This window comes from Halichoeres trimaculatus, unplaced genomic scaffold (genome assembly GCF_033239565.1).
Source record: "Halichoeres trimaculatus isolate MK-OKI-2021-1 unplaced genomic scaffold, fHalTri1.1 fHalTri1_scaffold_1, whole genome shotgun sequence".
In the NCBI taxonomy this organism is placed as follows: Eukaryota; Metazoa; Chordata; class Actinopteri; order Labriformes; family Labridae; genus Halichoeres; species Halichoeres trimaculatus.
The window spans coordinates 25,379,075-25,648,081 of record NW_027437179.1 but is presented as its reverse complement, the minus strand read 5'-3'; the positions used below and the strand labels follow the sequence as shown (position 1 = coordinate 25,648,081).

General features: G+C 40.2%; 18 protein-coding genes across 23 annotated transcripts in view; 8 read left to right on the top strand and 10 right to left on the bottom strand.

Moving 5' to 3' along the window:
* Positions 1–12,664: 12,664 nt before the first annotated feature.
* tmem88bl (transmembrane protein 88b-like) lies at positions 12,665–21,472 on the bottom strand. Its single transcript, XM_074674045.1, has 3 exons — positions 21,258–21,472; positions 18,702–18,996; positions 12,665–15,754 (listed from the first exon to the last, which is right to left on the bottom strand). The coding sequence occupies exons 2-3, from the start codon at positions 18,993–18,995 to the stop codon at positions 15,527–15,529; spliced, it is 522 nt and encodes a 173-aa protein (XP_074530146.1). The 5' UTR covers position 18,996; positions 21,258–21,472; the 3' UTR covers positions 12,665–15,526.
* A 5,255-nt stretch (positions 21,473–26,727) lies between these two features.
* nbl1 (NBL1, DAN family BMP antagonist) lies at positions 26,728–32,787 on the bottom strand. 2 transcript variants are annotated; one of them, XM_074675833.1, is made up of 4 exons: positions 32,299–32,787; positions 31,110–31,287; positions 30,252–30,363; positions 26,735–27,265 (listed from the first exon to the last, which is right to left on the bottom strand). In XM_074675833.1, exons 2-4 carry the CDS (start codon positions 31,277–31,279, stop codon positions 26,987–26,989), a joined length of 561 nt encoding a protein of 186 aa, XP_074531934.1. In that variant the 5' UTR covers positions 31,280–31,287; positions 32,299–32,787; the 3' UTR covers positions 26,735–26,986. The 2 variants fall into 2 exon arrangements, with proteins under 2 accessions (XP_074531943.1, XP_074531934.1); XM_074675842.1 differs by lacking the exon at positions 32,299–32,787 and having other exon boundaries at positions 26,728–27,265; positions 31,110–31,282.
* A 3,097-nt stretch (positions 32,788–35,884) lies between these two features.
* LOC141796234 (MICOS complex subunit MIC10-like) lies at positions 35,885–40,389 on the bottom strand. Its single transcript, XM_074677224.1, has 4 exons — positions 40,256–40,389; positions 36,297–36,344; positions 36,108–36,217; positions 35,885–36,032 (listed from the first exon to the last, which is right to left on the bottom strand). The coding sequence occupies exons 1-4, from the start codon at positions 40,314–40,316 to the stop codon at positions 36,024–36,026; spliced, it is 228 nt and encodes a 75-aa protein (XP_074533325.1). The 5' UTR covers positions 40,317–40,389; the 3' UTR covers positions 35,885–36,023.
* Positions 40,390–41,343: 954 nt separating this feature from the next.
* Positions 41,344–58,305, top strand: capzb (capping actin protein of muscle Z-line subunit beta). Its single transcript, XM_074678034.1, has 9 exons — positions 41,344–41,626; positions 47,559–47,648; positions 51,968–52,089; positions 53,145–53,258; positions 53,357–53,498; positions 54,493–54,609; positions 55,046–55,111; positions 55,267–55,343; positions 57,167–58,305. The coding sequence occupies exons 1-9, from the start codon at positions 41,624–41,626 to the stop codon at positions 57,252–57,254; spliced, it is 819 nt and encodes a 272-aa protein (XP_074534135.1). The 5' UTR covers positions 41,344–41,623; the 3' UTR covers positions 57,255–58,305.
* Positions 58,306–60,321: 2,016 nt separating this feature from the next.
* Positions 60,322–131,895, top strand: celsr2 (cadherin, EGF LAG seven-pass G-type receptor 2). 4 transcript variants are annotated; one of them, XM_074666069.1, is made up of 34 exons: positions 60,322–64,157; positions 86,499–87,206; positions 98,222–98,444; positions 104,263–104,378; positions 104,484–104,572; positions 110,455–110,612; positions 111,042–111,205; positions 111,491–111,616; positions 115,504–115,667; positions 116,601–116,780; positions 116,872–116,985; positions 117,228–117,384; positions 117,473–117,614; positions 117,707–117,827; positions 119,895–120,078; positions 120,194–120,295; positions 120,462–120,556; positions 120,790–120,999; positions 121,184–121,367; positions 122,090–122,408; positions 122,766–122,933; positions 123,026–123,149; positions 123,251–123,451; positions 123,544–123,718; positions 124,114–124,226; positions 124,574–124,656; positions 126,104–126,230; positions 126,524–126,634; positions 127,107–127,237; positions 127,320–127,405; positions 127,507–127,671; positions 127,958–128,137; positions 128,269–128,491; positions 129,839–131,895. In XM_074666069.1, the coding sequence occupies exons 1-34, from the start codon at positions 60,617–60,619 to the stop codon at positions 129,861–129,863; spliced, it is 9,009 nt and encodes a 3,002-aa protein (XP_074522170.1). In that variant the 5' UTR covers positions 60,322–60,616; the 3' UTR covers positions 129,864–131,895. The 4 variants fall into 4 exon arrangements, with proteins under 4 accessions (XP_074522170.1, XP_074522162.1, XP_074522154.1 ...); XM_074666061.1 differs by having other exon boundaries at positions 127,925–128,137; positions 129,894–131,894; XM_074666053.1 differs by having other exon boundaries at positions 127,925–128,137; positions 129,842–131,894.
* A 299-nt stretch (positions 131,896–132,194) lies between these two features.
* dstyk (dual serine/threonine and tyrosine protein kinase) lies at positions 132,195–159,558 on the bottom strand. Its single transcript, XM_074674767.1, has 14 exons — positions 158,320–159,558; positions 156,501–156,910; positions 147,385–147,909; positions 147,024–147,219; positions 142,781–143,019; positions 141,452–141,535; positions 141,187–141,363; positions 137,887–138,016; positions 136,802–136,958; positions 136,075–136,207; positions 135,780–135,893; positions 135,477–135,591; positions 135,188–135,322; positions 132,195–132,814 (listed from the first exon to the last, which is right to left on the bottom strand). Exons 1-14 carry the CDS (start codon positions 158,519–158,521, stop codon positions 132,627–132,629), a joined length of 2,805 nt encoding a protein of 934 aa, XP_074530868.1. The 5' UTR covers positions 158,522–159,558; the 3' UTR covers positions 132,195–132,626.
* Positions 159,559–162,042: 2,484 nt separating this feature from the next.
* nuak2 (NUAK family, SNF1-like kinase, 2) lies at positions 162,043–171,596 on the top strand. Its single transcript, XM_074677964.1, has 6 exons — positions 162,043–162,507; positions 166,891–167,011; positions 167,541–167,692; positions 168,743–168,808; positions 169,232–169,484; positions 169,614–171,596. The coding sequence occupies exons 1-6, from the start codon at positions 162,271–162,273 to the stop codon at positions 170,660–170,662; spliced, it is 1,878 nt and encodes a 625-aa protein (XP_074534065.1). The 5' UTR covers positions 162,043–162,270; the 3' UTR covers positions 170,663–171,596.
* Positions 171,597–172,365: 769 nt separating this feature from the next.
* Positions 172,366–175,653, bottom strand: ccnd3 (cyclin D3). Its single transcript, XM_074677976.1, has 5 exons — positions 175,207–175,653; positions 174,905–175,120; positions 174,378–174,540; positions 173,464–173,606; positions 172,366–173,249 (listed from the first exon to the last, which is right to left on the bottom strand). The coding sequence occupies exons 1-5, from the start codon at positions 175,441–175,443 to the stop codon at positions 173,061–173,063; spliced, it is 948 nt and encodes a 315-aa protein (XP_074534077.1). The 5' UTR covers positions 175,444–175,653; the 3' UTR covers positions 172,366–173,060.
* A 304-nt stretch (positions 175,654–175,957) lies between these two features.
* On the bottom strand, positions 175,958–180,752 carry bysl (bystin-like). The gene is made up of 7 exons (XM_074679558.1): positions 180,312–180,752; positions 179,875–180,025; positions 179,621–179,759; positions 178,575–178,708; positions 178,327–178,487; positions 176,994–177,096; positions 175,958–176,823 (listed from the first exon to the last, which is right to left on the bottom strand). Exons 1-7 carry the CDS (start codon positions 180,583–180,585, stop codon positions 176,469–176,471), a joined length of 1,317 nt encoding a protein of 438 aa, XP_074535659.1. The 5' UTR covers positions 180,586–180,752; the 3' UTR covers positions 175,958–176,468.
* Positions 180,753–180,860: 108 nt separating this feature from the next.
* Positions 180,861–184,708, top strand: med20 (mediator complex subunit 20). Its single transcript, XM_074679569.1, has 4 exons — positions 180,861–180,996; positions 181,296–181,441; positions 183,855–184,108; positions 184,190–184,708. The coding sequence occupies exons 1-4, from the start codon at positions 180,983–180,985 to the stop codon at positions 184,409–184,411; spliced, it is 636 nt and encodes a 211-aa protein (XP_074535670.1). The 5' UTR covers positions 180,861–180,982; the 3' UTR covers positions 184,412–184,708.
* A 1,111-nt stretch (positions 184,709–185,819) lies between these two features.
* usp49 (ubiquitin specific peptidase 49) lies at positions 185,820–192,645 on the top strand. The gene is made up of 7 exons (XM_074673243.1): positions 185,820–186,043; positions 187,189–187,285; positions 187,393–188,864; positions 189,508–189,715; positions 190,404–190,512; positions 190,681–190,886; positions 190,976–192,645. Exons 3-7 carry the CDS (start codon positions 187,458–187,460, stop codon positions 191,077–191,079), a joined length of 2,034 nt encoding a protein of 677 aa, XP_074529344.1. The 5' UTR covers positions 185,820–186,043; positions 187,189–187,285; positions 187,393–187,457; the 3' UTR covers positions 191,080–192,645.
* A 3,488-nt stretch (positions 192,646–196,133) lies between these two features.
* On the bottom strand, positions 196,134–203,043 carry tmcc2 (transmembrane and coiled-coil domain family 2). The gene is made up of 5 exons (XM_074677711.1): positions 202,779–203,043; positions 200,285–200,686; positions 199,444–200,063; positions 199,010–199,145; positions 196,134–197,302 (listed from the first exon to the last, which is right to left on the bottom strand). The coding sequence occupies exons 1-5, from the start codon at positions 202,779–202,781 to the stop codon at positions 197,003–197,005; spliced, it is 1,461 nt and encodes a 486-aa protein (XP_074533812.1). The 5' UTR covers positions 202,782–203,043; the 3' UTR covers positions 196,134–197,002.
* A 2,803-nt stretch (positions 203,044–205,846) lies between these two features.
* Positions 205,847–210,735, bottom strand: cdkn1a (cyclin dependent kinase inhibitor 1A). The gene is made up of 3 exons (XM_074671868.1): positions 210,431–210,735; positions 207,579–208,035; positions 205,847–207,487 (listed from the first exon to the last, which is right to left on the bottom strand). The coding sequence occupies exons 2-3, from the start codon at positions 208,024–208,026 to the stop codon at positions 207,432–207,434; spliced, it is 504 nt and encodes a 167-aa protein (XP_074527969.1). The 5' UTR covers positions 208,027–208,035; positions 210,431–210,735; the 3' UTR covers positions 205,847–207,431.
* Positions 210,736–215,688: 4,953 nt separating this feature from the next.
* On the bottom strand, positions 215,689–220,009 carry srsf3b (serine and arginine rich splicing factor 3b). Its single transcript, XM_074675787.1, has 6 exons — positions 219,863–220,009; positions 219,032–219,242; positions 218,790–218,930; positions 216,928–216,966; positions 216,227–216,313; positions 215,689–216,019 (listed from the first exon to the last, which is right to left on the bottom strand). The coding sequence occupies exons 2-6, from the start codon at positions 219,232–219,234 to the stop codon at positions 215,992–215,994; spliced, it is 498 nt and encodes a 165-aa protein (XP_074531888.1). The 5' UTR covers positions 219,235–219,242; positions 219,863–220,009; the 3' UTR covers positions 215,689–215,991.
* Positions 220,010–222,003: 1,994 nt separating this feature from the next.
* LOC141791219 (S-adenosylhomocysteine hydrolase-like protein 1) lies at positions 222,004–235,411 on the top strand. Of its 2 annotated transcripts, none has more exons than XM_074671500.1 (17): positions 222,004–222,497; positions 225,608–225,719; positions 225,987–226,115; positions 226,499–226,599; positions 227,475–227,577; positions 228,461–228,555; positions 228,698–228,804; positions 228,898–229,014; positions 229,833–229,896; positions 230,226–230,314; positions 230,609–230,679; positions 230,841–230,935; positions 231,070–231,168; positions 231,498–231,566; positions 231,696–231,774; positions 232,076–232,196; positions 232,590–235,411. In XM_074671500.1, the coding sequence occupies exons 1-17, from the start codon at positions 222,318–222,320 to the stop codon at positions 232,594–232,596; spliced, it is 1,638 nt and encodes a 545-aa protein (XP_074527601.1). In that variant the 5' UTR covers positions 222,004–222,317; the 3' UTR covers positions 232,597–235,411. The 2 variants fall into 2 exon arrangements, with proteins under 2 accessions (XP_074527601.1, XP_074527593.1); XM_074671492.1 differs by having other exon boundaries at positions 225,972–226,115.
* A 693-nt stretch (positions 235,412–236,104) lies between these two features.
* strip1 (striatin interacting protein 1) lies at positions 236,105–245,478 on the top strand. The gene is made up of 20 exons (XM_074677194.1): positions 236,105–236,256; positions 237,267–237,336; positions 237,447–237,521; positions 237,614–237,748; positions 237,865–237,985; positions 238,084–238,259; positions 238,354–238,481; positions 238,572–238,754; positions 239,018–239,238; positions 239,338–239,403; positions 239,499–239,562; positions 239,663–239,734; positions 240,104–240,178; positions 241,408–241,505; positions 242,149–242,275; positions 242,404–242,504; positions 242,598–242,664; positions 242,774–242,878; positions 242,949–243,153; positions 244,169–245,478. The coding sequence occupies exons 1-20, from the start codon at positions 236,146–236,148 to the stop codon at positions 244,414–244,416; spliced, it is 2,448 nt and encodes an 815-aa protein (XP_074533295.1). The 5' UTR covers positions 236,105–236,145; the 3' UTR covers positions 244,417–245,478.
* A 1,253-nt stretch (positions 245,479–246,731) lies between these two features.
* Positions 246,732–253,342, top strand: LOC141796103 (tripartite motif-containing protein 16-like). Its single transcript, XM_074677027.1, has 6 exons — positions 246,732–246,998; positions 249,277–249,372; positions 249,466–249,696; positions 249,786–249,954; positions 251,994–252,062; positions 252,152–253,342. The coding sequence occupies exons 1-6, from the start codon at positions 246,807–246,809 to the stop codon at positions 252,682–252,684; spliced, it is 1,290 nt and encodes a 429-aa protein (XP_074533128.1). The 5' UTR covers positions 246,732–246,806; the 3' UTR covers positions 252,685–253,342.
* Positions 253,343–254,490: 1,148 nt separating this feature from the next.
* Positions 254,491–269,007, bottom strand: part of LOC141794819 (sodium-dependent neutral amino acid transporter SLC6A17-like) — a 19,324-nt gene continuing 4,807 nt past the window's right edge. Inside the window, exons 3-12 of the mRNA XM_074675361.1 lie at positions 267,500–267,657; positions 266,597–266,723; positions 262,865–263,046; positions 262,666–262,776; positions 262,339–262,580; positions 261,635–261,827; positions 261,330–261,522; positions 260,893–261,052; positions 260,593–260,755; positions 254,491–259,066 (exon numbers count right to left, since the gene is read on the bottom strand). Of these exons, the coding sequence (XP_074531462.1) occupies positions 258,656–259,066; positions 260,593–260,755; positions 260,893–261,052; positions 261,330–261,522; positions 261,635–261,827; positions 262,339–262,580; positions 262,666–262,776; positions 262,865–263,046; positions 266,597–266,723; positions 267,500–267,657 (1,940 nt within the window). The 3' untranslated portion in view covers positions 254,491–258,655. The remainder of the gene's footprint in view (positions 259,067–260,592; positions 260,756–260,892; positions 261,053–261,329; positions 261,523–261,634; positions 261,828–262,338; positions 262,581–262,665; positions 262,777–262,864; positions 263,047–266,596; positions 266,724–267,499; positions 267,658–269,007) is intronic.

Sequence of the window (269,007 nt, the reverse complement as noted above, 5' to 3'; positions counted from 1 at the left end):
TTGCCGCTCAGTTCTGTGTAAGGGTTAGGGATACGAGATTTTAGAACATTTTGTTCAAAACAAGCAAATCATCTGGATGAACTAAATGAATTGAATCACTTACAAAAAAGATTTGTTCATTTCTCATCTTCAGTTGGGCTCTCCTTTCTCCCGTCTTCTGTCTCTCTCTGTCCCAAAGGAGTCGCCCAAGTCCCTCTCCCTCCCCTCCTCTATGGTATGTACTGACCATGGACTGTATAGAGAGTGGACAGCGTGGCTCCGCCATTTATCATTGTATGGTTTTGAAGCCAAAATACAGCCGTCTCAGGCACCACCATTGAAGCAGTTTGGAGCCAGATTCTGCGCAGAAGAGACGATGAGGGATTCTGGGAGAATCTGAGTGGAGCTGGGTGACAAATATATATATATATATATCCATCCATCCATCTTCTTCCGCTTATCCGGGGTCGGGTCGCGGGGGCAGCAGCCTAAGCAGGGAAGCCCAGACTTCCCTCTCCCTAGCCACTTCAGCCAGCTCTTCCGGGGGGATCCCAAGACGTTCCCAGGCCAGCTGAGAGATGTAGTCTCTCCAGCGTGTCCTGGGTCTGCCCCGGGGTCTACTCCCGGTGGGACGTGCCCTGAACACCTCACCAGGGAGGCGTCCGGGAGGCATCCTCATCAGATGCCCGAGCCACCTCATCTGGCTCCTCTCAACGCGGAGGAGTAGCGGCTCTACTCCGAGCTCCTCCCGGATAGCCGAGCTTCTCACCCTATCTCTAAGGGAGAGCCCGGCCACCCTACGGAGGAAGCTCATTTCGGCCGCTTGTACCCGCAATCTTGTTCTTTCGGTCACTACCCAAAGCTCATGACCATAGGTGAGGGTGGGAATGAAGATCGACTGGTAAACAGAGAGCTTCGCCTTCCGGCTCAGCTCCCTCTTCGCCACGACAGACCTGTGCAGAGTCCGCATTACTGCGGACGCCGCACCGATCCGCCTGCCGATCTCTCGCTCCATCCTTCCCTCACTCGTGAACAAGACCCCGAGATACTTAAACTCCTCCACTTGGGGCAGGATCTCATCCCCGACCCGGAGAGGGCAGTCCACCCTTTTCCGGCTGAGGACCATGGACTCAGATTTGGAGGTGCTGATTCTCATCCCAGCCGCTTCACACTGGGCTGCGAACCGCTCCAGAGAGAGTTGAAGGTCACGGCTTGATGAAGCCAACAGGACCACATCATCTGCAAAAAGCAGATATATATATATATATATATATATTTTTTTTTTTTTTCTTACCAGAGTCTAATCACTTCCTGACTGTACCGCCCAACACATTTTACAATCCCTGAAAAAAATACACGAGAACGGCAGCTGTTAATCATCGTGAAATGTTACATAAAGCCTCGTTTTTAACCTCAGATAACTAATAAAAACGAAACTCTTCAGAAAAAAGAGGACTTGGATACAAGACAGCCAAATAATATCTTCAAAACACCACAACAATCGGACGTGAGAAACATTTCTACCAGGTGTATTAGTTTTTTAAAGTTTGACCACAGCCCATCTGGAATGGCTAGAAAGGCGTATTTTTAAACCTATACTGCAGCCAGCCACGAGGGGGAGCGGTTTTTGTGGGGACCTCAATTGTTCCATTTTTTTTACAGTCTATGGTACTGACTGAATCAACGGGTCGGAGTGGTATGGGAGTCTTGTGTCCTTCAAACCTGCCCCCAACAGCTCCCTTGTGCATGAAACTGTATCGTGTCTAAGCACAACTCTCTGAAAGGCACCAAAGCAGAGCAGTGTACTGTGCCTGAGCACGGTACAGTTGCGGTCACACTGGCCAAATGAACCGGACCCCAGGGCTGAAGCGTGCTTGGGGACGATATGGATGACCAGTATGACCACGTCCTTAGTCTTTGTGCTTCCTTCCTTGTTTGTCTGACTCCTTTTGTTCTGAGTCTTTTGCTACACTCTTGTGGTCTACCTATTATCATTCAGAGCAACATTTTCATCTTAGAGATGTACATCAAAGTAGAAATGTTTATTCTCCAGTGAAACAAGATATATATGTGGCAGACCGCATGTGGAGGACAAAGGTGTAGATCAAGATTGCAGAAATGATTGAGAGTTGGTCAAATCAAGAGAGCTCTAATTTTCCGTAACAGGAAAGTGAAAGCAAAGAGGCTGCATTTGTGTGTATCCATGTGTGACAAAGGGAAGGTGAGCACGAGAGAAGGGGAGGAGTACAAGAGTGAGAGATGGACTGAGAGAGCCTGATCGCAACGGCTCGTAGGAGACACTCATTTTCTCAAGAGTGCTTCAGAAAGCAGCACAGAAGGAGAAGAGGCAGAGAGATGAGACAAACACCATTATGAAAGCAGGTTTATTACAGCTGATTGTGTTATCTGTCAGTACTGTCTTGTTTTGAATATAAAGGTTTCTTTCTTTTTTAGAGAAACGTGATCAGATTTTTTTAACCTTTCTGAGTGTCACACCGATGAACAATGAGAATTTTATAAAAACCAACACTTTGAATGCTCTTTAAATGATTGCCTGTGATTGTGAAAGAAAAATCACTGATTCTAAGCACTAAGTGTGATTACCTCTGTGACCTTAAAATGGATAATTCAGCTCTCACAGCTGGCACAGCCAGCAGGGAGAGAACACCTTGCATCCAACAGTGCTGCACTCAGGCTCAGTATCAGACAACCAGACTGGATGTGACTGTCTCTTGCATAGTGCCGTCAGATGCTCTTCCATCATTTGTAGGTTTAAGAGTTTATTAGTACACAAACTGCTCCAGCCCTTCTGTGGCCCTGCAGCAGAGAGCTGTCAGGAGCGAAGCCATTTGAAGCTAATGTGTTCAGCTTGTCTGACTCATTGGGCTCTTTATTTGACAGCAACATAGGATCTTATCCTGACAACAGCTCTTTAATTCAAGAAGCTTAATGCCTTCCACATTCTTCCTTCAATTTGTTTGGAGACTTCCTCTATTGGCCTTCCACTTAGCACAGTGTTGTATTGTCAAGGTCCTAAAACTTTTTTCCCCAGAATTCCTGAATGAGCAAAGTTTATGGTATAATGAAATTACATTAATGTGCTTAGAATAGACCCAGTGTGAGAAGGGGGTCTCTTGTCTCAAGGTTCACCTTTTACATGACTTATCAATAATTCCACACCACCATATACCCTGCACTACTTACAGCTGATGGTCTTAGAGGCTATCTCTAAGGTCATAATTATGCAATCTTGTATAGCAATTTAAAAGAGGCAAATAATTGGTCAGAGCAAGTCCTCACTTGCATAAAGTTGTGGCACTCTTCACCGACCTACATGTGACCCTGTAACTCAGACTGATTATTTATTTATTTATTTATTTATATATTTATATTTTTACCCTTTCCTAGACGATATCTTAACTGAGAAAAGTGTCTAGTAGATAATGTTGTGTGGTAGACCACAACATCAAGTCATTGTGGAAAAAAAAAAAAAACAGGGATGTCCATATCTATTCTGAGGTAAGCTGATATTTTATTTGAGGCAACATATTTTCACTTTGCTGGAAAGAAACATAAAGTTATATTCAACACTTTAGCCACCACTGCAGTCTGAAGTATGGTTTAGGATTTTCTTGAACAATAGCTAAAGTTAGTCTTATGTTAGCTCCTACCTAACATGAATCATTTTAAGCTGTTGTACAAAGGGCTCTACTTTATCTAACATTAACCTTTGTAGCTTAGCTTTGTTAACTTATACGTAAAAGCCAAGATAACAAAGGTTAGCAAATGTTATTTTTACTGTGCCTGTGGTCACAGTTGCCAAACAGACTGAACTCGAGGACTGAAGCATGCTTGGGTACAGTGCTGATAGCCAATGTTGCCGTGGTCTAAGTCTTTAACTTGAAAAAAAAAAAAGTTACAAAAAAAGAGTTACTATTTTAACATTAAATTGTTTTTGGCGTTGCAGATTTTTGGAAGACAAAAATGACCCCAAAGTGTCCTTCATATCTTGTCTTTTGAGGCATTGATTTGTTATGTCATTTACACCCAGTGGTGTGCACAGGAGAATGCCCCAACCTCCCTCATGGCCCAATTGTTGGAAAACACAAGTGCCCTCCTGGTTGGCAAAAGACACTGAACTGCCTCCTTAGCTGGTCAAATATGATAAACTGCCCTTTTGGGTGCTGTATATGCCTTATTTTTCTGTTTTGCTGTTAAAAAAATCTGTGCAGGCCACTGTTTAAACCACAAACATGAGGTACACCAGATGCACTGTTTTATTTGCATGCAGCTCTGAGTTGTAGTCTGCTCTAACCTGTCGACACTAACCTGTTTACACTGAGGATTCAGAGGACCTGTTAATGACTCTTTGCCTGCCACAGGTTCACCCCAGGGCCGTGTAATGCCACCCTCTGCTATTCACAAATGGCTGTCAAAGTAAGGTTGAGTCATACTTTGTAATTAAATTTGCTGACAGTTCAGTGATAGTCAAATATTGCAGGATCTTTGACTTTGACAGGGACTTTCTTGTTGCAGAGGCTGAGACCGTTTATTGTTGACAGACTGGGAAATATTGTCAAAGTCTGCCCAGAGATTGTTGCCAGGACTGTAGGACTTTCATATCATTGCAAAAAATTGTGTTATTTTTGGTAGCAATGTATTGAAATTTAATGTTTTATGTGCTACATGTTTTTGGTTGCATAACAGTCTGATCACTGGGGACAATTAAGACTTACCAGTCAAATCTCTTACACCTGTTATAGCATTACCAGCTGTAGCATCATTTGTAGAGACCCCAGTTTGTACATCAGTCATCATTATCTTTTGAAACCTATGCATATGTTCTGTTGGTTACATCTGTTACATTAGTTGCATTTGATTTATCTATTTCATCTGTTACATTAGCAACAAACTCGTTTGTTAAATCTGTTTCAAAGACAAATAGTACTTTGAATCTTGAGCTTTTCCTCATTAAACAGATGCTGAAAGCTCAGTCTTGAATATCACCTCGATCAAAGTGTGACTGATATTCCTTGGGGTCTGAAATAGATGAACCTGTAAAGTTATGCTAATAGGAAAGAATTACACTGGGTTGCTTCAGTCTAACGATTACTGTTGGGATATTTACATGCTAAATATCATTACTATTAGACAAGGTAGGCAACTGAAGGAACTTGAACAGCTGGACAGCATTTCTTCTTGAATTTTAATCGTACACATCTTCTTTAATTTGTGCTTTTAAAACCTTTGATCTGGTTGGGGTGATTTTAAGGGATTTTCTAAATAAGGTTTAGAAAGCTTTTATTTATTTAATTTTTTTCCCCAGTATTTCTTTCAATGAAAACTGAAAATTTCAGTCATATAAATCTTTGAAACTATCTGAGCCCTTGATTGGGCCTGTTGTATGAAACTTTGCTTCTTCTGGATCACTGAGCAGAGAGCTTCTGCTGCCATCTCCAGCTCTTGACACTTCCACCTCCTTCTCAACTGGATCCCCAGAGGATTTCTATACCACAGAAATGTCAGGAGCTAATTGGATGAATGTGCATAAGTGAACTCTATAAGACAAAATGCTCATTACACCAATTAAAAGCCTTCACCTCTACACGCCTCAGCCAAGCTGGGGAATCATTGTCACCTCTGATAGCTTGCTGCAGGCACCGCGGCTCACTGCCTGTTGGTAATTATGCGTCTGTATTCCTGAGCTTTATCACTAGCAGTTGGTGACAGCAGGATGTGTGGAGAAAATGAAGAATATGAATCTGGTTTCCACGCCATTACATTGGGCATCTGTGTGCTTACACAGCGATTATTGACTTGACTGGTTACAGAGGCACATAAGTTAATTTTTTAACGCTCACACAGGGAAGACTGAAAAAAGCAGAGCTAACAATATACACATACATCACACTAGAGCACTTATCACACTATTAAACGTTTATGAAACACACATACCACCCACCTGCTGCCATAGAGACAGATCAAATGAAGTGCACAGTGTCCATTCTGCGGCCACTTTCAACATACTGAACCCTCCTGCTCTGCTCTGAAAAACAACATTTTAATTTCTGTTTTGTGTCCTATAAATAGAGGCAATGACGGAACGGTTAGTTGAGAGGATAATTGACAAGACAATGACAGAACCAGAGGATGCAGAGGGTCACAAACAGACAGTGCGTCACACTCTGCTGCAGTCCACACCACCACCAACATCGACTGGCATCATTTACATTCAATCCCGCTGTGTTTACGGTGGAGTTCATGTTCAGCCTTTGCTAAGTGTTTGACAGAACAGAAACAGTGTTTGGGCTGACTAATCCTGTAGGCTTATTTGTTGACATAATGTAATGGTCAATGCTCCTTTGTTTACTTTGGAGTGAATTCAAGGACACACTTTACTTGTTGACACAGTCAATATAAAGTGGTTGGATGAATCGCCTCAAGGTTTATCATGTGATTGCTTTGAAGAGGATTTTTCAAGTGCAGTCAGGATGCATCGTTACTGCTCTATTTTTCTATACACATTGAGGAAGAGGTCATCTTACAGGCTGGCAGCTTGAAAGAAATTGATAATAGTTCAGAAAACATGGACCTCACTCATTTAGTGAACACAGTAGTTTGATACCATTAAGCATGCCAGCAATATACCAAACTTATATCAACCTAAAGATCTCATGGACAATGTCAGCAAGTGTGCGTAAAAATTTAGCTCCAAGTCTTCACTTGAGTTAGCTTTAGCTTCGTGTGCTGGTCCATGTCAGTGGACGACACTTGCAGGTTTACAGCCTATTTGATTATTGTATTTTGCAGTAGTAACTAAACAGGTAAAAGGGACATAGTTATCTTTGAGATAAAAGACCCATGTTATCATAAGAGGCTAGGGATGGGTACCGAGTCAGGTACTTTACAAGGTACTGACCGAATTCTGTCAAAAGTACCGGGTACCGATTCATGTGACATCAAAAGGTACCATGTTTAGGTACCTAAATGCACCACTGTGACCGGGAGGGAGTGGAAGAGTACGTGATTTTCCATACTGGACATGAACACAGCATTGCAAGGTTATATATTGAAGAGGAAATGTGTTAAATCTAAAAAATATATATGTAATTATTGAACAAATTGATTTTTTTTTTACCACATTCAGCCAGAAAAGTACCGAAAATTGGTACTGTTGAGTACCAGTACAGATTACCAGGTACCTGGCATCGGTACCGTATCATTTCAAATGTGAAAGGTACCCATCCCTATAAGAGGCCTTCTTTACCCACAGAGCTATGATTGATAAAGATGATAAAGATTTCGCCAAGGCCTTGACTAGTGTAATGGTTGCGATCATAAACCTGAACTATTTGAGTTTCAAATTTGATCAAAATAATTTGTCTCAGTTTAATTTTTAATTGACTCACTTAGTTGGAAATGTGTGTTGTTCTAAATGCATCATAAGATATTACATTTTGAGGATGATGATTTTATTTTGAAATTCCATGTTCGTTAAGTGGTTCTAACATGTCTGCACATCATAGCCCAAGAGAAGAGAGAAAGATGCAGGCTTTTACACCACTGAGTTCAAAAATTGTACCCTCCTGGTACCAGCATGCAGCCAGAGAGATTTTAGGTTGAGTTTGGCGGATAAACTAAAAAAAACCTGTAGAGAAAACCACTTGTGTCTGTCTGTGCTGGCAGGTTTTAAAACTAGCTCACACAAGCAAGACACAATTACAGTAAACAAAAGCAGAGCCTATGTTTGTGTAACAACTGTAACCCAGGTCCCATGTAGTTAGGTAAGAAACTAGAGTGGTTAATACGATGAGACTGGGCCTGGGCTCGTTGTAAATAGCAATACATCTAATTTTAGATTACTCAAATAATATTCACTGACAAAAATGACCAACCACAAGAATACTTTAGATTCAATAAACCTTATAAGGTTTTATTTTGATAAGCAAAGTGGAACTTTTATATGAATGAAATAAAATATTCACTTTCAGTCTTCTCACAACACAAAACAAAATAAATGTAGCAGGAAAAAAAATATTGAATTTGATTCAAATTGTCCACAACCGTCTCTTAATACCTCGGGTTTTAAAAACACACTTCTAACAGTCCTTACACTTATAGTTCAACACCATAAAATGTATAATGTCACACTTAATAAATGACCCATCACTCGTTGCAGGCCTGTTCGGAGCGATGCTAGGGTGCGTTGAGGCCTAAAAAACTTAAAATGGCCGCTTCACTCACAGTGGAGCATAAAATAAAAGCACGTGCATTTGTTTCAGTACTCACGGCTCCCTGGTATGTTAGTAGAGGAAAGGGGCATACGATGGCGGGGACTGGAAATGGCAATGGCGTGGCTTTTCGCAGGCAGTCTGATCACACACACAGGCGGGAATGGCACTCAAACGGAGATGTCTTCAAGGAAGGAAACAAAACAGCAGGGCCGTCCGTGGAAAACTCGCCTCCTCTCTCCTTTCTCCTACGTCCGTCTCCTTAAAATATAACTTAGCTGAGCCACAGCACCACACACTATATCGGGTTGAACTAGCATTAGCTCTGTAAGCTTCCACAAACTAGCATGACGCTAATAACTTTTCAAAGTCCGTTTTACACTACAACTGTTAGATATAGCACACACAAACATCATATTTACCTTTTACAAAAGACCAACGAGCAGTCGACCTCCGTAGAATAAACTTAAAATGCTCCCGACACGACTAGGCTTCCTCCTCGGCTCTCCTGATAGTCTCTCTCTGCTTCGTCAGTCAACACAGCATCACACACACACTGTACATGCCCCAGTCCCGCCCCTTACACAGGAAATCCATTCTGATTGGCTCGTGAGTATGACATTAACCAAACAAGATATGGGAATTAAACTGATTGACAGAAAACATGACAACAGGTTAGGTTTCACACAAGAACATGTTTTTTACTCCTGAATCACAGAGGCTTTTTTAACGTAAAAAAGGACCTTTATGAATATTTATCTTTTTAACTGTAAATAGCGATGTTTTTTAAACTGTAAATATTAGGAACACTTTATCTAGCCATATTTATACATATTTAAATCACAATGAACTTCTATGAACTTCTTAATTTATGAAATTTTAATACTTCTTTAACTTTGAAGATTAATTTTAGACACTGTAACCTGTATCATTTTAATCAGGGCTACACAACTATATCATCAGTCTAAAACACATGTAACACATGAAAATGAGCCAATTGACAATTTCACAGCCTTACTGGTGTATTCAATTTTATGAGACAGTTTTCTCGCTTGTTAAATATGACCAAGGTCTTTTTTTGCCCAGTGTTTTTTTATTTTTTTATTTGCCATTGTAATTTGCACTTCAGGGCAACCATAGAGTTGGCATCACAGATTACTACAACTTCCAGACACACCAGTAGCCCTACATATCAGTCTTGTGTGCCTGTCTTGACTTAGGAGAATTTCTGATTCTAAGGCTGTATTCAGACCAGAAAAGTCCTTTGGTCCACTTGTTTGGTCCGGACCAAAAGCGGACTTTATTTTTTTCGTCTGGTGCAGTTCTTATTCAGATTGTACTTTTTGCAAGTGGACTATATTCTGTAAACACATCCATGTGTGTGACGATCAGTGCTCTCATTGGACAGCACTGACAAAGGGAGGCACACAGAATACAGACCCAGAAATGGAGGTAAACGTGTGTTTGTGCTCTTATTAGAGCTGCAAAATCATTTTCAGTTTCAAGAGCAGCTCCTTCAAAGCAGGCTTAACAACACCATTTCAAATTTTGGAACAGCAAAGACGAATGCGCGCAGCAAGGAGACGCTATGCTCTGCGTGTCCTGACCCACAACATGCTAGCAACAGCATGGCTAAACAGAAGACAGAAGATCAGGTATGAACCAAAGACGGTTAGGTTATGGTGGCTTTATGGGCCCAAAAGGTGCATATGTCCTGTAGTTAGTTCAGATGGACTTTGGTTTGTATTCAGACCTGCACCGGAAAACCACGAACTGCACCAGGGTTCGTTTGGAAGCGGACCGAGACCACCTCAAAAAGTGGGTCTAGGTCCAGTTGTTTGGTCCGCACCAGGGTTCGTTTGTGTCTATTCACACCTGCATGAAAAGTCCGGACCAGCATGGGAAACGAACCCTGGTCCATTTAAAGTGGACCAAACACACCTAAGACACAAATTTTAGAGTCTGCTGTAAAATTCTGTACAGGTCGCCAGATCAATCAACACATTAGTACAGATACAGAGTACGTGTTTATTGGTGTGTCAAGTCACTTTACTGCACATTAAACTACAACATCTCATGCTCACATCATTCATCTGATGTCTGTAAGAAAGAGAAAACAGACCAAAAGTTTGCAGCAACTCAACTCTCAGCCTCAAGCCTGGATCAAAGGGAAGAGAGTTGATTTGAAACATTAGCCCGCCTTGCACATTGCTTGTTCTGGCTTGAAGGTCATTTGTTTTGCTGATGGGAACTTCTGAGGACAACTTTTTTCCAGGTCAAAGCCTCATAATCAAAAAACACTCAACAAATCCAAAACAAATTGTGCTGAGTAACTAAAAGACAAGCTGGCGGTACTGCTCAATTTGCAGCTTTTCCCACAGGTCAACAGGTGTTTTCCTGATCACATACATGTTACTCTATGAGACACTTTTGAATTTGAGTTTCTTTTCATGCTTTTGATGAGTTGTTTTGCTGACTGTGCAACAAACCCCTTGGATAGAATTTATGTAACTTGCAACAAGACACTAAATTTTAATTGGAAAAGGAACAGTGTTTCATTTAGCTTGTTTTTTAAAGACCATATTCAATCTCAACTGATTTTTTTTTTTCAATTAATTGAGTACAAAGCAATTGATGAAATACTTTCTCATGTCACTGCCAGCACATGACAAATTTTAACAATAAAACATCCCTTTGTTTCTTCACATTTCATCTATGTTTTTCTTGTTTCACACTGTTTGATGGAAAATGTGTTTTTTTCTCGCTGGTCAGAGAAATTTGAAGTTGTTACTCCCTTTTTTCCTGCTCTGTTACATCTTTATGAGTCAAAGCTTTTTTCTGTCCTCAAAGTAACTGCAAAAATAGTTCAATCTCAAAAGCCACATAACACACAAAAACACTTTGTCAGTTGTTCAGCTATGTGGGACAAAGTGTCACTCCTAGACTTTTGTATGTAATGGGCATTCCTGCTGAGATAATTTGGTTGCCATAGAAAACACCTGAAAATTCCAAGTTGTCATGGAGACAAATCAGCATGGTTTGCTAGAAAGTTGCATTAAAGTATACACTAAGGATTCAGATGGTGTCATAAATGGAGTGTGATAAAGGCAATTAACGGTCCATGTATAAATCGTCCTACAGCACTCAGAGCTGCTGCTGTTCTCCTCATTGTATCATAACATAAAACATCCAAACACTGAAGTCTTGTTCCTGAAAATCAAACCAGTTAGAACTTTATCAGCTCCTTGCTTTGAAAATTTCTTAGATATTCTTTGGGGGAAACTAATCCCTTACATTTTCACCTGTGTGATGGAAATGTAGGGTGTAAGTGACAGCAGCTTGAATCTGAAAAGAATCACAAGGTCTGATCCTCGAATACAATGAGATAATCACAGTGCATATAGACATTTCCATACACTTGTACATTCTCTGCCTGGATGTTTACTGAAATGTCAGTCATTTTATTATTCCGTTTTATGATGTTTTCCTGAGATTAAGTTTGAAAATGGTCAAACAACGTTATATGACGTTTTCTTTGACATCTCTAATGTTAGCTACGGTAAGCTCTGAACTGCATTGTTCATCATGTCATCTTGTTTGTTGGTAATTTATTGCTCTATTTTATTCTAGTTTTTGTAACTCATTATCTACAACAATGCCGATCCTCTATCTTTTCATCTGAGGAGGAGATGGCAACAAGATGGTGATGTGGTTTATCACTTTAGTCCAATGGGTTCACTGAATAACGTTATAAAATGAAGAGAAAGAATAGAAATCTACATTGCTTTCTGCCTTTCACATCTCAATGTCAGGTCAATTTCTGTTATTTCCTCCCCCAAACTCTGAATCTATTCTCCTAAATAACACTTAACAGCCCAAAAACCAGGTTACAAGTGGTTTACCCATCCACACTTGATGAGAATTTTTCCCTTAAAACCGGCAGTTAGCTCCACTTCACACCTCTTTATCTCCCACTTTGCAGCTAATAGGAGCATGAATATATTAAGGGTTAAGGTAAAGAGGCTTTTGCAACCTGGACTGAGTTACCTAAAAAAGGGGAAACTACACATATAGATATAAGTTTAGAGGATGCTGTGTGCTGTGACAGGAGGCTTGAATGGAACTAAAGCAAAGATGAGCCGAGGAACAAGTCCTAAAATAACCACACCGTCTTGGTTATGAAAGCAGCTGTTGACAGAATAAGATAGAAAATCAATGATCAGCATGCTAACTAATTAGTTCAAGCTGGGACAGCTTATAATACTATATTTATAATGTTTTATATGTTTGGTTGTGATTTGGTTGTGTTGTCAATCCATCTTTTAATTGAGCTTTATTTTTATAACACCTAGACAAATCAACTGTAATCAAAATGTGTTACAGGGTTGGAAAAAAAACACAGTCACCTCACAAGCCCCAGTCTGGTGCACCTGCCTTTCATTTTCTGGTACTCTGTGATAAGGACTTTATTTTCTTCCCCGGGAAGGAGATTGGATTCCCACCCCCAACCATTTGTAACTGTGTATTTGATACACATGATCGTTGTAGGACAGTCTGTGTCAAAAGTTCACGCAAATTGTTAGATAAGAAGACCAGCCGTGTCGTGTGACGGCAGCAGTTGCATCAACTCATGCAGGGTCTCTGAGGGTGGTCGATGTACTCAAAGTTCAGCGGAGCTGAACATAGGACTGAATACAATATCAGCACTGCACAAGCATTAGCAGTGATAAGGTACATTTAGAAAAATACCATTCTATTTCATGATCAGGGGTCAAAATGTCCCTTTATAATGTTTCCTGTGTGTCTATAATACTAGTATGTTCACCTTACATCAGAAAAAAGACTTAGAAAAAGACGGGATACTGAAAACTGCCTCATTTATTGGTTAAAGGTCAGAACCATTGGATGTTTTCATAACGCTGAATGAAAGGGTTTTTTTTAATGAGTCTCAAATAAGGACTTTTCATTCTGATAATTTATCTTGACGTGGTATACTTACAGCATAAAACCTGCTAAAAGAAAAAAAGAAAAGAGGTATTCAGTTCAGTTTTTTAGGATTTCATTTGTGAGAACAAACAGATCACACATGATAAGCAGACAAACAGGTACATAAAACACATAAATATTCCTCTTTAAATCCAAGATGAATTCATCACAGTATGATACTAAAGGCGTCACATTTCTGAGAAATGAAACGTTGAATCCCAACACTTCATTACAGAGCCGTGACATGCAGATAAAAAAGGATTCAAGCGACGTGTGTTGCTAGTGAAATTAAAAGACTGGGACCCTAAGGCGCAGTAAAATAAACCCTGCTGTGATCTTTTGAATCCAATTTTAACAACTGACAGAAGTTATTCTGTAAAACTCTCAGCCTGTGCTGTTTCCTAATGAGGGGTTGTTTCCTCTGAGCGATCTGACAGATCCACTAAATGAAACGTTTTTTTCATATACAGCTTCACAAAAGGCATGACTCCAAAGCTGAAAAGATCCTGTTCATTGAAGTACAGACCACAGAAAATATCATAGGTCTTTTGCTCTAAATGTCATCTTACATTTACATATCTACACAGTTTTTCAGGGTGTTTGGAGGCTTCAGAGAGAACAGGAGTGTGTCCACACTTTTTTTACTGGGAAGGCCAAACTTAGACTCAGGCAGGGGTGACGTGAAGTGTCCTCGCATGAAGAAAGTAAGACTGAGTGGCAGCAACTTTCTCTTTACCCTTACGAAAGAAAATATATATATTTTTAAATTTATTGTAATATATTATTGATTTATTATGATATACACGGAATAATATATTGAGGGCACATATACAATATATTATATATTCATGAAATATATTGCAATATATTGCGAAATATACAAATAATTGCCGCTTTCCATATATTTCAATATATTGGAAAATATAAATACTAATTCTCATATATGGGAATATATTACCTAATATATAACGTGATATTTTCCAATATGCTGCAATATATTTTTCTTTCATAAGGGTAAAGCTTGATGTACGTAACAAGAACATTTTTCTTCCACAGTCACAGTTTATTAGTATTAGTAAAACTGCATGCTGTCAAATACTGTCAGCAATGTTACAGATAAGTTATTGATAAAAAGATTTTTTGAAGATGATGATGATGTTGATTTATGGTATAAATGTTGTGAGTGTAATTTCATAGGATTTAGAGAACAGATTGAAGAAAATGTTGAACATTTGTGCTCAGGCTGCTGTGGACAGCACACTTCCCCCAGGTTGCTGTAAATTTTACAATAAATTTCTGTATTTTGTGAAAGTATTTACAGTGGCATTACTATTTCTTCATTTGCCGTATTATTACTCTATTTTTTCCCCACAGTCCTTTGCTGGTTACAGAAATATGCCAAAAAAGGCTTTTCCCAGTCAAATTCAGCGACAGTGCAGGGCATGGGATCATAATCCTGACCTTTTAATTGAGAGAGACACCTAACCCTCTCTGGACACGCCCTGCTGTAGAGTTCAGCCCAACATACTCCATCAAAATGATTTTACCAAATCCAACATTAGCGGTAATATTTTCACTTTTTGCTAGTTTTGCAATCTGCTACCTGAAAAAAACTCTAGAAAACTACATTTCTGAGGATTAACCACATTAAACTAGGTCTACAAAGTCATCAAACAGCCAGAACAAAAACTCAAACTCGAGTGTGTCTTTAGGGTTTTTTTCTTTCAGTTTCTTTTACACAAAACTTGACTGAATACATCTACGATTAGCCTGATACAAACTGAGAAGTACCTCAAAGAAGACAATATTTATTTTAAGGGAGATATGCCTGATGAGGGCAGAACACGTTTTATGCTCCTCCTTTTGAATGTTTAATAACATCACTCTAAAAATCACAAAGTGGTCTTTTTTTTATTTAAAGGGAGGGGAAGGCTTTAAACTGCTCCAGTGAAATCAGGGACACCTCAAAACATTGTACAAATGGCCTCAAAAGTAACAGAGGAACAAACAGTTCAGGATACACAACACAGTCCGTTACTGTGCAGTAGTTAGATGCACAAAGACTTTTTGTTTGCATGACGTCATCTCAGAGTAAAGTCTATGGCTGGAGAAATCCTTTTATACAGGTACAGAAAACATTATAACTCATGCACAATACAAACAATTTTCATTTATTGTGGGGTATACCATCTTTGATTCTCTTATCAGGAAAGCTTTCATCATCTTGATGACATTGTAAGGTGTTGTGTATGTATATGTGTCCTGATTGATTTTACAATAATCAGACCTTCTGATTGGTGTCACATCACCATCAGCTCCTATTTAAAGGATCAGACCCAGGCATGGACGCCGCCCACCATCTCCAGCAGCCGTCCTCGGTACCAGGCACGGGTGATCGGCTGGATGAGAAACAGGAGGCGAAACCTTCGCAGAAGCCCACAGAAGACAGCAGCTGCCACAACTACGAGTGGCGACATCATCACAAAGCCTAAGATGATGAGGGCAGAACAGCTGTTGTCATCAAGGTAGCTGCAGATGGCAGACCTGGCACCAAGGACCTAAAGGGATGAACACATAACAATAATCATTAGAGAGACAGAGTAGTGGTTGAGTAGTGGCTGTCAAATGACATAGTCTTAAATTTAATTTCTTCGCCAGATTTAAGAAAAAGGGCGATGCCTTAATAAGTGCTAAATATCGGCCAGACCGATAATCTGTCTATCCCTAGTGTGTGTGTTTGTGTGGGTGTAGGTGTGTGTTTGCATTTGCTCAGGGTGCAGAAGTGGGACCCTGTGGTTAGTGGGCTGTGACAGAGTTTCCCTCAGCCTCCCTTCACAGTTTAGATAAGGAGTGGCTCAGCATCTGTCAGTAAACCTCTGAGCTGTCAGTCAACTCAGACGAGTGGGAAGAGGTGGGCAGAAGAAAAAGGGACTAAGAGCAAGAAAAGGATTAAAAAGAGTTGGGAAAAAAAGCAGAAGATGAGTAGAGAAGGACAGAGATTTTGAAAGTCTGAAGAAACACATGGTGGCATCCTTAAAAGAGCAAAAAACTAGGGTTAAAAACGCAGGAGACACATTACGACAAACACATAAAGCCCATTATCTCATCCGTCAAACACTCAGACACACTCACAATGATTTGATTATGTTTGAACATTTCCTATTGTGAGCTTTTTCAAAGGAACTTTGCCACTAACAAACCTACCATAGCAACAGTCTTGTTAAACACACAGAGACAGGCATGCACATACACACCTCTGTCAAGTGCAGACTGTGCTTTCACCTAGCACATTTCCCTCCTTGTCGTGCTGTCTGTGTGTCAGTGCACAGCTGGTGTTGGCAGCAAATCAGACAGTCTCCTGTCTCCTCAGCGGGTATTTCACTGTGTCGCTACAACAGCGAGGACTCTGACAGACAATGTCTCAAAGTGTTTGCTCAGGGCTGACATTTGCTTTGCCCACTTTACGATTACAGTCACGTAGCATTTACATGTTTTGAATTTGTCCTTAGTAATGTTCATGTTTTTAATTAAATTATAAACCATAAGTCATCCTTACCATCCCCGAGACCCCCTGATGTAAAGACTGGGTGTTGTTTTATGACCTGTCTGCTGATCCAAGGACAGAGCTGTAGATCTAAACAGCAGGAATTGGCATGACAGCAAGACTTACAATATTTTGCTGATGATCTGTCTGCTCTTCACAAAAAAATAAGCCGCACCCATCACCTCACCTCATTAAGGGAACACCCTCTGACAGGCTCTGACATAGAAGCTCAGTTTTTATCTTTTGAACAAATCAAAGCAGAACAACATGAGAAATAAGTCCAAACACCTTTGTTTAATTCAAACTGACAAAAAGGTCAGCCTCAAGGCAGATTCAGATGCTAGTACCAGATTCTGTGAAAGATAATTCCTCCAGTCCCTGTGAACAACACAAGTTAGCTTGTTTAAACTTATTATACAATATATAGAAGATGCTGATGATTTGTGAACATACAGTGAGTTTTTTTCCACAGTTTCTCCAGAGATTACTCATTATTGGCCACTAGGGGGCAGCAGAAACAGGCTGTAAACAACTCAAAAGTTTTCTTTCTTGTTTTTCTTAAAGTCAACAAAGGAAAGGTGCACACAGACACAAAAAGTTTGACTCATAAAACAAACATGTTTGTGTTGGAGCAGCATATCTGTCAATGCTATCTCTAAAGGGCATACTAGAGAGTGCAGCCTATATTTATCTACTTTACGTGAGAAATTTGAACAAGAGACATGGAAGAATTTGTTAAGAGTACTCTTAAGCTAATTATCAGTTTTAGCAGCAAGAGATGACTGAGAAATAAAAGACACCACCGCAAGTGTAAACATCACATCAGGAGCAATATTTTGTTGGTTTGCAAATTTCAGTCAACAAGTCAAGATGGTGAAAGTCCAGAAACAAATCTGTAGATATGAGTGGAACTCAACAGACAAGTGGCCCACAATGAGAAAGACAGAATAGAATAGAATAGAATAGAATAGAATAGAATAGAATAGAATAGATCTCAGTCATGCTGTGCTCATCTGATCAACTGTTCTTTAAAAACCATGAAATGACAATCTATTGGTGCACAAAGTTTGCCACATTACTGTTATATTGCAATCATTGTCTATTTTAAAAGCCTTCTGTTGAAACTGGTCAGCTTGTAGTGAAGAAATGTCACAGAAAGCGTCAGTTATTATTGATAAAAAAATATATTCAACTTTACAGATTAGAGATCAGATAGAGGAGAAAAACATGGAAGGAGTGGTGATGTTCAACAAAGGTCCTCACCTGAATCCATTCCAGGAATGCCAAAGCCACACAGTCTGTGCCAGAGACCACTATCTGGACAATTATGAGGCTTTTAAGGGTTCATGGCCCTGACTGTGATTAACATTTTATCAAACTGTCGTAAACTAAATCTTTTTTTTTTAGAGGATAAAAGCTGTTCAGCCACATGTGATCCTTCTATGTGTTATTTGTACAACTGAACATTAATTCCAGTACAATCATGCATTTGCTAAAAAAAAAATCAGACTTTGTGGAGATTAACGTAGAAAGGTTTTTCTAGCATGTTTTGGTGTGAATACAGAATTTGTTGTGTTTTAATTTGCGTAACGGATTGTTCTTTCTCTCATCTTGGCAGTCATGTTCGTGAGGAAATAAAAAGATAATCAGTCTTGCTGAATAAAACTGAGAATAAAGGCAAGTAATTTGGCAACAAAGTTTATATAAAAATGTGTGATAACAAGCTAAATATTATCACTTCTAAACTCCATCTCATCATGGTGGTGGGCTGACTGCAGCAGTCAACAAATAATCCTCTAAATTATGATTCAGAGGAAGCAAACACCTTTATGCATACTGAAGGAGTTTGTGGTGTAAATCCCAGTTGTGGATCTCGTGTAAACCTCCCGGAAACCTTGTCATTCGTTCAAACAGCAGAGACACATCTTTTATCTTGAACTGAACGTGATAGTTTAACTCACCCTGGAGTGACAGAGGAACCCAGCATACAACAGCAGCATTGCTGGCAGCAGCACCACCGAAAAGACCAAGGCCAGCAGCAGAGCACTGGCTAACACCACACACAGGTTCCAGAGGACGAGGCCCACCCCACACGTCACACAGCCGCATCTGCCTCGCCGGCTGCCCCACGCACTGCCTCCACTGTGGGCCACAGGAGGAGGGAGCATCTTCACACCCTCTCCCATCCAGAACTCTTCTCCTTTCTCTTCCTCGCCTGAGCCCTCATCATCCAGGTCCACATCCATACCGCACATCCTGAGGAGCAATGCCAAGACAGAGGAGATGCACTGGGGGAACAATAATCATGAGATACAAAGAAATGATGGATTCAGACTTTTTGACTTCAGTGGACAAACTGGAGCACTTACTTTTGTCAGGGTTCCAGACATTGTAAACATCAACCACATCTCATTTAACCCTTTATTGCATAAATGGTTGCTCTCATGAAACCAACCACACACCTGTTCTTAACTGTTACTCATTTTTTAAAAGAGAAGTATTTTATGCACTGAAAGAATGCTGAATATTTACTAAAAATTTAACTGAAACAGGTTGACAAAATCGCTCAATTTGTCAAACGGGATACAACAGAAGTATCATAAACAAAGTGCTACAGCCATACTTTTTGTGGATTTTGTTAAAAAGGTAAATAAATATCTCAGTTCCCCCCAAAAAGAAGTATTTTCTAGCTATTCCTTAGTGAGTCCAGCTTTAAAGGTTTAATTCTTGAGAAAGGTAAAAAATAATTATAATAATTTTAAGAATATGTCCCTGTATATAATCCTTGTTTTTTTACTTTAAAAATAGAAACAAAATTTTATGAAAAGTTACTCATTCAAGCTCAAGGCACCATGTGTACTCATGTCTTCTTTTTTTTTTTTTTGCACTGTCAGCACTTATTTTCTATTTAAACCAAATGTGACTTTGCATCTTCAGCGCAAAAACACCAGAATCAAGAAAGGAAGGGACCTCTGATATAGGCGGCAGTAGCTAGGGATGGGTACCTTTCACATTTGAAATGATACGGTACTGATGCCCGATACTGATGCCCGATACCTGGCAATCGGTACCAGTACTCTACAGTACCACTTTTCAGTACTTTTTGTGTTTATGTGGTAAAAAATATAAATTTGTTTGATAATAAAATATTTGATTTTTTCAATTTAACATATGTGTTCATGTCCAGCATGGAAAATCGCCCACTCTTCTACTCACTCATAGTCAAAGGGTGCATTTAGGTACCTAAACATGGTACCTTTTGGTTTTACATGAATCGGTACCCAGTACTTTTGACAGAATTTGGTTGGTACCTATAAAAGTACCAAATTCAGTACCCATCCCTAGCTGTAGCTCAGTGCCCTTGAGCAAGGCACCATACCTCCTGACTGCTTGGGTTGTTTGTTGCTTTGGACAAAAGTGTCTGCTAAGTATAATAATAAATTGATTTTAGCTTTGTCAACCAAATGGTAAAGGGGTGGGGTCACCACTCTCCTTTGTTTGAGGTACAATTTCTAAGGCTAGCTGCCAAACAAATGCTTCAACATTCAGTCCAAACAAAAGCTCAAATTCCTACCAACTGAAACATAATGCAAATAGTTGATTTTAATGAAAAGGAAATTAACCAATCATGGTTAACAGGTTAGTCAATGAAGTGACCAATCAGAATTCCCCCTTCCCCCTACACACACACACACACACACACACACACACACACACACACACACACACACACACACACACACACACACACACACACACACACACACACTTCTTGCTCTGCCACTGATGCAAAGTGATGTTGACTCAGCAAGCATCTTCAGGGAGAATGAATGTGTATATAAAAGCAAATAGTAAATTGAATTGATTTTCATGTTATGAAGTATATTTATTGGCTCTTAATTACTTTAATTATCAAAAGAAAAGCCTGCTCAGGTTGTTGGCTTTTGATTTCTATAAACATGGTGGATTTTAAAGTCATAAATAAGTGACATGAACGTACAGACCCCTGTCCTGCTCCCCACTGTCTTCTTCCCTCCTAAGCCTGGCCAGCAGCCAATACCTCATTACACTATTCAAGTGGGTACTATAGTCTACCTCAACTCAACACCCATACACACACGGACGCACGCATTATCTGTCTTCACATCACTCCTGCAGGTCGATCTCATCGATTGGGTCTTTGTCACCAAAGACTTGACTTTTTGTCAATACGGTTTCAAAGTGAATCAGACCTACACCTTTTAACCCAGCACGACCTGCTGCTGAGCTGCAGACCTAAACCTGAGATGTTCAGTTCCCCTCTGGACAGGACTCATGTCCTGATCCTCTTTGAGCGGTCTCAGCAGTTCCATCATAGTCCGTTGTACATTTTCGCTTTTGTTCTTCTTGTTTTGATAAACAAAATATAGTAAAATCTATCTCCTATTTTAGTTCAAGCATGGTTTTGTGCTTTTTCTGTCCATTATAAACATTCAAGCTGAACGTAAAGGCCACTAAATGAGAATTTAGTTACCTACCTCCAAGTACAAATCCCGTCTATCTTTCCGGTGTTTTGGTTGAATTCGTCACTTGCTTGTTGTCCTGCAGTTTTTCGTTCCCGTAAGAAACAAAACAAAAAAAATCTCTCGTGGAGGACGCTGTTCGAGGCAAAGCAGAGGAAAGCAGCAGTAAGTTGATCCCAGCGGTGCTGTGGTGATGCTGTGAGGTGAGGAGCCTCTGTGCGTCTGTGGGAACGAGCCACTCCGGGCCGCGCGCACAACCAGTGCGCGTTCACGTGGAAGCACTACATGTTGATTTACAACGTGCTACTGACACCAGCCTTTATTTTGTGAAAACTTTGCGTTAGTTATCTCAGATAAGGAGGCCAGTGAACCATCCAACCTTTCACTCATAGAAATCGAAAAACTGTTCATAAATTACATAGATGCATGTCTGCTTTTGGTTTCATAGCCCTGAAATTTAAATCAACTAATCAGTTGCTTACTTTAGAAAAAATGTTGGATTTCTACTTAAAAAATAAACGAACGAAATAATTAGTCAAATTTATAATTTTAAAAGTTTAAAACTAACCACACAAAATTAGACCAGCAGTTAATAGGATATACCAGCATTACTGGATGTTGTAAACCCCATAAAACCAAATGTATCATCACTGATACATCTGTTTCAAAGACCTCTATTTCACCATTATGCATTTTCTGCTATTTTTTAATGAGTCAGGATTTACAGAGAAAAGAAAAATGATGATAGGATATTCATTATGCCATTAGCTTTGCTTTGTTCTTTAAATGTGCACCCAATGGTTGTTGAATTTCCCGAAAATGGTCCCTCTTGTGGTTTCCAAAATATGACCTTGTGCATGTAAATACACTCTAAAAATAAAATGCTCAAGTAGCAACTCAACAAAGGCTGAATCCATGTTGCTGCTGATGTCCAAAGGTCCGCTGGTGATATTAACAAGGGATTTGGAAATGAGGCATACGTGGAAACGGTTCTTACTATAATTGATTTACCTTTTTTATTTCTTTTTCTCTTGTCCAGTTTCCTTTTTGGCACATCAGACAAGACATCAACAGGGCTTCATTTTCAATTCTACAAAAAGGGATGAACAAAAACTTAATTGTCTAATTTTCTTGTGACAAAGATGTACGTGTTCTCTAGGGAGCTGTCAGTACATCCTATGATATGATTTTAGGTCATACTACAGAAAAAGTAAAACACTTAATGTCAACTCTGAAAGACCATTTGAGATAAGAGAATACCATTTTGAATTTAAAGAATAACAATCTAAAATAGGCTGCAGTATATCACAAAGAGGGCTGCTTGTTTTCTGGATCTGTTAAAAAAAATTTTTCTATCTTTCCAGATAAGCGACCTTTCTGGACATAACAAAATTATTTCTGCCTCATCAGATAATTAGATTACATCACAAGAAAATTAGATTTTTTTCATTTACATTCATTCTAACATAAACTTTTAAGTGTCCCCCTGTATTGCCGTAGAGGTTAAAAACATTAGATCACCAAAACTGTGCCTGTAGAAGGTGTTGAGATGAGTAATGTTTGGTGAGTAAAGATGCTACGCTCCAGACAAAAACTCCTCAAAAAGTGGAATAAACTAAATCACTGTTTTATGTTGAAAAATACTCCCTTGAGTTTCTCTCTCTGCCGCCGACTTCCACCACACTTGGGGAATTGTCAGCTGTGCAGCAGTGAGATAAGAGAATGATCAATTTGTTTTGCAGTACAGACGGACAGCCAACCTTTTTCTGCTTAGATTTAATTACACTGAACAAGAGAACGAAGATGGATGGATGTGGGGCTGAGCTGATGAGAAATGGAGGTAGAGATACTGTCTGGCTGAAGACAGAGATGAGACAAAGATAAGGAAAGGATGATGTGAAGTGTTGAGAGGGGCCTGTTGTGTTCCTCTGGTTTTAGGAAGAAGGAAAGTTAAGATGTTTGGTAAATATAACCTTTGTAGACTCTACCTGTAACATCTGCTGACATCTGCTGGACTCTTTGTGAACTTCTAATGTGACACAGACACAAACATACAGAATAATTTCACCAGACATTTTTAAACAATGAAGTGTCCTTCAGCCTGGACTTTTATGGGGAATTCAGTTTACAGCCAACAGATCACAGCTGAGCCTTCTTCATGTTCCCATCAAGCTTCTGTCCACCTCTGATTCTGTCCCTCTCTGCCTCGAGCAACACACGAGGTCACTCACTATCCATTTACTGAGCAGCATCCTGACAGTTGCTATGGCAGTTAACCTCAGGCTGATAACATTGATCCATCCGTCCATCTATCTGTCCATTAACTGGTGCTTGTGTCTATTTCTATTATCTGATACGAGCAGAAATACTGCCGTCATTAAATATCAAAAGCCTTTTTTCTGGGAAAATGGAAACACTATCACACTCAGGTTAATTTCATTGATTTTATATTGCTGGCATTACATTGTTTATTTGTTTTTGTTTTTTTTAAGAATTTAGGGTCTGACTTTTTCTGGCAGAGTTAATAAAAAAGTCAAGCAAAGATGAAACATTTTGAGGTAGAAAAAGCAGGAGAAAGTGCATTTGTATCAGTGACATCAGTCTTTAAAACTTTGGACTGTTGGCACATTAATTACCTGGCTTTCCAACTTCCTTAAGGTCTTGATTCTGATTTGTCACAACCCCCTTGACAACCCACTGATGATGATTATTAGCTCTGACGTGCACGAGTGACACCCAAGACAAAATGCCATGTCTGCATTGCATCACTTATTTGTTTCTGGTGAGGAGTTTTGAAGCTCATCGCTGGCATGTGCCACTTCTTTTGTTCTACTTATTTTGTTCCAGAGGCGAAAATGCCACTTGTTAAAAGGTGGGTCTTTGGCTTTTCCGCAGATAGCTATTGCATGCTTATAGGTCCCATATTATGCTCCTTTTCTGAAGTTTAATATGGATCATTGATGTCTTCATGAAATTTTACTAACATGTTTTGGTCCAAAAAGCCAATAAATCAAGCACAGCAGCACTGTTTCCAGGCTCTCATAGCCCCTCTGTTCAGAACGCTCTGATTAAGTGGGTGTGACCTTCATATGTAAATGAGTCACCACTGATACCGCCCCGCTCTTCAGCGTCACTGAGAGCGGCGCCACGACCTCCGAGTGCACAATGTTTAGAAAACAGCAAAGCTTGTTTACCGTAACATTACAGGCTAAAACAACAGACTAACTGCAGCTACAGTTAGCATCCTGAAGCTAACACAGAGACAGGGGGGGACACTGAGGAAAAGTTCTTACATCTGCTCCACAGCACACAGCATTTAAAATACTCACATTACCAGGGGCCGAGGTTTGTTGGTGGATGGTTGGTAACGCGCCTGGATTCAGGACCAGTCTATTGACTGGCCCTCTGTTGTACTGTCCAAAGTTGGAAAAGCAGTCGGCCGTGAAGTGACTAGCACATATATGCAGAGTTTTACTGAGTGTAGCTGGCATATTTCCCTCATAAATGAACTCTAACCACTTAAACTTGTCTTCTTCTGAGATGGGAAGTTTGAGCAGGAACTATGTAGCTGCAACAACAGCGCAGTGCTTCAGCTTTGGCATTCTGAACAACAGCAGGGAGGGGAGGAGAGTAGGCGGGCTGTCTACTCCAGAGGACCAATCAGGTCAGACTTGCTCCTGATTGGTCCAGAAAGGGAATCACTGACATTGGCAAATCCCGGAAACTCCAAATAGCTCGTTGGTTTATGCAGTCTATGGTTCTAGGTCAAGATTTTACATTCACAAGCACTACTAAATACAGGTTTGTTCATTAAATATCACATTTTGTGGGCTGGGAGGAAAGCCAAACACCCACCAATTTCACTAAAAAACTTAATAAAGGGATTTTTGCACAATATGGGACCTTAAAAAAAGGTAAAAGATCATTAAAGTTTCACCACTGTACAGCAGGTGAATGTTTCAGACCTTGAAGATATTTGTTTTTCCTGTAAAAAAAGACTTCATTTTTTTAAAGGTGTGTATGGGGTTTTTGGTATTTTTGCAGCCAGTCTCACATGGACTCTTGGCCATGGTAAATGGTACTTACAGTGCGTTACACTTCTATCCTTTTCACCCATCCACACAACATTTACACACTGATGGTGGGGAGAATAGTGTAGGAACCATCAGCTTTTGTCCAACACATTCATACCCATCCACACACCGCTGACCAACAGTGGAGCAACTAACACATGGATGTTTTCATACTGGAATCTGTTTAACAATCCTGTTAACAGATTTGCAGGTTCTTGTCTCACTCTGTTGTAAATCTATTTCACATAACCACCTTCTAATCATACATTATCTCTTACTTAACTAACATTAGCTTCCTAAAAGGGATGCATTTCAAAACCTTGTAATTCCTTTGAATCTTAGTTTAAGATACCTCTTTCCTGAAAGTTTTCTGGAAGATCTTGGTGTGTTGTCTTTTCAAAAGGATTGTGAGGGAAACATTCACAGGCCCTGGCTTTCTTCGGTTTTCATCTGGATCAAAAACATAACTCCTGTGCTAGCCAACTTTCTCTTGGTACCATTTCACTTTAGAATTGGTTATAAGAATTTATTACTTTCTCTTAAGACCTCCAGGCCACTTTGGCATCAATTACATCCCATTTTAAGCCCTCAGTAAGAAAACTCCCGTATTGTTTTGTAAGACGTCAGCAGCACAGTTTTCCTATTGTTCTTCAAAAGGATTGGTTCATTTGTGCTTTGATTTGATGCTGACTGTGATCATTTCTCACTATGCTATCACTTCCTAAAATGACTCCAGAGTAAAAAACAAAGCAACCAGATGAAGTCTTTTAAGTGAAAAATGTCCTCTGTGTGGTACTTTCTCTATGCCGCCACTCAACATGCACTCAAATCCGATGAGACAATTTCCCTCATTAGTACACTAACTCTGCAAGAAGCTGGCCGAAGAGTAGCCTTAGCTGGTCTTTAAAGGCATTTTAGAAGAGCTTGGGAGTTGTAGATCTTTGTCAATTCTCAACTTCCATTGTCACAGATAGAAAGGATGATTTCACTGCTGCTTTAAACAAGCAGAACAATCACAGCAGCTGATTGCTTCTAAAAAGTATGCACAGTATGTCAAAAATGTTTAGAGACGGAGAAGAAAAGTCAAACTTTCAGTGGCTTCAAACTCCCTCTCGGAGTGAGATCATATTTGAGTGAATGGGGTAGCTAACAGCTTAGTCTTTCCCATCATGTCCCCTCTGTGCTCTAACAAGTGGCACCAACATCTAGTATTGGTACCAACTTGTATCTTATCATGAGTGAAGTGAAGTAAGAACAAAACAAAACACAAAATAATAATTAAAACAGATTACACTGAACAAGCAATTAATTTCTCGTCTCTTCCAGCAAAAAAGAGCACAAGCTGTTACTTGTGTAAATACAATTAAAGGCGAAAATACATTTATCACAACAACAGAATTTATTGCATTAAAGCAGATTAAACAAAATGAGACTACAGCTTACCAACAGACTATAGTCATGTCTGGATGCACACATATGCATGTCTAATCATACACAACATAAAGAGTGCATAGGCTGGTGTGTTTGTACCGACAACAGAGTGTTTTCTGATAGCATGACACTGTGAGTGTGTGTGAAGCCTTATTTTCAAAGTGCCTTTACATTACTATAGAGTGCTACAAAGGGTGTGAAGGACAGTAAAGATAAGGAAAAGGACAGAAAGAGCGGGACCTACCCTCCATCTGATGTGTGCGGTAGTGTGTGGTGGTCTGTGTGTGCATGAGCATGCTTCTTGGGGTGCAAATCTGAAGGGGGTAGAGGGTGGGACTGGGCGCTGCTGAGGGTGTCAGGGAGAGAGGGGACATCCAGGACGTTATCTGCCGGATACAGCTGCATCACTGCCCCCTCCTGGCCGCCTTCTTTACTGCAGGACTGGCAGCTGCAGTGGAAGATCCTCTCCACCAACTTATCCACATGAGGGGACTCTGCACCAGGGCACTCCAGAGTCACCTGTTCACACACAGATGAGTAAATTAACACAGAGGTGAGTAAATGCACAAAAAAATCAAGCCTAAAAAAAAAAGAAAACAGAATGTGTGTGATTTGGATGAAGTAGAAAAAGAATCCTATTTTCTTTCACACCATACAAACTATGATGATCTCAGGTAACTGTATAATAAATTATGACACACTGAGTCTTAATTTCCTTTTTCTGTGTTTTGATGATGAAAATATGCCTTGCACACCCTGGAAAGCATGAAAAGCATCAAAATTACACTCCTATAAACCGATAAAACAACAAACAAGATCACATATCTCATTAATTAAGACTACTAATAAGAATAGTATAATAACAGATCATCAAGAGATTGCAGAAGAGTTTGCAGAGTTGCATATGCAACTGTACAGCCCAGAAAAAGAAGTCAATCAGGCCAACTGAAACATTTGTTGCAAGAGGTGGAACTGCCAAAAGTTACCCTTGAAAAGAATCAAAATCTCACTGCACCAAGTACTTCTAAAGAAATGACAAAAGCAATTGAGATGTTAAAGCTAGGTAAGAGCCCTGGATGTGACGGTGTTCAGGTAAATTCCATAGTGAGTTTAAAACACAACTGACTCCTATCCCACACAAAGTATTAAACTGGACATTAACTCATGGAATATGGCCAGACACTTGGAGTAAGTCGACTATAGTTGTTATTCATAAGATGGGTAAAGACCCATCACAGTGTGGAGGATAAAGACATATATCTTTACTTAACGTTGAGCAAAAACTGCTAAGCAATGTACTGGCTGGAAGACTATCTAAAATCATGTCTGATATCATATATTTAGATTAAACAGGGATCATAAAAACAGACAAATGTCAGATAATGTCAGACTTACACTAAATATAAAGGACTATGTACAGAAAAATAACAAACAGGCTCTCATATTCACCCTTGATACTGAGAAAGCATTCAAATATCTGCCCTTAAAACTCATAACTAAATACTGTCTCCAGAAAGCCAGTCCAGGGGTAGATAAATGAAAAGAACTGTTTGAAAAAGTTTGGGAAAATGAATAATTAACATTAGATCTTTAACATAATATTATATATAACATGATATTAGAGGGTATTTAAGAAAGGGTGAAATATTGTGGGCTGCACGGTGGTGCAACGGTTAGCGCTGCAGCCTCACAGCAAGAAGGTCACCGGTTCAAATCCCCACCTCGGCCGGTGGGTCTTTCTGTGTGGAGTTTGCATGTTCTCCCCGTGCATGCGTGGGTTCTCTCCGGGTACTCCGGCTTCCTCCCACAGTCCAAAAACATGCTTACCAGGTTAATTGGTCACACCAAATTGTCCCTAGGTGTGAGTGTGTGCGTGCATGGTTGTCTGTCTATGTGTCAGCCCTGCGATTGACTGGCGACCAGTCCAGGGTGTACCCCACCTCTCGCCCAATGATTGCTGGGATAGGCTCCAGCCACCCGCGACCCTAAACAGGATAAGCGGTATAGAAAATGGATGGATGGATGGATGAAATATTGTGGGCAAAATGAGAAAATTATATAGAAAATAGAGAGGCAAAACATCCATAACATCATTCTTACTGCAAACAGAGTAACATGTTTTTCTGGTAAAACATACCTCAACAACCAATAAGGGGAGCTGTTTATCCCTTTTTGTTGTTGTTTTATTTATCTCTCTGTGTGGTTCCACCTTTGGTTTTATTATGAATGTTATTTATTTATTTATTTATTTTTGTCAGTGTATTTTGTTAAGTGTCATTGTATACATGTTAATCTACTTTTATCTGATAGCTTGGTATATTCATTTATTGGTCTACTGTATTATAAGTTGTATCACAGTGGTGACTCACACTAAAACAATTAAGTTACCAAAAAAAATGTAAGTAACAGTACAGAATAGATCTAAATATGTTTTTTGTTTGTTTTGACTATAAATTTGAACACAACTCTGGTAACACTAAATGTACTTGGGCACTCTCATCAATAGTGAAAGTTATTTTTTTGATATTCACTTCCTACGTTGAACAGATTTATACAATTAACACTTTATTTTCCATTAGTTTTCTTCTGAGGAAATAAGTCCTGTATGCATTTGTTGTATTCACATGCATGCTGTGACATCTGTGTATGTACGCAGCTGTGTGTCTATCATGTTACCCCTCAGTGTTGTGTTTTTGTTTTTAAAGAAAAGATATTTTTTACTAAGTTACTGTTTACTTCATAAAGTCAACCATCCCTGGACTGAAAATGGATGGATTACACAAAAAATACACAAACTTTTGAGCCTGTGTTGCACAAGCTCTTCAAGCTCTCCAGACCTCACAGAGCTTCCTCTCACCGCTCATTTTTGAGACCAAAACTATCATTAAGCACTTTTATCAAAAATCTACAGCAAGTGCCAAACCAGCCTGGAGCAGTGTCCTCTTCTGAGGATTTGTTTTGTTTCAAATTTTGTTGAAAGTCTTGCACCAACAATCACAACCACTGACACAAACACCCATTGCCAAATAATTAAAGTAAGGTGAGACCGTGAATGCACTCTCTTTGGCCTGTCGAGTGCAACAAAAATAGAAGGTGACTTAACTGATCTATCAGATAACAGCAGTTCACTCCAAAAGATACAATATTTTCCACTGAAACACGAGGAAACCTCACCTGTGGTCCCACCCGCCTAGCAGACCTGGCAGCTCTCCAAACTACATACACCTCACCACAAAGCCTTTGTTGTCGCAAGACTGGATTCCCTCTGGCTGAGAGGGACAATGAACTCCAGAGGAATATCAAATACAGACTGAATGTTTATGGGGAACAGCAGAAATTGTGGCAGAAATCTAATAAAAATCCTCTGAAAAATTCCTGCACTCTGTGTTTGCCAGAGAGCAACGATTGCCATCTTTCATGTTGAGAACTTGTGGTTTTAATGCAAGTTCAACAAGTCGGTGTTGCTGTGTGCTTGCTTCATGAGCTAATGTGCAATAACTCTTACCACTTCCCACTGAGTCTGGGCAGGCATGCAGGAGTCACAGTGCACCAGAGACTCGGTGGACTGTGGGAACGTGTTGGGGACGCTGTAGCTGAAACACTGACCCAGACAGGCTCTGTGTGGAGGATAGAGAGCGTTATTTTCATTGTGCATGCTGACACATCTGCAGGGCATCCATGCCTGTAAGAGAGTAAGTTGTAGGCTTTTGGTTGTCTTAGGAAAACTCTATAACCACTGTTACTTGGATCAGTTGATTTCTCATCCTGAACACATATTATGATTAACAAGAATGTATCTCTGTAACACAACTTGTCAGAGTAACACAAGAGTAACAACTCAGGTTTAAACATCTGTTTCTGTGGGAACTGCAGCATGAGGGAGAATACAAATCATTGACTCTTAATGAATAAATTGATCTACTTACATATTTAACCAATGAGAAGCAATATTTGAACATATTCTGCCAACAGATTTATAATGGATTCAGAAATTTTGATGCAGTTTTAAAGCCACTGATATGCATTATTTTAACACTATCAAATGAGGTTAACATGTTGGGCTGAGAATTTCTCTTTTATACGTTATCTACAGATTTGTTTTCCCTAAACTTCCTGCAAGATCAAAACATTCAAATGTCTATAAATGTAGTTTCTTAAAATGTGTCCTTGGCAAACATAGCAGGCATAATGAAGGTCATAAAGTTAAAGTTCTTTTGCAGTAACAGCTAAATGTACCCAACATGCTGAAGGAGGCAGAACACTGAGACTGAAATGACCAGCCGTGCCTGGTGTATTTCCCCTTTTCAGCTGCGCTGAGAGATCGTCAGACAGAGGGAGAGACAGAGAGGGCCTTCATCCTGACCTGTTTTGAATAGAGCGAGGCTGACATCCCGTGTGCCCGACTATCTGTGTGATGTTCTTGGCTTCGCACCAGGCGCTCTTGTCAGGGAACAGCGCCAGACGGTTGATGTGTGCAGGCGGTGCTGCTGAATACAGTGCAAACAGTGCGCAGCAAATCTGAATCCTCCACATGACTGCACCTAAAGGGGCAGAAACCCACAGTGTGTACACCACTCTGTTAGCTTTACTGTGGACAAAAACACAGGCTAATGAACAGTCATTAAACCTCTTGCTGTTTTCTTTTGTCCATTTGTGACATATTTACTACTTTTACTGTTAAAAAAAAATTGACCTGTGCATTCATCTGTGTCACCGCACAGACTACTTTTTCCTGAGCTTTACCTTTGCCTCATTATCATACTGAGCTCTTCTAAACTTGTCAGAGATGTGAACAAGAAGCTGTCCAGGGAACATTACTGGATCATTTGGTCCTCAAACACACAATAAGTCAGGGAGGCAAAATTTGCTTTATAACCCCTTGACTCTAATGCCAAGTCTTTCCTGCATTGCCTTACCCTCTTCTTTAAAAATGCCTTAACCAGTCACGTCATTTACAACCTACGAAATCGTTTTCTCCTGCTGCTTGTAAAAAAAGGTGTCCTGTGGTCTCCCACACTGACTTCTTTGCTTATTTCCAGCCTCTGGCACAAGTAGCGTTACCTTGTTTTTCAGAATATGTTGCTCTTCTTGATTATTGTTATCTATGGGTAATACAAGACAAGGGGGTTTTATGCTTTCTACTGCGAGAAATTATCTCCATTTTCTCACTCACTGAGCACAAAGTGAGCACCCAAGATTTGAGAAGCAAAGCATTACAGTCACATAGGTCAATGTCATGAATTATTTTGTTTCCAGATTAGAAAAAAAAGTTTGAAATACGACAAAAATCTCCCTCTCTCAGCTCAAATTGACGCTAAGTGTCATTTTATTCAACATATACTTGGTTGAGAGAGATTACAGCCGTCTTTTCACTGTTATCATATTTCCATAGAAGGAAAAATACAGATAGACTGCAACGTGCAACTTTGGGCTGATAGTAATCAAGCATAACTCTGTCAGGAGTATCAATAAAACAACTTTAGAGGTAGTAACGAATAATTCAGTACTCTATAAGTAACGAGCTCCAGCAGCCGCCGTAGGTAGACACTTACCACCACTCACCGACCCCGGAGGACAGCCGGTTGAGCAATGCGCAACGTCCTGCTGAGTTAAGTCCCCCCACCGAAACCTGGACACGGGCCCCTAAAGCCAGCGGATGCAGCTCGCCGTCGGATATCACCGTGCGCTGATAATTAGAGGAAAATATGAGCACTTTGTTTGTGAAGAGGATTAATCCGAGACCAGGCTGTCATAAAACAGTTACATCATCCGGAAACAAAAAGTAGCGTCCGTCCTGTGGGGAAGGATGGGGAGAGATGGGGTAGGTTATTCAGCACTATCTCATCTCCCAAGTCCATCAGCTCAGACTGTTCCTCCCCTTGTTCTCTTCCCGTCCACTGTTAAATTCCCAACTAAGTCCAATGGAAAACAGTGTCCAAGTTGTTGTTTTTTGGAGTAAAACTCTCTTGCAGAGGTTAGGCGCGGCTGAGCCCTCAGACAGGGGTCCTGCTGTGCCGTTTCTGGGAGAAAGAAAACGGGGAGGAAGGGAGGGAGGGAGGGAAACTGTTGGGAAGGTTTCAAGTGTTTCCCAAAGTAGGAGCAAGCGAGAGCTCAGATCAGATTTACAGAGCAAAAATGCTGGCATAAAATGAGATAAATACACAAACAGACTATCAACAGCTTTTTAAAAACATGACATTGTTAAACTAATTTAATTTATATTGTCAGATTCACACACCAATAACACTCTGAAAAGTAGAAAAAAAGACGAGATTCAGTTGTCTGATGCTTTTTCTGTCACAAGTTTTCATTAAGATTTTATGAGTTACAACTTAATCTAGTTACAACTTGATCTAATTACACCCCCACAGTGTTTTCTGAGTAAAACACTTCAGAGTCCTGGCTGGCTGAAAGACATAATGTACCCTGGTTTTGTTCACTCATAAGCCTTTTAAATCAAATTTAAAAAGGAATTAAGATCCCGCCTTTTGGGCCTTGGAACATGATGCCTCTGCCAACTAGTAAATCTTGAGAGTCTGTTCTGGCTCAAAAGAACAACCTCAAATAAATAAATATCCACGATACACTACAAATTTCAGAATTCCAAACCTTTAGACCACACAATGTACACCACTTAGACATAACTTTACGACCACCTACAGGGGAACTAAGTAACACTGAAAACCCATATACGGCATTGTTTGTCAGTCGGTGTGATATGTTACGCCTGACACCTAGTGAATATTTTATCCTCGAGGTTGATGTGATGGAAGCAGGAAAGTGGTGGTGGTTGAGGGTGTGCAGAACCTCAACAAAGACCAACTGTGATGGATGGTTGAAAGGCTCAGAACATCTCTGATGCAGTCAACTGTAGCCCTTCAGGGAGGTTCCTGGTCTCCATTGGTCAGATCCTACCAAAAGTGGTCCAGGGAAGGAAACAAGTGAGCCTGTAATGGGTCATGTCTTTCCATTAAGGCCAGTGGTCAACTCCCAAGAGCTCCAAATGCTGAAAAGGGAATGCAGGTTCTGATGGAGAGGTACCAGAACTCACAGTTCTCCACAGTTTTGTTGTGTGTGAGGATGCATTGCAAGAGACCGAGCAAGGTGCCCATGCTGACCTGTGTCCTTAAAGTGCCTGCAATGGGCATTTGAGCATCCCTGGACCGTGGAGCCATGGAAGAAGGCCATCTGAAGAAATACCACAGGGTGTTCAAGGTTGATACATTGGACAACCATGGATGCCTCACCTGGTAATTCCAAGAAATTAAGGGACCCACTGAAAACAGTGTGGCACCAGGTAATGCAGCACACCTTCAGAGGTCTACAGAAATCCATGTCTCGTTAGGTCCAGGCTGTTTTGACTCTGGGCTAATAGGTACATGAAAGAACATTATTTAAAGGAAGAAGTCATTTTTCACCCAAATCTTGTACTTCAGAAGAAATGTGGAAGAGTTGTTCAGTATCATATGTCATTTACAGTGTGCTTCCTTTATAGGTTTTCACTTTGAATACAAGCCAACCCGTCAGATTGAAGGACGGCACTGTTTAACTATTCAACAAAAATCTACCACCATTGATGTCAACAGTGAGAAAACTTTGCTTCCATATAACTACATCAGGAATATTTTATATCAAGCAACATCATCAACATTAAATTTCCTTGTATTGTGAAATATTACATTTGATATCACATGACATAATGGCCACAGCTCTCCAACCAGTCTGAATACTGCTGGGACGCTCCAAGGTCCAAAAGAAGTTTAAAATCAAAATATTTACAGAAAATAACGTGTGCAACCATCTTAAATTGTCAGGCAGAAAATTTAACTCATTCAGATAATCTCCACTTGTGCTATCAGGCTATTTGGCTTTTTAAGGTAATACCAGCAGCACCAGCAGCTGTATACAAGTCAGGTCTTATGTTTCATGCCAGACATTCTCCTACAGTGTTGAACTATTAGATTAACAAATGATTAGTGGGTGTTATTCTACATGAAAATGTGATTCATTACAGAAAATTTTTAGACAGGCACAGACAGGCATGATTTATTATTTTAGGCCGGCCTGCTACACCTGAGCTGTGTCACTTGTCTCCCCCCACTCTCACACCCCATTCCTGCACTTTATTCTACCAGTGCAGCCTTGCTCACAGGTGTTCACTTGGCTCTTGTCCATAAGCACCCCTATCTGTTTCATGCTTCACTGGCAAACAAATATTCTAATGGACAGGAGACGAGTGACATGGCTTAATATCTGACACTGCTTATTATGTGCTTGCATTGCTGAGAAAACTGTTACTTCAGGGGAAAGGGGAAAATATGAGTGTGTGTGCGCCAGTGTTTTCTTTGATGTGAAAGTGTAAACCATGTGTTATGTTCAGAGTGCAAAGTGCAGAACTCACCTGTTTGTAATAAGACTGAGCTCCGGTCCAGAAATGGCATTCCTCTGCATTCCATGGATTGTGCTTCACCAGGGGGCTGGATAAATGTGCGTGTGTGTGCACGCTCACCCAAACAATCTGTCTTCTCTCCTGGCAAGCCCATGAAACCAAACATAAGTCATCAATCAAGCTAAAAAAATCTGGCCAAAAAGACACTTGAGCACTGAATACACTAAAGGTAAGAGACTCCTCCTGATATGGGGACGTGTGCTTTTCCAACTGCCTGTGACAGGGACAGTTATGGGCACATCAACAACTGTCTGACCAAAGCAATTCAAACCAGAACTGCAGAGCGAGCAACACTGTGCAACTGCCTCGCCTGAGAGATCAGCCTAGGTCACTTCTCTGTTTTCAGAGAGGCATCTCCTTATTCATGCTACATCAAGAAAGAAAGAAGAGAGCAAGTTAGAAAAACATAAATAGATACACAAATAATCTTCTTTCATTTTCTTTCTTGATAGTCTATGTCAACATTACAAAATCCAGTTTCTCAAATGTATGCTTTCTTTTATCATTCTGTGAAACTTTTCATCCACCCACTCTCAAACAGAGCTGCAGATGCTAAACCTGGCCCTCATTCCAAAACAGCAGGAGTTTGACTCTCCCAGCTCATTAACACACAAAATTACCTCCCACCCCCAGAACCACATTTCATTCTTCTCAAACATGCACACAGAAAAACAAAGAGAAAGGGAGCGTGTTTTCCACAATCATTTTATTAAATATACATCAACTGGCCTTTGATTAACACAGCACATGCATGGATGGACTTTGGTGCAAGGACAGAAACAGCGTGGGGAAACTGACGACCAAACCCTCTTCTTTCCAAGTCCGTCATTACTGATCCTGTAACAAACAGAAATGTAGTATGATGTGTGGCCAAATCAAGACATTTAAAGACACCTTATCATCTTCACTTACCTTTGCCATGTGACCATGTATGAGATATGGAGACCTGAAGTCATGCTGACAGTTGGCGTATCCCATGCCCAGTCCCATCCCTGAACCCAATGAGACAGGCCATGTGCGACCTGGTGGGGAAAACATTTTCCCATGAATAAAGTCTTAAATCAATGTATTTATCAGGTTGTGTTGCAAAAACGCACTTACGTTTAAAGAGAAGGACGGAAAACACAACGCCCACACCAAGGCCAGTTGCTGCAAAGAGGAAGAAAAAAAAGTGAAGTTTGTCTGATGTGATTTAACTACACATCTGAAACATTTGACTCTTGTGCTGAGGTAATGTGATCATGTCTCATCTAGTATAAAACGCACAGATGTAAATCTGTTGTAATGAGGTCAGTGGGGTGCCTTCATTATGTTTGATGCAAGAGTTGGCAAAAAGCACGAGTCAGCAAGACATTGCTCATTAAGGAAAAAAGAGGGGGAAAAAGAGCAGCAAGAGCACAAACGTCCAAGAAAGAACGAAAACAGTAAAAGGGGTGCTAGAGAGGGGGGAAATTCTGTAAAAAGAGCAAGAGCAGTGTCCATGTGGTAGCAGGCAAAAGAGATGCGGGGTCAAAGAGTACAAACACGCTTGCCACACAAAAACACACACAGGTAGCCATATCTTGACACAGTAGAGCAACACTGTGCTTTTGGTCAGACAGAAGGTGGCTCAGCAGCACAGAAGTTGATCAAACTGTTAAAAGTGCTCAGACCAGAGCAGGATCTTGAAGAGGAATGTGTTTGTTCGTTTAACTCCACCTTGCTGCAGGCCACACCACACCCAACAGCAGGCCAGCCAGTACAGAAAACACATAAAAACAGCCATTTGGGCCCCTCTGACTCTTAATTGGATTCAGAGAGCTATGCAGCATGACCGATTTGCCTGAACCAGAACCCTCAGACTGTTCTCTATTACACAACTTACAAATGTCAAACAAGACCACAAAATATGCCACATACCCTTATTTAGAGGCAACAACAAATTCATGTCCTCCGCATGCAAGTTAAGTGAACACAGAGTTTAATTTCAAGTTCTCAGTTAATGGAAGTCTTTCTTTTCTTTGAGTCCCCACCGACAATAATTGAGAGAAGGCACTGGTAAAATATGAAGGCAGATCAGAATTTTATTCTGGCATCCAATCTCTTTGTCTGGACATCTTCTAGGGATGGATTGTAACAAAAACATTTGTGCTGGAGCTGAATAAAATGTATGAACCACAAGCCAGAAATCACTGCGTAGCTTTGCCAGAAAAATAAAAGTCCAAATATGGAGACTGTGTTGCTATACTTTAGTTCATGATTTCAAGTATTAGTATACCAAATTGCTTAAAAAACACACTTTTTTTCTAGTTCAGCAATCAGGGGTATTATATTATATTCTGTTCTTTCTTTTTTCTTTTTCTTTGATTTCATAGTCATTTGTTTAAGTGTCTTTTAAATCTATTAATTTGATGATTTTAAAATCTGTTCTGTCTTTTTTCTAAATATAAATCCATAAAATCTTTTTTTTCCAAGGAAAAAAAAGCCAGATCTTGTTTCTCACTTTGTCAATACCTTCTTACTGCTAAATTTTGTCATATTGTATAGCAAGGTCATAGGGACTTTCAGTCTATTTGCCATACATGCAAAAAGTGAAAATATTTTAGAATTTCTTACACATTTGAAGTCCTCAAAGTGCCTTCAATTAATGGCTTCACAAATTCTTGAAAGAAGAGGTCTCTTTATGTTCTCTCATGATAATTTTACTGAATCAGAGATGATTAAGACCTGTGACTTCACTGCCATGGGATTGGGTGATATGTCTTAAGTTAATGACAGAAACAGATGAGACTGTAGTACAGATGACTATAACTCTCCTGCCCACCCTGGTGGTGTTTACTTCCTCTAATTGAATACCACATTTCTAGAAATAATTCATGTTTCCTCAAATGAAGATGTGTATGGTCCCTCCCTCATATATCAATGAAAAATCATTTGGTTTCTCTTTTCCTCTGTAAGATTTAGCCTCTGTCAGATTTTCCACTATTATCCTGACCGCCACAGTGCTTTTACTGTGTTGCAACATGCTTATCTTCTGTGGGGTTTTGCTTTGAGGAGGCAAAGATTTTTTGTGACTCATTTTTTGTGACTCATTTTATGAAAATGTGTGACATTAACCTTCTGATATCAATAATTAATAAGATTAACCAGAAAGCTCAGGAAGAACAAAACAAACTTGTAAACAACCCCCTGAGCAAAACACATGCCATAGAGATCCTCTAGCTGCTACAGCCATTTATACATACTTGGCTGTTAGCTGCACTGAGTGAGCTCAAAGATGCCACACTGCAGATGTTTTTCCTCTAAGGAAGAGTATTTATTTATTGTGCTCAAGCTGACGTCATCAAGTGTGTTTTGGGATGGATTGTTTTCCAGTCTGAGTATTTTAGTGTGCGGATTAATTTGGTTTAACACTGACACATGGTGATATGTCATCAGCTGTCAGACTGAGAGACCACAGATACTTTGGAAGGGTTGCACAGCGAAGCAGTGGTTGGCTTTGCTGACTCACACCAAGAAAGTTTCTGAATCTCAAGCTGTGGAGTTTGCATATTCTCTGTGTGCATGTGTGAGCTCTCTCTGGATTTGTGGTGACTTTAAATTACCTATAGGTGTAAGTGAGTGTATATGGTTGTTCATCTCTATTTTAGCCCAGTAATAGACTGGTGACTGGTCCAGGGTGTTACCCACCTCTAACCCATCGTCAAATGGGGAAGCTCCCTTCAGGCTTAAGGAGTATTTATGATGATATTGATGTGTGGCCTTCAGAAAAGTTAGCCATTACAGTTCTGTATAACTGACAATTTTATTAGTTGAGTCATGTGTGACTGTTTCAAAGTATTGTACTCACTACACTATACTGTTTTAACATTTAAGTATCAGAAACCTGGACAGACAAAAAATTAAGTATGAAGAATGTTCTGCTTTCAGTCTGAAGAGACAGAAAATCAAAAAAAGTGAAGTGGAGTTGGTTAAACTGACTAAATAAGTACCTCCGCTATTGCTCCAGAGTTTGATACTTCTATGAATCTTATTCTGTTCTTGTTGTTAATGAACCAGCTTTAGCCACAAGAAATGTAATTTTATTTGTGGCCTACGATTTAATCTCATCAAAAACTATTTAAAAATAGTCCGTTTTTATTAGTTTTTGTGTGCATGGTGGTTTTGTTTGTACCTCCCTATTGGTACTTCAGCTGTACAAAAGTAAATAGCTATTTAAAAGAAAGATTTTAAATCACTTGTGCAAATGTCAAATTAGTAAAGGTCTTCAACAAAACAGGACTAGTGTTTAAAGGGTCTGTCATCAGTGTGATATAACACACAGTGCAGGAAAAATTAACAAGGCATCTTTTTCTTTCTCCTGTAGCCTGAAGTTCAACTTGAGCCTGCATTTTAATTTCTCCCAAACTGTGCTGCAGGTTTTTAGAGACAGCCACTTCACTATGACTGTGTTATACTTTATGTTTGTGTGTGTGAGAGAGAGGGGGGTGTTCAGATTCACGTGGGTCTCAGTTTACCTATCCCCGTCTACACATTGCAGGGGCTTCTGATTTTCCTCTTATACTGTGGGTTTGCATTTGCAGAGTCTCTGAGACATTCTGTAGCTTTAAGAGCTTGTGAATAATCAACTCCTGAGTAGTTGACTTGTGCCATTTGGTATGAAACTGTAAAATTTTGAATGACCTGCGAGTTATGGAGATAAGGTAGAAACTTGAGCCTTGGGTAAAACCTCCGTCACAGACAATTAATGAGCCCTTACAGCTGTAAATAAACTCAACAGCGTTGCTCCAAAGGTGACCTTCTAAAAACCATGTCTGCCTATGTATCAAAACTCATGCCTCGGTTTGTACCTAGTGTGATGAATGTTGCGGATCTCCCTGAACAGACCAAAACATCACAAGTTAGTTATATCCATTGAACAAACAAACAGGGACTGTCCCAGCATGGTCACACAAATGTCTGGGGCAAAGGACCTCGTTTGTAATTCAAACCCATGGTGCAGCGTATTTTTCCTGAAATGTCCTGAAAAACACTTGGGGGACGTATGAAATACTACGTGGCATGAATAAAGAAATAATAACCTGTTTTCACGAGTGTATCAGCCAGACAGCGGTCCCATTTCCGTCCGTGCGCTTCCGCCATGTTTCCACCTGTCAGGAAGTTGCGCGAAGTATCGCGAGAGAAATGTGACGTTAGGAATATGTCTCCACCACTGCAAGCTCTCTTCACAAAAGTATTCGTGTAGATTTACATTATACAATATGTGGTGGAGTTATTTAATTTACCTGCCACGAATATATTCTACAGATTTACTTCTTTCGCCATTACCACGGCTGTCTATTTTTTGTATGTTATGGCTTTTTAGTGGCTTGTATTGAGTTGGACCTACCTTTTTCTCGAGAGTAGTGTTCTCACGACACTATCGATATATATGTTTAAGGTGTAAAACATCAGACTTTTTTTTTTTTTTACACAAAATACTATTCTATACAGTGAAAACATGCATCTTGAATGTGTGTATTTTAAACATTAGCAAAAGTTTAACTTGTGAATTTGTCTGACCATGCCCATTACTATTAATGATCACCGGAACCATCACTGTAACACTACGACAAATGTTTGATGATATATTTATTCATTTGTCGAACTTTATCATTTGTAATGGTGTTATTATTCACTTTCAGGCACATTCTGTTTTTCAATAACAGCCCCCACCCCACCCCCGTGGTGAAAACACACACACACACACACACACACAATAGATTCTCTATTACATTTAAGGTCACATGGACACGTTTTATATAAAAAAACATAAAATCTACATCAAAACTTTTATTCGTACATTTGTCCCTTTTCTGTGATATACTTATTAACAGATTATTGAGAGTAATACTACTAAAACGTGGACAAAAAAAATAAAAGACAGAATTTAAAATAGATGATTTTTGATTTTTCACAATTTCTAATGAATGCAGTGGAAAGCAGAGTTGTTTGTATTTTTGTTTTTGTTGTTGTTTGGAAAATTATTAACATGGCATCAGTGCAGTAGACTGGTTCTGGCTCCATCAGTGTATTTGCCGATCTACTGCCCTCCCTGCTTGCATATTTACTGCACCACTCCTCTCTTTCCTTACTTGGCAATGCCGTTCTCGCTCCTTCGCTATTGGCTGCTGTAGAGAAAGCCCAGAGTGACCCGGACATGCTACCAGGGCCTGTTTTCTGACAGCAGCCTCTTCCTGTAGCCCGGTTGAGGAAGTGAATTTCGCTGACAGGGCTGGGTTCAGTGAGGGAGAGGCGAACAAAACATCTTCCGTGGGGGACTAAAGATACAATAAAACAACAAGAGACAAGTGGAGCCGTTTGTTAAAACATTATCAAGCCAAGGTGTACAGCCATCAGTGAAACCGTGCTCCCCTGCCCCGCCGAGACCGCCACAGACCGCCGCAGACATGGTAAGGGCCGCGGCAGAGCTGGCAGGGAGAGAGGGGAGCGGGGAGAGGGCTTTGGTGGGGCGACTGGCTACTGCTAGCGGATGGGGTGCTAAGCTAGGCTAGCGGTAGCTGAAGGGGCTGGGTGGTAACCTGAGAGCAGCTGCAGGGAATCCAAATGTGTAAACCACCGATGTGAATGTACTGTTTGCAAAACGTCTGCTAACCGGATATAAATAAACGAGCTCTGTGGCTCAGCTAGCAGCTGTTTCTTCTCTCTACTGAGCTAGTTGCTAGTTAGCTTATAGCCTAGCTAAATACCCCGTAGGCTCAAAGTAAGCACAGGATGTTTTGTATTTGACGCAAGTTAGTGTGTAGTGTTTATAGGGTGTCCTAATATGTAACACACATAGACACATACTCCAGCAGTCGTGCACAACACACGCACACACAGGCCAAAATAGTCAAGTGCTTGGTTGCCTGTTGCTAAATTAAGACTGTTTGCTCCTCCTATTCCTTACCATGACGAGCCTCCAGCTTCTTCAACTGAGGTTTTCCTGCCCTGTAACTTCTTATGACTTTGCATGATAATGTTTTCTGTAAGGGAGTCATTAGCTTTGATTATCACACCAGCAACTGCTCTCTGCTCATGGCCTCCTTGTCAGCTGATATGACTGTAAAATAACATAAATAAGTTATGCTTGATTAAAACTCCTATTTGAGTTAAACAGTTTCAGCACAATGAGGCTCCATTTTCTGCTTTCCCACTGTCTACAATAGTGGGGTTTGTGGGGTTGTGGAGCTTCCACATGGTCTCAAATATCTTGTGACAGAGTTGAGATGAGCAGCTGGATGTTCTCGGCAGTCGCCCACTCTCATCTGCCTCACCTCACCCATCCTTCTGGCTCAGCCTCACTGGTCTCCCCTTGACCCCTGGGCTTGTTGGTCTGAGCTAGTGTTTACAGAGAGACAGGAGCACTGGTAAACAGAGCGTCAAGGAGCGCAGGTGTCTAATGGAGCAGCCTGATTCATCAACTGTGAAAGATGTTAAAAACAGGCAAAAAGTAAATAGAGGCAGCAGAAATGGCATCAGAGACATCTCCTTTAAACCACAGTTATGTTCAGGGTCATCCCTGAGGAAAATGTTTATGGAAAAGGGGCTTGCTTCTTTATAACATGTCAATGCTTTTTGGCTAGCCAGCAGCTGTATTAGTACAGTCTGTTTGCTTAAGAGGTGTTGCTACATAGAGAAGCTAAGACAGAGGGTTTTGTTAACATATTTAAGTGTGGCAAAAGAAAGCTGTACAACACACCAACAATGATGCAAAAAAAGCTACTGCTGTTTTTCCGTTTTTATTATTTCAAGTGTGTTAGATGAGGCTTTCAGATTGACCTGCATATTTTTCTAAAGCATTACACTGAATTGACAGAATTTCATTTAATCGCTGGCCTCTCATGCAGTTATATGCAGGTGTACGTTAAAGTGAGCTTGATGACACCCTCTGATGAAGTCCAGGTGAAAATATAGAAGCACAAAGCTGGCAGGTTTAGCTTAAAACAGAGAGTTGTCCCTCTTCCATTACATACCTATCCTCCATCTTTGACACATTCCCCAGATATTCATGTTGTAGCTGGTCTGCCCTTCTCCCAGCTCTCTAATATCCTGCTGCTTACTGCATGTTTAAGGAAAGGGAAACTCCCCAGGGGAAAGCTAGCTATGCAGTCCAGGTTTTTCTGTCTTCTTCAGAGGTTATGATGCAGAAGTTAATCATTTCTTCTAGGCAGACTTTCCTGCTTAAAGGAAAAACAATTTAACATTTGCATGTTCTTAGAGGAGGCGGTGACAGTAAATGTGAAGGTTTTTCTTCTTGAAACTTCCTCTCTTTGATGCAGTGCACAGGAATGTGGATCTGTAGAAGCCGGAAGACTGGCCCTACTGCTCAACAAACTCAGGCTGAAGGGGGGAATTAACCAGTTTTCAAATATGTGGAGGGTGTCTGGGGACATGAGAAAACAAGCCACAGTAAACAACTCAAACTGAAACCCAAATAAGGCATTTGATGCAGTGAGTTGCAGGATGTGTGGAGGACTCTGAATTGATTTGGTGTCATAAGGTGGTTTTGTGGATTGTGTTGATGGTGCAAATTTAAGCATTTGTCCTTAGGAAAACACTAAGTCTTTGGTATTTTTGTTAGTTGAAGGTATTTCAGTCTTTTCACTCAATTAGTAATGATTTAGAGTTTTATGCTTGAATTATATTTCTCTTCTATATTCAGTGATACCTTATAGAGATGATATACGTTGGGTCAATATTAGCTCAGATGGTGAATGGTTGATTACATTGTGTGTTTTCTAAGTGAGTTCTCATTACAATTCAGAAAGAATTCAAGCATGGTGTGTATGAAAAAGATGAGAGATTACACTACAGGTCAGACCCTGGTTTGTTTTGATAATTATCCCTCGGACACCTGAAGGGAATCCTGTGATGTCGTGCCTTCAAAGCAGTCCGTAACACATCATGTCCTGAATCCTTTTGATTGTTCTTCTGCTACAAATAAATTGACTTTGATCCCCTGAATTGGATCATGACAGTGTCACTGCACTAGTGTTGCCTTTTAATGGACTGGGTTGTCTGTATAGTGGTGAAGGTGTTAGACTCTTCGCAACACCTTTGGTGTACATTCACAGACCTCCAAGTGTACAGTCCGATTGTTTTAAACACAAATAGACTCATATTGCCACCTTTGTTTCCAAACACAAAAAGTGAAATTAGTGAAACTCACAGCTACAATTCCTGGTCTACAAATGTGAGGCTGGCTCTGGAGGTACCAAAAACCACATACACATCAAACCAAAAAAGGCATTTTCACTGCAGAAATGAATATGTTTACAGCCTGGTACAAAAATTCTTCTGTCTGAATAGCTAATTCTCTAAAATAAAAAATAAATTTAAAAAAAATAAATAAAAAAAAGGGGGTGTGTGTGTCTGTGGGAAAGGATTGGTCCAAACTTGACACTAAGGTTAAACTATGATTAAGTCTACAAGGTCTAAAATTTTACAAACAAGAAGTAATTTCTGTAAATTCTGAAGCATTTTTTAACCAAACTGCTGTTAAACAATTAAACACTAATAGTTGAAATAAATATTAACTTCAGTAATTCCATATGTAGTCATTTTTGTCTTTTACACAAAACATTACCAGTCTTATCCTGCAGTCGGGCATGCAGGTTAATATTTAACACTGGTATCGGATCAGGATCGATATCGGTTGATACCCAAAGCCCAGGTATCAGTATCGGGACCAGAAAAACTGGATTGGTGCATCCCTAGTTGCCATAAACCCTAAAAAGTTTTGGTGGCTTTTAGTATTTTGTTCACTGTATACATAGTAGGGCTGCAGCTATCGAATATTTTAGAAGTTAGATTTGTTGCTAGTTGCTATTTTGTATAAGAGGTAGCTTGAGGGGTCTGAAAACTCTCTAAATATGGCCTCAGCTCAATTTAATCAATACCACTCTTTGATCTTTTTTTTTTAAATTAAACGATTCCTCAAGGCGGAAAAAATTACTCGAGCATTTTTTGTAATCGAGTACCTCGAATCATTCGAGGAATTGTTTCAGCTATAATAGATAGCTGGGTAAAGGTCTGTGTTCTTGTGGCACGTGCCCAGGATTTATCTGACCAATGTTGCTGTTTTACTTTCCAGCCATTTGTCCCTGATTAAACCTCTGTGTGTGTGTCTGTAGGTTGAAAACATAATGCATTCATTAAGAGACATCCCCAAAGCTGAGACCCTGGAGGGGTCCATCTCAGACAAGCATGTTTCCGGCCCCTGTCCTAACTGCTGTGGCCTTCAAAGAGCACACTGAGCACAACACTAAATGTCTGAAAGTTTTACCCTCAGCACAATCGCCTTTTCAAAATCAGTGTAGCCAGAGTTCTGACTGAGGAGCTCATTTACTATCAAATCTCTAACTTTTTTTGGTCTCTCTGCACTTTCTCTTATGACAAACCACAAGTGCAGTTCAGTTGTCTGAGCTGAATAAGTTGTCTCTCTAACCTCACTCTGCAAGCGGGGCTTGCCTTCAGGGGTGTGAATATTTCCTGCACAGACACTCCTCTCTTAGAGACACACAGAATGTAACAGGCCTTTCTTATCTGTGTGCCGTTCTGGAGACCTGGAGGAGCTCGGGGTGGTAATGTTTTATTTTTAGAGCCTGCAGTCTTGATTCAATACTGACATATATTTTTCCACATTTACTCAGTTGCATACTGCATACTCCAACTGAGCATGAGAGCAAGTTAAGTTTTGATCCTTATCCTTCCTCAATATCCTGTCATCAGTTTAGAAAGGATTTCCTTTAAAGGATAGATTCACGTTATTCAGATGCACATGTGGACAACAGGTTGTGTTTCCTGTGGTCATTCCCCTGGCTCTGATCGACACCATTGAAAATCAACATTCCTCTCCCAGAGCAAAATTATATTTTTTAGAGTTTATCTGATGATCCTTCGCAGGTCTTATCAACTGAGGATCTTCAGAGATGTTTTTTTTTTTTTACTACAGAGGTTGTTCATTTGTTTTCATGGACAGTCTTATGCAGAAGAATGCTTTTGATACACAGAAAAATCTTCTGCAAAGTGTTTGTTTTTGGAAGACACCCACTTCAGTTAAGAGACTGCCAAAGCCTCATTATATTCAGATAAAGACAGATACCACTTTAAAAACCATGTGCAGATGGATCTTGTGTTGGTGTCCATGGATAGAGAGGTCTGCATGCAATGCTGTAGCACAAAGATAAGGACTGGATTGGAACATCCGCCTCAAACCCTGAATCATGAGTCCTTCTAAAGTTTAAGGGACGTCGACAGCATTTCAAAAATGTGACAAAAAAGTTAACTTGTGAAAAACCTTTTACCTGATTTGGTTAATTTCCATAGTGTCTGCAAATAAAATATCACTTGACTTAATCACTGTTCTCTTGAATTACGGGATCATGTGAATGTCTGTTGATTTCACCCTGCAAGCCCAAAACCACCACCCTTTTGTAACTTCTGATTTTACTTGTTACTGTTTTATCTGTGGGTTTTTGTTACTGGACCTAAATCTAATTTGGCCAACGTTCAAACAATCACAAAGATTATTCAGATTAATCCACAGAGTGAAAGCCGTCTTGATATTTCTGCTGGTCAGAGTCCCTGCATCATTCTCTTTTCTGCTCCCGTTTGTTGCCTGAATTTTGCGATAGTTTGAAGATTTTCCCTTTTCCTTTTACAAACTGAAGTGGTTTTAAGCCAACACCAGTCACTGTTACAAAAGATTTATTCAACGTGTGAACCAAACTTCCTCAGCAAATAAGTCTCTTCTGTGTGCGCGCTGTATGTGTTGAGGCACAAGTCTGGGAAATGTCTGGACCTGTTCCCCCAGACTGTCTGTCTGTTGTTCACATGTCAGAACAGCTTTGGTCAGGCTCCGACTTTCAAAGGGGAACATATGGGGACCTTAGCCACAAGATGAATAGATTTACAGCAGGGATAAAAATTTGGCCCAGAATTTGATGAATGTTTAAAAAAAAAAAATATATGAAAATATAAAAAACAAATGTCCCTCATTAGACAAACTGAATCAATTAGTGATTCTGATGGAAACCTCTTGGGTTGATGAAAAATTGTATGCTAGAACAACAAGAAACCAAACAGTTACTGTAGCGTTTACATTACACTCTTGTTACTTTTTTATGTCATTAATTATTATTTTTTAATATGAAACATTATTTTTTATTCTGATAAATGTAACAGTTGACTTTTTCCTTGACTTTCAGGTCAAAACGTGGAAAAAAAAACAGAAAAGGTTGTAGATACATTAATCTAAGCAGCTTGGTTCTGAAGTATTTCACTGTCTTGTGTGACTGATTTAAAAGTATCATGTAATAAGTATTTTCTTTGTTGTTTCAGAATGAGCAGCAGCTGGACTGTGCCCTGGACCTGATGAGGCGTCTGCCTCCTCAGCAGATCGAGAAGAACCTGAGTGACCTCATTGACCTGGTGAGTTTTCCTATGTCAAGTTCCCCATGTACGTATGTATGTAGACTTTAGATGTTCAAATATTTAAAAAGTGTAAAGATTTTTTTTTTTAGAAAGGGGGATAAAGATCAGTTTCTTCCCTCTCACATGAACAACAAACAATATTGTTCATTTTGAAATTTTGACTCTGAGACGCTACAGGTCTCCCGTTTACTGAGAAACAACCCGTTCTCTGCAAATGTGCACTCAAGGCTTCTTTTACAAACTTGTTTGGGTCTGACTCTGCACTCAGACTTCAGCTGAGTCATCTGGTTCGATGTGTTTTTCATAGAAGTGTAGATATTGAATTTTTTCATTCTAATCTAGGCCTCCTCCACATGTGGATCAAATGCACGTCTGGTTATTTCCAAACAGAACTGAACCTGGACAGTTTCACCAACTTGGTTTTCATCCCATCAGTTTGACATGTGTCTCAGCTCTGCCCTGACAGGAGCAGCTCTTGATTAAAATGTTAGCTAAAATCTTATAAAGGTGAAGCTGTCAATGTTATGATGTCATCCCTATTCAACAAAAGCCAATGCACCAGTGCACTGGGCTCCATAAACAAATAAACACTGTCTGAATGTGACAGATAATCAGGGTGAGGCACCGTTATTGGCTGTCAGTGTTTGTGAAATCATGACTCATGCTGGCTGATGCATCTTAAACTGTGTTTCTTAAAATTGATTATAAGTGTTTAACATGCAATTTTTTCAGTGAGTGTATTTGCAGTATTTTAGGTTTAGTGGCCACATATACGCAGCCAAGTGCATCTCTTACAGATACCTTAAGAATATTATGAAATATTTATCTGATGAGAATATTCTCATATTTAAAAGAAATCAAAAGTGGGATTCAACAATGCCTTTTCAGCCAAAAGTTAACAGTTTACAGGGTCCTGTCTTAGACTTTTACACCAGGAACTGACAGAGATGCATTACTGCTCTCAGGTTAAATAAGGGTGATGTTTGATGGTTGTTACAAAGTCATTAAACCTAAGTAAATCACAGTTGCGTGGTTTACATTGCCTGAAGCTCTTGTACTGTTCAGCAGGCAGGGGTTTCCCAGGCTGGAACTAAAATTAGACCCTTGTTACTGTTGTATAAATGCATCAAGTTCCTCAAAAGGTCCCTAGTTCTGTGGGAACAGACCCCTGTAAACCTAATCTGAACTAAGGATGAATCTGTGATGTTTAATATCTAAAATGAAAGACAGAGATTGCTTTGTCTGCACACTGAGGAAGAGTGAATCATCTCACATAAGAACTTGAAGGTATTACCAGTATTTGGGTAATGGGATAAGATCCAATCAGATTTTTATATTTCCTTTCTGCGGAAATTGCACTATTAGACAGGGGTCATGCTTTTCTAACAGTTATATCGCCGCTAATCAAATAAATCATACATTTATTAACCCTCCTCAAGAAGAAGGATTATATTATTTCAAGCAGTGACAGGTTGTAATGCAGTGGTGGCTGCAGTCCACGTGAAAGTTGTTTGCTAACCACCATTAGACAACAAAAGAAGAGGAAGAAAGCATTACTCTCTGTAAAACAGGTGTTGTGCTGAGAGATTTAGAACCACAGTTGAAAGCAGACGTCTCCAGTCATCAAGGTTAAAATAGTTTTGCATTTGTCATTAGTTTAGTTTTAGTTAGTTTTGACATTTTTTTCCCCATTACAGTTTAGTTTTAATTAGTTTTGGAGCAGGCATTCTAGTTTTTATTTAGTTTTAATTTTTGCAACAAGGCTTAGTTTTAGTTTAGTTTTAGTTAAGTTTTAGTTTAGTTTTAGTTTTTTCATACCTTATTAATCAGGTGCAGTAAATATTTTGTAATACAGTTTATTTTCCAGTTCAACATAGTGCTAAATGCTCAGTCAATGCTGATACTGAACTGTTGGCTGCTGCCTTAAACACAAAATAATAATATAAACTTAATATAAAAATTTAAACATAAATTATATAAAATAATGTTAACATGAATTAAATGAAAATAATAAAAACATAAATTATATCAAACAATATAATATGAGCTTTGATAATTAGACACTTGGACTCTGTAACAATAAAGTCAGACTCACATGAAATTAAACTATTACAGATGCTCTGATTCATTGCTCCTCTATGTTTCGTCGCAGCACAGAGCACAGCCAGTCAGTACAGTAAACAAGCACAGCCCTATACGTCGCTATGATGGTGCCGTACGGCGCTGACAACTGCCAAAAACTGTCGTAAAATTGGTTGGGAAAAAGTGTTGGATTAATTTAAATCCTAAAGGCTATTAATATTGTCAAAAACTAAAACTAAGGACATTTTGTCTTTAATTTTGGTTAGTTTCAGTTAGTTTTGTGAACACAAGATACAGTTTTAGTTTACTTATCATTTTTGTTTTCTTTTCTAGTTTTTATTAGTTTGAGTTAACTGCAATGTATTTTAAATTTTAGTTTTCTTTTTTAGTTTCATTTTAGTTAACTATTATAACCTTGCCAGTCATCAGAAAACTGTGAGGAACTCCTCCAAAAGCTTCAACAAAATTGAGGTCAAGTGCGAAACCAATATATCAGAAGTCTTCAACAATTATACAGAAAGCAAGTCATCCTGCAGAAGCATTTATAAAATAATTGTCCAATATTTCTCAGCAACAATCAGAGCGTTTTTGCTAAAAATGCCCATCCCTATTCTCCACCTGGATGCCCTCTCAGTTGTGATTGGGTATGACTGTATGGTTGAAAGAAATGCAACAGCATGCCAGACTGTTCCTCCAGGCTTAAAAAGAGAAGAAGAGAGTGAGCTTATAAACATGTTAAAGGGTATAAAATGAAACAGAGCTGAAGTGATCCCTTTCTCTGACTCTCAAAAAACAGGTTTACACACAGCTTTGTGCATCTAGAGGGTGTCAGCCAAACTTTGTGTCTGTGTGTGTGTGTTGGGTTCCCTCTTTAGGATTCCACACAAAAACTATTGCAAACTTTATTTCCAAGTTGTAAAAACAACATAAAATATGTCCCCATAAAAGACTTCAGTGTTTCCTTTAACATCATTAAACAGTGCTGTGTGTTTAAACATGGCACCAAGAGACACACAGTCTGGCAACATTTAGCAAAATTTGACATAAATCAAATCACACTCTGTCATTGTCCACATGGCACCTTGTTTTGTGTGTTGATGCCAGCCAGACCCAGACCTGCTCACCTTCCTCTTCCCTCACCTTTAACCTCTCCCCCTGTGAGCCTCAGCTTTCTCCTCACCCATTTCTGAGTGTCTGGTTGTTAGTGATCATTATCTCAGCTGTCAGTCACCTCCTCCTGCTAGGTACTTTTTTTTTTGGCCCTGCTGCCTCTGCACAAACTCCACCTGGCATCACCTGAGATCACCTTTTCCTCCGGTTTGTCCTGTATCTCTCATATCCCCCCCCCCCTTTCCCAGCTCAGGCAGGGCTGCCAGGTGTGGGTGGTTCAGGGACGTGGGGGCTTTTTCAGGAAAACAGGACCTCCTTTGTGGCTAAGCTCTGATACCGGAGGACACAGGGAAAGGGGGGGTCCATGTCAGTCTGTGAGAAGTAATTTGTACCCCCTTATCCCTCAGATATTATGTTTCTCATTGATATTTTATTCCAGCTAAACACAGTAACCCCAGTTTGAGGAGTGAGGCTAAGACTAGATACTTAAGACCAGAGAATCATTTTGTATACTTGAAATGTAACAAAAATCTTTTTTTTGTCTCCTCATTCCTACTAGTGTAAGTGTTGTTTTTACAATGAGCAAACCTTACAACTTCAAATCTGATAATATAAACCATTAGAAATGGACATGCCAATTTCCCTCATTTTGGGGCATCGGTGATTGGTGATCGGCCCGTCCTTACACATGAAACTGATCTTATATACCTCCAGGAAGGTCTGACAGTCAGCCATTGTTGCTTTTTGCTCTGAGACCTAAAACTAAAGACACTTTATTGGTTATTTAAGTTAAAATATAAAGATTTTATTGTTTCACAGGTATTGTTCGATGATTTTCAGTAAAAAAAAGATTGAAACATTAAAGACATATGCTGTCAGTTATAAAAAATAAAAAGTAAAAATCGGTATCGGCAGGTCAGGCATTTTAAAGATCGGTGTTCTGCCAGAAAATTGTGATCGGTGCACCCCTGATTGGAAACTCACTGAAACTTCAGATGATATGAATCAAAATCTGTTAGTTGTATGCTTCCTCTCATTACTTTTATAAAACATATGTTTGGAGACAAAGAATTTCAAACCTGTGCCGTATAACGCTGTTTACTCCTCTCTGTGTTTGTGTCAAGGTGCCCAGTCTGTGTGAGGACCTCCTCTCCTCTGTGGACCAGCCCTTGAAGATCGCCAGGGACAAGATTGTGGGCAAAGACTATCTGCTCTGTGATTACAACCGAGACGGCGACTCCTACAGGTTGAGTTCATTACTGCACTGTAGAATTTCAAATAATTTCACTAGATTGAGTCTTCATGCAGATATTTATTTAAGATACCAGGCATGTTTTAATTAATATGGTGATAGGTGAACAAAAATAGAGATAGTTAGTGCATCATGTGTTTAAAAACATTACTGGAGATCTAAAGTGCTAATGTTGTTCTGAGAAGCCATGTTGGAAGTGTACTTGTGCTAAACTTTTATTAAAAGAGAAAAACAGGATGGATTTTTAAATGTGAGGATAGTAGGGCACATATTCAGGCAGCAAAACTTGCTCAAAGAATCAGAAAAGGAGCTCGAGAGGAGTTCAACCCCTGGCTTAGGTCTCACCTTACAGGAAGCAGCCACCAACATGGGTGTGAGTGTCAGAGAGGTATTTGACCACCTGACAAGCTGCTCTGAAAAAGCCTACTGGCAGCTGTAAGAGTAGAAGAGCAGTAAGAAGAGCACCCTGATAGTGTCATAAGTGTCACGCTTTGAAAATGCTACTCTTTATGACTGCATTTTACATTTAGATATCATGTTAATAGGCAACTAACTCATGTTAAAGCCATGCAACATCCAGGCAGAAGATAACTTATTCAGCTCATTTAGATCGCCGTGATACACTTACCACTCTGTGATCAGCTGTTAAATAAAAAAAAACCTTTGTTTTTACTTTTTACTTTGCCCCTAAGAAAAAAACTTTCTGTAAGTTTTTGAAGTCAGCTGTCTTGATTTTGTTCGCTGATAAGTGCACTGAAATCCATTGCGTAGCTTGTGATAAATCTGGACAAAGATTTCGAGACTTGTGTGTTCTCGAGTATAAAAATGATGCCAGCAATGATCAAGGTTGTGAAGTGTGTGAAACAGCAGATAACAAAGACAAAGTTAAAAACTAGAGCCAGGAAGCTGTAGAGTTTATAAATTAACCTGCTACTGTCTCAGTAAGGTCACCTGAGGTTGCAGTTAATGAAAAAAAAATGATGAAAGTCCACAACAGTAGGTAGGATGCTTACCAACACTGAATTCTCTCTTCCTTTCGGTTGTTTTAGATCCCCTTGGAGTAATAAGTATGAACCTCCCATTGAAGACGGTGCAATGCCTTCAGCTCGCCTGAGGAAACTTGAGGTTGAAGCCAATAACGCCTTTGATCAGTACAGAGACCTGTGAGTACCAGTTAAGCGATGTCAAAAGAGGTTTTTAATAACTGTGAAAGCAGCCTCTTGTGACCTCTAACATCTGTGTTGTTGTTGTTGTTTGTAAGGTATTTTGAGGGTGGTGTGTCCTCTGTGTACCTCTGGGACTTGGATCATGGCTTTGCTGGAGTGATTCTTATTAAGAAAGCTGGAGATGGATCCAAGAAGATCAAAGGGTGCTGGGACTCTATCCATGTGGTGGAGGTGCAGGTGAGAGTCAGCAGATAGGAAACAATGGGGTATTCCACGAAGCTGGCTAAAAAAGGCTGGGCTGTCGCCAGTAAGTGTGGCTCGAATAAGCAGCCACTTTAATCTTAGCTGCAACTCGTTCCACTAACAAGGCTCAGCTGTTTTTCAGAGATGCTTATTCTAGCCAGGCTGATCCAAGCTGCAGCGAAGCGCGTGTCCACACAAGATAAAAAGGCCCATCGTGTAGATTGTCGAAATGACGAAATCATGTCAAAACCAAGAGCAGAGACATTTTCCTTAGCGGAGCAAAAACTCTTCATCAAGTTGTATGAGGACTACAAGGGGAAAATTGCATAAAAGGCAACATGGTTGCAATTAATAAAGCCAGAAATGCTGCTGGTTCAAGAATACCATGCTGGCAAATCAACACTGAGTTTCTGTGCTCCTCACACTACTGTGGCCCAGAGGAGACGGATCTTGATGAATTTAAAGCAGTTCAAGACCGTTTGATGAAGTTAATTTCTATCTATCTATCTATCTATCTATCTATCTATCTATCTATCTATCTATCTATCTATCTATCTATCTATCTATCTATCTATCTATCTATCTATCTATCTATCTATCTATCTATCTATCTATCTATCTATCTATCTTTTAGTATATCTGTCTGTCTGTCTGTTGGATCAAAAACAGGAAGCGAAATATAAAAGAAGAGGTAGTTTTTCAGGTAGTTTTAGTGTTAACATAGTCATTGAAAACAATATTATTTGGGTCTTGGAATATTGTTCAACTGAACTCAGATAGGAGAACATCATTTTAGACTCTAGTTCCTGCTGTTAAAATACAGTTCCTCAAAAAGAAGTTCCTAGGGAAAGTTCCTGATGTTGATAAGCACCTTACGTACCACTGCAAAGTATAACGTTATATGCTGGAGATCCACTTTCATGATCAGAGAGTGACACGTTGTAAATCTTTCTTGTCGTCTCATTGCTTCTTGTGTCTGTTTGAGCAGGAGAAGACCAGCGGTCGCACTGCTCACTACAAACTCACCTCCACCGTCATGCTGTGGCTCCAGACAACCAAGACCGGCTCTGGTACCATGAACCTGGGTGGCAGCCTCACAAGACAGGTGCTGTGATGAACTTCAGAATCAGGAGCACTGACTCTAGGGGTGTGACGAGATCTCAGGATACGAGGGCATGACAGTATTTCCTGTTAACATCGTAGGCTGTAGATTTTTATCCCTGTATAGTCATGTACACACCTCAACATACTCATAACTATATTTCAGACCTGGGAATTGAATTGAGAAGAGGCAATTATTTATTGCGCAAAAACCCCAAAAATATGTGCAAATATTAAAGTGCACATAATGTTCCTGTTAAAAAACAATTGAAAAATTATCTCTCTTGACATGTATTTCATCACTGAAGTTTCTTAAAAGTTCTGTTAAAGTATCATCTTTGTCTTGCGGGCTGAGTGTATCGTCACATATTCCTGACCATATTCATGCCTGTGTTTTGCATCTCATATTCATCCCATGAATTTGTTTCTTTCTTCTACAGATGGAAAAAGACGAGTCAGTTGGAGAAAACAATCCCCACATTGCCAACATTGGCCGCCTTGTTGAAGTCAGTATAACAGCTGTTGTAGTTTCTTTTAACCAGTTCTGTTGACTTATATCGATGACTTTAGACTTAAATCAAAACCTTATCAAGTGAACCATCATCTGTGTACAGAAGGAAAATAGAGGAATCATGCTTGGGTGTTTTCTTTTTCTTGCCAGGATATGGAGAACAAGATTCGCTCCACACTGAACGAAATCTACTTTGGCAAGACCAAGGACATCGTCAACGGCCTAAGGTAACACGGTTGTAGATTTATGAATGACACTCCCAAGAGTGTTCAACTTAGCAGGGCTGCCATGTACAGATCAACAGATTATGTCTTAACCTTTCTGTGGTCCATTTATATTATACATGATACCGTGGTGAAGCCCGACTCTGCTCCACTTCTTTCAGTTTTCATCATTATTTACTTCACCCCTCCATCTCTTCAGCAGATTCTCTGAATCTGCTCTTCAGATCTTATTTTTACTTTTATTTCCTTTCTCCCAACATTTTTGCTGCCATTTTTCTTTCCGTCTGTCCTCATGTCAATCCCTCTGTTGCCTCTTCCCCCTGTTGCTTCTTCCCTTCCTCTACTCTCCAGATCTATTGAGTCTCTGCCTGATAACCAAAAGTACCGGCAGCTCCAGAAGGAGCTGTCGCAGGTGCTCACCCAGCGTCAGATCTTCATTGACTAGGGTCAGAGGTACAACCTGGCATGGAGAACTTGTTTTTGTACATTTGTGTGGGCATGTTAACAGTAAGAAAGAAGAAATGTAGCTCTCCTCATGTCGTTTATATCTGGTGCCCACTACTTTAAGTCTCACTGACGCTGAAGGGTAAGGTAAGGTGTGGTTCATATAATTAGCAGTGGCACCTTATATTAATAGCTTGCTTTCTAAGTGAATGAAACACTTGGTGAGGTGTTAAGCTGTGTTAAAAGACTAACTTTTAGACAAGTCAGTGAGTCAGTATATGAATTTCTATGTAAACAACTGGTCACTTCAGAATGTCCCTACTAACAAGCCTAAACTGGAAATAAAGTACAACATGATACAACTCAGATAAATAAAAGGAACAGGATGACTGTCAGAGTGTTTGAGAGTGAGCATCTGTTTGCTGTGCAGGTTTTGTTTACTTGTGAGTCTCTGTGCAAAGCAGAGTCAAGAGTTTTCAAAGCAGCCACCATGCAGCAGCACAACACTTCACAGTTTCCTCATAACATTTCCTAAAATGGTGTGTTTACTCAGAGTTGTAGCACTTGTTTAAAGTACATTGATACAACAAACAGTGTTAGAAAAGTGTGTGTGTAAATGATCAACACTGAAAAACAGGAACACCTGATCAGCCCACTGTGTTTAACAGGATTGTATCAGTGAAATGAGTCAGAGTTTAATATAATTAAGTGAAAGGAGTGAGCGATCAGAAAAAATATACCTATTTAAGATAAAGACATTTTGAATCAGCCCTTTTTATTTGTGGTTCAGAAACTTTTTTTAGACATGAATAAAGCGTTTATGGAATATGCTTCTCATTAAGAGTTTTACTTTATTCCCAACACATGCCTCTGGTCTGTTTACATACAGCTGTGTCTTGTAAACAAACTACAAAGTGGGCAATTTACAGGTCTGTGAAAAGATGTCCTTGTAAAAAAATGTATAGTTCAAAACATCATGAAAGACTTTAATTAGTGGTAAAGGGTAAGGCATGGGAGTACGCCCAGCTGCATGTTCAGTGTTACTGGATTATTAATTGATTATTACCAGGTCAGCAGCAAAGTATGATCATATTCTGTTTTTGGATCAAGACCGAAAACTTGGTTTAACTGCATGATAAATAACAAGTTTTAAGTTGTCTAACATTGATATTTTCTCGTGTGCAGTGTTTCATGTCTCATGTTTGTGTTAATATTCACAAAGATAAAGAATCAGACTAAAATTTTCAAGAAGTTCATTTTTTTCTCACTTACAGACTTTTTCTGTCCCACTGGAGAAACTTTTATGAGCCCCCCAATGTTTCCTGTTTTTTAATCTGTTGCACACACTTGACTCTCACTCTGTTTTTGTCTCCCCCTCGCAGGAGTGTTCAGACTCTGGCTGACAAGTCAAAGCAGGAAGCTCTGAAGTTCACCCTGGTGGAGGCACTCAAACGCAAACAGAACAGCTAGAGATGCTACTGTTGGTTTTCTTCTGTCTGTCTCTCTCTTTCTCCGCCTCATCTCTGCCATCTTTTCTCTGTTTCTTTACGTCTCTCCCTCCATGCCTGTTTCAGTGCTGCACTCTTGTTCATTTGTGGAAAAAACAAAAAAGGAGAAAATGCTTAGCTTTTTATTTGTTCTTTTTGTTTTCCTGTCAGATTTTTTATTTTCATGTGTCTCATCTGCCATGAAGCCATTCACTCACCCGCGCTCTCCGTCATCTCTTCACCTCTCTTCTTCTCTCTGTCCCTTCTCTCCCATGTTATAAAAATAATGATAGTATTACCACGGTTAATGATAATCTTACAGTGTGAGGATCATTGTAGTAATAATCCCTGATGTTCTCACAGCTGATGTGTCCACGGTCGATTTCAAGTGAGCGACTATGGCCCCGCTCTTCCTCTGTGACGAGGAAAAAGACATGGACTCTCCATTAGGTGGTGTAGGCTGGGCGGGGCTGTCATTATTATGTACATCAAATTTAATTCTTGCACCTATTTTTGTCTACAACACCCCCATGATATATTTGTATAAAAATATTACCGTCTGTGTATAACTGTCATTCTTCTGGGCGATGCAAACAGTGTGAACAGGAGGGTGGCCTTCGGTTTGTGGTTTCACTCCTTACTCCACTCTGTCCACATGCATGTGCGCCTGTAAGGGAGCATGGGGCTGCAGTGAGTGGAAATGTAGACTTATCAAACATGGGGATGGACTGTTATAATCACTGGGTGATTGCACCCACCTTGTCAACCCAACCCCCTGCACTGTGTACGAAATGACAGTTTGCCTCCCCTCTGTTCTGCTAATTCAACCTTTCTCTCTCCTCACCTACTACGTCTTTGTTGGGGGTCACGGTTTGTCTTTGTGTCTCAGTGGAAACATTTGTTTCCATTTTGGAGGGGAATCTTTTGTTGTATTTTTGTTTTGTTTTTATTTTGTAAAGCTTATGATTCATATTGTATTAGAGCCTCCAGCAACAATAAAAACAGTAAAAAGCTAATCTTTTTCTCAATTTTTACTCGTCTCATCTTTGTTGTGATTTGTTTGTATGTAGTACTTTATTTATTATTTACCACATGATCAGGTACTTACTGAAATCTAGAAGAGAAGTATATAGAGAGTATGAGCAGGATAAAACATACTTTTAGTCTTGTGAAATATATGTTAAATAGATAAAAATGTCAACTGTGCTCAATAGAAGACTTGGCTGATTATTTGTTGACAAGCCTCAGTCATAAGCCTCGGTTCTTTTCATCCAAGTTAACTAGTTGACAGTCATGCTAGTTGCTCCAGTGAGGTAGTTGGTATAACTGTCCCACAGCTTTCTACGTGTCATTGCGTGTTTGCATTAAAAAAAATGTAAAAACTTTAGCGTGACATACTTAAGGTTGTGTTAAATAGAGCTTTATGGAGTTAGAAAAAATATATATATTGCATTTTGGTATATAAAACTGCGTGCCACTCTTATAGTTACAATGTAAAATGTATGCAATGTGCTTCACAAATGTAATAGACCACCCAATGTAAGGTGTTTGCCACCTACATTAACAGTATAATATTGTGTTGATTAAAATCTTTTTTTTTTCAAACATTTACTTATTAACTTTGATTACTGGACATAATAGATTATACATTGAAAGATTAATCTGAGAATTCCAATATGTTGGCTCAAATTTAAGACTCCTTTTGCATGGCACACACAAAAAATTCAAATAAGATTTATTTTATTTTATTTTATTATTATTATTATCTAATTTTGTTAGGATTGATACTTTATGTTAAAAAATAATTTCTTCTCAGTCTTTTTTCTGTTTTTCTTTATTTTTTATTTATTTATTTATTTATTTATTTATTTATTGTTTTGTTTTGTTTTAACCGAGGATGGCCCAAACTTAAAAATCTCTAAATGGAGGCATCCATTAAGACCTGTTGGTGTCAGTGAAAATGAAATACCCACGATATCAGTGACAGCTGAAGACAAATCCTGGTCAGAACGAATCGGGTCCATCGTTTCAAAATGTATGAATGGATCCTCCGATTGGAGCGTTTCCCTTTTGATATAGTGTGTAGGGTAAACGTGTTTGGCAATTGAACTGTTTCAACAGGTGTAGAGGAATACACCTGTTTAGCTCTGCGGATGGGGCATGAGCAACTAGAACCACGACCCCAGGACAGAGGCTCATTTTCCAACTGTGAGAGCACAGCTTTTCCACAAGATGTCAGTAACACTCAGCTTAGCTCCAAGGTTCACAGCTCTACTCTGCCAAAACACAACACTTTGGTTATTTGCCTCTCAGCATCCCCAGGTTGGAAATAAGAGTATCTAAAGATTGTAAGATGTTATAAGTGATCCATGAATGTGGATTTATCTATCGATTTTTCTTTTAATTCAAATTAAAAAATAAACTAACTAAAAAGCTATCCTGTGCTGAATGAAACCAGATCCACATAACAGGCTAACCTACAGGACTTACTCTACTCTAGGACCAGGAAACTGCTGGTAAAGCAACGCAATGATGAGACTGAAATAAGGCTTGAATTTGTACATTTTCTCTCAAAAAAATCTTATTGTCAGGCACCAGTCAAAAACAAATCTTCAATACTCACAGAAAGCTCTAACTTTTGAAGAATGTGCCCATGTTAATGAGTAAACCCTTCTGATGGATGGTTAATGTACACGAACCTCCCTCTTTTTTGCAACCACATATACAAAATATCACTCTTTTAAGTTGTCTATCCCTGAAATGAAATTTTTAAATTCAGTCTGTCACTATAACTGGGGTCCACTTTGTAAAGCAGTGAGCATTCAAACCTCGAATAAAAGTTGATAAATAAATTGTTGTCAAGTAAACTAATGGAAGTTGTTGTTCACGGTAAATAATGAAGCGTCTAGGAAGTTACCATTTATCACAAGTGGCAGGGGGTTTCTGTCAAGTCTTCAGACCTCTAACAGGGCTGTTGTCCCCCCTCTGTTTCTCACTCCCTCTCACACGCACAGGTTTATGGTAATGAGAAGCCTCAAGGCGCAGGGGGAGCAGGAGCCATTTTTTCACCATTCAGGCAGAGTTGCGTGAACGGAGCGGAGGTGCTGCTGCTTCTGTTGTTGTTACCGGCGTGTGTGCTGTGTGAGTGTGAGTGTATGAGTCGCCCAGGCCAAGGTTACTGCGGATTTACCTTCTTCAAATTCACTGAAGTGACCGGAAAGAAGCGCGCGCACTGAGAGCATGGCTCCTCTGCAACAAAGAGAAACTCACAGGCGGAAAGTTTAAGGAATAAGGAGCTGCAGAAATACGCTTTCGGAGGTCCGAGGGAACACGAACTCAGGAGCGATGTACTTCTTCAAATGGGATTTGTTGTGTTTCTTCTGGTGGTGTGAGCTGGTTTCGCTGGCGCATTGTTACACCGTCCATATCAGTGAGGATGCAGGTACAAGGACAGTGGTGGCCGGCTTGGAGGAGGGCGCACGGTGTACTTTGGATCAGGTTCTTGCTCCTAAATTCACGGAGCGGTTCCTAGAGACTGACTCTGCGGCGGGCATTGTGTTTGTTTCGGACTCTGTAAAGTGCTCCAAGCTGCGCTCCAACCCCTTCACTGTGTTCACTGTGGCTGACTGCACAGACTCCGGCTATAGACACCTCCTCACCAGCCAGCATGAAGTGCATGTACACGGTAGGAACTGTTCAAACAAACGTGTAAGAAAACCTCAGTGGGACATGGAGGTGCTTAGTTTGTTATACACTCACAGTCACCACAACTCAGAATGCCACCAGGCAGGCTCTGCTCTATTTTCAGTGGGGGGTCTGCTACCTGGAGTCCCAGTGAGATGCAAAGTGACCAACAGCCGTAACTTTTATTTCTCTGAGGGGAACCTGTTTGTGTCTGAGACTCTGTGCTGGAGACAGGACACTCTCTATGAAATGGACTTGCTGTGTGATGTACTCACTGGAAAAGTAGTGAGTGCTAAAGTCAAGCAAATCACCATCCACTGGCGTATCGGACAGGGGCCCTTCAGGCAGGCCCACCTGGGGAAGTTGTTAGAAAAAGCAGCTCAGTCTGATTCAGGGATTGTGAGCAGGAGGAGAAGAAGCATCAACAGCAGCCCCCAGTTCCAGCCTCCAATGTACCAAGTGTCTGTTGCAGAAAACAAGCCAGCTGGGACTCCTGTTGTTGTTTTGAAAGCTGTGGATGTGGATGAAGGAGAGGCAGGTCGCCTAGAGTACTTTATAGAGGCGCTCTTTGATAGCCGCTCCAACAACCTTTTTGCTGTGGATCCATCCAACGGAGATGTGTCCACAGTCGAGGTGCTGGACAGGGAGACTAAAGACACCCATGTGTTTAGGGTTACTGCAGTTGATCATGGCTCGCCCCGTCGTACAGCTATGGCTACCCTCACAATCACAGTCAGTGACACAAATGATCACGACCCTGTGTTTGAGCAGCAGGATTATAAGGAAAGCATCAGAGAGAATCTAGAGATAGGCTATGAGGTGTTGACTGTGAGGGCCACAGATGGGGATGCACCTGTTAACGGTAACATCCTCTATCGTATAATCAACAGTAACGAGTCCAATGATGTGTTTGAAATCGATTCCAGGTCTGGTGTGATTCGCACTAAGGGTCTTGTAGACAGAGAAGAAGTAGAAGCATATATGCTGTTAGTTGAGGCAAATGATCAAGGTCGTGACCCTGGGCCCCGCAGCGCCACAGCTACTGTTCACATAGTAGTAGAGGATGACAATGACAACGCTCCCCAGTTCAGTGAGAAACGCTATGTGGTCCAGGTGCCAGAGGACATGGCCCCTAACACAGAGATTCTTCAGGTCACTGCCACTGATGAAGACAGGGGGAGCAACGCTATAGTTCACTTCAGCATCATGAGCGGGAACACCAGGGGACAGTTCTACATCGATGCTCAAACAGGCAAAATGGACCTGGTGAGTCACTTGGATTATGAGGCCAACAAAGAATACACCTTAAGGATCAGAGCTCAGGATGGAGGACGTCCTCCGCTGTCCAACATCAGTGGCCTGGTCACTGTGCAGGTGCTGGACGTTAATGACAATGCCCCCATCTTTGTGAGCACGCCATTCCAGGCCACTGTCCTGGAGAACGTGCCACTGGGCTACTCCATCATCCACATCCAAGCTGTAGATGCAGACTCTGGAGACAACTCCAGGCTGGAGTATCGTCTGACTGGGACCATGCCAAACTTTCCCTTCAGTATCAACAACAGCACAGGGTGGATCGTAGTGGCAGCCGAGCTGGACAGGGAGAGCGTAGATTATTACAACTTTGGGGTGGAGGCCCGAGATCATGGATATCCTATGATGTCCTCTTCAGCCAGCATTAGTATGACTATTCTTGACGTCAACGACAACAACCCAGAGTTTACTCAGAAAGCGTACCACATGCGGCTGAATGAGGATGCAGCTGTCGGGACGAGCGTGGTGACAGTGTCAGCTGTGGACCAGGACATTAACAGCGTGGTGACGTATCAGATATCCAGCGGAAACACCCGCAACAGGTTCTCCATCACAAGTCAGAGCGGGGGAGGGTTGATTACACTGGCGCTACCTTTAGACTACAAACTAGAACGCCAATACGTCCTCACTGTGACTGCCAGTGATGGTACACTGTTTGACACTGCCAAAGTGTATGTTAATGTCACTGATGCCAACACACACCGGCCTGTGTTTCAGAGCTCACATTACACAGTCAACATTAATGAAGACAGGCCTGTTGGAACAACTGTGGTTGTAATCAGTGCCACAGATGAGGATACAGGTGAGAATGCTCGCATCACCTATTTCATGGATGACAGCATCCCTCAGTTTGACATCGACTCTGACACTGGTGCTGTCACCACACAGATGGAGCTGGACTATGAGGATCAGGTTTCATACACTCTAGCAATCACAGCCCGAGATAACGGGATCCCACAAAAGTCTGACACCACTTACCTGGAGATATTGGTGAACGATGTCAACGACAACTCCCCCCGCTTCCTCAGAGACCACTATGTGGGCTCTGTTATGGAAGATGTCCCTGTCTTCACCAGTGTTGTCCAAGTTTCAGCAACAGACAGAGACTCTGGGCTTAATGGCCGTGTGTACTACACCTTCCAGGGCGGGGAGGATGGTGATGGAGATTTCATAATTGAATCCACTTCTGGCATTGTTCGTACACTGCGCAGATTAGACAGAGAAAATGTGCCTGTTTACAGCCTGCAGGCTTTTGCTGTAGATAAAGGAGTTCCAGCTCTGAAGACACCTGTAAACATACAGGTAACAATCCTGGATGTGAACGACAACCCCCCTGTGTTTGAGAAAGATGAGTTTGACATTATGGTGGAAGAAAACAGCCCCATAGGTGTTGTGGTTGCACATATATCCGCCACAGATCCAGACGAAGGAAGTAATGCACAAATTATGTACCAAATAGTGGAGGGTAACATACCTGAGGTGTTCCAGCTGGACATTTTCTCTGGAGAACTGACTGCATTAATAGACCTGGACTATGAAACCAGGTCTGAGTATGTCATTGTGGTCCAGGCCACCTCTGCCCCTCTCGTCAGCCGTGCCACCGTCCACATCAAACTTGTAGACAAGAACGACAACATCCCTGTGCTCAAAAACTTCCAGATCATCTTCAACAACTACGTGACGGACAAATCCAGCAGCTTCCCCACTGGAGTGATAGGACGCATCCCTGCGCATGACCCTGATGTCTCAGACCAGCTTCACTACAGCTTTGAGGTGGGAAATGAGCTGAATCTAGTCCTTCTGAACCAAAGCACAGGGGAGATCCAGCTGAGCCAGGCTTTGGATAACAACCGTCCCCTGGAGGCCTCCATGAGGATCTCAGTGTCAGGTGAGTCTGTGAGATTACTCATTTCAAACTTCCTCCCAGACAATGACAAACAGAGTGGTGAGAGGAGAGAAGCCTCTCTGAGGTGTGTTCCATTTCCATTAACATGTCTTCTCCTTTATTTACATATTCGCTTCACTTCCCCGGATAATGGAAGTGATGATGGCTTAAGTATGTCTCACTCGGCTTCGGTTTTCCGGAGTGATTTTCTTATTATTGATATATTCATGAAGGAGGATTATTATTCACTGCAGCATGTTTGTGAGCCACATCCCAGCCCTTGAGAGTCACAGTAACAAAGCTGTATTAAAGCATTTGGATTCTGCGAGGTGAATGCTTTCCTTTGGTTCATGTGGATTCTGAATTTTTTCAGACCTCTCATTAAGGAGCTTTCTCGTTTACAGGAGACTCATTTAGTACTGTCTTTTGTGTAGATTCTAAAAGCTGTTTGTCTCAGCATGTCTGTATCCTGTGGGATCCACACTCCAGTGGGCAGACTGATCATGCCCCATTATTGCCCACCACACGGCCCTCCCCAACCACAAACAATGAGAGACCTAATTCAATTATGGCCTATTTCAATGGCTTGTTTAAAAGTAGAAGTAAGAGTTAATCTTCCTTAAGTGCTTGATTGTTGGAGCAGCTTGTTTTTTTTTCACCAGACTTTGGACACTAAAGAGTTATAAGTGTTTTAGGATTATGATGTTGGCTTCAATGGTGTTTTGAGAAATGAAAGCGGATGTAGATCCAAAACGAACATTTTTTTTCTTCTCCTTCCCTGTCAATGCTCACTGTTGGTTATGTCGTTCCAATCTTGCATGCCTTCAACTGCCTGCACCTTTAATTTTTCATGCCATTGCAGATTACAGGGTTTATTTGTGCTAAATATGTTCCTGAACTTCATTTGCACTGACAGAGAGAGCATGCTTATGTGTTTGTGGGTGTTTGTGGAGGGGTAGGTTGTTACATTTTGTTTAATGTTATTTGACAAAGCATAAATGTTATTTCTTCTATTACAACATAAGTAAGAGAGAAAAACAGGGGTTGTTAGAGGGTCAATATATGGATTTTATTTATGTGAGTTGACTGAATGAGACAGTGGGAAGTGCTCTACTGATGAGTTGTTGACACTCAGAGCAGATACTGTACAGCCTGAGTGGGTAGTCGTTATGATGGATTGGAGCAAAGCTTTGCCTCTCTAGAGAACAATAGTGATCTGTCAATTTCAGGGCAGGGGCTTCAGCTCATACCAGGCTGTGGTTGGGGGCAACAGCTGTGACTCCACCAAGGACCAATTAGAGGCAGTGTCTCCTCAGCGCGTCCCGCACCTGCTGGGGTTTATGTGTCAGCACCCCTGCAGGAGACAGAGGGAGATGGAGGGAGGCAGAAGGAGAGGGGGAGGAAGGGAGGGGTTATGTTTTGGTTGTGTTAACTGGTAATAAGTTTGAAAAATACAGTCAGACTGTAAGAGAGGATAAGGAAAGTTATTAGACTGGGGCAGTTGGGGGAGGAGATGGGGGAGGAAAATGAGCTTCTCCTATGGATGCTGCTGACCCCAATTTTCAAAGGCTTCCCCCTCCAGGGACCTCCCAAGTCTTTCCATTATCAGTCTCTTTATGCTACCATTTAAGAGGCCCCTTATGATGGAGGATATTTGATGGGCTCTTTTGTATGTTGTTGGACTGTGATTAACATCGTTTCTGAGTACTGCTCTTCATCCTGAAATGGATGTAACAGCTCTAATGAAGATATACTTTACTTCAGGTTTAATGTGCACAGCTCCTTAATATTAACCTTTCAATAGCCTACAGATCATGATGGTCTTTCTGAAGTTGAATTCAAGAGTGTGATGTTTTACATTGCCCTGATTTACAGTCATCATTTTTAGAGACACCTTTGGAAAAATAAATCTAAAATATGACTCGGCATCTGTAAAACTAGCACTATCATGCCATGATTTCCTGAATATGATTCTTATATTGCAATGTATTGAATGACCCTTGAATGGTCGCATTAAATCAAGACATACTCATCTCATTTAATCATGACATCAACAGTTTTACACATTGCATGTGCACCTAAAACTACAGTCCACTGTTTAAACTAATGTAACATGAAAATAGAGTTAAAGATAATAAACTGAAGTCTTACACATGAGACAAATTCATCACTTTTCTTTTCTTAATTTGTTATATTTACATCCCTTTACAACATTGATGTTCGTTTTAAATTTATGTAAATTGAGAAAAATCTTTAACTAGCAATGTAAAGGCAAGTAAATAAACAATTATATGCATTAAAGAAATTAGAGAAAAACACTTTTAAATTTAGATTAAAACAATCACAGTTGTTAACCAGGTTGAAGAATTAGTCAAAAGTCCCTTCTTGTGATGGAAATAGAAGAAGTCAGTTAAAAGTATCTCAATTCAGAAAAAATAACCATTTTACTAGTTTAGTTATGGGGTGATAAATGTCAAACGTTCAAACTGCTTCTGGACTTAAACTTTAATCATCTAAATGAAATGAGCAGCCTTTTTAAACAAATCTGATTGAAGCATGACTTGTGGATGCAGCTGCCCTCCTGTGCTTTAGTGCACTGGCACAAATCAAGTGATCATAACCAATTAGTTGTCTTAGCTTCTAATCAAGTCAGAGGAACACTAAAAAGGAAGGTGGAGGGACCATAAAGTCTTCTTTTTTCTTTTGGTGTGTTTTTATTTCTGATGCTGATGCGTTAAATTGCAGCCCACGTTCCTGCCGTGGTGGGGATGAAACAGGCACGCAGTGAGTTATGATAATATTCATCATGTGTCACTTCTGCATTATGAAGAGAGTTGTGGTCACACCACAGAGCGGCGGGCTGGTTGTCGTCTGAGGGATTAGATTAGCTGAATCTGTATCCTGCTATCCGTCAGACCAGTGTTGACACACTCACAGACTGATCCACTGTTCCCAGGCAGGCGTGATCCTGCATAAATAGGTGTTTGGGTTTGATGATAAAGATTTTCCCCTGCTTACCTTTCTTTTTAAAGCCTTCTAATTTCCGTATAGACATTTTAGCTAATCCTGCATTATCCTTCATTTGTGACCATGTTATTATGCGTGGTGGTAGATTTGTTGTCTTTTACAGTTGTTTTCTCTCAGTTACAGCGAGCCCATCCTCAGGTTAGGAATTAACACTGACACACTTGAGTTTGCCCCCTCTGTGTGGCTAATATACAGTGTATACATCACAGCAACCAAGCCATCAGGACACTTTGTCCTTGTTTTAATCAGATTCACAGTCCAAGCCAATATTGTGCCCCCGTGCTCACTTTGCAAACGCCAATGCAGAGATTTAACAGACAAACACGCCTCCTCAACTAATGATGGCAGTTTGATTCAGCTCACATCACACTGCAGGTTGGACGGGCACTGAAATTACATGGTGGACAGCAGATATATTTTCTTTTCTTATGTTTCAAGTGTGAGTCTGGAGCGGCTTGTGGATTTTTCAAGGTTTGATGACTTTGGCGTCAAACTTTTGTGCAAACTCGCTGGCTTTTAAAACAATTTATTGGAGCAAATTATGTATTCACACATTTAACTTTTTTTGATTTCTGAGGTTACCACATAAATGTAAACTTCTTTACATATTCAAAAGCTCAGTTTGACCTGTGGAGTGGTTTGGTGGTACACAGAACAGAATAGGTCTGTTTTCTTTTGTTGAAAATGCCCTTATACTGTATTACATTTCCTCTGCCAGTGCCCTTTGCCATGCTCGTATGAGATAAAGCTTCAGGACTGGAATTTTAATGCTTCATCCCAGACTCTAGAAGTAGGAGCCAAGACATTAACAACCGGCATAATTTCATTATCATCTATTAAAGCTCTGAGCTGTCTGAGGAGGGACTTTCTCAGGGGTTTGTCTTCTGTAACACTAGCCCATCAAATCTGTTGTGTGTGTGTGTGTGTGTGTGTGTGTGTGTGTGTGTGTGTGTGTGTGTGTGTGTGGCCTCCAACAGCTGGACCCCTATGATTGCCTCTCTTCTCGCCTTGCTGTCTATATAATTATTTCAGCGAGGCGGAGCGTACCTTGGATTTCTCTGTTCTTTATGCTTGATGAATTTCTGTTTGCCTTATGCTCGATTCATTGGATTTGAAGTCACAGCTTGCTGACGCTGGCCTGTGTCCTGTGTGACTGGAGTCATCTGTAATGCACCCTCTTTATTCTTCGTGCCTTCCTCTCTTTGGTTGGCGTTAGTCACACTTGCAGGCTTGCGTGGAATGTTTGTTTCATTGTTTCTCTTCTTTCTCTCGCCTTTTAGAATCACCTATCACCTTGATCCTGTTTCTCTTTCCTTCTTTTTGTTTGCCTGTCACCATTTCCCATTTTTCTCCTATCTGCCGGGTCTTATAGCTCTCACCCCTGCACCCTGCACTGATCCCTCCCATCATTTCAAGCTCCTCCACCCCCTCTCTTTACCCTCCTCATCCTCTCTTTCTCTGTCCCTCCCTCCTTCCTTTGACTGTTGTCACCCTCATCTCTCTCCCCTGTGAAAGGAAGAATGTCTAAGAGAAATGCTTTGTTAAGCGCCCAGTTGTCATGGTGAACCCAGCAATGCTTGAGAAATTCCTTGTGGGTGGGGACAGGGGGTAAGGTCCCTTTTGTGGAAGTGAAGATGGGGGAAGGGGAGGCACATAAAGTTCTAAAGAGCAACTGTCCCTCCACTCCCTCTTTCTCCGTCTTTCCAGTGAAGCATGTAAAGCTTTCTTAGGACCTGTATTGCTTCAGGACACGATAGCCTGTCCTGTCGTCTGCAAACCTTTTACAGGACCCACATCAACTCAGCCGACAACCGACACCTGACTACAGATAAACTTTCCTTTTGCGGTGTTAGTGAGGGACAGGGACTAGTCTTGCGTATGAGGCGGTGAAGCGTTTAAAGCTGCAGGTGATATGATATAGTCTTTCAGCTCTTTGAGCTGTGACACAGATGCACTCAGAGGATATCCGATTTCTTCCTGCCAGCCTGTTTCTTTAGGCTCAGAGCATCCTCATGTGGGCCTGCTCCTCCTCGCTCTGTTGCATCAAATGTCCAGAGGAACTGAGCTGAGGTGGGTGAGGGTGGGGGGAAAAGGAGGGGGATGACATCATTTGTGTATCAGGACGGGAAGAGGTGTTTGGGATTAGGGCTGGTGCATAACTGGGGTGAGGAGACCTCGCGGTGCTTGCATATATCTCAGTGTTGTCCTGCTTTGTCCCTGCTAACCCAGCAGACAATGGCGTTAGCTCTGTCTGGGATAGCCCCCCCCTCTTTCTGTCTTTGTGTCCACTTGTTTGCCCCCGTGTTGTCGTAGTCACGACAGTTCCACCAGGCCAGCCATTCATCCATGAATTATCCTTTTACTGTACACTCTCCCATCCAGTGAACTGCTGACTGGGCATGAATGCTCTTACAACTAAGGAATGAACCACATCCAGGCTACTGTTGCACTGGCTGTCAGGTAGTTGGAAAAATTAGAGAGTTAACTTGTAATAAAGTTTTAAAAAGTCGGATTCAGTTAATAAGTTAGTCATAAAAGTGTATCCTTACCTAAACATGGGGTTATGAAGCATAATGATTGGAAAAAGTAACCCATATGTGCAGGGCTTGACATTAACTTTTTTGCTCACCAGCCACTGTGGCTAGTGGTATCCCTGAGTTACTAGCCACTCAGTATTTTCACTGGCCACAATTTGTTGTTGGATAATTATGTTCAATAGGATTAAAGCCGGTGACGACATGCTAAAGTTTACTTAAAAAAGATTTACAACCTCTTTAGATGTAATTGACCTCTATGCACACTCAAAACAAGACTACATCAATGTTAAAATCCACAGGTCCTTAATCAGGTACACTGCAAGTAACTGAAATCTTATCAAGTGTTTTTGTCTTTTTTTGAGTAAAAATGGTCTTATTAGACTTGATATGAGCCACTTGAAACTAATCAATCCAGAAAAATGTCTTGTTTTAAGTTATTAGAGTACAAAAATGAGGTTTGACTGCTTGAAACCAGTAAAAAATCTGCCAATGGAACAAGAATAAATTTCTTGAAAATTTGCTTGAGACTAGAACAATGTCTTAATACAAGTAACTTTTCTCTTCATCTATTGGCAGATTTTTTTACTGGTTACGAGCAATTCAGACCTCATTTTTGTCCTAAAATAACTTTAAACAAGACATTTTTCTGGATTGGTCATGTGAATTTGGCTCATATTGAGTCGAAAAAGGAATTTTCTACTGAAAGTAAGACAAAAACACTTGATAAGATTTCAGTTTTTGCAGTGTATTCAGCTCTGATAAAGTTGTGTGTAACATTGTGCTCCTTTCATATGAAAATATGCAGTCTATTAAGACATAGTAATTAAAATAGTAGTTTGTTATTGCTTATAATAAAATGGTAAAGGGGATTAATTGAACTGATAAAAACTCAACAAGAGACACTGTCTGCTTAAATATTTATTAACGATAGTAATCAGAAAATCATTTCTTTTTTCATGAGAATGACAATGAAGGAGAGGTCAATTAAATTTCCTCAGAGCTTTCATCATCAGAGTCATCTTTTTGCTTGTCTCTCTGCTCCATGTTTGAGATAAAATTCAACCTGCCAAAGTGGCCAGTGGGAGCAGCGGTGTTACCAGCCACTGCCGAAATCCACCAGCATTTGACCGGTTGGCCGGTGTTAATGTCAAGCCCTGCTGATGTGATTAAAAAACAGCCTAAATCTAAACTCTAAGTGGGTAAATGGTCTAGGTGTCCATATTTTGGCGCTACTGCTGCTAAACGTAGATTCAAGGTAAATAGTTGAGTTGTGTAAAAGTAACATTTTAGATATAATCTTGTCAGCTTGTTACCAACTGTCTTATCTCAGGAATTTTGTTTTTAACATCTTTCAAAACTGAGATTCAAAAGTATCCCACGTGTATCATCAATCCAAAACTCTGTTCAGCGCCCTACAGGCATAAGAGCATGTCTGTGTTGTCTCTGTACATAGAACAACAACAAACAGGCTATCAAAAAGACAAAGTAAGGTGCTGGAAAAGTCTCTTAAAATGAGTTCAGACTCAGCCCCATCTGCAGTAAACTAGCCTAGCTTTACTCTGTTGCTCCCAGCATTTTCTCCTCAATCAAACAAAGCTAACCAGAATCTTTTGTTGCTAGTATGATTACCAGTGAAGTAACTCTTTCAACCCCTCATAAAAAAACTGAAATATCCCTTTAAAACTCCTGTAAGATTATTTATTAATATAGATTCCTGTGTATGAGCTATAAAAGCAAACGGGACTATCAGCGACAAGATTGCCATACCGATGTAAATTTTTGATGCTTGTAAGTACTGAAACCGGGTTGTTGTCAGACTATGCAAGTAACAACATGCCTCAGGAACAGCCTTTGATGACAGTGAGTGATGTGTAAGACTGTAAAGCAAGCAGCTTCCAATTCATCTGAGAGTCTGTCTGACAGTAAGTATCAGGAAACACTGGTCTTTTTCAATAGACGGCATATGTTTATCACTTCTTTTGTGTATTTAGATTGATTCTAGATACCCACTGGTGTGCAGAAATACTTCTAACTACTTGATTCTCACATTGTGATTGTGGCAGAAAATGTTAATCTGAGAGCCTGTTACCTTTACGCTAGATTGCGCCCATTTAGTACCAGACCTGAACCCCTCTTCACACTGACCTGGTTTTATCTGCTCTAACTCTGAGGGAAAACTGTCAACATGAAACCGTTTGACACGAGGGTGAGAGGTGTGACCGATGGAGGTGGTGAACCTTAGCACACAGCAGTTTGAGATGTTTCATTACTGCCTCATTTGTACGAACACTGACAGGAGGGCATTGAACTCACAAACACAGATGGTTTCCTCTTGAGCTGCCACAGTGGAATGATTGTGCTTTTCACAGTTTGATGCTGTTTAATGAACCAGAGGTACTATTTATACGCTCAGATGTAGGTGGATTCTGTTTTCCTATTTGTACAATTTTATTACAGATGACAGGACTCAAACTTCAGACTGTGAGAAAAACTTAACAGCCTAAATCTTTACAGCTCTGGTATCAAACTACAGTTTTTTTTTCTTGATCCTTTTCAAAGCATCCAAATGACTGTCAGCATTGTTATTGTGCGACTAGATGCTTAGTATCTAATATCTATCACATGGCCATTGGTATGTTTAAATAACGACCTCATGCTTGGTCACGTCTTTGCATGCTAATGTCTCTTTACTATTGTGCTGACAGCCGTTTTCCTTTGATATGCAAATGCACTGATTGGAGGAGTTCAGATGCTTTTCTGTGGCTCTAAAGCCGCTTCGCTAAAGAGAAAGAATCTGAGGAATGCCCTCTTTTTGTGGTTTTCAGATACAGCAGAAAAGTATCATCAGGGGGATGTTGTTGTTGCAGCGTCCTCAAATAAGTACGAATGGCCTCTGTCCAACACAGTCAGCTTTTCTCCTGAATGGAGAAATCAGGAGAGGGATTGTGGGTCTGCTCTGACTCCTTCGGGTGGAAATCCTTGGGCTGACATTGAGCTACACAAGCAGTTTTCATTATTGACACCTCAGTCGCTGAAGGATTTAGGCAGTGTTGTGTTGTGCTTGTTATTACAGCTGATCTTTGTTCTTTTTTTTCCTACTGACACTTATTTGTTGTGCAGCAGAAGATGAAACAGCTGGTTAGGTACTGTTGGATGACAATTAACACCATTATCTCCAAATGAGGTCAGAGGAATGATTAATTTCAAACCTGTATTTATTTTTCTTCAAAAAAAGAATAACAAACACAAACAATCCTTTACACAGAGGAAATGATAATTGCTCATAATGAAGCTTAATGTAATTTGTAGGCCTGATATAACAGCTTTAACAGTGCTCACACACTGATAACAGCCAATCTGCTGCGTAGGCGTTAGAGCATGCCGTCCATTCCCTCCTTTGAGGGTGTGATATGCAAGGTTTTTTCTTGTACACAAGCTCTTGTGTTCGGGTGTGTTTTCATTTTGCGGTACAGCTTTTTCCCAACAATGGAAGCAATATGACAGCACTCAACAATGCTCAGCTTGATGAAGGTGGGGAGCTTTTATGGAAAACCAGCCATAAATCCTCTCCAGTCTAAGGTCATTGTGTGCCGAGAGTCCCCGGAGCTGCGAATATTCGGGGATGGTTATGGTGATTAGAGTAGCTTCTGCTTTGTTTCCACTCCTGTGGCAGGTTTTCAAGTAACTCAACTACAACCACACATCTAAAGCCAAGTCATTTACAAATCACCGTTAAAGTGTTTTAAATTAAATGAAGAAGCACAATATAAAGATAGATCCCACAAAGGAAAGTAGTCTTTGAATCTAAATCCTCGCTCACTCTTGGATCATGTATTAAATTAATAAAATATAAATCCCCAAAACTAAAGCCTCTTTCTCTTCATCTTCTGTTGAACATTAAAAAACTGATAAAAACTGTATGCTGTTCAGAGTTTATATGGTAAAATGTTATTTGGTCGCTGGTAAACCTGCCAACAGCAGCAAATGCAGCCAACTGTTAGCTTGGAGTATGTCGCAGCTCGCACAGTGAAATCAACAAGAGGTGTTTATTGAAGGATTACAAGTTTGAAAATGCACGTCTCAATATCTGTCTGTGAGTAAATTCAAAAGATTTAATTAACTTTTATGTCTATAAAAACACAAAGCTGGTTAGCTTAATTTAGCTTAGTTTACCTGGTCTAAGCATAGTTTAGAGATTGAAACCAGAGGGAAACAGCTGCAAAGATCAATTTGTACAGCAGACACTGTGAAGCATTTTTTCCTCCCAGTTTTTCTTTATTATTTTTTAATAAATATTAGGATAAGTATTATTTAATGAGGGGTTAATTTTAAGGAAAAAGTCAGGGAGTGCAAGGTAACGGACACCAAATACTGCCCGGACCAGGAATCAAGATCCTATTGAAAGCATTTTAATTGTTTTATAACATCGCATTGCTTAGAAAATGTCCTTTTTAATTAGAAACATGTTAAAAAACTCAGGCTAAGGGGGCAAAACGTTTAGTACACTGAGGTATACGGAGTAACAAAAAATCAACTCTGGTTACCTCAGCCCTGCAGTCATATTTCGCTTGTAAGGTGCTCCACAACTAGTATTTAAAGAAGAGTTTCTGATTTGTGATGAGACCAAATGTTCCAAGAATCATTTCAAAACGTACATATAGAGCAAATGGTTTCAAATGTTGGCTCATCAGCTGAAAGGGAAGTTTTTTGGAGAATTTGAACCTTAAGCCCCAGCTGAGGCTTTGGGCAGACATGTTGCACTCTGAGAGGCTTTTCTTGACTTCTGAAGGTTTGATGGTGAAGTGAGCCGCTGTAGTTGGAAGGAGGCCTGGCAGGTGTCGTTAAAGTATTTTATGCAGAGCGTGGTGTTGTTGGTGGCAGTGGGGTGTCAGCTTCGGCCGTTGCTTGTCTAGCAGGGGGTCAGGAAGAGGGGAGAAGGGGATGGGAGGGAGTACGAGGGTAATGAGATGAAAAATCCGTCCCTCCTTTTGCAATGCGTAGCTCCCACCCCCACACCCCCACGCCAGTCGTTAGCCTCCATTCAAGCAGCGCTGGAGTGAGTTTCACCTTTCAGCCCTGGTTAATTCAAGCAGGCCGCTCCTCAGCCACATTTTACTGCGTCCCTTTTGATGTGCAGGACTTGAAATTCCAGCTTTTAAATTAAATCAGCACCAAGCAGAGTGCACTCAGTGCTGCTAAAGGAGACATCCGATAATCTTGATCTCCAGAAACTTCACCAGCATCACGATGAACCTCTGGGCTTTACTCTTTAACCCACATCAGCCCTCATTAGTGTTTTCCAGGACTGATGTCTCTTCTTTTCTGGAGTGTTAATTGAACCCCGGGTTTTGTATTGTAAGAAACTAAATCCTGCTGAGTGCTTTCTGTTCCTCAATGTCCTTTTCAAGTCCCTTCGATCTTCTTCAACAAGGATCCTAAAAACAATCTCCAGGATTTTATCCCGTTTTAGTTTGATATGATATCCAATTTTCAATCCTTTCTTACTATTCTCAAAGTTAGAAGTTTGAAATCACTGTATGTGTAAGGAAAGGTTCAATAGTTCCAACTCCAGTTGTCTTCTGTACTTTCCTGCCTTTGTTTGATTTCACCCTCTCGCAGATTTACAACCCAGAGGGCCCCGTGTTGACGGGTCCCAGCACCTGCAAGCTTTAGTCTCATTCTGGCCATAAATGTGTCAAGGTGACGATACAACTGAACGAGTGAAACGTAATACATTAGTGCGGGTCTCTTACACACACACAGACACACACACTCATACAGCAGCAGCAGAGCTCCAGTAATTAATGCATGTGATTCAAGACTGGTCCAAGGGCAGAGTATTTAACTCTAATTAAATTAAAGTGTGTCCTGTTTGTGGCCCTGCAGGGATTTCACTGTCAGGTCAGGGCTCTGTGGTTTGTTGGTTGGTGGGTGGTATGCGGATGTGTTGTCTCTCGTGACCTTGTGTGGGCTTTGTGGTGTGGTGTTTGTCAGCAGAATGCACAAATGACACTTCTGACGGTGGTTTCACACTGTATTACCTTGTAAACAGTGTTTTCACTAAGTATCTGCTGCAGAGGACTGGCAGAGGCAGCTGTCCCTCCTGTTGCAGAGTTAAGTCACAGGCCCCCTTTCACACATGAGCCGCTGACATGTTCTACATAATTTAAGGCCTTTTAAGCTCTGATATTTTCACACATGCACATCACAGCGGGGCACTATCTGTGTCAGGCATGCTCTCTGTACCTATAACAGCCTTTTTGTTTCATGGGGGTTGGAGGGACTGGGTAGCACATGTAGGGGGGAGGAAGAAGGAAGAACCAGTGGTCTCTGATTCACAGAATGGAAATGCAATGATAAAAAAAACTTACAAACATAAAAAAGCTTTTTATTCCCCACATTTCTGTCTCTCTTCAGCTGTCCTGTCCAATTAAGTTGAAATTTTTGAAAATATAACTTGCACTGAAGGCTGCTCTGGAGTTTTCAAGAATAAGGACAAAACCTGTGTAGGACGTGTTATGAAGTGACTGTACAGAACAACATTTACATGATGTATTAAACATCTGAAACAATGTGTTTTCATCTGGATAAGACACATCCAGCCCAATATTTGCAAAACTTGATGATTTGTGTTGAAGCTGGACCATTTCAACTAGTGTTTTCATTGATCTCTATGGTGGCTTATTGGTGTTGGAGCATCATGGTGTTCTTGTGCAGAGTGACCTTAATATATTTAGATCATTTTAAAGTCCAGAAATAAGTAGTGACACAATCAGGAGTGACATTTTGGAAACACATTGCATTTTGTTGCATTCTAGTGGTCAAAATATTTTTAGTTGATCGTTACTTTTCAACTCCTCAACTTTTCAGCTTTTTCCACTTTTTTGTAAAGTAAGAATATATCTCTTGATAAAAGTGTTTTAACTATACTATTTGGCATCTCTGCAGGGCAGTTTCTGTTCTGATAATTCTTAGAAGTAATGTAAATTTGGTCCCAAGTCTCCCTGTACCATCCCAGGACAAACAAGCCCACACAAAGTAACCCCCCTGTGTTCTCCTTCCTGATCCAGAGAATCATTAAAAGCCTGTAAGTGTGCGGGCTGGTTCGGGGTCTCAAGGCTGAGAACTGTAAAGACATCCTCCGGCCTTATCCCTGCAAAGTGATTTTTAATTTATGATCTCCTCATTGATCTTGGAAGCGGGACTCCAGCTTTGCGCTCTTTGATGTACCCAGTTCTCTCTGCATGCTGCACATACTGTAGTGAACTGATGCTGAACAACTAAGACAGGCTCTGCTGAACCTCATTACCTTCTTACCCGGAGGTTCCCCCCAACATGACACACTTCTGGAGAAAAACACACAGCTGCCTCAGAGGGAGAACCATCCACTCGGGATTACAGATTTAACAGGCTTTGTTTGATTGTGGCGTTTTTAATGTGGCGTCATTAGACATGTGATGAATGGTTGCTTTAGAGAGCTGCTCCAGTGCGATTATTTATCGGCTCTCTGCTGTCGTGATGATAAATAGTATTTTTATAGTGTCTGTAATACGTTTCCCCTCTCTGCTTAATCTAGGATCTGTTTTCATTGGCTCTGTGTTTAACTTGCACATTAAGAAGCAGCTCAGCAAAGTTTAAGACCCTGATGTTGACAACTACAGTGTTGATATGAATATGTAGTTTTTAGAGGGTGGTGAAACCAAGGTAAGTAGTCAAGAATAACAACATTTTGATGTTCACATAAACTCCAAAAAAGCAAAGTGTTTATCCCTTGCAGACTGCCTCGAATTGGTCTGTATTATTGGGTCAATAAAGTTTGGAGTTGTGGTCATTACAGCTTAATTTCCAAACAGAATCTTTTCAAATCTTTTCAAGTTGCATTTTTAATAAATTAAAGAGTTTAAGAGGTATATCATTTTATTTCTATCTAAGGGGCTTAAACATATGACCTGTTAGTCTGACATGGAAGTTAATGTTTGAATACATGTGCCTGCATGTAGGCATGCCAAGCGCTAACATGTAAGCCAGTTAGAGCAAACATTACATAGAGGCCCAATGGCTCGATTGAGTTCAGCATTATCACTACCACTAACGCTGTATCAGAAACAAATGGCAGACATCACAGAGACCATGTTTAAAGATTATACAGTCTGGGGTCTCGACCTGCTAACGCTTTCAGATACATGCAAAAATGATCAAACAATGAAACAAAGGCTTAAACGGAAAGCAACAGGAGCCTGAACATCACTGTTTGTTCCTCTGAATATCTCTCAGCTGTACATCGACTGTAACAGCAATCTGCATGCTCTACAACAGAGGACTGTAATTTATTGTTCCACCCTATATTTATCATTATCTGGCTTGTTTACGTCATAGCTTGTAAAAACTGTGTGTCATAGAGCTGGAATTTACAGCTGTTTTCAACCACTTCATCAGTCATTTGAATGCAGATTTCTGGTTAAGGAAGAGAATCGATTGAACGCTGTAATAGTTATGATGTGTTTCAGTCTTATTTGAGAAGAGCCCACAAACCTTTAGTCTCTTATAGGTGTGTCCCTTTTATCCCATGTCCCCTTGTAGCTGACTCTTCCACATTTTTTCGTCTTCAATTTTCTCCTCTATATGCAGAGAAACAAATAAATGTGGATACGATCTTCAAACAGTCAGAGAAGCATGAATAACAGATGAACTCAAAGACACATGGGGAGTCCTGAGAAAGAGGGTCAGGGGAACTGAAGGCTGATGTCTCTGTCCTCAGTAATTTGGTTACACAGTCCCTCTGGTCTTTATCCACCATGACTTTGTTGACATTTTCTGGGATTCAGTGGGGAGATTTGATGGCAACTTTGTGCTCTAATTAGGCCAGTCTCACCGATTTGTTCTTTGAGTCTCTGTCTCTCTCTCAGCACTCCATTATCTCAGCTGCTGAGACCCCTGGTAGACTTGAGACAGAAATTCATTTATATCAGGGCTTGAATAACATGTTTTTTTTTTCTCTTAGTCAACACTTTGACCCAAAGGCTGTCTGTTCTCAAAATACTGTGTCAGTGAACTGTTTGTTGTTCGTAATCCTTCTGCTGCTTGAAACTGGGCTTCATTAATATTTCACAGATAAAAGCTCTACACTCACCTCCTCGACCTCCCAGCTGATAATTCATGTTCTTCAACCAGGAGTCGAACACAGATTCTCTGAGAGACTCTACTGCGTAAAACCTAATGAGTCATCTTGTTAACATGTCTCAGTTTATTATCCAAGATGTCTTGTGGGTTTCTTTGTCCTCCTCCAATCAGAGCATCTCCTTCCAGGAATTGTGTGGGTTTAACAAATTAACAAAGCCGCGCTAAAGGTTAAATGCCCCACAAAACTCTGTTTTCTGTACACATGTGCTGTCTATTCTTGTATGACAGAGCCATTATGCATTAACTCACAGCAAAATTGGCCCCTTGAATTGTGCAGGAAAGTGTTACAAACATGGCTGCCCTTACAAAAGAAAAATATATCGCAGCATATTGGAAAATATCATGTTATATATTAGGTAATATATTCCCATATATGAGATTTAGTATTTATATTTTCCAATATATTGCAATATATGGAAAGCAGCAATTATTTGTATATTTTGCAATATATTGCAATATATTTCATGAATATATGATATATTGTATATGTGCCCTCAATATATTATTCCATGTATATCATAATATACAATAATATGTTACAATACATTTCAAAAAATATATTGGTACATATATTTTACTTTCGTAAGGGTGTGCGCAGGAGAAGTGAACGTTTTACTGTATGCTGTGAGTTGGTGGCCAATGCGTCACATTAACCTCACTCTAACCTTCTAGTTATTACAACAACTTCAACTCTAAAGCCGCGTTTCCACCAAGCAGACGGGTTCAGTTCATCTAGGTACGGTGCGCATTTTGTGGCGTTTGCACTGACTTATCCCAGGACAGATCCCCAAATAACCGAGATGAGCCGTCCCACTTTTTGGGACCCTTTCGTATGGGTGCCAGACTGAACTGCTCCGCTCTCGGAAGGTGGAGCAACAACACTGCAGACCGTTGATTGGTCTAAAGAATCGTCACTTACCATGCGGCAGCAGCACACAGACTTATCTGAAACAATGCTTGGTTGTTCTTTGTATCAAAGACCTACATTTCAATCACAGAGAGGACGAAATGCTGCATGTCTTCCATCTATACTCTTTGTTTACTGTGTCGTGTTTTTCTTCTTCGTTGGATTAATTAGCGAGGTAAACTGTGTAGTGCTGCTACGGAGTCACGCTATTGTTCAACAGCTGCAGCTTTCGGCATCCAGTTTACACGTCGCCCACCATGAGAGGGCACAGTTCTACTGTGGAAATTGAAACAGGATCAGGCTTAACTGTACCAAACCGGACTGAACCAAACCAGACTGCTTGGTGTAAACCATAGACTGTATAAAACATGGACGTAGTCTCGCCGACGTCACCCATCTGTTTCTGAAACGGAAAATGAAGCACATCTGCTATAGCAGCCATATTGGCAGTGGCAAGGGCTTCGGCTACAGCCATAGGGCGCCTGTCGGTCACTTGACCCTCAGCTGTGCCTCTTGTTGGGTGAGCTTGCGATCTTAATATCCTCAGAACAGCTGAGTTATAAAAAAATTCACCCCCGTACAGTGGGTGCCGGTAGTAAAATTAGCGACTCAGGCAGGAGACGTTTTTTTGAACCAGGCTGTAAATAGGTTAATTTCTGCTTTGAAAATTGCTTTTCTTGGCTTGGTGTGTTTGTGACTTCCGGTACTTCCGGAGCCAGCCTCAAGCGAACACTTGAGAAACAGCAGATTTTAGCACTTCCACATTGTCTCATAATCTTAGACCAGAGGTTGCCACTTGGTGTAAACATGGCTTAAGTGACCTGAAAAAAGTATCTGAACACAAAGTCTGTAAACTTAACATTGACATTTTGCCTTTTTTCTTTACAACCAGGAATTAAATCAGTCTAATGCTCAACCTCAGCTCATAGGGGCAAATTATTCAACATGTGTGGAGCTGTCTCCTCTCCGTGTAGCTAATGTAGACAGATTAGAGCCCTGTTAGGATGAGAGAACACCAAGCTGCTCTATGCAGGAAAGAGATGCTGACAGCCCATCCTCACAAGTAGACACAAAACAAGAGCTCCTGAGTAGTGTCTGTCTTCCATTATTGAAAATCCTTTTCTTTTTTCTCATTGCTGGGCTACACTTAAAAGCTTTCGCGCATCAGATTTAAAAGCCTCTGGAGTGTATTAAAATCATCTCTCTGTTCTCCTGTGCAACTAAATGCCAGTGTCTGCCACCTTAGAGAAGTCTAGAAATCCAGTTGTTTCAAACAGCCACATGTTCCTGTAAAATAAAGATACAAAGTATGTGTGTGTGTGTGTGTGTGTGTGTGTGTGTGTGTGTGTGTGTGTGTGTGTGTGTGTGTAGTGATATGAAATGAAACTGGTTTTAATTCTCTCATTCTAAATGATTTTTGTCAGAAGGGCCCAGCGTTTCTCTCAGCTTCTGTGAGTCTGTGATGACAAACCTCCACTGCTAAAATGCACACTCTGCTTGTGTCAATGTATGGATCAAGACCAAACACACACACACACAAACACTCACGCTGCTGTACACAGCCCTGGCAGTCCCTCTGCTTCAGTGTGTGTTTAATCTTTTCCCTGGCGCCACCTCCTAGCTGAGAGCATTCCTGGCACCCAGAGGCCCAGAGGGGGTTGAACTGTGGGTTGAAAGCAGTGTCACACTTCAGAGCTGGCACCTCATCCCGCTACCAACTTAGCATCCATCTTTTTTTCCTCCTTTTTGGCCCTAAATGCTCAGTTTACCCTCCGTTTCTGAGCGCAGGATCCCCCCATGGAGAATGACCTCTTTGAGGGATGGTCTGGTTCCTTTCAGGGCAGATTCTCCTCGCGCTCAGGTTCCCAGCGCTGCGTCCACGTCTGGATCACAGCCAGAGTTCCCAACCAAGAATTTGAATTGGCAGAGGACATAATTAAGGAGATGTCTGTCCTTATATGTGGGCTAACCTTTAAGAGCTTCTGTTTACTGAGAACTGTGTTTTTTGGGGGGCTCCTGTTGCAGCAGAGGATTTGTCATAATATGAGCCCAACCAGTGACGAGGAAACAGTTTCTTTATATTTCCCTCTGGTAGATTAAGTTATTTTGTGGCATGTTGCTACAATTTTTGAAGTTGCTTTTATTTAATATTCCTCTCACAATTTTGTGGCACTCAAATAAAACCACAGCTTCACTGTTAACATCTTGATGCTGTCTGTCTTCAGTTTTGTTGACTAATTTGATTCGTCACGTGTTCTGGTTTCCCCTGGCTTTGCTCTTGCTTGTCAAAATAAATAAGTTGTAATGGGGTTTTGACCAATTAGAATCAAGAATTTAATACAACCAGGTAATAAGAGAAAGATCCAAGTAATAATCATTAGTTTAGGATTAATCCTGTACTCGTATTAGTTATCTTCAGCTCAACGGTCAGTTAAAACAATCATCAGTTGTGAGTTTTGAAGAGCATGGAGCCTGAACTGTGAAATGATGTGTCTTTGTGGAGGTCTCCTGTTGAGTTTACCCCTCTGATAAGCAAGTGTTTTCTTGTGTACACAGGTGTTTGTGTGTGTGTGTGTGTGTGTGTGTGTGTGTGTGTGTGTGTGTGTGTGTGTGTGTGTGTGTGTGTGTGTGTGTGTGTGTGTGTGTGTGTGTGTGTGTGTGTGTGTGTGTGTGTGTTTACAGTACAGTGTGAAGTAGAGGAGCGACCCTGCGTCCTTCTGTTCTTTGATTTTCCTCACTTCCTCTGCTTAGGCCCTGTATTATTACAGTGCTGGAAGCGCTTGACTAAGAGCAGAGGGATTAAAGCCGTGTCAAACATGCTCCTCTGTCTCACTTCCTCTATGACCCCTCCTCTTTTTCCTCCCCCTCTCCTGGCACTTTGTGTTTGAACTCGCCTTGTGCCAGAACAGGGATCTGGTAACTTTGGGCAGAGCTGTTTGTTTGAGTGAGTTCAACTCACAGGTTCTGCTCTCTGGCCGGCGGCCAGGCTCCCCAAAACAAAGCATCCCATTGATTATTTCAGAGAGGGAGGCCAGGCCTTGTTTTTGTGACACATTTGATTTGATTAAGCCTGTTTTGTGTTTGGCCTCGAGGTTTCAGAGACCTGTAGAGCAGCGGTGAGGAAGACAAAACGAAAGTGGTCTCTCTCAATGACCTTGGAGTAAAACTATGTGACTATTGATATGCTTAATGACACTGTCCTTTACCTACGGACATATCCTTTTTACAAAAGATACACTCAAGGGTTTCACTGCAGCTGCCTCACTGAATCCAGGAGTTCATGATTCAAAAAATGAATACTCCCTTCTTTCATTTCCCCCCATAGTTTTGAGTTGTTCCCTTTTTTTCTTATTTCAGAAAATGTTCAACAGGACATCTCAGATCACTCAATGGGAAGGATGGCTCCTTTTTTACATTTTTCTAAAAAACTGGAAGCACTTTTGTTTCACCATGTTTACGAGATAACTAAGAGCTCTTTTCATTGAGAGGAAAAACTGAAGATCTTTACATGTTATCCTTAGAGTTTACTCTGTCTGCTGGATTTAGAACAACCTGAGGCTGTAACAGACTCACTTTATAGGTTTTGTGCTTGTTAGCTGCACTGAGATGACTCCTTTGTGTTCTCTGCTCTTTGTGATTGGATATTTTAGGATCAAGTCTGTTTTCATTATAATTTTACTCCCCAGTGAGCAGAACTCTGGCTGCTCCTGTCTGTGATGTCCAGCTGAGAGGGGTTTTTTTGCAACAGCAGAAAAACAGGCAGAAAAACTCACATATCAGCATCATCAATCAGAGCTGTCCAGGATAAAAGTGAGCACGGCAACACGAAGAAACAGAAATGATCACGTTATTTCCCAGCAGCACCATTGACTCTTCACATTCAATATAAACAACAAAAGCCTAACATGGGAACTAATGTATTGTACAGTCAGGAGTTACAGCATAATAGCAAACAAAACACGACATGTGTACAGTGAAGTCCAAAGAACTGAATGTATAGAGGATAAAACAACAAACTTACAAGATAAAAGACAAGAGATTTTCTCAGCTGAGAAACGCTGTAACCGTAGAATTTGGCATGTATAATGAGGGAGGGAGCATCTCTGCTTCCGGACAAAGAAAAGAAAGAGAGAGTCGTGAATGCGGGCGTGAAATGGCTGAATAAAAACTTGGAGTGTATTGAAAGAAGAGATACTCTTGTTCAGTCTGAGTCTTGGCATTCTTCATTATCTGTTCTGGCACATTAGACCCCCCATCCCCAAGAAGCCTCCAACCAGTTGGGGCCAAGAATGTATTATTGAAAAGTGTAAAATTCACCAAAGTGATAATACAAACATAATTTTAGGCTTCTATGGGTGTGAGTTTTTCAGTTTCACCTGTTTTTTTGTCTTAACAATGCTGTTGTGCTGTTTACATATGAGGGTCTAACTGTAAACAGGAGCAGCTGCTGCTTAAATCTGCCACCATGCTTCTACCTGCATACATCTGCGTGTGATGTTGAAGCAGCTGCTCCATGTGCTGGTACTGAAGTCAGTGTTGACTTAGCCTTTCACGTACCCGGTTTGTCTGCTCATCTTTAAATTTGAATCAGATAAAACACTAACGGATAAACAGTGCTATTCTTAGATATGTACATTGGCTTTTATTCAACCACTTAACATAAAATCCACTGATATTTGCATTTTTGTACAATTAAAGTCTAATATGTCTTCAATTTCTGTGCAATAGTCTTACATTGTTTTACAAATTAAGTTCCATGAATACAAAAACATAAGGATGCACTGCTGAGTTCAGTCACATCATGCTCGGCCCACCGATCATTAGCTGCTATCAACACCAGCCCCTAACAGCTCATCTGATTACATCTAATTGGCAAACTGCTTTTGGCCCCGTTTACACGACTACATTTCATCTGAAAATGCTAAAACACAGCAAAAAAAAATCTGCGCTTACATGGAAACGCTGATGGACTGACAACGCTGTAGTAAGCATGCGAGGCCTATAGGTGGTGCTATAGCTGTCTTATCCAGAAGCCGCTTTTGAGAGATCTCCACTGAAGTAGAGTTGAGCTGGTCATCTGATGTATTGGGGAATACTAAGTTAAAAAATGGAGCAACAGATGCACATTTTGTTGAAAGACAGTCAGCAGATACAGCAGATTGAGCAGCACAAGCACAACACGGTTGTTCGCGATGATCGTAACAATGGTACTGTTGTCCTGTTGTATACACACGCGCGAGGCAGAGTGTGATGTCAGCGTTTCCACTAAAAACGCCGGCTTACTGTTTACACGCGTCTGTGTCAGGAGCGTTTCAAGATCCCACTCTGGAGGCCGTTTTCAAAGGTTTGCGTTTTAGGTTGGCTGATATACCGTTTCCAGGTAAACTCGAGGCTGAAACGCAACGAAACTCTTGTGTTTCACCCTAAAACCGTTGTCGTGTAAACGTCCCCTTAGCCAGCCTACTGTCACTGCTTCCTCTGCAAACCGCTTTGCAAGCCACCTTCACCTTAGCCTTTCCTTTTTATGCTGTGTCTGATTTTACCTGAGTCATAAGTATTTTTACTGATGCTCGCTTTGTTCTGTTCACCTGGAGTCTTTGCTGCCACTCTCCCTACCTTGGCTTTTCATGTATGCACCTGAATGAGAGGGGGGGTGTAGTCTCCCAACCTTAGGTTTTGGCATTCCATGTAGGTACATGGAGGGGCAGGGAGCTACAAGAACAAGAGCAGCCCTAACTGAATTTAGCACTCAACATTTGAAAACCTTTTGCTTGCTTTTTTTCAATGGGACGTAAGAAATAAACCAATGAGAATCAGTCAACTTCTTTCTCAATACTGCATGGCATCTTAAAGGTATAGCAAGAGGTTAGCTTTGAGGGACTTCCTTTTGTGTGTCACTGTTGTTGGCAGATTGCATTTTGCCTCTTTTTGCTCTGCACAAGGACTGTTTTCCTGCACACAACAAACAGCAAATAGCTTCTGATGTATTTGTTAATAAATTCAGGCTACAGACAAAAACAATAACATTTCTGATATCAAATTCCTGAGATCTGTTGTCCCAGTAGATTAAGGAAACACTGCAATGAGACACAGTGCTGCATTGATGGACTATTTCAGTTAACCTGTGTGCACACTGCCCATGCTGCTAGAGATATCATTAGAGCATCAGATTGTTTTAAAGTTGTTCAGACACTGCTGGGTTTGAAACTCTGAGGATCATTTGTTCAGGATTACAAAAATGCAAAACATTGTCCCCTTTGTCCCCAACACCAGTAACACAAACTCACTGCCTAATAATGAGTCATTCAGAAGCTCTGACCTTTATCACACAGCCTTTATTAGATGATTGACTCTTATTAAGTTTACTGTGCTCTGATATGAACAGATCTGTCCCCATGACAACTCAGGAAGACAACAGACTCAACAAACACATGACAAGAAGATTTAATTAATGTTTCATCCTCAAATAAACTCTATCTCAAGGGGAAGTTTGTATTTCAGCTTATGGAACATGGAGCAAACAGGACACATTAAACATAATCATAAAAAAAAGAGTCAATTGTGTAAAAAAAAAATCCAACAGGCATACATAATACAGAAAATGTCCATCTATCTTACCTCAGCCCAATCATCATCTCACCGCTGATCATGATTTTCAATCACCACATTTCTATCGTTCTGTGTCTTTTTCAGATGGTGTCCACTCAGTGTCAGCTCAGTGTCTTCTCCAAGTCACGATCATCACTGATGAGATGCTTTCCAACAGCATCACCCTGAGGCTGGCCAACACCTCCCAGGAGCACTTCCTCTCTCTGCTGCTTGCTCAGTTTCTGGACGGAGTGGCCCGTGTTCTGTCTGCTGCCCCAGAGGATGTCGTCATCTTCAACATCCAAGATGACACGGATGTCAGCGCCCGCATCCTCAATGTCAGCCTGTCTGTAGCCGTGCCTGTGCTGGGAGAGGCACATCAGAGGGCTGGAGGTCCCGAACACAGCATGGACCAGACTGGGAGAGGAGTCGAGAGTGGAGGGGGAGAGTACTTTGGCTCGGAGGAACTCCAGGAGCGACTGTACTTGAACCGCAGCCTCCTGGCTAAGATTTCCTCACAGGAAGTCCTTCCCTTTGATGATAATATCTGCCTCCGTGAGCCATGTGAAAACTACATGAAGTGTGTGTCTGTGCTGAAGTTTGACAGCCTGGCACCATTTGTGGCATCAGACACCATCCTGTTCAGACCCATCCATCCTATCGCTGGGCTGCGCTGCCGCTGCCCCACTGGCTTCACAGGAGACTACTGTGAGACAGAGATTGACCTCTGCTACTCCAAACCCTGTGGGGCCCACGGGGTGTGTCGCAGCAGAGAGGGAGGCTACACCTGTGAGTGCTTTGAGGACTACACAGGTAAGAGCCCTACCCCTTTTTTATTGACTTCCTTACTGATGAAGCAGTGTTGTTTCTTTACTGTCTCACATCATAGCTTTATTAGCCAACAGACTTCCTGTAAATACTGCTGGTATAAAGTACCCATTATGTTTGACATTTTCCCATAATGTAGTTTACTGTCTCTGAGTCTCTGATTCCCCAAAAAAGCAGGCATTGTGGCAGGAAAACACATTGGTTAATGCTTGCTAGCTATATCCAGCTAGCTAAACAATGCTGAACAATTAAGTCAGCTGAAAATATATTAATAGATTTAATATAAGAACAACATTAAAGAGTTTTAAAAATAAAAAAAAATCAAAGTTAGAGGCTAAAGGGAACAGCTACCAGGACAAGTGTTAGCATCCACCAGCTGACAAAGACATAAGAACAATGAAGTAGCACACAGCTATGATCTTGCAGAGTAAAGTGGTTTTAACTCTTGGTTAACACTGAATCATAGCTTCAGTATGATCACAAATCCTTATAAAAAAAAACAAGGCCATTTAAACCGAAATGTGTGTTTGAACAAGAGGGGAAAGTTAAATTGTTCAAGAATAGACATTTCCTGTCGTAAATTTGGCTGAGTGTGGAGGAAAGACAGAGCTGCTAGCGTAGCTGCCTTAAGTGGTAAGCTGGCAGGCTTGACATGCCCTTTTACCACAGACAGCACTAAATATTTCGGATTGTGTTGTTTTGTTTTTGGTAAGGCTGTTAATTAAAAGCACAGTAAGAAATCTGTGAAATCGCAGTGCAGTTTGATATATGGAGCCAGGTTAGCCTCCAGTTTTTAAGTCGTGATTGGAAATTCACTGTAAGAGGCAGAAGGTGTCTCAAAGGAGTCCGCACTGAATCATTTCCTGTCTTCAAACGTAGCACCACTAAAGGGTCAAAGGGTGCAATTTCTGTCAAGCTGCCCACCTGTAGCCTTCAAAATGTTAATTTCTTCTCCTTCACAAAAGTCCCGTGGGAGCTTTAATGTCTACATCTGTCCCATTCAGCTCTCTCTTCGGTTCTTAATTGAACCTGGCTCTTCGTAGATGTAGGCTGTCCTGTATCCTGACGGTGGCTTTGTAGACAAAGACTGAGTGATGAGTTATTGATCTGGTTTTTACTGTCGCAGTCAGCAAAAGCAGAGGAGAGTGCCAAAAAATAGACAGGCCTGAAAAGAGACGGAACACATTTCAGATTTCTTTACTTATAAACTTCTGGATGCTTTATTAGTTTAGTCTGATTGCTTAATTTCGATTTAGATATAAGAAAAATCCTGAGTGGCTTATTCAAAGTTGGTCATTTATCTTAACTCCCTGCTTGAAGATTAAAAAAATGTATACTTTGGTTTACATGCACAACATGGTTGCCTTATTTGTAGGACAAACAAGCATCTCCCTAAACATTGCTGCTATTTTAAAACCTGTTTACCTTCATCGTTATTCCCACCCACACTCATAACTCTATCCTGATCTGTAGGAGGAAGTATCAACAAACAGGAGGAACACTGATGTAACAAATGGAGCTGATGTTTATTTAAAGGCTGGAGATCTTCAGAGAAATCTTAAATTTGTGTTGAATGTTAGACAGTAAAAGAAAAAAAAGTGTTTAGTAGAAAAGAGTGGTATTATTGAGTTGAATCCGGGAAGGAAATCATCAATTATTGATGGCCACAGATGGAGAGTGTCTCCTGGCTGTAACATGCCCGGTAGTAAAATATACCTAAAATAACAAAAATCTATCACAAAGCACACTGTGTGTCACAAAGAGGACTTCAGCTTTCAGGAGTAATCAAGAAATAATTTATGACTGTTGGCAGCAGAATTAGAGGAACAGTTATTCAGTCTCTGCTCTCAAATTTATTCACATATTCAAAGGGTTAAAGACTGACTGCTCGCTCGCTTTTTGGTTAAGGGGAAAAGGAAGAAGTTGAAAAAGAGTTTAAAGAGGAAGGGGTAAAATATGCTGATTTATACAGTATGAATATTTGGGTAGTTGCCTCAGCTTCTTGTTGAGAGGTTAAGTGGGTCAAACTCAGACTTTTTAATGTGAGTAAAAGATTAATCTCATCTTTGAAGCATCACGCTTGTTAATTTATTACGTTCATTAATGCTAAAGCAAATAAATGCATTTACTCCAACGACGTACACGGGTACAGCTGTGGTGTACCTGTGCATCTCTACAGTGTCTTAACTGTTGGTTATCCAGGTGTCACAAGGAAATATTTAACATTTCAACTAGGGCTGAACGATTTTGAAAAATAATCTAATTACAATTTTTTTTGACCAATATTGGGATTGCTATTTTGTTTGCATGCCATTTCTTTGGGAGGGGAGGTGTTTATCTTCTGCATTGTTAGCTAAACACACGTTTTTAAGTCATTTTATAGTATGACCAACACAACAAAGGATACTGCTAACATTTAAACAAGTCTTTTTGCACTTCTTAATTAAAAAAGAAGAAGGAACACTGAAATTTTTCCAACACCATACAGAATGAAGTTTACAAGGGGTATGATTCTGCCCGCCACAATCATTCGACTGTATGGATCTTTGTAGCTCACAGGGGTCCACCTCCACAGGGTCCAGCACTGAGCTCTTCAGTCATACTCCATCTCTGTCTCTGAGATTCTGTCTGCTCACAGCAGGTGAAGCTCTTCCAATGTGGCGTTGGTGTCTGATGTTAGCTCTGTTAGCCATGTCTGTGAATAGCATGATGCTACTCTGCACTCTGGTATTCCCTCTGTTGCTAGGTTAGCACAGCTAGCTCGTCCATCTTATTGGAGACAGATCTTACTTTCCCAATAACAATGGATGGAAGGACAGGTCGTTGTCCTCACCTACTTCTCCTCACTTTTTAGGGAAACATCAGGCCTTACACCAGTTAGCAATGACATGCTACAGACTGCTAACAGCTGATTTTACATGTAAATAATGTGGCTATGGTTACATGTAGGATCTCCAGACAAACAAACAAAAATAGCAAAAATATCGCTGAAGCCACAAAAAGTTTGGTGTCCATGACCAACAAATGAGCCATACAAAGTAGTGATCCACTCCAAATACAAAGATTACGAAAAAGAGACGAAAGAGATGATAAGAAACGGACCAAAAAAGAAAGCTGCTGCAAAAGGCAGCCATAGCCAACAGGGCGGCACCTAGCAACCAATTATTAGGAATATTTTGCAATAGAACACTCAGCTTGACGTCAAATATTACTTTAACACTAACAAAATTAAGACCTTTAATCTACAGACTTGGGTTGTTATGCAAAATAAGATTTAAAACTTTGAGAGGAGATATTATGCTTTCCCTTTGCTGAAAGTCCAAACTAAAAGAGTGCAAATCTTCAAACCGCAACCTATTCATATGTTGTAGACATTTCTGAATCTGTCTTTAAACTGCTCAAAAAGGTCTGAGGTCTTCATGAGACCTGCTCAGATAATGAGGTCATCACATAAGGACCTCCTAACTGGTCAATGACCCGTTGGGGGGAGGGGGCCTCAAACACCAAGGTCTGCAAATAGCTTTGCCCCAAACAGGCCTCTAGGGGGCTGGTCAGTCAGAACGTGTCTGGAGCAGGGAGCTTTAAAGACACAAGCTTAAACAAAAGATTTTCAGAGAGAGGCTAAATATTTTTTTTTCAAAACACCAGAAAAAAGGGATCTTTTGATCCATAAAGCCACTACGGGGGGCACCAGAGGGAGAGTATAAAGCCTAAAAACAAAAACACAACACCCCCTCTTTTAGCTCAAGGTTCACCCTCTACATTTCTCACTAAGACTGCAATTATTTCTCTTTGAATTTATCAAATAAACACTTAAAAAGTTTTCCTGTTGAGAGAGAAGTTTTAATGAATTAATAAACACTAATTAAATGCATAGAATTAAATTATAGAAAAAAAGAATCTTGATTGATTTCCCATGGGGGGGGGGGAATCCCATTTTAAAAACAACTTACAGACAAACATTGATATTTATACAACTAATTAATACTATGATGACATCTTAATTAGTTTGCATATCAGCAAAATACTTGTAGGATTACGACTGTGTAAATGAAAACCTACATCAAGGTCACCTGAGCATAATTTATGAACAGTTCATAAACAACATCTGTAGCATACAAACTAATTTGACATTCTATATTGTTGAATGTTTGGCAAGAGAATTGTGTAGTTGTTGTTTGTTTATTATTTGTTGTTTAAGATGAAACTTCAGTTGTTTTGGTGCAGAATTGTCACACTTCTTTGCAGATGTTGAGCAGCTGTGCACTCTTGGTCTTCGTCTTTTCTCATAGCAGGTGCAGAATCTGCCCAAGCACCACTTTTCTTCCTCTTCAGCAAGATTGGATTCTCACGTTAGCTGATAAATAATTACTTTGACTAACGTGACTGTATTTGATGCTAAAAGGAAGGTCTGTTATATTCATGTAGTATAAATGTATATGTGTTTTTGTGTCTTAAAGTAATTTCCTTTGTTCCTGTCGCACATTAAAACTTTTTTTTTCATCTATTTGTGCGGCTGTGAAGCCTGAAATAGTGTCGGTATTTAAACGTGTGGGCTCAGTCACTCAAAGTCCAGGTTGAGTGGCACTTACATATTCCTGTGCACAGCTGTGGGTGTCAGAACTGGAGCCGCAGGTGCTTTTAAAGCAAAGCAGAGACACAGAGTGAATGAGTGAGTGGGTGAAGTGGGCGTATTTTCATTTGCAGGCAGCAGAGAGAACAGTCAACTGCGCTTATCTCCATCAGTGCGGGCTGTAGAGGCAGGTGGAGCTGTTAGATCCAGTGAGTGTGAGTTATCTGAGAGAGGGATTGAGATTTTTATGATGTAAGATGTTTGAATCGCGCTCTCAGACTGTCTGATCAAACAAGGCTGTCCATGTTTGATTTCATGTATTTTCCTCTGTGATCCACGACTCCACTGTTCTGCCTCACTGAGTGTTGCTGCACACGTTGTGTGTGTGTGTGTGTGTGTGTGTGTGTGTGTGTGTGTGTGTGTGTGTGTCTGTACGTGCTAAATTGCTCACAGTGATTGGAGTTGGATGGAAAATTTGTGGAACGTGTTAATAGTGCGTTAATAAGTGTGTGTGTTGTGGCATGTGTGTGTGGTGGTGTGTGTGTAACTGTTGGGCTGTGGGCGTTGGCAGATGGTAGCATAAAAGAAGATGAAAAAAATATGTATCAGCCATCATCTTTTCTGTCCTTGAAATGGATGAAGTGAATGATTCTGTTCATGTGAGTCACACTTAATATGTTGAAAACAGGTTGTTATCCCGTGTCGCTTTTTTACACGTCTCTTTTTAACACGCAGCAAGGATCAAACACTATTAAAAACTGAGCGATAATAGAATCACTCTTAATGTGTTTATGATGATCAGCTGCTGACCTCTGTCTGTGATGAGTCTGTTTTTTCCATCAATGAATTTTTATCGAAAAATACAAAAACATCTTGTTGATGTTTGGTTTGCGCACAGCGCTTGGAACGAGATCAGATGAATGATTGAACCCTTTTTTTAAAGCCAGCCAAACACTCAGAGCTTCTACATTTAGCTTTAGATCGACGTCATGAACAGGAAAAACCCTCTAAACACAATACCTAGCCTGATAATGTGACCACTGAAATGAAATATCAAATTTAACTCAATAATATTTTTCCACTGGAAGTATAAAAAACAGTTTTTGTTGGCTGCTCCTGTTGGAAACCCAGAGTTATTGATAATGTTCTGAGTGGACACTGGGTTATTCTTTACATCTTCAAGCATCAAATGTATAAAAATGTATCACACACATGCACTGTCGCAAATGGTGAAATTCAAATAAAAGTGAAAAAGTGAACCATGTGTTAAAAAATGGGCGTAGCCTAAATAACATCTGCTGATTTCTGAAGAGGTGTTATGAAACTAAATGATGGTTGTCAAAAAGTCAAAAAAAACATTAAATATAAAGTGATTGAAAATAAAAAAAATGTAAAAAATTATTTAGATATTAAGATCTGATAAATGACAGCATTGTTATCCCAAGGCACAGTACATCTTTGATTATCTTTGCTTTAAAAATGGGCATCATTCTACGAGCTTGAATTGGCTTTCATTTTCTTTTGGAGCCATTATCTTGTTGACATGTCAGGAACTGCAGTTTTTGTGCAGTTATTCACTGCTTTCAGTTTTTTACACTGGCTGTTGCTGCTTAAATAAAAGCTGTAACTTTAGATTGAGTTACACAAACTTCTCAGCAGTGATCTAATGCTGATTGGGTCTTGCCCATCAGTTCCAATCAATCCTGTTTGTGTTTGAGGGGTTTCTTTGTTAGACTTTGCTAATCCTTTCAGTATATCATGTCTTACTCCTGATCTTGTCTTGAACACATAAAAGTCTCTTAAACAAATCTTTGTCTGATCTCCTCCCTGACAACTTTTTCTTCAGTTTGAATGCTTGGTGATTGAAACCCTTTGGCAGCTGCGACCAGCATCAAACATTGCTAGAAAGTAGGCCTGGGCTGATAACAAATTTTGCTGGACGATAAATTGCCCCACAATTATTGACGATTAACGATATTATTGACAATATTATTCTGAGACCAAATGAACGACTGATATAATGATAGTGTACTACAATAATGCCATACACCCTTTTGAATGCAATAAACCTTTATTTCTTGTGAGTATTTTTGACTAAAGTAGTTTCAAATTTCGTCATTAGAAAATAAAAACATTAAAAATAAAATGGACTCTCAGTCAAAAATTGCACTTGGATAAAAAACTGTGTTATAGAGTGCAGCATTTCTTTTGTGATGTAGAGCAAACAACTGTGTCCATGTAAATCCAGAGTGAAGCCTCTTGACATCCAACTTGTTTTGAAGGCAACCGACGAGAGGTTGGCAAAATCATTGAGTTCATTTAATTTATCACACGATTAATTGGTTTATTGACTATCGTCCCAGGCCAACTAGAAAACTATAGTCATTGTTTTTCTTGATTGGTTGCTTTTGTAGAGCAAAAATTGGCATCGGTATTTATTTTATTCAACTTCTCACACTGAAATGATTCTTTAAACGGTGGATTGTACAAAGACGACAGGTCAGTTAGGCTCCATCCACACTTACACAGATGTCTTTAAGAACAGAGTTTTCTCTTTTTCCTCTCCTGGTCTGTGTGGCGCTACCATTCAGATTATTTGTGTTTAAAGAAACATATTTCTGTCAGCCCCATGTTTACAATATGGCTTATTGTCTTCAGTATCTCTGTGTAAATAGTGTTGGAGTGTTTGTGATCCTGTAGCTCTGTATGTGAAATGATGAGAAGAATAAATCACAGATACAGCTCGAGGTCATTATTGTAAGCAGCTATTGATCACCTCATCGTCTCATTCTCCTTCATATTATTGAGTGGTAGAGGAAGAGTCTCTTCTTATCTGGCTCTCAGCGGGGTGTCTTCGGTTGGTCTGCTGGGATCCTCTCATTGGATGATACTCTGCTGTTTCCTAGCAGCACTAACACACCTGCTCAGGTTAAAGATCTCTGAAGAAATGGTCAGCACACAGGGGTGGTGTACTTTGCATTTGGATCATTCTGTTATCTTTTTATAATATGTGATGTTAAAAGATTTAACCGTGGTTTGTTTTAAGTTTATACTCTATGATGATGCTTTGGCATTTAGATAAACTTATAATTTGTTATTTTGTTGTTTTTCCTCTATCTGAAACACAGGTCAGCTTTCATTATGAATATAATTATGAGCACAGAGTAATCTATAGTCTGCTTCTTTCTATACAGTATGTTACATACAGTATATATGGTATATTTTGACCCTGCCAGATGAGAGTGAGCAATTTCCACCACCAAACAGCGGTAGGCAATGAGTCTCCTCCTTTCTAAATGAAAACAGGATCTCTGAGGTATCTGTGCGATTTGCTGCTTTAATGATTCATGCAGGCAGCAAACACAGGGTGTGGGCACCAGGATGGACTTACAGACGACTGTAAATAGAGCAGGGGAGACGTGTGTGAATTATTGATTGAGATATTCTGTCAGATTGTGACTGTGAGCCCATCCCCACCCCGCTGTGCCGCTCACCTGGCAACGTAAAGCTGCTGTTCAGGAGTGCATGTGCTGGAGACGTCCCACAGGGAGGAGCTGAACACTGAAAAGCATTTTATCCCGCTTTCACTCAGCCAGAAACATAAACATTTGTGCTGAAATGGGTGCTTAAATGTGTGATTTCAGCGGTGAAGGAAGCCTCAGTGTCATTGTGACTTGAGTCTAAGAACAGCTCTGTTTGCTGATGTGACGTTTGACCTGTGTGAGCGCTAAAAGACACACAAGTGTTTGATTGCCAACAGCTAGCTGCTGAATTAATAACGAGACAGACCGCAGTGTAACAGAAAGGCTTTATTTTCCAGCTGGCTGGCCAGTCGAGGCTGTTTGTCACCAGGAAGCGTCAGGGAGAACATGACAGCAAAATGTTTGGCCCTGACAGGGTGGCTGTTTCACTCCATTTAGGAGGAGCAGAGTGGCAAAGTGACATGTCTCAGAGGTTTTTTTTCTAAACTGTGGTACTTAAGAGTGTGACATGCTGATAAAGATGTCTAAGCTGTCTTTATAGAACAAAGATGGGTCTCAGAAAATCATTTTAAAGCAGAGCAAACAAATCACAGAAATATCCTCAAAGAAAAACTCAGGGGTTAGAAGTTTGAGTGTTTTCTAGTGGAACAATGAAACATTCCTGTGGGTGGAGGTGTGGGTTAATTTTTAACAAAAGGCTCTGAAGTCTTGTGAAAAGAGTCCTTTCTTGTGAACTTAATTCCCAAGAAGGCAGAAATTAAAAAGCCAAAACAATCAGTTTGTTAATGTTTGATCATATATGCCATTTCAAGCATGCAGCAACACATTATGTTGGCACATGGAAACAATAAGCTGATGCTAGACTGAATGGCATCTTTATTAGAACAGGTTCACAATGTAATGCCATCACAGTGTTGTCTCAATGCAGCTCAGTTCAGTCATATTATCTCTAAAAAATTGAAAAAAAGCTCATTATCAGTCACTAAACCATCTTATCAGTGATTGACTGAACAGAAGTATTCAGCAGCAGTGATTAAACTAAGTAACCTGCTCTCAGTTGACTGTGAGTGGAGGAATGAATAGTCTGAGACTAAATAAAAGGCCTGTGTGTCAGTGGGTGAGTGTGTGTCACTGTTACTGTAAAGCCATAGCACACAGGAAGTCTTCCACTCTGCTGACTGAGCGGCTTTGACACAGATTCCAGCTCGAGCATGGGAGCGTGCAGTCTCGCCTGAGCAACTGCTGCAGCCTCCATCCTAAGCATTCAGACAAACAACACATGTGAGCCGAAACAAGGGGCAGAGGAGGATGAGGAGGGCAGAGGATGGATAGACACAGTGTCACTGTCTGCACATGTCTGACCCCAATGTTACTTTGCTTCTCTCCTTCAGACTGATGAAAACTTGCTTTGTAGGTCTGATGTTTCCGCCTTTCTGTGATCCTCACAGCTCAGTGAGATCAACTAAAGACATTTTTCCTTTTTTTAAAAATCAGTGAATGATGTCTGACATTTTTTTTTACGTTACTCGACCCGTTGTTTACTTTGTTAAGTATCAGAAAGTTACATTTGAATAATACAGTTTTCAACCAATCAATCAATCAGTATTTATTTGTATAGCGCCAAATCATAACAAACGTTATCTCAAGACACTTTACGAAAACATTCACAGGTCTAGACCCATAAATGTTCATAAAATGTTATTAGCAGAAACCCAACAACAAGACAAGATAAGAAGTCTTATCTCATCTTATCTTAATCCACCATGAGTACAGAACTTTGCAGCATTTAGCAAGTTACAATGGCAAGGAAAAACTTCCCTTAAACGAGCAGAAACCTCGGACAGGTTTTTGCTGACCTGGAACCCCAAAATAAGCACTTAGAAGATGGTTTCACCACTTACTTTTTTTATTTGAAGGTAAAAGTGAAAGGGATTTTATTTTTCAGATTTTAATTCTAAAAAATAAAGAAAATAATTCCATTCCTAAGATAAAAAAGCAACTATATATTGTTACTTTGGTTCAAATCTTTAATCCCATTTAGTCTCCGTTGCTGCAAAAATGTGATTTTCATTTATAATTGATCCTTTTAGTCTTTCTGATTTAATACAACCAAAAATAGCTTTTATTAATTAGGTAAAAAACAGTCAAATTAATTAATAGGGCTGAAACGTTTTGATTTTAGTCTGCAAATTAAACAAATTGAATTAATGTTTATAGTTAGAGATACATTTCTCCAGTTCCGAACTCTTTAAATGACAGCATGCATTTCTTATGACAATTTTTAATATTTTAATGTAACACTTTTAGACTTTTAACAAATCACCCTGTCCTTTTGTCATACAATAAAAAAGATATACTTTTAAAGGCATTTTCTGAAGTTAATTGTGTCTCAGAGTGTGATAATATGTAAGATGAACACCTTTTTGCATTACCGTGGGACATTGTCATTTTAACAATGAATTCATCACATCTGTTGGGAATAATGAGGAAAGCTGACAGTAATGATCGTGCTGAAAAGGCGAGGCTTTTATTCAACAGCTCAGCAGATTCTGGAGCTCTCACACTTCCAGCTCAATGCTCTGAGATATCAAGGTTTTCCACTAAATGTGCAAACGGCATGATCTCTCCAGAGGGAGCAGTGCTGGGTGTGACACATGGGACTGACAAATGTTCACACTGATGGCACATCCATGGAGAAAACAGGGTTTCATTTTGTGATTCTTCTGATGCAGGAGTCGATTGTTTTTCCTCCACCTTTGTGTTTTTAAAATGTTAAGCTGTATATTTCAGATGGATAAAGTCAGATGGCTCTTCCAGTATAGCTGCTGTGACAGAGTGCACAGAGTGTGAAGTCCCTGAGGTGGAACATACAGGGATGTCTGAGCTTATGCTGCCTGTCAGAAACAATATTAATCCTCATTACTTCTCCTTCTCCCTGTGTCCAGGAGAGCGCTGCGAGCTGTCATCCCGCTCTGGACGCTGTGCTCCGGGAGTCTGCAAGAACGGTGGCTCCTGTGTCAACCTGCTGGTGGGTGGATTTAAGTGCGAGTGTCCACAAGGCGGCTACGAGAAACCGTACTGTGAGATGACCACGCGCAACTTCCCCCCGCACTCCTTCCTGACCTTCAAGGGCCTCCGCCAGCGCTTCCACTTTACCCTCTCTCTCACGTAAGCACCCCCTGCTCCACAGCTGCTGCAGAGCTCCCGGTCCACCTGTGCCTCTCTGTCACCTTTCAGTGATTCACTCTACCCACCTCCACATTATACTCCTGCATGCTCGCTCTTCTGAAGTGTGTCCACCACCTCACATTTATATAACTGTAATGGTTTTAATGGACGTAATGGGCTCACTGAACAACAGCCATCTTCTGTGGAGCCACTTAAGGATTAGAATATAGTTCATGTTCTATAAATACAGAACCAGCACTGAAACATACCTCAGGTCAGAGGTGCGAATGCTTCAGAGGAGTGCAGGCTGTGACGCAAAAAATGGGCCAGAAGGTGAGCTGGAGAAGCTGTGTTTTTAGTGAGAAGGGTTGCATAAGATGAATAAGTTAATTTCAAAGCAAAGAAAGAGAGAATCTGATCTTATTCCTGTCAGTATCAAGGGTCTCTGCAAGTCAATGCTGGGCCAAGAGCAGCACGGCCTGTGAGGGATCAGTCTGCTGTCATTACTTATGCAAAAAGGTTGATATCATATTGAAAGTTTGGAGTCCTTAGGTGCTCACTATTCGTCTGGGTTTGTTTTCTGTAAGCATACATTATCCTCAGTTTTTGTCTCACTGGGAGGGTCATTACTCAGGAGAAATTTTTTTTTGTATATCCCAGCTTCTTTTATTTAAGAACCCAAAGTCTCGGATGCTGGTAGGTGTCAGCCTTTTTGCAAAAGCAATTAGAAAAGCACTCAGAGAGCACAGACCTCCCCTAAGCATGTTGTCATTGACAACACTTTAGTCCGACTTTAATGTTATACTCCCTTTCAGCAGACTGTCTGCCACAAATTGGTGTTAGTTGCAGGTTTGTCTGATAATTTGTTACCTGACGGTGTTGAAAATGATGATGACTCTGTACATATTTCATATTCCAGATCTTAGTATCCAGAATATTGCCAGAATCTGGATCTTACTTTTACATCCGTCAGAAATTACTGTGACCTTGTCTCTTATTCTTTTTCAAAGCAATTCAACCATTTATCCAGACGGTGATCTGGATCACCTCCAAAATGTAATCACTTCTTCCTCATCCCATTTTGAACATTTCCTAAAAATTTAATCAAGGTTAATTCGTTACTTTTTGAGTTATGTTGTTCAGAGACGATCAAACTCTCCCAAAAACATAACCTCCTTGGCAGAGGAAATAACAAGAATGCAAAAGCCACAACATAATGGAGGTACAGCCACAACAGAAGTGAAGAGGATAGTTATCCCAATGGACACAGAAAAATTATGATAAATGTAGCTGTGATGCTAACATTGTGACATCACTGATTCAAAAAGCTAAGTATAAGATTAAATAGTATTGGTAAATAAAGAATTATGAGTACTCTGTAGGATATCACAAGGTGACACCCCTACAGAGCTTTATTTATTATCGCTGAAGTTAAAAAACAAAATTGTTTATTTACTTTCACAACTTTTATGTGTCTGTTGAGATTACTTCCTCTTTTGACTTCCGTTGTGGCTGTACTCCATTGTGTTGTGGCATTTGCAATCGTGCTTTTGTCTCATGTTTTTGCTTTTGCGAATCGTCTGACATCTACCAAGCTCTGCACAAAATAACAGTTAAAAACTTTTATGAACAATACGAGGAAAAGACTTATATCACTTTGATGATTTTTTTGCTTGTATTGAGCTTAAGCAAGCACCACAATAGCTAATGAGGACAAAACTCCTGCTGTTTTATTTCATTCTTCACTCTTTGGGTGATAGAATAAACAGCATATAACATAATAAAATCTGTCCTTATTACAGATAGAAGGAGGTGGATATTGATGCCTGTGGGCAGAGCCAGGCTAGATTTTGCAGTTTTCCTTTTTGCCAAGCTAAGCTGAGTTGCTCATTGTGCTGACTCCCCAAAATGTTAACTTCCCCTTTAACCAGGGGGCACCTGGTTTCAGAAAAGAACACCTGCTGAATTGAAAATATATCCCACCTCAGACTATTTTGAGGTTGAACTTTTCTCTGACAAGAGAAGTAAGAACAGAGATGTCATTGCTGATGCTTGCGCTCTTTCCAGAGACAAAGGTGTTATCTTTTGCCGTAATTAATATTCCATGAAATAGCTGAGCCTTGAGAGCAGGGTTCATTTTTTTATTACCCAGCGCAGAAAAAAAGACAACTTGAAAACTTCTCATCTAAATTTCATAACCTTGGTTTTAAAAGTAGACAGTTTTAAATTTTTGCAAGGTCTCATTTCTGCTTTTATTCCACCTTGAGGCAGCTCTGTGATGGCGTTGTTCTGGGGTTGGGTAACTCTCTGTTTTCCCTGTGTCAGGTTATTTGCGTAGCAGGATGAAAAACTTTGGGCTGAAGCGTTGTAATCTATGTGGTGGATCATTAGGAGGGCATTTGTGGAGGGGGAAGGGCTGCAGACACAAGCAGATGAGCTGTGAACACTGAACACATGCAAAGACAGCAGGACTCTCAATCTGCATGAATTCTCCACGTGATGAAATGTAATCATCGATAAAAGCGCCCCGTTCTGTTTGATTTCTGTCACAACAAGCGACAACAAGTATCAGCTCTCGGATGGTATCACAGAGAATATGTCCGGCCTTGTTGCTTCACTTATTGTCATTCTTGTCACCTTAGACGCGCTTGGCAGGGGTTGGCTCTCACAAAAGCTGCAGGTGAAAATAATACACCCCTTGAGAGCTTTATGGCCACGGCCCTCCTTTAAGCCAGGTTCAGATGACATTGTTTTTTGATGCAGAACTGCACGAACCAGTTTTAAAAAGTGGTCTGCATTTCACTGGCAGGTCACAGAAGCTGTGAAGTAGCTGTGGTGTAAAAGGTGCCGATGCTCAGAGCTCCAGGCAGGTGAGGTCAACAGGTATCTCTGTTACCTGAGCCTATGCTGATCAGGTTCTCCCAGAAAGAGCTTCTGTTTTGATGAAAAACTTAGGATGTGGATCTTGTTCTCATAGAGTGACTGCTAATTTTAAGTCACAGTCGACACAGCTCTCACTGTTGGCCTCTGCAGTTACAGCTGAGATTCAGGAGAGGAAGATGAGGTGTGTTACAGGAACAGAAGAAACAAGAGTGTAACTCTGCGTCTGAGGTTAAACTCACCAAACTTTCTGTCAGATGATTGTATCTTAACTCAACAGGCAGCGTCTGTTCCCGCTGCACTCTGAAAACAATGTATTGCTCTTAGGTAATCCGTGTGTCATTTGCTGAGATCTTCTATTGAGAAATAAAAAAGTAAATGTTGGTGTTTTCTGTGAAAAGTCAGTGGATTGAGTTAATCCTTTCTGTGCAGCATGTGCAATATTTCACAAATATTTCCTGAGATATTTCAGGCTGGAAGAAAAATTGTGATTCAACAGTCTGACGCTGCCATCCCTGGAGCCAAAAACAATATCTAAAGATATAAAAACAGAGGCTTCTCCTCCTCCAGGTGTATATATTCTACATACAGATTTCTGAATCTATATTCCACTCTTACAGGCTGGAAAATCAATATGAGGCTCTTTTATTTTTCCTCCTCGCTGCACACATCGTATGAAATGCAGCATGTAAGCATTGCGTGACATGGTTCCCTACATAAGGGCAGGCTGGTTGTTATTTTTACTGATGGGTGCCTAATGTGACACACAGTGATGCCACTTTGAGTCACTACTTAGCTCTGGTTGATTACTCTCATAGTTCAGAGGGCTCAGGGGGGCAATGTGGAGAAGCCTTTTAAATCGATCCATCAAAGACTAAAGCCGCTGTCTGAGGAGTAATAGACTCTGGACTTGTATTCGGGTTGGCGTTGTGTGTTCTTAACAGCATATACATATCAGCCATGGACTGTCTGGGCTCTGTCTCTGCTCTTACTGTCAGCAGGAGCATCGACACACTCTTTCCTCCGAGGTCATATCCATCGTCTTCCTCTGAAAGCAGGTCAGAGGTGCTGTGCCCTGTGGCTTCTTTCAAGCTAAAAAACATGACACAAGCGGCGTCTTTTACAGAAGACCCACAATCCACGAGGAAACCACAGTACACTAGATAAAACTGCAGCTTTTTAGAGTCTTATTCAAGGGGAAAACAACAGAAGAAGTCCATTCATTTTATGTGCAGAAACCACTTTTCAAACATTATCATTTAGGCTTTCTAGGAAAATCTTGCTGCATGTTAACAGAGTTAATGACCAGAAAATGCAGAAGCTAGTAACTCACACGTGCCCCTCAGCTGGCAGATGTGTACGAGTCTCAGTAGTAGTTGTGTCCCCTGTGGGATGGATAATGAATGCACCCTGTCTTTAGAGGAGGATTTTTTTTTGTAACATACTTTCACACATCACAGTGACCCATTTCCACAGATTCAGATTTACGAGCACAGACCTCAGCCGACAGGTGAAGTGTCATAATTTCAAAACCACGTACTTTGATCCTAGATCCTGAGTGAGCCGTCTGGTCCCTGGGTATGAACTATGTGAGCACAGTTACATTGAAACGTGTGCTAACATGCATTGATCGTGCCACACGTTGTCCCTGAGTGATCTGGTTTAAGCATTAAGATGCAAACTGAATCGAAACTGAGGCTGTGGTTTCAACACTCACAGCTGTTTACTCTTTCAGAAAAGCTGCCATTTCTCAGAGCTGTCTTCTTGTGTGCTTCTTCCTTTCTTAATGTGTCCCTCCACCCTGCTGCTTTGACATTGCCCCAGTTTCTTGTCTCTGTGTTGGAGTGTGGTTCAATGTGGCTCTTATACCTATTCATGCCGTGCAGATTGTCTTCTTTCACTTTTTGTCCCTCTAGCTCGGCCTTTTATTTATAATTATCTTTATTATCTGTTCACCATTCTTCATACATCATCAGTATTGTTAAATCCTGACCCTGTGACCAGAACACTAGGCTACACCTCACGCCATGTTTCTGTGTGAGGAAAGGAGCGCTCAGTGTGAAAAAGAAAGCAATGTGGATGTGAGGGGATGGTATATTTTTAAATGGGTCAGACTGAAGGACCACTGCCCTCTTTCTTTTCTAGCCTTTTTTTTCTTTGCTAATGGGGTTTACAGGCATGGCCCACAGCACGTGCACATTTCCTGTCGTGCAGTTTTGTATCTTTACGCTCAAAGGGCATAAAGATGTCTTTATTTTTATCTCATCGAATCCAAGGAACAGGCCAAAACTCACTTTGTGTTCCTCTCAAAAATTTCAATAAATTCAACACTTCAGTAGTTTTCAAGTGAATGCCAAGTGGGGATATGATTGAGAAAGGTTAAGATTATGTTGTTTCTTTTTATAAGGAGGCTCATTAATTGCTCATTAGGCGCTCCAGAGGGTGCTTCCTGGAGAATTGTGCTAAATGTGTTCTTCAGTCAATAATAAATGAGAGTAACCTGGTTTGTCTTAGTTTATGAATGCCATCCAGGGAAACTCTGACTTACTGATGTTTTTTTCTGGAGTTGTCAGGTGGATGTTGTTCATATTTAGTATAATATGATAGTTTTACCTAAAAAGTACTTTTACACTTCTTAAAATTTCCTATTTTGCAGGAAAAATTTGTGACAGTGACCCCTCTCTTCTCTTCACATTTTCCATCTGTCTTCAAATGCTCAATCTTACAATAATTAAATATATAACATATAACATATAATAATAACATTATTATTATTATTATTATTATTATTATTATTATTATTATTATTATTATTATTATTATTATTATTATTATTATTAAAATAGATTAAATAGATGTTGTTACCAGTAAATAGTATGATATCTTCAGCACTATTCCTAATTCCTAATTGTATTAATATGGATTTTCCTTTTTCCAGGTTTGCAACTAAAGAGCCAAATGGATTGCTTCTCTATAACGGCCGCTTTAATGAGAAACACGATTTCATTGCGATGGAAATCATCAATGAGCAGATACAGCTCACCTTCTCTGCAGGTATTATCACAGACCACTTATCTCTTTAATCCATATTTTGTCATTTTTATAAAAACATATCCAGAATGTTTTGCAGTTCTTCACCTCTGCTTCGACTGCTTCCAGGCGAGACCAAAACTACAGTTTCACCGTTTATCCTCGGGGGAGTCAGTGATGGCCAGTGGCACGTGGTGGAGGTCCACTACTACAACAAGGTATGAGGCGTGATGTAAAAGAAAAACACATTGCTAATTTCTGTAAAGTCTGCAAACAGATGCTCACCTCTCTTTTGGATACTGACAAACTTTGTTGTAAGTTAATTTTTTAAGAAACACTTCAGGAGAAAAAAATCATCAAAAACAACTCTCATGTATCAGATCAATAAATATGAACTTATCTGAAAAGCAAAGCTAGTTCAGACCAAAGAAAACACAAACCAGTCAGCACTTAAATACATTAATCTACATTTTATATCTTTTTTAAATATAAATTATAGAACAAAAGGCTAATTATTGTTTTAAAGGAGGCCAGTTGCTGGTTCTGTTACTTTTTTGACAGAGCCAGGCTACCTGTTTCCAAACATCTGTCTGTTTCTGCTAAGCTAAGCTGACTACCTGCTGGTTTTGTCTGTACGTTTTAAGAAGAGATGATGATGCATTTTGTGCTTTGTGCACAGCCGTTTTCTACTACTTTTCCTCTTTATTGCTTCTCAATAGCTCACATACCTTTTGGTTGAATACCAGTGTGTCTGCTGCTACCCCTCTCATCAGGTTTGACAGCACCACATATTACTGAAGATGTTCAGAGGGAAAACACGCTGCAGGTTTTTTTCATGCTTACATCTGAGAGAGTATTTTTTTATTGCTGTGAAGTTTGCAGCATGATGCCTCATAACTCCAGACTGTGTTAGCAGAGCAGAGGGAGAGGAAACCCTGAACTGTGCGAGTTTGTTGTACTTCAGTGTCAGATTCGCTGCTGACAGGCGGGTGATTTGAAAAAGAGCCAACATGCCATCGAGACACTGACGGAGACACAGACAAGAGAGGAGGAGGGGAAGGAGGAGGAGGAGGAGGGTTAATGAATGAAAGCCAGAGAGAGAATTCAATGTTCCTCTGGACTTGACTAAATATGTTTTGATACATTTGCTGTAAAAACACCACAACAGCTCAATCAGCAAAGACATGCATGGAGCTGTTCTCTGTGCGCTCTCAGTGCTTTCCCACCCAGGACCTAACACACAGGATGTCACATTTTTGGTCTATTCAGGAAGTCACTTTGCATCATAAAGATGTTGCTAGGCAACACCCCTGCTGTTCACATTTTCTATTGAGGGTCTATGATAACACGGCCGTGTCAGATATAAGAGGGAAAAAGTGATGAAGGGGGGAAAGTTGTTGACTTTTGGATGAAAAGTTGTCGCTTCTTTGCCAGAAAGACATGAAAGTCTCATTAATCACTTTCGTACAAAAACCTGAAAATCAACTACTTTGAATTTTTATTATTATTATTAAACTGATCTCTGAGCTTTGACTAACTGTGAGCATTGGAAAATGTCTTCTCATGTGAGGTTTGTATGTACAGTACAAGTTTTCGAGCCAGATCTTTGAGTTAAAATGGGGCACGCAGATGGTAGACTTATAGTTTAATAAGAACTCCAGCTGATCTGCTTTGATGCAGAGCTGCAGCTTATTTGGTGCTTTGTAAGTTGCTCGTTTTGAAGTAACTTTCATTTATTGATGATTCATTAAGAATGTACTAGCCACTTGAGATCAGAGAAATATGATCATTTCTTAATGGTGCGCTAAAGGAATTTCATCGAATGTATTAAACATGGTTCATTCATTCATTCATTCATTATCTTTATGTAATCTATTTGGTTTCCGAGTCAGTTCCCAGAAATTTTTAAATTATGCTTCAGACACTCTTTCTACATAAACATTGTTTACATCTAAGCTAATTAGGTCATTTTTTTTCTGATTACCAAAAACAATGAATTTAGGTTTATTCCAGTACAGAAATAGTTTATTTATCCACTCCCATCTTGAGTGAAGTACTTTTGCCCTCTTAAGTATCTTTAATTAGCTTAAAATCCATTCAAGAATGGAAAGTGTTATCTGTAAACAAAAGAAACTGTAAAATTGTAAAAACAGTACATATGTCAAATCTAACATTAACAAACTCACAAACTCAGAATCCAAACCAGCAAACAGTACAAACTGCTTGTGATTTTTTCATATATTCACTTTGTATAGAGTGAAATCAGAGCACTTTCCCCATGTGTGGTCATTTTGATGATAAATACCACAAGTTTTGTGACAGATACCGCAGACGTGTCTTGGTGGTTTTGGTTTCCTCCCCTCAGCTCAAGCTGAACTATCCTCCTCTAGCATCCTGTGAGTCGCTGAGGTAGAAAACTAGCTCCTCCCACTGGAGGTAGCCCACTCTGACCCGTCCCTGTCCACAGGGGGGGTGGGGCAGGGTGAGGCAGTGAGGGGAGGGGGGAGGGCAGTTCAGATTGAAATGTGGCTTTCAGGATGGTGGGGGACTGTGGAGAATGGCAATGACCGCTGCCTTTGTGTCGGGCTCTGCTTCCTTTGGGACCATGGGCAGTGAATGATGCGGCCCCGGGGAAGGTGCCCCTCTCTCTCTGTTCTCCCGCATGACAGAAAAGCGGGGCAGGAGAGAAGCGAAAGGAGGGTAAAGAAAAGCTGAGAGACGTATTGACTCCGGACTTGAACGGGGATGCTGCGCTTCAGGGCCAACCCCTTGTGTTGCTATGGTTTTTTCAGTCAATCTTAAATCCCATATTTGTGTTGCTTGCTGCCATGTCCCTCCTGAGAAACCACTGTGGCCCTCTGTGACAGCTAACTCATATTCCCATAATCTCCTGTAGCGGCGAGTGAGAGTAGTGTTTAATGTTATCCAGAGTCAATATGTGCTTTCCAATCAGCGCTGACAGGACAGGGTTTGTTTGGTGGGGAGACGTCCTGACAGACAGTCATTATTGGAGAGTCAACAGGCGTGACTGATGACAGCAGAGGTCAGTGAAGGGAGCGTCCAATCTGGACTGCTGCCTGTTCCACCGCTTTCACAAAGCGTGGAAAACAGCATGTCAGATGATTTCACCTTTGGCAATTCACACCCTGTGTTTGCTTGTTTCATCATCAGCAAATTAGTAACAGATTGGCCTCAAGGAGCATCGGCCGAGAAGTAAAAAAGCCATCTCCAGTTTGTTCCCGTCTACTTAACATTTCAGAGCTGAAAAGCCAGTTTCACAGTCAAAAATAAATGTCTGGACTTCCTGTGGGAAAAGTGCTCAACAACAGGGCTCGTTGTTGTGAAAAGTAACATCAGTCACATGAACTGCAGACCAAGGAGGAAGCTTGTATTGTTGCCATGGCTACCATCATAATAACTTTGAGACCACAAGCATCTTCACATCCTGGAATTACTCAATCTGAACATGAGGCTGAAAGGAAGTCTCCTGTTATAAGTGCAATCTGCATTTAAATAAATCTTTTTTCCTGCTAAGCCATAAATTAACAGATGCTTGGAGGTATATTTTGTTTTAATAAGTAAGACTGCTTGAGCACCAGAATGGCCTAGTGGTTAGGTGACGCACCCCATGAGGCCAGTCCTTCAGCAGGGGCCCGGGTTCCAGTCCAACCTGTGGCCCTTTCCTGCATGTCACTCCCCACTCTCACCAGTTTCCAGCCTCATGCACTGCCCTGACCTCTTTAAAATAAAGGCCTAAAAAGACAGAAAATGAACTCATTAAAATGGAACAAAATATTAAAGCTGGTAAGAAAGATTAGTAAGAAACATAAGGTCCAAAAACCAGCATGAGCCACTTCTGTACATTAGGTAGGCTGGATAGCAGCTGAAAAACATTCTACACAGACATTCATCATTCTCAGAAGATGAATCCTCATGGTTTTGCTGAGTCCTCAAGGTTTCATCTATTAATGTCAGACTTGTTTTTTTAAAACTTACTCAAGATTTATTTGATGCCCAACATTTGGTGATTTGAGTGCCAAAGGGGCTGTAAACTTCTGGCTAACTTGCTGCAGCATTTGTTTGACAGATTTGAAGACATGAATAACAGGACTCACTAAACTCTATAAACCAGAATACTCTCTTCAATGAGTGGTTAAGAAGCAGTAATGGTGGGACTTGAGGCAAAGTCATAACATTCTTAAAAACCGTTATGCTCACTTAGCAACTGTGTCATCAGTTTAGTTGCTCTGTGGTTAGTGGCAGTTGATAAACACAAGCAACAGTTAGCTCAGTAAACCCACGCCACAGCAGATGTTAGTTTAGTTAATGTAAACATGTTAGCATTCTTAATTTAGCTGTTAGCTTACAACATGTGTGCTGAGCAGCTAGCATAGCAGTAACCTCTCACACTAGAGTTCTTTGTTTTACTAGTTGATGTTAATATATAACATGTTTTGCTTCTATGTTAAAGTAAGTCAAGGATAATTTACCACTTTGACTAATGTTGAAGATTTTTTTGCACCTTTTTTAAAATACAGGAGATTAAATACAGGATATTATTGTGCCAACAGCCTAAGCAATATGTGTTTACATTCCTGTTTCCCCTTAATGATCATGTCATTTCAGTGAGCTGCTGTAACAGCCTGATGGTTCTTCTTTTGCCTTGTCTCATTCATATCACTAACACTCAGCACACTCTATGATCACAAGACATGGAGCAAGCTCAGGAATTTAACTCACTGCAGCCTCTCAGTTACAGAGTCATATTATTAAAGGCTCACAAAAGATTTAATCTAATCTACCCCAGGGAAAAAATCATGTGAGAGAAATTAAATTGTTGTACTGCCTTGAGGCTAAAATTATGTCTGTCGTTACTTCATTGCATGATGAAGTGGGGTTTTTCTCTTTGTCTCGCTGGATTTCCTTTGATTTAGCCACTAAAGATGTTGCACAAGCCAGTGAAATCTACAGTACATCTTCTACTTTTGTGGTGTTTTCCAGGCTTTGATTTATGGCACCAGACAGGGAAGACAAAGCTTCAGAATGACAGAACAATCAAGAAATTATCATCCCTAAGACTCGTACAATCAGCGGTGGGATCTATTTTAGTTTAACCCCATGAAAGAACAAAGACCCAGACGGTAAAAGCTTCGTGTTGCTGTTTGAAGCCAGTTCTTCATATCATCTCCACTCATGAGACGAGATAATTCCCGCTAAATCCTGTCTGAGCAGCTGACAGCTCGGCGGCGGTGTGTGAGGGGTGGCGACTGCCTCCCTCTCAGCTAGCGACACCAGTTTGAACCCACACTTAAGGTTAATATGAGCTCTACGTGACCTCAGAGTCACTGGCCAGTTTGTGAAGAGGTCCTGACCTTTTATTGACAGGATCATCATTCTCTCCCATACAGACCCCTCCTCCTTTTGTTTCTCCCCCACTGATTTCTCAGACAATGAAGATCCTTTGTCGACGGGCTTGATGTCCTGCAGAGAGCAAGCTCCTCTTCCATGTGTGCTGCGTGTGTGTGTGTTTGCCAGACGTTACCTTTAGCTCCAGCTGTTATTGTGTGAATTATTGAAATGCTTAATGGGGTGGTCTAAGGATAAATGGGAATTGAACTGAGTGTGATGTAAAAGATCATTTATGTTATTGTTGTTTCCAGTTAGTAGGTCCAAAATCACCTTCAGTGGCCAAAATACTTTAGCCCATCAAAAAATGGCAGCTTTATGATTTTTCACTTTCTCATGACTTTAATTCAGACATCATATATGAAAACTTAATTATATGATGATATAGATGTGTGATACCTGTATTCATCTTTCCATTATTTCCAGATATTTTTTGCTGTTTGGTCTTTTCTGTATTGATTGAAATCCTCGCACACTGACAAAAACAGAAAACAAAGCTGGAATCCATGAATCCTCAGCTGATTGGAGACAAAAGCATTTCACCAAACATTACAAAAATCTAGATTCTCCAGAGTGCACACAGACACGGTGTGTTTAAGCACTGGAATAAACAAAGCATTATGAATTTATGATCCCCTCTAACTTAAAAAATAATCTCCATATTCATGAGTTCATCTTTTACTGTCTCCTTTAGCCGATCCTGAACCAGGCCGGTCTGCCGCAGGGCCCCTCAGACCAGAAGGTCGTGGTAGTGACTGTGGACAACTGTGACACATCTGTGGCCCTCAGGTTTGGTCACATGATTGGGAACTACACCTGCTCTGCTCAGGGCAGCCAATCAGGATCGAAGAAGTAAGTACCAGAAAGACATGAGCAGAGTTTTAGAAGAAAAACAGATTTTTGCAGCTTGAATTTTATAAATAAGCTTAGTTTTCACTATTTACTCCTTACACTATTAACTTCTCTATTTACTTCATTAGCTGGATTGATTACATTCTTTCTAGTTTCTAGTCTCATTAAAAGAGAAAGTAAAGTTGTTTAGAAAAGAAGATCCACATCTCCAGGGTGTTGGCTAAGCTTTGCTTTTTTCTCTTTATAGTGATGTTTATCCTTTTTTCTGTTTTCATCTCCAGAGGGAGAAACACAAGAAATACAACTGCAAAACTCTCTGATGAATATTTCATGCATCCCCCACCCCCTCTGTTAGTGTTTACGATGTAAAGTTAAAGTTAAGGCAAAACTGTGGGTGCAGAAGTGTTCATGGGTCTCTGTGTTCTTTAGATCACTGGACCTGACAGGCCCGCTGCTCCTAGGAGGCGTCCCCAAACTCCCAGAGGACTTCCCTGTCCGCAACCGGCAGTTCGTGGGCTGCATAAAGAACCTTCGTATCGACAACCAGCACGTAGACATGGCCAGCTTCATCGCTAACAACGGCACTCTGCCAGGTACGCAGCCACCATCTGACCTGAGGGTCATTCTCCACTGAATCTCTCAAACCTGCGGCTGTTTTGCAGTCTAACGATGTTTTATTGTTAGATAAGAAAGTGAGGAAGAGACAAGCAAGTGGTAAAAAAATGGAAAAGAGTGTAATGAACACAGCGAGCAAAGTCTAGTCAGTGGAAATGATCACAGACTCTGCTATTAATAGTTTACCACAGTCTAACTCTTTAAAATAATGAGGTAGTGCAGATCAAAGAGATATCTCATCCTCTGATTTTGTGCACTCTCAGGTTGCTCTGCCAAAAGGCATTTCTGCAACAACAACCCATGTCTGAATGGAGGAACCTGTGTGAACCTGTGGGGCTCCTTCAGCTGTGACTGTCCTCTTGGATTTGGAGGGAGAAACTGTGAAAGAGGTGAGTGTGTCAAGCAGAGAAAATCAAGAGATCTTTTACTTTAGATGACCTCTGACATGCAGCCGTCTGCCGTTGTGACTTGAGATAGTCACCTACATGTGTGACCAGAGAAAAAACTTGCCATCAATATTAAACTGTCATTACTAAAGGCAGACACTGCTGTGTTTATGATAACTGTAAGGTTATCCAAAGTGGGAAATTCAGTGGTGTCCTTTCTGTGTCGTGGTGTCTGCTCATCAACAGTAACGTGATCTGAAACTACGAGCTGCTATACGGTCATTTTCTCATGTTTTGAGGATGTCGAACCGTTTAAGAGTAATTGCTTTCTGACATGTGAACACATACAGTAAACTTATATTTCTGTCCCCGTGTTCTCCTGTTTCTGTTTTTGTTTCACCTGATCCTCTGCAGCTGTTTCCTCTGCTGATTTATGGTTTTCAGCAACTTGAGAAGAAATAAGGAAGAGAAATGAGCCGTCTCAGCAGCTCCAGCAAAACAAAAAATTGTTTTTAAGTTGGAAGAATAATATGAAAAGAAGGATTTAAAGAAGTAAGCATTTCTCAGTGTACAGTGGTTATATAAACAGAAAATGAGAGGTGCTGCTGCTGCGAGGTAGAGTTTGATATTCAAAGGAGAGCAGATGTGTTCATTAAAGTGTATGAGCCGTATGGAAAGTGGGCCATAAGGCTGTTTGATCACGTGTTACTGATCTCCATATGTGACTTCATCAGCCTTGATAACTTGAATATATTACCATAAAGAAACGTAAAATGTGAACTTTAATAACTGATAAGAAAATTAGAAGTCATTTCTTAATGTTCAATTTGAGTCAATTTTCTGGCACAGTTACTGAAGAATAATTTAATCTTCCTTTTCAGTAAGATAATTTTTGCCTTTTGTTGTATTACTGCAGTCCACTCTTGCTCATGTAAACACCTGATCAAAATTTTAAGTTGAAAAAATGAACAAATTTACATTTTGCATGGTCTGGTCGTTTCAAAATGCATAAAAAGAAATGACAGTGACAGTTATTGGGTCAAAGTTTCAGTCCATACTTCTAAAAACTCTGAAAACGCGTAGAAAACAGATAAAGTGGGATCCCCTCTCATGCCAGAAATGTTGGAAGCCATCAAGACTGTCGAGGTTCAATTTTTTTTCTCAAAGAATAAAACTTCCTTTACCTTTCAGTCTTGGTGCTCTCTTTAAAATTTCAAACAGGAAATTTTGTGGCATTCAAGGAGTCGAGGTCTTCAAAGACGTTAACACATGTTGAAACATCAGTACCTTTTCAAGATCCAACAGTGCAAAATGTAAATTTGTTCAATTTTTCATCAGATCTTAAGATTTTGATTAGGTTTGTATCTCACATAGAGTAAGTGGATTTATTTCATACTTTATACATTTAGGCCCCGTTTACACTAAACGTTTCATCTGAAAATGCTAAAACGCAGTGGAAAAAAAATCTGCGTTTACACGGAAACGCTGATGGACTGAAAACGCTGTAATAAGCATGCCAGGCCTGTAGGTAGTGCTATAGGCTAACTGTCTTGTCTAGAAGCCGCTTTTGGGATACCTCCACCGAAGTAGAGTGGAGCCGGTCATCTGGTGTACTGGGGAATACTAAGTTAAAAAGTGGAACAACAGATGCATATTTTGTTGATGGACAGTCAGCAGATTCAGCAGCACAAGCACAACATGGTAGTTCGCGATGATCGTAACAACAGTTGTCCTGTTGTATGCGTGGCGCGCGCAAGCGGAGAGTGACGTCAGCGTTTCCACTGAAACCGCCGGCTTACTGTTTACATGGCAACGGTGTCGAGGGCGTTTCAGAAATATTCCACTCCGGAGACCGTTTTCAAAACTTTGCGTTTTAGGTCGGCTGAAACGCCGTTTCTGTGTTTCACCTCGAAACCGTTGTTGTGTAAACGACCCCTTCAAGTGCACATTGAGGATATTTTAACAGAATTGGAACTGCAGTGCCTCTCTTTGCATCCCACTCTGTCAGCAGCAGCAAGCAGCGGCTGTCACAGCACATCAAGTTTATTTGCCATCACTAATCAATTATTTCGATCAGGGGCTTTTCTTCACTTTGTACTGAGACGGAGTAATGAGAGGAAACCTGCTTCACATCACGCAGTGTCCTTTCCTGTCACTTTGTTGTTGTTGTAAGAAGCAATAGAAAGCTTCTCTTGGACCCCAGAGTCAGTGCATGTGGGCACCACCACACTCTACTTCACCTTCCCTATGATTCATCATCTACAAAATAAAATTTAAATGTAGCTGCTGCGCTAAAAGCACAGTCATTGGGGGTTTAAAAGATCCCCTCTAGAAACACTTAAATACTTTGCTTTGAATAATAATTTATGTCTGAAATGTTTTTCGGCAAAACTTTCAATTCCCTTGTTGAAAATTCTTTAAAGTAACATTTCCTTTGCTCGATAGAAAGTAAAATCCATGAATGTGCAAAATAACCACTGAACATGAGACGCCTCCTCAAAAGTCTGCTCTGGGAGTTTTATGTTTTTTCTTCACTGTACAGCGGTTGGTTATTTTGGTATGTGATTGGTCTCCGAGTTGTTAGGTATTAAATCATGCAGGTCAACAATAACACATCCAGAAGTCAGTTTTTTATCATAGACTATGTAATATATGGACATAATCTCCATTTTATTACCAATTTGTTTCTGATCCAGAGTGTGAGGTGAAGAGACAGGCTTTGAGCTGCACCACTAACAGTTTTATTGCGCCTGCTTGACAGTCACATCACTTGTGATCTTAACATCTTCTAAATTACTGAGTCAGAATTTTTTTTTTTTTCTACCAGGCTGTAAGTATGTTTATTTGTGCTGTAAAAATCAGCTTCTGTGAATTTTTGTGTAAATGGGTTTCAGTACTTCGAGAATCAAGGAACTGCAGTTTCTAGCACTTCCTCATCGTAGGTTGAGCATTTTGTATTCTCCTGCAGATAAAAGTTAAGAAAGCATAAATCTGAGCACAAACATTATGCTGTTCAGAAAAGCTATAACATTAGAGTCAATGAGCAGGGCTGTGTTCAGACTTCTTTGACTGATGTGACCTAACTGGGCCCTGACCCACGCAGGGATGATGAGAAGTTTGTGTGCACAAATATGACGGAAAAGCATTTTTAGCTTCACTATCTCATTTTATCATATTTACACTTCACTTATCATATAGTTACCTAGATAAGACACATCATATGTTTTAAATTTAATTTGGAGCTTTTACATCTTTAGTGACAGATAAAACAGTGGATGAAGTGGGAAACTGGAAAGAGAGAGGAACAAATTGCAGCAAAAACCCTTGGTGTGGATCCAGGCCAACTGTATGGAGGATTATGCTTTAAGTCATGAGGTGTACGATTTATTTGTTGAGATAAACAGGCTCTCCCCAAAATCACTTCACCAGGTCTCAAGCAAATGATTTTTTGAATAAAGTCTTAGTTGGAGGTGTTGACATGTAATGATGTATGATGAAATGCACATAAAGATGCTGGTGGTCTGTCAGGACTCAAATTGCGATAAGTTCTGCCTGACAAGGCTTCAAACCAATTATAGTTTATGATTTTTGAGTGGCACCAGATTTAACTGCTATGCTTCTGTTCATTCCTCGTCTTGGGTCTTATTACCAGAGGAACAAGATTTCTCAGAGCATCTGATTAAGTTCCAGACCATCTTATTAAAAAAACATGCAGATAAGTAGAGTGTCAGAGTGTTTCAAAGCTGAGATAACTTGGACCTGATCAGAGAACATATCGGACTTCGTGGGTGACAGACATGACTCACTCTGTAAAACTTTCTCTCTCTCCAATCCTCGGACTCACCTCACATTCTATCTGTGTCTTATCATCCTCATCATCTCTGCCGTAGTGATGGCCAGCCCGCAGCGTTTCCTGGGTAACAGTCTGCTGCAGTGGAACAACCTGGCGGCGGCCTCTGTCCCCTGGCACGTGGAGCTCATGTTCCGCACACGTCAGGCTAACGCGACGCTGCTGCACATCTCCTCCGGCCTGCAGCACAACCTCACTCTGCAGGTGAGAGCAGCTCAAAGCCACACTACCCCTCACAGACACAGTTTTAACGACCATTATCAGGTCTTTGTTTGAGGCCAAGTTGCATCATTATTGCAACATTTTGCTTCACTGAGATGTTGCAATGAACAGCAATTTGTCCTCAAAGAGAAACTCTAATTTTAAAGAAATGAGTGTGTGTGTAAGGTCTAGCAGTTGACAGCTGAAGATGTCAGAGAGATTGTTGGATTGAAGCTCCACCTGTTGGTCGTTTGAGAAGATGACACAAAATCTAAATGATTTAGACTTGCTGTAATATTCAAAGCCCTCTCAGCTGAAGTGTAATGAGCTCCTTTTGTAGCTCATTACACCTCAGCTAAGGTAATAACTGCAGGATATTTCCAGCTCTAATCACCTGTTATTCTTTGCAACACAAGTTTTAATCTGTGACTGCATGAGAGTAAAAACGAGGGACTGCCACAACTGAAATCTTATCAAGTGAAGTTTTTTTTCTCATCTCAAGTAAAAATTGTCTTGTTATCCTTGATTTGAGCCACATTCACCAGTCCAAAAAATGTCTTGTTTCAAATTAAAATTTCAAATTATTCAAACACAAAAATAAGGTCTGAATTGCTTGAAACTAATAAAAAAAATTGCCAATGGAACAAGAATAAAAATGCTTGAAACTAGTCATGTCTTAATACAAGTAAATTTTCTCTTGCTCCATTGACAGATTTTTTTTTTTTTACTGGTTTCAAGTAATAAGGCTCAAATCAAGTCTAAAAAGACATTTTCTAATAAAAACATAACAAAAACACTTAATAAGATTTCATTTTTTTCTGAGCTTTCTGTCTCTGTTCATGGCATGATGCACTTATTGTTCTTGAAAGCCCTCTTCTCTTGTTTTTGAACCTCGAATCACTCTCCCTTTGCTCTGCTCCTCCTCTGTCTCTGTAGCTGCGTGAGGGCAGTGTGCTGATGGGGCTGCACAAAGGAGAAAACTCCACTCTCTCCCGCGTAGAGGAGGTGATGGTGAATGATGGAGAGTGGCATCACTTGCAGCTCGACATCAGCAGTATGGGAGGCGCCTTAAGCAACCACAAAGCAGTGTTGTCCTTGGATCAGGGGCTCTACCTGGTGAGTGTCAGATCCTCTTTGCGCAGAGTCGTCATGAGTTTAGCTCTCTCTGTTTTGCATCCATTAATTCTGTGTCATACTCCTTTATTAGGCCAGTATGGAGGTGGACGGGAAGCTGCGAGACTCCAAGTTAAAGACTGTGAGCGTTGGTGGTTTGGCAAAGCCTGATGGGAAAGTTCAGCATGGCTTCCGAGGCTGCATACAAGTAGGTTCCTTAGGATCTTTTATATTCAAGACAGGAATTTTAGAATAAGGAGTATTAGCACTAACATGTTAAGTTGGTGACATTTTATTAAATTTTTCCATTTATGTCTTTAAATTGTATCTAAATTTTCAGAGCTTTCAACAAATGTTGAAGTTGAGTCTCATGTGCTGCTTTTTTAGCAGCAGTCAGGAATGTTTATCATCGCGTCATGATCATTAACTTGGTCGTGTTCATACTTGCAGGGTCTCCGTGTGGGCGGCGCTCTGAGTCTGTCTCATGCTAGGAAGGTGAATGTGGAGCCGGGCTGCAGCGTACCAGACCCCTGCAGCTCCAGCCCCTGTCCTGTCAACAGCTACTGCAGCAACGACTGGGACAGCCACTCCTGCACCTGCCTCGCTGGTTCGTCTGCTGTCATGATGAAAAGAATCAAATCATGTGACATAAAGCATATCAGCTTATGTTTCTTTGTTTCACTTTTCTTTCATAGGATACTATGGCACAAACTGCACTGATGCCTGCTCATTGAACCCGTGTGAACACGAGTCGGCGTGCACCAGGAAGCTGAGCTCCCATCGTGGTTACTCCTGTGAATGTCCCAGCAACTACTTCGGTCATTACTGCGAGAAAAAGTAACCTTTTCTATCTTCATGGCAGACTGTTTGTTGACTCCAGATGTTTGATTTTCGATCTTTGGGGTAATTAACAGCTGATTTATCTCCAGGACTGATCTGCCGTGCCCCAGAGGCTGGTGGGGTCACAAAACCTGCGGCCCCTGTAACTGTCACACACACAAAGGCTTTGACTCTGACTGCAACAAGACAAGTGGAGAGTGTCGCTGCAAGGTATGTGTACGCTGACCTGCAGCACTGAATTTATTACTCTCTGAAAAAGACAAATACAGGCCTGCTACTAAAACAGTTTGTTTCCCAAAGAGTTCAAACAAAAAACAACTTTACTATTTTCACTCTCTTGTGGCCCCTCCACCACCACTCACATGATGTGTTCTTTTTCTGACAGCTTTCTTTGTGCTGACCTTTTGATCAGACATGAACAACAAAAGAAGATAAAATAATCATGAAGACCTTTAATCAAACTCCTAAATTAATCAAATTGTTGATACATTATAAACAAACAGTACACAGAGAATTTAAGTTAATTATGAATATAAATCTCCTCTTAAGGTTGAAACAAACATCATAGGTTGATAAACACCAATCTATTTTCCAGCTGATTCTTTTTTCTGGGATCTTAATTTAAGGTGAAGTTATTCTATGGAGAAGACTTTTCAGTAGACTTTGCTGTAAAAATGCCCCTGAGTGCTTTTAATGAAACTTAAAAAAAAGCTTCTACGCCATGGAATGTTCACTCTTCTCCATGTTGTTTTATCCAAATGTAAATCTAAAAATCGTTAAGATTTAACTTTACCTCTGCCATGTTTTTGGGAGAGTTTGTCTGTCTGTTTGTCTGTGAACAACATTACTCAAAAAGTAACAAAGAGATCTTGATGAAATTTTCAGGAAATGTTCAAAATGGGATAAGGAAGAAGTGATTCAATTTTGGTGGCAATCTGGATCACCTTATGGATCCAGGACTTTTTTAAAGGGTTCTTTATCATTGTGAGATAGGGCTGTTTTCACCATATGTGTATATAACTCCACCAAAAATGGTCGGATTGCTTTGCAAAACGACACAAGACAAGGTCACAATAATTTCTGACAGATATGAAAGTACGATCCAGATCCTGGCAATACTCTGGATACTAAGATCCTGAATATGAAATATGTACTGGGTCATCATAATTTTCAACACTGTCAGGTAAAAAATTATCGTACAAACCTGCAGCTAACACCAAATTGTAGCACACAGTCTGCTGATAGGGAGTAAAACATTAAAGTAGGACCAAAGTGTTGCATGAGAATCACAATATGCTTGGCGGAGGTCTGCGCTCTCTGGGCGCTTTTCCAGTTTATCCTGGTCCACAGACGACTTAATATTCTAGGATTGAGGCATCTTTCTGTAACACATTAGGATGCATGCTGTAGTGCATTTACCTTATAACCTTGTACAAAGTCACACATTATTTTTGTAGACACCAGCTGTTCCTGCAGGTCACTGCAAGAACTCAAGACTAAACAAGTGTTTTATGTTTTATGTCTAGTAAAACATGTCTTATTATGCTTGATATGAGCCACATTCACCTGACAAGTTGTATAATTTCAGTGTATTACGAGACAAAACTGAGACAGAAAATGGTTAGATATCTTAAAGTACAACTTTTTTTTTCCTCTTGTCAGTGAATGTGGCTCATAATATTTATTCATTTATTTATTATACTTTATTCCAGACCCTTAGGTCCATATGAATCCAAAAATAGTTAATAAAAAGGAAAAATACAGTTCGTATGTTGACAGCAATTTAAAACACAAAAAGACATTTGTTCCAATGTTTCCAATAGCAGGATGTGAACCATGTGTCGCTCATTGTGAGCTGAGTAAGTGACATTATTATTTTGTTGTCTGAATCAATCAGACGACCTATGAATCTGTGCATATAGTTTCTAAGAACAGCATAATATGTGGGCACATGGTAACAAGAACATGTAAGTATACCACCTTAGTGGTCTAATAGACAGTTTTTGTTAGAAATAAGACATTAACACTTGCTTAGATTCCAGTACAGCACACTTAAAACCTGCTCAGAGACAGTATTTTAATGATACCTAGAAGTGACTCGAGTCTTGTTAAATTAAGGGTGAAAATAAGTGAGAAAGTTGCTCCTCAGCGTCCAGATGTTTCTGAGCAGCAGCTGCAGCCTGTCACAGCTGCCATGTGTGGTGAGGTATGAAAATGAGGAAGGCTCCTTAAAAAACCTGTGCCATTAAGACTTCCTCTCTCCACTCCTGTTTCCAGGACAACCATTACCGTCCTGATGGCAGCGACACCTGTCTGCTGTGCGACTGCTACCCAATCGGCTCTTTTTCCAGAGCGTGTGACCGGGAGAGCGGACAGTGTCAGTGTAAGCCCGGCGTTATCGGACGCCAGTGTGACCGCTGTGATAACCCCTTTGCTGAAGTTTCTCCTAACGGCTGTGAAGGTGGGAATTAATCACATCACTATTAACATGATGCTAAATTTATACTCCTGTTTCATTTGGACTGGCTAAATCATTTTTCATGATAATCCTCATCATCTCTCTCCATCTCTCTCAGTAATCTATGACAGCTGCCCCCAGGCAATCGAAGCCGGGATCTGGTGGCCCAGGACTAAGTTCGGTCTCCCTGCAGCGGTTCCCTGTCCCAAGGGAACTCTGGGTAAGATGGTTTTTCAGGCAGCTCATCAAATTTCCATAAAATAATGGCAATACAGGAAACTCGCCTCAAGCTCTTCTTCAGCTGCCGACTCTTTCCTCATCTCTTATTTGATAACACAATCCCTCATTCCCTCATTTCCTCTCCTCTCTCCTCTCTCCTCTCTCAGGCACAGCGATCCGACACTGTGATGAGCACAAGGGCTGGCTTCCTCCCAATCTCTTTAACTGTACCTCCGCCACCTTCAGCAAGTTGAAGGCCCTGGTGAGTAAACTCCTCAGTGTCAGTTTTAAATTTACCCCTGAAACTAGCAGGACATAAGAATTATATCAAGAAGGCTTTGACTCTTTAAGCATTCAGCTCTTCTACTCGGGCTAAAATCTGAAAAATCGTCAGATTTATTCCTGGGGAACCGTGACACTACTCACTCAAAGAAAGTCAATGCTCAGGTGTTTGGATGTGGACTGTGAAATGTATTCTTTCTTTTTCTTCTACAGTCTGAAAAGGTTTCCCGTAATGTCACATTCCTGGACTCTGGACACGTTCAGCAGACAGCGGCCATGTTGGCAAACGCCACGCTGCACACAGAGAGGTACTTTGGCAGTGATGTGAAGATAGCATACCGGCTCATGCAGAGTCTGCTGCAGCACGAGAGCAGCCAGCAGGGCTTCAACCTCACAGCTACACAGGACGTCCACTTCACTGAGGTGAGAAAACACACTCTGTGGATCTGTCTCCACAGGAGAACAATACATCACATTAGGTTTAAAAATAAAGGTTTTCATACCCAGTGAGATTTCTCAGCTCGATGTGTTTGATTTGCAGGGGAGAAGTCACACTTTGCCTCATTTTAGCTTCCTGTCACACTCAAATCTTGCTGTTATCTTGCAGAATCTGGTCCGTGTGGGAAGCTCCATCCTGTCTCCGGACACGCAGCCGCACTGGGAGCTCATCCAGCACTCAGAGGGCGGCACGGCGGCACTACTTCGCCACTACGAGGAATACGCCAACACGCTGGCACAGAACATGAGGAAGACCTACCTTAGCCCTTTCACCATCGTCACACCCCACATAGGTGAGTGTTTCACCTGGAGAATGACATGTGACATGCTGAGAAGCATCACAGACCATGACCTGTCTTTAAGGGGAGTCATGTGACGAGTCATTAAACTGATTTTAAAGCTTAATGACACAAAATAACAGCACCAGGAGCATCTCGCTGTACATTACACAAGAACAGATGGCTGAAAAAAAAAAAAAGAACATGTGGGCAGCACAAAAATGGTCCTACTAGATTTTAATACAAAGCTGAACTTTACTGAAACTCTTCATCACCACCAGTCCTTGGATACAGAGACTCAAAAGAAAATATTTTCTATTATAATTTTAACCTTTCAGTTATTGTAGATGGATGTAGTTGAAAAATAACCAAACAGTAGAAATATTCAATCCAATAATCCTTGCTGGGCTGTGCTGAAGGCTGTTAACTTTTATTCATAAAAATCTTGTATTTTTTTAAAATGTCAAGATCATAAATCTTATAATACATGAAACAAAGATGCAATCATAAATTCTTGGCCTGGTTTAACTTTGACCTTAAAAACTATAAATTAGTTTCTCTGTCAACTTACTAGTGCTAGTTAATAAAAAAAATAAACTGAAATGTACATTTTTTAACAGTGAGAAAGCACTGTCTAATCAAGAGGTAGATTTGGTCCCAGATCATTTAAACACAGATAATATTGCAGCAGAATTAGACGTCCTCCTCGCTGACTCAGACTCTCTCTCTGTTTCCAGTCATCTCTGTGGATCGTCTGAAAAAGATGAATTTCGCCGGGGCCAAACTCCCGCGATACCAGTCCCTGAGGGGTCCCCGTCCCGTGGATCTGGAGACAGCTGTCACGCTGCCCGATTCAGTCTTCCAACCACCTGTGGACACAAAGGGCCACAGGCACCTGGACGTCTTCCCAGAGTCATCGCTGAGGAATCGCTCGGCCAACAGGAAGAGACGCCACCCCGAGGACCGCCAGCAGGACGCCATTGCCAGTGTGATCATCTTTCACAGCCTGGCCTCGCTGCTGCCAGAGAGCTATGACCCCGACAAGAGGAGTCTGCGGTAAGACGGATCAGGGAAACTCAAAGAGGAGTGACTCTGAATAATGTTGTGTGCAGACTTTTTTTCTTCTTCATGTTTTTCTTGAACCAGATAAAGAAACAATCATTTTCCCCCCAATTTGAGATATGAAATCTGATTTTATCAGAAAGCTTTTAATTCCAATAAAGAAAGATTACAAGGGCTGTCAGACAAAAATGAAAATAATGAATGGACCTCCACACACTGACATGAATTGAGTTTGAAAAAGTTTTCTTCAGTTTAATTTTTCAAAAAGCTCAAAATTTCTTTGTGCAATTAGTTTTTCAGTCTAGATTTAAAGAAGTAAAGCTTCCGTTCCCTTCTTTTTATAACCTTCAGTGTGCCAAAGCGTCCCGTCATCAACACCCCGGTGGTCAGCATCACAGTTCATGACAATGACGAGCTGCTGCAGCGCGCTCTGGACAAACCCATTACTGTGCAGTTCCGCCTGGTGACCACTGAGGAGCGCTCCAAACCCATCTGTGTTTTCTGGAACCACACCATCCTGTGAGTACATCAGCACACACAAGGAGCGCATACACAGGGAGGAGATTTAAGTCTTCTTTTTTAAAACTGTTTTCATCTTTCTTTTATATCAGTGGTGGAAACGGCGGCTGGTCAGCCAAAGGCTGCGAAGTGGTTTTCAGAAACAGCACCCACATCAGCTGTCAGTGCTATCACATGACCAGCTTTGCCGTGCTCATGGACGTCTCCAGGAGAGAGGTGAGAGGAGACGACCTGAACACTTCCAGCTTCATCCAAACACACACATCACATGCTCACTGTTCATGCTCTCACTCTTTCTCTTCTGTCGTTTACGTCAGAACGGAGAAATTCTTCCCATCAAAATCATCACATGGAGCACAGTTGGAGTGACGCTGAGCTTCCTCTTCCTCACCACCGTCTTCCTCGTCTGTCTGAGAGCCATGCAGAGCAACAAGACAAGTATTATCAACAACGGAGCCACCGCTCTCTTCCTCTCTGAGCTCATCTTCATCCTGGGCATCAACCAGGCTGATAATCCGGTATTCAGCCCGTCTCTGATCCAACTCCCCCCTTTTCTTCCTGTGTCTCTGTCTGTTTAATCACGTGTCTCTGATTCTCTTTCTCTGTGCAGTTTCTGTGCACCGTCATCGCCATCCTGCTGCACTTCTTCTACCTCTGCACTTTCTCCTGGCTCTTCCTGGAGGGGCTGCACGTCTACCGCATGATCAGCGAAGTGAGAGACATCAACTATGGACCCATGAGATTCTACTACCTGATTGGCTGGGGAGTTCCTGCCTTCATTACAGGTTTGACCCTTCATAATAAAACTCATCCGTCTGCTAAAGTTAAGGTGTTGTCCTCAGTCCTAAAATGGAAAGCGCTACAACTCCATTTTCACATGTGTTTTTTTTTTAATCAGTCGCAGCAGTATTTCACTATCAGGCATGCTCACACTGTGAAAGTATGAAATCTGTGGCTCTTCTGTAGGTGTGTTTGGTGTGAAAATACAGTAATTAAACATTCTTCGTTAAATGTCAGGTTGGATTAAAAAAAATAATCCCTTTAAACTAGATTGCCTCAGATTAAAAAAGCCTTGAATAAAGTTTCCATGGAGGTTCATTAAGAACTCTCACAAAATGTTGACATTGTCATTGCTGCTGCTGTCGTCTGATGGACACTCTGCTCGTCTGTTTACGTGCAGGTCTGGCTGTGGGATTGGACCCTGAAGGTTACGGAAACCCAGACTTCTGCTGGCTCTCCATATACGACACGCTCATATGGAGCTTCGCTGGTCCCATCGCCATGGTGGCCTCCGTGAGTCCCTTCACTTACGTCCCTCCTTTGATTCATCAGTGTTTGTTTACTAAGTGGGATTTATTCATCATTGTTTCAACATGTGACAGCCAGATGCATCCTTTTAGTCAGACACAAAAGACTCACGTGCACCGAACACGCTGACTCACGCTGAGCTCATTATGGCTCCAGTTGTTTTCACAGAGAACACACCCGTCACTGTCCAGTTGATTCACCCTCAGCCAACGTGTGTTTACTCACCATGATTAATAATGTCTCACACAATGCTGAGACAGACAGGTGAATGTGTTGTTTACATTTTACACTTGTGCCGTGTTGTGATGAATGATTTGACACTGCGTCCACAGATGAACATCTTCCTGTACGTCCTGTCGTCCAGAGCGTCCTGCTCGCTGAGGCACCACAGCATGGAGAAGAAGCAGCCTCAAGTGTGAGTTGGTGACATGATTACTGTACTGAACACCAGCACTGCTCACATGCTGTGTAAATATAGTTTTGAGCAAAAGTCATCTGGCAGGAGCACGTTCATCCCTGTGTTTTCCAACTTTCTACACAAACCTGTAAAACTGGTCCAATGGCATTTAATAAAGTTTTAACAATAAAGCCTCCATTAGCAGTAAATAACATGACATCGGATTAAACATTATTTTTTTCTTGTCATAAAATAGTTGTAATAGTCAATTTATAGTTAATAGGGGGATTCAGGCTTAAAAAAAAAAGTAATTTACGTGAGTAAATCCAATGTCCTGATCCTTACTTCATCAGCAGGGGCGTGGCTACAATTAGGCAAACACAGACAGTTGTCTGGGGCCCCAAGATTCCCAGGGCCCCCCAAAGCATCACTTAAAAACTGATTTATGAAGTTCTCTTCAATTGAAAGCATTTCTTTTTTCTAAATCATACTTCAAATGCCTCAAAATACATCAAAAGGCCTGATCTTTAATGATCGTTTTGGGTACTCCCCCTCCCTTCTCATTCAATGGGCTATTCCATGTTACAACACATCTGAAATTTTGATTCAGGAAGAAAGTGGTAAAAAACACTTATTTTCCCATATTTTTTCTTATTTTCAACCAGGTCGGAAATAAAAAACGATGTTGCTCTGAGATCTGAGATCTGAGATAAACATATTAGACTTTTAGGATTTTAAGGACTTTTTCTAGCCCAGGAAACAGGATAATTTTCTCAAAATAAAACTTTTTGAGTTGGTGATAAACATTATTGTACAAAATCTCTTTTTTTGGATCCATAACTCACTGGACAGGGGGTCAAATAAAAATACATCAACTTTAAAATGATAGTACCAAAAAGTATGGTAACTGTAAATATCACCTCTTTTTTTCCAGTTTTATGTTGTGCTTGATATTTACATATTTTTTCTTTACTAAATTATTTTTTTCAATATTTACCTATTGTAATGTTTTTCACTTCATACTTTCTTGTTTGTTACTGTTACTCTTTAAATTCCCCACTATGGGACAAATAAGCTGTCAATTGACCATAAAAGATTTAAAATCCAGGACAAAGTGGACTAAATTATGTATTCACTTTTTTCAAAATCAAACTAAAGTACAGAACTTGAGGAAATGCATTTAGTTGCGTTAAGTTACCATGTACAAGATTAGCACTGTCTCATGCATTGATTCTCGGAAAGAGACAGTGGACCCCAGGAAGACCAGTCTAGCTCTGAGGAAGATGAGTTACAAGGACATGGAGGGCCCCATTGACTGGGTTTGCCTTGGGCCCCCAAACGACTAATTACGCCCCTGTTCATCATTAACCTCATACTTCATACTGTGAATGCTCTGAAAGCATCCTCACAGCATCTAACTCACTCCTTTGTTTCGTTTCTCATGTGATTTGTTTGTACCCTGCAGCTCGGGCCTGAAGACAGCAGGTGGCGTTCTCTTCCTGGTTTCTGTCACATGTTTTCTGGCGCTGCTCTCCGTCAACAGCGACATGATCATCTTCCACTATCTGTTTGCTGGCTTCAACTGTGTGCAGGTGAGTGTCCATAACACGCACGTCAAATTGATGACATAACAACACACCACTGACTGGACAAGGCCTAACACACACACACACAAACAAGAGGTTAGAGTTAGGGAGGGTGAAAAAAAATGATGATACATATGTGATAACCTACACATGCGAACAGTGGAGGAGTCACTGATTTCATGTTAACAAAAAGAGAAACTGAGGGAGTAAATTAAACAGAATGAAACATTCATGTTCTCGGCCTTTAACTGTAAAATATTGGTTTCAGTTTTTTCTCCTCTCCTGTCATCCAACCCCAGGGTCCCTTTGTCTTCTTCTTCCGCATCGTCTTCAACAAGGAAGCCAGGAATGCCATGAAGTACTGCTGCAGCCGCAAGCGCCCCGATCAAGTGATCAAATCAAAGGCCTCTGTGAGTGTCCCTGGGTCAAAACTTAAAATAGTGAAATCTTAAATCAGCTGTTTCCAAAAGTCTGCACACAACTTTCTTGACTATTTTAAACTTTTATTGACATTATGTTTCACCATGTTCACTTTAAAATTATTAACTTATCATCCCAAATGGTTATTATTACAATACTTTTTAGGGTTTTTAACTGAAGGTAAGAAAAAAATTAAAGATCATCTGTAGAAAGCATTTTACTTTTCATTGAAAAAAAATGTCCACAGCTGGCCAACTCACAGGATAAAGAATTCATTGCGGTGTTTTGGTCACTGACCTTTTTTCAAGCAAATGTTAAAGTTTAATTCAGGAAGTTGGCCAGTGTGCAGGAACTTTTTCTTTACTTATTTTGCCTTAGAAATAGATGTGTGAAGATTTTTGCTGCTCCTCTTTTTATTGACACATCGTTTTAACCCATTGATCTCCTCGCCTCTTCATCTAGGGGTACAAATGTAACACAAACTACATGGACGGCCGGCTGTACCACCTTCCCTTTGGTGACTCCAGTGTTTCTCTGAACGGGACGGTGCAGAGTGGCAAAAGCCAGCAGAGCTACGTGCCGTTCGTCCTCAGGTACGGAAACCACAGATGAAAACTGTTTTTACCTTACAGAGTTCCAACAACAGCGGTAAAACAATCCCTTGTGTCTTTTCAGGGACGACGGGTTAAGTAACAGCCAGGCTCAAATTGCTCTGAACGACCACACGTCACTTTTCCATGAAACGAAAGAGCACCTCGATGGTACGTCTCTCCGTCACTTTCTCTGATTGTCTTTGTTCAGTTTAAAGTTAAACTTGAGCGATTGTTGTAACGACACCGACACATCCTCTCTCTGTGAGCAGATCGTGACACTGACTCGGACAGCGACTTGTCCCTGGAGGATGACCAGAGTGGTTCCTACGCCTCCACACACTCCTCAGATAGTGAGGATGAGGAGGGTCCACTCCCTCCTGAGGAATGCTGGGAAAACTTGGCATCTAACGGGGTCAAGAGACCACCGCCACACGGTATGAGAGTTCACCTGATGGGAGTTCACTCCTCTTTGAGTTTTTATTACATTTGGATATAAATGTAAACTATGTGTATCAATCAAATCTAAATCTGTGTCTTGAACACAAATATTCCAATAAAAGTGCCTTAATTAGAGGTAATTCCCTCATCCAAGCAAACATCAAAGATCATAAAAGTGACAAAGACGTCTGCTCAGTTTGTCCCCTCTTGAACAATTCCTTTCATGTCTTTCATTGTGTTTGTTTTCAGACAACACTTTGAATAAGATGTACTGGCCTGCAGGTTACACAGCCACAGGAAGCGACAGCGAGCTCACAGGTGACAGACAGAATCCAGACATCCTAGCCAATCAGGAGCAGAGTCTTAGCCGAGATCCCCGTACGTTACCAGAAGGCCGGACACAGGACAGCACGATGCTTCTGCTACCCAGTCTGCCAACCCTCCATCCACACCCTCACAAAGGTATGAAGGAATGAAGAGAAAACATCACCTGGATCTGTGGGGCTTCACTTTGTGGAAGGTTATTGAGCAGTAGATAAGAAAAGACGACTGTCCATAACGAGGGTGTTGTCATTTGTTTTTATCCTGCTCAGGCATCCTGAAGAAGAAGCAGCTTTCTCCGATAGTGGAGAGAAATGGTCCAAGTCGCATCAACAGCGAGTTCTGTGAAAACATTCCAGGCACAGCGTCCCCGCAGGGATCGACGTCCAGCGACGGACGAGCCGGCCCGGCTAAACCTGGCGTCCCCAATAAGCTGAATGGCGTGGCTATGAGTATCAAAGCGGGGACTGTGGACGGTGACTCGTCAGGATCAGAGTGAGTGCTCACACGACACAACAAACATACATGAGCATGTCGTGTGTGTGTTAGTGTGTGTTTTTCTCTCCTTCAGTCTGTTCATGTGTCACACAGTCCTTCTGTTAAGTGTCTGCGTCAAACTGTGATACACGCTGCTGTCCTCAGTGCTGTTTTCTGTTTGTGGTCCGTCTCATACCAACATGATTATCATTACTACTGGACCCACAGCAGTCAGTCTGCCCGCAGTGATGTAGCATTAAGATAAGATAAAACTTTATTGACCCCCCGGGGGGAAATTATTTAATGTAGGTGGACACAGACCGCCCCTCGCGCTGTTACAGGCGAGTCTCAACACTGCTCTCCCAAGTCACAAGTCAGCTGTAATGCCTCTGCGCATCCCCAGGCTTGCAGTCAAATGAACAGCAGTTGAAGAGCTTTGTTTACTCCCTTTACAGCCTCGAGCATGTTTTGTTCAAGAGATAACAGATTTTTTCCAATCTAATGTTCTCCTTTTATTGAGTACAAAAATAAATATCAAAAGTGTCAGAAACCTTAAAGCCTAAAGAAAAAGAGGAATCAGAGCTGTGCTGAGAGAGTCCAGTTTGGTATAATTAGAAAATAGTGCAAATATCACCTGTAGAATATAGGGACAAACTGTGTATCTTAAAAAAAGAACAGGCAGCCTTTTTGCCTCAGAAATGTTCTCAATGTTCTTGTATCTGTTCAGTTTTTAAGTCAAAGTACTACTATCAAGTTTTTATTAGAATCAAGGAGTGTCAAGGCTCAGCTCCAAGTCGTTTATTTACAGGCAAAAAAAAGTATGAAATCCGCCATAAAACTTAATTTTGGCATTAAACATTGTTAATTTTTGACATAAAAGCTTAGCCTCTCAGTTCTCTTAGTTCTGACGATGCAGTTTTAAAACATGATGCAGCATGCTGGCGTATGTTTATTAGCACTTCTCAAATGCTCGATGCCCTTGGCTGAATTCGGTCAATTACAGGAAAAATGAAAATTAAAGATTGACTAACTATCCCTTTCTGCTCCTTCTCTTCTTCTAAAATCATAGATTTTTATTTTTTAATTTTATTCCATAAAGTTCTGATCCTCATCCAACACAATCAGGACCACTGTCTTTAGTTGGTGCATCATCTTAGCATCCGTCACCTCTTACTGCCTCTGTCTGTCTGTCTGTCTGTCTGTCTGTCTGTCTGTCTGTCTGTCTGTCTGTCTGTCTGTGTGCACATATGCTTCATTGCCTCATGTGTTTATTTATTTATTTATTTTTTCTCTTTTGTGTCATGCTGCACTCCTCACCATCCAACTCCTCCACCTCCTCCTCCATGCACCATCCTGTTTTCCCAGCAGCCACTGCAACACCACCATGTGACCACGCTGACGGAGGGGTGTGTCTTTGCAGGTCATAGATCCTCCTTCCCCAACAACAACAAGTGAAAAAAGGAAGCAGCGGATCTTCCAAATGTGGGAAAAAAAGAGACAAATGTGGAAAAAGAAGGAATTCCCTTGTTATCGTGTGTGTGTGTGAGTGCGTGAGTGAGTGTGTGTGTGTGTGAGTTCATACATGTGTGCCAAACCTCAGGAGTCCCAGCACTGGTCCAGACTCATGCACACACTGAAAAAATGAGTGTCACTGTCCCTTTAAACAAATCATTTTGTTTTCATACTTGAAGCAATGCACTTTTGAATTCACAGCGCAGTTTGACTCTTTTGTTGTTGTTGTTGTTGTTGTCGTGTTTAAGGACGTATTTGTTTTTACAGACTGTGGTCATGTTTTGTTTGATTTGGGGAGGGTTGTTTTGTTGTAGACTTGCAAACATTCAGGGAAATTCCATTTTCAGCAGAACTTCTCTGTCGTGTCTTCTTGGTTGTTTTTTTTTGTATTGCCCGTTTTTGTTTCTGTCATAGCTCTTTGTCTTTCAGTGCCAGTCTGAGAAGTTGGGCTTTTGTTGGGTTATTTTAAATGCCTCATACGTCCGAGAGGCACACAGTGGTAAAGTGCAGCTCATTACCAAGGCAGAGACATTCAGTGGATTACAGAAATGAAGAAGGAGGACTTGATAAATCTCTGTATGGTCCATCAGTGGAAGCTCTGAATAAGCTATCGCTCTGTGATGAAGGATGTTCGGAGCTGACGGACTGCATCACTCAGCCGATCAGGAGGAAAAACCTGCATGTGCAGACCCACAAAAGACTCAAAGGACTTTTGATACATCTTTTGTAAATCACTGAGGGGCACATTTTTTATGGACATTTAGCTGTATTTTATAGACTAGCTTTGCAGCTTTTTGTCATTTGTAAAATAAACACATGCTGAATTGTGCTGTAATACTATTTGAGCTGTAATCCATTTTTACTGTACAGAGTGGCCTGTAAATGAATCGAGGACATATCTTTAAATGTAAGTAAATATGTAAACTGTTTTTATCAAATACCTTTTATCTGAGTTAATACTTTACGTCACATTGATGTGATGTCTGTGGATGCCATTTCATCAGAAATATGACTTTGTTGTATAGATTTCATGCCATGAGTCCACACTACCAGATTAATCATATCAGTCTGGTATCCCAACAGAGAATTGATTGTTTTTCTCTGTCACTCCTGTTTTTACCGATTAAACTGTTTTCTATCATTTCAATATTACCTCAGCTTTCTATGGGTGCCATGTTTAATACAACACTGTCACTAATATAACCTCTTTTCAATGTGTTTATCAACTAACCAGCTAGTGTATAAAAAGTGAAACTGCTAGAGTTGAACTGAGCTCATACAGTGAGTTACTCTACAGTCAGGTCTGTTTTTAAGGTCAGTCATCTAGTATTGGTTTTTAACTTCATATTCTTTTTTAAAGAGTTTTCCAAAATGTCCTGCAGATGATGAAACCTCAAAATTATTTTTAAACTGAACAGTCTTTTTAGTTGTTGAACTATTTGCTCAGTCTCACAGCATAATGACCCATTTTTACATCAGCCTCAGTCAGTCTGGAGGATGCTTTTTATACCCTGTCATGTTAATGACCTGTTACTATTCAAAACGTTCCCCACTCTGTAATAATACTAAAAAAGCTTTATTTCTCATCCAAACAAAACCAAAAAGCTAATCTGTTTTAACTTCCGTGTCGCCATATAACCCAACACTAGGTGGTGCTAAAGTGTCTTACCTGTTTTCTTTATATCAGGAGCGCTCACTGAAGTAAAGCTCTTAAATTGACTCAGCTGTTCAGAGTGTCACCTCCACTGAGCTCGAGCTGCTTCTCATGTTAAATGATTAAGATTTTGGGGTACTTATGACATAGTGGTCTAGGTAGGTTTTAGGTAAAAAGACAAACTGCTTCAAAATTAAAAATGAAAAAAAACAAAACAAAAAAACAACAACAACAACAAAAAAAATGAGCTGATCACTTAGACAGCAAAAATAAATCAGTATTAATTTAATGGTTTACTCTTCCATAAAACAGCTAACCAGACTTCTTCTATTTATTTATTTATTTATTTATTTATTTCATTTTTAAAATAAATGTAAAGCAAGGGGACGAACCTTATTTAACATTACAGTTTTCTACTGGTGATAAACAGCAACTTTACTTTATAATCTAGCTCCATGTTTCAGCTCCTCTCCTGCTCTGGGACACCATCAAATCAACTCGTCTTTAATTTAATTTCACCCCCTTTAACCCACAAATATAAAATACTAAAAAAGATGTTGACAGAAATCGTTTTATTAAAAAATGTGTTTTTTGTATAGATGACATGTTCAGTTTAAATACAATCTAAAATTAATCTTTTATATATTTATATTTTTCATAATACTGGGAATGGACTACTTTTAAAACAATTTGCATCTAGTAACAATTCTAACGACAAAGTAGCAATTAGCATGGCAGCTACGACAAAAGCTTATTGTGGAGTTTGTACACAAATACACAACACAAACAATAAAACACACATATTTGCAAACATCTGGTCTGTGTCATCTCTTCATAAATAATGTAAATCCAACAACTGTGAACAAGGTGGAAAAGCTTGAGCATCATTCAGCTCTTCTCTGCCATTCCTCTGTTTACCTCCACTCCTGATAAATACATGAAAAATATTTTCCTTATCACACACGTGTTAGTTTGTCTGGAGTGTTTTCAGTTTGAGTCCTCCAGGCTGCTGCTTTTCTGCTCTGAGCCGCAGTTGCAGAGCCGGACCATGATGCTTTGTAGGCCTGGCTCCACGATTCCGAGCAGGGGCCTCTGGGAAGGGTCTCCGTTCCAGCAGGCCTCCATCAGCTGCCAGCACTCCTCATCGAAAGCAGGCAACCGCTCCGGTCTGGCTCCTGCAGATGACAGGGACCAGAGTGAAACTCGGACTCAAGAAAAGTTCCTGTGAGTGAGTCTGCAAACACATGACGGTCTGAGGGGTTTGAAAAGTGTTTCCTGAGGGTTTTCACTCATCATTTTCAGATATTGGAGGTTGGGTTTCACAGTATCGTATTGATGCCACGGAGACTTACATCCCTCTGCTTTAATGCCACACCTGATTTGTACCAGTTAACTAAAACTAGCTTTACAGTTTGATCCATTGAGGCAGGGGGGAAACTTTGCTGTGTGTGGAAAAAAACAGACAAGAAGAACCACTTTCAGGAAACTACTTTGATGCTGAAGAGAAGGAAAGCAAATCAGCTTGTTCAGATTTTAATATCTGTCAAGGGATCATAAGGCTGTACTGCGCTCTGGAAAAATATATCAGGCGTTTTGTTGTGGGAAGCTTTTAATTTTAACATATTACAACTCTCAGATCTAGATTTTATAAACCTATCAATATTAGGAATGTTCCACCATCTGCACTAAATCTATGTTCTTACAAGATCACAGAAGTGGAATCTGTATTTCTGCATCAAAGGCCTTGTTTGGTGGGGACACAGCTCCTCTTTTTTAAGGCTGCAACGATTAGTCGACATAATCGACTACGTTGACAATAAAAATTCATCTACACAAATTTTAATAGTCGACGCATCGTATTATTGTTTTTATTGTTGTTGTCACATGGTGAAATCAAATACCAGGGGGTAATACTCATTAGTAACTTCAGTTCACAGCATGAGGTGCTGTGTTATTGGATACTTTTATGGGAAAAGATCACCAAGTTCATACGTGAGGAATATTGATGAGGAAAAATCTCCACTCCCAGAGAGCGCTGTGCGCTGACGGAGGCTCTGCATCTCCGGCTTGGACAGCCTGACAGCTCCCGGAGTTTAGCGTCTGATAACGTGATTTAGAGCGTCTCCTTCACTCTCTGTTACCGACAGTTTTTCAGGATCTGCGTCACAAACTAGTGTCAAAACTCACCTAACTTTTGAAAAGAAAGGACATTTATCTGATGGAGCTCTCACTCTCAAGCTCACACTGCACCGGTAACACTCAGCGGGGAGGAGGAGGGGCGGAGTGCGCATGAGCCAAATAGCACATGTAGAGAAATGAAACTAAACGCCTTGTCATGGAGAGCTGGGAGAGAGTCCGGCAGGATCATACAGAGAGCAAAGCCCCAATAAGCAAATAAACATTAGAAAACAAGCCCAAAGTCACTAATAAGTGGTCTGTCCAACACTGCGTACAACAACTTCATTTCCCTGTTACCTGCTTCATTCATTTTAAGTTTTTTTTTCTTTTTTTGTGTAGTCCTTATATTTTTTATGTCATGAATGAAATAAAGACAAACAAACAAACAAACATGACACAGGGCTGACCAATCAGAGGTGAGAACCTAACTCTGGGTAAATGTAGGGATGCACGATATTATCGGCACAATATCGGTATCGGCTGATAAAAGCTTAAAAACACGTTTATCTGTATCGGCAGATATGAAAATTTCTGCCGATATGCACAGCTGATAAGTATTATTTTCCATCTGAAAAATAAGCTCTTTAAATAAAATGTAGCACTTCATTTATTTGCACTGCAGAGCTCTGTGTCTGTCACCAGGTTGTTACAGTAGCTCTAAAATAATCAAATGCAACTTGGTTATGTTTAAAAATGCATTGTACATTTAAAGTTCATGTGATCTAAAGAAATTATTTTTCTGTATTCCAATACTGAATGTCTTGAGTTTGAAAAAATAATACATTTCTTATTTATGGTAAAATTAAATGTTTTGTCTTGTTTTATGTGTGTTTCTTAAACAAATAAGACAGTCACAATAAGAGTAACATATAAATTCCAGTACAGGATAGACTTAGCTTTCTTTACAGTGAAAAAAACAAACAAACTTGTGATTATCGGTATTGATATTGGTATTGGCCAAAAGGGGTTTCGATATATCGGCATATCGGATACCGGCAAAAATCCAATATCGTGCATCTCTAGGTAAATGCAGTGAAAATGCAACACACAGGTTGAATTATAAAGGTCTGCACATTTTAAAGGCCAAATTAGGTTGTAACACAAAATAATTGTGATTAAACGACTAATGAAAAAATAATCAATAGATTAGTCGACTTTAAAAATAATCAATAGTTGCAGCCCTACTCTTTTTGTACAGTTAAGCTAACACTTCTACTCTTTAAATTTGAGAGTTGTCTCTGAGGGTTTACTTTGATTAAAAAAAGCATCAGTTCCATTTTGGTTCTCCATATTTGTCCTGTCCTGACTTCATGCAAACAAGAACTGGACCTGAACTAAAGCTAATGTGTGAGTAGTAGGAGTTACTTTACCTTTTTTAACGTTATTCCACAGCTGATCCTTACTGGAGCATTTCTCAAATGCTTCTGGGAGTTTCACTGAACCAGTGCAGAGGTACCAGAAAAGAATCCCGAAGGCGTAAACATCCACTGAGTTATCATATTTTCCTGTCAGGAGGAGGGTCACGGCATAGAGAGAGACAATAAAAACAATGATGGATGGTGTTGTGAAAAGGTGCGCCAACAAAATCAGCTGAATGTTGCACCTTAGGATCTCCTTCAATAGTTAAACTAAAGCCCACTGGTTGGTCTGGAGTTGTACCTGTAAACAGCTCTGGAGCCATGTGGATTGGGGTTCCAACAATGCTGCCGGACATCATGGCCTCTGGTTTACAGAAGCCCAGGTCTGTGATCTTAGCACGATTCTGTTTGTCCAGCTGAAAAAGTGAGAGGAGCAGGTGTTTAAAACCAAGGAAAACTTTTATTTTTCTCTAGTTCTTTTGGACAGTAGTGTTTTGAGAGCAAAAATATGGCTACCGAAGTTTCCCTGACACAGCAAAACGCTGGACACTGGAAAGGACTGAACAACTTTAGATTTTCATGCTCTCAAGTGCAGCAGACTTACCAGCACATTTTTTAGCTTTATGTCTCTGTGCAGGAGACCCTGACTGTGCAGGAAACGGATCCCCTCCACCACATCCAGAGCGATCTGGAGTCTCTCCTTCAGTGATAAACCAGCCTGGTGGAGACAGAGGTGGAGACAGAGGTGGCGACAGAGGTGGAGACAGAGGTGGAGACAGAGGTGGAGACAGAGGTGGAGACAGAGGTGGAGACAGAGGTGGAGCAGGAGACTAGTGTCAAAATGTGAGATTAAGATGGACAACCTTAAAAAGTCAATAACAGCTGTTTGATCAAAGCACCTTTAGGCCTGTGTAGAGGTCTCTGTGCAGCCGCTCCATGATGAGCAGCACAGCAATGCTAGAGCCGCTCCCGTAGTTGTGATCAATGACGGAGCCGTGAAGGTCGACGAGCCGCTCATGTTTGGGCAAAGTCCTGAAGCAGCACAAAAGAGGAAGATAAAACTGTCAGTTGTTTGATCTTAAAATGCGTTTCAGTTAATGTGAGAGAGTTTACATTCATGTCTTATTGGCAGGTGTTTCCTGCAGGTATCTTCAGCATCAAGAAGAGTTTTCATGAAAAATGTTTTTTTCCAATTTTGAGGGGACCACTTGAGCCCCAGATCTAGAAAGCATGGCTGGTCTACATTTTAACAGCATTACTTTGATTCCCATGGCTTTGCTTCACTCCTGTCACAGCAGTCAGAACAGATAACCATTAATCACACACTGTTATTGTGTGAACAGAGAAGCCTGGAGGCTTTAACAGACAAATATCTTAAAGGTGTGCTGGGTGGGGTTCATAACAAGGGAACTGAGGTGTTCGTGAAGCGGCCTCTTGCAGTCCAAAGGCATTTCCCATAAACACCTCCATGCGTCAGTAACATGCACAAGCTGCTGTGATGGGTGCTGGGGTTTTTGTTCCTGTGCGGTTGACTCCACTTCTAAGCAATCAGAATTGCTACCAAATACTTGTCTCCACACGTCTGTGTCAGGTGTGTGTGATTTGTTTACACCTGAACTAACACACCTTGTGTAGTGAAACTCCAGAGCCAGATCGTTCCAGTGTTTATCATCAGGCGGCACCACAGACTTCAGCGCACACGGGTAGCGTCCTCCCCAGCTGTCGCACAAGTACACGACTCCATATTGACCTCGACCCAACTCTCGACCCAGCTTTGGTTTGCCTGTCAAAAAATAATGCAGCCATGTTTTACTCTGTAGCACAAAAAAGAAACATCTTCACATTTTTTTCTCACATTGGCCAGATGAGGGCAGAATCTCTGATAGAGATTTTTCATTTAGATTGTTACACGCTTTTATCATCATTTAGCTTTAGATGACGTAGAAAAATCCCAGAGAGGTAGAGTTAATGAGGATCTGGAAACAATGAAAGAAAGAGTCAGGAGAACAGTGGTAAGGAAACTGGAGAAGATTGGGGACAGTGTGAGTGTGCCTAATGTTTTCCTATTCTTGTTGAGGTCATTTAGAATAGTATGGAATAAACAAGTCATCCCAAAAGCTTGTTAAGAGCAGGGGGATCCTAAACCCCAAGGAGAAAGACTTCCCAAACTTCAGACAGTTTAGGGCTACATCTCTCCTTAATCTAGCAGATAAGATCTTCTTCAGTACAATGACACAGCAGCTGGTAAGTTACTTTGAGAGGAATAGTTTGATGGGTATTATGGAGTCAAATGGAGGAATAAAGGGATCTTGTGATATGCACAAGATTCAGGCGCTAAGATAGCAGCCTAGCTCAGCTGGGATGGGTTCCAGCCTAGACCGGTCCTTATCCTGGCTTTGTCTTCTTCTAACATCTCACTTCACAGTCATCGTTTTTTGCTGTTTTTCTGCTGGTGGAAGTGGCTATACGCCACTAGCACTCTGCCCATCTGTCTTTATGGTTTCAGGAGCTCAGCAGAATGCAGCTCATCAGTAGAGACAGTAGTGGGTTTCTTCACTGAGCGCTCATCCTTTCTTACAGCACAAGCACCTTGTGTTTAGCTCAGATCAAGATTTCAAACAAGAATGGCTAAAAAAGCATTCGTTTATTTGGCACCACTGTTGGTTTGAAGCTGTACGGGTAAACACTGGAAGGTTTTAGAGATGATTCACCATGTAGCAGTACATCCCGGAGGGAGCGGCTCTCCAGAGACAGGCGGGCCAATCGAGGGGCGTGGTCCTTCCTGACACGCAGCCACAGGTCCTCAGTGCGCTCCAGACGCCCAGTGTGCCCTTCCTCCAGCTACAGACACCAACACATGACAAAGTATCTCATGGTTAGAATTAAGAAAGGCTGTTAAATCACTGGGTTCAGTTTTTTTGTAGTGTTATTAGCTGTCTTTGTAAATGGTTGAATAACTTTAACTTTTTAACTTGAAAACAATTCTTTACATTCACCTGAGGAGTTGAGTGGAGGAGTATCTCTCTTTGATGAAACATTTAATGACTAATGGACAAAAAGAACTTAAAGACTTACGAGTCTTTGGCTAAAACACTATGGACTTTAATTCTGCAATAAGCTTGCATTTTCAAAATTTAACAAGTGTGAACTGTTTTAACCAGTTCAACCCTTCTTCCTGCTCTTCTGGAAGAACTGAGGTCTACAGATTGTTAATGAGAAGCTTTGTTTCATCTTAGTTTATCCCTCTCCACAGATTGTCACAGCACTCTGGATGACAGTCACCTTCTTTGCAAAGAATCATGGTACATTAACGTTGGCTGCATTGTAAAGATACCAAGAGGACTGAAGAGAATGACCGCCTGTATCCTCGGCTGTCATGACCTGTGTCACATGTGGTCATTTTTCAGATAGAGTTACTGCGGAGTAACACAGAGCTACTTATCTCATTTTTCTAGACCCAGAGCATGAAGATAAACTGCAGTGTCTCTAAGCCAGTGGTTCTCAAACTGTGGGGTCGACATTATTTTTCTTCAGCCTCTGAGGGGGGGCATGACAGCCAAAGTTTAAGAACCACTGGTTCATGTGAATGCACCTCAGTGTGAGTTCACATCACTGCTGTTTACTCAGATAAAGGTGGAGTCAACATATGAGCAGACACACCGTAAAGTTTGATCTCATCCATATCGAGTGGACTTAGGAGAATATTTTGCTGGTGTTGTGGAAAACTGTCAGGTACTGTTGATTTATTCATCTCAGTCAGATTGAGAAGGATTGATGGGAAAAACTGAACTAATTATCTTTTGATCTTTTAATAATTTCTAAGTTATTTATTGAAAATGCACCTTTACACTCTTGTGATCTGCTTTTGGCAAAACTCAAAGTTTTAAAGCACCCCAAGCTAATACCACCCAAAAGAAAAAAAATTAACTTACAAAAGTTAATTAAAAAAACTTTAATTTGAGGGACACTTGTCTTCCTCTTTAGTTATTTAAGGAATATGTAAGTTTTTGTGTGAGTTAAATATCAATAATCGTTTTATTAACAAAAGCAGATAACAGTCAGATCGGCCCCTTAAACAAGAAACTACAAAAAGACCCACAACAGGAGCTGGTTCTACAGTTCTCTGCTGACAGGACCAGTTTTGCCTTGTAATCTTGCTTCTTTTGAGAGACTCTGACCCAAGCACTCATCCCAGTTTACACTCTGCAGTTCACTTTTCCAACAGAAAGACCAGAGGTATTTGCACTATTTGCTGATGCAACACTGCTCTTCTACCTCCTCGTATCTCATCTTTCATGAATTAAAATGTTCACAGGACTGCCTACACATTTTTCCCTGGTCTATTTTTACATCAGTCACACAGTCACAGGCTAGAACAACTGTTTGGAGCAGAAACACTGTGTTGCAGATCATGGATGGTGTAAAAAATGAATTTGGAAGCTTTACCTGTAGCATAGTAATGAAGGACTGAAACTAGAATCTCTTTGAGCAGCTGCAAACTGAGGCCATGTCCACACGTAGCCGGGTGTTTGGATAGTGTTTGCATAGTTTTTATACATTTAGGCCCGTCGTCCACACAAAAACACAGTTTTACGTCACTAAAACAATGTTTTCTGAAAACTCTGGCTGAAGTGAAGATTTTGGAAAACTCTGGTTTCATGGTTTCGTGTCGGCGCCAGTAAACTGTTTTTTTGGTTCTCATCCTGATTGGGTGGCAAGGGTTTCATGTCTAAAAAACACTGCCAAATAAGGGTTAGGCGTGCTTCACACCACACTCACCGGCAGATTTGCCTGGTGCTTGTGGAAGTGTTTTTAAAAATGAATGAAAGGGGGATATTCGTTTTTTAAATGCCTGGCTACGTGTGCAAAAGGCCGGAGCCAAAGGAAAAAAGTGTTTAATCAAGAGCTGGATATCTGGTCCAGACACATGCACAGTCCACCTTCTAACTATTGTGCAATTATCATCACATAGTTACAACAAAGATAACCTTATAAAGTCCAGAGTATCCTGGGTTGTACTCTGTCCAGGATAGAAAAAGGACCCTGCTTTTAAATTCCTGTGAGCTTTCCACTGATAATATTTCCAACATTACCTTTCATATCAGCGCCCCCTATCAAAGTGCATACCAGTGCAGAGCAGGGTTGACGTCTTATCTCTACTTGGTAACGGACATTTTCCTTTTGAAGTTGGTTTTTCAACTCTAATGTGATATATGTACCAAACATTTTTTGTGTTTCCCTGCACTCTAAATGACTAAATAAAATCAGAGTATTTCTGAACATGTAGAACATCACCTCCTCTGTGAAGCTGAGACATTAATCAGATTGTTTGTGTAAGCATGAAAACCAAGGCAGTGATGTGGCCCACACTGTCTATCATGTGACAATAATCATCAGAGCAATTTGACTGAAAATGATTTTTCAGGGACTTCAGAGGGAGTCACAGCCATCTGCATGCTGGAGCTTAAAAGGCAAAACAACCCAAGTGAAGAGGAATAAACCGCTGAATTATGAGCAGTACACTGTCTGGGAGCTGCTAAAAGACACCGATAGAGAGATTTCATTAAGGAGCCGTCACACTGTCCATCAGTTATTACAGTTACACCGTGTGACAGCGAAACCAAATGAGAATTCTGAAGTTACACTCACTCAGCCCCAGATACAGCAGGTACATAAGTATTTTTGACTATTCAGGTGAAACAGCAGACAAAAAAGCAAAACGTTTTCTTTAAATCTTTAAACTTTGAGGAAATCTCTGCCAGATAAACTTTTTTTTAGGTGTGTAGTACATGAAATGTTGATCAAGACATCTCTGCTGCCTTTCAGCATTCACTTAAACATATCTTGTCCTAGGATGTGCTGTCTATCATGCACTTGCAAAGGTGAGATGACACCTGTTGCACGGTGTTAGGTGTTGCAATAATTGGCAAAACATTTTTCTATAATTGTTGTAAAAGTCACTTTCTATACAGCATCTTTGTTTTAGGCAGCAAAGGAGAAAAAAAGTTCACCTGGCGCAGAGATGCAGCGAAGGCTTCATGAGAGCTGTTGAGACGGGTCCTGAACTGGGAGCAGATGCTTCTGGCCAGTTTGGCTGCACTAAGACTCTCTATGGCGTCCTGTGCCACTTTACGCTTCCACTCTGGAGTGATGGATGGAGGGTTTACAAATGTTATCCTGTGGATTATCTGGAAGAAAAACACACAAACAGTGAACACTCCCTCTGGAAGCTGGAGCAGTTTCAAACTCTGTTGACAGAGCAACACAGGAACTGACCTGCTTGATTTGCTCCCAGAAAAGTCTTGATACGGAAGATCCTGAATGGAAGGTAACCTCCACGTGATAGGCAGCATTTAATAACTGGGACAGATGAAAAGAAGGAGTGAAAGAAAGAAAAGGTATTGCTGAAGAAAAATGTCTACATGTCTAAAACACTGGGGTCAAAGGAGGTTAGCAGAGCCTAATATGGATGATGTAATGCTATTTAAATGTCACCTTTTATGACTTAAAAAAATAAATACACATAAAAACTTTGGTTCTGATTTTTTCTTTGGTGAGAACTAGTGCTGTCAGGCACTAAAAAAAAAATCGAATTAATCACAGGATTTGTAATTAATTAATCAAATTAATTGCATTTTAATCTCATATCTGCTTAAGGTCCCAAAATAAAGAATTTGAATTCCAGGACATTAAAATTACATTAAAAGACACTAAAAAAACATTTAAAAATAAGGTGGGAATGCATACAACACATTTTTAGGTACCCTGATGAATAAGGAACACATGAAAAAAGTTTTATGGTTCTATCTTTACCAAATCTACACATTCCTGCACCTAAGACAAGCTGATTTGATTTTTAGGACGGTTTTTGCTTCTGTCACATTTTTACTCGATGTTGACTCGATTTTCACTGCAATATGAACTTCTATACTTCTATGAGATCAGGAGAACCAGGGCTAAAGGCTAAAAACTGTGAGGAACTATGAACAAAACACTTAATTCAAGTCTTGGATCAAAGATAAGTGAAGTATTTTCAGTTTTACATGCTCTGAACACAAAAACTGTTGCTGATTGGTGCAGAGCAGCCCCAAGCTGAAACATGACACCAGGAAGATGGAAGCAAATTTTCAAAGAATTCTTTAGATTTAAATACAGGATATATATCGACCATTCAGGGCTTGTTTAATGCAGTATAGAGTGTTGAATTATCTGTTTGTTACAGAATTGAGCTAGAGCAAACGGTTGATTTTCTGCAGATTTTCAAAAAGGACGTGTGAATAAACGCGATGTGGGCGGCAATCAAAAATCACTCTCGCCTCCCTCCCTCGGGTTTAAAGCATGTTGCTGACGTCACATGTGATACATTCAGGGACCGTTGGAAATTTGAAAATCTGACGAGAATACCTCTTTTTCCAAGTAGGACACACGGTTTGTGAATGCCAGACATTTAAAAATACCTTTGAACGCCCCGCGGGTTTGGGATCCAGATTAATCTGCGTTAATTTTTACAACGCGTTAATTTGCAGTGTAATTAATTAATCTAATTAATGCATTAATCTGAACTCTTTTTTTTTTTTACTTTTCTTCAAACAATCTTGTGCTCACCTGTTTGAGGTGATTTGAGGTGATATTGTGGACCGAAGAGTCAATGTGAGACTTTTCCAGACTGTTGAGACACCGCTCCAAAGTTCCTACAAAACTCTCCCTCAGATAGTCCACGGAGCTGATCAACTTGTTCGCCACGGCTTGATTCAAACGAACCACTATCAGCTCCTGGATCTGGTGGATACATGATTTGATCTCCTTCGATGTAACAGGCTCTCCATTTGTTGTCACAATGATATCTGAGGATGAAAGAAACGAGTATGACAAGTTAAAATTTGATGTCTGCCATCAACCACTGAGCTAATTTGTCACCGATACTGTGTGGAGAACTCGCTGCTCTATTGTGGCCGCTCCAGTCGCCCCCTATAAAAAAAAACTTGATCCTCTTTATCTTACAATCAGCATGTAGTGTCATTGTCAAACAAAATAAAAACAATCAGAAAGGTGAGGAAGCATAGTAAGTATTCTGCTCCTTAATAACCAACTCAGAGGGAGGGAGGTGACAGGTGGCACAGGGTTTCAAGCCTTACATTAATGATGTGTTCTGGCTGATGTAATCAGAAGTGGACAGCACAGCGGTTAACGCCTGACCAGATCATGAGTCTTCAAATGTGTCTGTAATAATCACTTGCGAATGACTCTTACTTCCGAGCTCTCAACTAAAGTGGACACAGAGCCTCGTTAACCTCCATTAACCTTTAAAAACGAAGATGAACTATGAAGCACAGAGGGCTGAGGAGCCGTCATCATGGGACCCAAAGGAACAGAAGAAGCCGACCAATCCACAGCAGCTGGGTGCTGTAATAAAACTCTGGAGCCTGATGTTCCTTTACAGCTTAGTGGTTCATTATTGAATTAACAGAATATCACAGCAGATTGGAAAATCTGTTTAAATGAAAAATTTATTAATATTCATATTTGTAAACTACTTGGATACTTCTGTATGTTTTGTAACGATGACACACTTAATGTAACTTTCTATTATTTTGCTGTGTAAAGCGTGTTTGTTTTTTCAGAAGTAGTAAACAAATATAGTATTTGGGGTTTTTTTTCAAAGGAGAAATTTAAGTGGACTATATCCCTGACAAATGATTGTATACTTCTTTTAGGATTCCCTTGGCAATCAGTTTGTCAAATATTTGAACAAAAAATAGAAATCAATGGAAATATTTCAGTATTTCTGGCTGTCATAATAAAAGTTTGGCAATAAGATATGTGAGCACAATGTGCCTCTATTTTTTGTTTTTTTTTGCTCCCCCGGTACCTGGCAATTGGTATCAGTACTCATTGGTACCAATTTTTGGTACTTTTTTGTGCTTATGTGGTAAAAAAATATCAATTCTTTCAATAATAAAACATTTTTTTCCAATTTAACATATTTATTCTTCAATATACAACCTTGCAATGCTGTGTTCATGTCCAGCATGGAAAATCACCTACTCTTCCAGTCTCTCACAGTCACAAGGTGCAATTAGGTACCTAAACATGGTACTTTTTGGTTTAATGTGAATAGGTACCCATAAAAGTACCTAATTCGGTACCCATCGCTATACGCGGCTATGACAATACCACGCCAGCCCATATAGTTGAGCAGTGAGAAGAAAGATCTGTGTTTTTCTCTGCCAAATAGGATTTTATAGTAATGGTGGATACTGAAGCTGGACTTGCAAAAGGAAAAAGGACAGAAGAGCAAAAGAAAGCTTAAAGGGAGAGTAATAGAGCAGGGGCTAAAGGTTTAAACACGGGCTAGGCTGTTTGTGATAATGATCATTCAAACCCACATACAGCAGTTATTCTGCAGTGGTCTGTTCAGACTTGAGAGTCTTTCAGTAAATTGAAGAGTGAGGTTACATTTGCTCTGCTTGGTAAGGCTGAGTTTGGTTAATGAGTACTGAAAGATATAGCCAGGACTCACCAACATTACAAGTTACAGACAGGTCAAATGCAAGTACTCATGAGAACTGGAGTCTTAATGCCAGAAAACACTAGCTTTTCCAGATAATCCACACAACTCCTTCATTCCAGCCATCTAAATGTTTTCATTTTTTCAAAGCCTTTGTTTCTTTAGTGTATCAGTTTATAAATCAGAGTACAGGTATTTATAAATGGTATCAGCCCCTATGAACACCACATCCTCCTCATTTAAGAGAGTGCTGCATGAAGACAGACAAAAGCTTATGGCAGAGGCAGCTTTCACCACTGATTAGGTTCAACCTGACAATGTGGAGATTTGTGAGAATCTATCTGCAGCCATCTTTGCACATTTCACACAAATCACAACAACATGGCTCTGTAGTAGTGGAGTCTGGTTGCTCTTTATAGTGAGCAGCTTTTCAAGAGGGTAAAATATAGTTTTGTTTTTGTTTTTTTCAAAGGAAAATTTTAAGTGGACAATATCCCTGACCAACTATTGTTTACATTTACAAAGATCTGTCACTGATGATGCTTCAAATGAGCATCCTCAAACTGGCCAATGAGAAAAAGCAATGCACCAACCTCAGTAGTGAAGGGGAAGATGGTTTTTCAGATCTGATTTTGTACTTCTTTTAGGATTCCTGTGGCAATTATTTTATCAAATATTTGAACAAAAAAAATAAATGGAAATACTTTAGTATTTCTGGCTTTCATAGTAAAAGTTTGGCAATGGGTTATGAGAGCACAATGTGCCTCTATTTTTTTTTTTTTTTTTTTTTTGCTCCTCCTAAATTAATTTCCCAGCTTAAACACTGAAGTAAAAAATAAAGGTTAAGTTTTTCTAATAATCATTCTTGCTGATGATTTATTCGGAAGAAAAAGTGTTTGATGATTCTGACAGAGCTGGGGGACTGAGGAGACGTTTTGGGAGTTACACTGAATGTAAACAGAAACATTGTTTCCTTATGAGAAAATCCTCTTGGCACCTGTAATCTGTTGGTCACAGCTAGTTTCACGTTGCCAGAATTATTCTGGAGTTGTGTTTGCACAATGCAAAAGCTGTTTTAACCCCCTGTACTGCACAGGGCAAGTTCCCTGAATGACAAGTGATGTCCAGAAAAAGAGAAACTCAGTAAACATGCTTCTTGGACAAAGCCCATGAGGGAGGGAGGAAGGAAGGAAGCAGATCGCAATAACCAGTGAAAGGCTTTTCTCAGCTACGCGCAACCGTTGACTCAGACAGTACAAAAACTTTGTGGGCAGATTGTGAAACGCAGCTGGCACAGCTGTGTCTCTGACTGGAGTCTGAAGACAGAAAAGAATCTGGCTTTCAGTTTTTCAGGATGCAAACCAGAAAGAAATCCCTGCCTGTCAGGAAAACAAGTCAGTTGTCTGGCAAGTCTAAAGCAGGGAGATATCAGAAGTCTAAGAGAGAAAAGATCACTAAAATAATTTTACAAAGCTCCTGTTTGAGGACCACGAGTCAGTCACATTCTTTAATAAAGAAATCATAGAGAAGAAATCCTTCCTCATTAAGTAGAAACTTTGAGTTGAAGAAAAACAAAGCACATATTAGGGTTTCTACTGAGAAATCCAAAACAAATTTCCTGCATTTCCTGGAATCATGAATAAAATACGTAGCTGGAGTGTCTGCTCCAGTTTAGTGTGCATGGCTTTAAAGATAATTTCCACAGATTATAATCACACACATCACAGCATTAAGACAGCACTGCTCTTAATTAACATACGATTCTTTCGTTTTAGAGAATAGTGCACCCAAAGACCAAACCTTAACTGTGACTTTAGTCAGGGGAGAAACTTGCTGGCGCTGAATCCAAACACAATGTCACAAATTCCTTTAGAATCTAAGAGATTATGGCCTTTTAACAATAAAACAAGCAAATCAAAACACTTAATGAATCAGATCCTGTCTGCATGCTTTGAAGTCATAAAGTAAAACATGTGACATGCCAAAAACATAACTTAATACAGTGTGTGTGAAAGACGCATTGTTGTCCTGTCCTAAGATGGCCCACAGCAGCAGACAGAAACTCGAAGAGATGTACAAACTATCTCCACTGACAACAGCACGCTAAACATTGAAATAAACACACTACTTATCATACTTATGAAGACACAATTTTATCAATATCCATTAAAAACACACAAGTATAATTACATGAATAGTTTGTCAGTGCAAAACAAATCGTCAGACGTAACAAGATGTCATTTAATTAAAACTGATGGGAACAAACAGAAAAAACAAGGCAAAGTTTGGGGATGTTTTCCTTTGAGCGCGTCTTGGAAAGCATCTAGTCAACTTACTAACCTGTAAACTCCAGGTTGGCAGCATCCTCCAGCAGCTGCTCCTTCATGCTGCTCAGTGTCTCCACAATCATCTCTTTCATCTCTTCCTGTTTGCGGTTTGCGATAGCCATGAGGGATATGAAGAGTTCGCCCTCTTTTTCACGGGTGTACTCCAGCCTGCGAGGAGTTATCTGCAGGTCCCTCTGCATGTCAAAGGCCTGCAGGGGAGGGAGACAGGAAAATAAGAGATCAGATTGAGACTTCTGTTGGGGGTATACTGGGTTAGCACTGACTCTGCCCAAACGTTTACAAGACAGTCACATGAATATAAACCAAAGAAAATTGACCACAGATGAACACTGTCAGGGTTATTAGCCTCTCACCTGGTTGATGAAAAGATCCAGACACCGACAGTGAAGCCCATTAAGCAGGTTGGCAGCCTCCACCTGCTGGTTTTGAAGAACTTGGCGAGCAAAAGGCACCAGTAACCTATGCAGTCTTTCAAAAGCTTCACCCAGCATGCTCTGAGGCTTGGCACCTGGAGCAGACATCTGTGAGGGGGCACCACAGGAACAGTTCCCTGCAGGGCTGGTTAGGAAGCCATGGGAGAGGAGTTGCTTGTGGAGGGGACTCTTCTCCCTCTCCTTCTCCCTCTCCCTCTCCCGTTCCTTCTCGGCGCGGCGATCTGGGGCCGGAGAGGCTGCTGGGATAGTGTCAGGGATACGAACAAAACAGATGGGGAAGCAAAGCATCTCTTTGACCTTCCAGAGCTCAGCCACCTGCTCTGTGCTTAGGGAGTCCTGGTTTATGGCATAGAGTATGATGGGGATCACGTTGCGCGTGCAGTCTTCCAGGGCCTCCTCTATGGGCTGGACACTCGGACAAGGTACGACCATAACCTTTGCCTCCTGGTGATGAAACACAAACAAAAAAAACTCAACTGAATTTTTTGCATGATGCAGGCATGCATGGTCCTAACAAAAAGACCAGCGTATCCTACAGCTAAAAGAAAAGATAAGAAGGACAAAGAAAAATAAGCCACCCATAACCCCTGGATGCCAAAATTTTACTACAATAACAAGTCAAACAAAAAGATGGGCAGGAGTTCAAAGCAGCAGCCACTATTTTTAATATACATTTAACATGAATAGTTTAAGTGTGTAAGTTGTTCTTGAGGTGACACACCCTCTGGCTTTCCACACCTTCCAGTATGATGGCAGTAAAGTTTAACCAAATCATTGACAGGCACTTTGGTTTTGGTTTCGTTATGCGTGTTTCAGTTTGACTTTGCACAAATTTTTAGTCACATAAGTTTTATACAACGTAATATATCACCAAACATCAAACACAGACACAGGCAAATAGCTGCTGAACACTTAGAGTTTATTTTTATTTATTTCTCATGTTGTACCTCTACTGTTCAATACTGAACCCACTGTGAAAGCATGACTCTTCCTCCTGTGCAGTGAAATTTAAATTTTAGTCTTTGGATTGGAAATTAAAGTGGCTGGTGGCTGCTCAGGTCGCAAAATCACTTTTTTGAACGGTTTGCTTGAAAATCTCCAGACTCTGATTATTTTCTACTTCTGATACTAATAAAGGGGATCAACTGATGCTCTTTCAGCCCCCAGAGGGTTGTTTATATGAGACAGCATTAACTCTTTCATTTCGGGTCTGTACTTCTGATCACACCGCTCTCTCTCACTGTCTCTGTCTGGGCCAATACACTGTGAGTAGGGCTGGACAATTAATCGTATTTTAATCGTGATTTCAATTTTGCCATCTGACAATCATAAAAACAATATAATCGAAAAAAAAACAATTAAAATGCCACACAGTATAGATGTATGCAAGTTCCTGTGCTTCATAGCTCTTCTGTGTTCCATGTGCAGCCACAGCGAGTGTGTGTGACTTATGTGTATCAATAATACTGTATGTGCCACTTGCTGGTTCTTTTAAGTTGTGTTTAAATCAGTGCTGAAGTTTTTGAATAAATGAATAATTGTGTATATTAATCGTGATTTCAATATTACTTAAAATAATCGGGATTCTTAATTTTACCATTATCGCCCAGCCCTAACTGTGAGATGCAAAAATGACAATATCTGGCTAGGTATGAGTACTTTTCACACTTGAAATGGTACGTTTTCAATGCCCAGTACCTGGCAATCGGTATCGGTACTCAATGGTACCAATTTTCAGTACTTTTTTTGTATTTGTGTGGTAAAAAATATCAATTGGTTTATCAATAAAACACATTTTTCCAATTTAACATATTTATTCTTCAATATACAACCTTGGAATGCTGTTTTTATGTCCAGTTCCAGTTCCTCACAGTCACAAGGATGCATGTTTAGGTACCATGTTTAGGTACCTAAACATGGTACCTTTGGACTTTATGTGAATCAGTACCTAGTACTTTTGACAGAATTTGGTCTGTACCTATAAAAGTACCTAATTCGTTACCCATCCCTGTACCCGGCTATGACAATACCACGCCAGCCCATACAATCGAGCAATGAGAAGAAAGATCTGTGTTTTTCTCTGCCAAAAGGATTTCTTGGATTTATTTTGTAGTAATGGTGGACACTGAAGCTGGGCTGGCAAAAGGAAAAAGGACAGAAGAGCAGGAGAAAGCTAAACGGGAGAGTAATAGAGCAGGGGCTAAAGGCTAAAACACGGGCTAAGCTGTTTGTGATAATGATCATTCAAACCCACATACAGCAGTTATTCTGCAGTGGTCTGTTCAGACTTGAGAGTCTTTCAGTGAATTGAAGAGTGAGGTTACATTTGCTCTGCTTGGTGAGGTTGGATTTGGTAAATGAGCACTGAAAGATATACCTATAGCTTTTCTTGATTATCAACACAACCCATTCATTCCAGCCATCTAAATGTTTTCATTTTTTCAAAGCCTTTGTTTCTATAGTGTATCAGCTTATTAATCAGAGTACAGGTATTTATAAATGGTATCAGCCCCTATGAACACCACATCCTCCTCATTTAAGAGAAGAACTCCCCGGCTTCTGTGCTGCATGAAGACAGACAAAAGCTTATGGCAGAGGCAGCTTTCACCACTGATGAGGTTCAACCTGACAATGTGAAGATTTGTGAGAATCTATCTGCAGCCATCTTTTCACATTTTACACAAATCACAACAACATGGCTCTGTAGTAGTGGAGTCTGGTTGCTCTTGATGATGAGCATGTTTTAAAATGTGTAAGATATTTTTTTTTTCTTTGGTAAAAAATCAACTTTGCTCAGTGTCATTAAACTCTGATTTCCTGACTTTGTGGAACACATCAGAAATGATTTATTATATAAATAAGTGGCTCATAAGAGGTTTTCTTCTCTTGGTGTCAGGCCAGGCAAAATAATACTTTTTTAAAAAATCTATTTCATGATGTTCAGACACAATAAATGCAAGTTTATAAGAAAATGTATTCCTTTCTCATTCCTTCGTGTCAGCAAAGCAAGCCAGGAAGTCTTTATTTAGCTTACTACTTACAGCAAAACTGAGATTCATCAAACACAGATGAACACTTGCTCATACAGGGTAATAAATCAAGAAATATCTGTGGGGCCAAACTGAGTTTCACTTTTGAAATAAACATGTTTTGAAAGTAGCTCATTGAACTCTGAACAATGCAGTGCACTAAAAAGGGAAGTCTTGTGTATCTGTACCCACTGAATACTCAGGATTTACAAAGAAATTGGCAATCTCTTCCTCAGAGCATTTACATGTCAACATTTTAACATGGCAGATGTGTCTCAAGATCGGTCCGGCTGAATTTCAAGCTGTTTTACAGCCACTGTTTCCCTATTCCTCAGTAAGATGATGGCTCTGATAAGCTTCTTCACAAATCAATATAATGAGAGTAAGGTAAATAATCGGCAGAAGAAAACATTAAAAAACTAATTTAACAACATTAATATAACAACATTAATATTCATCAAACTAGCATAAAGTGACCCATGAATCAATGCATGGGGAATTAACCTGTATTTAATTAAGCGTCAGTTCTGCTGGCCACTTTCAGAGGTCATTTTAAACAAAATGTTCCTCTTTAAACAAAAATATGAAAACACATTTTTCTCACAACTTAATCCAATTGCTTTAGGTGGTCAAACAGACTGTTGCTTTAAATAAAAAAAAAAGGAAAATGAATAAAATGTGTGAGATAAAAGCAAATTTAAAACCTTTAATTCTATTTTTTTTTACTAAGTTTTACTTATTTCTTTAATTTTTTAGTTATTCAACAAGTTCCGCTCTTAATCTAATTAAAATCATAGAACTCTAACCTTTTATAGTGAAATATATTTTTATTTATCTCATCTGTTAAACTATTGGTTTCTTTTTTATTTAGTTATTCACTTTACTGCTTCTATTAGCTTTTTAAGTATTGCACTTTTAAGTTTTAGTTTTACATCTTATTCCACTTAACTGCTTTGGTCTTTCAGTATTTTATTTCCTTATTTATTTGTTTTAATTTGTTAGCTTTATTTTCTTCTCTTGAATTCTGACATCTTCTTCTACCTTCAGTTTCCCAATTACGATTTCCTTGATAGCGTTATCTCAGTTCATCAGCACAGATTTTGATTATGTTGTTTTTCTTTGTATGCACTGAGGGTTGTGGGTGGGGGGTGTTGATCAATGTGTTTAATGGGGGGGGTCTGGCTGGTCACTTAATTATTTCATTATTATTATTATTTTTTTTACTATTCTTTTCTGAGTGTTAAGCACTTTGTCTTACCCTTTTTGTGCATGAAAAGTGCAGTATGAACAAAGTCCGATCCATTGAAGTCTGATAATGTTGAGCTAAATATGAATAACTTATATAAATTATTCAATGCAACTGAAGCTCAAAGTTGTTAAAATAACTGATGTCAGAAGATTTTTAAACTAATTGCACTTCAAAAGGCGCAGAAATGCAACCACAGCGATCACACGCTCCCTCTATTTCTGAACACAGAGTGGCAAACAAATATTTGTGGTGGTCCTGGGAACGCCTGAGACACAGGGCAGAAAATGACACAAGTAAAAGGTTTTCTTAACCCCCTATAAGGAACAACAGTACAGAAATAGTCACCCAGAGTGCTTTAGAGCAAGACCATGACTGGAGGGAAAAGACAGACCGTGGAATTGAGGCAAAAACCACTCACAGCAACACAAAGGAGACAGTCAGTCCTGTCTCCAAGAAACAAGAGCCGAACCTATCTGAGCAGCGTCTTTGGAACAAAGATCGCCTGCAAACAGTCGTTCACAGCCAGTCAAATAACTATAATGTTTGAATTCTCTACAGTTCTTCTTTAGCAATGACTCTTCAAAAATGGCCCTGTTGTCTTTTTGAAGCAACAGTTTTTCAAATGTTGTATTGTGGCCTGGTCTGTGGGGCTCACCTAGTTCTAGTGAGAAACAGTGGAGAGATACAGCCCAGCATAAAAAAAATAATAATCCTCCTCTATGAACACACTTAGGAGTGACTGCAAATAGTACAGGCCTTTGTTAGCATGTTGAATATGGATTGCGAATTCTTAGAGTAAGGGCATGAACATGAAGGTATAAGTGCCTCTAAAAGGATTCCAGAAACATGGTGATGATTTAGCACCTCTTCATGTCCTCTGAGCTGCAAAGAGCTTGGGTGAATCCTTGAGCAAGGAGAAAGTTAATTAGCAAGCTGGTTTTCATCTGCTGGCTCCTAAAACAAGTGCCTGTGATTATAGTAGGAGTGTGTGAATACCACAGTGAGCATGGAGATACTGTGCCTTCATTTACTCTGACCTGAAAGTGCTGATCTCTTATTTATTCACCACAAAAGCATGTGACGAACATATTAACAGAGGAGGATGAAGACAAAGGCCCAATTTTTTTTTTATTTTTTTTTATTGGACTAACCTATGAACATTTTGTTTAGTGGCCCTGATCCTCTTTAGTACATATAATTAAAAACAAGTTATGATTTATAAATTGAGTCATGATTTTAAATGTCAAAACTTGCAATTGCTAGAAATTCAGAAACTGACACTGTTGGTCATTAATATTTTACCTGTTTGATCCCTTGGGGGTGGGACAGAAGAATAAACTATTAATTTCATCAACCGTGACAAAGTTGTTTTTTTAACTTCCCTTTAAAACCCTCTTAATATGTTAAAAGTGTATCAAATTTTTGACCCAAATAAGGGATTGCAGAATGATCCCCAAGCTTTCAGTCACACGTGACATTAGACAGGGATGTGAAATACGTTACATAGAAGTTAAATTTCTCTGCTTTTCAGACGTGCCTTTGATGGACCTTAAATAAAATAACAGGAGCTATGCCTTTTCCATGGAAAAGGTGAAACACCCACACAGGGTGTAAAATTCAGTGACACATTAAAACTAGGAACAAACAAAAATTGATCAAATTCTCAGAGAATAAATTTATTTCTCAACACTTGATGACACAAAGTGTGTCATTAAAATGAATATATTTCAATAGTTTATGCACAAAATGTAGAACAAAAAAGCTGTGAAGAGGTCTTTCCCACACAGCTCAGATAAATGCAGGTTTAGGCCTTGAAAAAGTAAAAGTTTTCTGTGACAAGATGAAGGACCAGTGTCTCAGAATTCAGTTGTAACCATGGTAACTTCATCACAGCAAAGGGTTTGGGATTTTTAAACATGACCTAGTCATGTGAATCGCACCAGACCAGCAGCATTACGTAAGGGGGCAGGGCGGGTGGGCTGTCCTCAGGCAGAGCTGGGCCTAGTTTCTGAGGCTGTGTGATGCTCTCCAAGGGGCCTCGATCTAAAGGATTAGAGACTAATTTCCACGTGTCACACATAATGAGGAATGAGTACAGTCTTTACGGAATACTTAATCAATTCACCCACACCGCAAGATATTGAAATTTTCCAATTTCACTGACTGAAGACCAGCATGACAGCAACACTGTATCCAACAATTGTAGCAGAACTCATAATTCTGAATTTAGAAACCAGAGAAACGTGACTGGAAGGAATGCATTTCTGAACTGTAGCATAAATCGGTGAAACAGAGTGCAGCACAGGAAATAATCAGCTCTGCTCAGTAATCTGTTTGTGAGAAAAGCCTGTGTACGTGTGAACACATAGGTTATAGAGAGAAATATCCTCACTCAGAAAGTAAACACCGTTAAGGGCCAGCTATATGAACCAAACCAATGACATCAACAAAATAAAAGTGATGCATGGTGTTGTGAGTTCACAGCTTTCTGTCTTTTGTTCTAAAAGGTTGATAGAAAAAATCATAAACTGAATCAGAAGCTGAAGTAAAACACATTTTAAGCTTTTCACAGATATGTCAGGTTAACAGCAGAGGAAAGTTGTGATCCCAGCAAAATGGTTGGGAACAGCTGGTCGATGCGTACCTCAGAGCTGTCAACAGCATCACAGGCTGAGCTCAACTAGGGTAGCTGGCAGGGTGGCAATAGCACATGCAACTGGATGGAGCTTCACATTTGCATAGAAAACGCACATTGCTGAACACAGTGGAAGTCTTCATGTGCTAACCCCCCAAACAAACTTTTTTCTCTCAAGGAGAAATCCCAGAAACCACCCTGCTGTCCTGAAACAGTGTGCGTTACACTCTGAAGACAGAAACAAATAACATGTTTATTATGTATTGTGGAGTGCAGACTGAGGTGATATCAACATCAAGTCAGCTTGTTTCATGGCATGTTCGTCCCCTGCAAGGTTTTAAATAGGAGTCTATCATTTCAAAAAGGAATCAATTGGCCCCATAGTCACATTCTGTAAAGCTGTATCAGAAGAATAGGAGGTTTCAGCTTACAGTTTGGTGTCTCTCTGACACTCTACTGAGCTAACTAACTGAAACTGCTTGTTGAAAGACCACCAATATCCACTTAACTGACATCAAGTTACTGTTTGTTTGCCATGACTTCTTTGAAGCATTTGATGTGCAGCTCAACAGCTTTTCAAGATGGCTTGACATCAGGTGTGTGAAGTGTAACACTTAAGGAAGTCAAGCATCAAACTTAATTAGAAACTCGATCCATAATGGGAATCGACTTCAGAAGCTCAAAATACAGTATGAAAGAATTTAATAAACAACATAATTGATCGATGGCTGAGTCCCGCCCTGAAACACAATAAGCCAATCACAGTGCACAGAGCCATTATCATACACTCAGACATTCTCTGCATGGACATCCATTGAAATGCACTGCAGAAAGTCAGTTTTGTCTGGTTTTAAGAGATATTTTAAGTTTAAAAAATGGTCCAACAATGTAGCCAAGAGACTCAGTGATGGGGTGTATTTTTATCCTTTTCTAAGCCACATCTAAACCTAGGAGAGTGTGCACTTTGGATGAAGTTGTGCGGTAAACCACATCATCAACGCAACATGAAAAATTAACACGGATGTCTACATCTTTTCTGCGGCAAGTCAACATCACATTAAAGACAACATACTGTCACTTTGCTGGAAAGAAACGTAAAGTTACCTTTAACATCTCTAACGTTAGCTTGCATTAGCTTGAGTTAGCCTAAGGTTAGCTCCTAACAGCAATGTTAATCATGTCGCTTTGTTTGTTGAGAGTTCATTGGTCCATTTTTTTCTAGTTTTTGTACTTTGGTGATTGTCCATCATTATGGACAACGATGCTGGCTCTCTGTCTTTTTGTCTGACATGGTGATGGTAGCAAGATGCCGTTTATCATATTTGCTCTGGGACCTGTACATTTTGGCTTGTAACTGAGGCTTTTCATCAACCTTCTCAACAATGCAATGATTAATATTGTTCTAATGTGTAATTTAGACCCTTTTAGTGACTTTTAGATGATGAATGATCTTCCTGTCACCAAAGGTCATGCTCATTGTTTGTCCAAAGGAATGAAGGGGGTGTGGCTTCGTCACAGGTCAATTCCAATGCTGCCACCCCCTTCATAACTTTTTTTTTTTGTCTAAAAAGCGGTAACATAATTATGGCAGCAACTAGCTCATTCTGCTCTAGAGCAGCAATGTGTACACTGATTTTTCCAGATTGTTGTACAACAGTCAAGTAATTAGTGTTTGTGACACTGACTGAGCCAGGCCTTAAAGGGATATTTTAGGATTTTTTTGTGGGTAGAGTTGTTTGAATTATATGTCACTCGTTATTGTATTACAAACTACAAATGCTGTGGCAGACTACATGCAAGTCTATGTTGTTTCCTGACTTCTCCGACTTGTGCAAAAACTTTTGATTGTGATGCTAGCCTTGCTAGTGACTAAGGGGCCAAGCTGCCAGGTCCCTATTGTTGCTAAAACAATAACTAGTCAAATGAAAACCATACAATCCCACTTACAAGAAATGAAATATCACTCTAGCTCAACAAAATAAAAAGCACATTTACAGTACAGTACAGCTAACATCACAAATGTATTATTTTTTTGCACTTGGAATTTAGGCTGTCAGCAAATGATAATAAGTTGGCATCATGTGGGCATTCTTTAAGGTAATGACACTTGGTACATGGCTACCTGTAGCAGGGGGTGATGAAGAGTGATCTCCAGCTCTGCAAGCCTGTGGGCTGGGTCCTCGCACTCTTCGTGTATTTCTAGGTCTTCCCGGGGCACAGTATCCCATCGGCCACAGTTAGCCGCCAGTTGGTGCACCAGCTCGTACTGACCAGGCAGTGCCAGGCTTAGCCGTGTTTGTCTCCCATGGGTGAAACACAGCTTCCGCCTCTTGCAGACTGTGCCCTGAATTCCCTCACATGCCTCTCCAGCCTCCGGTCCTAGTGGCAGCAACCTCTCCCCCAGAAGACAGTTAAGCAGCTGGTAGCGGGCAGCACAGTCCTGGCCCAGCACCAGGATGTACGGTGCAGCACCTACAGTGCTACGCAGGAACTCCTCCTCATGACTTGGGAAAGAGATGCAGCTGAGCTGGCCTATGGAGGGTCAGACAAGACAAAAGGGATACATGACTTGTCCCAGCCCAAACCAACCCTGTACAGTCAGGACTTTGAGTAAATTCCAGGGAGCTCTTGAACTGTACAGATGGGCTTTTCTCCCTGGTGTCTGAGTAAGAATATGCAGCAGGTAACTGCTTCATGGTGGGGGCATTGAAACATTTCATATCTTATACATTACCTTAAGCGATAGCAATAATATACTTTGGTCGTGGACCTTACACAGAACTAACTCCACCTTAATGCTAAGGGTATAAGATATAATCCTCGGTGATGCTGAGTCACAGTCACAGATACTTACATAACCTCAACATCAGCTACGGCCCATTGGACATGTAGTTAGACCAATTTACTTTTGTTAATAGCAACATTACGCACATCTTATTCATAGGCCATCATGCATCAAAGCTGTGCATTCAAGATGGACCTGAGATTTGCTGCATGGTCTGCGCAGTACTGTACAGACCCCACAAAGCATGAAGAGAGTGAAGGAATCCCACATTAAAAATAGATCAAAACTACTCATGGATTTTTCTGTGTCATGTGATCATATCTTAACCCGGGGAAAAGTGTAACGGATGCATTTTAAGGATCAGTCTTCTTTGCAGGTGAATGCATGTCTGTACCCATGAAAGGCTGCACTATGGTCCCATATTTCAGTTGATTACGGCTAATCTTAGGATTAGTATTGTTCATTCAACATCGAGGAAAAGTATTTGACCTTCTGTGTTTACAGGACACCAGCCCCAAGGGAGTAGCCACTCCTGTGGATGTGACGCACTTAATTTTATCTGCATACCATTACTGTTGTGTGTTTGATCTAGGTTTTATACAAACATTACATTATTATGCCAATTCCAGTATCACTCAATACATTTTGTACATCATTCTTAATCAGGGACTTGTTTCAATGTTCCTTTTTTAACAGAAATTATTTTGACATCATTTAATAATGGGTTAAACGCCACCAGAATGTGCCAACAGGAACAAAAGTTACAAAGAAATACACAAGGCACTGTAATGCTAAATGGAAGAATAAGTGTCTGATATCCGCCAGCTTTCAGCCAGCCACCGAGTGCAGAAATCTCAGCATATTTGGTGCACTTAGTCTGCTCATGCTTTTCAGAGGGGGCTTAATCTCTTTAGTTTTCTCTAACCCTATTTAATGCATTTTTCAGTCTAAGTTTGGTGGAGAAATCACTTGGCAGAGGACATTTTTAAGTCATTTCTTTGTTTCTGTGGGATTTAGATGTCAATAGTTGTACGGCTGTGAATGTGTGTGTTTGGAAACCACCTGAAGTGCTTTAAACATGGTTAAAACACTGCAACATGTAGGTGCACAGAAAGGGGAGTGTACAAATGTTTCTGCAGCACGAGTTCAGACCTACCTGCCTCCAGAGAAAACGTATCCGAGCTCACGGTCGATGCACAAGCATTGCTGTAGTTTTGCCTTATTTCCCGAAAAAATGCATTCGTCTCTTTCAGGTTCTTCTTCAGCTGGACTGTGTGCTTGTTGTAGCTGCTAAATATCCTTGTCAGTTCACGAGCCAAAGGAGTCGCTTTCTGTGGTACATTTCCCTCCATGGTCATCAGTTTGAGATAACCGTCTTCTCCTCGTAGAGACGGCTAAGCAGGTGCAGGGGCACCCAAATGTAACGCTTCGGTTAGTGTTTAGTCCTGGTAACCGCACATTGAACGACGAGTACCAATTAGTTAGTTTTCATCTTTACCAACCTTCCTCCCTGGCTATTTTGAACAATACAAATATGTGCACTTTTAATTACTTCTAACCCGTATTGACATAAAATAACATTAGTCTATTGGTGCTGCACATACATCAGTTCCTAGAGTGTTTTGTGTCAGTAAATAAGGGCTAGGCATTTGGCTTTTGTCGTTAACTTATTGAGCAGACAAGCACAGCAAGCTAGCTTAACGCCTTGCGTCGAGCTCGAGATAACTACGGACTCGATGCAAAATTTGACAATTACCTTCGCCAACAAACAGATATTCAGTAATTATGTGTTAAATGCCCCCTTTATCTAGTTAACCCCAGCCGTGTTACTCCCTGCAAAATGTGTAGTGTCCTAAAAACAGAAGAAATCAAGTGACAAATCTTGCGCTAACATTGAGTCCAGAAAACGTTAGCGCGGCTAACCAGAAGGCATCTCCTGTTGGTCCTCGCGCTGGCCTGGCACAACAAACATAGCCTTTAACTTCACGAAAACAGTCCAGGGTACAGTTTCACATCCATATAGCTCCGTGTTTAGAAGAGAGGACCCAGCTTTCGAATGTGCCTCAAAATGTCAACGGCCTTAAGCGATGTTTTTCCTGGTTAGACTCCGTAGGGAAAAAGAAATCTTCCTAATGTGACTCCGGCCCGTGGAAACTAGTGGGCATATTCACTATGACGACATGAAAGCTTAAAGAAGGCGACAGTCTGGTCAGCCGATGATGCGAGCGGAGAGGTGAGTCTCTGGAGAGGTGAGTCTGGGACGGTGCAGTAGGACAGTAATGCCTGCACCAAATCGAAAAGCTGGGACCTGGGAGTCAAATCACTGCAAAACAGAAAGTTGACATGAACCGAAGTTGAAGGGAAGGAAAGGGCGGGGTTCGGGATGACGCACTGCACAGTGGGAAATGTAGGCATACAACAAAGGCATATAGCAAGGTGGCCACACGATGTTAATTAAAAACACAATAGTGGAGAACGGACCACCTGTAGCTTTATACTTTTTTTTCACGCTCATATTTGTTTATTTTGTTTCTACGTGATCACAAATACTAATGAATTATCTTTTTAGAGTTATTGGTATTACATAATAGCCCAAATATTCACATCCTTGTATTTAGTTTAATCAATCTACAGTAAATGTTAAGAACGTTTTAAGTTGTCTTTTCCAGAATATCCGTTTTGGACGCAGTGGCTCCACAGCATGCTGCTACTGACTCCCTTTGTGCCTAATTTCAAACAAGAAACATTGGTGTATATGAAAAGAAAATGTTAATTATTAATAAATTAATGTGTTTGCCGTACATTTAGTTGTAGTCTTCTATATTAATGTACAATTTGAACTTTTTAAAATCATTCATAGGCTCTTTTTTTTCGGCTGCTCTATTAGATGAAGTGTTCATTTTCACAGGCTGCCAGATTATGTTGACCACTGGTGACCTAAGCACCAAAAGCCTCTCTTTGTTTGGTTAATGCACAGTGTTCCTCTGCATGCATGAGTGAAGACTCACTGGCATGTTACTCAGAAAAATGAATGGCAAACACAGTGGCAGGTCCTGATGGGTTAGGAGGTCAAATTAGACAGATTCTCTGATGAGCAGCCAGTTGGCTCAGTTTTGACACAATTTGACACTAAATGTGAATGATCGAAGAAAACATTCTGAGAATAATGACATTTTTTATTGAATATATGTATCTATTATCCATTTTCTTCTTTTTGTAATAAATCTTTTTTTGTTGTTGTTTTGGTTGTCAACAATTAATTCTATTAAATTAGTTCACAGACTCCCTGTTTTTGCAGCTTGTGGCTGCATGCTACCCTCTAGTGGCTCATGGGTGTCTTGAAACTACTAACATCCTACTGAGCATGGACTAAAGTAGAATTTTTTAATTAAACTGGAGAGAAATTTAATCTTAGAAATCCATTTTCCAATCCTAACCCCCCCCCCCCCCCCCCCCCCCCCCCCCCCCCCCCCATTATATATCAGATGGGTATACATATATATATACCTCATAATAAATATACCTCATAAAACACATTAACCGTCACAGTGTTCCTTTATTACTATGTGACATTTTGGAACACATCTATATTAAATTTGCTCAGGCAACCCTTGAGGAGTTGCTCTGCAAAATCTGAGATTTCACCGGAGGATGTGGCCTATTGATAAAAAGAATAAAATAATGACCACTGATATTTTTTGATGAGCGTGGAATATATTGACACCTACAAATTGACATAAATAGCCCCTGCAGCATGTTCAGCTAATAAACTTAGGTTTGGTCGTCTTCTGTATCATGAGTACACAACAGTTTCTTTTACTAATATTGCACCATGACCAGAAAGTGTGCCATTCAGATTCTTTTTTTCTTTGGGATTCATCTTTAGCCAAGTCCATAGTGCCTCTGGCAATGCTCTGAGGAAAAATCTGATTTGAACTGTCTTTTGGGTTCCATAAACCAAAGGGAATGGTGACTCATCAAAGTTTGACATCTGATGAAACACTTCATTTTGAGCTGATGGATGCGGTCATATTTGGCTTTACCTTTCCAACAGAGTTAATCCATTCGATGTCCAATTGCTTGTATCGAGGGAAACGTTAAGAAAGACATTTTTCTTTGTTGTTAGATAGATAGATAGATAGATAGATAGATAGATAGATAGATAGATAGATAGATAGATAGATAGATAGATAGATAGATAGATAGATAGATAGATAGATAGATAGATGCTTTATTGTCAATGTAGATGATACAATGAAATTTCGTATGAAATTTTTAATGTTAACTCAGGACAACACTCCACCAAAGTACGATAAATTGGTCACTAAATTGTTTTCCATTGCTGGTTGTATTCTGCAACCCGACGCTCGACTGAATGGCCTTACTTTGCCATACATCTTTGCGTTGCGTTTGCTGTAAATTTCGGGGCACACCGATGTCTGGCTGTTACATCTAAATTGTTTTTCTGCATTTTTTTCTGGCCCATTCACTTTAACACGTTGTCAATGTTTTCACTTCTTTAGAAACATTTTAACAAAATCACCTATGTCGGATTAAAAAATAGGTAAAGTAAAAAAAAAAAAAAAAAAAAAAAAGTCGCTTGGATAGAGGACAAACCGCGGACTGTGGGTGGGGCTGAACCAACTCAAAGAAAAGAGAAAATGTGTTGTGCCCCATAAATTATGAACTTGTGAATTGCAGGTTGGTGCGTTAAAGCTACGATCACATAGCTATTTTAGAAATATAGGGTTAGAACATTTAGAGATTCAATTCAATGGCCGGCACCACCAAGTTTAACGAATCAAACGCTCCTCTGTGTACCTGTAACGCCCCCGGACTATTTAGTGTGTCTGTCTGCTGTCTGCGCTCTGCTCAGGTCGCAGCATGCTGCGAACGTGTTGTTAGAAGGGCGGAGCGCCGCTGAGCGGGCAGACACGGCGTCTTTATTGTGTATTTAGTTGTAGATAAAAGTTTTGTATCATCTCATTGCTGTCTGATCAAGTGTGCAGCTCGGTCGAATAACAGGTCTCTGAGGAAGGAATGTAGGCTACTTTAAAAACAACACCTGCGTCGGTACAACGAGAGAGACATACAACGTCGCGTCAGCATGGATGGCTTGAGTGTTGCCCGATTTTCAACAAACCGCAGGCCGTCTGTAGGGACTGTATCGTTGACTGAAATTATTCAGACGGGGAAAGGTTCATCTGAGATCCCAGTGAAAAAGCAAGCCGTGAAAAGACACCACCACAAACACAACCTGAAGCACAGGTACGAGTTCCTGGAGACCCTGGGGAAAGGGACGTATGGCAAAGTGAAGAAAGCCAAGGAAAGATCTGGTAGACTGGTAAGGACAGAAAACCCATCTCTTTTTACCTTTATTGTATTATGTCGACCAAGTGTATTGCCTTCGTTAGGGTTGCCAACATCTGCAGTCGGTATTGAGGTCTATTTGCTCTTCTTGTCGGCCACCTGTTGTTCAGACATGCAGTGCTATTTTTAGACTGCCCTCATACAGGTGGACTACATTCAGGTATCGGTAGAGAAAAATGTGTCTACTGGTTTTTCTTTCTGTTTTGTTTGTTTCCTGTTTCTCCTTGGGATTCATTGTGGCTCTATATCAGAGTTGGTACTTAAAGAAAGAGGTGAAGCATGTCTTCTGCAGGGATACGTGTCAGCTGCCAAACCAGCTTTACTATGCCTGAGAGTTCACTGTTTGTTTTTAGGGGGTTGTTGAGACTTTTAAGTGTTCTGTAAGCTCCTCGAATGAGCCTGATTGTTGTAACTCATATGTGCACAATTATCTAGTTATACAGTTTCCTCTCATCACATCAGTGAATTAATGTTTGCATAATGCTGTTTGTTAAAAGGGTTGAAAAGTACATTGGGCTGCTCTTCTGTGTAAATCAAATTTGAGTTATAAAACACTAATTACGCTACCTGTGCCTTAGGCAAACTGAGTATCTGTTTTTTTGATCTGCAAGGAAAAATCCTGTTTGACTGCAGTACGTCTTTCTGAGATCACCTCTCACAGAAGGAAGTAAAAATAAATCAATTTAATGTGTCGCCATACAAAAAGTGTAACAGTCACTGGTACAGAAATAAATGGAGGAAAGGCGTTTTACTGGAAAATCTGAGGGACCTTGCACAGTAGGGAGTCCTGTAGATGAGGAAGTTAGGTAACTTTTCTTTCTTTGCTCCTGATGAAGGGAGAGGGGGAAATTGCAACAAGGCTTTTAGGTGGAATCCAGAGCCCCATGATCTAATGGGAATTGGGAGGTATTTAAGACAGACTGGAGTGAGATAAGCTTTTTAAAAGGTACATAGAGGAGACTGCAAACAAATTACAAAACCTTTTGTTCAAAAAGAAGAAAGAAAAGAAAAAAATACACTTCTTCCATTTATCTAATCAACAATCAGTGCGTCTTTTTCTTGGCCCTGCGAGCACTATCTGTTATTAAGCCAGTCTTGGTATCACTGAAGATTAACTAAACCCACCTATATAATACAATACAGCACTGAAAACCTTTAAGATATTATAACATCAGAATTCTACAGAAAGATGAAGCAGCACCAACCAGACTACTTAAAAAAAATGAAAGTGTGACAGGGTTAGACAAGTTTATTACCAGGCGTTTTATTAGCCTTTGGTTACATAATAACCTAACTAAATAAACTGGCGCCTGCATATGTACTCAACTCCATGTTATACTCTAGATATTTGCATTTTACTTTATCTTTTAACCTTGTTTCACAAAGATTTATCCAAAATTGAATCATGATTTAATCAAATCATTCGGGAAAAAAATAGCATAAAGGAAAATTTCGAGATCTAATCATATGTTCATTTATTTTTTTCTGGAAGTTAGCTTCAGATATTGAAGAAGAACATTCCTGTCCTCAGTTCCCTCACGTGCATTAAAAAATGCTTTTTGTTTGTGGGTCATGTTTGTTTTGAGTGTAAGTTCAGAGAGGTTGAGGAAGTAAGAGCCCGTAATTCCCCTCCTGAGTGCACAGTAAACAGGTCGTGATACATGTTCATTCCTGTTGACACACCCTCCTTTGCTCTTAACCTACCTGACGTGACTTGGTGCTGCTGCCAGACTTGGCTTTTTGTAAGATGAGAGTTGTTGTCTGAGTTTCTCCCCTGAAAGAAGCTTTCTGCCACACTTGTGTAAATACTGATTAACCCAACTGCATTGTGTCAGTTCTCAGTAGAAAAGCGTGTCCTAAAAAGCAGTTTACAGCATTCAATAGAGAGAAGAGAAACATTCATTTGCTTTGTTTTGATCTGTCTGCCTCAGTAGTGACAGTGTAATGGACGTAGATATGTAATTTGACCCAGGAAGGGACATGACACAAAGGATGGCTTCATCTTGTGTGCGTCGTGGCACTACAGCTGTTCCCATTGTTTCACAGTGACAGTTTGATTACGTAACCCATTAAGGTAGGGGTTTCAGGATACACCCATGTAAGGTTGACTTAATTTTCATTGCACGCCATGTGTGGTGTGTACCCACAGGCATTAGCCACCCTAATGAGAGTGGTTCACAAGCTAATTATAAATTACATTGTTTGTGTTTGAAGTCTCTCCCAGGTACTTTGTAGCTGCCAGCTAATTTATTTGGTTGAATAATTCAAACTTCTGAAAATTTGTGTTAGTATGGGGCGTGTGGATGATGTATTAATGTGATAAACAATATTGGTTGTTCTGAAAGTCTTCATGAAGTGAGAGGGCAAAACTGCCCTTAAGGTAGGTTCCAATTCCCCATGACCAACAGGAAAATAATGTGTTCAATCAGACTGATGAAGATAAGAATTTTGAAAAGAATACAGTAGCTTGTGTTTTTCCTGAAGATAAGACATTACTTAACAGTGTCGGACTATAATTTGTGTTTTTATTAGAGCTTAACCATTGTGTTACTTTTAAGTAAGATATGGCCTTTTATTATCCTCACCGTTAGTGCATTTGGAACAAAATGTCCTGCACACTCGGAAGTATTCCTTGAAAGTGCCAGGTTTAACATGGAAGATTAAAAGCTTGGAAAAAACATCAGCAAGACAAAAAAAAGTAAACCATCAGAGAGTGGGTCAAATGGTAAGCAACAAATAATTTGTCATATGGACACAAACAACTAAACAAAATCTATGGAAGAATCATACATTTCCAAATAACTTATGTAAATTACAGTTTAAGGGGACTGAAATACTGTATATATCAACTGAAGTTTTCATATTTTTGGTTAGACAAAAGCCAGGTTATGTATCACATTTCACTTGTCTTCTATTCACTCCAGACAGTTAGCAAATTATTTTGTGTATTAGCAGAGTAGTGTTGTAAGTTTGATCCACACTTTAACATAAAACACATAAAAATGTGTTGATTTTTAAGAAGCAGATTTTTTTAGAGGAATCTGGGATAATGAAGAAAACATTTTGCTGTAACACACACATACACTCATTTTTTTATACATATAATTCCCAACAGTAAGAGAAGATCTAGAATAGAGCATTAATCAGAGAATATCATGCAGGAATGGAGCCACAGATTTGACTCAAACCAGACTGCCCACTTCAGGATCACATCCTCTTTACACAGAGTACACAACCCAACCACTGGGCTATACTGACACCCAAGTTATCTAATCAAAATTATATATGTGCTATTTCATACAATACATTTTTTATGCATACTTTTCAAATGCAAAAATCTTTTTTTTGTGACAGTTTAGGAATTCAGTGTCAAATATCGAACATTTGAACCTCAGTGCCTATTGCGTAGAGCAAACTTTCAGTGACAGACTGCTAACACAGAGATAACCGCACAGGGGTGTAAACTCATCATGAGTATGGGTCAGCCCGTCCGTCAGATATACAAACAAATGCAGGAAACCTCAGTTCCCAGAATCAGGGGGAAGGTTCGTACGTTGTGAATACAGCGCTGAGCTGGAGGAGCATCCAGCCCAGACAGTGACTCACAATACCAGGCGGCTGCGTGTTGAAACTGATATGACAAGACGTTGCTTTACTCATTTCCCTGTGTCTGTAGCCTTAAGGGTTACAATAGAGAGAAAACCCCCTGCCACCAGTGGCACCTGGCGCTTCATGACACCCTTCAACATAAGGGTCAACGGGTGACGCACTCTGTGCTCAGTGGAATGTCAGACATCTAAGCCTCAGACAGACACATGCAACATAAATATGTGTAGATGGACTTCCAAGGGCATGTTCACAGACACTTTACAGTGTAAAATGTCCTTTTTGAACAGTCTAACGGACGTTACAGCAGACAATAGATTTCTTTACAGCAGATGATGCTCAGCCCAGCGTCCTTCTGTCTTACTGGAAACAACAGCAGAGTTTCTGGTTCACTGGCCATTGTTCCCATCATGAGGGTCCAATCCTAAGATAAGAGTAAATTCTCACTAATTAACAGCTTTTATGAAAATATGGATTCACAAACATTGAAAAGTACACCTTCACCCCTCAATACCCACAAGTTGTTTTTAAAGACAACAGAAAAACATATACTTAATTAGAAAAAATCTTGTTTTTTTCTCAATGGATGACTCAACTTAACTTGTGTACCTGTTGTGATTTTTTTATGGTGTATTATTACTATTGCCTGTTCTAATATTAAAACCTTGAATTCAGCCTCATTTGAAGCTCACTTTTTGTTGTATTTGGCAAAGAGTTGAACAAAAATACTGAAATGTTTTCTTTTTTTAAGGTTGCCATAAAATCGATCAGAAAAGAGAAGATTAAGGATGAACAAGACCTGGTTCATATTCGCAGAGAAATTGAGATCATGTCCACACTCAGCCATCCACACATCATCACCATATACGAGGGTAAAGTATCAGAGTATCAATGGTTTTGTGTTTTTTTTTATGAGTGAATCAAAATTGACTTCATCTCTGAGCCACACGCGGATTGAAACGTGATACCTGAAAAGGCACATCATTCAGTCAGTCTCTGTTTGAGATCCAGTTTGGTCACGCAAGTCTTTGTGGAGGCTGATGCAAGGTTACATAAGGGATGATACCCCTGTGGCACCCTGTCAGCGCTGCAGGATAATGTGCAGGGCCTCGTGTCTCCCGGTGCCCCCTCACGCCTGATGAGATGGTCATTGCTCACTCTTTCTCAAGCCCAGCACATGTTTGTTTGCAATACTGTTATCATGGGGCCCTGTGTATCCTAATCAGCGCGAACACGGGGACATACAGGAAAGCACGAGTTAAAACGTGACATTTGCCTCATTAACACAAAACGCAGTTCACTGAACAAACTAAATTCAATTTAATTTCTGTTTTGATGATGATTTGGCTTTTAAACTCAGACTTTAAGTTGCACTGATGTTATTTTTTGTTTGTTCTTTAGTTTTTGAGAACAAGGACAAGATTGTGATAGTGATGGAGTATGCCAGCCGGGGGGACCTTTATGACTACATTTGTGACAAGAGGAACATCTCTGAACGGGAGGCCAGGCACTTTTTCAGACAGATTGTATCTGCTGTGCATTACTGCCATCAGGTAAGATGATATCTCTCAATTTGCTACTTTTATACACAAAAATAACAGCTATACATAAATATTACTCACAGTGAACTGCCTTCATAAATCTTGCATAAACCAAAAGCTGCCATCACAGCAGAGTATCCTTGCTACATCAAAGCTAACAGCACAGAGCTTCAGTCAGTCCAGCCACCCTCCTAGTTGTGTTTTTCTAGGGCGCTGGCACCCCCAGAGTTACATAATGGGCATTATTCACTGTGAGCCCGCCTGAGAATGGTGCAGGGGAAGTGAACAGTTGGTCTGTGGAGTGGCAGCGTCAGGGCTAAAGGCCAGCCGTCCAACACACACACACACACACACACACACACACACACACACACACACACACACACACACACATGGTCTCACACTCTAATGAGGGTGTGAGGGAACATAGGGATCTGCAAACACACACACACGCAATCAGTTGTTCTTGTAGTCCAGAACTGTGTAATTAGGAAGAGATGAGAGAGAGAAGAGAAATTATACTTTAGTGAAGCTGTTTAATACTTTGCAGAGGTCCATTATTGTCAGTTGGACAATATTTACAGAGTGAATATTGCTCCGTAATGTTCTGTTAACCATCTGTCCTATGTTTCACTTGTACTGAGTGTTATTGTTACGATGGATATTGCCTTTTCATGTTATCAGCAGTATTAAAACCCATCTGACCTCATCTATGTGGTAAAAAAAAACATTTAATTAACTGTACATAACTCAACCAACAAAGAATGTGGCAACTCCCCATCCTAGGAAATAGTTTACCTGCATTTTTCAAAGTAGAACAATTTCAAACTCTTCTGGTCAAAGGTATGCCCCCCTGCAGAGCGGAGGACAATGTGGCATAGCTGACGTACCATAAAACAATCTTCCCTTGGAAAAGAATGTGCTCTGACCTAGTAATAAACTAATCCCTTTATGTAATGCAGACACCTTCAGTGAACTCACACAAGGTGGCCTGGATGAAGAAATTGTTTTTAAAATAATGTAATGTAAAAGAAAAATGTGTTTTCTCTGTTTACTTCCTAGAATGGAATAGTACATCGGGACCTGAAACTGGAGAATATTTTACTGGATGGCAACGGCAATGTGAAGGTAAACATAAGGACACAAGCATTTATACATCAGCTCTACACACCAATAACGAATTAGAGTACATTGTTTGGAAGTGTCACTACATCCATAGCTAAATCTGATGTAAATGTAATAATGTTTTTATTTAAAGAGCACTTCTTGGCATGCTCTTTATATCACAAAAACACACATTAATGAAAAAACTCAGTAAAACAAAGGTTAGAAAATCAATAGTTCAAAGTAGTTCTGTGAGTCCCAGTGGGAGGGGGCAGCAGCGGTGAATGCTCTGTCGTAAATGTGACTCACTGTCTGAAATATCAGAAATCGGCAGTGTTTTTTATGAGTAACCGAAAAGGGAGGATGATGTACATGGGAAGTATTAATAATATGACTTAAAAATAACACCCAAAAATCATCAGCATGACATTTTCATTTTTCTTGCAGATTGCTGACTTTGGCCTGTCGAACCTCTACCATGGTGATGAGTACCTCCAAACATTTTGCGGCAGCCCTCTGTATGCTTCCCCAGAGATTGTCAATGGACGTCCTTACCGTGGCCCAGAGGTGGACACTTGGTCCCTGGGTGTGCTGTTGTATACCATGGTTCATGGCACCATGCCATTTGATGGACACAATCACAAGACTTTGGTTCAGCAGATCAGCACCGGAAACTACCGGAAACCCACCAACCCTTCTGGTGAGCAGTTCAGATCAACTTCTCTTTGAAGGATTGAATCCTTTTTGGGGTTTCATCAAAATTAATGTTTCCAATTTTCTTAGCTTGATTAAAAAATGTATTGTTTTTTCTGTTGCTTTTCTCCATTAGATGCATGTGGCCTTATTCGTTGGATGCTGATGGTAAATCCTGATCGCAGAGCCACAATAGAAGAGATCGCAGGACATTGGTGGCTGAACTGGGGCTATCAGCAGCCTATACTGTCTGAGACAAAGAGCAGTCCAGCAGACCAGGCTCCTTCACCAGCCTCTCCATCATCACCACACCCTGCTGGGCTGGCTAGTGTTGCTAGTTGGCTGCGTCGTACATCCAGGCCTTTACTGGAGAACGGCTCCAAGATGCGCTGCCTGCTCCGCTCACAGGGTGGAGGAGGGGATGTGGTCCGACAGCGCTCTCTGCGAAGGTCACGCAAAGAAAACAATGTCTCTCAGAGTGTCCATGAATCAAGCACAGACAGTCACCCCTCAAAGGGTATTTTAAAAAGACGCAACAGTATGAAGCAGAAGACGATGAGTCAGACCCCCGCTGTGAGTCCAGGGGAGCCACCAAACATTTTAGGTTTGTCTACACCAGAAAATGCTCCATCAGCTGCACAGCAACCTCGTAAAGGTATTCTTAAGAAGTCCTCAGAGCAAGAGTCAGGGTATTATTCATCGTCTCCCGAGAACAGCGACTCTGGCTGGGCACCACGTCCGAAAGAGTGCCCTTCAGCACCACCCTCCAGGAAAGGCATCCTGAAGCGCAATGGCAAGTTCTCTTCTGGTTGCCTGCAGGAGTTCGGCTCTCTAGACCAGCTCGCAGCTTCTCTACCCCGCGGAGGAACCAGGTCCAGACCAAGCGGGGCCATCAGTGAGGACAGCATTCTGTCTTCTGAGTCCTTTGACCAGCTTGATCTTCCTGACCGTGTTGGCCCCCCAACACAAATGGAGGAACCAGTGAAGGTTAGGATGAGAGGATGTGTCTCTGCTGACAACCTGCTGGACATCTGTGACGACAGCATTCTTCGAGAAGGGTCTCTACGGCCATGGAACGGCTATGAGTCTAGTGTGGCTGACAGTGCCTTTTCTATCACAGACTGTGATAATGTAACAGAGGCCTACAAACAGGCCATGGTCATTCGAGGATCTGCAGCAAGCTGAAGGTCTACCGCGAGTGCAGGACTCTGGTTAAAATGTTTTTTATTTCAGATTTTAGACGACTGTTAACTATTGATGAAATGGTAGCCAAAGTGCATTATGTGAAACTAATTGGCTGACCTCAGGACCATGCAGAACCAAAAATGGAGGCAGCCACTTGTGAAGCACCATATTGTGGCTTTGATGGTGATCAACTATTGTATCATGTAATCTAGAAAATCAGGCTAAAACCACCAGTGCATTTCAAAGATCCTCAGGAGAATAAAGCTGCTTTCAGCATTATACTGCATAAGGAACAGAGCCAAGATCTTTGTCTGTTAAAAGACAGTTTGAGAAAGTGTTTATGACTTAACAGCTCTTCTTGCTTTGTTACAGACTATCATTTAATAACCAGATGTGTATCAAGGGTTATATTAATAACGCACAAATTCAATCACTGGATTTACTCATAATTTTACTTGATGATGTGGAAAAATGACATTTTATGGATACCAAAGACCAAATTTAGGGATTTTCTGTGTCTTTACATGGCTGTGAGCGAAAAGTCCTGAGAGGAATGTTATTAACAGGAACATCAGCTGTCAAGACGTTTTTTTTATGATTGTTAAGGCTTCTTCTAATTTTGGATAATGACTTGAATAATTGACTTTAATACATAAGTCACATCAAGCAAAACCAGTAGAGCCTGCTTTTGTTTTTTAAGCAAAGTGATGCAGGCGCCCAGGCAGATGGCAGTCTCATGTTGAAGGTGGAGCTTGTTCACTTAAAAGCTTTGTGAAGGTCACAAGTTGAAATAGGAAAAACGAGTGTGTTTTTAAAAGTAAACAATAAGCCCAGGTGAAATACTACCTGCTGTTTACTGTGAGGCACACACAAATTAAATGTATGACCCCCTCATGTGATTTAACTGGATCAGTCATGGAGATTAGAGATGTTAAACTTTTAATTCAAATCATGTAGACACCTGGGGTGGAATAATATTTCACAAAGCTGGATTAAAAGTTTTGCCATCAAACTGACAAAAGGAATGCACCCTAGGAGCTTAAATGGTAAACAAAACTTCTTTTGCAAAAGCAAAAATAGGAACACTGATTTGAAAAAATGATTGAGTATCTCAAGACCAAGTTTCTCGTTTTGTTTATTTATTAGGTTGACATCCTAATCCTGCTAAATGAAATACCTCCTGCTTGTCAGAGACAGGTACATATGTATGTTGTGCGATATTTCTGCTGCACAGTGGAGTTATGTAATTGAATCGGTATGCTAAATTACAACATCAAGCCACTTTAGAGTAGTATACTTAATGGAAACCTGGTGACCATAAAATTATTTTAACAGCTAAAGTAAGCATTAAGTTTTATAACAAGGGTTTCACCTGACAAGAGACTGCCAGATACCACTGTTTGAGACTGGAATGTACATGTCATTTCTAATCAGTCATGGACTAATGATCGGGTTTGTCACACAGAAGGAAAAACACAGTAATCCTTTTGAAATCCAGGTCTAGGGTTTTATTGGTTTCATGTTTTTGAAAAATGTAATGTGCATTTTTTGGTATTTCATAAGTTTCTTTTTATAACTTGTCCAGTGAGATGTAGGTGTGCTGGATCTGTGAATGAGTTTTTTTCTTTGACAGCACCATGGCTGCCAAAGTGACTGGCTTCGTATTTATACAACTGTGGGATTTTGCCATGCTGTTGTGCAACTGGGACAAGTAAATCAATAAAAAAATGAAAAAAAACTAAATGCTGGCTGATGTTATCCATAGAGGCCTATGAGCCTGAGGGTTCTGTGCAGGACCTTAGCTGTTCCGAGGTGTGTGCACTTCTGGACCGAGATCTCAGATGTTGTTCCCGGTATGTGCTTAAACCATCCAGATATATTTATAAATATATATAAATTTATTATGGATTCATAAATACAAATGTGCAAACATTGGTCATAGTCTTTAAAGGTTATAAATGTTATACTACGTATCAAACTTTCCCTTTAACTTTTGCTAAGGGGAACTAAAGCTGTATCATTTTATTCTGTTGACATACCAACACTGTAACAAAGTTGGTGTTTAAACATGTTATCATTTACAACAGACTCTAAAGGTTGACACCAATTTCTCCAGGGCACTTCAAATCATTTATCTGAGATCATTTCAGTTTCCACTCGTTTTCTCTGGTATCGTTTTTTGGTTTGTTTTAACTGTCTAGACACCGTTAATTTTCAAAGTACAAATACAAGTTGAGTGGTAAAAAACAATCACATTTCTATTCCTCTCACAAGCTGTTTAGCAATCACTAATATGTAAACCTAGCAACACAAAAGACAAATCCTTTCTGAAACTGTGGTAACTGTACTATCCATGCGAAAATGGAATCTCTGGAAACAATCCGAAAAGTAAATGGTTTTAAAAGTCAGTCAAGCAATTCTTGGCAGTGTTTTCACTCGATGTCAGTACAACATCCTGAATGTCAGCAGGGGTGTAACTGATCTCTGAACTGTGCTCTCCTGGTCTGCAAACATTATCCAGGAAACATGAGGGCAGACTGAGCTCCAACACAGCCCAAAGCTGGTCATGGCAGAGGAGGACAGAGCTCTGTTCAGGGTCACATCCAAAGAAAAACACTCAGAGGTTCATCAGTGGGTCATGGACAGATTGTCTCTTTAAACACATTCTGCACATGCATTATTGGTTTTCAAAACGTGAATTTTTACGATTCGTTTCTCAGACCGTTTGATCAGGGTCCTTTCAGTTAGTGTTGACAATAGGACAAAGTCAAAAAAGGATGTCTGTTAAACATTAGACTCACCAGATCAATGGCCAGAAGGTTGGCCAAAAACTTCATGACTGAATCAGGAGAGATGGCAGAATCCACTGACTTAAGCCTTTGTATGGAAATGCTCACACAGGCACATGCAACAGTGGAGGGCAAGAATTTTGAAAATCTGCTGTCTGAGGAAAAGAGGAATATCATGAATTGTGATTCCATATGATCACTTGAAGTTTCGGAATACAATGGTAAAAAGGTCAAAAAGGTCATTTGCTGACAATATGACAGATGCCATCCATGTGGACCTACCCTAATGGACAATAGGTAGAACCTAAAAGCAGACATTTCCCAAAACCTGATAATCTGACACAGTACCCAGAACACTTGAGACAGGAGGAAAGCTGAGACAAAAAGTCAGCCATACAATCTGTGCTCAGACACCTTTTTGAATGGGACACAATGTCAGGAGTCAGGAGTGATTCTAAATTTATGGGCTATAATGTCATAGTTAGTCTAAAAAAGCACCCACTGACTGTATCCCTGTGACATTGTTGCCTCAGGCCGCATCAAAGAGATTCGTGGGAAATCAGCCAGCTGAATGGTTGGACGCTGGTCTTTCAAAGCAGACAATACGGGATTACACAAACTCAGCTCTCTGACTTCAAAATGAACTGCTGACACATTGTGATCAGTCATAGCTGCTTTGTGTCTATCGTTTGCGGCCAGGAAGTTAATTTGAAAAAAATTATGGTATTACCTAAAAAGTACAGCTTTGAATAAAATGGTGTATAAGTTAAATTGATTATAAATAACTTATCGAAAGGCATAGAAATACAAGAATAACTGCATAAATTTGTATTTGAAAATATCTCCTGTCTTAATGCACATTGACCTCTCACGTGTTTTATTTGCAAGAAAGCATCTTTCATTGATAACTCAGTTATGTAACTTACCAGTGGCTGCCAGTGAGATGTAGGAGTGCACATGCCTACGCACGTTTGGAAGATGATGGGGTTGAATGATGGGGAGAGCATGAAAGATGGGCTCCATAAAGTCAGAGGGCACCACAGAAGCCAAACACCAGTCTAACCTGGATACCACTGCCACCTCCCATTGCTGCAACACACACATACCACCGCATAACCGCATTTTATGATCCTCATTTATTTTAACACTTCTCATTGATCTCATAAGAGGTTGCATTTCCCTGCAATTCAGCTTTATTAAAAATATTTAGACAATGGAGCCTTGCAATATCTTGCACCTAGTGAATCCAATGTTTTGGAGGATGCAGGTTTCTGGTAATTTGCAAGTCAGATGTGTTGTTTTTTTTTGCTAAGTTAAAAAAGAAGGGCTTTTACAATAAACACACAATCTGTTCAGCAATTTAGGAATCTGTGCCCTGGGCCATGGCCATCCCCTGTGTTTATATCTTAACATAAACGCTGTGGTTAATGAAAAATTACTAATAGTAATTTACCAGGATGTCTGAGACTGAAATGGAGTTGTCTGTGTAGATACAGAGCTTGCTGGCAGTCAGAGGGACAGTCTCTCTCATTTTAGATGCCAAGAACATACAGACTGCCCCTAAAAGCTGTAGGTTGGACTTCTCAGTTGCAAACCGGCTCAGGTAGCAGTCCAGGTACCGCACCGCCTGCGGGAACACCTCCTCCTCACATTTCTGCTCCTCACACACCTGTAAGAGAGCCATCTGTTGGATTTCAAGCCATCCTTGTGAACCATACAGTACGTTGGGCTGGTTCTACCTGATTATTTCAGTACCTGAAACATCCATACAGCCAGTGTTCTTCGCATGTATGGTTGTATGTCTTTCTGGAGTTTGTCAAAGTCAGAAGCTACATGAGATACCTTCTCCAGGGCCGTTAGATTGCGTAGTGCCCGGAGGTCGCCGGTCACGGCTGGGTCGCAACCAGCTCGGAGAACCACACCACACAAACCCTCACCAGGAGCTCCATCACGGGAGTGGTTTTCACGACTACTGTCCTCACAAGGATCCATTCGATTGAATTCAATAACGGACCGTTTTATATGTTAACGGAATCATTTAAACGTCAACCGCTGAGTTCCCGGTTCACTGTTCTTGACATCACGACGTTTCCTTTAGCTTATTTCAGCTAGCTGAGTGACGTTCACCAAATGCTAATAGTCATCAGTGTTTCTCATTTGCCGAGAAAAGGAATCCACTGACTGCTTAACTCGACACCTCGTAATCTTTCAAACTTGACATTTTATAATTTTCTTTTTCTTTTTTTTTTTTTTTTTCATCTTTCAAGTGTCAAAAACGTATTTAAGAACGGAGCCCAGCTCCCTGGTCCACTTGAAAGTGCTACCACGAAATAGCTTTGGTGCGCACAAGCCTCACCTCAAAAAGTGTTTTTCTGATTCTAATTGTCAAGATAACACATTGGTTTCAAGAATGTGATTAAAAATAAAAAATAAAAAAAATAAAAACCACCCTAACACATTTAAATGTAATAACTAACAAAGAGTTTGTTTCTGATACCACTGACCACAGAAACATAACACCAAACCCAACACATTTCACCTGTTTTAATATGCTCCAGTTAACATGGTATGCTGTATTTTTTGAAGACATAATAGGGACAGTGAATATATGAATAAGCAGGCATCACTGTCCAAACCATCTAAAGTCCACAATTTACTGTTTTATGACCATTCATAGTAGGCACAGCTTAAACAGCCCAACTTTAACCAACCTCATATTTCATGACTTGCCTTTCAGAATTCACTGTTTAATCCAAATAAAATAATGACTACTGTTTTTTATACAGAAATGCCAGTCTCCAATCTCAAGCAATGAACTGCAAAAAGCAGATACAAAAACATTCAATGCTGAGAAGACAATCCTGAGACATCATAGTGAGAAACTTTTCTGTAGACAGTTTCTTGATAAGAAAAGAATAGTTGTTAGATTGTTAGACTTTTGTTCTTGCTATATGAAGCATGTCACATTGACATGAAAAGAGGAAAAGGATGCCCCAGATCCAAAATAAACAGTGACCTCAGTCCATATCAACTGTAACAGGGAGTCCAATTTCAATATCCCTGGACTCTGAGTTTTGCAGTTCTCTGCGAATCTCTGCAGAGATCTGAGGGTGTGTTTGTATTTTGAGCAGCTCCAGAAGTGACCCCTTCTGTTCAGAGGCCAAGTCAGCCTTGTACCGCTGAGCCATGGTGAGTAAACTCTGATGCCACAGTACAGGAAGTACACGTTTTTCACTGCGGAAGGACAGGAAGTGGGCCACCAAGGCATCCAGGACACGGAAAGGCAGGGCATATTTCTTGTCGAGTAAGAGACGTAGGAAAATGCTGTTGGCGCCGTTGTACTCCATCTCTGCCAACTTAAGCATTGCAGCACTGAAAGACAAGAGAGACTGCTTGTTCTACAACCTTTCATATTACATAACCTTCACCTTCTTTAAACCTGCCAACTCCAGACAATATAAAGTCTTAAGGTCAACTGGCTAAATCCCACACCTAGAGATGATGATGAGATGCTGGCAAAAGTCAGTGAAAGTAAAACTCACCTCGAGTGGAGCACAGGAATTGAGCACTTTGTGAGTATGCTGCCAATGATAATAGCTTCCCTGAGAGTACACGTCCCTGATTCGCACAGAGGAATCAGTATACCTGTGGGAAAAGACACAAATGGTAAAGACTTTTCCTGCACTACACTGTCAAAAAGAAATCAAGGGTATCCTTGTTTGTGTGGTCTCTTAAGTATTAAATAATTCACTCATTACTTTGGTTTCATCAATGCTGTTCTTGCACTGCGGTGCTTCTGACCAATTCTGATGTGTCCCCAGCACAGATTACAACCACAAAAACTATTTTGAAGAAATATCCATCTTGTTGTTAATGTTTTAAACGCTTACTTTCGTGGGTCAAGTAGAGGCATCAGTATTAATTTCAGTTCAAGCTAAAAACTCCTCGTAGGAGCTCTGACTGACATAGACTTTTTTTGAATTACCTAAGAAATGAGTCACAAAGAGAACAAAACAATCCATGGATCGTGACATGAATGCGATTCAAATTTATGCTATTTTCCTTCCTTCCTTCTTGAACCCAGATAATGCAATATTTTATGTTGAAATTGAAAATTAATGTTGGTGTATGGTACAAAGCCCTGACTCATACTTAATATTTCTATGAAACACTGCCACCTAGAGGCATTGTCTCTTACTGGTTGTTGAATGTTTCAACAGGGTCGCTAGAAGTAGGGGAAAATAACTGCATTAAAAGGGGGCATTTTGTGATCATACTGAGCTAAGAGAACAAAAAAAATGATAATTGGAGTTATATAATTCCTGAGCTTGAAGATCCAGTGGTGTTGTTAAACATTTGGAGAGCAAGTCATCCCAATGTGCTCAGAATAAGGGTTCTTATTTCAGAGCTGTAATTAAAAACATGAATTGTCCCAGAGTGATAGACTGGGGAAGGTTTCATGAAATCTCTTTCATTTACATCTTTAAGTTTTTTAGTTTTCAACAGGGATTGTAAGACTAAAGCTTTGTCCCACATTCAGTTATTTAAATAAAACAATAACAAGTAATGCTTACCAAGACAACTTGGTGCCTTAAACGTGATCATAGCAACCAAAATTGATTGATGATGCAAAAATTATTCATGGGGACTTCTTTAGCAAGAATTCCATAGATAGTAAACTATTCTCCCCAACTGTAGAGGCCATTTTCCTGCGACAGAGTATCATTATAAAAACTACAATGCAACATGTATCCAAAATCCTGATTGTATGATCTGTCTAGCATTTTATAATGTGCTAAGAAAAGGGGGTTCATAGGGCTTTTGGGGGGTTCAACACTATTTACATAATATTTTTCTGCCAACATCCAGTCTTACCTTTGAACCATGCTCCTGGTTTGAACAAGGCCTTCTTTAGAGCACTGTAGAGATGAAAGTTAAGTCGCTTGTACTCTGCAATATCATCCCGCACTCGGGGCAGCAGCACCAAGTTGTAAAACCGTTGGGCCATTCGCTCTTTCAGATTGGAGGAGAAGATCCTAGAACAAACGGTAGAAAATCCTTCACTGCATTGTCTGTGATATTGACAATATGTAAAGCCTTGCACAAGCCACCTAAGGTCTTACCTTGTTGCTTGGTACATGGCAGCTGCTGTCCAGGTCTCAGGCTCCGTCAAATACAGAACCTGTTCCCAGTTTGCAAGTGCTGGGACAATTTTAAAAGCTTTTGGCAATTTACCACTGCGATATTTTGAGAGCACCTAAAGAAGAAAAAGAAAACAGACAACGCATGTATTATTTCAAGACTATCAAGGGAACTCACATTAAAAAGAGGGTGTTGTGCTTTTCTGGTACCCGAAGTAGCTTCACAGCCAAAAAATGTCCATATTTCCCCACAATGGTGTTTAAGAAAAACCTTCTTTCAGCCCCTATCTGAAATGCTTAGTTTTAGCAGCTGTTTCTTTAATCCTCCTCCCCACTCTATTAACAACCAATCCTCTAATGAGCTATAGATACAGTTGGTGTCACATCCTCATGGGGAAAAATAATCACTTTCCCCTCACCTGCAATACAGCAAATACCTGGATTTTAAACCACAATGCTAACAAGCTAGTTTTCATTACTGTCAACTAACAAAGAGTGAGACATTGATACATTTAAGATAGTATTACAATAAACAGGATATGTTATAAGAGACTGGAAAAACGATCCCATTCACAGAACCCATGGATTAGATTTACAACCACTTTAAATCACTTGGTAAAAGAAAACATTACATTTGCTGTGGGTAAATGTTGATTGAACATTAAATCATCAACACTAAATGGACAAGTACGTTTTTATGAATTCCATGCACTTAATGACTATTATTATTAAAAAAATGTGCTACATCACACTAGGATTTACACACAGAGCCACCTAAAATGCATTGTGTGTGGTTCACTGGCCTTTTAACTACTGATGCAACATTTTTTGTAACCCCTGAAAAAAGTTCTCCGCAAATTAAACAAGTTGAATGTTATTGTTTGAGTTACTTGACTACAGACATATAAATGCTAAGATTTTGGATGTCATTTCTTATTAAACAAGTCTACATATTTTGCTGCAAATGAGCACAGTATATGAAAATGTTAGAATGAATTGATATCATGAAACATGAGGACTTAACTTACCTTTCCAACACCTTTGTACACTTCTATTATCCTGGGGTCTAACTGGGGCATAGGACATCCTGACACCTCTGACATTACTGTCCCAACTTCTGTCTGCTTCTCCGTAATCTTTTCCATTATGATGTCAGCCAAGGTTCGCCTGAAATAGAAATAAAGAGAAAAAAAAAACATGGCTTACCACTCAGACTTATAGTGTGTGCTTTCAGTTTAGTCTCTGCAGCTATTGTAACTATTAAGAAAGGGTTTTGTCTTGCCTCACTGGTGGATTTTTGTTCATGAACATCTCAATAGCCTTTTCATCATCTGCATCAACAACAACTTCTGTGTCGTACTCCACATCCCCAGGACCTCCTGCTCCAAGTGCTGGCCATTCCTCATCTGAGTCTGCATCCTGAGCACCAGACCCTGAAGGATTCGGGGGTAACATGGATTATTAGATACTCACACTGCAATGTTCCAATAACCAACAAGTAAATCATGGTTGATTGGTCCATCGAGGGTTTTTTTTGGCACCAGGTATAACTGAATTACTACATCTGTCAAAAAATAAATAAAATAACATTTCAAAACACTGAACTGGACAATGTATTTAACATGCAATGTTAATGTGAGTAAATTTTAAACATTACAAATTATATAAAACCTAACATCCTCAGTGATGTAGGTGCAGCTTACAGTAAGGGGGGCATACCTCCAACATCACCGAGAACAGTGACTGGTGTTTTCTTCTTCTCCGGTGCCAAGCCATATTCGGTCTGAAGCTCCTCTTGTTGAATTCGGGCCTGTTGCAAGATCTTCCTTGAAAGACGTTCATCTACGTAGTTGTCTTCATTTTCCGCCCGACTGTCTCTGTTCTTCACTCGACCTCGGGCTCGCACCGTGTCTGCTTCTAGGATCTGGTCAGCCAACGCCACCGAGCCTCCGCTCTTTTCCCCTCCACCTTTCGATTTTTTCACTTTCGGCATCGCAGGGGTGATATATTGCGTGTTTTGGTTTCTGCTGTCAGTGTTGTCTTGAGTTTTTGAAAGACGGGTCCCGTAATCAATAGTTAAAAGACGCTTTCCTCTTGAAGCCTCCGCGCTGTAAACAGTCCCCTTCAACACGTGCAGACGTCCATAGCAAGTGGAAGTGACGCAGTTGAGCGGAGGGCAGTTAAACTTTTTAACAAATTGTATTGATATTTTCAATGCTTCATTCGTCAACGGACTGCTTTTACCAACAAAAATAAAGAGATTTACTTTTGTATTTGTGTAACGTCAATTTTATTTTTATTCTCCTCAAAGCGGAGAGATAATTCCAGCGGAAGAACTCCTTTGACCCGGAAGTAGTCAACGAAAGCGCAGAAAACAAGGCTACAATCAAATGGGTGTCACTTGGTAAGCTGATTAACTTGTGTTTTAAGATTGCATTTAAACTTGATTCGCATTATCTCCACGACCTCAAATTACAAGCTAGCTATAATTTCAACCAGTCTCGCCTCAACCGTTGCATACAGACGCCACTGTCAGTATGCAGAGAAGCATCGCCCATTGGGGTGCACCTCAAAAGAGGGAGCAGTTGTTATGACATTACATGTTTATTACAATTAAGAAGCAGATTTATAATGTTTTTCCTTTCTACTATACACATTGAATTTACGTTCTCTTGTGTCGTGTGGTGCTTTGTTGCCCTGCAGTGTGTGCCAGGTGCCTGTGGCAGAGGGAAAGAGCGTGCAGCAGACAGTGGACATCCTGCACAAAAAACTGGAGCAGCTTGGGGCTGTGAAGCAGGGCAGCTTCTGTGTAGACTGTGAGACCTACCATGCAACAGGAAATGTCAGCGGTAATCCTATACTTTCTCTCCTACCATTGAGTCTTACACTGTGGATCTGGTGATAAAATTAACTTTGTATTTTGAAAATTACCCCCCTGGAGCATTGAGGCATTGAAGATACAGCTTTCGGATGGTTCTTGTCCAAATGCCAGGGGCTGAGATATCCAGACCTTTTGTATACAGTATTCATCACACACTTAAAAGGCAAATCAACAGTGACTCTAATTGTATCTTTAAATGATGAATATGCAAATTTTCAAAATATATTGTCTCACTTTGTTCAAAACTTAAATTCCTAAGGTAATCACATAGTAACAGCTGTATTTTCTCTTCAGGTTAAACTTTTCAGTCACAGTGAATAAAAAATTGTCTGAATTGGCAGTCCTCATGTTTTAAATATGTGAGCCACTCAATTGTACCAGTGGGGCAAGGGGCAGGATTTAATATCCAGCCCACTCATTTTAATTTAAGGGAAAAAGGGGTTTTCTTTTTATACTACACTTAATCTGATCTGCTTTAATCTGTGCTGTTTAAGGTAATGCACTACGCCAGTGGTTCTCATATGGGGGTACACATACCTGTGTTCTTATGTGCACAGATCTTACCTTTTAGACATGTGTATAGTTACTTTTGTTTTAGAGTTGATGTAGTTATAAGGTTTTTGCCTATGTGGTCGCAATTTTGGGGTTGACAACAATGTTACATTAATGAATAATATTTCGTAAATCAGACAATGATAGTACAGTGTTTTGCATCTTTTTTTCAATCAAAACTGCTATGCGCTTGTTAGGGGGTATTTGGCAGCGAAAAACTTTTCACAGGGGGGTACATCACTGAAAAAGGTTTGCACAGCACTGTCAATAAAAACTACAACTTGTTAAATTTTAATTGATTCATATCTAGTAGGGATGGGTACCTAGTTAGGTACTTTAAAAGGTACCGACTAAATTCTGCCAAAAGTACCAAGTACCGATCCATGTAAAATCAAAAGGTACCATGTTTAGGTACCTGATTGCATTCTTGTGACTGTGAGGGAGTGGAAGAGTAGGTGATTTTCCATAGTGGGCATAAACACAGCATTACAAGTTTATAAACTGAAGAAAAAATATGTTAAATTGAAAATAATTTACATTTTATTCTACACAAATTGATATTTTTTTACCACATAAACACACAAAAGTATCAAAAATTGTCTGTGTCACTGTGTCATTTTGAATGTGAAAGGTATCCATCCCTAGCATTTAAAATTGCAATGGTTATCATCTCTTTAGTTCATTTTTTTACCTACACCCCTTTTATTGTGCTACATGATATTTCAGTGAGATGATTGGGTCTTAGACAACAATTAAAATTTGTGACTGTCATCTTATGGTTCTTGAACGCACTGCAAAATAGTTTCGCATATACAGGTGCACTGCAATACATTAAAATACTATGAAAACTAGGGGTGCAACAATCACAATCTCCTGGCCAATCACCGATCTTTAAAACGCCTGACCGGCTGATAGCGATATGGGCAGGTACTGGTTTTTATTTTTCATTTTTTATAACTGACAGCATATACCTTAAATGTTCCAATCTCATTTTATTGAAAATCATTTAAAAATACAATCTTTATGTTTTAACTTAAACAACCAATAAAGTGTCCCGAGTTTAGGTCTTAGAGCAAAAAGTGACAATGGCTGGCTGTCAGACCTTCCCATCGGTGCATGTGTAATGAAAACATTTTTAGTTTTTTTGGAATTCCATAGAAAGTAGTCAAATCTAATTGAAAAATGAAAGCCTTTTTTTATTTTCCTTTTAATGATGTTGGCTTATAGGTAATGAAATCCCAAAACCAGTATCTGAAATTATAAAATTAGTCCCTACAATTGTGGTTGTTCTGAATTTGACTGAGAGATGTCATGTGATATTAAGATAGTAATTTTTCTCATATGGAGGTGTTTATTTTTTTACTGTATTATTATTTTATTGTATTATTTATTTACGTAATTTAGCTGTGGACCATAGTCACCAATAGACATTTGCTTGAAACATATTAGTTTACATGTTATAAATACATGTTAAAATGTATTTGTTTTTCTAGAACATATCAAGATGCCCCTGTAAACAAAAAATGGCATGCAATATGTCTGTATTGTTAAAGTAAATAAAGCCCTTATGGATTTTTCTCATACTTGTTTGGCCAGCAGGTACATAAAACTTTACAGGAGTCATATCTTGGTGTGATTGGTTAACGCACAAACTGTGATGACAAAGCTTGCCCTCTGAATGTAATGCTTTTGTAAAAAATACTATGTTGCAATTTTCAGTGTCTTAGAATTCGAAAACTAAGCAATGAAATCATTATTAAAAACTGTCATGAGTGGATAAACTCTGTCATTTGACACTTTTGATGATAACTATTGCATGTGTGTTTCAGGTCAGCCCTCCAAGCTCTTGTACGTGATGCATAATTCTGAAACTCCCTTAAGCTGCCTGGCTCTGTTTGAAGGCGGACCCTGCTTGATAGCTGATTCAAACTTTGATGTTCTCATGGTGAAGCTAAAAAGTCACTTCCAAAATGCCAAGGGGCACAAGGTGGAGTGTCGTGGTTCTAGATACCGCTACTGTGACTTTTTGATAAAAGTTGGTACTGTGACGATGAGCTCCAGCGCCAGAGGGATATCAGTAGAGGTATGCTTTGAAAGTCACGTCTCTCAGAGTTGAAACAACACATTTTCTGTGAGTGTTATAACTCTGAGTTTCATCCCTCAGGTGGAGTACTGCCCCTGCGTGGTTCCAGGGGACTGCTGGAATCTCATGAGGGAGTTTATGACAACCTTTCTCAGCTCCAGTGTTCCTGAGCTACCATCTGTGTTTGCTGCCAAACCTGAAGGGCTCTTTGCACCGGCAGACTGTGTTGACACCATGACACAGTACCTGGAGCTGTTCAACAAACTTCGTAAACTGCAGATCCCAGGGAGCAACGTGCGTTGAGTTGGCAGAAGCACTGGAGAGATCTATTTTTCTATGTTTGTGTTGATTTTGTATAACTCTGGCACCATCTATCAGCATGGTAACCAGATATTGTTGGGTTTCTAATTTTCATTTGTGAAGCCATCTTGTATTAAACTATATAAAGCTGTATAAGCTGAAATCTTTAATGCTCTCAATTTATACAGTAATGATCTTTTTTTATGTCATGTTCACTAGCATTTTACTTAGTCTTTTGTCTTCAGCACATTTAGAACCAAAGGTTAATTAACATCACAGACAGTTTTCTGTTGGTTTATCCAATTTTATTTCCATTCATAGGTGCTGCCTAATGTAAGTTTATTCATTAAGTTTTAATAAATCCTTTTGAGGGTGTATTCAAAACAGGCTTGAGGATCTTAATTCTCCAATTGTCTTGATTTTAGGTAGACTTTTAATTGTGTGAGATGTAGATGTCTTGCATTAAGATACTGTTAAATAAATGTTATTTTAATTTAAGTCAATTTAAACCTTACTATTGTCTGTTACACTTCTACTATGTGTATGTTAGAGTTGGAAAAAAACTCAAAGATTTATAAATCCGGGCCTCCCAGTAAACCAGCTGGATTTGTATCCATAATGAACTGTATTATTTACACTTGGGCTTTCCCTATTGTGATGTGCTTTTATTTATTCAGTGCAAAATGACTGGTCCCCATGAGTCCCCTCATCTATGCAAGACCTCTTGAGGTGTCTAAGCAGAGAAAATGAAGTTTATTTGAAGTCTTTAATCACTTATTTATTAACATCAGCAAATAATGATCATAAAAAAGTGCAAAGAATAACTTTTCAAGGATTTTCTTGAAACTGGTGATGTTCATTCAATAAGAGGTTATTCAATTGTGAAGAAGGGTGGTATTGTATCAGAGCAAATATTCTGAAGAGATTTACCGAAAGACAAGAAAGAAAACTGTCCCAGAAATGGACTCGAAGTCATTAGAACAGTGAGTTTAGGTCTGTTAAGGCAAGTGGACTAAGGTCTTCAAAAATGTCTATTTTTGAACATCATCACCACGGGATTTTATAACGGGTTACTTGAAAACTACAAAAATATAAAGAGAATGATGATTTGAAACAATCCAGATTTGTACAGACAGCAGCCTTTTGCTGGATTAGCACTTGGCACCAATTTCAGTCTGTGTTATACCCTGTTAACTTGAATCACAACCATTATAAAGCCCCAAGTCTTCATTTTTAAGTCCCCCACACACCGGATTCAGCTAATACTGTGATTAAAAGCTTCATCCCTCTAGTGCATTTTACGAGATTACCACAAACCAGCTGACGCAGGGAGGGCACGGGGCTTTCGGGGACACCGGGGTCAGGCGCTCAGGAGCAGCCGTCCTCTCCGCCCGCCTGGCAGTCTAGCCTCGGTTAGTTATTGTTCCATGTGGCCTCGGTGGGTGGACGGACGGACGGTCCACCGTGCTGCCTGTTGTTCAGCCAATCGGCCAATGAGAGACCGGCTGCCAGTCAGTCCCAGTCCAATGAGAGCGGCAGGGTCTGGACTCGGATGGAGAGTTGGGTTGTTCAATCTGTGAAGAGGACAACAACCAGCTCTGAGAGTACCAACCGGATGGATGGATGTTGGCTATGGTAACGTTACCCTACTCTTCCATTATCAGATGTTACGATGGAGTAACAAACACAGATAAGGCCCGGTGTTAATGCATCCTCTGTTACCCGGCTTTCTATGATGAAAGTCACCAGGGAGTCTTTTACGGTTAACGGCGCAGGTCGCTAGCCAGCTAAGCCGCACAGTGTTAATAGTTAGTGAACGTCAGCGACCAACAAACACCGTTAGGTTAACTTCGATTGTCCTCGGCAACCGTGTTAGCTACATAGCTAAAGCTAGCCACGGTGGCAAGCTAATAACATAAAGGTACCAACAAATCATCTGTTTTTAACATTAAACCTTTACAAACGTCGCCAAAGGCTAAGGAGCGCTAATCCTGAGTACAACTGCCGGAGCTAGCGGTTAGCGGCGAGAGCTAACTTATTGGTTGCTGGGCTGTCTCACACCAACAAAGTTGCTGGATGTTCCTGGAGAGTGGAGTGGCTCCTCGGCTGTTCTTTGTTCTGGCTGAACATGGTGATCGTAGGGTAGTTTAGCATGGCGTGAAAAGCCAGCCACTTTGTTTTAGACAGCAGGCTTTAAAAGACGACAATGCACAGATTGGATATTACATTTATCAGAATCACCACCTGTGTTAAGAGACAAACAGCGTCAGTTGTTCAATCGAAGAGAACGATGCAACTTTCCACGAACCACCTTCGGAAAGTTGCAGAGACAGGTCATGCAAGTTAGATTTTTTAATTTGCTATTTTATTTAAAAAGGTGGGGTTATATACACAGACATAATCGTAGAGGTTGCACTGTGCTGGTACTGTGCTGGTACAGTTGGTGTAGAGTCTAGACAATAACATGGATTACCACTTGATTTAAATGGAGACAAGCACTCTTCATGTCAAAATTCTCCCAGCGCTTTCAGTTCAGCAGATTTCAACTGATTCATCTTATTTCCTTTAATTAGCAATGAGTACCCTGTCTTGTGTTTTTTAAACAAAAGTTTGTACAAATTTCCTGTCTGGGGTCTGCTTGGGAATATGTTTTTAGACTGGTGTTTATCAGCTGGTTTTAATACATTGTGTACAATATGTTGTAATGCTTATTCAGTCAAAAACAAATCTCATCACCCCATTTTTAATCTGATTCATGTAAAATTTTTCCTATTTCTCAGAGTGTTCCTGTGGGTGCTAAAGGTGACATTAGGCATGGCTCATCAAGCTAGAAGTTGATGTATTACACCAAATCTGATAAAGCAGACTACTTTTTCTGTGAGTATGTCTTTTTATGTACTGCTAATATCTGCCCGCTGTGTTGTAGGAAATGTTTTTTTTTAACCTTTATACTGTCTTATTCTTCTCTATTATTTTCACTCCAGAATGAGTTCCTGCTTGGTTACAGGACGTGTGTCCTATCACTGAGGCCTCATGTGTATCTGGAGCGATGGATCGTTGTAAGCACGTGGGACGCCTTCGTCTGGGCCAGGACCATTCTATCCTCAATCCACAAAAATGGCACTGCTTCGATTGCAGCACCACGGATTCAGTGTGGGCCTGCCTCAAGTGCTCCCACGTGGCCTGTGGACGTTTCATAGAAGAACACTCGCTCAAACACTTTCAGGAGACACACCACCCTCTGGCTATGGAGGTGCGTGAGCTGGATGTGTTCTGTTTTGCCTGTGGAGACTATGTACTCAATGATAATGCGGAGGGTGACCTCAAACTCCTCAGAGGGGCGCTCTCTACTGTTCGTAGCCCGGGTAGACGCTCACTACGCTCCTCCACTGGGAGGGAAAGCACCCCCTGGGTAGGAGAAGGTGGGCCGCAGCCTGCCATGCAGCTAGCTCTGCGTCACAGGAGGAAAGCACTTCTTGGGAAGATGCTTAAGGTGTGGATAAACAAGCATCAGGAGCTGCAGGATCAGCGCAAAGAGAAACTTGAGGAAGCTAAAAGACAAAAAAAAGAGGTGAAAAGAAGACTCATGGAAGAGCTTGGCAATGTCCCTCCCAGGAAAAGTGCCAGGCTTCTTACTCAGGCACCACGTTCAACCATCACACTCATTCCTCGCAAATTTCGCGACCCTCCAGAACGCCTACCTCCTCCGCTTCCCAAGAAGCCTTCCCTCCTAACTTTGTCCCGAAAGGCCCCTCAGAATGGCAGAGCTGCTAAGCTGAGGAGATACTACTCCACACACACAGTAACTCGCCGGCGGTTGGCTCCAGGTGTCACCGGTCTGCGCAACTTGGGAAACACGTGCTACATGAACTCAATATTGCAAGTGCTGAGCCACCTGCAGAAATTCAGGGAGTGTTTTCTCACTTTGGACCTGTGTGAGACTGAGGAGCTGCTGGCAAAGACCAACCACTCCCAGGGGGTGAAGGGTGTGACGGGAGGTGTAGTCAGCAGTAACGCGTCACTGACAGGATGTCCTCTTGGACGTATGGGGAAGACGGGCAGCTGGAACTTACCCTTGGGCAGAAAAGAAAGTGTCCCACCTCCCTCACCAGCTGCAGAGTTGGTCCAGCCCAAGGAGTCCCGATGCTCCACCCGCCAGCAGATGTCTCTGTGCCATGAATTACACACACTTTTCAGGGTCATGTGGTCAGGCCGATGGTCCTTAGTATCCCCTTTTGCCATGCTGCACTCCGTGTGGAACCTCATCCCGGCTTTTCGAGGCTATGACCAGCAGGATGCCCAAGAGTTCCTGTGTGAACTGCTTGACAAGGTGCAGCAGGAGCTGGACACGGAAGGGTCCAAACGCAGGATAGTTATACCCATAACAAAGAGGAAGCTATCAAAGCAAGTGCTTAAGGTTCTAAACACCATCTTTCATGGGCAGCTACTCAGCCAGGTAAGACAGATCATCGGCAGAAAAAGAGAACTTGAAACAAAAATGTGATCATTGTCACCTTTAACATATGAATATATATATATATATGTGTGTGTGTGTGTGTGTTTGTGTGTGTGTGTGTGTGTGTGTGCGTGCGTGTGTGCGTGTGTGCGTGTGTGAGGGAGAGCTTACTGATACTGAGCTTAAAATAGCTGTCATTTTGGGTCCCTGCATTAAGCTGAATGGAAGAGCATAGAGACAGATCTGTCTTTTTTAGTGTATCTGCTTAGTCTAATGTTTTTTGTGTTTTTATTTATTTATTTATTATATTTTTTTTTTTTTTTTGGGGGGGGGGGGGGGGGGGGGGGGGGGGGGGTAGAGCAAGTTTTAGCACCCAGTGTAACCACAGGGTGCACAGCCTTTCCTGTAACACTGCCTTTTTAAGGTAGAGCTGGGTTATTCAATGTTTTTGCTTATCCTATTCAGCACAGAAATAGCACCCCTAGAATGTGTGTCAGAGAATTTAGATGAATCTTTATAGACTTTATTTTGAGGTTTTTCTTTTATTGATATAGATTGATGCCGAGTGATTAATTTGTCTTTTATACTATGAATCTCCCGTGAGTGTCCTCACCTGTTTTTCTTCCCTGTCATGGTGCTTTAGGTTACATGTCTGTCCTGTAAGCACAAGTCAAACACAGTTGAGCCATTCTGGGACTTGTCTTTGGAGTTTCCAGAGCGTTACCACAGTATAGACAAAGGCTCAGGCTCCGCAGCTTACCAACGCAGCTGCACCCTCACCGAGATGCTGTCCAAGTTTACAGAGATGGAGGCTCTTGAAGGCAGCATCTATGCGTGCAACCACTGCAACAGTCAGTATAGTTTTTTTTGTTCTTTTTTCATGGTTTTAAAAATGAAAGACCCTTTGATTCATTCTTTTCTCTGTCATTAATTGCTTTCTTCTGCCTGAGCTGGATACATGTGATTAACTTAAGAGCAATGAAATGCTATGCTTTTTAAAATGTAATTATGAAACTTCCTTATAAACCCAGTGTTGTTCTGATGGCTTCTCCAACAATCCTGTGTTCCACAGAGTCTCTTCAGAATGAGAGGACCTACTCTAGAGCAAAAACATTATAGCCTTCAGGCAAAAAGCTGTGTTTACAAAAACATCTGTAAGGCAAAGTTTAAAATTAAATGGCAATTTTTTCAAAATTTCCTCTTGAACTTTAAATTCTGCTCCCTGAGTTAAAAAAAAAAAAAAAGATTGTGTTGCTTTGCCTGAAAGGCAACCCCTCCAGCTTTAGGCCAACACGTGTCCTCTGCCACTCCGAGTGACTGTGCAGAGCAGGGAGGACTCAGGATTTTAGCCCACTATTGTTAACTCGAGGAGACAGTGACAAGAAACATTTGTTGGTTTCCTTTTTTTCCCAAGCCAGACCAATAAATGTTAGGCTGTTTGAAAAGCCTCATACAGAGCACAGCCTCTTCTCTACACTAATACGCAGTCATATTGTCTAGGGGAATCACTTTGTCTCTTACTGTTTTCTGGTTTGGCAGAAAGAAGAAGGAAGTCATCCCACAAACCCTTAGTTCTGTCAGAGGCACGCAAGCAGCTTCTGATCTACCGTTTACCTCAGGTTCTACGGCTGCACCTCAAACGCTTCAGGCAAGTTTCTTTAAAGCCTCATTTGGAAAGGTTTTTAACTTATCATTCAGTGACTTCAACCTTTATAATCCAGTCTGTTGTTTTTCTTCTGTTCTGTTACTGAATCCAAAATATTAAGTAAAGGAGCATTTGTTTTAACTGGATGCTTGTGACACTGTTGTATGGCAGATGGTCGGGGCGGAACCATAGGGAGAAAATCGGCGTCCACGTGGCCTTTGACCAAGTTCTGAACATCAAACCATACTGCTGCACGGGCTCAGGTCACTCTGTTCACAGAGGAGGCTACACCTACGATCTATCTGCTGTAGTTATGCATCACGGTAAAGGCTTTGGCTCAGGGCACTACACCGCATACTGCTACAATACAGAAGGAGGTGAGGAAGAGACTAGATCCAAAACAACATATGAAATCTGATTATTCTGCTTCATATTAAGCATAATTTATAATTTTCTGTCCCACCAGGTTTCTGGGTCCACTGTAACGACTCTGAGATGAAGGTTTGCAGTGTGGAGGAAGTGTGTAACACTCAGGCCTATATTCTGTTCTACACCCAGAGATCTGCATAGGTACCTTTTGCTGTGATGTCAACCTGTACACGGCAGCTGATGGCTGCTTTTATAAAAATGTTCTCTGATGTTTTCCCTGATGTCAAGGAAACAGTCACTATGAAATGATTTCCTAAAAAAAGATGGAAAAGAGGGCAGTAGGACAGCATGGGGTACATTTTAGCAGAATATTTCAAAGATGATAGTGTACAAACTGTGCTGTTGCCAGGAAAACATTGGTCATTTTGAATTTAAGTGTTCTGATGGTGATCTTTAGATTTATTTTTAGCACACAGTAAAAATCTTTCCATAAATGAGGCCACAGGTTTCTCACCCTATGGGACCAGCATATTGATTAATGGCCTGAAGACTGTGGGAGCAGGTCTTTGTCCTGCTGATCACTGAGTTTTGTATCCATGTTTAAAAAATGGCTCATGTCTGTTGAGTCTGGCACCAACCAGGCGCTCTCTTGAGACAGCATTTTAGATTTCAGGGCAACACAGATTCTGGATTCTTGTTATGTTACTTCAGAACAGTTAAAGCTAATGCACTACATACATACACTACGTTAAAATGTACACCTTTAACAGTATGCTTACACTTGGATTCTCCATATTCAAACCATTTTCCTCTGAAAAGACACTCAGGGTGTGGATGTTCAAATGCCTTTCAATTGTTGTGCGTCTTTAGGTTGTAAGATGTGCGCATGTGGAGTATCTGAATAAAACGTTTTTACCTGTTCTTGATTCAGCTAATTTTAGTGAAACAATATTTTGTCTAAACAGCGTATTTTTATACCCCACTAACAAACCAATGTTCCCTTTTGCCAGGAGTAGGTGAATGCAAATATTACTTTTTGACAATGCTGTAGGATACTGCAGGGTTTCTGGAGGTAATATTAGCAAGGAGGATATTTAAAGCAAACATCAACAGTTTTCAACCTTAGCTTTTGGGTTAACAGATGTGTTGGCTTTTTGTCTTTTGACAGCAGGAACTTTACCTCAGAACTTGGCACCTTTTAAGAAACTCGGTTTGTTTTAACAGCAGGAATTTGGGTCAAAATTTTGTTCCATGGTAGTTAATCTCCCTGCTGAGAAGCCACAGCTTAGAGGTAGCACTTTTCCAAAGATTTTTTTCTCACCTGCCGCCCACAATACACCCACTTGATTTGATTCCTTTGACTGAATGACGCCTTAAGAACTGTCTTCTTTGAGCCTGGTAGCAGGAATGCCTTTGTGCAAGCTCCCAGTGTTACAATTTGAAGAGTGACCCTGTAAACTACAACAGCTTTTAAAACATGGAGGGTGTCTCTGGGAATGCACCCTAGTTCAGTTTTCAGTTTTTTATTACAGTGTCAAAATGTACTCATCAGAGTAAGTCACTTAACAGCATCACTTTTGAAACGTTAACATCAGTCTGTGGCTTTTGAAACCTGTCTTCTTGATGAACATTTTGTGCATTTTGAATCAGCTTTGTCACTAAGAACTTGTCTCCTTCCAAGTGCTGGTTCAGCAAATGTATTTGCAACACTACAAAAGACCAAGAACAGGACAAGTTGAATCTCCTCAATGTAGGCTAACTGTAGTATCACTGTCAAATGTTACGATGCGGGCCCATCTGTTGCCGTCTATGGTGAACCATTGTTGTTAAGCCTTTGTTTTTTTATTGCCTGCCCCTGGTCTGGGGGGGTGAGTGCAATGTTATTACTTCTTTCCTGATTTACATAATCTTCACAGGACTTCAGAAGAAATACGCAACAGGAACCATTTGGTTCCTTGAAAAAAGTTACTGCAACTAAGAGGTCCTGGTACTTAAAGTCTGAAAGTACCTTGAGCTACTCTTTTTTTCTGTATGCTAACATGCACTCTTTAGTCTTTTTAAACACACTGCATTCACTTATAATATGACCTGACACACTGGAAATGTTAGAGTGGTTATACATTGCCACAGTTTCTACATTCACATGTCTTACAGCCTGGAACAAAGCGGCACAGCACACTAATCCGTGTTTAAGCAAACCACGTTGTGTGTAATGTCAGAGGAAAATGGTTTCATCATGAAGCTGATCGTTGAGATAAATCTAGACTCCGTGTTACCTCCTGTTCACCATATTTTTGTTATTGTGAAACGTCGCATTGGAAACTTGTCACTGTCTCATTTGTATGTCCTCTCCTCAATTGTAATGCTCTGACTGAATACTGTGTCCTGTGCACTAAGTGGACAAAAACTTGTTTTTGAGTTTATTTTGTAGTCATCGTGTGTTTTACTTCCATAGAAAAGAAAAAGCAAAAATTTAGATGGAAAGCTGCACTTTTGAGGAGGGGCTGTTATTGTTGGTCCTATCTGTTCGATTTTTCATCTTAAAGCTCCTCTCTTCTTTAACTGGCAGCTCCCTCTGTGGTTAAACAGTGTAACCAGTCTGGTACGGTTGGAAACACTGCTGCACCTGTGTTTTACCTGTAGGAGATGAGTGAATGAGCAGATGGCCATACTAAAGAATGTGTTTTGGGAGGACTGGGGGTACCCGTTTCAGTTGAGCACCTGAAAGCAATATATTGTACATCTTGCATCTTGACAGGAAATTAAGACAAAATCAGGAATTCTTCTGCTTGTTATACAATGTTTTTTTTCTACTCTGCTGTTTCTATCGAGGTCTTTAGAATTTGTTAGGTAATTGAGAAAAAACTGTTGTGTTTGATATGAGTCAAATGCAAAATAAACATTTGTGCGCTCTATGTAAAAGTTGGAACAATCTAATGACGATGAATGTCTTACTTTTTAGCGGTCAGGTGTGGTCACGCCACTGGTTCTGATCCCCTTGAGTTCTGTCTCGTACTGTAAGAATACCTGTCATAAATGTAATGGTCATTTGGGTTTTGCCTGACAGTAATTATTAAAAGACGAAGTAAATTTGAAGCCTTGTTTAGAGTTCTTATTTTAGACTGATTGTTATAAAACTGAAGGTGGAGTTTGGAGGAATGTTGTTGAAAACACGACTGCACAACACAAATCTATTAGTCTACCTATCCTCTCCATTCATTCACTCACCCATCCATCCATTCATCTTTCACCAAATGCTTTAGACACCTTTGGCCTCCAGTGGTACGGGGCCAAATACACTGATGAATCAGCTTGTGCTCAAACACTACGTTAACTGTGGCCAAACTTTCACTACTGGTTTAGTCCATTCAAAACACACAACTTAGGTATCGGTATCTAGTAATTTAGAGTCCTAATAAAAGTTAACATTGTCAACTGTAGAACTGAAATCATCCATTGTCTTACCAGATGTATGCACTGATCAGGAACATTGTTGTGATTCAGCTACTTAAATAATTTCTACAAGATTTGTTGCTCAGAAAAAAATGTTATCCTGTAGACATAAAGATAAAACTGATATGAGTGAATTATTCCCTGAGGATTATCTGTTATAGGAGGAAAGTGTTCTCCCTTTTTCACTCCTGCTTTTTCCATGTAAATGTGAAAATTTATAATAAAGAAATGAGTGAAAATTAAATGGATAAATCAACATCTGCAGTGTGTGGCAAAAACAAAAAGTTACTGTTTACAAAGTTTTATGAAGAGCTTCTGTTGCTGAATTAGGAACCATAAAGTGAAATGTTAGACCCATGAGACAAACAAAAAACAAAAGGTCTATTACAACAACGGTGAATTTCTGCTTTGAAACTTAAAACATAATGTCAGTAACTGTGTTGAATGAGAATTTTATTTTTCATGTGTTTAAAATGACAATGACAAATATCCCCTCTTTGCCATTTCAGGCATTAATAATGGCAGTATGAGAATGGACAGTCTTGTTTGCTTTTGAAGGTCATAAAGAGGTGTCTGTTTAAATCTGCATTTCACAACCAGTTGAAAACTCCTTAATGTGAATTTAATACATTATCCATATTTTTCAGCTTTATAATTGGTCAAAAATTAAATTATTACTGCGTTATACAGCAGCATAAGATGTGTTTGTAAATCTTTATTTTGGGTCGACTTGTTGTAGAAAATGTATTTCTCTTGTGTTTATTTTGCTATTGAATGATGATGCAGTTATAGATGATACTTTATTATACAAAAGAAGTCATGTTGAAAGTCCAGGGTCAATTACAGCTGAAATTTCATTTTTCCAACAGCCCCCTGTTTCCATCTTTAAATGTGCTATTTATGGCAAAGAATCACATTCTCAATACTGCGTAAATTTGCATTATGTTTTAGGTGCACTACATATGGAGTGTTTATAGGCTATTCCTGTAAAGCTAAACCTCTGTGAATTTTCCAGGTCTACAACAGTGCAGAAACAGAAGCACTCTGAATTTTTTACGTTTAAATGAGTTTAATGATGTTGATGTACAGATGGACTTGTGCGTCTGTTCAAAGACTAAGAGGACAAAAGTATAAATTAGAGTTATGACAAAAGAGAAAATCAGCTGAAGTTGTGCAAAGGAAAAGTGAAATATTTGGGGTTTACGGGTCAAATAGTCTTAAAAACAAAACAAAAAAAGAATTGTCTTTAAATCCCTGATTTCCCCCTGCCAGAGATTAAATCATGATGTACTGTATTTTTTTTTAGCCGACCCCTAATAGAGAACCTTTTTCCTCGAGATGAAGCAAGTTTGCTCATGTTTACACTGCACTGCAGAAATCTGAGGACATAACATTAAGTTGGAATTATTTTGTTAGCCTGTGATGATAGCACAAATATCTTTTATATTACCTAGTTCATAATTTCTCAGAGAAAACTTTCAGAAATTTAATAGAGCATTCATGTTTAACTTTTAAAGAACAAGAATATGTCAGTAATGGCCACTTTCTGAAGAAGTGTGGGACATCCCCGCCTTAATGACAGGGTTCATGAGATATCAGTTGGACGGGTTTTCATCCATTCGATATCGCTATTTTTGCAGCGCTTTTTAAAGTATAGAATCATGATGGTAAAAGGGATTTTCATGAACTTGAATACCAAAACTCACTCCTTTCAACAGATTATACTGGGGTCATAAGTCAGAGTCCTGAAACCAGGTGACAGAGTGTCATCAAATAAATCAGTCATGATACTGAGGTCATCCTAATTTATGAAATTATTTATTCCTTACATTGTTTATTAAAACAGCTTTTTTTGCAAACTGGATATAAACTTTGATACAGTTTGACATGCCTGTTTATTTGACACTGTGGATAGTTGTAGCTCTACAATGATGGTTTTAAGTTGTTTCTATGAATACAACAGATTTAATGTTGGGATGAAATATTCCAGATATCAGTGTATTTATTTTAAATATTTCAATGAAGTTTAAGGAACAAAAGAGAGAAATGCATCTAAAAGCACCAGAACAGGATGTGAAACAAACCGGAAATGACACTGAGCTGAGAAACGATGTATCTGCACTATGATTCTGTCAACAAAATGCCAACTATAAAAGATTCATTTTGTCATTAATGAAATGTTAACTCATGCCTGCTAGATTTAGTGCGCGTATGGAGACATGCATGAGCACATGACATTCATGAAAAAATTCCTCTTAATTATACTAAAGCTTCAACATGAAGGTTACAGCGAACATGGTCGGCATTAGAAGTTCATCAAGTCATTTTTATTCACGTATCATAAATAATTAGAAAAAGACAGTCCAAAGTTTTCTTCAGAGAAACTCAGTTTTTGGTGACAGCAATGCAATCGATGATTTTTCATCATCACTAGCGAGATGAGGTGATGTCCTTTGTCTCTTGGCAAGCAGAGGAACGATGTAAACACCATTGAACACTCTGTGCCAGCTTTCCCTTCCCTCAACTAAAAGTGCCATGTTTTGTCCTCAGATGCCCCTCCTCACTCAAAGGGAACAACTGCACTTGCCCTCATTCTATTTCAGTCTCTGCATCCTGAAATGGTGACTGAGTTGAAAGCAGCCTCTCTGCTCTGGAGTCTCACTCAAGGAGCTCAGCTGGGCAGCAGCCATGGCTCCAGAAAGTCCCACTGCTTCCACAGAATGAACAGCAGCAAGGTCAGGAGGACAGTGGCGCCCACCCGAGCACGTGTCTTCATCAGTGGGGTGATGAAGTTGGCCAAGGTGGAGACAAACACCAGAAGCACTGCCATCAGCGCCAGGATGACGTTGATGAGTTTGCCCAGAAGAGCTCGTGCATTGGCGTTCTCGACTCCCTCCAACTGGACCACCTGCTGCTGCTGCTGCTGCAGCTCCAGCTTAGTGATGCGGGTCAGACATGACTCCACAGCTTCCTGAATGGACAGACACACAGAGAAAAATCAGGGTGGGATTTTCACTATCTCAACAACTCATATAAAAGAGCAGGGACACTTGTAATTTGTGAACTATCTACCAAAGTTCTGCCAAAACTAAATCAGTTTTTGCCTCTGTTTTTGCAGGTGATGTCTGTATTTGTTTTTCTGTGCCCTTTTCAGAGTTTCAAGTGGGAAGTTGTGTGCTCATTTAACACGTATTTGTCCCTTAAAAGTCCCATATTATGCAAATATCACTTTAGGAAGTCTTTTAGTGAAATTTGTGGGTCTTTGGCTTTCCCCTCAGCCCACAAAATGTGATATTTAATGACAAAACCTGTACTAAGTAGTGCTTGTGAATGTAAAATCCTGACCTAAAACGAGCTGTTTGGATTTTGGGGATTTGCTGATGTCAGCGGTTCCCTTTTTTGACCAATCAGGAGCAAGTCTGACCTGATTGTTCCATCGGAGCAGATACCCCCAAACCCCCTCCCCGCTGCCAGCTACACCCAGTAAAACTCTGCATATATGTGCTAGTCACTTCTCGGTCGACTGCTTTTCCATCTTTGGACAGTACAACAGAGGGCAAGCGAATAGACTGGTCCTGAATCCAGGGGCGTTACCAATCATCTGCCAACAAACCTGGGACCTTGGAAATGTGAGTATTTTAAATGCTGTGTGCTTTGGAGCAGATGTAAGAGCTTTTCCTTAGTGTCCCCCTGTCTCTGTGTTAGCCTCAGGATGCTAGCTGTAGCTGTGGTTAGCCTGTTGTTTTAGCCTGTAATGTTACGGTAAACGAGCTTCGCTGTTTTTTAAACATTGTGCACTCGGAGCTTGTGGCGCCGCTCCCAGTGACGTGGAAGAGCGGGGCGGTATCAGCAGTGACTCATTTACATATGAAGGCCACGCCCACTAAATCAGACCGTTCTGAACAGAGGGGCTATGAGAGCCTGGAAACAATGCTGCTGAGCTTGATTCATTGGCTTTTTGAACCAAAACATGTTACTACCATTTCATGAAGACATCAATGATCCATATTAAACTGTAGAAAAGGAGCATCATATGACACCTTTAACATTGAATGCTTAAATTAAAACAGAGTGACTGGGTTCACCAGAGTAGACAGTACCTTATAGTTTCTGTTGAAACCTGTCTAATGTTCATAGGTTATGTGGTAACTGTCATTTTAAAACTATTCAATACCATCACTCCCAAGCATTTATAATTTACAAGATCAAATATACAAGAAAAAAAATCTTATATATACACATAAATACAAAAAAAAACTACCCAAGTGACACTTTTACAACTTGTAGAAAAAAAACAGACAGCTACAAACAATATTTTTCAGACTTCTCCAAAGCATCAAACATGGACAATCATGATTTTTTGTTAGCTGAAGAACCATAGTTTTGGAGAAGATTTACTTTGGCTTTTAAGGTGACACTGAAATGATTAACTAGCAATAGGAGTTTAAGAAAGCAGTATGTGCAAATTGATGGTTGTGCTTAAAACACTGGCAATGTAACATGTAGTGTACCCAAAGGATCTGTATTAGGACCTTTATTATTTCTTATTCATGTCATCTTATGCATGCAAAAAAAATTCAAAATGATTCAGGATAACATAAAAACCCTTGGACATTGTTATTTAACCCCGTTTTCTGGTGTCTTGAAAGTCTATAATGTTGTTGCAGTAGATTTTTACCTGAATGTCTCTCGCACGCTCATAGGACTGGTATGCAACTTTTTCCTCCATACTGGCGAGTTCTTGTTTAAGGTTAGTCATTTCATTTTGATGCAGCTCTGTTAAATCATTCAGCTGTTCCTCGAGCCTTTCATACCTGAACATAGATTAAAAAAACACAAGAGGAAAAATTGTCAAAATAAACCTTTAAACTTGTGACTGTAATACTACTTAAAGACTAGTACAGGAGGCAGGGACTCAGGTTATCAGGCACCAACTTTTGTCCCAGAGATGACTTGACACATCAAGCTTCTGCGACTGTGTGAGGTTTAAGTCTGTTTTATGTTTGTTGCCTTTAATGTTCTGTTGGGTTTATATTGGGCCTCTCTAGACACAATGTTAAGCGTTTGTGAAAACATCCTCTCTGTTTAAATTGATGCTTTTTGGACAAGTACCTGTATCTCTCCTCTTGCAGGCACTGTGTCATGTACGAGTAGTCACTCTGCAGCTGGCCCTTCATGTCCTCGATAGCGTCCTCCATGTGTGCCTGGCTGGCTTTGATCTCCTGAAGGCTCTCAAGCAGAGAGTCCCAAGAGCTGTGCATGTGGTGGTGGTGGTGGTGGTGCCCATCCAGCCTTGGACTCCCCATGGTTGGACCTAACAATCCTCCTCCTGCTCCTCCTGCCCCACCTGAATTACTACCTGCGCCTGAGCCAGATGAGGCGCTGGAGCACTCGTCGTCACTGCCGTACTTTGGGCTAGAGACCAGAGTTGCACTCCCACTCAGGGCACGAGGTGTAGGGGTGTCCTCAGAGTGGCCCCCGACTCCGTCTTCAAGTGTGTCCTTCAGTTGAGTAATGTTATCTGCACTTCCAAACTTGTTCCTGATGAGACTGGCAAACTCCCTGGGCTTGGAGACCACGGCAGTATGAGTTAGGGCAGACACTCCTCCTTTGACCCCCTCAACAACTCCCCCTCCAAAACCACTTATTCCAGCACGTACGTTGGCCCCAACGTCCTTTAGTCCTTGCTGCATGTCCCGCAGGACATCTTTGGGCTGTCGGGCTGGTCCATTCTGTAGAGGAGGAGGAGAAATGAAATAGCAGAGAAGTGTTGATGAACTCAAAGGTAGGACAAGAACTTCAGGAGACAGACAAAGGTACGGGCTGAAGAAAATTAGTTAAGACACAAGACGGTGTATTTTTTATAAGGGTTTAGAGATAAAACTCATCGGCTTTTACGCGTCATAGCTCTACATAAAAATGCCAACACATTTAAATGTATCTCAACACCTACCTGCTCTATTTCCTTTAGTTTCTTGTGGTAGTGCTCTAGTTTCTTGTGCAAGTGTGCGATGGACTGTGCTGACTTCTGGTTTTTCTTCTCAAACACCTGCTTGATCCGTGACGCCTGCTGTTTGTCTGCGTTGTGAGCCAACTTCAGATACTCTGCAACGTTGTCATCTCGAGCCTCCTGCTCCACACGAATCTGCTCCGTGACCTTCAGGATCTTCTGCTGCAGGTGTTCCAGGGCGGCACGCGTTCGCTGTGGCTCACTGGCCCCCGAACACTCAGCACCTCCTGCTGTGACCCCTGCTGCTGATGATGCCCCTGCTCCATCTGCACTGATGTTACTATCAGAGCCTCCATGACTGGTGTTAGGGGGTAGGCCAAGAGTTGCCACCTCGCTCTTGTCCAGCTGATGGAACAAGAGTGCAGTGAGAGGTGATTAGGGATGGAGAGAGTACTACAAGATACAAGTGGAATACAATTCAGTTAAAATCTAATTAACAAGACTAAGTTAGCGAAAATACAGATGAGTGAAAGGCAAGGTTATTGCATCCTACTTACAACTGTTTATAACTTTAGACTGGACACCCTGTGTTCACGGTCTGTGCAGCCAAAATATTTGGTCTTTCCCAGACTGACTAATTCCAGCTTTGATCAAAAATCTTGCTCCCTTCCTATTCAACAGATGGAAAAGGGGTCAAACTAAAACCGAAATACATGTTCCTTTTTTTAACATACAGTTATTTTTCATGGTGAGTCATGTGCAAGTCTTACTTTGTCTAAGAAGTTGAGTTTTTATTCGTGATGACATTAAAAAATTATTGATTCACAGCTGTGTTGCCAAATGCAGGGCTCCTGAAGCTTTCTTTACCAAATGAGCAGTGGAAAGAAAATGTGGCAAGTAGAAACTAGGGTCACTAAACTGGCACAATATTTTCTGCTGTGGTCTGACAGATTTTTGGCATTCTGGTGTAATGCTAGTTCTGGTTCAAAACTTGGATTTAGCAAGCAGAAGTGAGACTTGGTCAGTTCTGCTGCCCCTTGTGAGGGACCTCACAATGGGAAAAGCATGACGGCGCAGTGCAGAGTTCCTATTGATAGACGTACAACCAGTGGTTGTAACCAAGTGTCTATTTGAGGACAATATCTCTTAGTCGAACGTGCCTGTACAGAAAACTGTCAAGTTTTGTGGTTAACTTTTTGTTGTTCAAGTATAGCAAGATAATCTGCAAATACTTGCCAAATGTCTAATCTCCATTGCTATGATTATGCAAAAATTGTAAAGATACTCTGGATGAATCGATTGTCCCACCTTTTAAAGTTTGACTCCATGTAGCCCAAAGAGCCTCATTTGTTAGAGTGAACACTCAAGCCTTACTCTACTTAACTTTTGAAGATGACTTGCTGTTACGTTCTACCTCCGGTAATAGTGGCCATAATTGAATTGTAAGTGAAATCTGAAGGTATACAATAAGACCATCATGCATTAATTAAGTGATGCATAACTTTGCTTCCTGCCCTGCTCAGACATGTAGGCTACAATTCACTTAAACTGCTGACTCTGGCCCACCTTTCTATTACAGATACTTGTGACATAAAAGACAAAAACTGATGTAGATGTTTTCATCAGGGATCTTTCCCAAGGTCTGTTTTCTATTCCACATTACAAAGCCAGCTACAGTTGCCATCTCTTTTTAACTTCCACCCTTGCTCTTATTGATGCAGAAGGGGATCCCCTGGTCAGAGTATAATCTATAGCCTATCTTTAGCATGACAGATGGGGAAATTGTTAATGACCCATCATCTTGACGTCAAAAGAGTGTAATCACAACCTGCAGATCTGAGCTTAGACACACACACAACACCAAAACATCTCATAATGCTGCTCCAATTTCCCCAGACAGGACTACGCGAGGATTTAAATGCATTTTATTTGCGTGACACAGTGAAAAGAGCACAAGGGCTAGTATGAATCAACCACGGCTTAGCAAGGTAGCCAATGTTTCTTTTTTCAATCTATGTGGGTTACAATCATATTATAGTGGAGAGGAAACATGACGATTATAGTATCCGCTGGTTAATAATTTCCTGGATGCTTACGAAGGAGCTACACAAGCAATAGCGCGGTTCAGACCAAGAGGTGATGCGGTATCCCTCGCATATGGGTGAAAACAGACGACAAAAACAACACAGATGCTCAGAGGTAACGGTGCACGCTGTGCTGATTGTCCGGTAATGAATCAAAAGGATTGAAGAGGTCGGATGAGAAATACAAGGGCTACGATGGAGATGAAGATAACAGATGTCTATGGCAAATAAAAAACACAAGAGTACAGGGGGTGGGAGGTGGAGGAGGGGATAGGGAGACCTGTGCCTTCCTCACTCCGTGGGAGACACACTGTGACATGATGGGTGGCCGATGGATGTCAACAAGCGTGGATGTGAACACATGAGGATGAGACACAAGCTGCACAGCGATAAGTTTAAAACAGAAACGTTACCATACTGCTTTAATCCAATTTTTGCAGTGCCATTGCAAGTCTGTGTACGAGGCCCATCCTCCTCCTCCTCCTCCTCCCCTAGTGCTCACCGAGGAGGAGCCCCCTCCTCAAATATCTTTACCCTCAGCCGTTGTAAGGCTGACTACCACCTCACTAGATCCTAACGCTCCATTGTTAATACCATCGATATCTGCAGCCACCCACTCTCCCTCTCTCCCTTCCTCTGATGCTCTGATTTCTCTCCCTCTCTCCACTCTCCCCTCTGTGTCCCTTTATGCTCCCCCGCCTCCCCTCGTTTCTCCTACCTCTCTCTCCCGCGCTCTCCCTCTCTTTCAGTCTAAATGCAAATGCGAGCTGTCCTGCCCTATAATGGATGTGGGAGCTGAGGGACAGATGATGGAGGGATATGGACGGGGGGGATGGGAGAGCTTAGCGCAGGCGTACAGGTGCCTCTGTGCTGCTGAGACCACATGAGGGAGGGAGGGAGGGAGAGAACACAGCGAAGCCTGTGGCAGGGCCTGCTCCAGGCCTTTCATCCCTGAAACACCCCCAATACAAACATACACCCAGTGTGCAATGATGTGGGGCTGCAGTGATGTGATGCCAAAGTACACATCGTCTGTTTGAGATGTGACTCACTCTCTTAATTCTCCCTCAAAGAAGAGAAGGAAAAAGTGTGCTGTGTGAGCCACTTGAAGAGAGTTTTACCAAACTCAAAAAAGTGTATCCTGCAATTAACAATACGTAACTAAATTTAAGATTTAAATAATGTTCCACTTTCTGACCACCACACAGTTGTATGAGTATGGGGCATCGAATGTAAAATTTCAATCACTGTTTATGAGGTGACATTTGTTAAGATTTTGTTAACTTTTCTCACATTTAGCTTGTTCGTCTTTCATTTGAGACTGAAGTTCATGCAAAACAGAATGTCCTATATACCTGTTAAAAATTAATCTACATCTAAATACTAAATCTAAATGTTTATTCTAAATCTAAATTTCAACTCAAATCCATATCTAAATGCTAAATATAAATCTAAATGATAAATCTTAACTAACTCTAACTCCAAATACAAATTCTAAATCTCATTGTTTCAGTGACTGAAAGAAAAACAAGCTAAATATGAGGAAAGTGAACTGAGTCTTCACAAAATGTCACCAATAAAACAGTGAGTGAAATTTTACATACTGAGCCAGAAAATAAAACTGGTCACCATTACTTTTCTCTCAAAGAATGTTATATACAAACAGGTGATTATTTTGGTATGTAATATCCAGCTTTATGTTCTAGAGATGGTATTTATGGCTCCTTGAAGGGAGCCAGATCATGAAAAGCCTTTCTTTTCAAAGAGCTGTTCAAAAGACTGGCTCAGTGTTAAATCTATTTTTTAGAGATCAACCAAGGGTAAACAAGTAAACCTGCTTTTATCAAAGAAACAATCACTTGTAGCAGTTAAAACACAATTTGGATTAGAATAATTCAGAGGTACACCCAATACTGTTTTGGTGGAGAATAATTCTGAAATATTGATTATGATTTCATTTGACTTGTGTTTTCAATGTTAACATTCCATAGGTGGTGCCATTTTTCCACAGCGAGATCCCTACTTTGATCTTTTCCTTAAAAAAATTGTGGCACAATATAAACTACACATACTACATATAACCTATGTAAGAAAATTTCAGTGTAAAATTTTACACACAAGAAAATTTAAACAATACAGGAAAAATGTATAAAATATATTTTTTTTAAAGGTAAATAAAAAATTTACATATTTTATACAAAATGTGAAAAGGATAGGCCAAAACTTCGATAAAAATGCAAATGCAAAAAGTGTACTCCCCTACCTGGAGTGTGTGCATCTGAACTGCTTTTACAAACAGGAACTCAGCTCCTTGACTCTAATCCACATTAGAACAATGTAAACAAAAACAAAGTCATTCACAAACGGCTCGCTTCTGCAAACAGGTTCTCATTATTCACTTCACATAGCCTTCAAAATGACTGGGCCATTTGCAAACGCCACATCTCCAGTGACTTGAAAGCCTCAACTGCAGAGTCGATATATAATATATCATTTGCCTCCATGAGGTAAAAAAAAAAAAAAAAAAAAAAAAGGGGGCAAAAGGCAACAGGTGCTCCGGCTTCAACACCCCCGTCTGCAAGACATCGCTGGCTTAGCTTGTGGAAATCTCTTATTTGCACAGTTGATTAAGAAGTTTGTTGCTACCAGAGGTTACAGCATTCCTTGATGCTCAACTTTTGGTCACACCCTTTTGCTCATAAAAGCTCCAGGCTCATGATGACACTATACAAACTATAAATAATAATACAACGACAGTTTCAGACTTCTCTTTCTTTCAAACCTTACCGCAAAACCAGCAAACAGGCGCACTGTATGTGAGATGAATTTGGCAAAGTCAACAAATATTAAAAAAAACGTTCTTACCTGAAAGAGCCCAGTGGAGGGCAGCATAAACCCACTGTTCCCTAGCAACCATAGACTGTGGAAGCTAGCAACACAGCACGTAAAGAAGAACGTTAGCCGGTGGTTAGCTAAAGGTTAAACCAAACCAAGATCTGACGTTGAACGTTTTCCCTTGTGACTTGTAACCATCGAACCATTTTTAATGCTTTAATGTAAAATACAAACCACCCAATGATCGGTTCACCCATATTCTTTTCTGTAACATAACTCTATTCTATACTGTTTGATATTTCATTTGCCTGGGGAGTGGTGGTGGTACCTAGGAGCAGAAATAGAATATATTTCGATTTTTTTCACAACTTGCAGAACTACTTTTTGTTTTACAATGTTGAAATGCCCCCTTAATACATTGTATTTGTTTAATATTAATACATCATTGTATAACTATAAATATGTTTCAATACTGCACATTTGCATGTTTTCAGTGATGATTCAGTTCTAATAAAGTTAGGTGACCCCATGCAACTAGAATATGCCTTTTTATCATCAAGACTGTATTTTTCATTCACCAGCACACAAACTTACATTGACAAAAGAAAGGATAACAAAGAGCAAAGACCACAAAAAAAGAAAAACATTCACTTGGAAATTTTATTGGAATTTTTAATCCTCAAATTTAAACAAAACAAAATTCTAAATTAACACAAGCTGTAGTATCTCACAATAAATAAGGATAGATATTTTCATTTGTAGCTTTTAACAGAAAACAATATAACAGACACATGCACAAGCATCTATAAACAGAAGTGCATTCATCCTTTGGGATAATGCTGTTGCTTAGGTTGAGTTTGCAAAGGCAAACTTTCCAAACCGTCAGTTTGTAGGAATTCGCATAACCGTGACCTTATTGGCTGTCAATAAAGATCACATGTAGCAGCAAAGTTTTGCGAATGCTAACAAAAACAAGTGTTGTGGACACACGAGAACAGTCTTCTTATGTGAAAAATTATTAACTAGTCTGTTATAATTGCACCTTGTGTCTGAACAGACAAAAAATAAAGCGCTTTGATTTAGCTTAGTCTAAAATAGCTTTCGTCTTGAGAACACTTTCTTCTGATTGTCGTTTATGGATCTTGAAATACCATAAAAAGCACCTTAAAGGTACCTTAAACTGGGGGTTTTGTTGACACCACCTATCAGATGTTTGTGCAATGCTGAATCAATGTTTTATAAATGATAATGCTACTTAACAGCCCTGTATTAAACTCTATAGATAAATCTCTGGTATATTTCTATATATACATGAATCTAGATTAAAGATTTAATTTTACACACGGTGCAATAGATAATCTTTACTCCCTGGTGCTGTGTACACCTCAGAGTCTGGTCTGGACTTTTTTTTTTTAGAGGGGGGATCTGAATGGATTTACAGTAGATGGAGGGACTGTAAGAGGACATGATGGCACTTCTGTCATGAAGGATCTAAGCAAAGCATCAGCATGTACATGATAACAAAAAACTTCAAGCATTTTCCTCTGAGTACATGATGGTAAAGAAAACACAACAGTACATGTGATTATATAAAGTATAAAACAAGACAGTTTGCACTGTAAGTGCTTGTAAAAAATGACTCCTAGCCCTTGTTATCACACAATAAGAAAATATTGTAGAAACTAATAGTGGATTTGGACAGATTAGCAAAAAAAAATATTTCTACCAAGTTCAACCATCCTGCAGTTTTATCCCAGGTTCTCTTCCATAAACTGTATGACAGAATGATTTAAATTTACGTGAAAAATGTTTCAAGTCTGTACAGAGATGTGTTGGTCCACCGTATCTTGACTGCAGGAGTTTTCTGCAGAGACAGTGTTTTCAGGACAGTGGAATGTACAGTAGGAAATGTCTGTCAACACTTTGGCAACCCAATGATCCAAATGAGTATAAACCCACTGATCTGAGAGATTACTCTTAATCTTCTCAGCTCCAATGTCCCCTTGGTTTTAGCACTGGGAAAGACACCCTCACCCTCCCCCCCTATTTCATACAGTACCCTAATTAACCAGAGTGATGATGTGTAGCTGAGGTCCCTTGTGTTGTCAGATGATTCTCTGGGCCCAGAACCCCTTCATGAGTGACAGCATAGTCTGTGCAGAGCATGGTTTTCCTGAGTGATTGTGGTTCTTTTGGAATATTGGCACCTTGACAGTAAACTGTGCAGAGAATCACTCGCCGGATTTGCGCGGCATCCCAACTACTCTTCTTTTAGCCTGATAGAAATCTGTAAGGATGAAGAACAAGAAAATCAGCCTCTGCAAAACCATGTTAAATCAAAGTCCCATTCTTTATATGTCTGATATCTAACACTGTACCTGTAATGTTTGTCTGCTTTCTCTTCAGCCCTGTGTTTTCTCTTTTCACAGGCGTTTTCTCAAGTTTCTCCAGGTTGAACACAGCATGTCTCTCTGGCGTAAGGGGGACATTCTCCTTTCCACTCTGTGATGACCCCACCCTTCCTCCTTTGGATGAAACAGCTGCCTTTACTGCCCTCTGACCTCCTGCCTGTCCAACATCAAGCATACAGGACCTGTATAGCAGCGGCACTTTGGTGCCTGGAACTCCCTCCCACTGGAAATCACTGCTTTCCAGAGGCGTATCTGAGAGGAAGTCGAAGCCCCAGCGCCGTGAAGCCTCCTCTAGGTCTTTCCGAAGGGCAGCATGGTACTCCGCCTGGAGCTGCTCACGGTCGACAGGGCCAAACAGCACCCGGCGAGCTGGGCCATTTCCCAGGGAGCTTAGGGTCCGGTTGTGAGCAGCCATAATTCGACACTGCAGAAAAAATAGCAAAACAGAACTTAGTTACAAAAAGCTGGACGTCAACAGTGATCAGCTGAGCTCCTCCAATCCCAGCAGGGCTAAAGATAACTTTGAAAATCTTGACAAAAAAATTAATATGATTTAATAGCTGACAAATTTTTAGTCATCAGTATAATCAAATTTTAAGCATGCAGCACAGAGTTTTACAAAGGCACCAAAAAATAAAAAAATAAGAACAGAAATAGAGATAATTATTAAAGACTTTAAAAAAAAACAAAAAGAAAAATGTTTGTAAAGTAACAATAAAAACCCTTCACAAATTTAAAAGTTATTTCCCCAATCTTCAATTTTAACAGTAAAAAACCAGCCTCACCATAACTCTGATAGTGGTTCAAATCCGCACCCTGTAAACTGCAGAGCATCTCAGTCTGGTGATACTGAGGAGCTCTTTATAAGACAGCAGACAGCTAGTGACTCACTGAGCCCTCCTGCGTGAATCACTGGTACATGCCTGGACATAATCTTACACAGACATGCGAGGGCAAGTCCTTCGCAGAGCTTTTAGGCACTGCAGGCACTGAAAGTCACCACTAGATGTCGACAACTGACTGTCTAACATCAGACAGCGCCATAGCGGCACTTGGAAGAATTAAAGAGTTGAGAATGAAGCTCAGACAGAATGTGCAGATGTTATTTTTCTGCATTTACGTTTTCACACTGCACTCATGTGCAGATTATGTGAAGGATTTAATGGCCAAAGCAATGTTATCCAAGTAACCAAAGGAAGGAAACATCTGTATCTCTGAAGAATAATGAGCCATTACTGTGGAGCAGGAAGGGCTGTCATGTAAGGGAACAATCAAGAGGAACCATTCCCAGCCCAGCATAACAGTTCAGCTTCGAGAAAGGCAAAGTGTATGTCCTTTTTTTTCTATAGCTCAAACAAAATCCAATAACATTTATCAAAAACTTTAGTAAGGGCAAAAGAAAAAAAAAATACTGTTCAGATTTTTTCACAATTTTGTCATTCAAAATTTACAGAGGGTTGGAATACTGGTCGAACATGTCACGCTTCCTCAGTAGACTGGGCTGTGGCCTGGACCAACAGCTAAGTAGAGACACACACACACACACACACACACACACACACACACACACACACACACACACACACACACACACACACACACACACACACACACACACACACACACAAAGGCCTGAGGTGGAATGATGTGACATTTCTCCAAGAATTCCAGGAAGCCCATTCATTTTCATTTTAACAAAACACGGAAACAGAACAAAAAATGAAAAGGAAAGATCTCCTTGAAAAAAATAATGAAACAAATCAACACTTCTCTAAAAAAAATAAAAAAATAAAAAAAGGTTTAAAAAAGTATAGAAACTGAATCTTTTCAGTAAGTATGTGTCAGTATAATGACAAATTGATCGACATGAAAATTACTATGTCTACTACTAATTAACATGGTGCAAGTTCTTAACTTTTAATACATCAATTAATCTTTTAACTGGATAGAATCAGTGCAGTAAATTGCATAATTTTCAAGAGCAAGTTTGAATCATGTGCCACCCTGACCTCTCCCCTCCCACTGTTATATAACTGTGGAGGTCCTGGGGTCAAGTCAGGTAAATTTACTCAAAATTGAATCAAACTTAACCAAACAAACTAAACAAAATAATTTTATGGTTTAAATTTCCTTAAAAGAACAAAGAATTAAAGAGAAACAAATTCTTTGCAGCAGCACCCCCCAATAACTCTTCCTATACTCCCGTTATCCTCTCGCGAGATATAAAGTCAGACGAATGACGGGGCGGGGCGTGGAAAGGAGCGAAGATTGATTCAAGCCTGTGGCGGGAAGCGAGTCATGCAGACATGTGCAGTGGATTCACCGGTTCCCAGCCGGCGGAGGAGGGATAGAAGAGCCCAGAGACCCTGCCCAGTTCACTACACAGCTCCACGTGAGGCTGGAGCCCGTGTCAAAGAGCGACACTGGGCTGTCACTGGAGCTGAAACGACCTCCCTCACCGTCCAAAAACACACTCCGAAATAACTCAGACACGAAGCCTGGATGTTTTTTCGACAATTTTGCTCCAGTCTTACGGACAAGGTTACACTTAACTTAAAAACGAGTAGGGCAAAGTTCCACAACTCTAGAATTCGTATGTTAAATGGAGACTGAAAAGTTCATACACAATTGTTTTTTGTTTAATTGAACCGACCATACGCTACATTCAAGCAGACTTACTCTGCCTCTTAGGTTATTCATGTAATTAAGTGGACATCCATCGTACTGGTTGCTTGTAAAGTCGGCCTAATACAAGACACAATTTACAACACCAGTTACCTAAATCATTCAGACAAACAGTTAAGAGCCGTTTTGCTTACCTTTCAAGTTTCCTGCAGTTCAGTTCAGATTTTTTTTAAATATGAAGGAAGAAATCCTTTAACAGCTTCTCTGTGATATTTCAGTTGTTCAGTTAACTCAAAATAACCTCTCCCGACTTTTTCAGAGGCAATCGCTTAAATGTATGACAACCTCCTTGGTAACTTCTCCAAGTGTCCTCAATCACAGACAGCGGCTAAAGTTTTATGAACTCGGGTGGGAGGGTACTCTCCTCACCCGTGTAGAGGCGGGCTCTGCCGACCAACACACGTGGATTCAGCCCGGTAAACACACGAGTGCACGTGAAGAGTTGGCTCTGTAGTATCCAGGAGGAAATTCCAGTACAGCGGCAGCCAGCACTCTGACTCTCAGTGCGCATGTCAGAGCGACGAGCGACTGAACAGTATCCGGAAGCACTTTTTTTTTTAACTTAAGCTGAGTGAAACTTCCTCGAGAGCACTTTTCTCAGCCTTTGTCTGATTCAACTAACACTCAAACTTAGTTGAGAGATGTACAACCCGTGTTTCTAGATATAATCCAGAAACATCTCACTTCAAAATGTAAAAGATAATGATGAAAAGCAGTCAAAATTCCTCAAAAACCTACTGCTTTTAAGAGGAAATTTGAATATCTTGTGTGTGTACTTTATTAACTTCTTCTGTTTTTAATTTTCTGTTGTGAAACTATTTAACCAATTTTGGATTTACGCATAAGTGGGGATGCAAGACAACAAAGCCCAGGTATCAGTTTTTAGTATCGAAGCTAAGAAAGTCGGGGTGTTGTCTCCCCAATTAGAAGGAACAGCCTTAGAGGTCATTGTTCACAACAAGAAAAAAGAGAAGAGCAGAACATTGAACAATGTCAAATATGCTACTATATAATATACTTACATGTTAAAGCTAGTTAAGATCTGAGGGAGCTTCCTGCAGACAGCAGTCAGCAGGCAACCATAAGAGTGTGAGCAGGTGTTAAGAGTAAAAGGTAAACTATTAAAGATTCTTTGAAGTAACTTGGCATTAGCCATCCTTTACAGCCTGTACCAAGTTATTTCTCTAGATCTACTGGAAACCACATGCACACTAAGCCAAGACATGGAAAGAAAGAAAATCACTGCATTAACAGATATGTTTACAGCAAAATGTCTCCTATCTTATTAGCTTATTTCTCTATCAGCACACACTGTGCAGGGGGGTACTCTTACTCTACAGTTTACAAGATAATAAGACACCTCATCGCCCAATCAGAGGCACAACTTGGCTGATTGACAGGCGGATGCTCAATCGCTGTAAGTGTTAAGGCTCAAAGCTTACTCCTGTCCCTTCTCAAATGTTGTAGGTATGTTTACATATTCATGTATTTATTTATTCATTAATTTATTTTTCATTTTTTGATTGTTGCTCTTGTTGTATGTGGGTATTTGTATTGGTGTGGCATCCCTGCTCTTGAGCAACAAAATGTGTGGTATGTTTTTCTACTTGCAATCTGCAAATGTTTGAGATGAATAAATAAATCAAAATCAAAAAATTAAATCAAAAACCTGCCCCACTTCTAAGATGGCTCTAGTTGACTGTTAGCTTCAAGACTCAGTTTCAGAAACAAACTGGTGACATCACAGAGACTATGTCCATTTATTATGCAGTCTATGGTCTGTATAAATCTACAGGTAAATAAATTATAAAGGTCCGTGGACTCTAAAAACTCTGAAAATAAACAATTAAGTACAACTTTTGCCAGGCAGCTTTATTTCCTGTAACAGCTAAAATCTTTGGAGGCCGGACCAGGCATGAGCTGGTAGAGCTCTGGGTTGTCTATCTCAACATGTCTACATGTTACCCCTGGGGTAGACTGATCATTTGACCAGGGCAGACCCCAACTTGTCTCTAAAGACAACAGTGAAAAGTTCCAGCTCCCCGTGACCCCAACTTGGAAAAATGGTAAAGATAATGGGTGGATGGATGGTTAAAGACTTCACGGTTTAGAATGCTTAACTTCATAAATCTATTGACACTTAAATTGTTTTGAAATGACACAAAGAAGAAGAACTTTTTCCAGTGACATGACTTAATTTTCCAATGACAGCTTAGATCCAACAACTGATAAGTCTATCACTCGGTGTACTCAAAAATCTGCTTGGCCAACTCATTGTGGCGTCCTTTAGCTCTTCAGTTCAGCTCTCAGCACGTCAACAACAGCCTAAACTATACAATTCAGTCTATAACTGCCAAACAGATCCAACTGCACAACGAGTCCTTTGTTTAGCAGGAAACTGTCTGAACAGGAGAAACACACTCAAGCTTGGAAGCAGTTCAGAAGCTTTAGCTCATTTATATTCAGTTGAAGAATGTACTGAAGATAATGAAGTCTAAAAATAAAGGAAGGATTTGATTAATGCATAGTTTGTTACTCAGCAGCAGTGGCTCTGCATTTTTACAGCTGAGTGAATTATCTGTGAGTTAAAGGCAGCTGCATAGTGTAATGGGTCTGCAAGCCCTTGATAAAACATTTCATTTATTGTGTACGTCAACGTTTTCGGTTGGTTTTTCTGCGTCATTTGGAAAATTTTATGTTATAATCAGTCAATTGTGAAATTAATCTGTATAATGGATGATACAGGGTCTTACAGGGAGCTCCTCTCCCAATCATCTAGTGTTACACAACACACCTGCATGTTAACAATTGGATATTACACTCCAGGCTCAGAAAAGGTTTCCTGATGACTTTTTCAAATAAAGCAGACTATTCATATACTGTATCTACTGAGTAAGCCAGAGAAATGTGTTGAGAAGTAAATATTTCAGAGACAGATTAAATGTGAATATTCCCAAATGTAAATGTGGTTGATATAAGTATAAGGTTTAACAGCACTGAGGCACACATTATTTAGGTAGAAATCACAGAATTAGGGCAAGAAAACAGACAAATAATAGTTTACCATAACAACAAAAACCCAGTAGAAACTGGAGTGAAACTCCAAAAAGCCAGGTTGAGTTCAGCAGTACACTAATGGCCCAAGTCGTGGATGGCCTTCAGGCATGTAGCTATGATATGAAAAAGGAAATCATGAGAATTACTGTGTACAGAAAATTATTTATTTTTGTTTGACTAAGCATTTTAAATCCAAAGATATATAAAAAGTTTAGTAATTGGGTCAAAGTGAAGTCTTAAGTCAATAGATAATTCCAACCAGTTTAGTTTTACTGTCCAACTGACTAACACACAATGGTTTGATCAATTTAAAGTTAAAAAAAAAAGAAAAAAGAAAAGCTAAATTTAGCTCAGACTGTACCCCCTGTTTCCCAGACTTGTCATTTCTCACAAGCTGTGTTCCGTGGGCGGCACAGGCTGCACAGGCCTTACATAACAGTGGGTGGAAATACCTCGGGTTTCTTGGTGTATCCCGCGAGTTTCTTCCTTGTGTGATCTGTCTTCGTGGATGCTATGTGAGTCACTCCTCCTCTGATGTCATTCGGGCTTGAGTAACACGTGGAAAAGGGCGCGCAGATTTGAGAAACTTAGTGCCCCTGTCATGCCGGTTCACGTGGACTATAGACGTGAACAGAGAGCCGTGGGCTTGGCAGGGGTGTTGCCGAGAGTCGCAATTGGATAGTGGGAGAGAAAGTGGTGTAGTGTCTGTGGGAACAAGATCTAAACCTACAGCTGTGCTTTAACAACAGCTCCTTATCTGACCGCATTTAACAAAATTGAGTCAAAAAAGGCAAACTACACTGCTATGATTTCACTTAATATTTTACAGTATCTACTTAAAACACTCAATGATGTATTAAAAAATAAGTCCCTCTTTACTACAAACAGGACAGGACTGTCTACAGCCCTCAGGAACTTTTAATTGGCTGTACTCAACAAATTACAATCTTATTGGTGGTACAATGGCTTCGTTATTTGGACGACCAGTTACTTATGAACATTTCTAAAATTTCAAACCATCTGTCAACCACATTACATAACCAGCTCACATCGGACACCACGTACGTCAGGAATGGAGGGAAATGTGTGGGGCAAACTGGGTCATGAACTTGTCAGGTTACATTTTACTGCTTTTTTTTTTAACCTTCCTTTAAAGCTTGGTTACAGCGTAGCAAGTAAATAGCCAACATACATAATCCACATTTAAAATTTGGATTCCAGGTATTTGACATTTTGTATTTTTCTCTTCAAAGATTTAGGTGCAAAGTAGGATGAAATGTGAAATTACACCAACACAATGTCCGATGCTCAAAGACTTAAAAAGTGTTTAAGCAAAACACATTTTGGTTTTCATGTGCATTTTTACTGCTTAAAAAAGAGAAACTGATGATTGACTTAAACCATCAGTTCACTAGCCAGTGTCTTAAAGTTTTTACTTTCAAAAGATATATCCTTCAGATCCCGAGGAGACAAATGCCAATACCTATATTTGTTTATACACAAATGATGACCACTCAATTTAATATATGCATTAACTTGAACTACAGAAAACAAGTTTTATTTATTTTTAGATAAAAGGTCAAGTGATATCCCAAGTGCTGTATTCCAATCTCAATAGCACCACCAAGAGACACTGGCTACATTAAATCTGAATATTGACTGCATGTGAATGTACCATGTGAACCATTTCTATTTAACAATGAATGGCACACTGATGTAAAACATCTCTTCTACAACCTGCTTACTTTCTTTCACTGCCATTTTGAATTTGAAAACTGATCTCAGGTTTACTGTCACCATTTCAACAATGAAACTGTGCTCCTTTGACCAATTACACTGAGGGCAATGACTGCGAGCAGAATGGACTTGTTGGTTTAATTTGACACCAGCTCAAAATGAATAATCAGTGCCAACAGTGTCCTTTTGTAAAAAACAGAGCAACTGGATTACTTAATACAATGTAAACAAAGAGTAAAAAAATATGCAGATTTGATCAACCAGTATTTTTAATTGAGACATTTCACAGAGTATCAAACAAAAAAAGAGAAAAACTGTCAAAGAAAAAAAGATTTGTGTTCACTACACCTTCTAACTCAATGCTCAAGTCTTGCATTGTGATTTACACGGTGCATCAATTACAACCAACCAATCATACACTGACAGAAACCTTCAGTATGAAGTAAGAAAGTTGCACGTTGAAAAACAGGTTGGATTCACTGACAATCATTAGGAGGGACATTTGTTATAAATCATCCCAACCCTTCTTTTAAAAAGAAAAAATGCTGGCGTTTACACAATAAAAAAAAACAAAAAAACAAAAACAAAGAGGACCTACTCACACTACACAGGACATTCATCAACAAAACCAAAGCTCATAAGAGATTAACTGGTGAACTGGAATGCTGGGTGGCACAAATAGTTCAGGACAGACGAGATGGACGTGACTTCACACTTGTACACACCCACTCAATGTATTTGAAAGTTACTGTGACAAGAAGGGGGAGGGACACTAAAATGCTTGATTGTTTAAAAAACTCAACACAAAAATGGCCATTCGGCCAAGTTTAAATCCACCACTTGAAACGGCAACTCCTGTTGAACCATTCATCCTCGGCTCCCTTTGCGTCTGATAGACATTCTACTTTCTGTCTGCAGACCTGGAGCGACTGTGGGGAAGGAGAAGAAAGCAGAAATCAGTGTACACCCTCTATCTTTTGACACACAAACATTTGCAAGTATCTGCCTACTTGAGAGGAAAATCCAAAAGATTTGAAATAGTTTTGACAAAGTGGTCTTGTATGATTCCCATAAAACTGTGAAATATCTGTTTTTATGAATAGAAATCATCTGAATAAACTTGATCATTCAAGTACCTCCTTGATCGTGAGAAAGACCTTGAAGGTTTATGGTTCCTGTCCCGAGACAGGGACCTCTCCCTCCTCCTGTCCCTGGAAAAAGACCTGCAAAACAACAACCACAGTACCATTTTATATTTTTTACAAACATATATCATAATCTGCCTAAGGTGTTAGTGGCAACGCCTCTAAGGATTGGGTTCATAACCTGCTCAGGTTTAGACCCCATTAGGCCTGCAGGGGCTTTCCTTTCTTCAGTTGCGGGGTAAAGCTGACAGACACCTCTACCTATTACTTTTTTTGTTTACGTATTGATGTCAAAAACGAGAGCAGAGAAGTCACCTAAAAGTATCTAGATTTGTCTTAACAGGAGGTACAAACTGTAGTTTGAGAAAGTGACATCTGTCAGACAGGTTGAGGGCAACACAGTACAATAGCTGAGATGATGTTAATTAATCCACTGGCTTAAGTGTTTGTGACTTCTCAGCAGTCAAAGAGGATTACAAGTCCAGATCTCATCTATGCTGTTCACTGCTTATAACTGCATGTCAGGTAGGGTGTTCGAAAGGACTGGATAATACACCAATACAATGAAATAAAATAGTTCTATGACATGAATGAACTTTATTCTTTCTTGCTTGTTAAAATTTTCACTGAAATACACTGAGCCACTGAAAATGCAAAGATTCCACTTAAAGTTAAAGCGTGTGTCAACATACCTGCTTCGGCTGCGGCTGAAGCTCCTCCTGCGTGGGGATCTGCATGGGGAAAATACAAAGTGTTAACAACAGCAAACTGATCCCTTGCACAGCTCCACTGTTCTATCTCTTTTCTTAAAAGGGCCACTTCAACTCAGCCTTTTTTTTCTATCTCTGCAACTCAATATGGAAAAAAGACCTGTTTTTTTCCAGGGTTACAATGATCTCAATCAAAGAAACCTCATTTGCAATGGACCGAGTGCACAAAGATGAAAGGTGTTTAAGAACTCTTTTGCACTTATCTCACAGTGCCATGAGCATTCCTATGTGTATTTTTCATATTCACTAGAGCAAAGTAGTTGAGGTATGTGCTCTTTGATCAGCAAGAGAATTGTATGTGTTTTTGCAGAAAAGTTTATGCTAAAAAAACAGCTTATGAGCCTACTTTGCCTCCCGTCAGTTTATCAAATGTTGCACTATGTGGACGACAAGTCACACAAAGACCACCATCTGTATGAAACTTGTCTGCCACACATAAACTGGGTATTACAGGAAAAAAAGAACATGTAAATAAAACAATGTACTGGTCACTGAGATTAAATCTTGTAAAAACAACCAGACTATTGACTGCTATAACCAACCATACAGCACTAAAAGTGAGGGAGGACTAAAAAAAAGTTTGACATTTAAGAGGGAATGGGGGATTAGGAGATATGACTAGTGTAATTTTCTTCTGCTCAAAGCCCTAAAAGACAAAATATATATAATTGTTTATATTTGAAACCTTTGGAAATGTGGAGCCCCAGAGTGATGCAAATAATAGAAAATGAATAACCTTTTGAAACCAGCTGTCTCTTCACTCTTAAAACTGAAATCAGCAGTGTACTGAATGAAGCAGGAAAACTTACTAGTAGTTTTGGTTTTCAACAAGCTAGATATGACGAAAGGGAAGCAGACTGTCGGCCGGGTAGGTAGATTTGGCTGAATAGGACTGGCCAGATGCTGCAAGGTGATTAGGTGGCAGGCAGATGGGGGCTGGCTGTGGCTTTTTTTCCTGCTTTAATTGGTAAGCTGAAGGCTGCTGTTGGTAGGTTGTAGACATTTGAGTACGTAATACGCTGATTGGTCGGGAATGAGAGGTGGGCCGCTGCCGTTTGGGTTTAGGCTGAAGGAGGAGGAGGTTGAGTAGGGCATGCTGAGGAACCAATGGGTTGGTGCAACCTGACGACTGGCCATGCCTGGGTCATGTGACAGCACCAGCCAAGCTGTTTGGGGCACGATGGTCAGCAGTCACATGATGCTGAAAGAGGACTAGTTGATTGACTCAGAGGGTGGTGAGAAGAGGCATGGTGGTGGCTCTGCAACGGGTTTCATTCTTATTAATATAGATGAAAAATAAAAAGCATCCTCAAACAAAAAGAAAAAATGCATTACATTGGCACTTATCCCAACCTCCCCCCAAAATGTTAACAGATTATATTTCCCAACACAGGAGCTGCCCTGTGTAAGTCTTTTTCTCTTGTTGCCTTAGTACACTTTATGATTTGAAATTAAGATGTGCACAAAAAGCTCACCCAAATAGAATTAATAATGCCTTTAGAAGAAATCTGAGCCATGCTAGCCAGGTGTTAATCCCAGTAAAAGCTCAGGTAGATAGTAAATATATTTGATTTTGAGTAGTGAATCTATGTAGCAACCTAGATAATATATAGAATACAAATGAAGATGAAACTGGAAGCCTTAGTCATAGCAAACATCACAGATGTACAAAAGCAGAAAAGACTTTTGGGCTATACCTAAACAGGAAAAGTACAGGTAATTCTGTGGATCGGAGTGGAATCAGATTTTGTCTAAGCTGGTCACTGCCAAACAACTGTGGTCACCTTCTTCTGGTAGGGGGGCTACGGCGCCTGTAGTCATCTCTGTCCCGTGGACGCCTGCTCCATGAAGGGGGAGCGCCTCTGGCTCGGCTTCGCTTCTCTCCATTTGACAGCTCTACTCTAACTCGACAACCACACAAATTCCTGTAAAACAAGACATATCTGAGACTGAAGCCACAGCAATAACAACTGTTTCTTTAACACTTTGATGGCATGTTTAAAAGTCGTTAACAACTGATGCTTACCTTCCATCGAGCTCACGCACTGCATCAGTTGCATCTCTAGGGTCCTCAAACTCCACAAAGGCGAAGCCTGGAGGGTTTCTGGCCACCCACACACTACGTAGAGGACCATAATATCCAAATGACCTCTCTAACTCTGTCTTGTTGCCATTGTTGCCCAAGTTCCCAACATAGACCTTGCAGTCGAGAGGACAGTCACGATGCATGACTGAATCTGAAAATTAATGAAAAAAAGGGATAATAATGAATAGTTATGCAGATTACATCAGAAAACATGTGTCTCCATGCCCGGAAAACACATTATGCCATTACGGAAGGGAGCGTTACCATACTCTAAAAGTAATAACGCAGTAAAGGTTTTGAAAAATGCATTACTAAAATAATGTTTCTGACGGGACTTTTTCTAGTACGCATTTTCAGAATATCATGTCAATGAAAAAAAAGCCTGGCCTACATGTCTGTCGAGGCCCGTGGTCAAATGCTAACTTTAGCTTCCCTGTATATATTATTTGGGATAGATTAAATCCTTGATGCAGGGAGGTCAATCCAATCATTCACTCAAACTCTAACATTTTCACTTGGTCAACCTCTAAGTAAAACAACAAAATGATCTAAAATAATAATGCGATATCCTGGAGACCCATGTGGCTAACGGCTACTGAACGATAGCTAAAATGGCTGACGCCTCCTGAGGCCTGGCGTGATCGAGCATCACTTCGGTAGAACTCAAACAATAGAAAAAAATAATGCGGCGCCTCGATCAGTTGATACGAATGTGGTTTTGTACAACAATTTTATCGCGACACGATACTAAGAAAGTACTTTCAGCTCTACCTTTTGTGTTATTCACAGATCAGTCTACCCGCGCTCTTCTGGCTGGTTTGTTCTTCTCCGCAGTCGGATAGAAAATGGCGTGACGGAAATGAGCTACGTTTGTCAGTAGGGTATCCAGGTCGTCGCTCCCGCGGGGGCGGGGTAAGCGACACTTTATATGCAAACTTCCTCACGCATTAAAACCACTCCATTTCAGTTTGTTAGCAAATCATTGGTAATGTAAGGGCTACATACAATTTTTTTTTAGATTACGCAAATATTTGAAATTTTCTGATACCCTTAAGTGCACAACGCTGAGCCGGTAACAGTCATCGAACACACACACTCGGTTGCGTTTAACTGCTGTAGCTTATTCCACCACAGCACGAATATCAATTATTCGTGGCGCTGTTTCGTTGTTCATTATTGAGACCATACCATCCACTTTTGGTGTGATACTGAAAAACAAAAACTACAAAGTCTACTGTAATATAATTATATGCCTTTACAAATGTTTTTTCTTAATATAATGTGTTTTTCTAAATGAATTTAGAACGTATCTGAATTCAGTGGAGGTAAGAAAGGACCAAGCCCAACAAAAGTATAAAGTAACGTATAATATCTTCCTGCTTAAATGTAATGACCGTTTTCCTCCTTCTACAATATTTGATGTAATTACAAAATCTGCAAAAGCAAAACCTTCGTACAACCCTGAAAAATTATGCCATGTAAAATGTGGAAGGAAAAATAGTGAAAATATATGATATAATATGATATACTTTCCTCAAATTTAGTTTGACTTACATCTTTCTTTCTTTTTTTTTCAAAAGGGCTGAGGGATAACATATCTGCAAAAGTCAGTGAAACACCTTGTTTCTCTCCATAAAAAACAGTGCACAAAAATTCTAATTTGAAAATATTGATTTTTGATATGTCTTCCTAAACCAGGCATACGCAATACTGCCACTAACCTGCAAGGTTGTTACAATGGTAATGCAGATTTAAAGTGGTGCCACCTCAGGACAGTTGACAAAGGCGGAAGGATGATCTGCGTGTCCTCTGCTCATCCTATCAGGGCTGAAATGTCACCTGGTCTCTGTCAATGACTTTGATGGTACTTGGTTTAAGGCTCTCTGGCTTCACATTGCTTTTGTGTGGTTGCTTGCTGCACCATAAGAACTTTCTAACTTATGCCATGTACCCTGCTTATAAATTAATTGACACCAGGAGCAACAGCATTTGAACGTCAATAAAAATATTTATGCTTATACCATCTCAAAGTCTTAATACATCTTTAAAAAAAAAGTTACTCAAGTTCAACAGTGAGCTGTTGCTGAGTTAAGGAGAAGCCCCCAGTTTGTTAGAACTCGCAGAGCAGCTTGGAGAGTTTTGAGTTTGATTTTGGGCAGCACAATTTAAAAAACAAATGTGATCACACTGTCTTAACAGTAGACTTTTACATACATGGTTTTATTTCCCGACCTCGACCCAGTATAAAAGAGCATGCGTGCTGAGTAAGGTACAACAAGCTTAGTGATGTGTTTCATACAACTGGGATTTTCCCACGTGCCTTCCTCCCTTAAACAGAGCTGTCACGCGGCTCAAATACCACTCCTAAATAAATATATTATAGAGAATAATGCGGTTTATTTAACGAAATACATTATTAATATGGGCGAGTCCCAAACGATGGCAGGATATGCGGAATAAATACAGACAGCTTCATGGCGTCTCTTGAAAAAGCTCATAAAACTTTATAAATAAGCTATGATAGGGAAATTATGTTTCAGCTTTTATCAAATCCATTCTAAATCGTTTCTTTTTTGAATAAAAGACAAAAAACAACAACACATATTTAATTCAATGTGTATCCTCCATCATAGCCTAGTTTACATTAGCGGTAAAGACCACCATCATGTACGTTGGCAAATACATTTTACCACTTGCACCATCAAAGAAAAAAAAACCCATTGATGAAATCTGAAGTTTATTTCCAATTTTTTAGAGAAGATAACATTTATTTTGTGATAATACAGGGTTAGAAAGCATGTTAAATTCTGGTTAGACAACATTTTATTGAGAAATAAAAAGGTATTATTTGTTATCCTTTTTACCGTGAACGCAGCATTTCATAGTGAACGCCCCCTCAGTCTGTTGGTTGCCGCCCACAAAGTAACTCAGCCAGGTGACAGCTGAGCTACCAGGGATCCTACTCAACTGCACGCTGCGTACCACAACAGAACAACATACCGGCATAAATAGCATTAAATAAAGTAGACCTTTGCCAGGGAGTTGCACAAGTATTGTGTTTACTTCCCGTTTTTAGTGTATGTACTTTGAAAGCTTCTCTTCCGCCCGTTGTAGCCCGTTAGCAGCGCGAGGATACCATTTACATTTAGTGTGTGACGTTACTACCACAGAAGAGCCAACGGTTGTTGTATTCCTTTCCAGGTAACGTTACTCTGACACTGTCAACATGTCAGATCCGACCGGAGAAGCGAAGCTGGAGGTGAAACAGGCGAGCAAAGAGGTGAAAGAAAGCGAAAATGTTGCGGAAAAATACTCAGCGTTGACGGTAAGCAAGAACAGCGAAATGAACATGGGAGAGCTGTCGTCTGCGTTCAGCGCCGTGCCCACACACAAACCAGTGAAAAAGGTAAGCGCTCTGATAAGACTGCAGCAGCCTGCTTTTATTCACCTTGGTTAATGTACAGGGGGCTCAGAGCTGCTAAAAATCTACCTTCAGATGTGCTGTGTCGCTTAACCTGTCGTCATGGTGCATTTTCTGACTATAATGTGTCGTCACACCTGTCGTTTTCCACAACTCAAGATGTGAAGTCATCATGTTTATACATATTCTGCTCCTGGGGAAGATATTTTAAACTCTTTATGATTTAACATACTTTTGTAAACAGATGTGCATTCTCATGGTTAAAAGATATTGTACATAGGAGAACGACTTATTTTCGGAAGATGTACATTATTTGATTAAGTATGTTTCCAAGTTGCAAAAATTCAATAACCCACAACTTTAGAAACTGCTAAGATTTGTTTAACGTCTGATTGTCAAGTAGTCAGAAGACACTACTTAGGCACGACTCAAAGAAGGCCTCTCAAAAAGTTATAGGAGATCAGTAATGAAAAAAAAAAAAAAAAAAAAGTGAAATGCCACTCTTTACTTCACCCATAAAGCTCATTGTTGTTCCTCTTTTATAAAAAAACAAACAAACATAAAATCATCTCTGTCTTTCTTGGCTGTCCTCTCCAGAGGAAGTCTGTTTAAACACAAGTGCCTGATTTCCTAATTGTATCCAACACAAGGAACAAGTATGGTTTCCTCCATGCCACTCAAACAAAAGCCAGATGTTAAGTGACACCTTCACGGAACAAGGAAATGTTGCACCCTGAGCTCTTCAGGCTTAGGAACAATACGTATCTGCACAGCTCATTTAGTGTGAAAAAGTGAATACTGGTTTTGGTGATAATACACAGCCCAACTCGTTTGGGGTCAACATCTTCCTCAAACAGGAACATATCCTTATATTGCAGTAGAATTCAAAAGTATTTTCAACAGTATGCTTATTAAAACCTGATATATGTGGATCAAAACTATGTGCTTTGGGACACCTTTAATATAAGAATAAAGTAACAGCCATTTCCTATCAGAACCTAATAATAAACCAGTTATCTGGTCATGGTGTTAAAGTCATCATAACTGACATGATCTCGTATTATCCTAACAAAAATCACTTATAACTTAATTTTGACACTCTTGGTTACAAAAGCTGAACTAAAGGATGCAAGTCTTTAATCCTGAGCATGATGAAGGGTCATAAATAATGAGCTTCTCCACAGTGAACCAGAACAGCTAGAAGAAACGTGAAATAATTTATGATGTTTTTTCACAGACACGTGAAAAAGACTTACTGAGAATGTCTGGAGATAGTTACTTACATTTTTATGTGGGCTTAAAGGAGCCATGGCCTGTTTGGGGGATTCAGGAAAAAGGCTGTTTGCTCTGTCCCTGAGGTTAAAGGACCTCAGTGATCCAGGGTCTAAGAAAAGTGGTAGACATTTGTGTATGTCAGCCTTAGTTAAGGTGTTCTTTTAAATATGTGTAGTTTAAATATTATACCTTGTAGTTAATATTTAGACGTTTCAGTTAAGCTATGAGCTGATTAGCCATGAAATGAGTTTAAAGTTTTTTATGCATCCAGGTGTTGTTTTTTTCTTTGAATATCTTGAGAGAAGAAAATTTTCTACACTTGTCAGATGAGTTTGACTCATAAACAAATCTAATAAGACAAATTTTACTAAAGTTATGACATAAAAGTAAAGGTCTACAAATCCATGGATGACCTCACCACGGCTATGTTTTTTCCATTTACACTGGTTAATCCTTGAGACTGAGACCCAACCCACTCTCTTCTGTCTAGAGGAAATTTGTGGTGTCTTGTCACCTCAATCTGGAGAAAACAGTTCCGCATTGTTCATTATTGCCAAGTTCTTTCACTGGCATGTGAAGGATTAGCAGTACTAGGACTAAATCCAGAGGCTGACTGCATCAGAGTGAGGAGCCTGACATTCATTTAAAGATAAAAAAGTGAAGCTGTTACAACTTGTTCCTTCTCTAATGTAGACTGCTGGCTGATTTATTCCCATCCAACAAAATCTCCCCATGCTCAAACCCTGAAAAGAAAAACTTTGTACTAATGTATAAAAAGTTTAGTGTATGTGTCATAGGAAACATCTACAAAAAACAACAGCCCTCAGGGTTGCAGTGGGCCGTCTTTCCACTTCTCCATTCCTGACTTGTTTGTTTTTTACTGCCTGTGAAAAGATAAAGCTTTTGCACACTGTAGCTTTGATGCATGGAAGTGCCCTGTAGACTAAAAATCTGATTACTGTTGTGATAAAAAAGGAGCTGACCAGGCAGAGCACTAGGTAATGACGTTTAAAAAATGAAAAAAAGTTGTTTCTCATACACCCACACAGAATTTATATGACAAGGTGTGGATTAACTTCACATTTTTAGAGTGAAAAATAAAACGAACCAAGAGTCAAGATCATAACAAAAAAAAAAAACAATGACCACAAACAAGCACAAGTAGTTTGGTGGCAGTCGAGGCACCTACACCGTAATATCTTTATCAGTCTGTTGTAGAGTAAAATTGCACTGTAGAGATTGAACAATAGTGTAGTATGATTTCACTTCTTTTTGCAGTTTTTTTTTACGCCAACAAGAAGCAGTGCAGGCTCAGATTTTAGGACATAATGAGTGTAAAATGAGGGGGTGTTCAGTCATTACACAAGCATGAGCAAAATAAGTGCATCCAGAAAACAGAAAATGGCTTTGGCAGCTTAATTTTTGGACATCTGTCAGTCTATCTTGCTGGCCAGATGTCTGACGGTGTGCAGCTGGACTTCTATTTTTTGCAAATACAGAAATATAAGCTCACCAGGTGGAGCAGAGTCTTTTCTTTTAGTAAATGACTTCATGTTCTTCATCCACACTCATTCCAAATCCAGCAAAGGTTGAGGCCATAAACTCTGTATGTCAAGCAGGACCAAAATAAAAGCAGTCAGCCTGCTATTCAGAGTCTGCAGTAACCACAGTATAACCTTTAACTTGTACACGGCTTTGTTTTACAGCTAGATTACGTATCCAACTAAAATAACTTCATGTTAAATATTTTACAAATCTGTTAAAAGACTGAGTCCAGCATGATCTTTTCTGTTTTTTTTTTTCTTTTTTTCTTTTTTTAGCAAATCCAGTTTGTGGAGGACAAGCAAGAGTTCAGCAGGTTTCCCACCAAAGCAGGCCGCCGCTCACTGTCTCGCTCCATCTCTCAGTCATCCACTGACAGCTACAGCTCTGGTAAGAAGGATCCACCACAAGTCCAGCGCTCAGTTTAACTGCAGCTCACAGTGCATGCATATTGTGTAGTGTAAGCACAGCAACCAGCATGCTGTTTCAGACAGAGGTGAAGTAAGCAGCACTTTCAGCTTTTTTAGGAAATCGTCAGGTCATTAATTTGATTCTGTTAACTCCGAAACACTGTTTGACCCTGGTTTAAAACCTTGCTGGCTTTAAGGCCCTGCATTTTTTTTGACATTTTTCCCGTAACAGCTGCATCCTACACAGATAGCTCTGATGATGAGACCTCCCCCCGGGACAAAACTCAGGTTAACTCCAAGGGCAGCAGTGACTTCTGTGTCAAGAACATCAAACAGGCCGAGTTTGGCAGACGTGAGATTGAGATTGCAGAACAAGGTGAGCATGCACCATCACTCTAATTCACAGAAATGTTCACCCATTGAACTAGATGTTGTCTCCAGGGATTTAATGAATACAAAACCATTAAAAAGACATCACAAAAATGTGCTTCCTATTTAGGAAGTCTCTTCTTTTAGATACCCTAAAAAAAAATAAGCTAGCAGCATTGTTTATCATCATTGAAATGTTAAGTGTTTATATATATAATTTCATCAAGATGACCAAGCTTTTATTCAGTTTTTTTCTATTCTTTTTAAATGTCAACTGGCTGTTTAACAGCAGCCAGTTGCTTCCAAAAGGAACAAAAGTTAACCTTTGTTAGATCGTTTTGCATTATGCTGTTGCTGCTTTTCTCACTTCTCCCTTTTCATGCGTTTCAGACATGTCGGCTCTGATCTCACTCAGGAAGAGAGCTCAAAGTGAGAAACCATTGGCAGGTGCCAAAATTGTGGGCTGCACTCACATCACTGCCCAGACTGCAGTAAGTTTGCTCATTAAAATGTCGCCATCTCCCAAGCAAAGCCTGCAGTATGGCGCTGCTTTTTAATCAGGATGAGTTTCTTGCTCTTTCTACACCATTTTCTCCCAACACTTACTCTCAGACTACTCCAAAAAAACTTCAAGTTAAGCACATATTTTCTTTAATAATTAGTCAAAAATGCTTTATTAGGCTATTTATTATGTCACAGCCACCCAACAAGTCCAGTCAAATGTCTTATTTTAAAATCTCTGAAGGCAAAAGTAGGCTTAGGTTGTTCATACCGAGTCAAAAAATCTGCCAGCCGAGTGAAAAAGAAATGATATTGTCTCTATTCAATAAACTTAAAACTCGTTTTTTTCTTAATCTTATACTCATGGTTTCATCATTCTTTTTTTTCTATATCTTGTACAAACAACCCAGACTTATTTTTTTTAACTAATGATATCTTGAAATAAGATAAGTTTATGTATTTGCCAGATGATTTTAACGTAAAGAAAGTATTTCAGACATTTTTTCTCCAAAAATGAGACAAAAACACAGCCTTAGTTTTGTACACAGGTACACTTTTGCAGTGATACCCCCCAAAATTTAAGCTAACTGCATTGTTTATTATTATTGAAATGTAAAGTGTTATAATATAAATAAACATCTTTGTGTGTGTTTAAGTCAGTAGTTTAGTTTCGGACTCATCATGAACCGACAAATAAACATTCTGACTGAGTCTAGTAAAGTTTGAAATGGGATCAAATAATACTGTAGACATTATTCAAACAACACCAAGTGTAACCAGTGATTAATAAATGGTCTGTTTGTGACCAGCTCGATCTTGTTTGGGCCATCTTTTTTAACCTTCAGGCTTCCCTGTGTGTTTTCAGGTGCTGATTGAGACTCTAGTGGCTCTTGGGGCTCAGTGTCGCTGGACTGCGTGTAACATTTACTCTACACAGAACGAAGTGGCTGCTGCTCTGTCAGAGACTGGTGAGAAGAGGAATATCTTTGATCTGAGTTATAAATTGACTTTAAAAACAACAACAGTTGACAAAAAGTTGTCTTCACTCCAAAAACCCCCACAAAAACGTATTTAAAAGAGACGAATAAAATTAGATTAAACTGGCAAAAAATCTAAAGTAGAATAAAAGAAAAGTCTTAAGCTAGTTCTAAAACAGAGAACTAAAATTTGTAAAAAGAAGATGTAAACAAACTGGCACAAACCAGCCCAACACAGAGGGGTTCGTCCTTCCAGAGTTTAGGGCTACATCTGAAATGTTCCATTTATTCTCCCCCTCAAACAATCTGGAGACAAACACTTGGACTGGTCATGGGCCAAAGAGAGGGTACCCAGCTGGAGTCTACAGAGAACTGTACAATACAGCAGAAATAACGCTATGTTAAACTCTTTAGAAATCAACCTTACAGTGACAGTGGAAACACATTAGATCTGACATTTAGTGGAGTGACACCACCACTCCAACCCTTTTATCTGTGGTTGCTATGTGACCTTTAAAGTATTCACTGAATCACTGCTGTAGATTTTCATGATGTGGCAAGCTGAGGAGGTTTCTGTGGATTTGGGAGTTGCTTAGAGAGGATCAGGAATTTTCTTGTGTCGACTGCTCACAGAGTTGTTTCTGTGGATAGCTTAACACACCCCTTTGTTATCTGGGGGGGCAAAAATCATACATTTTCTTCAAATCAGGCGCTTACTAATACTCCTAAACATTTAAACTGAGTTGTTTCAAAACCCAACAATAATCTCTGATTGGTGACTGGGGCCTCTTTCACTGGGTCTTCAGGGTGTTTCTTTAAAAGCAGAATCTGGCGGTTAAAAGTGACTTCAGATATTTAACTTGTCATGTTTCAGGTGTGGCTGTGTTTGCCTGGAAAGGGGAGTCTGAGGATGATTTCTGGTGGTGCATTGACCGTTGCGTCAACACAGAGGGCTGGCAGCCAAACATGGTCAGTGGAAGTTTTATTTATCCACATTTGTCTTCAAATTAAGTGCATGTGGTTTTGTTCTCAACAGGTGATAAAAAATGCTCATCTTCATAATGTTCTTAGCACTGAATTATCATTTTTCATTTGCTCCTTTATTTTCCAGATCCTTGATGATGGAGGAGACTTGACGCACTGGATGTACAAGAAATACCCCAATGTGTTCAAGAAGATCAGGGGCATTGTGGAGGAGAGTGTCACTGGGGTTCACAGGTGATTTAATGATCAGATTTACAACTCTCCCACAGCAACGCCTCAGATGAAGTGAAAGGCTTGTAAATAATCTTCAGTCCCTCCTGCCTGTAGGTTGTATCAGCTGTCTAAAGCTGGAAAACTGTGTGTACCCGCCATGAATGTGAATGACTCAGTGACAAAGCAGAAGTTTGATAACCTGTACTGCTGCAGAGAGTCCATTCTGGATGGGTGAGTGAAGCTCGGTTTGTTGTTGGAGTCTGGACAGTAACAATGTCAAAGTTATATTGAAAACTAAACAGTTTATTCTATCAGATGGTTTTGCAAAGGCACATATAAGGGTTGAAAGAATTGCAACATCCCCTGCTTGTATCATAGGAACAGTTTGGAAACTCAGCTGTGAATTCAGCCACACATTCAAGCTGTTGTAGTGTAGATTTTCCCCAAATCAAAGAAGCAAAATATCTCACTTCCTGTTCTCAATTTTTTTAATAAAACATATGTGTACTCTCACAACTTGTACATATCACCTCAATAACATTTATCATCTGTTGCCATTTTACTCCTCAGCCCTGCACACTTAAACACTCTGGACTCGTTTCAAAACTAAGCGAAACAGCCTGTGAACAAAAGCGTGACAGCATAGGACTACTTTCCAATTCATTCTCCTCATTAAGACATGTAGTACAAGAAGTCTTGTACACTTATGGCTTTTTTTTTACTCACAGGGAAGTTTCTTTTTTGTGATTCAATATCTGCAAAATTCACTGTCTTATCACAGCTGTATCACTCATTGCACCTTTATCAATTCTATTTCATAGCAGCTCTGTTTTTATTATAATTATGAGTAATACTCAGAATTTTCTCATCCTTGAAAGGTTAGACGAATACACTCTGGAACTGTGGAATTTTATTGTGGGATGATTTTTTGGACTGTTTCATTTTTCTTTGTATTGGTGTAAATTTGCTGGAGTTTGGTACCGTACGTACACAGATTGTTATTTTCACACGAACAAAATGATCTAATTTGACATCTCAAACACCCCCAGCTTGAAGAGAACCACAGATGTCATGTTTGGAGGCAAACAGGTGGTTGTATGTGGGTACGGTGAGGTGAGAAACTCTTATTTTTTCGAAGTTTACATTTTGCTACTAGCTTTGAAATCATTCATCACATAGCACTGCAATTACGGAAAACACACAGGGTATGCACAGACAACCCCAAAAGCTTCCGTAACGTTTTATTTGACAATGTTGAAAAGAAAATGATGATCTTAAAAAATAACACTTGTAATATGCATACAGATGGAAAAAAGCTTATCTTCAAAACACAGAGTCTTATATGTCTGTCTCAGTTCCTCTGAGCCATGGTCTGAATAATGAAACTAGCATATGTTGCTCAGCTGGTCTTACAACATCATGATGATTTCTCATCTTTGCAGGTTGGAAAAGGCTGTTGTGCTGCTCTGAAAGCTCTGGGAGCCATCGTCTATGTCACAGAGATTGATCCCATCTGTGCCCTCCAGGCCTGGTGAGTAAAAGCAGAAAGTGGATCAACTCCACTCTGGTTGTCATACATATCATGAAATATGTGAACAGGGATGACAGCAGATGACAGTGGGTAGCATCCCAATGCAGGCTGTTAATTATTGACTTTGAGACGACTAATATTTAGCTCAAACTCAAATGCACTGCACGAACCCAGCAGGGAGTTCAGGCCTTGAGCTGACCTCAGGTGCCTGTCAATAAATAATAGATGAATAATGGATGTTTGCCCTCACTGAGGAAAAATGCTGAACCTCTTTCACCTTCTGTGTGCAAACAGCATGGATGGATTCAGAGTGGTCAAACTGAACGAGGTCATTCGCCAGGTTGATGTCATCATCACATGCACAGGTAACTTCATTTGAAACCGTAATGATGTAACCACACATTAAAGTGGGATTGTTGTCAGCTGACATGATAAATACATTAAGTTTATGTTCTGTAGAGCTGATTCTGTCCTGTGTTGTAGGTGATTCATGTTGAGTGATACTGCATGACTGTGTCTTCTGTAGGGAACAAGAATGTGGTGACCAGAGACCAGCTGGACCGGATGAAAAATGGCTCTATTGTGTGCAACATGGGACACTCCAACACTGAGATTGATGTGGTAAACCAGTGTATTTGAGATTCCTCGACTTCTACTGTGTGCTTACACAGTGACCTGAGATTATCCAAAGGACAGCCCTATTTGTGAAGCATTATAAATTATAACAAAATGATAGAGGGTTTTGTATCTCACAGGCAAGTCTTCGGACCCCTGAGCTCACCTGGGAGAGAGTGCGCTCCCAGGTGGATCATGTTATTTGGCCCGATGGGAAGAGGGTCATTCTTCTGGCTGAGGTTTGTGACTCACAATCATGTGTTGAAAACAAATGTGATGAGATGAATTCAGGTCTTACCTCCTAAGTGATCTGATATATATATAAATTTTTCTTTTTTTGGAGGTGATAAGTTTTGCTTGAAGTATAGCTAGTAGCTGGTTGAATGTTGGAAACTTTGTAATCTGTCGTTGTTGAGGTTTATTTTCAAAGTCTGAATTTTACTGCCGCAGACTGATGGGTGCCTTAGCAACATTTTTGCAAGGTTTTGTTAAGTTGAAACAGCGATGCTTAAACTCAAGTGCTTCCTTGTGCTCAGATTCTTCTTCACATGATTTTTTTCCACAACAGGGACGTCTCCTGAACCTCAGCTGCTCCACAGTCCCTACATTTGTCTTGTCCATCACAGCCACAACTCAGGTACACGTTAATACTTCCAACTCACTTGCAGCATCGAAAAGACACTTGTGGATGTCATTTGTGTCTGACTCTTTTTTAATATGTGAATCACTTTGAATTGTCATAATCACTCTGTGTTTTTTTCTTAAGGCCCTGGCACTCATTGAGCTGTACAATGCTCCTGAGGGACGATACAAGCAGGATGTTTACTTGCTCCCTAAAAAGATGGGTAAGGATTTATACCATACATTGACCAAGTGAAATTATTTATGCCTGCGACCAGTGGCGTAACATCGTGGTGATAGGCCTTGGTGCAAATATACTGGGAGCTGCACCGTTGGCACCGTTGATATTTACACCACTACCTGGGACTTTGGAGTTGGTTTAAGCGTACATCTTGTGCAAACTAACAACATCTAACCCTGGAAAGTCTCAGGATTTAATTTCATTGTTGAGCCTAGTGTATTTTGTCATTTCTCATTAAGTTTTGTGCGTGTGTGTGTGGGTGTGTGTGTGTGTGTACATTTCAGATGAGTATGTCGCCAGTCTGCATCTTGCCACTTTTGATGCCCACCTAACAGAGCTTTCTGATGAACAAGCAAAATACCTGGGCTTAAACAAGAATGGTCCATTTAAACCCAACTATTACAGGTACAACTGTTTCATTTACTGTTTTAGGTTATTTTATAAAATAATAAAAAAATATACCAGAAAGTCTAAAACTTTTTACTTTCAATTTTGTTGTACTTGTTGCAATGACAAAGTTCTATTCTATTCTATTCTATTCTATTCTATTCTATTCTATTCTATTCTATTCTATTCTATTCTATTCTAAAAAAGAGAATAAGAAACACACTGTACAGTTTGATTTTCTGAAATTCTGAAAAGGTGTTTGGTGGTTTATGCATATGAAGTTACCTTTATGTGACTCATCATGGGCACACCAATACACACACAGATTGAGACAGAACTTAGATATTGTATTTCTGTGTGAGATCTGACTGCAAAGGATGTCCTAACTGAACTTGTTTTTTATGTTTGCAGGTATTAGAGTGCAGGTGGTTGATATCCTAACATCCCTTGATGTGGATGGCAACCAACACCACTTTGTCATCAGGATAAATGAAAGATTTCTGTATATTTTATTTCATCATTTACACCGGACACACTTCAAACTGTAAACACAATAAGTTTTGCTTCGCTTGCTGCTTCCAGTGGGAGAGCACAGGCCACCCAGCTGAAAACTCAGCGCAACCACAGCACTTATATCTGCTGTAAAGAGGGAGTTTCTCTTTATTTTCCACACTTGCTGGCTCCTTTATCAGCTCTTAATGATATTGAATAACAAATAAATATAAGGTGCCAAATAACTGTGACAGGGAAGGGTTTTAGCTGTTGTGAAATATTAATGGTAAATTGTGAAACTATGAATCGTGTATCCAGTCCCTCAGTGTACGAAGAAGTGAAGGATCACTCAGACCTGCTGAGCATTTAAGCCTATGTTAGCTTTGTGTCCTGGCTCCCTCACAAGTCTACCCCTTTGAAAACATTGTAAAACATTAATTTAGATAAGCCTAGTTGTAATCAGGACACAAAAAGCAGAATTAAGTTTCTGTTTGATGAAGAAAGTCAATGTGTGAATGTTTCCCCCAGGAGAAGGTGGACCAAATCAAGGCCAATATGCTGCAGGTAGCCAGAAACTTCACCTCAATAAGATGTGGCTGTGTGTCTGGTGGATGTTAAAGTAACGACTGTTTGCCTATAAATGAGCCATAACCGTTTGATGTCCTGGGTTTACCTAGCCTATGTTTGTAAGAGCCAGGATCACTTGATGCAGCTTCAGTGTTTTCTTCTCGCTTTAATGTGGCAGTGCACATTTACTTCATACATTCCATCCACCAGATGCAGAAAAAGGGTTCCTCTGTAGTATCACCTAAATCCCTGCTTACCTTCAGCAGATCTTGGCAAAAAGGAACAAGTACTATTTGACTATTGCAAGTTAAAGAAGGGAGCACGTCATTCATTTCTTGAAAGTTGTGTCCATTAATGAGGTTTTGATGTCTGTTAGGAAAAATATCTACACCTCAGGGCATTCAAATGTCTGAAATTATTTGTAAATATATTTTTAACAGATGAGCACTCTGACCTTAGGCTCAGTGTCATTGTCATGATATCAGTAATTACTTTAGAACTTGAAATAGCTTTAGAGATTTTTATACTCTATGATCCAAATAATCTGCACATTAAGTGCAGTTATGTAAATTCTGTGTAAAGACATTATCTGTCACAGACTATCTGTTCAACTGCGTTACATACAGAGTGATCATGCAATATGTGCCTCTGATCAGCTGATGTCATGTTCATGTGAGGATGGCTGTTTTCTACAGCGTATTTTTGGGCCTAAAGATGACTTTTTTTTCCCTGTCAGCGCACTTATCTCAACAAATATTTGAGATGTATCATCGGTGATACCATGATACAGAAGTGTGATAGCTGTTCTGATTATGCTGGGGTTTTTTTGTTCCTTGGTGGTTTTTGTTGTTAAAGGCTTTTGTGAGGCTTTCCAAATGCAAAAACTTATTATGCCACTTTTGCTTCACCAAATTGGGCAGTCTGATATTTGAAGAGTTCATTTGCAAAAACTGATAAAAGCCATTTTGGAAAAAAAATGAGCTGATGCTTGTGATTTACTCTTTGTATTGCATTGTTTACAAAGCTGAAATCCATTTTGGTGCAATGCCGATATCTCCTGTTGGAAACCGGATCAAAGCTCATGTTTTGTTGCAGAAACCGCCATACGCCACGGCTGTTTCTTTTAAAAACTTTTCTGTTTTAAAACGGAGTTATCTGCTTTTGCAAATGAACTCTTCATTTGTAGAATCATATTATGTGCAGGAAGTAGTTTTAGTCTTTAGCACATTTCATCAGTCAGTCTGCTGGATGATTTCACAGCAAATGGTTGAGGGTATCACAGCCCCTCTAAGTGTCAGCATGATGTTACCTTGATGTGATGTTGCTTTTGATAGTGTAACACCTCACATACAACTTAAAATTGCAAACAATTCCTTTAACTTTTCATCAGAAACATGTATTTTTTAAGCTTGTGGTAGTCGGCAGTAGCCCATAGTGCCACTTCTAAACAAGTAGATTTAAGTATTGCAGCCAAGGACAGTACAAGAAACATTGTTAGCAAGGTTAGCACCACACCCATGGTAACTGTTTGGTTGACAGTGCCTTGTGACTTAGAAATTAACACACACGTGTTTCTCACCAACCATCTTAATGCCAATCATAGATGTTTTCTGCACTATACAATTAATATTAAAGCTATGCAGCAGTGTTTCATTTACGTGTTAAAGGAGAGTTGTGAAATCAGTGTTTCACAGTGTTTAGAAGATATGCATTAATATAAGATTACTCACAGTTTTAGACACAAGTAGGCAACATGTAACATCACACATATTTGAACGTCTGTTTCATCACATTTTTTTCTGGTAACAAACATACATCCCTTTCATTGGAGTTTCCTAATTGCACCTACGTTCCCTTTTATGGTGAATCCTTTTTATTTGAACCAACAGTAATCCTTTTACCTAGGTTTTAACTTTTAAGACACAAATGAATGTGTTATTACTGAAGCATACAGCTTGGATCTGGTCTAATTAAAGTGTGTATACCACTGTGATTTTATTATTGTTCATTGTTATTGGTTTGAAGATTTTAATGTGGAGATGAAGTTTGGTTAATGCTATATTATCTATAAAGTAGGCATATATATTTGGCACTGTCTGTGCTTAAGTTTGAAGAACACAGTTTCAGCAGTATACACTCTGTTCAAACCTCTGTGCACACTTCCCTTTAATAAACTGCTCTTTATGAAAATGACTTTGCTGATTCATTTATACACTGTACTTTATGCACAATTAAATCATTCATATCCCTTTGGGTTTTATAAATACATTTATATATATATTTTTATAAATGTTTACAGTGCTTAACAATTTATTAGACTGCCTGCCATAAAAACAGGACACCAACTAGAATAAATACATTTATTTAACTCTGACACATTCTTTCTGGATTTCCTTTGCCTCACCATTTTCAAGAGGAGAGAGGAAAACTAAATTCAGGTTTTTATTCATAAATTTGAGCCAAAAAGCTATAATTCTCTAAAAAGTATTTTGGCTGTCTTGTAAAACAGTACATTCACGGATAACAACATTACAACATTACACTAAAGATAACACATCTATTTTAGCATTAAATACATGATTTTGAGAAAAGGACTTGCACATACAGGTGGATCAACAATTACAGTAAAATGAAAAAAAAAATGTTTGGTTTTTACTGTTGCTTCATGGGCATAGCAGAAAACGCCGGCTGGTGGGCTTATACATTTGTAAAGCACTGTATTTTATTAGAGTGGTTATTAAAACACGTGAAAATACACGGACAGAGGAGATTAACAGAAAACAAACGGAATCCCCTTTTAAGCAGTGGGCTTTAGCACTTTTAAATTACTGAACTGAATCCAGTCACGACACTCAAACTCTCGCAGATTTAGTCTCATCTCGCGTGATTTCGCCGTGCCCCAAAAATTATGGATGTCGGTGGGAATGGTGGTGGGCTTCCTGTAAACAATAAACAGAGAGCTATGATACCTAACAAAAGCAGGGGGGAATTTACCCGTAACCCGAGAAAGGATTCAGAGGTAAGGAGACGAGAATTGGATTATTTTGTAAATCAATTTTCATGAACAGTCGAGGCCTTTTCTTCTGCTACTGTATCACAGCTAACGTTAGCCAGCCCTTCGAGGCTGTCTCCATGTAGCCTAACTATTATTTCCAACACAGGTTGGCGACGTAAACTTCTCCCCGATCCGTCTCATTGGAATAAAAACATTTGTTTGGTGTTTGTTTAAATTAAATATGTCACATTTTAACATCCATCAGCAGTGCAGGTTAGCAGCAGTTAGCCGGCTGACGTTAGCTTTCACAGGCCAGACTGCTGAACTGCCTGTCAGAGGTCCAGAAGCGACCTGTTGAAAACTCAATTCTCCTGTGTGGTTCTTTTGTCTGATTTACTAAAATGGTACTTAAGTGGTGTAATCTATAAATACAGTACATTTTTATTTTTTAGTCCTCATACTGTAGTAAAGACAGTGAGTCGTGCTTTCTTGCAACACAGCAGAAGTGTTCGTGTTAAATGCATGTGAATTTTTTAATCAGATCATGTGGGGTTCCCTTTTAAATGATCCTAAACGACACATTAAGAGAAAACGTTTCAATTTTTGCACTAAATCTTATTCTGAGGGAACATCCTTATGTGGCCTGAACTGATTCATGATTGATAACAAACCCTGTAGACTTCAGAAGTCTGGCGGTGGAAAGTCTAAGTTTGGCTTTTAAACAATGATTGGGGTAGAAGAGCTACAGATGAAAGCACCAACAAAAGTTAGAAGTCAAAGTAGTTGTAAACCGTTTCATTGTGTTACTTAATAATGCATTCAATAGATTTCTCTTTATCATCAGAAAGCTCTGGCAGGTTTTCCTGAAATAAGTCTCAATAATGAGAACTTTTATTCTGCTGTAGCTGGGTTTTCTTTGAACTCACCCTTTAGCCTTGCATATAGATATTGATATTACTTTTGATTTAACAAACAGGATGTGACTTTTTCATTTTATTCGTCATAGTTTAAAATTTGTTATGCTTCATGCACAGGGGCTATCTGAGTCTCCAGACCTGGAATTTGAGTATGCTGACACAGACAAGTGGGCTGCAGAGCTGTCAGGTATGAGTTTTCATCATCAAACTGGAATTTAATGATACTTTTTATTCTACTAAACTGAACCCTTTAGAATTTTGGGTGTTCAGATAATTGTTTTATTTTTTGTGCTTCAGAGCTGTATAGCTACACTGAAGGACCAGAGTTTGCTCTCAACAGGAAATGTTTTGAAGTGGAACTTAGGACACATGGTATGTTGCTAAACTTTAAAAGGCTTAGTCAAATGTTTCACCAATTAAAATTTCAATATTTTGAGTTTTTTTTCTTCTTGTTTGGACCTTAGTTACGGAGAAGAAGTGGACAGAGCTTGATGCAGCTGAGCACAGAGCTCACGCCATGCGGCTGCTGGATGGCTTGGAGGTGATTGGACGGGAGAAGAGGCTGAAAGTTGCCAGAGCCATTCTTTACATGGCTCAAGGTCAGTCTAAATGAACTGCTTTGGGAAATAACTGATTTAAGAGAATTAAATCTAGTCACAAGATACACTGATCAGTGTTAATCACAGTGATTGATATTTTCTGTTTTTGCTTGTAGGAACGTTTGCGGATTGCAGCTCTGAGGCTGAGGTGCAGTACTGGATGAGATACAACATCTTTCTGCTGCTGGACGTGGGCACCTTCTCTGCTCTGGTGGAATTACTAAACATGGAGATCGAGTATGTTCACCAGAAGCTATTTTGGTCACTAATGCTTCATTATTTCGCAATATTGTCTTGAAAGGAAGACCAGTTATGAGTATGTATTTCCCTTTCAGTAACAGTGCCGCCTGTAGCAGCGCCGTCAGAAAACCTGCAATCTCCCTTGCTGACAGCACCGATCTCAGAGTGCTGCTCAATATAATGTACTTGATGGTGGAAACAATACAGCAAGACGATCCAGCTGACAAACCTGAATGGAAAATAATCAGAGAGACTTTCAGAGCAGAGCTGGGTATATTTTTCACTTTCAAAATCTGCACATACATCACCAATAAAAGCAAAGGCCTTGAAGTATCCTTATGTCCTCTCCACCGTTTTTGATCCAGGCTCCCCTCTCTTCAACAACGAACCCATATCTGTCATGCTGTTCGGTATGGTCACAAAGTTCTGCAGTGGGCACGCTCCTCACTTCCCGATGAAGAAAGTGTTATTGCTGCTGTGGAAGAGTATACTGGTGAGAGAAAAATATCTTCTTCGTTTGTATTTCTTAATTCACATCTCACACTTCAGAGACCTGAGTGAACATCCATTCTCATGGTTTCAGTTCACACTCGGAGGGTTTGAGCAGCTCCAAAGTATAAAGGTTTGTAAGCGTGGAGAGCTGGGACTCCCCCCTCTCCCGGAGGACAGCATCCGAGTCATACGCAGCATGAGAGCTGCTTCTCCTCCAGCGTCTGCGTCTGACCTCATAGAGCAGCAGCAGAAACGGGCACGCCGAGAACACAAGGTAGATATAAGTGCTGCTTTGAAAAGAAGAAGATGTTGGTTCAGGCTCACCATGGTTAAAATATGCATCATTGCCTCGACTACAGTTTGACTCCCGTCTGTCTCTGCTGCACAATGATGACATTTGATTTAGTGTTATATACAATTAATAGGAAATCTAGATAAAACTAATGAAAACTGACACAATACTATATGTTGTATGCCGTCAACCCACATCTCTCCTCCACTGATAAGCTCCACACTGTATCCTGTTTTCTCTCACAGGCTTTGATCAAACAGGACAACCTGGATGCATTCAACGAGAAGGATCCCTACAAAGCGGATGATTCACGTGAAGATGAGGATGACAATGATGACAACGACAACTCCATAGAGACAGAGACGTTCCCCTTGGAGAGGGATGAGGTGATGCCTCCGCCTATTCCTCACCCTCCGTCAGAGAGAGTGTCCTTCCCCAAAGGTCTGCCGTGGGCTCCTAAAGTCAGGTAATGGTTAACCTGACATGAAAATAGTACAGACTAGGTGTCGACTTTGGATATGAAAAATAATATGCTCTTATGGTGATTATGTTTTTGCTGAAATAGGGAAAAGGATATTGAGAATTTCTTGGAATCAAGCAGGAGTAAATTTATCGGTTACACACTTGGAAAGTAAGTTTCTCTCTTGTATAATTACATAAAAAATAATTTGATCATTATAATGCAGTGCATTACAATAATGTTGTTGTTGCTTGTGTGTGTTGTAGTGATACAGATACTGTTGTCGGCTTGCCCCGACCAATTCATGAGAGCATAAAGACACTGAAGCAGGTATTCCATGCCCCCCTTTAAAAATCAAGCTGCTCTTTCAAAATGAACATTGTAGTTTTTCTGGTCACCAGTTGTTATATGAAGTTTTCCTCTTTTTCAGCACAAGTACATCTCCATAGCTGAGATACAGATTGCAAAGGAGGAGGAGTTTCAGAAAACCCCTCTGTCTGGGGTGAGTGGGAGAGAGGCCATTTGTGTTTACAGATCTCACAGTCTGCAAAGAGTCACTGTTTAATCTGGAAATTAAGTCTTTCTGATGAGCAGACAGGCTGCAGCTTCTTCAGTACATTATAAATTGTATTATTATAAATGTCATATTATGGGGATAAGCTGGCACAATGAAATAACCAGGGTCCTTTATGATGTCTGTAAAATTAATTAATACACCACTCAGATAAGAGGAAAAGTTTTATTCTGTTTGCTGTTAGTGGTATTTAATTGCTGTGGTGCTCTCGCACAGCAGGCCTGTAGTTTTAATCATGGTGGCTTAATGTTGCATCTTTTTTGTTTAATTTGAGTCGTGTTACTTCCTTGTCATCAGGGTGAAGAGGAGGTGGAGATGTCCTCCACTGAGCTGCTTTATCAGGGAATCCTGCCCAGTTTGCCTCAATATATGGTTAGTGTTGTTACACTTTGGTACTGTGTGTCAAATCTTGACATGATGATTTTTTTTTGTAAACTTAGAACATGAAAGGAAAGAGTAAATTATATTAAATGTGGCAGTGTCTCAAATGAACTGGAGTAAGAATCAGAGAATCTGTGTAATCCTAACATTTGGCAGGTTAATACAAATAGTCCATCAGTAAAAATTGGTATTTTATTTTAAAGTGATACTCCGGGATGGAACAAGTTGGGTCCTATCACAAGGTTTAGGGCAGAAATTACCCCTACAGCAGTGTTTTTGTGCAGCAGAAGCCCAGGGCGCACGCACGAAAGACCCCCTCCCTGCTCCTCTGCTGGTTTACTCTGCACTCAGACGGGGCCAATTTTTACTTGACCAAAAACACAAATAAACGGACTTCCACCGAAAAAGTCTTATCGGTCTGAATTCACGCTTTATTTAGAGAATTTTCAGCACGTTACGTTCACACAAAAACACTGCTTAATAAGGCTCTAGTTCTCATCGTGTCTCTTCGTCCTGGCAGACTACCTGCGTTTGTTTATATCTGGCACGCCGGACTGATACACTAAGCGGCGAGCGTCTCGTAGCCAGCTATGGCTCTGCAGCGGAGGTAGCGCAGCTGTACGACACGATGAGAACTAGAGCCTTAGTTAGCGTGTTTCTGTGTGAAAGTAACGTGCTGAAAATTCTCTGAATAAAGTGTGAATGCAGACCGATATCAGATTTTTTTGGTGGGAGTCTGTTTATTTGTGTTTTTGGTCAAGTAAAATATAGCCCCGTCTGAGTGCAGAGGAAACCCGCAGAGGAGCAGGGAGGGGGTCTTTGGTGCATGCGCCCTGGGCTTCTGCTGCACAAAAACACTGCTGTAGGGGTAATTTCTGCCCTAAACCTTGTGATAGGACCCAACTTGTTCTATCCCGGAGTATCACTTTAAGCCCTTAAAATATTGAATAGCTGAACCTGTGTTCATATTCACTGTTTGGCTGTCTGAGATTGAGGAGTTTGAAAACTTTCTGTATCCCTGACAAGATCTCCAGGGTGTAGCCAACCATTCAAAAGGAAGTACATATACAACACACAGTGTGAACAGAAGCATGCTGACACACCAGTAACACTGAGCTTTCATGAAGAGCACCCTCACAGCGTATTGTTTTCGTAAAAGCAGACAGAAACTTTAGTTCAGAGTGTTCGGTAACTAACTTTGTCGTGTTGTGAAATGTCAGATCGCTCTGCTGAAGATCCTCCTCGCAGCTGCTCCCACTTCCAAAGCCAAGACAGACTCCATCAACATCCTTGCAGACGTGCTGCCAGAGGAGATGCCGTAAGTGTTGCTAAAGAGCCTCTAAAAGGCAGATCCTTCTCCAGTGCAGTTTTATGCTCTGTGAAAGGAGATATCTGGACTTTGAAAGCATTTGTTATAGAGGTTTGCTTTGATTGTGTAAAACCTCTTTGTTAGGCTGAAAATGCCCCAGCAAAGAGTTTGATTGGCATGCTGGATCTTACCCTAAGCACACTAGAAATGAGCTTTATAAGCAACCCAGAAAGGACTGAAAATTTCAGGTCATTATTGGATGGATCTCATTTTGCATCAATTTGGTGATCACTGGGGACAGAGCTTTCTGACTGCCTTGCAGATCCTGATCTATGTGTGCCTGGTATTCTCCAAAGACAGTTTTCCTCTGCTGTCATTGTCTGGTTACTGAGCTGCACACAGAGAAACTTTTTAAGTGAAAAGAGGGAAGCCTTACTCTCTTTAATCTACATGCTCTAAAGCGCTTTACTGAACCCACTGGCAGTGCCAACAATCATCAGATCTCAGGGTATGCAATATAATCACTCTAAGCTGATGGTGCAGTTGCTCTTGGGTGTCATGTGAAAGCATCAGTATTAAATAAGACTGTTTCATAACCAGCTGAAACGGTTTAGAGCACATTTAATCAGGTGATTGTTGTCTGACTCTGCAGGACCACAGTGCTGCAAAGCATGAAACTTGGTGTCGACGTGAACCGGCACAAAGAGATCATTGTGAAGGCAATCTCTGCCATCCTGCTGCTGCTGCTCAAACACTTCAAACTCAACCACATCTACCAGGTACTACTCTCGTAAAGTCCCGGTTCAGAGAAACACACAACTGTGGCATATATGTTTCTGAATAATAGAGACAAGTACACCAACTGTTTGCCTCAAACTGGTCTTTCAATTCAACTTGTGTCTTGTAGTTTGAGTACATGGCTCAGCATCTGGTGTTTGCCAACTGCATCCCTCTCATCCTGAAGTTCTTCAACCAGAACATCATGTCTTACATCACAGCTAAAAACAGGTACTTTCAGGCTCTCTTTGACTTACAAAAATCATGACTTCTTCTTCTTTTCATAAAAAATGTAGGTGAGTGTTTTTTTTTTTCACTTGACAGCATTTCAGTGTTGGACTTTCCTTACTGTGTGGTGCATGAGCTCCCAGAGTTAACTGCAGAGAGTTTGGTAAGTTTTCTGTTGTTTCACTGTTTTCTGATAAAGGCGTGTGTTGGTTTGATGATTAATGTAATGCGTATACGGTGGTAGATTTTAAAAAGTGGATTTTTTTTTACAGGAAGCTGGAGACAACAATCAGTTCTGCTGGCGGAATCTGTTTTCCTGTATTAACCTGCTCAGGATCCTCAACAAACTAACCAAGTGGAAACACTCCAGAACAATGGTGAGAACTTCTTAAATAGCATTTACAAAAAGTATCCTCTGAGGTTCTAACAATTTTTTTCTCCTCCCAGATGCTTGTGGTGTTCAAGTCTGCCCCCATCCTGAAGAGGGCGCTAAAGGTTAAGCAGGCCATGATGCAGCTTTATGTCCTCAAGCTCCTCAAAGTTCAGACCAAATACCTTGGGCGCCAGTGGAGGAAGAGCAACATGAAGACCATGTCGGCCATCTATCAGAAGGTCCGCCATCGTTTGAATGATGACTGGGCCTACGGAAACGGTGAGTGGAGACACACGTGATCCATCATCTCAGACTGAGACACAAGGATGTATCTACTCACTAGTGAAAGCAGCATTATAGTAATGATAAATTAGTCAATCAGAACTAAAACTAGGGCATTGGTGTTGTTTTTTTACACAATAAATCAAGAATAACAGAGTTCAGAGTGCAAAAGAATTTTCAAAATAAGCTATGTAAAAAAGCATTGAGAGATGGAAAATAATGCGTTCAAAGAGCAAAGCTATGAGCATATATAAAAAAAAAGTTATTGAGCAGTTAACAATCAAATTGCACGACATCCCTGTGAGGGAGAAATAAGTTTGTACCATACAGTGTGTGACACTCAGTGGGAGGAGTTGTACTGTACAAGCACGTGGAAATGATGCATAATCCATGACACATTTAAACAATCACGGGGTTGTTAGGAGCTGTGTCGAACCAAAACAACTTTACATGAGCCAAAAAGTCTCTTAAGTTGTAGCAGTGCTCTCTCTGTCTCATTGTGCTGACTCTGATGAGATTGCGCTTCATGTAAGTAGATGCTGTGTGTATTCTCCAGCGGGGAAAACAGCACTGTGGGGGGGGGGTAAACGTGCTTGAGTATGGCACGGTTCCAATGGCCAGTGTGACCACGCCCTGTCCAGTTTGTATTTGGTTTTAACCAGAGGTGACATAAAAAGATGAGTGGAATAAAAGTGTTTGGCCTTTCTTGGATCAAACATCTGAAGGGAGACAGGACCTGTGATGTGTAAGGAAAGTGGTGGAGTAGAGCTGGTGACTGCCACAAAGAGCATGACTGCCAGCTGTTAGTTTGTTGTAGAGGGGGCGAGACCTACTGAAAACTTGGTGCCCCAGAACAAATCTTATTAACATGTAATAATAAAAGGTCATTTCTAGACGTTGAAGTGAAGCAAAACAAAAAACTGATTATAAACCAGCCCAGGCCCAAAGGTTTGCCTGATGGTCCAAGAATCACATGCACGTCAAACTCACTGCTGTCTGTTCCCTGGGGCAGATCTGGATGCTCGTCCCTGGGACTTCCAGGCTGAGGAGTGTGCTCTGCGCGCCAACATTGAGCGCTTCAACAGTCGCCGATATGACAAAAACCACAGCAACCCGGACTTCCTGCCTGTGGATAACTGCCTGCAAAGCGTTTTGGGACAGCGGGTGGACCTGCCAGAGGACTTCCAAATGAACTATGACCTCTGGCTGGAGCGGGAGGTCTTCTCCAAACCGATTTCCTGGGAAGAGCTGTTACAGTGAGAACCAAAGATTGAGCATCTGAATCACAAACAGCTATTTGTGCTCTCTCTGGGGTCACAGCATTATGTTTCGTTTTCCATAGAGACTCAATCACCGACCAGGCGTAGACCTCAAATCATTACATTTTACACTTAAACCAACACTCAAATAAATGAACTGAGTCCTTTTCATTAATAATGCCACAGTTTTTATCAAAAATTATTTTAGATCTAAATCTTTTCCCCTTGTGGACCTGAGCTCGGCCTTGCACTACCCTCTAAGCTCTATGTGCCTCTTACCTGCTACAGAAGGTAGTATGTTTGATCTTTAAGCACTACATGACACTTGTTCTTAGTTTTAAAGACTTTTCATGGAAATAAATGGTTTAGATGAACTGCTTAGACTGAGAGCGCTGTGTTGAGGTCAGTGTTGGCACATTTATTGTGTTAACAGCTACGACATTCCTGGTACATCCTCTGGGTCACATCATAGAGATGAGAGGAAAGGTGGTTTTTAGTCATGAATCCTGTATGTATAAATAAATAATGCATTACCTTTCAAAAGTTGTCACCTTATGGGGTTACACTTCGTTTACCTGACTCATCTTCAGTTTACTCACACATGACCTGTGTTTTATTTGCGTTCTGAATTTCTCTGAGTGCTGCCTACACACCTTTGCTCTGGGACCATGAAGGCATCAGGGTGAGTGGACATAGAAATTACACCTTTTTTTAATCAACAAGAAACTCCATGTATCTTAATCTCCCTTGTTGTGTTGAAAACTGGATGCACATTTTCTTCTAATTTTTCAGATTGTTTGAAAGAAAGAAAAATTTTAATCTCTGGTTTGAGATCTGTTGTCTGAGCTTCACTCACCTTCGACTGAACCGAGGGAACAACTTCTTTTATTTACAGAATCATTTTACCTCTGTCTTTTTCTATTCTTCAGCTTTGTGTTTTATGAAAGAGGTTGATGTGTTGCGAAAACATGTAAATTGTAATACTTATTTATCATGCATTTTCTGTGTTTTACAGTGATTTAAATGCTGTAATAAAATCAGTGTGGTATTCATTTATTTTCTTTGATGAGACCATTTTGCCTTTATTTTAGAAGAAAAACTGGAAATGAATAGAATACCACCTGAGAAAACCAAATAAAACTCTATAGGCGTCTATGTCGGCATGGCAACTCAGACAGGTGTGACAGCTGACAGCTCATGTGAAAGTATAGAAACAAATATGAAAATCTTTAACTGGATCTTGAAACTGACAGGAGGTTAATTGTCTGACGGAATATTTCTCTTCTCAAGTCAGAAGATATATATTGGCATACTGAGCCAGCTGCAGGCAACTAAAAATAACTGATCAAGGCGAGGATACATGATTTACAATAATCCAACCGAGGAGTCATAACCATGTGTGTTGCTTTCTCACAATGTTTTGGGAGAAGGCTGGCTTAACCAAGAAACCTCCAAGGTTTCAGGTTTTCTAAATGCACTAAGTCCAGTTTTCGTTTTAATAAAATTCAGTTAGTATTATTTTTACTGACACCCCAGTAGCTGCATACAAGGAAATGAAAAAGGGCCCAAAAAAGGAGCCCTGGGGGACACCACAAACTTATAGGGCTGTTGCTGTAATATTGTCCCAAAAAGAAGGAAAATATAATCTCTGCCTACACAGACCTCTGGGTATGAAAAAGACTCCTACTGACTAGCTGGAAATCAGCAGTCAGTAAAACTTGATTGTCAAATTAATATACGTAAATGAACTACCATGTAATCTGAAGAACACAGTGTTGTCTTCTATAAGAACATTTGTGAAGTTGTTCCACAACTGCTGGGAAAAGAAGAACCTACGGAAGTCTAAACTTGCAGAACATTTTACACTTTGTTTGGGTAAATGTTATGATTAAGATCACCATGATTTGATGGAAGAAAAATGTTTGGACTGATGCTAAAGCACTGACAATGAGGTTAAATCTACCAATAAAGTTGAAGAGTTCACAAAAGTTAGCCTTTTTATGCAGGGTGACTATGTGTATTTTTCAAAGGGACTCCATTTGTCTAAAGAGGATAATGTCGAGAAAAACTTTTCATATGCATAAACCTGAGTTTTGATAATAAAAAGCACTAACAGCTCAACATATTTCAAAATCTTTTAAATACTGGTTCAAAAAACAAACACAATAAACGTGGTTCCAGTTGAGGGGTTTGAACTAGATTCGTCTCTTTAGTCTACTACTGTTATGGCATCTAATAGTGACACCCAGAGCCAGCAACACCCATCTCAGCTTTTAGACCAGGAAATCAAACACATTAGAGCCCTGTGATGAGAAGTGAAACTTAACTTCAGGGATCCCGCCTATTTCAGATATCTGAAGAGACTTGAAGGACACAACTACAGCATCCAAAATGCAGGCCCCAAAGAGACCCCGGAGCTCTGCAAACACCGAGGAATCGAGAGACGCCCTGTGCTGGAGGCACAACAAGCCTCTGGTCTACTACTGCTGCACTGACGAGCAGGTCGTGTGTGCGGAGTGTACTACAGCTACGCACAGTGGGCACAACATCGGTCTGGTGAAGGAGGAAAGGAGGATCAAAGAGGTAAAAACAAAAACATGAACACCAACCCAGACAGCAGTGAGACTGTGAGCCAAGTGTAACCTGTTCATAGAGCGCTAAAAAAAGTTACTACAATCAGGTAACCAGTGAACGAGTTTGAAAACATTTGTAATTTGATCACACGTTAATTCGGTGTAGTTGCAGCATCGCTTGGGTTAGATTCATGAATCCAATTTTTCTATCGGGTGATATGATGAACTTGTTTACCTTTATACAAATGAAGGTCCTCGTCCTCAAGTTTTCAGAGTGTTTCCCACAAATTGCCACTGTTCTACCTCGACGTTCGGGGGAACCTCGGGTGAGGGAGTACTTGGCTACCTCTCCTGTAACCTGCATGACGTCATATAGCTCACTTCAGCTGCATTGAGGAATATTTATTGTATCTTGATGGTGACACAATTGCTGGACAAAAATGGACATTTATTGTCCTATACAGAATTCTGAAGAAAACATGGAATTCCAGTCACTAATAAGGAATTTGCTGTTGTCTTTTGATGCAATACCGTCTGGGATTTTGAGACTGGTTGCAGGATGTGATTCCCTAGATAGTATCATTCAGTCTTTACTTGCACCAACGTTAGGAGCTTTGACCCTCACGAGGAAGAAGTGTAATAGTTATCATGTTAAAAATCTCTGTCAGGAAAAATCAATTCCTTCTGCTAAGGCTTTTTGGGAAGCAAAAGTTCAAAATATCAATTGGAAATTGGTGTGGATTATAAATAAAAGATATTGTGTCACCAACAAGATAAGAGAAGTATCCTTTAAAATTGTACACAGGATTTATCCAGTTAAAAAAGTACTCTCCAGATTCAGAGATGTAGATGAAATGTGTGTGTTTTGTAAATCTGAGCCCGAAACTGTGATTCACCTGTTTTATGAATGCCCTTGTGTAAAGCTGCTCTGGATAGATTCAAGGATTCAAGGAGCTTTATTGTCATTTCACACATGAAAGACATGAGGTGAAATGAAATTAGTTTCCCCGGTCCCGGTATAAGCCCACAATACACTATATAAATATAGAAATATAAAAACACACTGTACAAGTAAATATATATATATATATATATATATATATATATATATATATATATATATATATATATATATATATATATATATATATATATATATATATATATATATATAAATATATAAACAACAGTATAAAGTAAATAAAAATAAACATGGACATTGTCAATAAAAAGGTTCCAACACTGTCAACTGGAAGCGGAAATATTTACAGCAGTGAGTGCAAATGGAATGGAGAGTAGTGCAAGTACTGCAGAGTTCTGTGCAAACGGCATTTGGTGTAGAGGTGAAAAGGTTTATGACAGATCAATTTGGAATCAACGTCCACTTAAATATGAAGGACATTATTTTATATTTCGGTGGGTTTGTCTCTCTGCTTCGTTATGTGTATTGTAAATAATACTGTATATATGTACATATGTTGAGTGTTGTGTTGTGTGCTGTGCTGTGTATGTCAGAAAATGAATGAATAATATAAAAAATTATCATTACACTATTTTCTTGTCAAAACAGTTTAAACACAAAATTGAAAGAATATAAAAACACGAAAAATATACAATATTAATAATTCTGTTTATGTAGATATATGTAGAGATGTTTTATATGTTTATACAGGCAGTCTTTTGTTTTTGAAGTATCATCCTGTTTCTTGTTCACAATCTCGTTCACTCTCCAGTTTGTTTTTTCTGTTTTTTTTTTTTTTTTTTTTTCATTTTTTATTTATGTGTTATTGCATAATGCCACCAGTTGCAGATATTTCCAGTCACAGAAAAGGGGCATAAAGGTCTCAGGAAGTTGGTTTAAGATCCTTCATGTACTTTAAAGTTTGGTAGTGGGGCAGCCCTCATTAACTTACAGGACTTACTGCATCACAAAGTCAGTAAGTATGGTCACAAGGACGAAAAATCACTGTAATATGTTATACATGAAATGTTGGGCTAAGTTTGCCTCTTTGAAAGGTCTGGTACAAAAATTTCTTAGAGTTGTCTTCAAGGGAAGCTTCATACTAATGTCTTAAAACTCACTTTCTCTTAGTTCCCACTCTAGTTTTCTCAGAAAACCTGCATGTACCAACCAGCAAACCGCAGCTGCACCTTCTTGCAGGGGTGTTATAGTGAGTCTACAACCAGCTGGGTGTTGTTTGATGTGGGGATGCACGAAAATCAACCCCAACTAGCAGATCTTCAACAACCTATTTAAAGTGTGTGTTTCTATCCAACTCAATCTGTAGGCCGAACTAAGATGCATACAAGAAAAGACCCAAGAGATCCTCCAGAAACAAGAAAAAGAAGAGAGAGACATGGAGAAGGCACTCGAACTGATTAAGGTGAGCAAATTGTCTTACAGTTACCCTACAGAGCAAACACAAACGTCCAGTATGTGAGATTTAAAAGTGACTGTGTGCATGTGTGTATAACAGAAGGAGGCAAACATAACGAAGGACTACTGTGAGTGCGTATTGGCCGGTGTTATCGACTCTCTCCAGAGACACTATCAAACGGTGAGGGAGAGGATTGAAGCTCAGGAGGAGGCGGCAGCATCTGAAGTTCAGACCTCCTTACTAACTCTGAGGAGGAGGATGAAGGAAATGAAGGAGAGGAATGCTGAGCTAAATTGTCTGGCCCAGACTGATGATGCCAATTTCTTGCAGGTACCGGGATCGCATCGTACAGTATCACTACTTAATCTGAATCTGTGTCATGTTATCTTCATTTCTTTGTGTCATTATTCTCTGTGTAGAGATGGCCCTCCTTGGCACGCCTCTGTAATGAAGACCATCTCCATGCTTTTCAAGGAGTTACAGGAGATCCCCTCCACTCATTTGGGATAACTAAAAGAGCGGTCAAACAACTCGGGAGTAAACTGAATGAATTTTGTAGAAAAGAATTTGCTTCAATCTCTCAAACAGGTATGCATCTTTGAAGAAGTCTAACACCACTTATAGTTTTCTTTTTAATTTGATGGAAGAGGAGGTTTAGATTCTGCAGAGTTTTACAAAGAGGACTAAATATGGCGTAGATGTGAAATCAATAAATCAAAAGAACTTTGGTGCAGCTCATTTTCTGAATCATGTTGGTTATAGATTGTATTGAGCTTTGAAGACCTCATAATGAATTTACAGCTAAAGCTTTTTTAGACTCCCAGCCAAAATACATTAACCAAAGTCTATCCAGATTGATTTAGAAAAGTCTGAATCGCAAAAAACAATATAGCGCAATTTTTGGGAATCCAAGCCAACCATATCACCTCTAATGAAACTTAGACCACTCAAATCCTACCTAGAACACCAGCAGTTTACTCCACTACCTTTTCCGTTTTGATGCACATAAGGCTTTAAGTGTTATTTACTAATAACGGCAGGGTGGATTTCTGTTTTTTATTTGTAATGCTCTAACCATACGTGTTTAAAGTTACAGACACATACAGAGTTACAATAACAAGTTGAGCAAGAAGGCTGAAGGAATGGACACAGAGATCTGATCTCGTGCAAATACCAGTGTACTCTACTGCAGTCTGAACAATGTATAGTGGGTCAAAGCAGCATTTCATAAGCCTTTTGGCCTTTCAGCATTGTTGTAGATATGTTTTTAAGACAACAAAAGCTGATGGGTGCTTTTTTTAGCTAAAGGTAAAATCTCCCTGAGTATTCATGAGGGCCTGTGTCCATTTGTGACACCTTTGAAGCCGGCGGTAACCTGCAAAGTGCTCCGTGCTGATGCTTATTGTTCCTGTGTTAGTGAGAGTTGTCCTATGGTACTTTGATTTACCTTAAAGGAGGCTGTTAAGTCTGTTTCAAAATGCTTTGTTGTACCATGAATGATTTTGTGCAACAGGAAGTTTACAGAGAAAAGGTGAAACAAAATGATAGAAACCAAGCTGCTGCAGCTCTGGAGATTGCACCTTGTAAGAGGGGCATGGCTAGTTTCTCCTTTGGTCTTCACCACCGTCGTTGACAAAGTTGAGATCAGAAGTTACACCCCAGGTTGATTTTGATTGGTTAGTGAGAAACAAACTGGCTCACGGGGATTGTTTCAGTAACTTCCCATCCACGTTACAGAATGCCCAGACCCAAAACTAGGCGAGCCAGAACTTCTTTTATTCCAGTTTCTATTGAAAACCTTAATTCATTGGCATGACCAGGTTTTCTTTTCTTGTGTCTCTCTCTCATGCGTCTTGTGGATAGAATTGATTTTAATCACTGACTATTTATTGTCTCTTTATTGAATGTCTTTTTATTTGCTTTATCTTATATGTTTTTGCTGTTCTTACTGTTTATTTATCTGATGCACAGCACTTTGATGACTGAATGCACTTTATGGGTTTTGCTTGGTCTTGGTCTTTGGCATTTTGTGGTTTAAGTACCGCCCCCTTTCCACTTGAGTTCAGGATTTTCCAGGATTTTCCACATTTTCTGGATTTTCTGGATTTTCCGGATGTGTAATGCCTGTATGATTTATGTGTTATGTTCTTGTGTGCTGATGCCTGCTGCTGAGAAACAATTTTCCCCTCCGGATTATATAATTAAGTTAATGAGATAATGAGTTAATTCATTTTTCTAATACTGCAACAGTAGCACCACTGACATCATGATTTCATCACATTTGCATGTCCAGAAAAATGAAGCAGCAGAAAAACAACAACAAAAAGCTGCTCTTAGTGGAAATAGGCCCTTACTGCTGGTGTTGTCCTCTTAAGTGTCATGATTAAAAAAGTTGATGCTTAATTATCAATTCAGACAAACCATGACCATTTGGTCAAAGACATTTGTTTTCGCCACTTTCAAGCATCACCTGACAAAACTTTTGGTTGACATTTGTGCATTTTGCAGCATTAAAGCTAATGCTCTTTCTGATATATTCTACATATTTATGAATATGCCTGTGTTCTGAGCTTGCAGATGGTATAGCTTGTTGATTTTCAGCTGTGGCACTCTGACACTTTTCATAGGTCTTCCTGAAGTTAACACGGTGTCTGATCTGAACCTTGAACCTAACACCAGGGCAGAGTTTCTGCAGTGTAAGTCCATCTTTTTGGTACTCTCACAAATTGGTCCTTGATTTAGAAAGTAATGATTCTAAAAAACACTTCTTTCTACCTCCTTACAGATGCCTGTAGCCTGAGCTTGGACCATCGAACAGCTCACAGGGACCTGGAAATTTCCACTGGAGACAAAGTGGTCAGGCTGAGCCCACAGACAGTTAATACTTCAGTTTATCGTGACTCAGAGCAGTTTCTCCACCGCAAGCAGGTGCTGTGCAGGGAGGGCCTGCACGCCGAGCGCTGCTACTACGAGGTAGAGATAAGAGGAGACAAGGTGGAGATTGCTCTGGCATACAAAGGAATAGACAGGAAATCACGCATGACGCCGTCAGCTTTTGGGGCAAATGCTAAGTCCTGGAGTCTTGATCGTTCCACACACTACTCTGTTAGCCACAGAGGCGACAGCATCCAGCTCACAACACCACCCACTCAAAAGAAGATCGGAGTTTATTTGAAGTTCAGAGAGGGGACTGTGTCCTTCTACGAGGTGTCAGACACAATGAAGTTTCTGTACAAGATGGAAGCTCAATTCACAGAGCCTCTGTACCCAGGCTTCTGGCTCAGTGAGGGTTGCTGCATCAGGATTTGTGATTTGTGATGACATTTACTGTAAACCATCTCAGAGATTATTTTTGGAATACTGTTACTTGCAGCTCAAGTCTCTCTACCTCTCATTTGTCTTTCTGGTCTCCCTCCCCCAGCCCTCTTTAGTGCTATCAGGTACAAAGAGGAGCAGATAGTGCCCTCTCTGGCACACACTGGAGTACTTTTTCAACAGGAACTGGGGCCTTTTTGAAGAGAACCCTGTTTTAACACTTTTATGTGTGAGATATATGCAGCCCCCCCCCCAAAAAAAAAAAAAAAAATCATAAAACCTTATATTCCGTCATTGTTACTTGGCCTACATTGTTAACTCAGTTGGTTGCACTGCTGTGGCATCTGCATTTTTCTTCCTTAAACTTCCCTCAGCTGTGCTGGATAAAAAAAGAGGACAATGGGATGAGGAAGAAAAATTGGAGCTTGAACAATGGTTATCTGTTCCACTCCAGCAGCAAATAGAGAGTATTGCATTTTTTTCCAACATGTTTCAGATAGTAGCATTAAATTATTCAGTTTGTTGTTTGTTTGGGCTGGAGGCCAGGAAAAGTCTAAATCTCTTGAATGAGGCATGGGTGTTAAACTTTACCGCTTTTATGGAGTATATATAGTATAGTATCTTTTCATATGTCATTTAAAGCTGTTGGCTTTATGTATTTTACCGCAGCACTCTGTCACTGTTTTATGGATGGAGCTTTTACTTTTGTCATCAAACACTATTTGTGTGACTTTGTCCTCTGTGTGTAGAGTTTTTTTGTGTGGTTTAGCACTGGGTTGTTGCTTTGATGCTTTTGTAATGTACTGTGTGTAATGCTGTACACATCTTGTGTATGACTTGGCGATGTTGCCTTTTGTTTTGTTTTTGGTACTTCAGACAGAATTCCTTCTGTTAATAAAAAAAGTACCTAATTCCCATCCCTACTTCTCACACAGGGCCATGCATTTATTTTCCTCATTTGGTGGTGTAAAGTGAAAACTCACAATCATCCTCATCATTGTGCCAATTTTGCGAATGTAGTTGCTTATATTAGATCTCTGTCCACATTTTGTAAAATTACTCTGAACTGAAGGAAAGGATGAATTGTATTTCTTATGTTTTCTTACTTATTGTACATTTTTAATTATCTTAACAGAAATTATTCTCATAAAGAAGATACACAGTACTTTCTAATGTTTCTATCATATTAAATCTATATGTCTGGATCTCAATGAAATTCTTCTCAACACAAGATTAATGTGTGCGTGGTTTTATTCAACATATTGCCTGAAATTATTTTTAATGTAATCAGCAATAGACAGTACCAAGTCTTTAGCCATGTTACGGCTGTGTCAGATTTGGGGAAAATCAGTGATTTAAAATAAACAAAAATTGGGGACTATGCTCTTTTAAATATGCTAATGTTATGTAGCTATGTTTATCATCATTTTATACACAATATTTGATCATGCGTTTACTTACTGAGATGAGTGCTTGGGTAAGAGTGTCTCAGTTAAATTAGGGGGCAGACTCTGAGCTAGGCTGACTGCCATCCATTGAGACTAATACAATTAAGTATTAATAACATCAAAAAAACTAAAATATGCTTTTAAAGTAAGTTTCCTCAGCTACACCTTTACACTGTTTTGTTTAGTAAATGTATTTATTTTGTCTTCACAGAGGGTCCCTTTCCCTGTTTTTATTAGCTTACAAATCTCCCCGAAAAAGTCAGACTCATCAAAGTGAGGAGCAACAATTGTCCAGGCACATCGATATTTGACCAAGTTTTATGTCAACAGTGAAGTGTAACAAAATCCAGAAATCCATCAGCAGCTTATCCAGTCTTTATTATAATTTTCTCTTTTGGTGATCTTTTTATTTATTTATTTATTTTACAACAGTTTGTCTGCGTCATACAATCATCCCATGACTGAGGAAAGACAGAACAAGGAGGTTAAAAAGGAACAAAGCTAAATGTGTCTCCCCTATAGACAGTGCTCTAAAGGTGTGCTCAGTAAGGCCCTGCATGTACAGGTAATAACAAGGAATATGTCCTTCACACACACACACACACACACACACACACACACACACACACACACACACACACACACACACACACACACACACACACACACACACACACACACACACACACACACACACACTCACACACACACACTGACTCCAGCACTTTGAAGAAGAGTTTTAATATCCCTTTGGCTAAGACTGACATTTTCTAATCATTGCTATAAACTGACAAAGTGTCAAACTTTTGTCTGCTTGAATTATTTTCAAGTTGAATAACTTGTATTGCTTTTACACAGACCTTGAATTTTACTGCTATGAGGAAAAATCAACACTGACTCTTTAGTAGTCATTGTGAAAAAGTGCCCCAGTCACATTCATTATTACATACAGTATGTTACATTTACAGCCAAATCTGTTGATTTTTTGACATTAAGATACGTCACATGAATAAAATCTATCTTCTGAATTGTTTAAATACTCAAACTATTTACACATTTGGACAACAAAGAGATCTCTGGACCGTGCACTTCCTCTCTGCAGGAAGTGCCTGGTTCACACAGACAAACACTAGACGATAGAAGATGTAAAAGTTCGTAGCCACACTAGCACCAATGCATAACTAAAAATCTCTAAACACACAAAGGGAAAAATGAAGACAGACCAATGTACTGTTTGTCTACCACAAGCAGGCCAAAAAGTTTTGCTAAACTACCAAACAGCCTGGGTATCAATTTGTCACGTTGAAAAGACTTTTTCAGTAAATTTTCTGCTGCAAGCTAAAGGTGAGTTAAGGCGCATTGATTTTTGTTGTGGCATTTAAAGCTATGGAAAAACCCCTCGATGCAAAACTTGTCGGTTGTTGTTTTTGTATCAGTACATGCATGCACCAAATGTTTGCACTCATTATACAACAGTAGCTTGTATCTACTTTTTATATATTTACTGCCTGAGGTGACAGTAAACTACAGAAGAGGACAATGGAAAAAGACCTTTTAAGTCCAAAATTCTTCAGAATTCTGATTTTATCCTAAATATCTGGAAAATAAAGTAGAATGCTAACTAAAGTTTCAGAATTTTGACTCCATTAACGTGAAACAGTAAGAATTCTCACTTTGAATCCTACATTTTAAAAGAGAGGTTTCTGTCTTAAGTATCAGAACTCTGACTTTTGTTACCAGCTTTGACGTCAAAAACACGATGACAAAAACAAGGCAGGAATCTGACTTAAGCCTCAGAATTCCTTGAGAAATCTCAAAACTCTTACTTCATTTCTAGATTTCTTGACTTATCAGAATTTCTGAAAATATTTATTCTGACTTAAGTTTCACAACCCAGTAAAAAAAATGTCCCTCCTTTTTTTTTTAAACAAGGGTAGTTATTTCAATTTTTTTCAGTTGCCTCATTAGTATTTTGTCAAAATTCACTTATGGGAAGGAAAAAAATAAGAAACTCCTGAAAGTGTGCCTTTGCCAAAATCTGTAATATACTCTTCAGAACACACTTTTTTGACAAGAGTCCTGTATTGTTATTGTCTTAGCTGCTCTTATGCTGAGCTGGGCTCTTTTTGCATTTATATTTCATAATTTCAGCCATATTAACTCATACAAGCAGGGGATTGAAGGAAACAATTAGATCATTCTTCAAGATATTAATTTGAGATACTGTATTTTGCAAACAAAACAACAACAGTATTATTATTAGTATTAACATGTTTGCCTAATAGCTGAGGGTGTCAGTTACATCTTAATCAAATCCAGTGTTAACACAGGAAGAAATATTAAAGCTAAGCTAATTTACAAAGAGCTTTTCGCTGTGTGTTTCTACAGAGTAAGAAAAGCGTTTTATAAAATCTCTGATAGTTAAGGTGACGTTACAACGGCTAGCGCTGAGATTTCATGTCACTGTGAAATGATAACAGCATGCTAGCAACTTAATGGATGTGCTAGCATGTTGATAACATTGGTGTCCATTTCTTTATTTTTGCCAAATGATAACATGGCATGCTTATATCAGGAGTTTAATTAAAAACTTAATCACATTTCTTGCAATAACAGTTTATATTCCAACTATATTTTACATCTTTTCAGAGGATGCATTTTGAGTTGCTGCTAGTGTGGCTAAAAACAAGTGGACCAGTGACCCTAAAGCAGGTATGTGTGTGTGGGAGTCTCCTAAAACCAGGTGCAGACAGAGGAACACGACTTCACGTCACACATCAGCTCCCAGCAGCACTTTCACACCCCACAACAAGAAAAAGCTAATCAAACTATAAAATATAGCTCATAGAATCTAGATCTTAAATAAGTTTCACACAACATGAAAATATACAATATATATACTGGTCACTTTAAAAGATAAATCTTTGTTTTTCATTACACCTACATACACTGCAATTATACAGGAATATAAATATAGTCCATTTATCCATATCACCATGGCTTTGAATGCTGTGATTAAAAAAATAAAGAAAGGTATCCTCCTCCATATAGCAGGGAGTTGAATATGTTCAGGTCAAACTTATAGACAGTGCTGCACGACTCTCCAGTATCAATGTGTGCAAAATAAAACAAGTTCAAGGAAGATGTCTGTCTTTACTCTGCCTGTGTCGACTTTCTGCAGGTTTAATGTCAGCTCAACCAGATGCTTAACACAGACCTTCATCACAATCAAACCTTTCTGTGTCTGACTGTTTGCTAACACTTCATAAAATTTACAATTTCCCAAATACGTGGAGGCAGTGTTAGTGTGTCTGTCTCAGAAAATTTGTTATATATTCACATAGGGACGGCTTACAGTTGTGCTTTTTCAGGTGATTCAATTGTTTTGTGCTCATTAGCTTTCACAGATATTTTGATTTTTTTCTAATTTAAAGTTTTTTAAGATCCAAAGTAGAAACAAAAATGTACAGTGTAGTTTGTGCTCCAATGTTGTTTACTTATTTTGTGGGACAGAAGTGATTTTATTAGATGTGCTTAAAAGTTTAAGAAATATTGGTCAATAGTCAGGGGCAGTTTCTCACTTCTGCACAGTAATTGTGTTGTTTCTCTTTTGTGCTTTTGTAGCAAAGAAGTGACATTTCTTTCAGAAGTACACTATCAATCTGTGCTTTCTCTCACTGAGCCAGTCCAGCATTTATTTCCTGTGCAGTAAATGTGATAATTTCAAGTGTTTGGTTTTTATCTGAACTCTTTGGCGGGAAACTGAAATAAATGATGTTTGCATAATAATGTGTGTGTAATGGACAGAAGCCATACTCTTTCTCATGACATAGTACTGTACACTGCTGGTAACTGAACAAGAACAATACTGGCCACACACAGAATGGGACTAGACATAAACTGACGTCTTTAAAGCAGCCTTAGTGTGGTTAAAAAAGCTCAGCCCTGTGAAAAACAAATGTACAAGCATCAGAGTAACGGTTTAGCCTCAGCACAATGAGCTCTTTTTTTTCTGTGGGACTACATGGCCTTGAAAACATTACACATTCATCTTTGCTTTCTGAGTCTGTATACTGAGTGAAAACCAGTTCAAGCGGTGAGACCGCACTCGCTGCTCTACATTCATTCACTGAGATCCTCTGCACTGTGCAGACAGGGATGTGCATTTAACCATGAGGTTTGTCTGCCTAGGATCCTTCAGCTAAGGCAAAGATAGCAAAAACCACTCTTCATCTTAAGCACATAAACCCTGTGATGGTAAATACAGAATAGATACAGACGTACAGTGTGTTCTGGAAAATCACACCCTGATTTACATGTTTGTGAACTCTTTCCTCCTGCTGCAGGTGATGAATGGTGCTACCTAAGAAAGCATGTGATCTGACGGGTGGGTACATACAGTCTTGTGGTGATTGAAGGGCAGTGAGGAGGGTTCACCGCGCTGCAGTGACCCCATGTGGAGACGTTATGGCTAAAAGGTAAACTGTGCTACAGAACTGGATGTCAGAGGGTCGTTTGGACTGAAGTCAAGAGTCAGACTCAGGTGTGACAGGTGTGGTCGGTGTACTCGGTGTGGTCGGGCTGATGGCGGCGTTCTGGTAGCCTGTCCCATAGCAGCTGTTTGGAGAGAGGGAGTTTGGGTCCAGTTGGGGTTTGTTCCCTCCTGGGGTCAAGTAGGATTTACGTGCCGCCCCTGACAATGGCGCCTCACCTGGCTTAGCGCCAAGGATGAACCTGGACTCATCCTGCTCTTCCAGGTTAGAAATGTCCTTCATCATGCTTTTACGGTAGGAAACGGACAGCTTGTTGGAACCGTCTGATATGAGGTTAAAACGACGGGCGATGAAGACGATCGGCAGAGGAAGCATGGCCACTACAATGAGAGCAAAGCACATGGCGAGGGCCCAAGGAGGGTAACTCTGGAAGCGTTCCTGAGCCTGTGAACACAAAGAGAGGGTTTAGTAAATATTGTACCATGAAGAGATTCTCATACCAAACAGTTTATCAAACGTGTTACAAATCAGACAACATGAGGTTTAGTTAAACAAGTAGCTCAAGGGTGCCCTCTCCTCCAGATGTAACTGGTTCACAGATATTACACTTTGCCAGTTTGTGAGACACTTGTCCAAGGTGAATAGCAAACAACAACACTGTTTAATTGATTGTGTATTAATGCCAGCCCTTATATCTCTTCGATTCAAAATGAAGATAAATCATTTAACTGTTTTGTTGTTACTTTTACAAGCTTAAAAATCCATATAACAGCATTGTACATTGATAAGCGAGCCAGCTTGCTGTTGTGCCTTGTAAGCCAGGCTGCGTTAGCTTGCCCTCTGTATTGCTGACAGTAATTATTTTGCTCCTGTTCGGGGATTAAATGGCAGCATAAACAGACCACAGACTAAATCTTAAAGTGGGCCCCATAATAATTCACTGATTGTGAAACCAAATGAGATGGAGCTCCCCCTGCTGACTGCCTGCAGTACACATCAAATCAATTTTTTACCATAGTGGGATTAAAAATTGCCTGCTGCTTCCCATAATGTTCTTTGTTGTTTTACTATTATTTGTCAGATTTTGGCATATGCAGTTTGTCACATTACAAGTGAAGTAATGAGAAAGACTGTGGTGAATCTTGTCACTTGTAGTTGTTACAGAGACAAAACCCATCTCACCCATTTCTATAACAATTAATTTATTCTGTATGAGCCACTTCTTAGCTTTTTTTCCAATCCATATTGGATGTTACAGTTGGGGTTTGGTTAGCTATTTGACCTGCAAATCCAAATACCAGCACAGCTTGGCCCGACACAGAGCAAAACAGATCAAACTCAACATTCATACTACATACTACTTTCAAACCCAGCGTGCTGTATGCAGCACATGTGAATGTAATTTGTTGCAGGCGGTTTCAGATACAGCCATGGTTTCTGGTTTTAAAGTGAGCTCTTATTGTGCTGATTTATGGCCTGGTGCACATTTTTCTGAAAAGTTTTTATTTTGGTAAGTTCATTCATTCATTTATTTCTGTTTATCCTGATTGACAGCTCTGTTGACCAACGCATGCTTCTACAGCACTCCATATCAGATTATCAGTGTAGAGGAGGTGGGAAAAGATAAAACAAAATGTAACACCAACACAAGAGTTTATGAATTCATCATAACCCCATCATCTTTGCATTTTTACTGTTCTGCTGCGGGTTATTACAACTTGAGAGATCCTTGATGTTTGAGTGATGTTTGTAAAATGTGCGTTTTGGTTGGCAAGCAACGAAGGCAGTCTGCTGGCTTCACTAACCAAAAGAAAGGAATAGTATCATTCCTAGTTCCTAAAGAAGTTGAGGACACGTAAAGATTATAATTTACATAAACAGTTTTTGAGAACAGTTTCTGTTTCTGAATACACATGGGTTAAGGTTAGGGTTAAAACTGACTAATAAAGCTTATTTGAATTTAAACTGACCAGCTCTTGGACCCACGCATTGTATCCTGGCGGGCTGATGGCCATCTCTATTATGGTTGCTGAGATGAGCACAATGAGACACAGAGGGGAGACGTACTTCCACAGGTAGAAATAAATCTTATACGGTCTGAAACCCAACATGTCCTCCAGATCCTGCATGAACCTGTGAGATACAGAGCAGGAATAATGATGACACTTCTGCTCCCAGGCATGCTTCATTTATTCATCTTTTTATTTTAATCAACATTTAAGCTTCACTTATTAAAGTCACAAACCTACAGCTGTTGTTTTTATTGTTACCTTTTTGTGCCATAAATCCAGGCCACAGATAGATTTTCCAGAATGACGACTACAGTGAGGGGCAGCCCCGCAGAGTAATCATCAAACATGGTGACAAAGTAGTTCCCAGAGCGTTGGACAAACAACAAGCCGCAGAAGAAGGCCACAATACAGCAACCCACTGAAGTAAACCCAGAGAAGAATAAGCAATACGGAGACATGAGAATTGTGCAAGATTTTGTTCCAATAGGGGAGAAAAGGACAAATAAAAGGGGATTAACTACCAGTAAGCTGATTTGTCTCATATAAGTGTTTAGTATTCAGCATGCTCAGGGCAATAATTCAAAGTCTAATGCAGCCTATTCCTCAAAGTGCTTTATTTCTTTGCTGAATAAGGGGATTTCACTGCCAATAATAATGTCCTGGCTCAGGGTGAAGAAGTTTAGGGGCGTGTTTACCTGTGAAAAGCTCCTTCTGAACCTTGTACGTGTCGAGCACAGGTGTTGTAATGCCTGTCATAGTGCCGATCATGCTGCCAAGACCGAGGTTTATGAGCATGAAGAAGAACATAACCGACCAGAAAGGAGACCCTGGGAAATGAGTCATGGCTTCGGTGAATGCGATGAAGGCCAGGCCTGTTCCCTGGACCGCCTGAGAGACAGACAGAGGAGTGAGACCAGGTGACAGACCCACAGATGTAACATTGATTGAACTGAGGACATGTAACAGGTTTATCCCTCTCATGACTCAGCCAAAGTCTCACCTTGTTAAGCTCGTCCTCCAGGACACAAGGCTCCAGACCCAGCTGGGCAAACTGATCCTCTTTTACAGTCTTGATGACCCCGTACATCTCGGCATAGTCTGACGTTGTGAGATGGGAGAAGTTCACATGTGGAGGGATGAGATCGTGACTCAGGACGTTGGAGTTGAGATATCCCAGGATCTTCTCTGCGTTTCTACAGAGACGAAAAAAATTCAGATGCCGATGCCTCTTCAGGATGGCCAAAAGCAGAGGGAACTAGAAAAGCACTCAGAGAGCACAGAGCTCTTCCAAGTAGATCATACTTTTACATCTGTCAGAAATGATCGTGACCTTGCCTTGTATTGTTTTGCAAAGCAATCCGACCATTTATCGTGGAGTTATATATACACATATGGTGAAAACAGCCCTATCTCACAATCGTAAAGAATCCTTTAAAAGAGTCCTGGACCCAGACAGTGATTTGGATCACCTCCAAAATTTAATCACTTCTTTCTTATCCCATTTTAAATATTTCCTGAAAATTTCATCAAGATCCGATTCACAGAAAAACAGATGGACTGACGAACACACAAGCTCTCCCAAAAACGAAACCTCCTTGGCAGAGGTAATCATCAGCAACAGTATCAATTTGTCCACAGGGGGCGCCAAATCCAACACAAACCAAACGCTCCTGATGGGAGCTGTAAAGATAAAAACAAACTTACTCAACGACACACTTTTCATTCATGATGTTGGCCTTGAAGCCCAGCACAGCAAACACCACCAAGGTGGCCAGAATAGATGTGAGGAAGTTGATGAAGGAGACGAGCACTGCATCAAAGTGACAGTTGTTATCGATCTTGTTGTAACTGGAGAAGGCGATGACCCCTCCGAACCCCAGACCCAGGGCAAAGAACACCTGGGTGGCTGCCTCCCTCCACACCTGTGGCTCAAGCATCTTCTCTAACTGTCAGAGACAGAGAGGAAGGATTTACTTATTACAGCCTGAATGAGCAGCTTTTCATGAAGGAGGATGAGAAACCCGGCCTCACCTTGGGAGTGAACATGTGAGCGATCCCATCCACTGATCCCTTTAGCATCAAACCCCGGACCAGGAAACAAAACAGAACCACGTAGGGGAAAAGAGAGCTGAAGTACATCACCTGTGGAAGAAAAAAGACAAAACAAATATCAATGTAAAGGTTGTTTTATCCAAGTGTTTTCTAATGATTCCTTTTATTCTCGTCTTACCTTCCCAGAGGAGGCGATCCCTCTGATGACGGCGAGGCACACAATGATCCAGGCCACCAGCAGAGACAGGGTCATTTTGACGTTCAGGCCACCGCTTTCTGCAATGGTGCTGGTTGTATTCAAAGTCTGGCGGTACCAGAAATAGGTTGTAGCTGAGCTTTTTTCACATTCTGGCTCCACAACTGTATCATGCAGAGACAAAAAAATGATAAAATAGTTTGTTTTTCTTCTGAGGGATAAAGGAAGAAAAACAAATGGGTGAGAGGATGCCAGGAGGAGATTTGGACATCCAGCAGAAGCAGGGGGAGGAAAATGAGTGTTTGCTCAGGGTCAATATCTCAATTCATGTCTGGTTTATACCTCGTAGATGAGAAACGAGCTTAACAAGGTCAGTCTGGGTGTTTAGCATTCAGAGCATGAACATACAATTCACCACACACAATTTTTTTCCCAGTGAGTAGTATAATCTCTCATTACCTTGGAGCCATGATATAAACTCTTCATGTCTGATTTTAGCACAAAAAATTTGACAGGACAGGACTGAGCAGGTTTACCCATGCCCACTTTCATTTTGCTAGTGTGATGCATTCAGGATGGCCTCTGTTAAATTCATCATTTATTTGACACTGTCTGTTCTCTTCCTGACACTTTAATTGTCACACGTACAGAGTTGCTCTGCTTACAGTGAATCTCTCAGCTCTCTGCTGCAGCTGTCCTTCAGCATTAGCGCTTCAGCTTGAACCTCTGCCAGCAGCCCGGCTGAGTCATACTAACATGCTCTGAGTGTTTCTTGGCTGCCCACAGTCATGTTATCATCTCTTTAATCAAACTACAGGGGGGGGTTTAATCTGGATTACGCATGTGATGTCATGACAGAGAGATGAAAAGGTTTGTCTGGTCTGCTCTCTGTAGGTGTGTTGATAGACCGAGGTTGAAACTGAACCATAAAGCTTACAGCTTTGTGAAATTATTATGAAGACAATAAACATACCATAGAAAATACTGACAATAATGACACAAATGGATATTGTTTCAAGCATAATCCTGAAAATGTAAGCACTCTTGATATTAGATAAAAGTATTAATCAGCTGTAATGGCATTTGACTCAGCGGGCTGATATGAAACAAAAACAAATTGGTCCGTCTCATAAACCACTTAATATCCTGAAGCTAAAATATGTTCATATACTTACAGGATAAACTTAGCGGTTTCCTTGGAACAAGTCTGCTATGAGTTCATAAACCATTTAAAAAGATGGATGGGACAGTCATTCCCCAAAAGCAAAGCCAAAACATTTGGTGCCAACACTGGTGACCAAGTACAAACAGATCATATTAGAAAATTAAAATATACCTCATCTCTCTGTCTCTTAAATATACTTTTTGTCATGACATTTAGTTCTCATTTTCCTGGTTTATAAAAAAAATGAGAAATTTAGTATTTGATGCTAATAGCAGGGGATGTAATGTTATGACTGAAAGCTCTGCAGACGAACGCATTGTTCTTTACTGGTTTAGCAGAGTACAAGACAGGGGACAGACAATTTAAAGGTCCCATGTTGTCCAAAATCACTTTATTAAGTCTTTTAGTAAAATTTGTGGGTCTATGGCTTTCCTCCCAGCCCACAAAATGTGATATTTAATGACTAAACCTGCACTTAGTAGTGCTTGTGAATGTAACACCCTGACCTTAAATGAGCTGTGTGGATTTTGGGGATTTGCCGACGTCAGCGGTTCCCTTTTTTGACCAATCAGGAGCAAGTCTGACCTGATTGGTCCACTGGAGCAGATATCCCCGAACCCCCTCCACGCCCACTCTCCTCCCTGAATGCCAAAGTTGAAGAACCATCACTGCTCTGTTTTTGGCTGTAAACAGCCACATAGTTCGATGCACAAGTGTTCAGCGTCTTCTCGGAAGAAGACAAGACTTAGTGGCTAGAGTTCATTTATCAAGGAAATGTGCCAGCTACGCTCAGTAAAACTGTGCATGTGTGTGCTAGTCACTTCACAGCCGCCTGCTTTTCCAACTTTGGACAGTACAACAGAGGGTTAGTAAATAGACTGGTCCTGAATCCAGGCACATTACCAACCATCCGCCAACAAACCTCGGACCCTGGAAATGTGAGTATTTTAAATGCTGAGTGCTGTGGAGCAGATGTAAGAGCTTTTCCTCAGTGTCCCCCCCTGTCTCTGTGTTAGCTTCAGGATGCTAACTTTAGCTATGGTTAGCCTGTTGTTTTAGCCTGTAATGTTTCGGTAAACGAGCTTTGCTGTATTCTAATCATTGTGCACTCGGAGCTCGTGACGCCCCTTTCAGTGATGCAGAAGAGCGGGGCGGTATCAGCGGTGGCTCATTTACATATGAAGGTCATGTCCACTAAAACAGACTGTTCTGAACAGAGGGGCTATGAGAGCCTGGAAACAATGCTGCTGTGCTTGATTTATTGGCTTTTTGGACCAAAACATGTTACTACCATTTCATGAAGCCATCAATGATCCATATTTAACTGCAGAAAAGGAGCACAATGTGGGACCTTTAAGAAATGCTACCACAAGAACCACTGAATTTTCTACAACAGTTAATTTCTGCTCCTTACCCACACGATAACAGGATATACTGTAGAGCCTGTTTTACAAGGCAGTGTTGATCCTACACTGAAGTGGCCAATGCCATCAAGGGCACTTCATAATTGCATCAGTGTGTCAGTGTTGCTGTGCAGCACATTATGTAAAAATAGATCAAAAATATGTTTTGACGATCATATGCCAATGAATTAAAGGACAAGACACCATAAGAGATTAAATGTTTGATGCATTTTCACGCGATTCTGGAAATACATTGCAGCCTAGATGACCATTGACAGTTACATTTTGAGGGCACATCAGACTTCTGAATTGAAACAGGGTGACTCAGACTTCTGACCTTTGTTAGTTCAGTATAAACTCAAGGATGTACCATCCTGATGGCTCTTTGTCATTTTGAGCCAACACTGTGGTTTCATCAGCCACATCTCCTCTGCCCATTTCTTGACTTCAACACAAACCACCAACACAATCAAGGCCCAGGGTGGAGATATTTTGGCTTCATTTTTACAATGGGAGGAGATGGAGGCTCATTGTCCACACTTGTATACAGTCATTGTTGATGTGCTTCTATACTGTGCACAAAAGGAACCAACCTAAATGAATTCACATTCATACATTTACCTTTTTATAATTTGCCAATGGGAGAAATAAGCCCTGCTTTATGGTTTTTAATCCGATAGTTTACTGCAGTTGTTTCTCCTTTGATACCAAACACAATGGAAATGAAGCAGGCTTTGAACCAGCTCACTAACAGCTTTAAGGTCACCCTCTGATTAGTAAAACTCGGGATCCTAATATCTTCTACACTGTGTAGTTGAAAAAAACAACAATCACTCATTGCACTGTTTGCTTGTGCATGTGATTTCCTGTCTTTTTTGCCGCCAGCCCTAAGCAGACTTGCAAAGAACTACAATTTTTTGCACTTCTGTGTTGCTTTATTTCTTACATCCGGCGCTTGTGACTCCATGGTGACGTCACCACATTACATCGAGCCCAGGGCAAGGCCGTACCTCAATACAAAGCATTTATTTATGTCTTTATTTAAAGCGTTGTTTTGTCTTGTACAAAGTGACCACCCATACAACCTCTGCCTTTGAAACATGCTATACATATCACAAATATTTCTATAAATGTGATGTGACTCACTGGCCAGTGTCCCATTCCTCCTGATTGGACATTCACTCCATGGCAGAGGATACTGGAAGGACTGGAAGAAATAAAAGATGCTCCAGCCGATGATGACGTTATAGTAGAGACCCACAAAGCCACACACCTGATAGAAAGAAAGAAAGACACTTTTTTATCATCAGAAGGGGATATACTTATACCTTTCAATAAACTGTACAATAAGATATGTACAGAGAGAGAGGACATGTAAATGAGGCAGCTTGCTTTGTGCATGTCCCATGTCGCTGTCAGTCTTCTTTGCAGTCTTGCCAGCTAGGACATTCACAAGCTACATAAGGTTGGGGAAGGCATGAATAATTAAGGTGCTCTCTTTTCAACACTGATCTTCTGCGAGATATTTATAGCTGCCTCTGCACCAGCCGCGCGACTCTGAAGACAAGACTACCTTTCTCTCTCAAACACGTCAATACCTCCCAAAGACTAAACGGGAGAGGCTGAGATAGCGTGACGTGGTGACAACTTACCTCAAGAGTTTTACATACTCACAACATGCATAAGAGATTTAAAAAACAATCAGCCAAGGATTAACTCGTGTTTTCCCCTGAGTAAGATCAATGGTTATACAAAGTGTTAGCTCTTGCAGAAAAAGACACCTTCATAAATCACACAGACAGAGCAGGAGCTTGTTTTCCATCCTCTAATTGTTACACACTCAGCAGCCGTGCTTTTGTTTAACTGCAGGTCTAACAGCTGTTACCCCAGTACAACCTAACTTCCTCCTTGGCCCATGCCTGAGTCAAACTGCTCTGTGATAACAAAACGTGTTATCAAGAGAATGACTCTGGATAACAGTGTTTAATTACTCTGGTTACAAGAATTACAGAAATACTTTCAATATCAAGTTTTTGTTTTCTTCTTTACCATCAGACTGGACACCCCGACCCCGCCCAGACTCGGACAGACGTAGTTCCAGACCCCGATGCTCCCACGTCTGATCTTCTGACCCACAGCAAGCTCCAGGAAGAAGAGCGGGATGCCGATGATGAGGAGCAGGATAAAGTAGGGAACCAGGTATGCACCTGAAAATACAGGGAGGCTTTTTCTAAGCACTTGAAGCCACATATTTCAAATTTTACAGATTAAAAAAAAATGAGGCAAAGAAACTCAAACTAGCTTCAGACATACAGAGAGTGTAAGTGAGCGTCTGTGGATCCTGCCTTAACCTCAGAAACATTCCCAAAATTAAACCACAGGAAGTGTGGTCATGGCTCAGCCTGAAAGCCAATGCACCCTCTCACTCTCATACACCAATTCAACAGCTTCACATCCATTTAACTCAGGTACGAGTGTTATAATGATTCAGTAAGATACCCAGTACTGATGTATCTGCACCCAGATCCTCACAAAATCAAGGTTCCCTGCTGCACAGATGAATATTCTATGTATTTCATTTTCATCATGATGAGGTCTAAATTTGTCCCTCTGACGCTTAATCCAGTGAGGCAAAATCAGGATACGACTTAGTTTTATGTGCGAAGGGTAGTGAGTCATGATCCCGGACTTATGACAGGGAAGCATGTACCACTATTAATACATCTAAAGTAGGAATTACGCAGAGGGGCGCGCACGGTTGATAGTGCGTGGAGTAATGAGGTGGAGTAAAGGAAAGGGGGTGAAAGGCTAAATCAAGAAAGCTGAAATAGAGAGGATAGTGAGGTTAAATGTAGCGAGACGTTTGGGCCCGCGCCAGGATCCTCACATCAGCTCAACACAAATCCATTCAATCACAGGGAGTTTAAACTGGAGCCCGATAGAAATGATGTACTGCAGAGTGACTGGCAGAAAGATGGAGGGAGATGCGACTGGAGGATGTAGAGGAGAGAAGCCTTCGCAGTGATAAATCTCAAACAACAAAGGTCTTTAATGTGTCTGTAATTGGCTGACACACAGGCAATTACAGGATGAAGAATGGACGCTCACCAGGTCACGTAACCTGATGGTTCAAAGTCAGTAAACCTTTCCTGTTGGTTGTAAATTCTGCCTCTCAGCCACGCAGGAGAGCGGCAAGCAATGATGTTAAAGTTGTGAAGCAGCATCACTATGGAGCCATGATGACGAGAGGTTTTCACAGGTTTACACTGTGTTCTCCTCTTATTACATGCAGTCCAGACCAAAATAAACCCTCATCACGATTCAGTTACATTCTCTTTTGAAATCGAGCACTTCTCCCAGCCTGCCCTGCCGGCAGTAGTAATCAATAGAGCAGCTATATTTAGCCTGAGCTGGTTTCTGCACAATACATCTGCTCTCCGAGCTCCTCAGTGCTGAATGAAGAGTGTCCTGTGTTAGTGATGACTCGGTCAACTAAAATTGAACAGACGAACACTTGCACAGGAAGCTTAGCACATCCTGACTTCATGTACATGAAA

Bases quoted from the DNA above. Each gene is read 5' to 3' on its own strand.
- strip1 (XM_074677194.1), top strand. From the start codon at position 236,146: ATGGATGTCGGTGGGAATGGTGGTGGGCTTCCTGTAAACAATAAACAG. The intron at 237,749-237,864 runs GTCAGTCTAAAT...TTTTGCTTGTAG, and splicing joins CATTCTTTACATGGCTCAAG to GAACGTTTGCGGATTGCAGC. The intron at 240,179-241,407 runs GTTAGTGTTGTT...GTGAAATGTCAG, and splicing joins CCAGTTTGCCTCAATATATG to ATCGCTCTGCTGAAGATCCT.
- srsf3b (XM_074675787.1), bottom strand. From the start codon at position 219,234: ATGCATCGTGACTGTCCTCTCGACTGCAAGGTCTATGTTGGGAACTTG. The intron at 218,931-219,031 runs GTAAGCATCAGT...CTTGTTTTACAG, and splicing joins GTGCGTGAGCTCGATGGAAG to GAATTTGTGTGGTTGTCGAG. The intron at 216,020-216,226 runs GTACTTGAATGA...CCTTCCCCACAG, and splicing joins TCTTTCTCACGATCAAGGAG to TCGCTCCAGGTCTGCAGACA.
- nbl1 (XM_074675833.1), bottom strand. From the start codon at position 31,279: ATGTGGAGGATTCAGATTTGCTGCGCACTGTTTGCACTGTATTCAGCA. The intron at 30,364-31,109 runs GTCAGGATGAAG...TCCTCCACACAG, and splicing joins CCTCGCTCTATTCAAAACAG to AGCCTGTCTGGGTCAGTGTT. The intron at 27,266-30,251 runs GTAAGAGTTATT...GTGTGTGAACAG, and splicing joins CCCAGACTCAGTGGGAAGTG to GTGACTCTGGAGTGCCCTGG.
- capzb (XM_074678034.1), top strand. The intron at 54,610-55,045 runs GTGCTGTGATGA...TTTCTTCTACAG, and splicing joins GTGGCAGCCTCACAAGACAG to ATGGAAAAAGACGAGTCAGT. The intron at 55,112-55,266 runs GTCAGTATAACA...TTTTCTTGCCAG, and splicing joins ACATTGGCCGCCTTGTTGAA to GATATGGAGAACAAGATTCG.
- celsr2 (XM_074666044.1), top strand. From the start codon at position 60,617: ATGTACTTCTTCAAATGGGATTTGTTGTGTTTCTTCTGGTGGTGTGAG. The intron at 123,452-123,543 runs GTATTCAGCCCG...TTCTCTGTGCAG, and splicing joins TCAACCAGGCTGATAATCCG to TTTCTGTGCACCGTCATCGC. The intron at 127,672-127,924 runs GTATGAGAGTTC...GTTTGTTTTCAG, and splicing joins CAAGAGACCACCGCCACACG to ACAACACTTTGAATAAGATG.
- LOC141796103 (XM_074677027.1), top strand. From the start codon at position 246,807: ATGCAGGCCCCAAAGAGACCCCGGAGCTCTGCAAACACCGAGGAATCG. The intron at 246,999-249,276 runs GTAAAAACAAAA...CTCAATCTGTAG, and splicing joins AGGAAAGGAGGATCAAAGAG to GCCGAACTAAGATGCATACA. The intron at 249,373-249,465 runs GTGAGCAAATTG...TGTGTATAACAG, and splicing joins AGGCACTCGAACTGATTAAG to AAGGAGGCAAACATAACGAA.
- tmem88bl (XM_074674045.1), bottom strand. From the start codon at position 18,995: ATGTGCGGTATGGATGTGGACCTGGATGATGAGGGCTCAGGCGAGGAA. The intron at 15,755-18,701 runs GTGAGTTAAACT...TCATCCCTTTAG, and splicing joins GGTTCCTCTGTCACTCCAGG to GTCCTTGGTGCCAGGTCTGC.
- tmcc2 (XM_074677711.1), bottom strand. The intron at 200,064-200,284 runs GTAGGTGTTGAG...CCTCCTCTACAG, and splicing joins AACTAAAGGAAATAGAGCAG to AATGGACCAGCCCGACAGCC. The intron at 199,146-199,443 runs GTACTTGTCCAA...ATCTATGTTCAG, and splicing joins CTGCAAGAGGAGAGATACAG to GTATGAAAGGCTCGAGGAAC.
- dstyk (XM_074674767.1), bottom strand. From the start codon at position 158,521: ATGACCATGGAGGGAAATGTACCACAGAAAGCGACTCCTTTGGCTCGT. The intron at 147,910-156,500 runs GTAGCCATGTAC...TTTCATCACCAG, and splicing joins TTCATCACCCCCTGCTACAG to GAGGCAAAGGTTATGGTCGT. The intron at 135,323-135,476 runs GTACAACTCCAG...TCCTCCTGACAG, and splicing joins GGCTCCAGAGCTGTTTACAG to GAAAATATGATAACTCAGTG.
- cdkn1a (XM_074671868.1), bottom strand. From the start codon at position 208,026: ATGGCTGCTCACAACCGGACCCTAAGCTCCCTGGGAAATGGCCCAGCT. The intron at 207,488-207,578 runs GTACAGTGTTAG...TCATCCTTACAG, and splicing joins AAAGCAGACAAACATTACAG to ATTTCTATCAGGCTAAAAGA.
- bysl (XM_074679558.1), bottom strand. From the start codon at position 180,585: ATGCCGAAAGTGAAAAAATCGAAAGGTGGAGGGGAAAAGAGCGGAGGC. The intron at 178,709-179,620 runs GTAAGTTAAGTC...TTTCTTCTTTAG, and splicing joins TGTACAAAGGTGTTGGAAAG to GTGCTCTCAAAATATCGCAG. The intron at 178,488-178,574 runs GTAAGACCTTAG...CGTTTGTTCTAG, and splicing joins GCCATGTACCAAGCAACAAG to GATCTTCTCCTCCAATCTGA.
- LOC141791219 (XM_074671492.1), top strand. From the start codon at position 222,318: ATGTCAGATCCGACCGGAGAAGCGAAGCTGGAGGTGAAACAGGCGAGC. The intron at 228,556-228,697 runs GTCAGTGGAAGT...TTTATTTTCCAG, and splicing joins AGGGCTGGCAGCCAAACATG to ATCCTTGATGATGGAGGAGA. The intron at 229,015-229,832 runs GTGAGTGAAGCT...AAACACCCCCAG, and splicing joins AGAGAGTCCATTCTGGATGG to CTTGAAGAGAACCACAGATG.
- LOC141796234 (XM_074677224.1), bottom strand. From the start codon at position 40,316: ATGGCGGAAGCGCACGGACGGAAATGGGACCGCTGTCTGGCTGATACA. The intron at 36,345-40,255 runs GTTATTATTTCT...TCCTCTTTGCAG, and splicing joins TGATACACTCGTGAAAACAG to CAACTGGCCTTGGTGTGGGC. The intron at 36,218-36,296 runs GTAAGTGCGTTT...TTTCCCCACCAG, and splicing joins TTCCGTCCTTCTCTTTAAAC to GTCGCACATGGCCTGTCTCA.
- usp49 (XM_074673243.1), top strand. From the start codon at position 187,458: ATGGATCGTTGTAAGCACGTGGGACGCCTTCGTCTGGGCCAGGACCAT. The intron at 189,716-190,403 runs GTCAGTATAGTT...CTGGTTTGGCAG, and splicing joins TGCGTGCAACCACTGCAACA to AAAGAAGAAGGAAGTCATCC. The intron at 190,887-190,975 runs GTGAGGAAGAGA...CTGTCCCACCAG, and splicing joins CTGCTACAATACAGAAGGAG to GTTTCTGGGTCCACTGTAAC.
- nuak2 (XM_074677964.1), top strand. From the start codon at position 162,271: ATGGATGGCTTGAGTGTTGCCCGATTTTCAACAAACCGCAGGCCGTCT. The intron at 167,012-167,540 runs GTAAAGTATCAG...TTTGTTCTTTAG, and splicing joins CATCATCACCATATACGAGG to TTTTTGAGAACAAGGACAAG. The intron at 169,485-169,613 runs GTGAGCAGTTCA...TTTCTCCATTAG, and splicing joins GAAACCCACCAACCCTTCTG to ATGCATGTGGCCTTATTCGT.
- med20 (XM_074679569.1), top strand. The intron at 181,442-183,854 runs GTAATCCTATAC...TGTGTGTTTCAG, and splicing joins TGCAACAGGAAATGTCAGCG to GTCAGCCCTCCAAGCTCTTG. The intron at 184,109-184,189 runs GTATGCTTTGAA...TTCATCCCTCAG, and splicing joins CCAGAGGGATATCAGTAGAG to GTGGAGTACTGCCCCTGCGT.
- ccnd3 (XM_074677976.1), bottom strand. From the start codon at position 175,443: ATGGATCCTTGTGAGGACAGTAGTCGTGAAAACCACTCCCGTGATGGA. The intron at 175,121-175,206 runs GTACTGAAATAA...GCTCTCTTACAG, and splicing joins TGGCTGTATGGATGTTTCAG to GTGTGTGAGGAGCAGAAATG. The intron at 173,250-173,463 runs GTGAGTCTAATG...GACCCTGAACAG, and splicing joins ACCTTCTGGCCATTGATCTG to AGCTCTGTCCTCCTCTGCCA.